The 240082-nt window shown below is 46.5% G+C and overlaps 7 protein-coding genes and 4 long non-coding RNA genes across 17 annotated transcripts; 8 read left to right on the top strand and 3 right to left on the bottom strand.

Moving 5' to 3' along the window:
• Nucleotides 1–3670: 3670 nt before the first annotated feature.
• Nucleotides 3671–38602, top strand: ELF2 (E74 like ETS transcription factor 2). Of its 5 annotated transcripts, none has more exons than XM_071452478.1 (9): nt 3671–3816; nt 9398–9593; nt 10545–10710; nt 31048–31161; nt 32132–32305; nt 33259–33345; nt 35744–35936; nt 36301–36654; nt 36886–38602. In XM_071452478.1, the coding sequence occupies exons 2-9, from the start codon at nt 9522–9524 to the stop codon at nt 37511–37513; spliced, it is 1788 nt and encodes a 595-aa protein (XP_071308579.1). In that variant the 5' UTR covers nt 3671–3816; nt 9398–9521; the 3' UTR covers nt 37514–38602. The 5 variants fall into 5 exon arrangements, with proteins under 5 accessions (XP_071308579.1, XP_071308584.1, XP_071308580.1 ...); XM_071452479.1 differs by lacking the exon at nt 3671–3816 and adding an exon at nt 4212–4392; XM_071452482.1 differs by lacking the exons at nt 3671–3816; nt 10545–10710 and adding an exon at nt 4220–4392.
• Nucleotides 38603–38653: 51 nt separating this feature from the next.
• Nucleotides 38654–52045, top strand: LOC139602482 (uncharacterized). Of its 2 annotated transcripts, none has more exons than XR_011683249.1 (3): nt 38654–38805; nt 40839–41001; nt 50418–52045. It is a non-coding gene; the product is annotated as an uncharacterized lncRNA (long non-coding RNA). The 2 variants fall into 2 exon arrangements; XR_011683248.1 differs by lacking the exon at nt 50418–52045 and adding an exon at nt 42441–43891.
• Nucleotides 43494–52360, bottom strand: NOCT (nocturnin). Its single transcript, XM_071452368.1, has 3 exons — nt 52052–52360; nt 46421–46690; nt 43494–45603 (listed from the first exon to the last, which is right to left on the bottom strand). The coding sequence occupies exons 1-3, from the start codon at nt 52230–52232 to the stop codon at nt 44768–44770; spliced, it is 1287 nt and encodes a 428-aa protein (XP_071308469.1). The 5' UTR covers nt 52233–52360; the 3' UTR covers nt 43494–44767.
• A 19416-nt stretch (nt 52361–71776) lies between these two features.
• LOC139602555 (uncharacterized) lies at nt 71777–197245 on the top strand. Of its 2 annotated transcripts, XM_071452484.1 has the most exons (29): nt 71777–71909; nt 186222–186511; nt 186738–187556; nt 187631–187667; nt 187762–187929; nt 188008–188093; nt 188169–189269; nt 189348–189375; nt 189463–189476; nt 189590–189630; nt 189714–189794; nt 189872–189922; nt 190900–190940; nt 191041–191082; nt 191163–191276; nt 191360–191440; nt 191518–191621; nt 192541–192601; nt 192680–192707; nt 192795–192962; nt 193046–193126; nt 193204–193342; nt 194237–194299; nt 194466–194525; nt 194610–194653; nt 194735–194775; nt 194857–195057; nt 196150–196242; nt 196818–197245. In XM_071452484.1, the coding sequence occupies exons 7-20, from the start codon at nt 189122–189124 to the stop codon at nt 192903–192905; spliced, it is 945 nt and encodes a 314-aa protein (XP_071308585.1). In that variant the 5' UTR covers nt 71777–71909; nt 186222–186511; nt 186738–187556; nt 187631–187667; nt 187762–187929; nt 188008–188093; nt 188169–189121; the 3' UTR covers nt 192906–192962; nt 193046–193126; nt 193204–193342; nt 194237–194299; nt 194466–194525; nt 194610–194653; nt 194735–194775; nt 194857–195057; nt 196150–196242; nt 196818–197245. The 2 variants fall into 2 exon arrangements, with proteins under 2 accessions (XP_071308585.1, XP_071308586.1); XM_071452485.1 differs by lacking the exons at nt 192795–192962; nt 193046–193126; nt 193204–193342; ... (5 more) ...; nt 196150–196242; nt 196818–197245 and having other exon boundaries at nt 188169–189375; nt 191041–191077; nt 192680–192701.
• LOC139602586 (uncharacterized) lies at nt 90991–94068 on the top strand. The gene is made up of 2 exons (XR_011683325.1): nt 90991–91906; nt 92154–94068. It is a non-coding gene; the product is annotated as an uncharacterized lncRNA (long non-coding RNA).
• On the bottom strand, nt 101742–112419 carry LOC139602493 (SWI/SNF-related matrix-associated actin-dependent regulator of chromatin subfamily A member 5-like). The gene is made up of 13 exons (XM_071452381.1): nt 112354–112419; nt 111870–111979; nt 110822–111048; nt 109256–109377; nt 109015–109167; nt 107640–107776; nt 107037–107181; nt 106532–106651; nt 106188–106298; nt 105536–105649; nt 104795–104917; nt 103423–103555; nt 101742–102463 (listed from the first exon to the last, which is right to left on the bottom strand). The coding sequence occupies exons 1-13, from the start codon at nt 112354–112356 to the stop codon at nt 102288–102290; spliced, it is 1674 nt and encodes a 557-aa protein (XP_071308482.1). The 5' UTR covers nt 112357–112419; the 3' UTR covers nt 101742–102287.
• Nucleotides 154229–180673, top strand: LOC139602524 (polypeptide N-acetylgalactosaminyltransferase 18-like). The gene is made up of 4 exons (XM_071452436.1): nt 154229–154442; nt 157178–157292; nt 169065–169229; nt 180197–180673. The coding sequence occupies exons 2-4, from the start codon at nt 157251–157253 to the stop codon at nt 180341–180343; spliced, it is 354 nt and encodes a 117-aa protein (XP_071308537.1). The 5' UTR covers nt 154229–154442; nt 157178–157250; the 3' UTR covers nt 180344–180673.
• A 3368-nt stretch (nt 197246–200613) lies between the features above and the next one.
• On the top strand, nt 200614–206875 carry LOC139602460 (serine/arginine repetitive matrix protein 3-like). The gene is made up of 5 exons (XM_071452329.1): nt 200614–200748; nt 202628–203270; nt 203776–203840; nt 204461–204524; nt 205167–206875. The coding sequence occupies exons 1-3, from the start codon at nt 200614–200616 to the stop codon at nt 203811–203813; spliced, it is 816 nt and encodes a 271-aa protein (XP_071308430.1). The 3' UTR covers nt 203814–203840; nt 204461–204524; nt 205167–206875.
• A 2394-nt stretch (nt 206876–209269) lies between these two features.
• LOC139602452 (uncharacterized) lies at nt 209270–209709 on the top strand. The gene is made up of 2 exons (XR_011683225.1): nt 209270–209328; nt 209461–209709. It is a non-coding gene; the product is annotated as an uncharacterized lncRNA (long non-coding RNA).
• A 10444-nt stretch (nt 209710–220153) lies between these two features.
• On the top strand, nt 220154–221097 carry LOC139602559 (uncharacterized). The gene is made up of 2 exons (XR_011683298.1): nt 220154–220242; nt 220813–221097. It is a non-coding gene; the product is annotated as an uncharacterized lncRNA (long non-coding RNA).
• Nucleotides 221098–228933: 7836 nt separating this feature from the next.
• Nucleotides 228934–239350, bottom strand: LOC139602490 (SWI/SNF-related matrix-associated actin-dependent regulator of chromatin subfamily A member 5-like). The gene is made up of 13 exons (XM_071452379.1): nt 239282–239350; nt 238798–238907; nt 237750–237976; nt 236184–236305; nt 235943–236095; nt 234561–234697; nt 233958–234102; nt 233453–233572; nt 233109–233219; nt 232457–232570; nt 231716–231838; nt 230346–230478; nt 228934–229386 (listed from the first exon to the last, which is right to left on the bottom strand). Exons 1-13 carry the CDS (start codon nt 239282–239284, stop codon nt 229211–229213), a joined length of 1674 nt encoding a protein of 557 aa, XP_071308480.1. The 5' UTR covers nt 239285–239350; the 3' UTR covers nt 228934–229210.
• Nucleotides 239351–240082: the final 732 nt, after the last annotated feature.

Below are 240082 nucleotides of genomic sequence, written 5' to 3'. Positions count from 1 at the left end.
GGGAAATCAGTAGCTAAAGCAAGTTACTTGTAGTGTTTGGCAGCATGTAAGGAATGATGATGCAGCTCTGTGGCACTTCTGTGGCTGCAGTCACCTACTGCAGGCGCTGTTTTCTCCCTATGGGTGGTTTGGAAAGAGTGGAGAGGAGAGCTGAGAGGACAGAGGCACACAGAGGGTGAGGGGACAAACAGGGGCAGAAGGAATTTCGTGTTAAAGGACATTGGAGCTCACTTTGTGCATTGCCCATGGGTTGGCACATTTCCCCCGAGTGCCATCCCTGCTGTGACACGGATAATTCTGTTCTTCAGAAGGGCATTACTTGGTTGTGTGCTTTTCTTGCTCTGCTCACCTGCTGCAGGAGATGGAGGCTGTGCAGGATGATGGAAGTTCCTTCCATTCCCAAGCAACAGGCATCAAGCATCACCGTGGGCCATTGGATTCTCCTTTATGGAGATTTTGCCTCCTCCAGCTTTACTGGAGGGGGAAAAGGGCTAAAACTAGGTTTCTGTGCTGGAGTTATTCCTGCTTGTTGCTTGAACTACAGGTAATTAAACAGTGTGTTGAAACAGCATGGTTTGCCTGTGGTTTACTGAGACAAACCAATTTATTTCTTATTTATGCCTCAACATACGTTATAAATCCATTTTATGACATGGGGTTGATGCCTCAGGTTTTAGGTTTTATATTTTTCAGATTCTGTGCTGCTTTAGTGCAGGGTTCTGGGCTTCATACAAGGGGATGGTGAGGTCTGTGCACAGAGCAGGGAGACAAAACAGCTCCTTCTTTAGTTGGGGACCAAGGACAAATGATCCAAATCTCAGCCCAGGAGCACAAACACCGTGGGCTGGAGAGAGAAAAACAAGGATGGGACTCCATGGGCTGGAGCTGTAACTGGACAATTAACTCCAATATGCAAATGGACCATATAAAACTTATAAAAGTGACAGACCCCGTGACTGGTTGTCCATTTTTGTGACCATTTTGGGTTCACCTGGGGTACAGCCCTGGCTGGGCTCTTGTGCTGCCCAAGGTGGATCCACTGAGGCCTCCTAATAAATGCCTGCTTTATTCTTCAGCTCTGCCCAGTCTCTGTTCTAGAGCAGCCTTCACAAGGCATCAGGGTGTAAAATACCAAAGGGGCTGTGCCCATGTGTGGAGCCTTAACACCTGCCACATGCAAAGGGCAGCAGGGACATGTGAGGGGGAAGGGGACCGCCGACATTGCAGCCCCTAAATGGACAACCCCCTTTGGAAAATGGTGGGAAGCCCTGTCTCTGAGGGAATTCTGCCTGACAGCCAGTCAGAGCAGAGAAAGCTCCCATGAACGGGCTGCAAGCCAGTTACTGACCGACCGACACCCTCCTGGTGGTGGGACACACCTCCAGATACCCTGAAAAATGCCTGGGAAATCGGGCTGTGGGAGCAGTCTAGCCCATAGAAGCATTTAAGTGCAACATAATTTGCCCTGCCTTTTTGTTCTGGTTTCTTGGAGGGAGTGGGGTCTCTCCCAGAGGCTGAACTTGTTCGGCTCCCCTCTCTGGCACACGTGCTCCATCTGCTGAGCATCCAGAGTGTGATTGATGAATAATGCAATGGTTGACTCTCACAATTAAAAGGCAAACATTATGTGTATGTTAAGAGTAGTTTTATAGATTTATAGTTATGTTTTACCCCCCTGTCCTAGGTTACAATATTAAGATAGATTCTCTTCCCATCCTCAAGAGCTGCTGAAAACCAGGAGGGGCATTGTTTCTTCCTTATTCCTGTTAGTGGGCCCATCCATGCCTTTCCATATGACTCAGAGATGACTCCCTCCAGGAGCCCTTTCTGTTTCATGGACCCACCACAAGGCTCACAGAATGGTAACAGCCCACTGTGAGATGCTCTGCCCAGGGGGAGGAGCTGAGCATCCCCACCTGGATATAATCTGCAGTTTGGGGCAGAACAGTCTGTCCTTCCACTGGATTCCCAGAGGAATGGTCTTCTTTTCCACTGGATCTTCAGAGGACGACTGCACCCTTTCTACAGGATCACTGCTGCAACAGAGCCACATCTGCCATTGCAGGAGGGCTGCAGCCACCATTCCAACTGGGCTGCCACCAACACCCTGACCCACGGGGTCTCAGGTGGTACTCTGACTTTTTCAGTGGTTTTTCTTTTGTATTATTGCCATGCATTTTGGTTTTCTTTTACCTTTTCCTAGTAAATTGTATTTCCGACTTGGAGTCTCTCACTGGTTTTGCTTTCAAACCAGAACAACCCCCCTTTGATTGTTATCACAGGATGGCCAGCTCGTTACTACGGCAACACCTGACCTCCAATCAAGGTGTGAAACACTGATCTCCACCAGTGGACAGCGAAGGAGTCGATTGACAGGACTTTGGGAGGGGCTAAAGACCCCTGAAAGATTTCATTTCCTCAGGAAAGGAAGCTGATGCCCTAAAAATGCAGAGGGAAGAAATATTCAGTTCAAATGTGTAAGGAAGAGGAGCCAGAGCAGTGAGCAGAGTCTGACAGCGTGTGAAAAATGCATGTATTTTATGATTGGCTTTTGGCAAATATTAAAATGAATATGGTATGTGTTGTGTTAGAAAGCAATGCTGTATTAATTCTCTTAAGTAGCGTGGTAAATATAGTTTTAGGTTATAAAAAATGTTACAATAGAAACTATGCTATGTTGGAGACTTTTTTTAAAGAAAGGATTTGCAGCAAGATAGCAGCCACAGGACACCTGAATCTTTCAGAGAAAAAGAATTTATTGCTCTCTTATTAGAAGAAATGAACTTCTTCCTGCCTCGAAGGCGCTGTTAGGATTCAGAGGAAGAAGTTGACCATGACCAGACAGAATCCTGTGTTTGAATGGAATTTATGCATCAGGTATGAGGTGTATGAATATGCAACAGGCTGTTGTTTTTACGGGTTAATCCCCTGTTAACGGGGGTCCTTTTTCAGGCTTATTCTGCCCAGAATAGGTACCCGGACGTCCTTAACTCTTTGTATTTATTGTCTCATATTGTCCTAATTCAAATTGTCCAAATTATTATTACTCTAATTATATTACTATTTTTAAAATACCGATTTTATTACTATTCAACTTTTAGAATGTTAAAAATAAGTGATTGGCGTTTTCCACACAGCGCATCTCATAGTGCCAGGGAACAAAGAGAACTGGATTAGGAATTTGCCCGGTTTCAAACCCAGCGCTCTGGGAGCCGGCGGGGTACAGCTGCGGGCCGGCATTTCAGCACTGCGCGGACAGGACACTGCCTGGATGGGCTCTGCACGCCCGAGGCTCCGCAGCCGGCCCGGCACGGGCGCACGGCGGCAGAGCCGCTGCGGGACAGCCCCGCTCCCACGGACCGGAGCGCGGTGCGGGCGCAGGCACCTGTTCGACACAGCGGCGGGGCAGCGACACCCTGGGGCGTTCCTCGCCGCAGCGTCCCCGCGTCCAGAGCAGGGGCTGCTCTCGGCTCGGGGCACGGCGGCGGGAGCAGGGGACGCTGAGGAGACGCTGAGGGGCCGCTGAGGGGCCGCCGCTCCGCGGGGTCGCCCCGCGATCGCTCCGGGGCGCGGGCGAGCCCCGCGCAGGCGCGGAGCGGCCGCGCATGCCCGCAGCGCCCCCGCGCGCCCGGCGGCGGCGGCGGGGCGGGGGGGGCCGGGCCGGGCCGGGCAGGTCGCGCGCTGCGCCCCCGCCCCTCCCGCGCGGGGCGGCCCCGGCCCGGCCCGGCCCTGGCCCGGCTCTGCCCGGGCGGCGCCGCCGCTTCCTGCTCCCGGCCCGGGCGGGCCACGGACGCGGCCTCCCGGCGCACGGCCACGGTAAGGGCGCGGTGTGGGCTCCTGCCGCCGCCGCCGCGGCGGGCGGGCGCTGACAGGCGGCAGCTGCCCTGCCAAGGGGCCGCGGGGCCGTGGCGGCTCGGGGGAGGCCGTCGCGCTGTGTGGGATGGCCTCGAGGTGGCGGGGCCGGGGGCCGCTCCGGCGGCACCTCCCACCCGCCGCAGCCGCACTTTCGCTTTCGCGCGGGGCGCGGCGGAGGAGCCGGGGCCGTCCCGCTGCCCGCGGGGTCCGCGGCCGCCGGAGGGGGCGGCGGGCGGTGCCTGGAGCTGTCAGCGTCAACAGCCCGGGCAGCGCGGCCCCCGGGCCGGGCCGGGGCGGGAGCGGGGCGGCGGCGGAGCGGGAGGCGGCTGGGGCAGCGCCAAGGGGCAGCGCCTTGTTTACACAGGGCGTCGGGAGAACATGGCAGCCCGGGCGTGCTGGACACTCGCTGTCATGCGTGATCGCCCCTGCCGCGCTCGTCCCCGCCGCCGCCGTGCGCCCTGCGCCGCCCGCACCCTGATAAACAGCACGAGTCTGGCGGAGTTCTCAGTATAGCGCGACCGTAAAACGTCGCACTGGGTGAGCCCAGTTCGTGTTTATCTGTTACCTTCTTGGATGCCTTCCCTCTTGTCTCTCCCCGCTTGAATAATTCAGTTTTTCATTCTGACTGCTTCCCCCCCCTCATGGCTGGTCGCTGTTACCTCTCTTGTGACTTTTCTTTTGTCATTTAACTTCTTTAGCAAAGACAGCACAACCTTACTGCAAGTTTAAAAACAGGTTCTGGGTCTAGTCCTTATTGCTCTTCCTTCTCCGCTCATTCCATTTCATGTGGTGGACAGGATTAGTTGCTTTCAGAAAGGTGCTGGGACAAGGATGGTTCTTTTGTGTGCTGCCATCAGAGACACACTCTTCATCTCTCAGGTTTCAGTAGTATCTGCTTCAGAAGGTGCCTGAGTTTGGGACTGTTACACACATCTTTATATATTCAATAGTCTCATCAGCTACTCAGGAGCTTTACCATCATAAAGCTATCTAACTTAAACCTTACAAGTTTTTGACCTCTAGAATATACTGCCAGAGCTAAGTATGGAATTTCTGCACACTGCTTCTTTTTAGAGTGTGTGTTGGGGTTTGTTTTTTAAACCTACATCCTCACCATTTAATTTAATCGTCTCTGCTGCTTTATTATGTAAAGTGATGAATAATTCCTCCCTACTCTGGCTTGTGGGGGAGTGGAAATGCCTGTTAAGGACCAACAATCAGCTCTCTGGAAAGAGAGGTACGAGTCGAGGGGAAGCATGCGAGCCTTGTGTCCGAGGGAGGAGAAGGTTACAGGGACTCTTTAAATAGAGAGCAGCGGGAAGGGAGCCTGCTGATGGGATACTGAGATGCACCAAGGTCCAGGAGCAGCCTGCTGAAGCCACAAAGCTTTTTGCAGAACGTTCATAGTTTCTAAGTGATCATAAGCTTACATGTAGTTCTGGGGCTCATCAGCTTTAGCTTTTGAGGTTTCAGAGCAAACTTTGGATGTTCAAATTATTTATGTATGGAAGGAGATCTTGTGTTTTACTGGATTTGATGCATCATTAATTTGATCCAGCATAGTAGTTTCTGTGCCTTCAGGAATGAATTTACTGCTTTTTTTTGTATGAAAACTTACAAAGTGTGGTATGGCTGGGACTACTTTGCACATCCCTTATTTTGATTTGTATTTTATGAATGTTAGTGCTTGGTCTAAATTGTGAGGTACTGTAGACTGTGTGGTTTGCATGCTCCCCTGACCTCGTGGGTGCAAAGATTTACTCTGTATCCGAATTTCGATATAACCTGTGCAACAAACTTGAGCAAGAAGCTTAGCATTTTTGTTCTGCTCGGACAGCTTTTTCAGTAACTTCATTTTTTCAGTTCTTAGACTCGTTGAGTTTCAGAAAAAGAAAGCCAATTTGCTATTTCTTCTGCATGTGTCAGTCTGAATCAGATAGCCAGAGCTGTAAATATGATCTGGGAAAACATCTTTAAAAGGACTTTTCAGTCAGCATGGAATGTTTTGTGGAGTGTGCTGTGGTTTGTATGTGTCAGAGTGATAGTGGCATTTACTGCTGCATTTGAGGTTCTGCCTATGGAAGAACTCCTCAGCGCCCTTAGGAAGCCTTGTTCCTCTTAATGGGATGTGATCTTGGCAGGTGTACTTCTGCTCGTAGAATAGAACTAACCTCAGTTTCAAGCCAACTTTCTTAACTTTTCTTGGTTTTGATTAAACCAAAAGAAGGCTGTTTTGGGAAAAAAAAAAAAAAAAAAAGCTGTGTGTGATGCTACTGCTAGCTGGAGTCCTGCAGTTGCCCCTGTGGAGGTACCTGCACAAATCTCTCCTCAGGATTTAGGATGTGACCTGAATAAAAGGGAGATGTTGTTCCAAGTGCTTTCGTGGTGGTTCTGAGTGCCTGTGGGCCCTGCTGCTCAGACCTCTGTGTGTTTGTCTTGTTTTTGTGTAGGGGCATCTTTCTGCAAGCATTGTGTTTTGAGGGGGTTTTGCTAGTTTCTTTTATAATTAAAATGAAAGTGTGCTAAAGCTATTTGCAGACTTATATTTAGAGTTTTGTTTTGAAATCAGTCCTAAATAACTTCACTTGAAGTGTGGCCTAGAAGAGATGACTTTCTCTACCGTCCTTTCTACAACTGTTTTTCAGTTGTTATCTTTTATTATGTTGAGCTGCATGTTTATGCATGTCCCTGTTAATCTGATAGGTAGTTATGCACAAGGGGAATCACCTTCAGATACTGTTCTTACTGGGATTTACAGTTGTGATTTGCAGGTTTTAAACTTTCTGCCAGAAACATGGGAGAGCAGTTTAGATTTCTTGTAGGCACACGCTTGGACACATAATGTGGGTCAGATAAATGGACTCTTCAATATGTGAATGAAGTGGTGCTTTGCAGCCTTTATTGCAGTGCCCTGGAGCCTCTGAAGACTTGCCATAATTGGTTCTCTTGACCAGTGAAAGTTATCAAAAATTTGAGTCTTTGTTGTGTGTTTTGTAGTGTGAATAGTTAGAAACTTCTTGCTGTTGGGGCAAAGTATTCAAGATTCAGAGTTTTTGATTTGATTGGGGTTTTGGTTTTTATTATTTGGTGATGGGAGCGTGTAGATTTATTTTTGTTTTCCCATGAGATATGTATAAAAATAACAGCAAGGATGTTTTTGTGGTCATAAGGGTTTTTCCAAATGTTTCAGAACTAGTTTTTCTCTGAATTTTCCATTACCAGAAAGAACAGGAGTCGATGTCAGAACTGTAATAACATGATTTAGGAATTTTTTTGGAAATGTTAAATTTATTTTTTCTCCTCTGATGTTATTCTGTATTTTGCTTTATTGTGAGCATCTATCCAGAGAGGAATTAAATTTGTAGTGTGCGGTTTTTTGTTTTTATTTTTAATCTTTCTGCAGGTTGTTCTGTAATTCAAAACTAGTTGTACTTTGAACCAGCTTCTGTGCTTGCTAATTGTGTCACTGGGGACAGCCTAGTCCCTTACAAACCTGATCATCTCTTGCTTTTTGAGTCTGATTGTCTTTTGGCCTTTTGGGCTGGCTTAGTTTTGGGAAATGTGAATTTCTGAGCTGATTGCTGGAAGTGACCAGACAGCATTTTCCTTTTACGGAATCGAATGAGTTGGGACCTGGTAGAGAGAGGATGGGGAGTGGATTCAGCGTCCTGCTGCCATGTGAGGGAGAGGCAGAGAGTGTCCATGGAGAGGTACTCCCTTGGGAGAGGGAGGAAGGGAGATGCCGGTTCACGGGGCAGGGGCTGTGTCTGTGGGAGTCTCACCTGTGTGTGCAGGCGTGGGCGTGTGTTTGAGTGTCTGCTGTCACCAGGCTGAACTGAAACCCTTCCCCTTGCCCACTTGCTGAGGAGCGGGCTTGCTGTTTGCTCTGCCTGGCAGAGTCTGGCAAACATTGCTGGCTGAACGTCAGCATCAAGTTCAAATCCTGTCGTATAAAGACTTGGAGCACCTTGATGGGCTGTTCTGCATATTCAGTCTGAAGACACACTTTTGTTAATGAGTGCTGAGATTTAGCACCTCACGCATTCTTCTGTGTGCTCTCTTTCCCCTTACTGTGATCTCTGCCCCAGCTGGAAAATGAGGATTGTCATTGACGTTTCTGCACCGCCTTTACTTCATTTCTACAGGAAATCAGTGATTCCTGTGGAGGTAGATCAGCATAAAAGTAATTGACACCTTTTGTAACCTAGGAGACAGAGTTTTAGAGAGAACCTGATCTTGTAAACAGTACTGGGCCTTTTCAATGGATGCAATTGGGCAGTTACTTGGCCACCTGTGTGGGATTGCAGTACCTAAAATATAAATATACAGTAGGTGTGGTCTAGTGTTTTATTTATTTGCATTGATATTTATTGTTATTGATTGATTGTTTGTTTGCATTAATATTCTGCATGAGAATTAGCTCTGTGATGTGCTTAAGCAGAGGTACCACATGAAGCACTCTGTGTTCACTTAGCTGTGAGTCTGTGTTGCAGGAATAGTGCTGATGTTTGAAACAGGTTAGAAGGTTTGTGCTTCTAAATTAATATGCAATTTAATTCCTTTGGCCTTCTGTTTTGGGTTATGGTTCATTGGCAATATTTCTATTCTGTATATAAATGGAAAACCGTAGAAGAAGAAAAGATTTTGCAATAAAATGGATTTTTTTTCTTCTGATTGATTATTTTACTGTATTCATAAGCCATTGTTTTTCTACTTAAGGTATTTTTTTTAATTTAAGGACTTTTGGATAGGTAAGGAGTAGGGTTTTTGCTCTGAAAGGTCTGCAGGGTGACAGGTGTCTATGGCTCCAGGGGATGCCTGTCCAAGGCTTTTCAGCCCAAATCCTGTGTGGGGAACAGAGGAACTCCTAGGTTTCCTCTTCATCAAAAAGTGCTGCTAGCTTTACAAGGGAAACAATAGAAAATAAAGTAGTTCCTTTATTTAGGGGGGATTTGTGCTGTTACAAATTAAATATAGTTAGATATGAGTTGTGCTTTGCCATGTAGAGTGGGCTGCCTAAGTGAGCAAAAAAAGGCTTTTTTTTTTCTAAATTGTGTATATTTTTTCTTTCTTTTCAAATGTATCTCGTGCTTATTCCTGGCTTAGTTTGTATCAGGCCGGGGAGATGATCAGCATTTGTCATTTTTGTTAGTGTAACCTTGCCTGTAGGAAGCCCAGTTACCGTGCATGAGTCCCAACAAGTGTTTCCCTGAATGTGCAGGATCAGTTCAGCTTAAACCAGGTTCCTGCTAAAACAGACTCACTGGGCTTGCCCATTGCAGTGCTGATGATCATTTCTTTCTTCAGTGCTTATCAGATGGCCCTGTGTTCTTGCAGACCTCAGTGATTGTTGTAGCCTTCTAATGGATAGATTTTATTAAAATGTTGGGCCAAATTCTGTCTTTTGTTAGAAAGCACTGATCTCACTGTTTGCTGATGCCCTATTTTGATGTAGAGATGCAGCATGTAAGAGGTTTCGTAGACATTGGAAGACTTTTGAGTATAAATTATGCAAATAACTTAAAATTATTTTGTGTTTCAGCAACCTCTGCCTAGCTGTTTAAGAGCAGTGGACTGTGAATCCAAGCCTTTGATATCCTGAGCTTATCAGCATTAGTATCTTCAAGAGAGATAAGAGTTGTCAAAGAATCTTCGGGGGATGCACCATGACATCAGTAGTGATTGACAATGGAGGCCCTGCCCTGGAGTTTGACAGCAAGGAAATAAAAAATCAAGAGGTTAGAAAATAAATAGCACTTACTTACTATCAAACTTTGAGACCTTTTATAATCTGAAAGAAAATGTTGCTATGAACTTGCTGTGAAAACAGATGGGATGGATCTGAGATTGTTGTGTAAGGAGGAAGAGTGGGGCCATTTTTCAAATACCTTTTAGTAGAAGAATTTGTTGTGACAGCAGTGGAAGCAGGAAGCCTTGAAGTCTGTAGTACAGCTGTAGACTGGGTTTACAAACTTACATTCTATACCGAGCTTTCTTTAAACATCTCAGATGTGAGGTACAGAACAAGTTGAGCAGAACAATTCACAGGCCTCTTTTAAAGTTAGCCAGTACAGCATATTTTATTGTGTTTTGCATTCTTATCAACCAATAATAAATATTCTACTCTTCTGTAGCTTTTAATAAAGATGATCTGGCACAGTTCTGCTTCTGCAGCACTAACTGATTGTATTTGCTTTTACAGACATTTTGATCCCTAAATAGGCAGAGATGGCATGTAGGCTTTGAAGTAGTCAGTTCTTGTGTAATAACTTAGGCACTTAACCCAAAACGTGTGTTTGGAAGGCACAGGTCAGATGTAGGTACCTTGCAGAGTGCATAGTCAAAACCTTTGTCACCTTTCATCAAGTAGAGAGAGGAGAAACACTTCCCACAGCTCAGTGTCCTCATTGGAAAGTGTGCTCTTTTCTAATATCTTAAGCTGTCTGCTGCTTTAGATTCTCCTTAAACTAAGGAAAGCTTTGAGATTTAGAAAGTTCCCTCTAATGGCTGATAACCATCTGTTATTCTTTTAATCTCTTGCTTTGGAAGAAAATTTCCTTTAAAAATATTTGGTATCATTATTTTGTGAAGAATTTTAGAACATAAGAGGAAAACATTGACATAGAGTTCAATAGTCAGTATTTAGAGCATTTTTTTTCTTTTCTTTCCTTTTTTTTTCCTTTCCATAGGAAAATGAGCCTGTCTCTGAATTCCCAGCAGTGGTTGTGGAGCCAGTTCCTAGTGCCAGACTAGAACAGGGTTACGCTGCTCAGGTCCTGGTTTATGATGATGACACTTACCTGATGCAAGATGTAGCAGAGGAACAAGAAATTGAGACTGAAACTGTGGAAACAGGTAGACTTACTTAATTCTTTTCTTCCATGAGGCTTTTGTACTTCTAGAAATCCCCAAGGAATGTGTCTGTCCACAGGATGGAGGTCTTGACATGGGCTCACATCTCTTTGCTCTAAGCTTAGTTTTGCTTAGGCTTCACTGGTGACAGGATTACCTGGGCAGGTGAGAATGTCACGTTGCATTCAGAATGCTGCATTGGAGCACTGTGTCTCCTTCCTCATGAGCAGGCAGGCCTTCAGTTCTGTCTTTGCTATGTCCTTATGCAGAGAGTTCACCAGACAACTCAACTCGGAGTTTTTCAAAACCAGCTGAGCCATGGAGTTGGCTGGAATTCAGCTTCACACTGTGTGTGAGCCACACAAGTGCAGGGCAGCTGGAAGTAGGTCCTGTGTGGCTCTATTTACCCCATCTTCCAGCTCTGGTTCCTTCCTGTCTGTCCCTTCCTGTCCTGCCTTTTTGTGCCAGAGTTTGCTACTGCTGGTTTGGTTGCAGGAGTGGCTGGCTAGGGGGACTGGAGTTGGGCTGTCCCTTTATGGGTGAAAAGCCTGACACATTGAAATTAACACCTCTATCTTTAAAATAACAAGTTAGGAATGAAGGAGGGAGTGGGGCTTTGCTGTGAAAGATTATCTGTTCAGATGAACTGCCTCTTTCTGTACACCATCTCTCCAAAGAGCATGATCAGGAGTTTGCTTTTTCTGAGGGGTACCAAAGTGTCTGCAGAAACAAGAGCTGTGCTCCCTAATAACCTCTGACTGTGGAGCTGTGATTCCTGCTCTCCTTCCCTCTTGCTCCCTTGTGTTGTTTCTCAGACTTCTCTGTGCTCATCTTGCCAGGAGACCCTCAGCTGTTTTGTATTTCTGTTGGGTTAAATTTCTGCTGGATTAGCAGAGTGTTGGAGTAGGGAGCACATGGGACTGCAGCCAATGGACAAGTGCTCTTGGGCACTCCATGTGCAACTGGTGAGACCCACTTGACATGGGTAGCATCTGCTCCTATCCTGCAGCTGCCTTATTTACAGCTGGAGTTTAAATTCATGATGCCAGGAAAGCAAAGTAAAGGTGAGAGACCGTCCCAGCTGCTCAGCTTGGCATCTCATTAGGGCTTTATGCATGCCCATCAGATTAGGGGAGTTTCAGTGCAGATTTCCCAGCAAACAGTGCACGCAATTGCTCATATATCCTTCTCAAGTTGGATGTTACCCTGTAGCACTGCAGCAGAAATCACAGGCATCAACTTGACAAGGTGAGCGTGAGCTAGTGATGCAGCTTTTGGGACAATACTTACAATTCCAGTATACTGAAACGTGTTTTGAAAGAAATATGCTAATTAGGAGTTCAACAAATAAATGTAAAGAGAAGTTATGAAATAATGTATTTCTTAAATTTAATTTCTGACTATGGTAATAAAACTTTTGAGGATAAGTTAAGTGAGAAGTGAGAGTATTCTTCCCAAACAGAGTTTTACAACTTAAGTTTATATTGGAAAACCTTAAAGAGCTTATACTTCAAACATTTTTGTATTCAGGAGTTGTTTTTTAAACATTAAATATGCTGTTTCTAGTAAGATTTTTGCAGAAAAGTGGCTAAATTAATGGCTAACAGAACAGCTCTTTTAGGATAAAGAGCTGCGGCAAATGAGCTCTTTATGTTTTTAAGCATAATTTTATGGCCATAATAAACGGAGGGAAATTACAGTTCAAAACTTGTAGCTCTTCTCTAGGAATAGTTTTATGTGAGCTGCTGTTCAAAGACAGGGATGTGGGTGCTTTCAAGCCTTGCTATTTGCAAGTATAGCCTTACAATTTATAGGGCAGTTGATCTGATAATTTGGTGTCTGTGGCCGGAGATGGCCAGAGATGTGTCTTGGCTGCATGTAGTTTGTTGGTGTTTTCTGTGTTGCTTTTGTTTTCACAGTTTGACATTAATGTGTTCTTAAAAATTCAGTCTGATAAGATCATGTTATATTTAAATCAGTTCAAATATTTATTTGTTTTAATAGTTTTGATCTAAGAATTAAGGCAGTGAAATAGGCAGTGAAAAGCCAGTAAGCAGTGGAGGAGAAATTAAAGCTAATGAAGATTTTAGAAACTAAGAATGCACACCCATTCCTAGAGTCCATCTGTTAAGTATTATTTGTGTAGTGTATACACTCATTAGTCCAGTGTGGTTTTCACGGTGTGATTACACATGACAGTGAGTAGTGCTCCTTCCACAGAACTGATGCCCAGGTTGGTGAAAGGAGTGCTTGGTTTAGGCTGTTCTGAGGGAGGCATTCCTGTGGGGCATGTGTTGACACAGCCAGGAGTCTTTCTGAATCATTTCTCATACAGAGAGGTGAGAGGGGCAGAGAGAAAGTCTGAAAGCCCTGAGAAACATTCCTTTGGGTGATGCACCATTATTAGCAGTGAATTGCAGGACAGTGCATCTGAGTGTGCTGGTTTTAAATTTTCATTTTGTAGTAGAGATACTGGGCTGTGGGTAGGTAGCAATTTACTGTAGGGGAGAGGTGGGAACCAGTGCCATGGTAATTGTTCATGAGAAAGCAAGCTAAGGCAATAAACCAGGTACAATGTTTAAAGAGCATTTGAAGGTGCTAATTTTTTGAAGTACGTGCCTTTATTATGCTAATGGTCCCAATTTAGAGAGCTGCAGCAGTTTGATTTCTGTACATCTTAGAAGAAAAATATATTATTGCTAAAGTAGTCTCAATACATTCTACTTCATAAATGACAGAATTAATTGCTGCAAAATTTTTCATGTTATTTGATAAATGTGGTGTTGTTGCACCAAGAATGAGTATACTTAATACCTTGTGTGGTTCTAGATTGTACAGACAGCACTGTAAATACTAATACCCATCTTAAAGAATGCTTGGCATTACTTGAAAAGGATCCCTTTTCACATAGTACATCCCCCTTTGTCAGTATCTTCCCTGTTGGCCACGGACCTGATGTTTTTCTGTTTCTTGTGACAGTTCATTGGCAATTGCAATGGCTGCTGATTTACGAGGTTTAGAGCATTCCAACACACGTTCAAATAGCCTCGGGCTGCTTTGCAGTTAATCTGAAGCTTCATCACTGATTAAAATATAGCATTATTCTGGCCTCCAGAGATAGGGATTAGCACCCTGTGTGAAAAGTGTTGTAGGGAAGCTGCTGGGGGAAAATGTACCTAGGACACTAAAGAGATGATCTGTGCTGTGCACTGAATGGTTCCACTCGTGGTTTGCTGTTCTGTGAGTGGATTTGGGACTGTGTGGGCTGTAAGGACAGTCATGCTGAGCCAAGGGCAGAATCAGGGTCTGCAATGGGTTTTTAATTTAAAAACTTCCCACATTTATGAAACCACAGTTCAAATAAAATGCACTACGTGATCATTATAAGTACTCATGAATTTTTAGTTAATTCTAGTGGAGTATGGGAGTTTTTGCCCTCCATCAGACTCCTTCCCACTAATCTGATTTGTGAATCAAGGATCGTTATTTATAATTAATCCTTTAACTGTAAAATGAATCCATAAACTACTGAAGTAAAACCCAAGTGTCTTTCAGCAAACAAGAAAAACTTAGTGGTTCATTGTTTTTATTCTAGAAAAATATGCCTATTTGCTTGGAATAGAAAGAGGAGTTTTCTAGAAAAAACAAAAGATAGAAATCTGGGTCATTTCATGTGACCTTATGACATTCTTTGTGCAAGTAGTGAGTGCCTTTTGTAATGATTGGAAGAGGAAATAAAATCGTTAGTTTGACAGAATATTTAAATTTCTTTCTTTTTTTGTATGATATTCTTGGGAGTGGTACCTTTAAATCATTGAGAACTGAGTTACAGCCTTAAAATTTTGTTTACTGCAACAGTGAACATGTTTATGTAATAAAAGACACGTCCTTCTTAACAAGTTTTTAATAATACTCAAATTCTGTTGGCTTTCATTTCCTGCAGTTTTTTTCCTCTAAAAGTAATTAGCCCTTCAGTTTTAGGATTTGTTCAACAAAACATTTGTAGTTTGCATAATACCAGAAGCTGCTTTCTTTAAAGAAGCAGTGTATATGAAGTTAAAAATCGCTACAGTTCTGTTTATTTTGTCACCACACAGAACCTGTAACATGGATATAAGGGAGTAATCTAATTTTGGAATTTACCATAGGAGCAGTGTATGGAAGGTAACAGAGTCAAGGACTGCAGATTTTGGACATGGAGGATGCCTACTCTTTCAGTTAACTAAGATATGTATTTAAGTATTGCCAGTGTAGACCCTGATTTAATTGTTTTAGTGACTCTAACATCTTGTATGAATAGTATTTTCCCCCTTATTTTTTTATTAATCATCCAAGCACCAAGTACAAGTTTGGGATTTATTTTTTCATCACAGCTTTAAGATTAAAGAAGAAACAAAACTAGTATTTTCAAGAAGCTGAAGTATCATTCAATTTGTGAACTGTCACCAGATTTTTAAATTTTATGGCCTGTCAGAAATCCTCCCTGTGGTAAAAGCTGAAAGTCTGTTTGGATTCTAAAACTCCTATTGCCACAGGGAGTGGAGGATCTGCATCAAAAAAAAGTGGATGTGAAAATGACCCTTTCCAGGATGGAAGAATACTGGGCTACAAAGAGCAGGAAGTTGAGATGAAACTATCATGTGAATTGATAATCACTTTTAAGGAGGAGGGAAGATGTTGAATCAACAGGAAGTTGATGCTTAACTCTCCCCCAGTTAAAGCAATGGATAAATAAAATACTTAGTTTAGGGAAATCATCTTCCTCAGAGGAAATTTCAGATTTCTGGTTACACAGTTATCCCCATGGGAATCAGCTTTGCATCTCTATGTCCAGTCTCTAGTTACTGCCTGTCCTTCTTTCTGTCTTCATATGTCTTCCCTTATTATGATTGAAACTGCTTCCTTCTGATGTCTCTTACAGAAATTGGAGCCTGTGAACTCTATGGTTTTTCAGATAAATTTCCACAGTTAAATACAATCTACTAAGAACTTGGTATTAGATCTGGTTAGAATCTGACCTTTGTGATTATGGTGTGTGTGAGGGACAGATAAAACGGTGTGAGAATTCATTCTGGCCAGACATTATTTGATTAAATGCTTGGTAGAGAAAATGAGTTAACACAAGCATCTGATGTACTCCTTGTTAGTGCTGGCATACCCTATTGACTGAATCTCGTTTCCTTACACTGACAGCTCAGTGAGAGCTTCACACGTGCAGAAAGGGCATTTGCTTTAGAGGACAGTGCTGACAACAAAAAGCAGAGTATGGACATGGTAACAACTTGATTAAACTCTCATTGTGAGTTGGCACTGTCTTCCTCTGTTCCCTTGGGTTGCAGTTTGGAGACAGGAGACGACTGAACGCACCAAGCTCGTGCCACAGCAGCTCCTGTTTATCCATGGATGCCCCTTTATAGGGGGCTCAGAATTGCTGTGCTTGCACAACCAAGCAGTCAGGGTCTCAGCACTACCCAGCTCAGTGGCCAGTGATGTGTCTGCAGTCAGGGCTGAATGGCATTGGCTGGGGTTCCTTGTCTGAGGTCAAATCCAACCTATCCTTGCCTCACCTGGGGACTGCTTTGCTTTTATTCTAGAGGAAACTAGACTAGCCACATTATAGCAGAGGTGGCCTTGGAGTCCTAGCAAAATAAGAAATATTGTATTTGAATATCTGTGTAGAGGCTTTGTCCCAGAGGTCCCAGTTGCCCTTGATGGGCCGCAGCTGTGACCATTGAAGAGAACTGGGATAAAAGGGGGCGGGTTGGCCATTCAGGGAGAGCCTTGAAGGTGCCCTGAGCTAGGAAAGAACAGCATGCAGAAGAAAGAGTCTGTGCTGTGAGGATCTGCAGCCATGTGAACACACCGAGGAGGTATGGACTTTAGAAATCTGATAACAACGGCAGTATGGGACTCTAGAAATAGAACACCACCACCACCACATTGGGTTCAGTTATGGCCACGTTTATCTGGGCAGCTTCAGAGCAGCTGCAACATTCCCCCAAGAGCTAAGATGAAGCCTATTTGCTAGATAAACAAGATGGAACTTTGCTTGCTCTACTGCAAGAATTAGATGCCTCCTACACATTAATGGGGTAAGAGTTTGTCCCTTGGATGTCAACTAATTTTATTGTACACACCATGTTGCTACTGCTATTGCATCCATGTGAATCCTTATTTTGCCAAGAAATCCATTGCACTTTTTGTAGTCAAATGTTGATGACAGTGAGGCAAAATCATTCCCCTCCTATTGCATGTGCTATTGTGTAGTGCTTGGAGCACTTGTGCCAAGGGTATATACATCTTTGTTTTCAGTAACATTCTTAAGTCAGAAACAAAGTGCAACTGCAACTTAGGTTTTAGGGCATCTTTGTTGGTGTTCTCTTTTTGGAGAAATTAAGGAGAAGAGCTCTACAACTGCTCCATGGACAATAGTATTTTAACATCATGGTAACAGCTGGGTTGTGGTGTCCTGTTTTTTCTAGATTTCAGGTTTCTGCCTTGTAGCATTCAGTGCTCCATTCTTACTGAAAGCATGCTGCAAGACCAACTATTTTGTAATGAAGTCTAATTTGATTACGGATTTCAGGCATAATTTGTATTTTTCTGAGGCTGATGTGAGGCTAATTCAATGATTTGCTGGTGTGGGGCATTCTGGGTTGGAATTCAGATGCACAGATGGATTCTCCTCCAAACTCCCTACTCCACTTGCAGCTGGGAGTGTGAATTTGTAAGCCGTTACTTTGAAGACCCGGCCACAGCATTTTACTAATGTAAGCTGAAAAACTGGGGGGTTTTTACCTTGAAATTAGAATGCAATGGGGCATCCAAACCCATTATGGTATGAGTGCACAAGAGTGTGTTTATTGATCAAAAAGATAGTGAACAGCTATTGACGGTGATAATTTTTAAAGGTGATCTGTATATTAAAAAGGAGATTGTAGTTGACAGCAAGCTGTAGGATGAGAATAAAGTAGTGTTTGGTAAGGACATTTAGTCCTTAAAAACATTCAGTGGACTTACAGAATAGATGTTTGTTGTTACCAGAAATGCCTTAAGGACTTCAAAATGATGCATCTGGGACAGAGAAATTGCTCAAGTGTGGCATAGTTTATATGCCAGTCTATTGCCAGTCTCCAATAGTGTTAATTTTGTGAAATAATATAGACTGCTATGCAAATACCTGACCTGTTGTTGTCTAATAGACTCCCCAGGAAAGAATTTCCTTATAAGGCAGGGAAGTGTAAATATTGATTGTTTGTGGGTTGGTAGTTTGGTGTTTTATTTTTTTCAAGACAGCTGATTTTTCTCACTCTGCATGCACAAGTAATAATGCTGAAATGTAGACACTGGCTGTTTTGATTAAGTGCTTTTCAGTTTGTCAGAAGTAGTGCCAAATCCTGAGGATACATTTGTTTTTTCTGTTTGGAGTCATTAATTGCTGTATGAATAGTGACATCAGGACCCTGAGTTCACTCCAAGGCACAGATTGTGACAGACTTTGGTATTGTTAGACTTCAGATGGTGTACTCAAGAAAATGAGTTTGTCATGGTCATGGACCACTTTGCTCAATATTTCCCTCTATCTTCCAGGGACACTTTGTGGTTATTTTGCTATTTGGACATTTTCTACTGGTGGATGGTAATGATTATGTCGATGTGCTGATAAAACAGATGGCTGCATCATCTTGTATGTTTTCAGGCATTTAACTGTGAAAATGCTTCTTTCTGTTGTTACCTTTGCAATGCAGTAATAGCTATGAACAGTGATGGCCTGCTGTTGAAGACAGCAGCTATTTCTGTAATTATTAGATCAGAATTTCTCTAGGATCCTGGGCAAAACTGACCTTTCTGTAACTTTAACATTAGTAGATGATTTGGGCACTTGGGATAGGGCGTGCCTGGACTTCTGAAATTACTTGCAGCTTTTTGAAGTGGTTGGTATTTCAGGATTATCTCCGTTATCATTTGCAATATCTTGTGCAGACTGCCAATACTGCCCTCAGACTGTGATAGGTTGATGCTGGCCAAATGCCAGCCCACCCACAAAAATAATTTATTCATTTTCCTCCTTAAGTAGAGGAGAGGGAAAGAGAAGTCATGGGGTTAGATGAGGATTAGAACAAAAACAGTTCAAGGGCAAAACAGCCTTAAAATTTTGAAAGGTATGAAGAAAAAATTATTAATAGAATTCAAAGAGGATAATGAGAACTGAAAAGAAATGGTTAAAACACCTTCACCCTCTCCCACCCCCCTCCCCCCCATTCTTTCCTTCCCACCAATAACACAGGGAGACAAAACGTAGCATTTTTAGTCAGTCTAAAAGTCTTTCTTCATTTCACTTAAGGAGAGGAGTTTCTGGCTGTGCTGTGGGGTCTTTGCTACAGGAAACAGTTCTCTGTGAACTTTTCCAACGTGGCTTTGATTTTCACAGCAAACAGTCCGCCAGGAACCTGCTTGCAACATGAAGTCCCTTGCTACAAGTGCTTTCCGTGGGCCATGTAGCTTATGGGGTGCAGTTTTTAAGGATAAGTTGTTCTAGTGTAAAAGCAAGGGTCCTTTTCCTCTGTTTCTGAAAGCAAGGGTTTTCTTTCTCTCTGTGGAAGCCTCTCAGCTGATCACAGCTTGTCAGCATCCACACGCTCCTACAGGAGTGCCTTTTTCTCACGGGCTGTGGGTGAATGCTGCATCCCTGCATGCACTCCGTGAATTACAGGGAAACAATTTGTTCTGTTGTAGTCCTCACCACAGCTTGCAGAAGAATCTCAGCTCCGACGTCTGGGCACCTCCTCCTGCCCATCCCTCCTTTGCACCGACCGTGTCAGCAGGTTGTTCTCACCACCTGTCATTACCTTTTCCTTTTCTCTGACTCGGGAGACAATTGCTGTTGGTAGGCTCGTTTGTTCTCAAGTCCTATCGGCTGAAATGGTTTTTACAGAGCTCGGCAGCGCTGAAAGGTGCATCTTGTCCAGGCCCGCCTCTGGGGAATCGCTCGCCTTGCTTCTTTCTCTCGGTGTTGGTCAGGTGGGCTCGGCCGGCCCTGCACAGGCTGCGGGCTCCGCTCCGTGCCTGTTCCTCATGCGGGACGCTCAAAAAGGAAAAACCGCTGCTGCTTTTGTCTTTGTGTCCGCAGCATGGCTGGTTGAAAGCGGTTGAGTAAATCAAGTCCATTGCGAGCCATGCCGAGAGAGCTGCAGCCGTGCGGTTGTGCAGCTGCTCACGGTGTCAGGCCTGGCGGCCGCACGGCCACAGGCACCGGCGGCCCCTCCAGGACGGGCCCCGGCTGGCTCCCCCAGCCCTTCGGAGAGCCGGGACCAGGACAGCTTCCCGCGGTTTTTCCTTCTTAAATATCTTATCACAGAGGCGTTACCAGCTTTTTGCTAACTGGCTTAGCAGTGCGCTAACTCTCAGAGCCAGGCAGCGATTGGTTTTGCCCGACACGGAGGGAGCTGCTAGCAGCTCCCCACAGAGAACCACCTGCGTGGCTGACTTTTACCCTCTCCACCACAAATCAATTAATGCCAAACCAGCATACAAACATGTCACAGACATCCTTTATGAGAAATCCTTTCCTTAGGATTTTGCCTCCTGAGAAGCTGAGAGGCCTCAGGAACAGAATGTAAACATTGATTATCTGCTGCTGTGGAATGCAACAGGTGGATCTGGGATTGGTGTCATATGGTGTTTCTAATTCATGGCCAATCACAGTCTGCTGGCTCAGACTCTCTGTCCGAGACACAAGCCTTTGTTATTCATTCCTTCTTTTTCTATTCTTAGCCAGTCTTCTGATGAAATCCTGTCTTCTATTCTTTTAGTATAGTTTTAATATAATATATATCATGAAATAATAAATCAAGCCTTATGAAACATGGAGTCAGATCCTCATCTCTTCCCTCATCATCAAACCCCTGTGCCATCTACCCTCCACTTACTTAAGCTACCTCAAACAACTTACCTCTGTAAGAATAAGCAAGTGCTTTATGATAATTGCCATTTCCCAAGGTAGCTTTGTCTTACGGGAATCCTCTGGGGCTAAGAGTAATTAAATGCACGCAGTTTTTTCTTTCTGGTTAATTATTGGCTGTCAGTGGAAGGAGAAGGTGCAGTTGGAAGGTTGTACTTTTAGCGTTTCAAGCCACAATGCTTGTGGAGTAGTTTTCCAAGAGAAACTAGTCGGATATCAGAGACTCTTTTCATCATATTGGTGGGAATTGTAGGAAACGCAACTTTGTGGAGGAGACTGTGGGAGTGGAGAGTGACAATTCCCCTATAAGCCCTGAATGCTCTGTTAGTTTTGGGAACTGTTCAAGGAGATGCTTAAGATAATTGATGATTCTATTCCAATCCAAGTCTGCAAATCTGATGAAACGCCCGAGTTTTTCATATTTTGAATTTACATGTGCTGTTTTGGATGCAATTAGTCACATCCAGCTGCTTTTTTTTAACTTGTCTCTTGGTTTTTCAAAAGAATCTGAATGAGGTTTTAACTAGTGTATATTGCAGAGAAGAAGTGATACATTTCCTTTATTGTGAACAAACTTGTCCATATCCTTAACCAGGGGATAAGTTGTCCATACCCCTATGAGCTGATAGATATTTTACTCCTGTCTTTATACAAGAATGGAAATACAATTCACTTGTTTTGCAGTTACTTAAAGCTTATGACAAACAGAGATGTAGTAACTAGAAGCATAATTTTCAATGGTAACTTTGCAGCTTATTAAACATTTTGACTGGGTTTTTTTCCTGGCAGTTAGTAAATGTAGCATGAAGGTCTACCTGGCTATCCTAACAGCTGAACTTGGATGTTAAAAAATTACAATTAAGCTTAGTCTGTGTATAGTAACAGTAAAACCAAACTAAAACCAGTCAACAATAAACTAGGGTAAATAAACATGTTTCTGTCTGACAAAGAGTGATGCTGGTCCAGAATCTGTTCCTCTACTTTTTTTTTTTTTAAATTTTTTCATGCCAGAGAAATAAAATTTTGGCAATTTCCTGTGGCCCTGTTCCATTACAGTATTTCTTGCTTCAGTGGGCCACCCACTGAGTAGATTGTGTAGCCCTCTTTTTTAGCCTAGAAAGGAGTTTTTAAAGAGATTAAAAAGTTAAATGCACATTTACTTTTTTCCTGTTGACTTTTTTTCCCTGAAATAATAAGATTTTATTAGCATGACAAATCAATCAGCATTCATAAAATACTAGAAATAATATAATTTAAAAAGATGAAACTGCAGGACTTTTGGAGAAAGTTGCATTCCTCCTTAAAGACAGTGTTAGGCTTTAATACTAATATAGATAAGGTATGCACAGGTCACTTCATAATTTGTTGTGGCTTTTTGCATATTAATCTTGAAAGTGCACAGGCTCAGGTTCTTTTCATTTCCAAGTGATGGGAATCCCTTGGGCACAGAATGATATTCTCTTGTGTATGATCAGAGAGAGGGAAGAACCAGAGCGCTTGTGTGCAGCTGCTCAGGTCCATTTCATGTGCACTGGCCAACATTGTGCCAACTCTGTGCTTGCAGTAGTAAATAAATGCTGCTTAAGAAACTGATGTTAAATCAAGAACTTCATGTTCAGTACTTTTTGGGGTTTTTTTTTTTCATTTTGGACCTGTGAGGTTTGTCAGACGTTACGCAGTGCCCATTACTTGCATGCACTTATTCAAGGAGTCCAAACATCTCAGGCAAAACTTTAATGGGTCAAACACTTGACTGAAAGCTGCCATCAGTAAACAATCCTCCCTGAATTACACAGCGATCAAAAAAGGAAAAATTATGAGTGCACCTTTTCTGAAGTATGGTAGTGTGAATTCCTGTTGACATGGGTGTGGATCTTCAAAGGCATTTATATCTCAGTAGAGCTTTTGATCTGGATCTAAACAGACAAACTTGTAAACTGTATTTTATTGCTTGGAGTGTGGGTAAGTTGTAGTTTTTATCAACAGGAGGTACACACGAGTGTGCACAGTGACAGGACTACAGGGTTATTCCAGCACTCTGTACATAAGCTGAAGCTATGGTGTTGCTAAACTGCACCACGTAAAGCTTCCACTTCCACCTCAGGATGTTCTAATGAGCTACTATTCAATTTGATTGCACATAGAGCTGTGTGCCTGCCGAAAATGCCTTTTCTTGTCCTTGGGCTTGTCTCCACTAGGAAGATTTCTGCTGGAGAATACAGCAGAGTCCCCTAGTGGAAATATGCTGATGGGAGGAATTCTTGTTAGCGCTGCCTTTCCACCTCTCTGAATAACAAAAGCTGACAGGAGCACTCTGCTGTTGGCAAAGCTGGATCTGCGTGAGAGCTTTTTGCCCTCACAGCTGGCGAGGTGCCTTCTTTGTCCGTGCTTCTGGCCGTGCAACAATCTTGACGGGCAAAATTTTAGCACAGACCTGTCCTTAGGTATCATGGCCTCTCATGAGTGTGAGAGTGAATGATGTTGCTTGCAGGTCTTGCTCTTTATCTGATGAGGCACTGAACAAATTTAATTCCTTACACCCAGGAGTAGATGAGTGCTGTCTACAAAATGCCTGATTTTTTAATTGCATATTATAAACATTATCTATAAGTACAGTCATGAAAATGTATTCCTATAATGTCTTGAGAGTTGTAGTGGAGGAATGCTATTTGTCAAGAGTTACAAGCACTGAATTTACCAGCTGGAGTTGATTTTTGCTGGATACTATTTTGTGATTTCGGTGCTGGGGAAAATTGTTTCCAAATTGTTCCTTCTGCTCCAGGTCTTAGGACTACTGAAACTTGAGAAGGGAAGAGATTGTGTACTCAGATTGCAGCTGGATCCCTTCACCTTGTTTAACGGAGCTGTGAAGATGATGTGTTCAAGGAAGGCTCTGTAGGCAGCGGGTGTGAGATCCTTGACTTAACATGGTAGGCCTGCTCAGGTGTGTGGTTTAGTGAAGGAATCCCTGTGTGTAATTTCCGTCCGTAGCTCTGTGTGAGACATACTGGGCTTTTCTTGGCCCAGCTGCTCTTTGTTCGCAGCTCTGAAGTTTTTCCCTGGGAGTCATTGGTGCATGGACTGGGTAGGCAGTGTGGAGAGCGTCTTCTCCTGACTGGTGCCTCTGGCCAGGGCTGTGGCCTTACTGATTGACACAGGTGTTCTTCAGGGGAGAGAGGATGCAACCCTAAAAAGTGGGGGTAGTGCTTTGGGTTTGGGGTTTTTTTAATTAAGAGAGCAATGAAACTTTGTTTTCACCCCACAAATCTTTTCAGAGATGAAGGATGGATGGGACCTCTGGCTAACGGGAATAAGCCCTGTTCCTCTAACGGAGATAGGGTGGATTGCAGGCGCGGAGCTTTTCCCGCAAGTTGTTACTGACAGAGGTGCCCCGGGGACGTGTCAAGGAGAAATCTTGTTCATGCGTCAGCGGTCACCTCGGTGAGGACTGTCCGGGTTACACCGGTAGGCGGTTTAACCCCGGGCACCAAGCGCCACCGGGGCACGGCGGTGCGGATGGCCGGGGGCTGCGGAGAGATGGAGCGGAAGGCGTTGGTGGCGTGCGGGGCCGGCCGGGCCCTCGGGCGGCTCCGGAGCGGCGCTGCCCGTGCGGCGGGGCCCGGCGGTTCCCCCGGCCGCGGTTGGCCGCGCGCTGCGGCGGCGGGAGCCGGCACGGCACTTCCTGTGTGGGGCGGGCAGCGGAAGGACCGCGCGCGCCGCCCCGCAGGAAGCGCTCCCGCCGCCGCGCGCCGTGGCGGTGAGCGCTCCGCCCGCCCGCCCGCCCGCGGGAGCGCGCCTCGCCGCCGGCCGCTGCGCGCGCCCGCCCGTCAATGTGAAGCCGCTCCGGCAGCGTAAACATGGCGGCGTCCGTGCATGAGGGGCCCACGAACCAGCTCGACCTCCTCATTCGGGCCGGTGAGCTGCGCCGCGCCGGGCCGACGCGGGGCGGGAGCGGGGACGGGCCGGGGCGGGGTGGGGGGGGGAGGACGCGGCGCACGTCGCGCTCCGGCGGCGAGCGGGAGGCAATGGAGGGCAATCAGGAAGTGATCACCTTGGTAGCGGCCGGCCCGCGGCACTTGCCTCCCGGCGCTGGCGGCGCCGCCGGGAGTTGCGGCGGGGCGCGCGGAGGAGTTTAGCGGGGCTGGGGCGAGAACCAGGAAGTGCGCGGGGCTGTTGTCCTCCCGCCTTTCCCGGCCCTCTCCTCGCCCCGAGCGCTGCCGCCACGCTGTCTGAGCGGGCAGGCCGAGTGCCGCCGCGCACCGCACGCAGGGCCGCGGCCCGGTCTCCCCGGGCACCGCACCCCCGCGCGCGTCCCCCGCTGTTGCGGCGCCTGCCCCCCCCCGCCCCCGTGCCCTTTTAAACTCCGCTCCGGCGGCGGGGCGGGAGGAGGCGCCGCCGGCAGGGCCGCGGCCCCACGTGCGCGACGCGGGGGGGCGGCGGCGCCCCCTCCCCCACGCGCGCCGCGTAGCGGAAGCGGCGCGTTCCCCCGGGGCCCCGCGCGGGGGAGGCGGGGGGCGCCCGCCGCCAATGGGCGCGCGGCGGCCGCGGGAGTGGCGGCGCTGCGGGCGGGCGGGCGCGCGCGGCACCGGGGCGAAGCCGACTGTAAACACGGAAGTGGCCGCGCCGCCGCCGCACGTGGCCGCACCTGCCTGCGGGCGCCCCCGGCGGGCGGGGCACGGGCGGGCAGCAGCGCCGTCCCGGGCAGCCCCGCAGCCGCGGCGCGGTCAGGAGGAGCCGGGCGGCGGGAGTGCCGTGCAGGTGTCGCGCTCTCTCTGGCCGCTCCTCCGCACCGCCGGACCTTGCAGCCGCCGGGCGCAGCCGCTGCTGGGGCGTGGGCCGTCTACCCGAGCTGTAGCGCTTTTTCGGGTGGTGTTTTGAATCCTGCATGGGTCGGCCTCTTTCCGTTCTGTCTGACAACAGGATACTCTGGTGATCGCAGGACTTGTCTTAAAGTGTGTGGTAAAGCCCTGGAGAACGAGCAAGGTTACAGCTGACCCAAACCTCAAATGCAGTGTCAAGCATTCAGTTCTCCACCGAGGTTGTACTAGATCTGATTTTATTTTTGCCTTTACGTCATGAATCTGAACTTCTAAAAGTAGTCCTTGGAGCCATAAACAGTACAGTGTATGGCATTATAGGTAATGAAAATTGTGCAGTAGCTGCACGTGAATTTTCAGGGATGGTCAAGCTTAGTACTGGCTTTGCATTGACATGGCAGTGGGTTTTTAGAGGCAAATGCTCTGTCATTTATCAGTGTATTAAGATATGTTTTCAGAAAGGGCCAAGTCACCTAATCATCATCATTTATTTTACTTAATGTGGAAAAATACCCAGGGTTTTTTGGAGGAGGATGACCTACCCCCCAGACATGGAAAAATACGCCACAAAGCAGTGAAAAACTGTGCTGCTGCATAACAGAGTAGGTCCTGAGCATTCTGACACCTGGGTCTAGGATGGAGCAGTAGCCTGACTTTGCCAGCAGAACAGCTTTGATTGCTGCAGGTCTCACCGCTGCAGGTCTCAGTGAGTTGTTTTTGACTTTTGATTGTCCGTGAATAGAGAACGTTTAAGGAGTTGGTCATTGTGTCAACACCTTCTTAAGTCACTGTACCTAGATTACTTGAGAGCCAGCCCTTAGATAAATAATGAATGACCTTTGCATTGCTCTTTTTGATGTCCTTTGTCATGCTCACCTCATTAGCCCAACCAATTAATTCCTTTTTTTCCATATTTGCATTGCAGTGAGCGATACCTATGCATATCTAGTATTCCCACCATCATACTATCAAGATACCATATCTGTTTACTTAGTTTTGTATGTAGATAGCACGTGGATTTAAGTGAGGAAATCTTTATCCTAAGGAATTATAATAATTACAGTAATTACATGTTGCTTTTTCCCATGGCTGCTGGTTTCAGTGTTGACAAAATTCAGTGTTTAATAACTGTGGGAAATAAGATGGGCCAAAATTATTACTGCTTAGAGTTCTCTTAGTTGCCAGTTGTAGGAGCAGCTCCTGAATGACTTTACACAGCTCTGTTTTGGCTTTGCAGTTGATATTTCTGTCAGTATTGGGCTGCTAACATATGGCTCACAGTGAAACAAGTGTTTTGAGATGGTTGCTCTCATCTTTGTTATTGATCTGCCTTTATGCAGTGGGTTAGGCATCATCCTTAATTTGGGTGCAGCTGAGAGTCTTGGACAGAGGCAGGCTCAGGGAAATACTGAAAAACCCCAGATACTGGTTTTTGGTTTCTGAATAAATGTCTGCCATGAAACAAGCAGTAAACTGAAGAATGCTTTCCTTTCCAAGTCAAGTTTTGCATACAGAAAGATTTCTGGGTATTACCTATAGAGGCAATTCAACTGCTTTTAATTAACATGTTGTTTAAGCCCTCTCACTAACTTCCACTGCTGCTTTTAAATGCTGGAACAAAACAAGCCCATGAACACCAGTAAACTTTAATGAGGTCTGTTAGTGTATAGGTAGTGACTCTACTGAGTGCCATGCTTGGAATTGTGAATTCTTCAGTGGAATGTTGCTGCGATTGCCTGATAGCATTGAAGGGGAAGCTATTGCAGGTGCCACTGCAGTGCAGTGCAAAAGAATAAATACCATTTTGAGAATTTCAGTAGATCTTTTCAGTCTCATTAATTGCTTTCAATGATTTTGTTAGCCTTATGGTAAAAGGGGGGGGACATTGTTCCCAAATGAATACGTTGCCACTATTTTTTTCTGTAAATCCAAAGTACAGCCCTTTCAGGCTTAATTACCAAGGTTAGTATTTTGTAACAGCTGTTGAGAACCTTGAATAATCTACTATACACACTATTTGGGTAGAAAGTGGAGTTAGCAAACATTAGGCCAACAGTGAAGATAGAGATCAACTAGCCTACTTACCTGTTTACACTTTATATCTGAATTTGTTTTTTGAGGTTTTTTTTCTAGAAATAGATGAAAATTTTTAAATTTCTAAAATCATGTGCCAAGGACTCAGATTCTTTAATAAAAGCAGTAAGATGAGATTTGATTTTAAAGAACGGAAGATACATGGTGGTCTTAGCTCTCGTGTGTTCTAGATCAGTAAATGGCAGTTCTCTTGTTACTCAGTTAAAACAGTGTGGAAAATTTGCTTCCATCCACATAAACAACTTTGCTTCATTTGGGCAAGTTACAGTTCTTTCTGAAATGATTGTATAATACAACAGACCTACACCTTGAATTGTTTACTGGAACAATACAGTCTATTTTAGCTTTGGGGTCTTAAATATAGTTGATAGCATAAATATAATAAAAATAGAATTGGGCATTTTCAGAGAAATGGGTGACACACTTCAGTTTTTGATTAGAACTGTGACACTTGTATATCAAAGGCTTGGCAAGTTGTCTTTTTTAATTGTGGAATCCTACTTGTTTTGTTTTCCTTTTCTCCCCATCTTTTTTTTGTGAGAACTGTTGTGCTACAGGTATAATTTAGTTGATGGCACTTGGTCTGGTCATTTGCAACAAGAGCTGCCTGTTATTTTCTTGCCCCTTCTCTGAGAGAGCCTGTTCCCTCACTTCATCTTTTAAGATGGGTTTCTTAGCTGGTTTTGGGTACCGTGGCTTCTCTCTGAGCACTCTGACATGCTGTCTTCTGTTGGACATTTTCTAGCATGTCAGAAAGATATTTTACATAAATTTGTGCTAGGGTACAAATTTCTCTTTTTTTCCTTCCCACTGTGCTGGTGCAGTAAGCATTCCCTGTGAGGAAATGCAAACTCCTGATGTTCACTGGGTAGACAAATGCCTCTAAGGCTAAAGCCATGCACTGGCTAAAGGAGAATCAGTTAGCTGGGAAGACTTGGGACTTGGTAATAGAACTGAGTTTAGTAGGTGTTTTAATAGCTGTCCTTTTGGCAATGTTAGATTACTTTGTTAGCTGCCTTGATAGACAGACAGCATGTGTTGTTCAGCCAAAGCCAGAAGTGTTACTATTTTTTGCTTGATATTTTTTAGGTGACAGTCTTAGTGGAGTCCCAAGTAGCTGCCATGGGAAAAGCATTTGTGAAGTGTGTGTTTTCAAGTGTCAGAGGCTGTTGTGGAGTAGACAGTGCTGTTTTTATTGGGAGCTGAAGGGTTGCTTAGGGCAGAGGTTGAGTGGCTCCTTTGCTTTCCTGTTACAGTTCTGCAGTCCCAGTCCCTGATGCTGGCTGTGTTCCCTTTTCCTCCACTCCGGTCCTTCAGCAGAATATCCTAGTGCTGGAGAAGTGCATAGATGGCTTTCTGCTGTGTGTCTGCTAAGTACCTCCTAGTTGTGCTGCAGTATCTAAACTGTTCTCTGTAGCAAAGTTTTGTATGCTTTTAAGCATTTAGGAGGTAGTAAATTCAATATCCTCTTAAAATTGAAATTTGTCACCTGAGTTTGAATTTCTTTACACAAGTCCTTTATATACTGAACCTAATGGCACAGAAGCAGCTACCTGGTTGGAGAAGCTTTACTGACAGGCTTTGAATCTTATTGCATGCATTAGAATAATAACATATATAAATACTGATTTGGACTTTGTAATTTCAGTAGTGTTGCAGAATTTACACCTTTTTTATCAACTATCTGAATATTGTTCCTGTATTCTGGTAATCAGTGAAAATTTTTATCAGGTAGATGAGGGAAACTTAGTTATGAAATTGTGTGCAACTGAAACTTCTGTTTAGCAAGAGAAATGTGTAGTCAGAGGGTTTGCTGCTACAGGAGGGCTGCTCTGTTACAGTGCAGGTGGTCAGGGCTTGGGGTATAACCAAACAGCTGCTTGGCAAGGAAACACTTGGCCAAGCACGGGGAGCATCCTGGGTCTGCAGCTGGGGAAAGGGGCTCATGGTTGCCACTGGTTATCCAGGGACAGAGTGCCAAATAAAGACCCTTCTCTGGTTTTCCTGTGCTCTTAGGTAAGGTTTTACTGTTCACAGCCTGGGGTGAGGCAGTGTTGGCATGTCAGCCTTAACAGGCATCTCGTGTTCCAGAAGATAAAGCCCTCTAAATAGCATCCCAGTGGGCAGCAGGCTGCTTCAGCAGGAGCTTTGTCACCTGTAGGTTTGCATTTCTGCATCTTCCACATTTCATCCACTTGCAGCTCCTGGTTGATCTGTTCCATCTGCTGGCTAGTAGATTGTTCAAGTTTTTAATCCCTGCATTTGTACAAACTGCAGTATCCTGGAAAGCTTCCCCATGTGAGCCTGCAGGGAATCTCTGTGGATCTGGCCTTTCCTTCAGTCAGAACTAACTCTTGGCTTTATGTTCCCTGCTTTTCACTAAACAAACCTCGAGGTATTTGTTAGACTTGTTCAGTAACAACATAGGTGCCTTGCAGTTTTTGTGGAGAGTTATTCCCAAATGCTCTTTCGTTCAGTGATACTAGAGCTAGGTGGCTCTGCTTAGGCTAAAGATAGATCTCCTGGTTGCTGGCTGCCTGGCTGGAGTGGTTCAGCCTAGAGCAGATGGCCATAAATGGAAAGAGCAAGTGGAGAGAGACAGCCCTACCTTGGCCAGAGTGTGGGTAATGGGCAACAGGTGTTCCTGCAGTCACCACTGTTCCAGACCTTTACAAGGCTGAGCAATGTGCAGTTAGCTTTGCACAGAACTGGAGTTTTGCATGGTACATTGGGGTTTTTGTGTTGGTGCTGTGATCTGCACTGTGTCAAACCTAACTGTGCTCTCTTGAAGTTACATTATTTTTGATTAATTACTTTTCCTAAATTTTCAGAACTTGAAAATAGAACTTTTTTTTACCTTCTTCCCTTAGTTTTTGCATAATGCGCACTCTTTATACTGTTTGTTCTGCTTTGTGGTTTTTTTAACAACCAACCTGCTAAAATGAACTCAAAATTATTTTCAGTGTCAGAAATCAAAACAGGATGTATGTTTTGGAAACTAGTCTTGTATTTACATACATGTATATACATAGACATGTATATGTACATATTTATGCAAAAGACTGAAAATTTGAAGAGGTGACCTTTAGATTTTAATGGGATAATAGTTGGAGATGGTACTACTTCTCTGTTCTGCTGCATTAATTTGTCATCATCCTCATCTGGTTTTTTCTGGTTAATGGGAAGGCAGAAGACAAATCTCAGTCTCTTTCTGTAAGCTCTTGAACTCCTCATGGAAATGAGCAGCTTGCTTGTGAACTAGGAATCTAATCTAGGAAGTGACAGTGTCAGTTCTGCTTGTCTTATGTCTTCCCTAAATATTTTTGTTGGCAGGAAGGTATAAAAGGTATGAAGACATCTGATAACCTTGTGGTTTTCATGTTAAAGGTTGAGAAGTGTAGTTGTACAGGGATACATGTGGACTCCTGTAAGTAACCTGTTCTCATAATTTTTTGTGTCCTTCTGCAGTAGAAGCATCAGTTCATGGCAGCAATGTGCACTGCACAGATAAGACAATTGAAGCTGCAGAGGCCTTGCTTCATATGGAGTCTCCTACCTGCCTGAGAGATGCCAGGAGTCCTGGTAGGTCAGCCACAGTCTCTGCTCTCTCTGGGAGCCATTTCTCCTTCTACTCATCACTAAGACAAGCCAAGTGGGAAACCTGGTTCTCTGAAGAGCTGTGTGCTGTCTAAAACATTTGCCTGCATATTTAAAAGCTACTGATTTGTTGGAGTTTGACATGATTTCTCCACCCTGCAACACGTGTACTTACAGGTTAAATCACTTATCTGAGAGGGTTTGTTTGGAAGAGATAGTAACAACATATTTGAAATTAACTTTTCCCCCCTAAACATCATGGAATACTTGTTCACTGTGCAGGTGCCAGAGCTCTGGCACAGGCTGGCCAGAGAAGCCATGGGGACTCCATCCTTGGGATACTAACAAGTACAAGATCCTGGGCAACCAGCTCTAGGTGGCACAGATGGAGCCTGGAGTTGGACCAGGTCCCCTTCCAACCCCAGCCCTTCTGGGTTCTGTGAATCTGAATTTTTAAATTGCTGAAATAAAGAGTTGTTTTAAGGGAAAAGTATTTCTATTCATCTTTCCATTTTATAAAGAATACCCAAAACCCATGTGCTGCACAGTGTTACCAGTCTGAAAAACCAAACCTTAATGTTGATGGTTACTTTAACTGATGTCCCTTCTGAAGTTATTTAATATATGTTGGATGAAATAGTGATCAAACTGAAATGCAAAAGCTACAACATAGGAAGTGGAGATCAGAGTAATGATAAAAGATGAAGCTCTAATTTGTTTCAAACAAATTGAGTTTGGTTCTGAAGAATATTGGTGTGGTACTTGTTTTTGCCTAAAACTACTGACAAGTGTGCATGTTTTGGGGAGTTGGATTGATTTTCAAGGTGACAGGATTTTGGAGCAGAAGCTTTATACAGTGTTGCATATGCTTTGTTTAAAATAATTTTATGTAAGCTACATTAAAATAAAATCAGGTAGAAACTTCATCAGATATTCTTTTTTTCTTCTCTTGTAGTGGAAGTTTTTGTCCCTCCTTGTGTGTCCACCCCAGAGTTTATCCATGCAGCCATGAGACCTGATGTGATCACAGAAACCGTGGTGGAAGTGTCAACAGAGGAGTCTGAGCAAATGGATGTGTCTCCTGTTCCAGCTTCCCCTGATATCCACGAACCCATGAAGAAGAAAAAGGGTACATATGGCTCTTCATAGGAGCAGTCTCACAGTTTGACTTGTGTTGTCCACTGCCATGGATGGTGCAGTTGGTACAGGGGAGCATGGATTGGATGGTCTGAGCTCTGTGCTCAGACAGACAGATAGATGGGAGTCTGAAATGTGAGTCCTTAGAGAAATGGGTCTGCATCAGGAAAAAAGAAGGAGCAAGAGAATGGGCTTGGACAAGCCATGAAGGAAGATGGTTTCTGTGTTGTGTATTGTAACACCAAGTGGAGGAAGGGCAGAGTATTCAAAGAGGACTTTGGTGGTGGGTAGCCACTTTGTGGGAAAGGTGGGAATATTTGGTGAGATGGTAGACTTGCGCTTCATGCAATCAAGCAACAGGGTAAATACTAACTTAAACATAAATCAGTTTACACAGTCATTATCAGATCTTATTTGTGACATTTTTGTCTTTCCTGTCTAATTGGCATGTCTTGGAGGAGAAACAATTCAGAAGAGTGTTTGGTTTCTAAGCATTTTGCTGTCCCATGAGAGGGTGGCACCTCTAAGGTTGCTCTCTCTGGTCCAGCAGTTTTGTTAGAGGCATCAACACAGTTCACATAGCTTTCGGAACATTGGTTTAATAGTTTCCAGACATGCTGAGATGGAATATTTACTTGTAATTTAGAGGGAAACAAAGGCATTGTAGTGATAAAATGACACAAATCCAAGATCTTTGAGTCTTAGAATTAATAAAAATGCACTTTAACTTGTCTGCAATTGAGTAAAATCTGCCTGTGAAGTAAGCAACTGAATGGTAATTACACTGGATGTGCAGTAGTGATCTAAGAATCAAAGTTTATCCGTATCTGTGGCAAGGAAACAGCAGGGGGGGAATACACAAACTGCTTTTTTCAGCCAAGGCAAACTATAAAATTTTACTCTGCATAAGATTAATACTTCTTTTTCCCCATGTGTTACGTGCAGCTGGCCGTAAACCCAAGAGCCAGCAGTCAGCTTTACCTGATGGGTCTCCAGATCTAGGTATAAAGAAGAAACCTAGAGAAGGCAAAGGTACATTTTTCCATTCATTGAGTCTTTTAAAATAAGCACTGTATCTGCATGGTGTTTATCACAGGAAATGTGCATATCTTTTAAAATGTGATGGATGAGATTGTATTGATTTTATTTGGGTTTTATTCCATGTCTTTAAATGTGTTTGTACAAGATCTAGCACAGGGATGTATCTAGGATGTGCTCTAGGAGTTTCCTCTAGTACCCTCCACAGTTAATAGGTTTTCTCATTTTTTATTTGCTTTATTTGTGGTTATTGACTTGTGATGTCTTATGTGTTATGTTTCAACTTAGTGCTACACACGTCATTTATTAAGCTACTGCTGTAAGACTTGTTTTCAAGTAGAGACAGCATGTGAGCATTTAGTAAGGTCATGGTTGGAAGTAAAGGTAATAGGGTTGGATATAGGATTCCTGAGTTAATTGACAAACTTCAGTGGGAATTTATTTTTTGACTAATAGGTTCAGTTTAGTTTAAGGAGAAAAACAAATGATGATGTGTTTCTGTATTGGTTGAGTGGAGAATTATGTGCAGAAGAGTTGTAATGTTAGTCCTGATAAATAGAGGCTCCCTTCTTGGGCTGCAAGCCCCTGCTGCTCATTCGGCAGAAGAGAGAGTGGGACATGAGCTCACCTTTGGTTTCCTTTGGGGTGGTGTGCTGTGTATCAGCTCTTCCCTGAGTGCAGTGACACATCTGGATCCTGCCTCCCCCTGGTGCCCTGAAGTTGTTGTGAGGTGTTGCTGTAGCTGGGAGTGGCAGTTTAGTGACCAGGAGCAGCAGCATGCTGGCTGGAACAGTGTGCAGTGCTCAGCTCCACTGTTACTTGGACATTTGTTTAAAAGCAAGGTCTCTGCTGTTTACTTAATTCCTTATCTGGCTACAGCTCCTGAGTCATCAGGTTTGTCAGGAGGGCAAGGAAGAATGGGACTGACTTCATGGAGATGTTTGCTCATGGAAACCAGTGCAAACACTAATTCAATTTCCCTACAGTGCCCAGAGTTGCTTTAGGTTTGGTGTAGCAGTGGACTTCAGTGGAGATGACACATTTTGTATCTGCTATATTTAAAAATACATCTTGTTTAATTATTTCCTTTTTCTGTAGTCTTCTTGAGTCCTTGTCTTTATTTCTATTTCAGGTTTTAGTATTACAGCTTTCTGTTACCTGAACAGTACTTTCCAGTTGTCCCAGGTCCTAGTTTCCTGGACAAATAATTTGAAAAAGGAGGCCTGTATTTCTCTCTGTTCTCCTTTTTGTGCTGGTGAATTCAGCTCTACAGCTTCTTGTTTTATCAAGTGGGAGATGGTACTGCTCTCTGGTTTTCAGGAGATTTTTTAGCTTTCTTTTATGTTTATTTCCTTTCTATGGCACTTCCTAATGACCTACATATATCTCTTGTTCTCATGAAGTATCTCATTCCATATTTTGTATGGAAGTACAAAACTTTATTTTGTATTTCCATCCATGTTTTTGTATGGAAGTACAAAGCACTTTATTCCAGTTGAAGTACAACTTATTCCATAAGTTGTACTTCAACTGGAATAAAGTGCTTTGTTTTCTTGATGTCCTGCAAAACATTTTGTTAACTGGATTTAATTTTTGTTACTTATTTTAGAAAGCACTTGCAAAGGTAGCCTATTTCATATGCAGCATGGGTTTGGAAAAGCAGGAATTATTCTACAGTTTAGTACTATCAGAGTTAAGTCATGGAGAAGGAGAGATGATTGTGCACATTTGGGAAGGGGATCCCTTGCTGGCATTCCTTCCTCTGTGTATTCTGGATGCTTTCTGGTGCAAAGTGAGGCAGCTGTAAATCTGATTTAATTGTGCCCTACAGCTTATTTATTCTCTTGTAGTTCCTGTTTGCTTTCTGATCCTGATGCCCACTTATGTTTTTGCAACAGCTCTCGGGAAGGGTTAGAGCATGGGGTGCCAGCAGTTAGTGTGAGGTCCCTGGCAAACTTAACCACAGTTGAGATGGTTTGTTGCTGCAGGCTGTATGCCTTTTAAAAATAACTTATTTATATCCTCCTGTTTTGCAGTGTCATAAAATGTACTGGCATTTCATGTGCTGTTTAATCAAATAGAAGAAGAAAATTCTAGCACTCGTCCCGCTGCATAGATAGGTGCAGACTTGGAACACCTCCCATGCTTCTTTTCAAGAACTGAACATGGGTATTGGATGGAACAGGCAGGCTCCTGTGCTGTGTAGCTGATCACTTGGAGTAGCTTTTTCAGAATGTAAATATTCATGGAAACTTCACTAATGTTAACAGAGTGAATGATTATGTGCAGGTTACATTCTCTGTGTAACATGGCTTATAACGCAGGTGATGTGGAGAACTTTCTATTGTCTTTAAAAGTGGTTTTCTAACACAAAAATGCTTTCTGATTGTAGGAAATACAACATACTTATGGGAGTTCCTGTTGGACCTTCTTCAGGACAAAAATACATGTCCTCGATATATTAAATGGACTCAGAGAGAGAAAGGAATCTTTAAACTTGTGGATTCAAAAGCTGTCTCCAAACTCTGGGGAAAACACAAGAACAAGCCTGACATGAACTATGAGACTATGGGAAGAGCTCTGAGGTAAAAATTCTTAGATCCTTAGGTTATCTATTCCAATTTAAAATCTTATTTTTGCCCATAGAAATAGAAAGGTTCTGAAATTTTAAAAACTTTGCCCTTTTGCAGATTTAGCCTTCCGTCTTGCAGTCCCTGTAACTTTTTATATTACCAGTAAATTTGCAATTTTAATTGCTGAAGTGCGTATTTGAAAGATAAGATTTTTACAGGTAGATCCTTCAGATCATTTGCCAGTGTGTTCTAACAGCTTCTTTCCATACCTCCTTACACTGTAGATTTTACTGTGATTACTTCACGTTTTCTTGTTAGCACAGAGTGACATTTTCTTTAAAATGTTGCTTAATACTTAATTGTACTTTATTTGCAGATACTACTATCAAAGAGGAATCCTGGCTAAAGTTGAGGGACAGAGGCTTGTGTATCAGTTTAAGGAGATGCCAAAAAATATAGTTGTCATAGATGATGACAAAAGTGAGTCCTGCAATGAAGATTTGGCAATGCCTACAGATGAAAAGTCCCTGGAAAGAGTGTCTTTATCTGCAGAAAACCTTTTAAAAGCAGCAACCTCTGCACGTGGAGGAAAAAATTCCTCTCAGCTAAGCTGTACCAGAACAGAAAAAGCAGTCACCAGAGTTGTGAATATTGCCTCACCAGCTCATGACACATCCTCATCTCATCCTTCTACTACCACTGCTACTGTCCCAGCAACATCAGCTCCCAGGTTTGTGTTAATGAGGCTGTTGAATTTACAAAGTCCTGTTGCTAGATGTGCAAAAGGTTTGGGGTTGGGCTCTTTGTTTGCTGGTTTGGCTCTTTCATTTTTTTGTTACGGTTAGGTTTGGGTTTTTTTAAGAACCAGTTAAAAACCTGTCTCTCTGAGAACTGCCTTTCCTTGTTGTCCTCTGTGATGGTGCCCTGTGTTTTGGCCTAAACACACACGTTTATCTTGTAGGACTGTTCGAGTGGCAATGCAAGTGCCCGTTGTCATGACCTCCCTGGGACAGAAAATCTCAACTGTGGCAGTGCAGTCAGTAAACGCCGGGTCACCCTTAATAACCAACACGAGTCCAACCACAGCAACAACTCCAAAGGTAGTAATCCAGACAATCCCGACTGTGATGCCAGCCTCTGCTGAGAACGGAGACAAAATCACAATGCAGCCCACCAAAATCATCACCATCCCTGCCACGCAGCTCACGCAGTGTCAGCTGCAAACGAAAACGAGCCTGTCTGGGTCGGGAAGCATCAACATCGTGGGAGCCCCGCTGGCGGTGCGAGCGCTGACGCCGGTGTCCATAGCTCACGGCACGCCGGTGGTGAGACTGTCGGTCCCTGCTCAGCAGCCCTCTGGGCAGACTCCTCCCAGGGTCATCAGCGCCCTTCTCAAAGGCCCCGAAGGCCCCTCAGACACAGCTGCTTTGAAACAGGAGTGCGAAGTGAAAACGCTGCAGCTGGTCAAAGAGGAGAAGCCAGCGGATGGAAGCAAGACTGTAACGCACGTGGTAGTGGTTAGTACACCCTCAGCTATTGCCCTTCCTGTGACAATGAAAACAGAAGGAATCATCACGTGTGAAAAATGAAGAATGGGTTTCTTCCAGCATGGACTCCTGACTGTTACGGTTTTGAATATACTGACGTGACTGGGGGAGGGATGTGGATGCCACCACCAAGTCAGAAAGGAGAGTTGTGGAATGTTAATAAACATGCATATGTTCAAGACTTAGTGGAAAAAAAAATTATTTCCCCGTGTTTCAGTGGGACTCAAACCACGCTGATCCGCTGATTAAAAACTGCCTCTTCCAGTTGGGGAACAGCTGAACCTATGGAGAATGAAAGAGAGAGGGACTGACAAGGGACCAAACAATTTCACTACGCTACCGGTTACCAAGCTACACTAAGACCTGAAACACTAAGAGGGAGCTGTGTGAGAGGTTTGCCTTGGTTTTTCGTTTTCAGGGGGAGAGGAAAGTCTCATTGTTACACAAATGGCAAATTTGATGCATTTTATGTGCATACCAGCGATTACTACTGTGTGCCCACAGTACTCAACTGGTGCTATGTGAAAAACTATGCTACTAGGTGTTGTAGGAAGTGAAATAAAGGAGATTAAAGAGCTTCTAAAAGAAGACAGAGGCCTGGAGGGATTTTTGTATCATACAGCTTAAGCAGATTCAAATTGAAAGCCTTAGACTGATTTTCAGTTATCTTTCTTGAAATAAGCTAATGGCTTGTTTGTGTAAAGCTTTTTTATTAAAAAAAAATTTTTTAAAAACCTTATACCTAGCACAGTATTGTTATAGAATAACATGTAACATATTTTGTATGGTAGTTAAAAGTCTGTCTAAATTTCTTAATCGTGGACAAAGTAGCAGCAGGTTTTCTGCCTTCTGCTGTACCATGCCTGTTTCTCTCACTTAGCCTTGACATCTGTGCATACATTTCAGTTTCAGCTCTACTCTCACTTCAGAGGTCACGCCCAGCATGAGCTTTTGTCAGGTAGTTCTAAACCTGTAAATTTTTTTTAGTTGAAGTTAAGAGGGAAGTACCAGTGTTCAGAACGAACTATAATAGTTTGTATATTCAACATTTGAAGTATATTCTATTTTGTTGTACTCTTGTTTCAAAGTGTATTCAAGTAGGTTTTAATGAAATACAGAAAGAAAATTTAATGGTGTTTGGTGTGCTGTTTATTTTTTCCTTCTTCCTTTCTGCTAACCTGTTAACCTTCTTTTCTTACTTGAAATTTTTCAGGCATTCATCCTAATATAGATGATACAGTGTGCAATTTTGTGCCTCCTCCCTGCTTCAAAGGGCTGACCAGCTCTCTCACTCATTTGTGTAAATACCTGTGGAGCTTGCTGTAGCTGGTGAGGTAACTGCTGGCAGGGGTCTAGTTCCTAGGTGTTCTTAGTGTGGTGATCACAGACATGAGCTCTGTGAGCTGCCCAGCTGCTCCTCCAGCTGCACCTGGTAGTGGCTCTGTGTTTCCAGTGCAGCTCCATGGCTGCAAGTGTAGCTTAGCCTGATTCCAGGGGCACCACAGTGGCACATCTGGCTGTGGGTGCTCATAGCAGTCACAGCACATGAGTACCTGAGTAGTCAGGTGCCCAATGGACCCCCAGTTCCTAGTGATATGCCCTGAAAAGTCCTCAGGGCAGGAACTTGGGTAATCTTGAGATTTAATTGAAGCCTGAATCATCATCTAAGTACTTGATGCCTGGAGGAGCAGTTTTAACAGCTGTCTGCAGCTGAGGTCCTGTGTAATGCTGAGAGACACCAGAATCCTATACTTCACATGCTGAGAAGCAGGTTACTTGCAGAGTCCCAGCAGCAAGGCCCATTCTTCCCTTCAGCTGGAAAGAAAAGTGGAAATAAAACTCCACACAGCCAGGCCAGCACTGGGGGGCTATGAAAGGCTTCTGAAAAAACTGTTCTTGTTCATCCACTTGAGCAGGGAAGTGGAGTTTAAGAACAAAAGGAAGCTGAAGGCGATAAAAAAGTGTGTGTAAGGCAGCAGTCCAAAGAATCAAAAGTTCTTAGACGTGAACTGTGTTTCTGGCATGGGGTAGAGGACCAAGACCCCTTCACACAAGGACATGGAGAGAGAAGATGCCTTTTTTTCCAAGAAAGGTAGGAAAGGGAAGCAGGGGAATCTGGGCAATCACTGGATTAATCTGACAGTCTGAGAGGCACTCATGTTCTGAGTAAAGGGAGATGGAGCCGTGGAAAGAGAGGCAGGTGGTACAAATCTGAGCTAAAAGGTGAGAGAAACCAGTGTTTTTAAAGCTGCTGGTCTAAGTCCAGTCTGTAAGAAACCCTGTTCTAGATGGCTGTTACTTGATTGTATCTCAGAGCATGAGGTATCGATGTCGAGCGTTTGTAATTAAGACCAACACCTAATTTAGATCCAGTGGAAGTCAAACGGGGACAAACTGTCTTCCTGGAATTAGATAAGGATCTCCAGCTGATGACCTCCTTGTAATGCCAGGACTTCCTTATGTAATGGCAAAAAGGAGAGGCCTGAAGGCCGCAGCTGCCCTGCTGGTGGGGTGGTCGGCTCTGAGGCGCTGCCCTGACGGCGCTTGGGCTCTCTCCCCTGGCCAGCAGCGAGTGGCACATGGCCCTGGCTGCCAGGGCATTCCCGCCTGGAGGTCCTGCAGGGCTGTGAGAGCCTCACTCTCTGTGAGGATGGGCTCCAGCTGACATGGGAAGGGCACCTACCCTCATGCTGTAAATATGAATGTTTTCACTGGAGGTGTTGGAGGACGTGACCTCGGGATGAGGGAGCTTTGGTTGGGTTTGTGACATCTGAAACGGATGAAAGGAACACCAGAATATTGAAATGGTTAGTTGAGTATCTAGCTATACTCCCAGGCTTTTGAAATCCCATTGAAGAACCTGATGTTTTTGTACATGGGTGAAAGCAGGATTCCCTTTTACATCTGAATCTGGTGGTTCATGTAGGGGCCAGGCTTAACTCATCCTTGGCAAGCAGCAACTCGTGGATGTGTGGGTAGAATGAAACTTGTGTGAAGTGAGTATGCTTTATACAGAAGGCATGGAGACATACACAGACTTGGTACCACTGATCTTGCAGATAAGAACTATTTTTATTTTTCAAACCCACTATTTTAACTTATAGAATGACAAGAGTGATGTTGTGTAATCCAGAGGGGGAAAAACACCTCAGCTGTAAGTTGCAACTCAGAATAAATGTCTGAGTATCAAAAATGAGCGAAGTTGAAAGGGGAATCCCATTGTAGAGACAACTGGCTTTGTTAGCTCTCTCTCTTGCTTATCTTTCCCAGGGCAGGGGCCTGGGCCTTGGCACATCTCTGGGTAGAGAGTGCTGAAAGGAAGGCTGGGCTCTTGGGATCCTCTGCTAATTGGTTTCATCAACTTTAGGGCTTTGGAGAGCTACATCTGAGGAGATCAGGCATGAGTGAGCCAGGGGCAGTCGGAAGTTGAGGAGAAAATGGAGAGTGCTTGAAGCCTCAAGCTTGTTCTCAGCACGGCACGTGCAGCAGGGATCTCAGCTCCGTGTGAGGATTGCTACTGCCAGAACAAGGTGAGTGCAATTCTGCCTTGCAGAGACTGTTCAAATAGCAGGTGTTAAGCTCATTAGGAAGATCCAAATGACACTATGTATTTGGGATCTAATTGTTCTCCAGGAAAGATAGTGTTTTAATAAGCTTCAAACAGCTCCTGCCTCTCAGCAAATTAAACAAGTGGGTCATTTCTTCCTGCAGCTTGCTTGAGAGTGAGGGAGAAGTGTCACTGCTAAAGCACAGGCAGCCTTTATTCAAGATGAAAGCAAGGGATCTGTGGAGCGTTTTTTTAGCCTTGGTGTGTTTATAAGGCATACATTCACAAGGAGAGCTTGGAAGACGTTTTTTATTGTTAGGAGTCATACTGCTACACAGGAAAAAAAAATCCCTTCTGCTGCCTCTGAAAAATATTTAGTGTACTGATATTTATAGCTGGCAGAAGTATTTCAGTGCTGCAGGCTTGTCTCTCGCTGCATAAAACAAAGCAAAAGCAATAATCCATTTAAGTTTTCCAAAAGAGTGCCAAATAGATTATGGCATGTACTGGAATAAAAGGGTGAAACTGCCTGGGAACTTAGCAGTTCATTTCTGCAGCCTATCCACCTTTTTATTAAAATCCAGCAGAAAGGGTTCAACATTGCGCTGTGGCAGGGGTTTTCTGAGAGGACAGTATTGCCTTGAGATGGGAAAAGTCTCCAGCCTTTTCAGTTATTCCACCCCCCCTTGCCTTCAAAATTACCCTTTAAGGAGTTGAAGCAGTGAACACGTACTGTAACATGTCCAGGATGGAAGAAGAATCCCAGCCCTTTCCACTTGAGAAGAGGTTCTGCAGTGATGGCACTATCACACAAATCATGCTCTTTCTCAACAGCCCGTTTCTTGTTTAGGAGAATTAAGCAAGGGATGCAAGCAAGGGTACAAATCAACATGTCTTAAGAATCCTAGGTACCATGTACTCCACTGTGAGAGTGGCAGTGGGAGTTGTGCAGCTGAGAGCAGCTCCTGCTGCTCAAAAGCCTCCCACCGTGGGGTCTGTGGCTCTACGCCCTGGCCGTGGGGAAGGTGCCACACTGAGGGACACCTTGGCTGGCCTGAGGAAAATGAAGCTGCTTGTGCAGAAGGGAAGTGAAATCATGGAGTGATTTCAGTTTTGGTGGCAGTGGTGGGGTTTTTTGATTATGGTTTAGTTTGTTTTTAAATACAGACCTGATCTTTGCTCTCAAGTCAGGGCTTTCTACCACAAGTACAGTTTCTTCCAGAGCAATGAAACTGCCAAAAGGAGCCTGGATGGAAGCTCCAGCTTCTGGTGTGAGTTCTTTGTGGTAGATGAGTAAGGATTAGACCTACTAAAGATACCATCTTACAGTGCTTATTGTGATGTTGATTTTGGAAGTGTTTAGCTGCAGATGACTACAGATGTTAACTAACAAGCAGTTGTATAATTTCTCCTCCCTGCAAGACCATTTGAGGTCCTAAGAGAAAATAATTGTCAAGGAGAAGCTGTGCATGTCACCCCCTCTGCACAACTGAGGGCAGCCAGCACCATGAAGAGGAAGCTGTCAGTGTCCAGTTGGTATGAAACACAGCAGCAAGGCTCAAAGATCTCTCGTCTTGTGGGGCATGGGCAGTGTTGCAGGTCTTGCCCAAAACCTCCCCCAAAAGTGCCACCCTTCTGATTTCCTGGGACACAATTTGCTCTTGCTGAAATTCTAGCCCAAGGAGGTGCTGGCACATTGCATGTGCCTGGTAACAGTATTCACCAAGCCATTGTCTCCTGGGTTGTAAAATCCTTTCTTTTGGGGAAAGTCAAATCCACATGGATCCCAGGCTGGCCAAAGCAGCCTCTGCTGGGAAGCAGACCATTGCACTCATCCTGCAAGGGTCAGGAACACGTGCAGAGTGTGTTACAGCTGCACAGCAGCACTTCATTTGTTTGTCTGATGAGGAGTGTGTTTGTGTGGGAGTTGGGGACTGGCAGTGACCAGGCTCTGTATTTCCCTTCTCAGCAATGCAAGTATGGTAATTTATGGGCTGTGCAAAGCTCACACCTGTGGTGCTTCTTCTCTTCACATGAGCTTTTGGGAGAAAGTGGCAGATGGAGCTGCATCTTGTGAGGGGCCAGCCTTCCCAGGCAGATTGAGCAGCCTTCAGGGAGGCATTCTTGCACCTCGCTTTGCAGGTTGGTAGCTCCACACAGCTGCTGGAGAGGGGGATATTTACAGTAATGCAGTGTAGGTTTCCTCTCTAACTAGAGGAGTGAGCAGCTTAACAGCTAAGCACAAGTCCCTTCCTTTCAGACTTGTGGAATCTGGACATCCCAAGCTGGAGAAAGAGTGTGTGCTGTGAAGGCCAAGCAGCCATGCCACTCTGAGACTGGGGTTAGGGGTGGGAGAAAGGAGGTTTGGAAGAGGAAGCACCAGCGCCAAGCTGAAGCTCAGACTAGCAGAGACAGCTCACCTCCTTGGCAGCAGGAACTCGGGACAGCCAAGTGACAAAGACAGCAGCCAAGACATAACTTTTTTCCAAAGGGTTTTATTAATAAAGACCTGGAACATTTAAGAGTTACTATGCACCCTACCTCACATGGAAATACTGCTTTATTTGCCCTGCCAGATCTTCCTCAACTATCTATATGTCAGCACAACTCCAACTGTTGTCCCTCTTCCCCCCTCTCTTCCTATGCTATTTTCTGGCATAATGGCATGTCTACAACAACCCAGATATGCGATTCCTGTGTCACCAGTGAGCAATCACAGGAGTTACTGGACTAACACACCTCTGCTGTAGCCCAGATGCTCTGCCAGAGTTTCTCTGGGTCACAGCAAGAGGCTCCTGAACACTGTCACTCCACACTTTCCAATCAGATGCAGGATCACCAACTCGTCTCAATAAATAAATTTTATCTTTTAACAGGTTCCAGTGTAGCTTTAGATTCTGAAGATAAATAAAAGAAAATATTTCAATATTAAGACTGGCCTTTTACCAAAACAGCAAGATTGACAAGACTACAAATTTAAACCATTTAGAAAAGTAATGCTCAGAGGAAGAGAGTCCCTGGTTAGCTGTGTCCTCGAGAGGGAAGCACAGAAGAGATGCAGGTACAGTCACTGTCCAGCCTGCAGGCTGTATGTGTGTGACAGATACATGCACGTTGTTCTGGAGAAGTGAAGGTATTACTCTAGGTCATGGTCAGCCTCTCTTTCCTCACCTGCTCTTACTGGAGGGGTCCTTCCTCACACTTCTAATGAATTTGTCATCTCAGGTCATGGAAAAGGGACAAGACCACACTATGATGAGCTTAGCTTTTTGTCTAAACTGCATTAAACAGAACAAGATTTAAGGTAATCTCACTGGGTAGTTGAACCTCACTCCCTTTGGTACTTGCAGAAGCTTAACATGAAATAAATAAAATCAGCCAGCATGCTGTCAGGGCAACATGTTTTACAAACACAAGTGTTTTGATTTAAATACTAAGGCCTCCACATTCATTAGAGGATTAAATCCTTAAAACAGGGGGCTTAGTGAAAGAATAGAGCCATTTGCCTTCTAGTTTTCAAACCCTGAAGCAGCAAGAAGAGCATGATGAGAACACTGGCTTCCTTCTTCCTCCTTGGAAGGCTGCACATTAATGAGGGCTGAACAAGTGTAACTCCAAACAAGTGCCTGAAATAATGGTTAGTCAACAACATTTCCTCATCTTTCAACAGCATCCAGCTTCAAAGGTTTTCTCTACAATACAAGGCTGGAGAGTTCGGACACCGCAGTGCCGGGTGGCGTTCCAGGACATTACAGCAGCCTGTCAGGGTCCTGATTAAAACTGAAGTCACACACAAGGGACAGGTGATCGGAAGGGTAGTTGAAGGAGGGCAGCCTGTTGGGCCCGATTTGCTCCTCAGTCAGCAAGCCCAGGGCTGAGTTCACGTTCAAGGCATGCTGGGAATACCAGATGTAATCCAGCGTGTGCCGGCACTCTCCGGAGGGCCGGATCTTCCAGGTGGTGTAGGGGGGCTCCGTCTGTCCGTCGGGGCTCAGCAGCTTGTAGGCGCTGTTTAAATTGAGGCTGGAGTTGGAGAACTCCCTGTACACCTCCTCGGTCGGCTCCGCGTTGAAGTCTCCGCAGACAATCAGGGGGATCTTGGCTCCCTGGGTGATGTTCTTCAGGTTCTGGAGGAGGTCGCAGCCCTGAGCAGAGCGGAACCTCTCCCAGCCCGTGCGGGCCTTCAGGTGGGTGACGGCGATGCAGAAGAGCCTGCCGGTCTCGCGGCACTTGAGCGTCTGGGCGATGGCCACCTGGTTGGTCTTGAGCTTCATGGCGGTCAGGCGGATGTTGGCGCTGCTGACGAGCTGGAAGCGCTCCTTGAGGAAGAAGATGGCGCAGCCGTCGGGCCCGTTGTTGTGCTCCACGTCCAGGCACGGCGACCACGGCTTGGGGAAGAAGGTGCACTGGTAGCCCAGGCGGCTGAGGAGCGGCTCGAAGGTGTCGAAGTAGTGGTCGACCTCCTGAAGGCACAAGATGTCGGGCTTGTACGCAAGGATTTCCTCCAGGATGAGGCACTTCCTCTCCTCCCATTTCAGAGCTTCCATGGGGCACTGGACAAAGTTGTCCTTGCCTTCCCCGAGAGCTGGAATTAGCAGGGAGGGTAAACAAAAAACCCAAAAGTTACTGACAGCTGAAACAGCCTGCCATCCTCCAGGTTTTATCAGTTTACATGCTGGTGGCTTTAAGGGTACCAGATTTGCCAGCAGGTGTGAGAACCCCAGCTCAAGTCACTGGAGTCACTCCAAAAAAATTAACTTCCTTTTCCAGATAAAAGATATATTAAGACTTTCTCCCCCTCTGCCCACTACGCAAGGGCAACTACATGTGGCTGCTGCAGCATAAGCCAAAATAAAATGAAGTGGCTTAAAAGAGACTGCAGAAGGTTAAGGCAGTCCCCATGAGGGAAATTTCCCACACCAAAAGATTTTAAGGTGAGGCTGCTGCAGTCGTCAACCCACAGCCTTGATTCAAAACTGGCAGTTAAAATTCTTTTTAAGCATTAAGACTATCCGCAGCAGATCTGAATTCATGGATAGCTCACCAATAAGGTAATCAGAAACTGAAGAGAAACGTCACAAATAAAACTTAGGAAAAACATGAGTTTTCTCTGGGGTTAACAACCATCTAAAACTGATGGGTCACAGCTTTTAGAATACACTATGTTCAGGTAAGACAGGAATTTGGGGCTCCCTTGGGCATCAGAGTTGCAAGGAGAGACCTTTTTTTTCATTTCCTGTGGGACAGAAGGAAAGCCACTATTCCAAGTGCTCAAAGTACTACCCCCTGGCTCTCAGTCAGTTGTGTCTCATGTGGTTCACTGCTCTCCCTTTGCTCTGCCAGGGTTTTCATCGCTGCATTTGATCTCAAGCTCGTACCTTGAGCTCACAAGCATCTCCTACCTTGGGCGAGGATGTTCCACTGCATGACCCGGATGGGGCGGTGGTTACTGCCGGCATTTTTCTTCAGGTTCACAAAGTTCCTCTGGAACCGGGGTGGCCTCTTCTGCAGAACAATCTGACATTCCTCCAGCAAATCCTTGGGGTCTATAGGATCCAGCTGTGCTGAGTCCAGCTGCTCCAGGCACTCCTGGTGCTGGGACACGGCACCACTGCTCAGTGTCTTGGCAAGCACGCTGTAGAGCCGGCTGGTGCTGTTTCCCATGGAACACACTGCAAGGGAAAAACTGCTGTTAGAGATGGCCCAGCACAGCTCTCCTCATCACCTGGCTACCTTGCTGCAGTGCCAGCCATGGTGGTTTGTGCAGCAGCCTGTTCCTGAGTCTGAGACAAAGTAAGGAGAGGGTCAGTCCTGTGCGGTCTCATGTTCTGCCTGTCATCGGGGGCTGCAGCCTGCAAACAGCCTGGTCTAAGGCATCATGCTGCTGTCTTCTAAGGCAACAAAGAAGCCTTTCAACCAGAATAGCAGGGCTAAGATTAACTCTGCATATATTGTAGGAAACACAGTAGAGCACACTTTTCCCCTGTTCACAGAGGAGAGAGCCCAGCAGGTGCACAAATGCTGCCTGCTCCTTATTTCATGCGCAGCATTTGCTTCTGAAGGAGAGGGCACCCTGTGTCCATATGGGATGCCTCCAGGCTGCAGGCTCCAGTTAACCTGCCCAACCCTCAGGTTAGTATTTAACAGGAATCTCTGATCAGTGTCATTTATCCCCAAAGCAGTAATGTTGTCATGGCCATGAAGCAGCCAGATGCTCCTGCTGGCTTAGACCTCCTCAGGATGTGGAGTGGAGAAGGTGGTGCCTCCCAGCTCCATATCCCTGCGCTCACTCCCCCCACTCTCCTTTCTCCCTTTATCTCCTCACTCTTATGTGCTGTGCCCCAGCTCAGCAGAGGTTTTCAGACCTCCCTGTTGCTCTGGCCACCTCACCCACAGGAGCTGCACACAGGCTGCTGTCTGCAGCTCTCCCTGCTCATGCAGCTGGCCCTCACCCAGCCCATGTCTCCTACAGGGAGGCCTCCCCATCCCACACGGGCTGACAGCTGCCACAGGATGGGGATGCACACGTGTCCCTGCTCTGTTTTGGCCCATGCACGTTTTGTGGTATTGCTACACGGTGTGTGCCAGAGCTCTCCAGCCCTGTCTCAGGGAGGGAGGGCTTTGCTCCTTCCAACACAAGCAGGAAGGGCAGTGCTTGCACCACAGCCACTTGCATAAGAGGCACTGCTGACTGAGCTTTGTTGTTGTCTCAACTTATTTACTCTGAATGCCTTTTGCAAAGGGAATCTTAAGCAAAAGAACTTCAGTGTTGCACTGCTGTTGGCCCACAGTGGTTTTCATGTAGGTTTATTTGTACATTTGAGTTACTTAAAAAAGGAAGAGGATGAAATTGTCATCTTGTGATCACATCTTGCAGGAGATTTGGCACGCTACCCAACACACACTCAGACTGAACTACAGCACTACCAATTTTAAGATCTCGTGACAGACACACAGTAATGACAGGCTAGAGGGGCAGGCAGTAAGATGGACACCCTTACAGTTCAATAAACACATTCAGGAGGAAAAGAAAGACTCTCCAGTATAAATCCCACATCCTTCTATTTAGGAAAATGGATACTTTTAAAAGATACTAAAAACTACTTGCTTTAATGTGTGTTTTGTATGTGTAAGCCCATGGAACAGTTCCAAGAAAGTTGTGAAATGGGAATTTAGATTAGATATAGGATTTTTCTCCTCATCTCTGTCCTTTTAGTTAAAGTAATAGGAGTTCCTCAAACTGAGATGTGATTTTGAGCTCACACACACATCTTTCCACAGAAGCTATGTGTAGTGTTTCTGTTTCTGCAGCCTTTCTCAGTTTACAGAGAAATTTACTTCTTCTCAAGAAGCCAAGTACTGCTGAAGTAGTAGAAGTGCCCTTTAATAGTGAGGGGAAACACAAAATCCCCAAGCAGGATCCTGACACAGCTGTGAGGGGAGTGGGAGCAGGGATAAAGCACGCTCTGTGCTGGATACAGAAGGGTGCAGTTTACACACAAGCAGGGCTGCCAGGCAGCCATGCAGAAACCCAAAGAAGTCAGCAGAGCTTTTAACAGCTGCTCCACAGGGAGCACTCACCTGTTCTTAGGAGAGGTGCAGCAAGTGGAGATAAGCACAGTGCTCTCTGCTGCATCAGGGCTGCGGTAGCAGCTGAGGGCAGTCCCTGCATGCCATGGGTGAGGAGCACGACTCATGTGGGGCTCTCCAAAGGTATAATAATAATAATAATAACAACCCAATAAAGAAGCCTTTAGCCAGCTCTCAGGCTGCCTGTGGCTTGACCTGAGTCAGAGGGATGATGCTTAAAGGCACAAGGTAGGTGCAACACAGCTGGAGTCAAAGGCAAAAGCCCTGAGCAGCTTACAGCTGTTACAGCAGGATCAAGGCTAAGCTCAGCCTCCACCTGCCAAGCTGCAAACAAAGCCAACAGAGTATTGTTTTAATCCCATCAGCCCTGGGATTGTGGTGTATCCAGCTCTTTATGGGGTGTAAGGCATAGCCCAGCCTGTACTATGGCCCAGAACTGATCTGACAGCTCTTAAAGTCAGCCATGACTCAGGAGGGAAAAAGAGCTTCAGTCTTCTTTTGAGGGCCCAGAGGTGACTGTGTGAAAGAGGGTCCAGACTGTAAATTAAGCACTTTCTATAGCAAAGGTGGCCTTTGAGTCATGGAAAAATGCATGTATTGTACTTGAATATCTGTGTATAGGCTTTGCCCCGGGAGGTCCCTGTTGTCCTTGATGGGCTGCAGCTGCCATGTCCTTAACTGGGCTGCAGCTGTGAGCATTGAAGATGACTGGGATAAAAGGGGGCGGGTTGGCTAGTCAGGGAGAGCTTTGGAGGAGCCCTGACCTGAGAGACAGCAACATGCAGAGGAAGGAGTCTGTGCTGTGAAGATCTGCAGCCATGAGAACACACCAAGGAGGTATGGGACTTTAGAGATCTGATAACAGCAGTATGGGACTCTAGAAATAGAACAACAACAACTTTCAGTCCTGGCTTGAAAGTTCTTGGCTGAAGCAGGGGGCTCCTTGGGAAGATGCCAGCTTAAGATGACTGCTTATCTACACAAGCTCTTTGTACCCAAAGTGCTGGAATCATGACAACACAGACTGAGGTGTTCTGCAGATCAGGGGCCAGACCAACAACCCCAACCTGAAAACACCAAACACAGAAACCAGTTCTTGTTATTTCTGCAATACTGAACCACGTCCACAGCAATCCACCTACAATACAAGGTCACCACTCTGAAATCTGCAAGTGAAGTGACCTGCAACTTGCTGGGACAACGTGTGCTGCCAGTGCTGTGGCACCGTGGTGCTGGTGGGGGCAGAGGCAGACCTGTGCAGATAAGCAGTCATCTTAGGCTGGCATCTTCCCAAGGAGCCCCCTGCTTCAGCCACAAACTTTCAAGCCACCTATACGAGGACTGAGAGTGCTTCATTTACAGTCTGGACCCTCTTTCACACAATTATCTCTGGGCCCTCAAAAGAAGACTGAAACTCTTTTTCCTTCCTGAGAAGGAAGCAGACTTCTGAGTGTGCACTGTAGCGGTGGATAGCAAACATGAAAGTGATTCTCTGGGTGTTCTGTAACAGGGAACACCAACTCAGCCATTACTATGCAAGGTGCTTAAATCAAAAAGTTCCTTCTCCTCAGCAAGGGTGGTACCTCAGCACAGTAAGGGTGAGGGAAGAATGCAAACTGAGAGTTAAATGTAAGAACAGGGTGTAAGGTTGGCAGGCTTCTTGCTCCATCCAGCACAGAAGAGAGGAGCTACCAGGATCTCGGGCAATGAGCCATCGGATACTTTATTTCAGAGATGAGGGCTGCAGAAGGGTATTGGCCCTGACCTTTTGGCTAAGGCGAACAACATTCCCGTTTCCCTTCCTTTCAGGTCATACCTCCCAGCACGGCTTTGAGGCACAAGCCCTACCCTGTCCACCACAAGGCTTTCCCTGCCAGGTGACTGACTCCACACCCCTGCAGTCTGGGGTTACATCAGCCTCCACGGCCCTAGAGCTGGCAGCAGCTACAAATGCCCTCCTTGGAACCCCAGTTCCAGGAACAACTTGACAGGCGCCATCCCCGTGTGACAGAATCTACGCTACCAAGGTATCATACTACACATACAGCCTTGTCTGGGACAGCAGTGAGAGCTCACCAGAGGAAGGCAGAAGCTGCCTGTTCTCAACAGGCAACATCAGAAAGAAGAGTGAACCTCAAATCCTGCCTCCAGTAATATAGGGAATCAGTACTTGGCACAAGCTCTGGAAACCTTTATCTTTGTGAATGCTTTATTAACCATGAACTCGATTCTGCCTGCTCTCAGATGCATATGCTCCTCTTCCCTGTACTGCCATGAAGCTTCGATCCTGCCAGATGGCATCCTGGCCTAGCATCAGCAGGACAAACAGAAGCGCCCTGCCCCAGACTGGCTTCTACGCTCCTCCTGCAACAGGGAATGAACTCTCTTCACCCCAGCCCCAGCTGCAGGCAGTAGGGCAAAGTGGATCTCCTGCATGCCAGATGTGTAATACAGCCTCAGACATATTGTCCAGAGAAACTGTGGCTCTGCTGGCACTGGAAGTGTCCAGCCCAGCCTGGATAGAGCTTTAAGCAACCCGGTCTAGTGAGAGGTGTCCCTGCGCATTGAGCGAGGGCTGGAACCAGGTGACCTTTAAGCTCTCTTCCAACCCAAGCCATTCAATGATAAGGAGTCGGGCTTATCGCCCTGCCCACGGCAACAGTGGAGAAGCTGTCAGCAGGAATGGCTCCGGACGGGCATTCTGAGCCACGGCCAGAGCCAACAGAGGCGCCTTAGGGCTGGATCCGAGCTCAGGGGGGCGGTGGGTGCACACACCGAGGTGGGGTCCGCACAGGCCCCCGAGGGCATCGGGGCACTTTCCAGGTCTTGTGTAGGGAATGAAGAACGGGCTGTAATTATTTAACAGTACAGACAAATAGGGACGCGATGGCTGCTGCTGCCTGCCAGAGGGTAACCGGGGCTGCTCCCATACGCTACCTTGAGTGAAAAGCGAGCCTTGAGTGAGTCAAGCTCATCCTACACCGAGTGCAGCTCAAGAGGGCAGCTCAGCGAGCCGAGAGCCGGCTCCTGACGGCGGCACACGGACACTGACCCTCTGGCTCACAGACAGGCCAGCGCAGCGATACCGGGCTGCCTCCCGCACCCAGCCCAGGTGCGGGCACAGGGTGCTCCATCCCGCACATGGAGGGCACCGAGCCAGAAACGCCCGAAGCTCCGGCGGGCTCTCCGGCGGGCTCTCCGGCAGTGCCCGCTGCGATGCCGCGGGATGCTGCCCGCTCTCACCGGCTGGGCGAGCGCCACGGCCGCTGCCTTAGAAGCCAAGGGCCGGTCCAGTCCCCGAGAGGTGGCGGGCGAGGGGACAAGGGACGCGCGGGCAGCGCAGCCCAGATGACGCTCCGACAGCACCGGCCCGGCACCAGCCTCCGGCTGTGACCCCGCGCGGTTCCCGGGGCGGCGGCGCCCCCTCCTCGGCCCATACCCACCTGTGCGGGGCGGCGTCCCCGGGGCGGGCGGGCCGCCCGCTGCTGCCCGCGGGGCGGCGGGGCCGGGGGGCGGCGGCTGGCAGCGGGGCCGCGGCAGGCGGGAGGCCGAGGCGGCGGCGGCGGGAGCGCAGCAGAGGGCGGGCAGGGCCGAGCAGAGGCAGCGCGCGGAGCTCTGGTACATGCTCCCGGCAGGACGGAGCGGCACCGGCAGGGATCGGGCGGGACCAGGAGCGCAGCAGCTCCCGTGTCCGCCCCGCGGCCGCGCTTATACAGGCGGCGGCGCCTCGCGCGGCGCGTACCTCGGGCACTACCACCCTCACCCGCGGGGGGGAGTGACAAGGTACGAACAAACCCTCCCGGCACCGCCGCCCGCACACCGAGCCCTCCCGCAAAGACCGGCGAGCCCGCTTCCCGCAAAGACCGTCCCGCGGTCCCGCTGCCGCGGGCGAGGACGCTGCGGTAGGAAGGACGCGCTCCCTGGCCGCTCCCGCCTCCCCTACCCCGCCGTGGAGTGGTCTGGCCCGGGGGAGGTTTCCCGACGCTGATGTCAGCAAGGGGCGCTCTTTGCTCCCGCAGACGTCACTGCTCAGGGGCCGCCCGGCCCCGCCCGGCCCGGCACTGAGGGAGCAGCGGGGCTCGGCAGCCGCGGGGCTCCCAGCACAGCCGGGCGGGTCCTGCAGCGCTGGGGGTGTAATGTCCTCTACTGGGATGGCTCGATCAGACACGAGCATCCCCCTCCCCAGGCCCGCGTGGAGAGCGGGACACTCCCTCAGCACGGCACCCCACCCTGTGGGAGCCCGTGAGGCGCTGGCCTGGGGGAATATCGGGGAATCGCCCCCGGTAAAGGGGGGTCTGGGCCCCAAAGCTGGGAGCTGGGGGTGGGTGCTCTTGTTTGTTGTTTGCCCCGCTTCCCGTGGCCTCTTTGCTCCAGCGCCCTGTGTCAGGCCGGAGGGGCCAAGGGCAGCCCCGAATTCCTGTGCTGGAATTAGGGCAGTGCCCGCAGCTAGTCTGAACGGGCTTCCTGCTGAAAATGGGACTTTTTTTTTTTTTTTTTCCCTAGAAATACTTGGTTCTTTATGTGTTCGATAAACTACCGAGGGGGCCAGGGGGAGGCAGATGCTTTCTGTGAGGGATGCTGCTGCTGCTGCAGGAACCAGGACAAACTGGCAGCATGGTATTACACCTGGGGCTGCCTGAGCGCCCCTGGCTCATCTCTCTTTTTCTCAGGCTTTCTCTTGACAGAAAGATGGCATCAGGGCACAGCAGCTGATCCCTGTGTTCCCTGTGTTTTGGTGTTCCAGTGCCTGCTGTCAAGGGTTTTTTCTCTAGTTTGCTGCCTACTGGGCTTAGGGTGGTTATAGCCATCCTCTGGAGACAAGAGAGAACAGTAGAATCATTTAGGTGGGAAAAAACCTCCAGGGTCGTCGGGGTGGAAGGTTTTGTTTGGGTGCTGGGGGTGCTCTTTTGGTGGGCTCTCAAGCCCCAGCAGCCCCTGCACCAATGTTCAACAGGGTGGGGGACACCAGAAAAAGGGGCCCTGGAGAGGCTAAGGATGCTTCTACTGTCACAGTAACCAGAGAGAGCCAACAACCCCCTCTGCAAGTGCCAGACAGTTCAGGAACTGAGTGAATGGAAAAGGGCGGTGAAAGCAGTGAGCAAGACCATTCCAGAGCAATCTCACAAGAGCTGCCTCTGTTCAGCAGCATGGCAGGCTGGGCTCCACTGCTGAGCACAAGTCAGGTTTTGGAGAGGATCTTACCTCTGTTCTTGATGCTTTCAGGATGCATTACCTGCAGGCTGCCTGTGTGAGTGACATGTGACCTCGTTCTAAGCTGCAAGTGAAGGGGATTTCACAATCTTCCTGAGCTTCCAGAAAACTCTTGTCTGCTTTGGTGTTGGGCACATACGTAGGCACACCTCTGGGGACAGGGGAAAGGCAGGTCTCACCTTTCCAGGGACTAAATTGGCCTCCAGGGCTGGAAGCAAATGCAAGATGCCATCAGAAATATGGGACTTTTCTTTTCCCCTGCCATGTCATAAGGTCTCTGACTTTCTAGGTGCTTATCTTTCCTAAGCATAGAGCTGATCCTGCTTTCCCCAGTGCAGGAAGTGCCTCTTGGCCTGGGCAACACTAGTTGATCCCTGTCATTGTTCTAGCAATCTTTTCATCTTGCAGACTGTTTTTCATGGGCCTGGTCTTTGTTTTCCCCTATAAAAAATAAACGTTATTCTTTCACATCGTGTCTTCTAAATCTTTTCTTATTGCTGTCTCCTCAAGCCTCTCCTTGCCCCAGCTCTTCCCCACTGTCTCCTGCATACAGCCCACCACAAATTTGCTTGTCTTTCTTTGTGTTACTCTCCATTCCAGCCACATTTGTCACTGTCAGGTTGTTCTTCGTGACAATTTGCAATGAAATTTCCTTCCCCTTTGAAGGCAGGTGCATTGTTTGTCTTTTAACACCTGGTACCACAGTTCTTGCCTAGATTTTGGAAGGGCTTGTTAGGGGTTCAGCGACAACTTGGGAGAACATCCAGAGTCTTCTGGGATGGTAGGGTTAGCTTTTCTTTCTGACCATCCTCTACCTGGTTTGCTTCCTTGTTCAGACTTTTCTGTCTCACTTCTAGAGCTGGATTTGATCCCTTGTACCATTTTGATGGTTTGAACCCTCTTGGCTCTGACTGATGGCATCCCAGTTTCATCCCTGGAGGCTTGTGCTAGTTCTGTTATTCTCATCTGTAGTTTTAGCTGTTTGTTACTCATTTCCTTTTTGGTTATCGAAGGAAAGATTGTGGTATCATGGATTGTGATAGTCTCACAAGTTCTCTGCTGCTGATGTTTTTGTCTCAATGCTGCTTTTCTCTTCAAAAACATCTGTAGAGCAGCTGCAGTTTCAAAGGTGGGTCCTGGATCTTGGTGCTTAAACTTACACCTGGCTGTATGTAGGCTCATGTAGCCCTCCCTAAGCAAAATGCTCTAATGTAAATGCTTTCAAACAAACTAAAAATCCCAAGAAAGATAATTAAACAACAGGTAGGTAATTAGTAACTAACTTGTCCAGTTTTGTTTTCTGCAAAGTCAAGTAGCGTGGTGTCGGCAGACAATGCTGGGAGCATGGGGGAAAAGCAGCTGGAGAACCTGGGAAGGGAAAGGCTGGAGCCTGGATTTCTCTGCTGTCAAGCATGTGGAACATTCCTTGTAGATCTCTCAGCTCTGATTCATATCCTTTCCACTTCATTAAATAAGTAAAGGAGAGACAGAGGCTTGCCTGCTGTGCAGGACTGGGAGCCCTGGTTCCTTGCAGGGCTCTGCACCTGACTGGGCTTGTCTGCTCTCAAGTCTGGGCACTCTTAAAAGGGTTATCTCTATGCTTGTTGTGCATGAACCTCTGTAACCAGCTTGTCTTCCCCTGTTCAGATGAGCAGATAGTTCTGGAAGGAAAGAGTGGTTGGTGATCCAAGGAATCCATGAGCTGTCCCAATGGCCCTGCCATTTCTGGCAGGATTGGGCAAAGAGAATCCCTGACAATGGTGGCCAAGGGGATAGGGAGCCTGGGTTTTGCTGCTGACAGACTGGAGACTTGGTGACAGGGAAGCTGCTGGCTTTGTGTCCTGTTCAGGGGATGAGGCAGCTGGGCCCATCTCTGAGCTCCAAATCCTCAGCTTCGTTCTGCTCTCCTGCACCATGGAAAAAACCTTGGGTTTTCCACAGAGATGGCTGCTCATCCTCCTCATCTCCTGTTCCAGCTGATTTCTTGGAGCTGCTCACCACCTAGCAAGCTTAGTCCTCAAGTAACTAATGAATGGCAGTGCAGTTTGTTTGTTATTAATTTGATTTTTCTAGTTGGGTTTTGGCCAAACCACCTCTTCGTGTGATCTCCAAGGAGGAAGGACAGAAGGTTTTCTGCTTCCTGCTGTACTGCATGTGTTTTTCTCTGCTCTCTTGAGTATTGGCTTTCCTTAGGCAATTAGTGTGCCCATGCTTGCATGACAATGAAAAAGGCATTTGTAAAAGAAAAAGAAGTCCCTGATGAAGCTGCTTTCAACACACACCGGCTCTGTTCCCAAGACTGGGAACAGTGGTGATTCACCTCCAAAGTGTGACTCAGTGATGGCTTGGCATTCCTTGGGGGTGATTCAAAAGCCCTACTAGCCTTCTATGGAAAACAGAATCCTTCTGGAAATACACAGAAGATATGATTAATTTTAGGTGCACGCAACTCAGTGAAAAGAGAGAAGTTCCTTGAGGAACTGATCTCAGCTGTCCCATGTGCATCTGCCTGATGTTGGCACAAGCTGAGATCAGTGAGCAAATGGAGAGGAAGAGTCCCGGTGAAAGGATGCATAGACTGTGAGAAATGCTTTTTTCTTAGTTTTTTTGACCTGATCTTACCCTGGAGATGCTGACGTTTCAAACATCCTGCCCAGGCTGTTAATCCTTTTCCAATGCTGTGATAATCTCACGACCATCAGGCTGTTGTTACTTACTAAAAATACGCCTTTGACTGAAGTTTTTCCGGCACCTAATAAAAGCAATGATTTCCTCCAACTCCCCTTCCCTGGGATTAGTAATGACCTGAGGATAATGATCCTTCCGCCTCCTCAGTCACTTCATCCCAGGTGCTCATCCCTGTGTCAGGAAGGCATTTGTGCTGTGTTTGGGACTGCTGCTCTAACGGCCGACGTTTCCAGCTTGGAAAAGCATGCTCTGAAGCTGCCATCCCTGGGGAGATGGACAGCAATCCCTGCAGTGTCACAGGGGAGTGACAGGAGAAAGCCTGTGGCAGCGAGATTCTGCTCAGCACAGGTGCCTGTGAGCACAGTGTGTTTGAACCTCCTGGTGCACACACATCCCAACACCTCATTTCTCCTGTGAGCAGTGCCATCCCCTGGAGTGCTGGATGCTGTCCCCTGGGATGCCCTGTGCAGTGCCATCACCTGGAGTGCTGGATGCTCTCCTCTGGGATGCCCTGTGCAGTGCCATCCCCTGGAGTGCTGGATGCTGTCCCCTGGGATGCCCTGTGCAGTGCCATCCCCTGGAGTGCTGGATGCTGTCCCCTGGGATGCCCTGTGCAGTGCCATCCCCTGGAGTGCTGGATGCTGTCCCCTGGGATGCCCTGTGCAGTGCCATCACCTGCAGTGCTGGATGCTGTCCCCTGGGATGCCCTGTGCAGTGCCATCCCCTGGAGTGCTGGATGCTGTCCTGTGGGATGCCCTGTGCAGTGCCATCACCTGCAGTGCTGGATGCTGTCCCCTGGGATGCCCTGTGCAGTGCCATCACCTGCAGTGCTGGATGCTGTCCTGGGGGATACCCTGTGTGCAATGCCATCCCCTGGAGTGCTGGATGCTGTCCTGTGGGATGCCCTGTGAGCAATGCCATCCCCTGGAGTGCTGGATGCTGTCCTGTGGGATGCCCTGTGCAGTGCCATGCCCTGCAGTGCTGGATGCTGTCCTGCGGGATGCCCTGTGCAGTGCCATCCCCTGGAGTGCTGGATGCTGTCCTGTGGGATGCCCTGTGCAGTGCCATCACCTGGAGTGCTGGATGCTCTCCTCTGGGATGCCCTGTGCCCCCCAGGATGCCCTTTTCCCCTGTCACCTCACCAGGAGCCCTCACCTCCCCACCATCAATCTGCTGTGGGGTTTCCTCCCTTTCTTCCTGCTCTCCTCTCCGTGCCTCACCTTGCTCTGGGCCCCTGGGAGAAGCGGTGAGCCGGCACTCGTGGCACACATAGGGATCATGGCAGGTGTGAGGAGGGAGGCTGCCCTGACACAAGTTCGCCTGAGGTGAAGTAGGGCAGAGATTTAGGTGTTTAGAACAGGTGGCATTGCCCTAGATGGCCAGGAGAGCTTTCCAAAGCCCTCAGCTCTCGTTCAGTCACCAAAGCATTTCACAACATGGAGCTCTGCTGCTTGAACCCTGGTATCCATACCCAGCAGCAGGCCTGGGCAGCAGATGGTGCAGTGTTCCAGGCAGTTGAGGAAGAGGGAATGACAGTGACACTTCTGACATCTTGTTAAAGAAACATGCATGTCACTTCACCTCAGGTAGGAATACACCCTACAGTGGGGATGATTAAACAGAGTACTTTGGGTTTAGACACAGGTGTCTTTCTAAGAGGGGTCTGCCTGTGGAATCAAAACTTCTAAGATTTCGACATGAGGCAGCCAGATTTTTGTCTTGACTTTCTCAGTACCTCTCTGAATCTACTTTCTGACACTTTGTAGTTTTTTGGATACTTATTTATGCTCCAAGGACCTGCTATATGTCTTTTTTGGGCCAAGCCATTTTATTTTCCTTCTATGTGTGTTAGTGACTTTGAAGGGAACCAGTGAATAGCTCTCCTTGGAGCCAGTGCACCCACTTGGCTGCAATGCTCACCTGTATCTAACTGAACAAGGGGAGGACCATTCATTGCTATTTAGTATACTTAGCAAACGTTTCCATTCAGCCATTAGTCTGCCTTTTGGGAGACAGGAATGGACACATTTTCCATTTAGGATGGTGTGGAGTGGCTGTAGCTTCTGAGCAGCTCTCAGATGGTGACGTGATTTCCAGGGGTCCTTAGAAAGGTCAGGCCTAGCAGGGCTATCATTTCCTGAGCTGCTGCAAACACCTGGAACACTTGGTGATGCATGAGAGGTTCACCTGCCTCTGCTCAGAGCCCTAAGGCAAGCAGGAGGCCAGTGGAGTGAGCACCATTGAAAAGCCTGGGGTTTGCAGTGCCTGACTCTTGTATTTGAGAAGAAGTGAGTTTTTTAAGCTGCTGGCACAATCTTGGTGTTTTTATGAAAAAAAAATTTTTTTTTTTGGTGTTTATTGTGAGATGTGATTAGGAATAGAGTAAAGCAGGCTCTAGCTTAGGAATAGAGGGAAAAAGAAAGACTATTAACTTATAATATATAAAAGAAACACAGAACTTAGGATGAAAACTTTTTAAATATTCTTTTTCTTTCTAATGAAGTTCTTAATACATTACAGTAAAACAAAACTTGGGACTTTTAATTTAATTGTTATCTCTTAGATTACTAACTTTCAGTCTGTCACTACTTTTTAGATAAGTAATTTTTAGTTTAAGAGGAGAGGAGGTTTTTTTGTGTTATGGAAAAACACAAAAAAACCTTTTTTTGGGAACACAGTTGAAATTTCCTGTGTTTCTATGTTACACATGGCCCTGTTTGGAGAATATTTGTTGTCACGACATATCGTGACACATTTTCATAAAAGCACTAACGCTGTGCCAGCATCAAACCGTAACACTTTGCAGAGCCCATGTCAGTGGAGGTGCTGGCTCTGTGGAGCTCCTGGCAGTGATGCAGGATGCCAAGGACCCTTGGCCGGGCACTGCAGTTATCATGTAAAATGATGCCAGTTTTCATCTTTGCAAGTAAATGCAACTTGTGTTTTTCACACTCTGTTAGCCTGGTTTCACGGTACCTTGGTGCCTCGGTCAAGAAACCTGCCAGTCATCAGTTTCCAGAGGATAAATTTGCAGTTGAGGAGGGGCTGTCAGGGCAGAGCTGGCAGCCAGGCCCAGGGCTGCACTTTCTGCTGGGGGTGTGCTCAGCGGAGGCGCCCTGGTTGGGCAGCTGCAGGCAGCTCCCAGCTCCTGGTGCCCACCCAGCGTGGCCAGGAGCCAGCGGTGCCTGCGTCACTGGCCCTGCCGGTTGTGTAAGTGCCCCTGTCGCCCGAGTGACCCGCAGTGCCTTGCGTAACCCCGCTGGCAGCGCTCTGCGGGGCCCTGCCCTCTGCCCAGCCTGCACCCTGGCCGTCCCCAGCGCCTCTGCTCAGCTCTCACCAGCCTCAGCTCGAGCTGGGAAGCCTGAAATCCAGGCTGGGAAGCTCTCGGTGCTGCTGCAAACACAAAATTGGGAGCTCCCTTTCGGGCATCCGGTGGAATTTTGGGCTTCTCGCGCTGTCTGCAGCCACCCTGCCCTCATGCACCAGGCTGCAAGAGGCTGGGCAGCCCCTGAGCCCTCTGCCCTGGTCCAGCCTGAGGTTTTGCCAGCTCTGAGCCATGAAAACAAGGGTTGGGAAGTGGCCACTTGCCAGGTGGCTGGCTGGGCTATGCCCTCTCCCCAGCTGGGTGCCCGAGGGCTGCTTTGCTGAGGCAATGAAAACAAGTCATGGCAAAGGCCACCTGGGCCATGCCTGGGTTTATCACCCTGCAAAAATGAACTGCTTATTCAATAGCAAAGTCCTCTGTGAATTCCCTACTTGAGTTGCGTCAAACATGGATTTAATTATTAAGAGATTTTTGTCCTTCCAGGGCAGCTTCAGAAGACATGGAAAGGTTCTCTTTTCTCCATGGGTACACCCTGGAGTTGGGGTGCATCTGCTGTTTTTCTCACAAAACAGCTGTACTTTCTGCCTTTACTGTGTTCTAGTTTCTTTTTACGAAAGAGCTTCTATCTTCACCCCTATCCCAGGGATATCAGGGGACTGGTTGGGGCTCCCCCTAACAGGCTTTCTGAGGCTCCAAGGCCAGAGACAGCTTGCAGAGAGAGTCCAGTCGGGAGCTGATCTCTGCAGGGTGGAAACATCTCTCTGCTTGGCAAGGCATGCTTCCTGTCTTCTGAATCCCTTCACTGCCGTGTGTCAGTCTCCCCCAGCTTCTCTTCAGCCTCTTCTGGTGCTTGACCTCCCTGGGGTTCACTGTGTCGCCACAGCTCAGAGCTGGCTCGTGGAGCATGTGCCACCTCCACCTCCTCCTGCTCCTGGGTGTGTGGCATGGAGCAGGCAGCCTGTGACTGGCTCTGACTGATGCCACAGAAGTGCTCCAAGGCAGCAATGGGCTGAAGAAATACTGGGTTTATTATCTCTTGGCTGTTTGGTGTGTTGCCCAGGAGCCTTCTGGGATCCTGCTGAAATTGTTTAAATGACATTTCATCCTTGGCCTCACGACATAAAGTAGGGATGCACTCTGTGATGAACGAGGTGAGGACAGCAAAAGAGTCATGCAATAGGTGATCCACAAATGTGATATTAAAAAAGCCCCAAAGATACTTCTGGGGTCATTTCAGGACTTCTGGCTGTTGGATGGACAAGGGGCAGTTTTGAACAACTTGTCCTTTGCAAGGGAGCAGAGACTGCCCTATGCAAGACCCTTCACCTCAGGAGATTAGGACTTTGTTCAACATTAAATCCATTTCCCCTCCAGTGAGCTGAGTCAAGGTCAGCAGAAAATTCTTCCTGAGATGGACAACAAGCCCTGGGCACTAAAATTCACAGTGGGAGGACTGTCCAGGCAACTCAGAGGTAGCCCAGTAACCTAGTCCAGCAGCAAGGCAGCACAGAGCAAACCTGTCAAACAAAAACCACGCTTGCAAATGCAGTGAAGCCGGGGTGGTTGATCATTAGCAATTCCAGTGAGGCTTGGATGTGTGTCCTGGAGGGGAAAGGCTGTTTGGCCATCCGTGACCTAACTGAGCATCCCTCCTGTCGTGCCATTCAAGATCCAAAGTCTAGCAAGGCAAAGGTCTGATTTTCACTCCAACTTGGGCTTTTAGGGCATTGTCAATGGGCAGCATCCTGGACTGGTGTCAGGATATAGCAATTCTGGAAGCATTCATTCTTTGTACAGTGCAGGGCAGACATATGCAGGAAGAAAAATGCACTCTCCACAACTGACTGAAAGCTTGTCTGGCTGCTGGTGGTAGCCAAGTTCACGGTATCACCAAACCTTCTGTAATTGCTACACCGACTGTTCTTGTCAATGTAGGAAATGAGCATTTGATTGTCGTCATGAAACAGCATGCTTGCACCCCTCTCAGTTGTTATGGCCTCTTGCAGAAACTGTACAGAAACTGTACCTCCTGTGCCACAGGAGTCATCATGAAGAGTCATCCTGAGAGTCATCATGAAGACCAACTCCATTTCCAGGTGCTGAGACACGGTTTAGAATGGTGTTCCCCAATTGAATGTTCCCACTGACGCACCCCAGACCACGTGCTGCTTGCTCACTTTCTCTCTGCTGCTCCTGCCATGAAATGGAGAGAATTGAAGGCACAAAAAGCTAAAGATCACAGGTTGAAATAAGAGCAATTTCCTAGAAATAGCAATGGAAGAAAAAAATTAAGAGCAGCAACAAGACACTAATAAGAGAGTTATAAGATAGGCAAACTATTTCCATGTGATTGCTCACCACACAATTTGGTGTTCCTGCTGTAGCACCCCAGACCACAAACTGCTCACTTCCTTCCCCTTCCCTATGCAGCAGGATAGAGAGGAGAACGGGAGGCACAAAAATGTGAGATAAGAACAATTTACTAGAAAAGGCAAAGAAATAGGAAAAACTGTAAGAACAATGCTAATAGCAGAGTGTGCAGAGTGGTGCACAGTTAACATGTGACTGCTCACCTCGCAGAATCCAGCGTGATGTGACCATGCACCACCAAAGAAACACCCCCACCACCCTATGTCCATGGCACGAGGTGGCATCAAATAATTGCAGGGCTATGCCCTTCCTGGCTGCTGCCAAAATTAACCCTGAGACAAGCAAGATAAATGAAATGCCACTGCATCTCCAGGTGAGGTGTCAAGCAAAGGGCAGAGCTGGAATTGCTTACAAATACTCTGTATGTATTTATTCCCTGTATGTATCTATTCCCTAGAAACAGTGGAATTTGACAGAAAAATAAACACAGCCCTGGACTTTTTGTGTCACCCAGTTTTTCTAAGTTCTTCTAAGCCTTCTGATGTTTACATTTTTGTAATGGAGTTTCTCACACACTTTTCATGTAAATAATGATCGTTTTGCATTCCTTTACGGAGGAGGAGAAATTTGATGGACTGTTGGTTTGACCAGTGTGGCTGGAGAGGTGTGAATTTCATCCTCCAATCCATGGGTGCTTTTGAAAGTCTATAAATATTGGAGTTTGGATATAAACTTCCTTCTTTTTATCTTGGACGTTTCAGCTTGTGCATGTCATTCATTTTGTGTCCTATTGTGACATTCTTGAATGGGAAAAAACCTCACAAACTCATATGCCTGATGTGTTCAGGTGATGGATGGGTTTTGTATATGGTTTTGTAGCTTTCAGCACGAACCCTGCATTACTTTAACTGAATGGTGTCTGGTCTGAGCTGGCTCAGTCAGCAAGCACAGCTGGGCTGACTCCACAGCTGCACGTGTAGTTGTATGGCAAAGCAGGGCCTTTCCAAAACACATGGATTAGTGAGCATGCTGTCTTTGCCTGCACATCATCTCCAAATCCTTTAGTGAATTCCATTGAGAGAGATGGTGAACTCTGCAGCAGCTTATTTTTGATTAAGGAGAAAAAGAGTTACATATTTATACCAACCAAATGTGAAATGATGGTTATCAGTGCTGGCACATTTTATTTGCAATGTCACTGCAGCATCAGTGCTGTGTGCTGCACATCTTCAGTCTGAGGGTGCGGCAATGCCCTGCTGAAGCCCCTTGCAGGGAGAGGTGCCAATTCCCTGGCTGTGGGTGATGGGTGGTGCGGGGGCTTTGGGGACTCTGGGTGATGGGGTGGGGGGTGCTGGGACATCACGGCTGTTTATTTTTTCAGATGACATTTGCTGCAGTTTCTATTATGTGTGTTTTCCAGTTACTGTCCAGCTGCCAGGTATCTCTGAGACAAAGCTGGAGGCTGCCTTCATTGAGTGCAGAGCGTCGCAGACATCTTTTATGAAAAATCCTTTCGTTAGGATTTTTCCTCCTGAGAAGCTGAGAGGCCTCAGGAACAGAATGTAAACACTGATTATCTGCTGCTATGGAATGCAGCAGGTGGATCTGTGATTGGTCCATGTTGGTTGTTTCTATGTTAATGGCGGCGGGTCTAGTCTACTTCGGGCGGGACGCGGCAGCGGGAGAGCCCCGAGCCGGGCGAGCTGAACGGGAGGCGGCGGCGCTTGCCCGCCCTCAGGGAGCCGAGGCGAGGCGAGCGGAGCCGAGGCGCGCCGAAGGCACAGAGCGGCTGGGAGTTGGGCCGAAGCGAGGCGAGCTCGGCCGAAGAGGCGAATGCAGGCGACAAGAGCCGAATTGAGGCGACAGTAGCCGAGTTTAGCCGACAAGAGCCGACTCGAGCCGAGCGTCTCCGGAGCGAGCCGAGCTCCGCCGAGCGCCGCAGCATCCCGGGCAGGGCGAGGCGCCGGGCCGGGCTCGGGGTGCAGCCGGGGCTCTGGGAGGCTTCCCCGCCTGTCCCTCTCTCTAGCCCTCCTTCCTTCTCCCCGTATTCGCCTTCTCTCGCTCCCTTTCCCCCATTCCCTCTCCTCCCACAAAGCCGGCTCCTTCCTGTCCTGTCCCTACCCGCTACTCCCTTCTGTTCCCCCTCTCTCCTTCCTCTGCCCAACCTCCCTGTACCCTCGTCCCGGGCTTTCCCTTCCCGTGCCGCTTTCCTGCACAGCCCGAGCTCCCTCGCCGCCCTTTGTCGTGCCCTGCTCTCGCTCCTCTCTTCCCGTGCCCCCTTTCCTTCTTTGCCCCGCAGCCGCGGGGCTCGGGCTGCCGGAGAATAAAGCCCCGAGGGCCGGAGCCCGGCGCCCCTGGGCCCTTGCGGGAGTCCCCGCGCGGGGCCGGAGGCTCTCGGCGGATCCCCCCGTGCCGCTCAAGCTGCGCGGCCGACAGCGCCGGAGCTGCGGCTTTGCCGGCATCGCGCTGAGAGCGGCCCCCGCTCCGTGCCGGGCCGTCCCCGCCGTCTGTGCCGCTCCCTCTCTCGCTGCCCCTGGCCCGGGACAGCGAGGCTGGGCAGGAACCTCAAGCCTTCTGGGGGCTGCCCCCCCTTTCTTGTTGCAGCAGAATCCCTTGCTGGGGCCATGCACGTGTGGGAAGGGCTTGGGGGAAGCGCTGCGCTGCTGTCCAGGGCAGTCGGACTCGTTCGGAGCCTTCTTTGGGGGTCAGGGAAAGGCGGGGTGAAGGCTCGGGGCTCTGATGCCGTTGGGGGCACCCCAAGGTGCCCAGGAGAGGGAGCCCCACGGCGGTGCAGGAGCCGGTGGGGGGCGGGCGAGGGGCGGGGGTCACGCTGGGTGCCGTCCCCCAGAGGGACCCAAAGCTGCCACCAAATGCACAGGGAGGGGTGAGTGGGTGTAGGATGCTAAAACCTGGCAAGGCATTCGGTTTTCTAGGTATTGCTAAAGAATAGGAATTGGTCTCTAACCTCAGCTGGGGAGAAACCCTCTCTCTGCACTCATTTGTTTACAGGAATGTAGGAAGCTCCGACTGGAGATGGGTTGTAGTTCTGAAGATATTGCCGTGAGGTTTTGATCTAGGAACGGACCGAGCTGTGCCCTGGAACCCTCAGAACAGCTGCAGGGGCTGAAGGCCATAGAAAGGGCTCTCTGGCACCTTTTGCCTCCGTTCTCTGCCAGCGCCCAAATCGTGTCGCAGTCCCGAAAGAGGCGCTTGTCATCCCGAGAGCCAAAAGGAAGACGTGTGAAATCCCAGCTCTGCCTTGTGTTTCGTGTGGGTTTTTTACTTCGTATTGATGTCATTTCAGAGAGCAAGGAAAGAAGAAACGTGACCGGTTCCCACTATTGCTGTGTGAAGGCTTTTTTGAACAGCTGCTGTATTTCTATTGTCTTTTCCCACTCCAAGCTTGACTTTGGCCCTCGTTTTTCGAGCTCTGCTGCATTGGGTGTCCCAAGGAGGGCGGGGTTCCTCAGCAGGGCTCTTAGGAGGTGACGCTGATTCTGCTTTTTCTGAAGGCGTCTCAAAGCGTGCTACCAGAATGACAGTTTTGTGCACTGGAAAGCTTTCCCTCAGTGCCATCAGCGCACGTCCGTGTCTGAATTGTGGAAGCAGACGGACTAAGAACAGCCAGCACCCGGAGCAGATTTCTGTTGGCTCTGTGTCTGTGAGAAGCGGGCTGTGTGCTGGACGGGGAGAGGCGCTGTTGGGGAGTGGCATCAGTGCCAGGTGTGAGCTGTGAGGATGATGGGGGGCTCGGAGCAGCCCCAGGTGTGAGCTGTGAGGATGATGAGGGGCCGGCTCCTGCCGGGGGTGGGGGGCGAGGCTGTTTTAGGGGGAGGCTTCGCCTCAGCTGCCTTTTGCATGGAGCTGCTGAGTAGAGGGGTTCATGGGGGGCTCCCGGGGCTGTCTCATGGAAGGACTGCGAGAGCTGCTGGCAGCGTCTGGGCGAACACCTGGATACGCGCTTGGATCCGCGGAGCATCGCTTGAAGAAGTTGCCGAGGGACGAATCTTTGTGCCGGGAAGCAGCAGCCGAACGGGTGAGCGCGTGTGGATTTGGAGCGGGGACTTTGGTCCTTTCCCTTTTCAATTGGATCTTGGCAGCCCCCCCTCCCCGGTTCCCCAGGAACAAAAAGGGAGCTTGTGAAGACAAAAGAAATGAAGGAGAGGCAAGCAGCTACTCTCCTAATATTGTCTGTGTTTGAACTGAGAGGGATCCGCCTTCACCTGCGGTTCGAAGGGTGTTGATTGAAGGAAAAGCTGCCTTTTCCCGGCTGTTAGGGGTATCCCAGGGGTGACAGGGAATCCCTGCGTTCCATTTGAACTGGAATGGGCAAAGTATTGTTGTCATCGGATGGCTTTGATTTGAAGGCAGCCAGCCCATTTTCATCATCCTAAGGTTTAAATGGAGGGGACAGCGCTGGTGTCCCTCCTTTGCAAGGGTTTGAATGGAGGTCAAAATCCCCCTTTGCACATGGCTTGAAGGATTTCATTGGAGGAAAGCCCCTTCTTTTCTGCTCTCCTAGGGGGTGAACTTGAAGGGGAGAAGCCATTTCTTTGCCCTTGTTGAAGCGAGGTGAGCGCCGCCCGCGGCGTCAGTTTCGGGGTTGAGTTGCGGGAAGCCGCAGCTCTGGCGGCGTTTGCAGGGCTGCAGTCGGGCTGTGCCGCTGCATTTGCGGGCGCTTCTTGTGGCCGCGGCCCGGCCCGGAGCGTTGCCGCTCGGGAGCGCTGCCGGCCCGGGCCGGGCGGGTGCCGAGGCGCACGGGGAATTTGGCGCGGCAGCGGCGGAGCCGCTTTGCCGGTGCGAGCCGCCGTGCGGAGCCGAGGGCAGCTGGCGCCGGGCCGGCCAAGGGCGGCAGAGGCGGCGCGGGCGCTGCTGCGCCGGCCCGGCCGGTGCCGGCCGCTCTGTCCGCTCCGGGCGCGGGGCTCGGGCGCCGCCGGGGCCCCCCGGGCAGGGGGAGCGGGCGGGGGCGGGGGGGTCTCCGGGGCGGCGCCGCCCCTGCGCGCCGGAGCAGCCGCCGGAGGAGCCGCTTTGCCGCCGGGAGCCGCGCTCCGTCCGGGGCCGGCAGCGCGGGGTTGGGCTGCCGCAAGTTCTTGGGTGTCGTGGCTCGGAGGTGGCTTTGTAGGGATCGATCGCACGGGTTTGTTCTGGTCGCAGTGGGTGTGCGCTAAGGGCTATGGCGTTCTTCCTGACCGGTACGGTTCTCGGTTCGGGTGGTGACGATAAAGGTTTGGTTTGAATCGAGTTCTGTAGTCGGATATTTTTTTTGCCGGGCTATTCTGCTTTTAAAGGCGTGCAATGGTTTCTACGGGTCGTTGCGTGAAGCAGCGGCTCGGATTTTAATTCTGTCGCCGTGGCTTTTATTAGCGTGGGCGTGTAGCGTTTGTTTCGGTGGGTTCGAGGTGGCGTCGTGTCGTTAATAGCAGCGGGGTTTTTAAAATCTCTCTAATTGCGTTTGTGTTTCTCGTCTTCCAGGGCTTTTATTTGTTTGGTTTGTTTGATTGTAGTGTACGTTTTATTGTTACGGATCATTTGGGAGATCTTGTGAATGGTTACGTTTCTCTTTCGGCTTTGTGTTTATTTCTGGGTGGTATTTTTATTTTGATCGAATGAGGTTCTATGCGTTTATTCTTCAGTTGGGAATAATTTTTTTGACGTAAATTGAAGTTGCTTTGGTTTGGGGGACTTTTGTTTTACAAATGTATTTTCTTTTTTTTTTTTCTTTTTTCTTTTTTTTTCGTTTCTTGTTGTCCTTTGACGTATTTGGTGGTTATTGATCAGTTTTATTTTTGGGAACGTGGGTATTTATATGGTGGGTCTTTTTAAGTAGGGTTTTTTTTTTTTTTTTTGGGTAGTTATTTTCTTATTTTTTAGTGGTTGAGATTTTTTGGTTTTTTTCTATTTCGTTCATTAGTTCGCTTTCTAAAGTTCTTTTGACAGAGTATTGCTTATTCTTTGAGTTAGTGTAGATGTAGAATTTTGGTTAGTTTTTAAAATAACGTTCAGGGTCAGTGGCACTGATTGGAGTTGAGCGAGTTGGTTTGGGTTTTTTTAGAGGTTTTTGTGATTTGCTGCGTGTGTTTCTCCAGGGTTTTCTTTTCGTTTGGTTCCATTTTTCTGATGTGATGAGAACTGTTAGTGAAAAGAGTGTTGTGTGTTTTTTTCGCTGGCAGTTGTTTGGCTGGTGGAGGTATCTTGATGGTTTTGGAAGACATTGGTGGGAATTCGATACTGTTTGTTTTGTCATTGCATTTAGGAATTGGATTTTAAATGTAAAATTCTAAGGATAGCTATCTTTAAACAAAACGAGTAGATGTGTAGAAATGGGAATAAACTTTTATTTTGATCTAAAATTTAACAGGTAACTTAAGTCATGATATATTCCAATAAGATATTGTATTTTTCAAAGAGCATTGTGTATGTTGATAGATATATCAATAGAGAGGCTAAATATAAACACAGCTCAAAGGAAATTTTAAATCTAGAAATGTGTTGCGAATCTATGCAGATATATAGATCAAATTATTAAAGGATTGTAAATGTAAAGTGACATAAATCCATACAACACGTAATACAAGTGATACCGTATACATCTTATGATGGTATATTATAGGAAACAGCTATAAATCTAGTACGTCGCTATGATATAATATCTAAAACATTATAGATATGGTAACTGTAAATACAACAACATTATTAAAAGTAGTTTAAAAGAAAGGATGGTTTTGTTTTTTACTTGGCAAAAGCAGGGGTTTTATTATAAAAACTACAAATACAAATGATAGAAAGGTAGAAATCTACTTGTAAAAAGATCTTATGAATACATCAAGATGGATATAAAAATTGAAACTATTAGAAAAAAGAAGTTGTAGCAGTAGATTTGGTACATGATAAAAATAATGATTTATCTCTATGATGTGAATAATAGATATGTGATATGTAATGATGAATGGAATGCATCAGTATAAACGGTGACTATAAAAGTGAATATAATTATGCAAGCTCTAAATATAAAACTATTTCAATAGAGTTGAAAAGAAGGGTTTTTTGGTATTTGTTTGGTTAGAGATGGGATTTTTTTTGGAAGAATAAAAGTATGATAGAAATCTAAATGGAAGTCGAGAAATATACAATCAATAGATAATGATATTGCTAAAACCACAAAGTATGAATAAATACAGATAATAGGAATAGGCATAATAGATGGTATAAACGACGTAACACATCACTGTCCGGTATAAATATGGGTGTGAATAGAACTAGGAAAACTAGAACTATCAAATTTATTTCAAGAAGGCATGAAAGAAAGGGGGCTTATTTGGTTCTTGTTTGGTAAGAGGCAGGTTTTTGGCATTTATTTTTAGAGGAGTTTTTGGGGGGGATGGCCCCTGTTCTTTTTTGCCGCCTTGGCCGCCCGCAGGCCCAAGGCGCGCGGCGCCCCCGGCTGGGGTGGGCGGCAGTGGTGCCGCCTTGTGGGCAGAGCGCGGTACTGCAGCCCGCCGCCGCCAGGCAGCCCTCTTGGGCGTGGCGCGTGGCGGAGTTTGGTTGACCTTCTGAAAATGGCGGCGAAAAGGGCGGGAAAGCGGAGGGCCCCCGGCGGTGTGTCTATGCGGACTGCCTGCACGGAACACCGACGCCAGCGCGGCCCCGGCGGGATTTTTGTGGCGTTTTAGGTGTACCCGACACGGGCTGTGGGGTCAGCGGCGCCGCGGGCGGGCGTACTTTTGCGGGTTTCGGACCGGCATGTGAGTAACCGCCTCTCTCGGCCGAGGTGGGAGGGGGGGGGGGGGGGGGGCCTCTCTCGGCCGCCATGTTGGGAGTGGCGCGTCACCACTGTCGCGGGAGTTTGTTTGACCTTCTGAAAATGGCGGCCAAAAGGGCGGGAAAGCGTAGGACCCCGGTGTGTCTATGCGGACTGCCTGCACAGGACACCGACGCCGGCGCGGCCCCGGCGGGATTTTCTCTTGTGTTTCAGGTGTGCCCGACACGGGCTGTGGGGTCAGCGGCGCCGCGGGTGGGTGTATTTTGGCGTGTTTCTGACTGGCATGTGAGTAACCGCCTCTCTCGGCCGAGGAGGTCCTCTCTCGGCCGCCATGTTGGGAGTGGCGCGTCGCCAATGTCGCGGGTTTTTTTTTTTTTGACCTTCTCAAAATGGCGGCCAAAAGGGCGGGGATATCGCGGACCCGGGAGTCTGCCGCCCTTTGGCCAGAGCGCGGTACTGCAGCCCCCCGAGCCAGCGCCCTGCCCCTCGCCGCTGGCTGCCGGGGGCGGGGCAAGGACGCGGCTGCCGAGCGAGGCGAGGGCGAGGGGCGGGAGCGAGCGGCGGGCGGGGCGGGCTCGGTAAATGGCCGGGAGGGGTGAAAGACGTTCAGGAGTGCAAAAGGGACACGATGGCTGAGAAGAATGGCCGGGGGGGGGGGGGGGGCGGCCCGGCGGGGCGGCTTTCGGCGGGCGGCGGAGGTGCGGTCGCAGCGCTCCGCGGGCCGGGGGCAGCGAGCGGGGGCGGGCGAACGCCGTCGGAACGGGAACGGGGCTGCACCCCCCCGAGCCCGCGCACGCGCCTCTCCAGGCGGCGGAAGCGACGGCGGGCCGGAAAATCCCGGCGGGGCGGCGGCGCTGCCCGCCCTTTCTGCCGCCAGCTTTGCAAGGTAAGACCGCCCGCCCCGTCCCGCCCTTTCCCGCCGCCCTCCGGTGTCTGTAAACAGACGGACTCCCTCTGGCTTCCCACTTCTCCGTGCTGGAGAGTGGGAGAAAGGTCCGTGCTGCTTGCCGTGTCCTCGGTGGGCAGAGAGCTCTGACCTTGCCTTGCATGGGCTGCTGAGGATTGGATCCTTGGGGATGTGCTTGGATGCATTTAGTGACCTTTACAGATTTCTTTCCCCGCTTTTTTCAGTTCACAGAATCATGGAAGAATTCAGGTTGCAAGGGGCTCTAAAGATCACCTCATTCCAAGGCTGCTGCCGCCGTGGGCAGGGACGTGCTTCCATCGAGCAGCTTGCTCAGAGCCTCATCGCAGAGCACCGACGGGCCTTGAGCACTTGCAGCGATGGGGCAGCCCCAGGACCTCTGAGCAACCTGTGCCAGCCAGGTGCCAGAGGAGGAAGGAAGCCCTTCCCACCTGGAGCAGAGGCTGCGTAGCCTTGTGTCACCGAGTGTGTGAGACAGAAAGGCCCTTCCTTTCTGGAGGGGTAACAACACTCAAAGCTCTTTCTCGGGACAAGCCGAGCAATGGAAGGCCAAAGGAGCCTTCAGTTCTTCCAGCAGCTTTGGGAACAACTTGAAGGAGGAGCAGAGCTGGCCTGGTGCCTGCCATGGCTGTCTGTCTTCTTGGCTGAGGCTTTATAAATGAGGCGCTTTTCTGTAGTTCCTTTTCAGGCATGACGTGCAAGTTGCCCCTAGAAGTCCAAAGGCAGCTGTTTTCTTAGCAGAAGGAAGTCAGGAGGAGGCAAAGCCAGCAGCTAAGTCTGGATAAAAAACTTGGCTAACCTCTTTTCCCCCCCTCCTCCAAACAGGCAAGTGTGAAGCACTCAGCAGAGATCTGCCCGGGAGGAAAAGCAGAGCCAATCTCTGAGAAGAAGGGACGTGCGAGCTCTGGCGAGGACGGCTGCTCCCCCTGGCCTTGGTGTGGGACCTCCTGAGCTGCCATTCCTGTGGTGGGAGTGTTTCTCCTCTCCTCCGGCCAAGCCAGAGACCGCCTAGGGAAGGAGCAGGTAAGGTTGAAGTACCGAGGTCTCCCAGGTAAGAAGTGACACGGCAAAAGGAAATGGCCTCAACTTGCAGCAGGGAAGGCTTAGATTGGATTGGAGGGAAAATTTCTTCACTGCAAGGGTGCTGAGGCGTAGGAGCAGGCTGCCCAGGGAAGTCCCCATGCCTGGAGACATGTCAAGGATGTCAAGATGTGGTGTTTAGGGACCTGATTTGGGGGGGCGGCAGCTGGGCTCGATGTCCTTAGAAGGCTTTTGCAACCGCAAGGATCCTACGGTTCTGGAAAGCCTTGACCCCTCTGGCTCTAGCACAGCACCTGGATGCTGACAAAATGAGGCTGGTCCTAGAGCCTGGAGGTCCCTGTGCCACAGGGAGAGGACAAGCCGGTGTCACCTGCAGGGAGGGTCTCGTCCCCAGAGAGCCGTCAGTGACTCCGTCCCTGCCCGGGGCTCTGGGTGCGCCCTCGGGGGGCGGGGGACGACACCTGCCCTCGGGTGTCCCTCTGGGCACCTGGGAAGGGAACCAGGTCCATCCGTGCGGCAGCTCCAGGGCTTGCAGGCTTTGGGGCTTTGCAGCTGTGTGCCTTGTCACGAGGTGGCAGGGACGTGACACTGCCTGGCAACGCTGCTGGCCTCGGATCCTTGCTGCTCTCATCCTTATCCCATATGGATTTAGCAGCAATCTTCTGTCTTTGCTTTCAAACTGTCCTTGGGAGAGTTCCAAGAGAGGGTCATTAGTTATTTCAAAGCCTACATCTTTTACCTATTGGCACTGAAGAGAAAAGACACAAACCTGCTTTGCATCCTTCTGCCTGGAAGTCATTGTGACACACAGGGAAGGGAGGAAGGGGCTGGCCGGGGTCAGCCTCTGCTGAGCCTCAGCTCTTGCTGCTCCTGCTCACAGGGTAAAGCCAAAAGCTGTCGTGATCAAAAACGCAGGCCGCCCTTCTGACCTGAGTCACAGGGGCCGTTTCTTCTGAATGAATCAAGGTGGGAAATCATTCTTGGAGCTTCAGAAGAAAAAAAACCCCAAAACCCTAGGTATGTTTGTAAGAGTGTGTATGTACGGACATTTCCTTTGATGAAGAAGAAAATCTTAGAAATATCATGTCACGTCTGGCTTCCTAGAGAAGATCCTGAACTCTGGGCTTCTGAAAGCAAATGGCTGTGCATTTATAGGAGCGTTTCCCTTCTTTTTATGTGCCTCCCCCAGTCATCTTCTACCCTTGCCCACGGCAAGGAGAGCGCGGTGATTTGGCTGCTCCGCTCTGCCGAGGTTGTTGCAGGCTGTGTAGCAGGGAGCGAGGCCTTTTGTGGCTGCTCATCAGACGTTTTCCTACAGCCTTCTCCCTGCAATGGTAAAATGAGACTTGTGTTAGCGAGCAGTCAAGTAGAGCAGGTAACATTAGAAAAGAATTGTTTCTGAGCTGCTGTTCACTAGCACGTGTTTCCCCTTTCCGGCAGAGCGCGCATCATTGCGGGCTTGGGATCGATTGAAATGCGCTAAGGAAACCAGCTCTGGGGAGGGAGGGAGGGAGGCAGGGAGGGAAATGCTCTCTTAACATGTGCCAATGCTTCTGTCAAACTCATCAGGGCAGGACAGCGTTCAGACTGAAAGTGTAAGAAGATGTGGAGTGAGACAGAGAATCTGACAGGAGCACCGGACTCACAAGTGCACGAATTTTGCTTTTGGCTTGGATTCAAACGCAGAAGTTGTAAGGAGTTTGGGAAGGAGAAGGGACATTTCAGAAGGAGAAGAAGAAAAAGAAGTTGTTGGTTTTTTTTACAGCCCTGGCAAAATCTTTGGTTCTAGCTAATAAAGGAAGCTAGTTGAAATAAAAAAAAAGAAAAAAACGTGGGTTTTTTTTTTCCTTCGCTGTTGTATTCGTTGGTGGTTCGTTATATGGTGTGTTGTTTTATTTCTTGGTCTTATTACCTCTGTGTAAATAGTTTTTTTGAGTGAAGCTAACTTTCTGGACGGGTTGGTTTGTATTTGAGGTAGGATAAATTTCAAGAGGTTTCTTTCCTAGACTTCTGATAGGTATTCCTGGGATTTTGGTTTTGTTTACTGTGTGTATCAACAGAGATTTGGTAGGGCCAGCTGGGCTGGCGTGGCCGGGGCGGGGCGCCGTGTCGACGAGTTGACGTCATTCGGCGGCACTCTGCCTGCAGTTCGCCCATGCAGACGGCAGGGGGCGCTGTGCCTGCAGTTCGCCCATGCAGACGGCAGGGCGCGCTGTGCCCGCAGTGCGCCCATGAAGACGGCAGGGGGCGCTGTATAAATAGAGTATTAAGTATAAACTATCTAAAAGAAGAAATAAAAGCTCTATGTCACCTGCAGCTGTAGAAAATTTCAGGCTCCCATGGAGGAAATAGTTTTCCTAAAATCATTACCGTTTTGGGGTTTTTTGCACTCCCCGGTAGCCTGAACGTTTCGACTGCTGCTTTTTTATCCTAAAGCCAGAATGGAAATCCCAGAGTAGAAATACAGGGAAAGAAAGAGAGAAAGAAAGAAAGAAAGAAAGAAAGAGAGACAGAGAGAGAGACAGAAAGAGAGACAGAGAGAAAGAAAGAAAGAGAGAGAGAGAAAGAAAGGGAGACAGAGAGAGAGACAGAGAGAAAGAAAGAAAGAGAGAGAGAAAGAAAGGGAGACAGAGAGAGAGACAGAAAGAGAGACAGAGAGAAAGAAAGAAAGAGAGAGAGAGAAAGAAAGGGAGACAGAGAGAGAGACAGAAAGAGAGACAGAGAGAAAGAAAGAGAGAGAGAGAAAGAAAGGGAGACAGAGAGAGAGACAGAAAGAGAGACAGAGAGAAAGAAAGGAAGAGAGAGAGAGAAAGAAAGAAAGAAAGGGAGACAGAGAGAAAGAAAGGAAGAGAGAAAGAAAGAGAGACAGAGACAGAAAGAGAGACAGAGACAGAGAGAAAGAAAGAGAGACAGAGAGAGAGAGACAGAGAGAAAGAAAGAGAGAAAGAAAGAGAGACAGAGAGAAAGAAAGAAAGAGAGACAGAAAGAAAGAGAGTGAAAGAAAGAGAGACAGACGGAAAGAGAGACAGAGAGAGAGACAGAGAGAGAGACAGAGAGAGAGACAGAGAGAGAGACAGAGAGAGATAGAGAGAAAGAAAGAGAGACAGAGAGAAAGAAAGAAAGAGAGAGAAAGAAATAGAGAAAGACAGACAGAAAGAAAGAAAGAGAGAGACAGGAAGAGAGCGAGAGAAAGAAAGAAATAGAGAAAGACAGAAAGAAAGAGCGAAAGAAAGAAAAGGAAACAGGAAAGGAAGAAAAAAAAAAGGAGGAAGAGAAAGGAAGAAAAAAATGAAAAAGGAAAAGGGTGAGAGTGAAAAAGAAAGAGGGAAAGTGGAAAAGGGGGTGAAAAACAGAGTGAAAAAAAGAAAAAAGAGTTGGAGTGGAAAAGAAAGGACATTCGGGAGGGGCGGTGCTGCCTAAGGTGCTTCCGCGCCCAGGAGCGAAGGAGCCGTTTGATCCCCTGGCGGGAGCGCAGCTCCCGGTGGCGGAGAACGGAGCGGTGGCTGTCAGTCCGAGACTCCAACTCCCGGCAGGCCCTGCGGCCGTAAAGCGCGGCGTCTGACGCAACGGCCGACGCGCCGTAGGAGTGGCTGGCGGCCCGAGGCGGCCGCGCGCCGGGGGAGCGGGCTGGGCGCGGGGAGCTCCCGGCGCCTGTCCCGCGCGGGACGGAGCCGCGGCAGCGACGCTGGAGGGGCGAAGCCTCCGTCCGGCCGCCCGCACGGAGCCGAGCGGCGCGGAAGGGGCGTCCGCCCGGTGCCTCGGCCTCGCTCAGCGGTCCCGGTGGCGGGGGCTCAGCTCGGGCGGGGCGCGCTGCCGCCCGCCGATGGCGGAGCGCCGGGCGGTGCTTTGCTGCCGCGGGCCGGGAGCTGCAGGAGCCGCCCCGAGCGAGCGGCGCCGGGCGCTGCCGCGGTCACTGTGCGGCGGCTGCCCTCGGGCTGGCGGAGGCGCGGGAGCCGCCGAGCTGCAGCCGTCTCCCTCGGGCCGCTGCCGCTGCTGCGGGCGGGGGCGGACGAGCGGCTGCGGAGGCGGCTCCGCGGCGGGCTCAGCCTTGCGAGCAGAGAGCGCTCGACATCGCTGGCATGACACGGCTGCTGAGTGCCTCAGTGCTCGTGGCTCTTCCTTCCATGCAAACGGATGGAGCGGCATCGCTGAGCAGTAAAACACAGCGATGGCCCGGAGAATGGCGAGCGCAAGGAGCGCCGGGCAGGATCCTTCTGATGGCACAGGTGCGATCGGCAAACTCAGCCCCTTGTGCCCCTGCCCTCCCGACCCCAGGGGAAATGCTCTCCAGCCTCGAGCTGCTGAGAGACAAAACGTGTGATTTGACACTAGGGTCCGGAAAAGGTTTCCGTTTAGATTAGCAAATGCCTCAATTGTTCTCGGTTACATCCTAGGATCGGTTTTAGGCAGTGACTTTCTACCGCTTGTCGGATTTTCTTGTGCAATGGTAAGAAAATAGGCAGGTCTGATACTGGTTTCGCTTTTTTTCTACTTCATGTTCCATGAGCTGCTTTTATCCAAGCAATTGGTTTAAAGTTCTACTGTAGGCGTTTCTGGTTCACTTTTTTTTTTTTTTTTTTTTTTCCCTCTAAATCGGCAGTAAATATAGCTGAGTAAAATTACCTTGGTTTTCTTCCTTCTTAAATGTTTTTATTGATAATCCTATTTGAATATGCAGAACACGTGGGTATGTCCTGTAATATATCCTAGCTTTTCTTGTTTACAGGGTACTCAGAAAATATTTTTCCCTTCGAGTCCCACTGAAACATTCTCCGTGCAATCTCCGTTAAGGTCTGTGTTTAGAAATAAGCCACCATCAGCTGAGATATTTGCCTGTGTACCTTTTCCTGTAATTCAGAGCTTGCGTTCTGTGGTTTTTATGATAAACCTATCACACATGTAAAAATGATTTTGCAAGTCTTAACCGTTGAAGGCAGCAAGAAGTGGTTTTAAAGCCTGTTCTTGAGCAGACAAAGGGAAAAAGTGTGAATTTGCTGCTGAACTTGTCCTTTTTCATTTGACTTGCCTTGAATTATTTAGGAAGAGAGAGAACTAGAAAAAGAGAGAAATAGAATTGGTTCTTGAGCCCTCCTAAAATGCTCCCCGTGATTCCGTGTGGAGCCAAAGTGAAGGGTGATGGAACAGAGCCCTGTGCTTTAGAAGGAAATCAATTTCAACCTGATCTCCACCCTGAGTCTCCCTAATTTCTGTTTTTAAAATGCAAACTCAGTTTAGGAAGTGTTGGGAGTTAGTATTTTGGGGAAGAAATGGCAGTTGCACAAACCGTTCCATTTCCCAGAGGCTCTGGGAAGGATTCATTTTGTAAGCGCTGTAACTGCCATCGGTTGGTGCTTCGGGGTTGGAATGTGCACTTGCCCTCCTATAAAGCACTCGTTCATTTGCATTTCAGTGCCAGGAGTCTGGAGAAACTGGAGAAGAGCCCAAGAGACATTTTTCATCCTGAGATACAAAAGGTAGGAAGTGACTTTTTTTGGTTTGGTTCTTTTTCTTTATGATTTCCTGGAAATAGAAGTAATTAAGTATAGATCCTACTGGTTTGTTTCTTCCAGTAGCTAATAAGAATAAGAATAAGAATCTAATACTACTTAAACTGTCTCTTTATCCATTGATCTTGCCATTTCAAATCCAAACTTCTAAACACCGATAAAACCATCATCCTTGTAGAATCTTTAATAGGAGGGGGCTAAAGATGCTGTTTTTGTTGACAGGATTTATTGGTTCTTGAAGGGCAAGAGGTGAGTACAAGCCTGACTACTTCTTGCTCACAGACCCGTCCGGTGAATACGGCTTTGTATTTTGATGGGCTTTTGATGACTTCTAAATCAATTGCTCGTTACAGTAAAAAGAAGTCATGTTTTTTTGAACCTGACAGCAAAAATAAATGAAGCACCAACTTAATAATAATTGATCACCCATCTAAGTTAATGATTTTATGCTATACTATCAAAGTTTAAAGGTAAATTATTGTGTAGTAGGAGATGGTATAAAATGTATGTTCTAATGTGTAGGATGTAGGCAAAGATTAGAGGAAACAAATTTTTATGTCTTCTGTTTGACTGTTCACCAAATAACATTTGGTTTTATTTTCCAGGGATCGGTGAATTTTAAATTTGGATTCCTCTATGTTAAGGATGGTCAGCTTACAGGTGATGAAATGTTCAGTCATGGTGAGGTTTTCACCTTCTCCTTAATTGTTTTGCTCATCTGAAAAAAAAAAAAAAAGGCAAGTTAAAAAAAAAAAAGGTATGTTTATTATTTGTTACCCTGTTCTGATCGTTTCCTCAGTATTTGCTGGAGCTCTGCTTACCCAAGCTTTGGGTAAAACAAGCTTTGGGTTCCTTCTGTCCCACTGGGTGTTGCCCAGTTTGGTTGCATCTGGTGAAATTCACCCTGAGCCCTTACAGAACCAGCTCAAACCACGTGAGAGCCATTCGCAGCTCTCTCAGGACACCCGGAGGAGGATGGGTGACGTTTCTGAGCATCTGGCAAGTGCACTTCTATCAAAACTCGGCCTGTGCAATTTCTGGGGAAAACCCTTCTGTATCCTGAAGGGTTCCTCAAAGTCTGTTGAGGATCCGGTTAGCAGTTGCTCACCTGGATGGTTCCAGCTCCTCAAGCTAACACTTGTACTCTTGCCATGTAGTTTAGATCTATTGTAGTTTTGTTATTTTGCAAGATTTTACGTCTTTGGACAATAACGTGCATTTCACTCTTTGGAACCTCTGGGATCATTCCTTGGTGCAGCACCACCTAATGGGACACTTGGCTGCTGTGCTGAAGGGCTTGGTTACTGGAATTGTAAATCCCGGAGAGTTTGTCAGTCTTCTGTCCCCAGGGAGGTGTCACGCTTTGTTCACCGTTGCTCTGTTTGTCGGGTGCTGCTTCTCGTCGGAAGTATTAACTTCAAACTGCCCTGTTCTTTTTTTAACTTTTTTTCCTGGTTCTCTCCGTAGGGCAGGGAAGGACTCTCGTATCCCGGTCGTCAGACTCAGCGCTGCCCGAGAAGATACAGAGACTGTAAAAATCATAAGGAGCAACTAGGACTGCAGAGGAAACAAACTGGAGAGAACAAAAGGTGATATTGTTCTCCTTAGCCTGGATTAGAAACATCCACTGCGCTTTGATGCCGGTGGCTGCCAGGGGCTCGTTAGGTCTCTTGAGGCAGGTGTAGGTGTTCACTTGTAGGTTCTATTTTTTGGCAAAGGACCACGAGAGAAGTTTATTTATAGATCCAAATAAACATTCATCTTATCTGAACATAACCTGTCATCCCCTTTCTGACATTAAGGACTCCTGTATAAATACTTGGGGGGGTTTTCTTTGTCATTTCTGAATGGTTCCATTTTGCCGGCTACTTGAACAAATCTGAGGGGGTTTAATTGCATACTGCTTCCTTGAAATTCTGTTGGTCTCTGCTTGGAACCCTTCTTGTACTGCTTAATGAAAGACTTCTGATGGTGTTTTCTTGCCTGTTTGTGTTTAAGGTCGTGCTCTGATGCATTTACAGAAGCCATGGCAGGAGAGAGTCAGCTGCTGGAGAAGAGGAGACAGTATTATCCCTGTGCAGCACAGAACTGTGCTACTGCTGTGTCATCAGCTGTGTCTGCACTGAAAGTAGCCACCTTCACTTGTAGGTAGCTCCTTGGTGCTTTAGGACACGCTGAGGGATTTATTCCTTTTGGGATCCACGATGAGAATTCCCAAGAGAGGTAGTAGTAATAAGGTCTGAGATTGGAAAAAAGCCTGTGTCCTTGGAATGTTCTTGTTGTCGTCAAAAGTTAATTTTTCCTTCTTTCTTAGCCAGTAGTCAGCTTTTTGCTTTATTTTTTGTGGTATCAGTATTTGATTGTTTAAAAAATTGCTTCAAAAGAACTGCAGTGGCTGGCCACCAGGACCTTGTTCCGATTTGCCTATTTGCTTGTAGCTAAAACGTTTCCATATTGTTTATCATTCTATTGAAGAAACTGCTGCCCAGTCAACTAAGAACTGAACATCTATCCGTCTAGGACATGGGGAGAGGATTTAGGTCATGTCTGTGTTTCCAGAAAAAAGTTCCAGTGTAGTTTCTAACTAGAGGAAAAGGGGGGGGTGAAGACTCGGGGCTCTGATGCCACTGGGGGCACCCCGAGGTGCCCAGGAGAGGGAGCCCCACTGCGGTGCAGGAGCAGGTATGTTATCACGTACTAGAGAGCAAATTATAAATAGAAATATGAAAATTATAAATATAAAAATATTTTTTAGATCGTTAAAGAAAGCGGTTTTTTTAACTTGTCAATAGGCAGGGTTTTGATGATAAAAATGATAAATACAAAGAATATGAAGGTAGAAATCTAAGTCTAGAAAGATATCATAAGTACATACAGATAAAGTTTAAAACTAGAAGAAAAAATCAGTTGCAGCAGTAGATACGATACATAATATAGATAATACTTTAAATACATGTCTAGAATTTTATAGATATTATAGATAATTATTAATAGATTGCATCAAAAGAAACGATAAATATAAATGTGAGTATAACTATACAAAGTATAAAAATATTTCAATACCGTTTAAAAGAAGGTGTTTTCTTGTATTTATTTGGTTAGAGATGGGGTTTTTCTTTGGATTAATAGAAGTATTCTAGAAATATAAATCTAACTGTAGAGAGATCCAATCGATAGAGGAGGATATTTCTAAAACCACAACCGAACGCCGCCGCCTTCGGGGGAATCGCACGAGCTCGGCCGAAGCAAGGCGAGAGCGGCCGACCCTGACGGCCTCGAGCGAACCGAGGCGAGGCTTCCGAGGCTGCCTGAAGCGAAGCGAGCCGAGCTCAGGCGAAGCGAGCCTGCTGCTCTCGTGCGCGCTGCTTAGCGCCAGTGCGCTCCCAGCCTAATGAGCTCCTGCCCGAGCCCGCGCTCCCGGTCGTGTCCGCGCCGTGGCCGGGCCGCCCGCGGGACGCGGCAGCGGGAGAGCCCCGAGCCGGGCGAGCTGAACGGGAGGCGGCGGCGCTTGCCCGCCCGCCGTCGGGGAGCCGAGGCGAGGCGAGCGGAGCCGAGGCGCGCCGAAGGCGCAGAGCGGCTGGGAGTTGGGCCGAAGCGAGGCGAGCTCGGCCGAAGAGGCGAATGCAGGCGCCAAGAGCCGAGTTGAGGCGCCAAGAGCCGACTGGAGCCGAGCGTCTCCGGAGCGAGCCGAGCTCCGCCGAGCGCCGCAGCATCCCGGGCAGGGCGAGGCGCCGGGCCGGGCTCGGGGTGCAGCCGGGGCTCTGGGAGGCTTCCCCGCCTGTCCCTCTCTCTAGCCCTCCTTCCTTCTCCCCGTATTCGCCTTCTCTCGCTCCCTTTCCCCTATTCCCTCTCCCCCCGCAAAGCCGGCTCCTTCCTGTCCTGTCCCTAGCCCGCTACTCCCTTCTGTTCCCCCTGTCTCCTTCCTCTGCCCAGCCTCCGTGTACCCTCGTCCCGGGCTTTCCCTTCCCGTGCCGCTTTCCTGCACAGCCCGAGCTCCCTCGCCGCCCTTTGTCGTGCCCTGCTCTCGCTCCTCTCTTCCCGTGCCCCCTTTCCTTCTTTGCCCCGCAGCCGCGGGGCTCGGGCTGCCGGAGAATAAAGCCCCGAGGGCCGGAGCCCGGCGCCCCTGGGCCCTTGCGGGAGTCCCCGCGCGGGGCCGGAGGCTCTCGGCGGATCCCCCCGTGCCGCTCAAGCAGCGCGGCCGACAGCGCCGGAGCTGCGGCTTTGCCGGCATCGCGCTGAGAGCGGCCCCCGCTCCGTGCCGGGCCGTCCCCGCCGTCTGTGTCGCTCCCTCTCTCGCTGCCCCTGGCCCGTGACAGCGAGGCTGGGCAGGAACCTCAAGCCTTCTGGGGGCTGCCCCCCCTTTCTTGTTGCAGCAGAATCCCTTGCTGGGGCCATGCACGTGTGGGAAGGGCTTGGGGGAAGCGCTGCGCTGCTGTCCGGGGCAGTCGGATTCGTTCGGAGCCTTCTTTGGGGGTCAGGGAAAGGCGGGGTGAAGACTCGGGGCTCTGATGCCGTTGGGGGCACCCCAAGGTGCCCAGGAGAGGGAGCCCCACGGCGGTGCAGGAGCAGGTGGGGGGCGGGCGAGGGGCGGGGGTCACGCTGGGTGCCGTCCCCCAGAGGGACCCAAAGCTGCCACCAAATGCACAGGGAAATTGCATTCCAATGTCTTGGAACAGAGGCTCATCGGAAGTTTTCTCTCAGCTATCCAAGGCACGGAGCCCTGGAGCCAAGGCAGCCTGAGCTGCTGCGTGCTTGCTGTGAGCCTTGAGGTGAGCGCGCATCATTCCGGCCTGGGATCGATTGAAATGCGCTAAGGAAACCAGCTCTGGGGAGGGAGGGAGGGAGGCAGGGAGGGAAATGCTCTCTTAACATGTGCCAATGCTTCTGTCAAACTCATCAGGGCAGGACAGCGTTCAGACTGAAAGTGTAAGAAGATGTGGAGTGAGACAGAGAATCTGACAGGAGCATCGGACTCACAAGTGCACGAATTTTGCAGAGCGCCGCTTGGATTGAAACTCAGAAGTTGTAAGGAATTTGGGAGGGAGAAGGGACATTTCAGAAGGAGAAGAAGGAGAAGATGTTACAGTCCTGGCAAAACCTTTTGTTCTGGCTAATAAAAGAAGTTAGTTTAAAAAATAAAAAATAAAATTTAAAAAGTGGTTTTTTTTCCTTCACTGTTGTATTCGTTGGTGGTTCGTTATATGGTGTGTTGTTTTATTTCTTGGTCTTATTAACTCTGTGTAAATAGTTTTTTGAGTGAAGCTAACTTTCTGGACGGGTTGGTTTGTATTTGAGGTAGGATTAATTTCAAGAGGTTTCTTTCCTAGACTTCTGATAGGTATTCCTGGGATTTTGGTTTTGTTGTTTACTGCATGTATCAACAGAGAGATTTGGTAGGGCCAGCTGGGCTGCTGGAGTTTTGGGTGTTAATTTATTAGATGGCTTTTGTTCAATGCAGTTTTGAATTGTTGAATTGTTGAAAGGGTTTTTAATGTAGTGGTTTTAAGGCAGTTTTTAAGAATTGTTTGTATCGTTTCACGTTGTTTGTAGTTGGTGTATGATCAGGGATATGGTGGAACTTCTTGAACGTTCTGGTATTAGTGTTCCTAAGTTCCGATTTCTTTCTGGTTTGATTTTTTTTTTTTTAGTTTTATTTTTTGAGACAGGGGCATTTATATGGTGGGGTTTTATAGGCAATATGTTTTTAAATTTGGGTAGTGATATTTTTTAGTATTTTAATAGTATAGATTTTTTATTTTCATGCTTTTTTTAAATTTTAAAATAATTTTTAAAGATTATTGGTTATTATTTGTGGGTTAGCATAAATGTAGAGCTTTGGGGGCTTTTTTTAGTAATGTTTAGGGTCAGTGGTAGGGTTTTGAGTTTAGTGAGTTGGTTTGATTTTTTTAATTGGTGTTTGTTTTTACTAGCAGTTCTGTCATTTTCCATGTGTATCTGAGTCTTTTGGGGTTTTGAGCCATTGGTGTAGGAGGAAGTTTATGATGAGAATGTACGGAGCTTTTGGGCTAGTTATAGTGGGATTTAAAGTTTCTTTACAGTTCGGTTGGTTTGAGTTTTCCTTAGGGTTAAATGTTGTGGGGTCTTTGTTCTGTTAGTCCTAGAAATAGGTTTGGTTTGGATATGCTGCGATGGGATGAGCGTGGGCTGCGTACCGGTGCTGACGAAGGTGCGGTATTTTTGTGGTTCTGATGTGTTGGGTTAATGAATTGATATGGTCTAATATATAGATTAACGTAGAAATAAATACAAATATAAAAATAAATATAAAATGATAGTGGTAAACATAAATATAGAAAACAGATAAATATAAAAAACTATAATATATAGTATATTATTGTAACACACCATAATATATATAAATGATGGTCTATTTTATATATATATATATCTAAAGATATATAAATATAGATTGTAAATATAAAAATATTTAAATACAGTTAAAATAAATTGGGGTTTTTTTGATTTGATTTGGTTATAGGCTGGGGTTTTTTATAAATAATATAAATAACATAAAAATAGAAATACAAATATACAAATATATATTATATATACTGATATCTATAAATATTTATTATAAATAAATATAAGAAATATACAATATAAAAATGATATATCTATTTTCATATTATTGATATTATTTATAGAAAACCCCCTCCTCTGTGCAGTCTGTCACAGTTGCCCACAGTCTGTCGTGCTGCTTACAGAAGTGCCAAAAGCCAAAACCTTGAGGAACAGACCTTAATGTGACTCTATAAATGGCTTTAATAATCCCCTCCTTTCTTGTTTTCTTTTTGAGGCAATCCTGATTGCCTTTGGTTTTCTCCAGCCAGAGTTAATCCAAAATCTGTCTCTTTGGGCCCCTTTCTGGCCTTGCCTAGAGCACAGCACACTTTGTTCCCCCTTGAATGTTTCTCCTGGCTGGTGAGGCCATGAAAGGAGTGGGAGATGATGTGAGAGGAGGTCAGTGCGGGGCAATTGCAGAGTTCCTCGCTCTCCCCTGTGCAATAAGGAGGGGAGCAGTGCCCAGCAGGCAGACGATGGAACGAGTGGAGATGCCTTGTGAGGAAGGCAGAAGGAATTAATGTCTGCAGGAGCCCAGGGAGCGCTGGGGCTGTAACTGGGAGATGCACAGCAGACATTCTCCCCACACAGGGCAGGGCCGGTTTCTCCTGTTTCTGGGCAATGCCGGGGTGGCTGTCACTGCTGCTGCCACTGGAACTCTCAGCCCAGGGCTCAGGCCATCAGCGCCAGCAATCATCTCTGCCAGCTCATGGGCATTGCTGAATGTCTCCTGTGCTGCTCAGTGACGCTCAGCAGCCTCAGTTCTGCTCAAAATCATTTCAGTGGGAGCTATGAGGCACAAAAATGCTGAGACCGATTTCACAGAGCCACCTGTCCCTCGTGAGTGCAGGGTGCAATCCCAGCAGAGCAGGGGCAGCTCTCCCTGGCTGTGCTTTCTCTCAGCACCTGAATGACCCTCAGTGGTTGGCAGGAAAGGGGCTCCAGTAAAGTGCCTCCTTTCTCCTCTTCCTGGAGTCCCAGCTGCAGAAAGAACTGAGCAGTGGGGTGCAATCCTTGTTTGAAATGGCTGAGAATGAACCTCGATCCCAGCCTCAGAACTGAGCCCCGATCGTTGCGTTTGCCTTCTCCTGGGTGCGCTGCAGTCGCTGCCGTGCCCCAGGGCAGGGATTTGTGTGCCAGCCTTAGCAGGCTGAAGTGTTGGAGATCTCTGGGTGGGCAGGAAATGGAATGGGCTGCCTTGGCCGCACCTGCTCCTGCCAGCTGGATCCAATATCCATGGGGGACTTTGCAGGCACCGCGTGCGTCAGTCCCGCTCCTCAGGACAGGCTCCCAGCTCTGCCCTGGCACTGATCCGGGAGCTCTGGGACACCAAGGGTTTGGAGCGGCCCCTGAGCCTCGGCAATGCCTGCAGGGCTGGAGGCTTCCCTGGGCCAGGGCAGGGAATCCCTGCTCGTTCCCAGGCGGGAATGCCCGGGCTGGAGCAGCTGGGAGGCGTGGCCCATGGAAAGGGACGCGAGCTAAAGGCCGAGAGCTCCGGGGAAAGCAGCGGCTGCCGAGGGAGCTGAGCCAGAGGCAGCCCGGGCAGGGCAGAGGATGGGAATCCTGAAAGGTGAACGCGCCCAGACCGGCAGAGGGCAGAAAGCAAAAGTCCAAGCCAGCAAAAGACAACGTAAACCGTGGAGATAAAAAGACTCTTGAATTTGCCTTTTCATAATAAAATAAATCCAGCTGGAACAACATCAATAAAAGCAGTGGGAAGGATCATAGCAACAGGTGGGGTTTTGCTCAGCTCTGCTTTGCTTTGATTCCACTACAAAAGATCAAGGCTTCTCAGGAAGATGGAAATGAACACATAGGTTGATCCAAGAGCAGTGAAAAGTGGGAATGAGGCACTTTTAGCCCCAGGAATGGCTCTGCCCTTGTGTGCTAAGAGAGCTTCAGCAGCAATTCCCGCTTTGGTGACATTTTCCAACAACGTGGATTTTCTACAGGGGCAGACTTGGAAAAGAGCAGCTCCACGTTGAGATCATGTTGAGAGCTGCTCCTGAGTGTCACAGCTGCAGCTCCCCAGAAGCTGAACTGTTCACTGCAGAAAGAAGGAGAGGCAATTTGTTTTGCCATTAGCAGTGTGCTAACAATGTGTGCCATGCAAAGGTCACGAGCAGAGATGGCAGCAGGCTTTGCTCTGAGAAGCAGAACAGGTTGGATTTAGGGCATCCTAAGGAGATTGGAGTGAGACAAAAGCTCAGCTGCTAGGAGCAGAGGAGCACGTGGATCCATCCAGGGATTTCTGTCATGGAAAGCTAAATAGGCAAAGATCTGGCATCAGCTTTAATTGATGGCTGTCATCTTTCCGCTTTTGAGACCTAGTCAGTGGCACGGTATTGGCCAGAGTTTTAAACAGAAAATGGCATCAGGTGTTATGAATCTTAGCTAGGTGTGATTGCGTAAAGAAGGAAAGGAGAACAGCGCTGTTTCTCTTTGTTTTGGAGCCTGCAGCCATGGTGGCTGCTTTGCACAGTGCACGTTGGTAGCGGTCGGTGTGCGAGAGTCTGTCAAATGAATATGAAAGCTTCTGGCCATGCCTTGATCCCGCGCAAGGAGCACAGAGCGAGTTCTCCCCTCAGGAGCAGCCCTGTCGGCCGGCAGTGCCGGCTCCTCCCGGGCACTGCCATGCGCCTCCTCCTCCTGGCGGAGCCCGAGCAGAGAGCCCGCGTCCCCGAGTCCCCGGGCGGGATGCGAGTCCCGGGCTCGGGCCCGTCCCTCTGCTCCCGCTCAGTGCAAGGGGCTCGGTGCCGGCTGCTGCCGAGCCCCGGCCGCTGGGGCTCCGCTTCCTCTGCCAAAGCTGCCGCTGTCCCTGAGCGAGGCGGGGCAGCTGCCATGGCCCGGGAGCGCGGCCATCCTTGGCGAGCTGCTCCTTCCCGGCGGCGGCAGCTGGGAGCTGCCTCAGCCTGAGCTCAGGAGCCGGGCAGGAGCGCCCGGATCGTCACCCGCTGCTGCCCGCTCCGGCCCGGGCACCGGGCACCCCTTCGCTTCCCCCGGGCCGAGCGGATCCGGGGCTGTTCCCCGCGCCGCGGCAGCGCCTGGGGAGCCACGAGCGGCATCGCTCCGTGAGCCGGAGGCGGCGCAACAAACCCGGCTGGGGATAATGGGATATCGCAGTGCTGGGATAACGCGGTATTGCAGACAGGCTGCATTTGATGGCATCCTTTCAGGGCAGGCTTCCTACCTTCTAATGCCACGGGTGGGTTTTTTGCTAGCCTGCAGCAGTTCTCCCAGGAGAATCAAATGTGTGAGAGGTCCATTCCCTGTGACCATCTGTGGGGATGGCCGCAGTCAATTCCACGACCCTGTGAACTGAGACTAATAAATTGGGCATTTTTCTGGTCTCAGAATCGGGAGTCCTGTGGGTTGTTTGCTTGTTTTTTTTTTTTTTGGTTGTTTTTGGTTTTTTTTTTTGTTTTGTTTTTTTTTTTTTTTTTGTTTTTGGTTTTGTTTTTTTTTGTTGTTTTTTTTTTTTTGTGGTGGTGAAGGTGAGGAGGGCTCAGGGACAAAGTCCTCCGCTGCTGGCACTTGGACCCAGTCGCAGCTGGGCAGGCCGAGGGCTGTGAAGCCGGGACTTGAGCCCTGTGTTTCGGGGGTGCAGAACGAGGCTCGCCCAGGCCTGGAGCACAGAGGCCGAGTCCTGCATTTTGGGGCCCGGGGCCAGAGCCCAAATGCTGCGTGCGAGTGCTCGGAAGGCGGAGCCCCGGCCCGGCGCTGTCCGGGCCCGGCCCCGGCCTGACGGGGGCGGCTTCGGGGCTGAGAGAAGCGCTCAGGCGCTCCCTCGTGGCGCTCGGCAGCGGAGGCCGAGCTCCGGCCGAGGCTCTTCCCGGAGCCGGGACACTCGTGGGGCCTCTCCCCGGTGCCGATGGGCGGGGGGTGAGGAGCCGGGAGCGCGGCGTTGCGGAGCCCGTGGGGCCGGCGTTCGGGGGCTCGGGCCCAGCCCCCGCCGCGGTCTCGGGTGCCGGAGGCGCCGGGGCCGTTGCCGGGCGGGCGGGGAGGTGCCGGGGGCAGGAGGCGGGGCGGGAGCCGCGGTGTCCCCGGGCCTGGGCGGGTCCCGGCCGGGGCTCGGCGAGCCCGGGCCCGACGGAGCGGGACGGGAAGGCGCGGCCGACGGTTGCCGCTCCCTGCCCGCCACTCCCGCCCGCGGCGCCGGGACACGGAAGGTGACACCGGGACGGGGCTCTGCGGGCTCAGGAGAGCCAGGCCCCTCCCGCCCCATAGCGATGCCAGTCCCGATGGCGACGGGGGAGAGGCGGCACCGCCGGGGGCCCCCCGGCAGAGCCAGGCAGCGCTCGGCCCCCGCAGCCCGGGCCGCGGTCACGGCCCCGCCGCAGCGGCCCGGGCTCCGAGCGGTCCCCGGCGGGAGCAGCCGTCGGGCGGGGCTCGCACAGCGCCGAGCGAGGCTCCCGAGCGATAGCCCCGGGACCGGGGGGGACAGGGGGGCGGGGCCGGCACAGGTGCGAGGGGCGGGGCCACGGAGCGCGGGCACGGGGCGATGCGACGGTGCCACCGCCACCGAGGCCGGGGGTGGCGGGCAGAGCGCCGCTGGGGTGTGCCGGGCGGTGCCGCCTCTCCCCCGTCGGGCGGATGGAAGCGGCAGCGGGCCCGGGACCGGTTTGGGGCCCGGGATGGCCGCGGGCACGGGGCGCTGCCGGGTGCGGGATCGCGGCCGTTCCCCGGTGCGGAGCCGCCGTGTGGGGCCGGCACCACGCAGGGCGCCCTCTGGCGGACACGGAGCGCGGTGCGAGCGCGGCGCCCCCGCCTGGCGGGGGAACGCGGTGCGGGGGGCGGAGCCTGAAAACAGGGGGCGGGGACAGGGGCGGAACCGGGCGGCACAAGGGACGGGGCCTGAGAGAACGGGGGCGGGGCCAGGCGGCAGAAAGGGCGGGACCAGGGGCGGGGCCGGCTCAGGTGTGCACGGCGGGCGCGGCTCAGGTGTGCGGGGCCCCAGAGCGGCTGCGCGGGGCGGGGCCGAGGTGTTTTAGACCCCGGAAATCGCCTCGGCCGCCATTTGCTCACTCAGAGCACGGTGCGGACGGGAGCTCCGTGTGCGGGCTCCGCAGGTAAGGCGCGGAGGCTTCGGCCTCCCTTTCTGTCCCTCTCTCTAGCCCTCCTTCCTTCCCCGCGTATTCCCTTTCTTTCTCCCCCTTCCCTCTCGCCCTAAAACGCTCCTTTCCTCTCCTCCCAAACCCGACTCCCCCCACTCGTTCCTGTCGTGTCCCTTCCCCACTACTCCCTTCTATTCCTCCTCTTTCCACCGTCCCTCTTGTCCCCCCTCGGCCTTTCCCTTCCTGTCCCGCTTCCGTCGTCACTCCGACCCCTCTCCCTCCCCGTCCTCACCACCCCCATCTCTCCTGTCTCCCCGTCCTCCCGTTTCCTCCTTTTCTCGCAGCCGCGGGGCTCGGGGTGCCGGGCAAGAATAAAGCCCTGAGGGCCGGAGCCCGGCGCCCCCGGCCTCGCTGGGGTCCCCACACGGGGCCGGAGCCGCTCTGCGGGTCCCCCCATTGCAGTCCAACACACCGCCCGACACCGCCGGGGCTCCGGCTTTCCCAACATCACACTGGGGGGGTCCTGGGGTGGGGGGCCCGAGTTACAGGGGCCCCCTCATTAGGAGGGGGTCCCAGGGGGGAGGGGGGTTTAGGAGGGGCCCCCTCGTTAGGAGGGGGTCCCAGGGGGGAGGGGGGGGGTCAGGAGGGGCCCCCTCATTAGGAGGGGGGTCCCAGGGGGGAGGGGGGTTAGGAGGGGCCCCCTCCGGAGGAGGGGGTCCCTGGGGGGGGTGGGGGAGGGCCCCCTCCGGAGGAGGGGGTCCAGGGGAGGGGGCGGGGCCTGGGGCCGTAATCCCCCTCCAGGCCCCGCCCCCTCCCTTGGACGCCCTCCTCCGGACGGGGTCCCACCCCGGCCCCCTCCAGGGACCCCCTCCTCCGGACCGGGGCCCGGGAGGGGGGGAGGGCGGGTGGGGTGGGGGGGACGTAGAGGGGGGCACGTCACTCTGCAGCGTCAACACACGTAAAAAAAAAAAAATTGCCAGACACACGACCGTCCCCTGCCGTGCTGTCCCCGCCCGCCCCACCCTCCCCCCGGGCCGGAGGAGGGGGTCCCTGGAGGGGGCCGGGGCGGGACCCCGTCCGGAGGAGGGCGTCCAGGGGAGGGGGCGGGGCCTGGCGGGTATTACCCCCAGGCCCCGCCCCCTCCCCTGGACCCCCTCCTCCGGAGGGGGCCCTCCCCGACCCCCCCCCAGGGACCCCCTCCTCCGGAGGGGGCCCTCCCCCACCCCCCCCCAGGGACCCCCTCCTCCGGAGGGGGCCCCTCCTAACCCCCCCTCCCCCCTGGGACCCCCTCCTAACGAGAGGGCCCCTCCTATCCCCCCCCTCCCCCCCGGGACCCCCTCCTAATGAGGGGGCCCCTGTAACTCGGGCCCCCCACCCCAGGACCCCCCCAGTGTGATGTTGGGAAAGCCGGAGCCCCGGCGGTGTCGGGCGGTGTGTTCGACTGCAATGGGGGGACCCGCAGAGCGGCTCCGGCCCCGTGTGGGGACCCCAGCGAGGCCGAGGGCGCCGGGCTCCGGCCCTCAGGGCTTTATTCTTGCCCGGCACCCCGAGCCCCGCGGCTGCGAGAAAAGGAGGACAGTGGGGAATGGAAAACAAGAACAGGGGAACGGAGAAGAAGGTGGGGAGAGATCGGGGTGTGCAGGACAGCAGAGGACGGGGCTGGGGGGAAGGCAGGCTGGAGGAAGGAGCGGGATTGAGGGCGGGTGGGGAGCGACTGGTGGGGGGGAAGGGGGAGCTGGGAGCGGGGTCAGGGGGGAGTCCGGCTGGGGAGGGAAGGCAGAGGATGGGAAAGTAGGGTAGGGTAGGTGGGGTAGAGAACGAGAGAGGGGCGGCCGTAGGGGGGGAGGGAGGGGAGGGCTAGGGGGGAGAGGGAGGGGGGGGGGTTTGGGGGGGGGGAGGGTGTAGGGGGTGGGGGAGGGGTGGAAGGGAGGGTAGAGAGGAGAAATACACAGAAATACAACACAACAGAAACGCAGGAGAAAAGAAACGCAGAGAAAAAGAAATATAGGGCCCCGGCCGGCAGCAACCTCCCTCACCCAACGCCGAGGAGCAAATGGCTCCGCCAGGGCCTCCCCGCGCCTTAAATCCCCCAAGGCCCCGCCCCGCGCAGCCGCACTGGGCTCCCTCACACCTGTGCAGGCCCCGCCCCTCGCACCTGTGCCGGCCCCGCCCCCAGGGCCCCGCCTCCCCCCCGCCCCCCGCCCGCCCATAAATCCCGGCGGATCGGCGCCTGTCCCATTTTCTGCGCGGGATGCTCATTCCGGGAGGCGGCGGGAGCGTCGGTCGGAGCGCTATGCGGAGATCCGGATCGGGGGCTGCTGCTGGTGCTGCGCGGGGTCCACGGCGCTCGGCTGGGACCGGGACGGGGATGGGGATTTAGGCCTGGGAATTCGTATCCTGGTCCTGCCGGTATTTCTTGTCGAAGCTGGGCCGAGCTGCTTCTTTCTCGGCGGGCAGGGTATGGGTGCCAAGGCCAGAGAATCGAGGTAGGATTGGGGCTGGGATCGGGACCACTATCGCTGCGGTCGGGAAAAGCCGCTCCGGGACAGGCGCTGCCGCTCCGGTTGCGGCCAGCGCGGGGCTGGGTCTCGCCGGGGCTCCAGGCACGCTCCGGCTGCGGCGGCAGGGAGCCGGTGCCGTGCCGCTGCCATGGCCGCCAGGAGGACGACGCTTCCCCGGAGCAGCCTCTGGATCGCGGCTGGCAGCGGGAAGGACACCGAGACCGCCCGTACCGGCCCCGGGACCCCATGGGCATCGCCGCTCGCTCAGCGCCGCCGCCCGCCCCGCGGGGCGCCCCCTGGCGGACACGGCGCCGCCCCGCAGTCCCCCCGGCCCGGTAACGCCACGAGCGCCGCGCTCCCCTACGAGCCCCAGCGCCCGCAGCCCCTGCTCCGTGCCCGCAGCCCCTGCTGGGGGCTGCAGCTTCCCAGCCACGAGCAGCCGCTCTGGGACGGCCGCTGGGGCCGAGGCGTTGCTGCTCCCGCTGCCATTGTGCCTGGGGTGGGACTGGAGCCCCAGGGAAACGCTAGGAAAAACCCCATGGGTTAAAAAACCAGTGCAAACGATTTGTTCTTTATTTCCAGAGCCGTGAGAATCATCAAGTCAAATGCTGAGAAGTGACTGGCCCAGCTGTGTATCAAACCCAGAATTTTGGCCTTCTCAGCACCCTGCTCCAAACACCTGGGCCAATCCCAGGGCTGTTCCAAAGGCCCTGTGTGGGATGGCAATGAGTGCTGCCACTAAGAGAACTCCTCTGCAAATGCAGCTCCTTCCCTTCTGCTACTGCTGCTTTGCACAGCAGCCCCTGCAATGGCTGTGGGGCAGAACTGGCTGGCACTCAACATGGCAGCACCAAACTCTTCCCCATAGCCCTGATTGTTCTGCCCTTGCCAGGATTTCCCCAGCAGCTGTAAATGTGCTCCCACAATGTCCCTTTGTTTCCCCAGGAAGAAGCCAACAAGACAAGCCCTGAGGGTTACCTTGCTCCGTGGCCAAAGCTCTTCTGGAGAGTGCCGGGGGGCGTTGCCTGCAGGTGAGTGTTGCCAGCTCCAAACCATGCTGGCTGCTGAGGCCAGGGCTGTTTTTCTGGCCCAGGGGCCTCGGTGTCTCCTGCTGGCTGCCAGCCATGCTCCTTGGTGTTCCCTGGCTGTGTCCCAGCTGGCTGGGAGCGCAGGGCAGGAGGAGGCCAGGAGCTCCTGAAAGGCAGCAGCACCTCGTGTCTTTGGCATCTGCAGGGGAGGAGCTGTGCCTGCACCGTGGCTCCTGGGCCAGGGGCTGCTCTGAGCAGGCCCCTGGAAATGCTTCAGCCCGGACAGAGACCACCAGCAGCCCAGCAGGACCCCAAGGAGCAGCTGGCATTGCTGGGAATGGAGGCACGGGCCCTTTGCAGAGGGGCTCAGCAGCAACTCCTGGCTCAGAGCTCCCACACAGCTGCCAGCTGTGGCCCAGCCACCCCAAATCCCTTCCCTCCTCCCCAGCCTGAGGCCATCGGCCATCAGCAGCATCAAAGCCAAGGCCATCTTCCCCCACAGATGTTCAATCCCAGGCAGCAGCCCTCAGAAGTACCTGAAAATCAGTGGGATGGAGTTCAGAGTTTTCCAGGGATCCAGCTGGAAGTGCAGAAGTGATGGAAAGCTTTCCCAGGTAGGTGCCACAGGAGGTGTGCTGAAGACAAAGCTGTGCATCCCTTTCCTGAGAGAAAAGAATTTGTAGAGGCCCCTGCTGAGGCTCTGAAAGGAGCTGAGCTTCTGCAGGGAGAGATGTCCCCCCCTGGGCACAGGGGCTGCCTCAGCTCAGGCTGGGAGCACATCTGGCCACTGCCTTCTCCTGCTCTAAACCATCCACTGGATCTTCTCCATCCTGGAGCTCAGGGGGGTGAAATGGGCTCCATTCCAGGCAGCTCTGGCCAGTGAGCCCAGGGACACCATTGGGCTGAGGGTTCTCAACAGCCACTTCTATGGAATAGAACCCTGGCCTTGTCCCTGTGCTGCTGAGCTTCCTTGGAAGCTCTGCTGGCTCCTGACACAGCTGCTGTCCAAGGCAGCAGCTCTGCCTGGGAATGCCCACACTCCATGGGGCACTGGGAGGTTACTGCAGCGGGAATGGAGCAGGGAATTTGGGGCTATGGGTAGAATTCATCAGAACTGGCACAGCTGACAGGGAACCCCAAATCTGGGCACCACACAGAGAACAATCTTTGTCCTGCCCTGTCAGCTCCAACCCCTGGGCTGAGAAGTTTTGGGAATTAAATGGATGGAATGATACAAACCACAGCAAGTGGCATCACCCAGAGGGACAATCCGGGTCCCAGACAATTGCTCCACAATCCACTATGGGGGAAAACACCCTGTGCCTGCCAGGAGCTCTGACTCTGCTTCTCTACCAGCTCCTGAGCAGTGTCAGGGCCACCATGAGGGCCTTAAAATCCAAACAAACCCCCTATCCCACACAGTGAATAATCCAAATAAAGAAATGCATTCTTGTCATCAAAGCTCCAAACTGTGTCAAGAGCTCTGCCAACAAGTTAATGGGATTCCCAAGAATCTCATTAATGCTCTTGGTTTCAGTTTTATGTATTTTTAATCCCTCAGTGGGCAGCCTGTACATCTTATCCTGGGATTTAGAGGCTGAGCAGGGCTGGCTTTGGGTTGACCCCCACCTCTGGCCCCAGCCTGTGCAAACACACCTTGTGCCAGGCTGGGTGAACTCCTCACCTCAGCGTTTCCCTCCTAAATATCCCCTCCTTATCTCTCTGGAGATTCACTGACATTTTGCCCAAACCATGCACTCCTCACCTCCATGTGGCCTCCAAGTGTCCATTCTGTTCCTCACAGGTGCCCTGGTGCCACCGTGTTGGTCCCTTGGCCTTTCTCCAGCCCGAGGCTGCTCCTCTGCTCGCTCTCTGCAGTCTCATCCCACAGGGATCCTCTTCTCCCTTCCCTGCTGGCTGCTGCCAAGGAAGGAGGCCACAGGGAGTCTCCAGTGCTGCCCCCTCAGCCCTGGAGAGTCCTGGCTGTGGGCCCGAGGGGCCTGGGATTTCCCAGGGAAATTGTCTGCTCGTCTCCCTTCAATGACCTCAGCAATTCCCTCCAAAATGCCACCTCACTGCCCCTGACATCCCCTCACATTCCACTGCCCTACACAAACAGTTCTTGGATCCCCTCTAGATCACACCAGGTTTTCAGCCACATGAATGGCATCACCTGTGCCCACTGCTCGTTATTCACCCAACCAAAAGCAAGAGCAAATGTTGGTTGGGCTTTAATAACAACTTGAAAGAACTTTACAGCACAATAAATCACCTTTTTCTTCTGTGGGTTTTTTTTCCCTTCAGCTGCTGGGCTTCCCTGTGAGGATGTGTGCTGAGCTCTGGGTGGAGGGGACTGTCAGGCTGAAGGGCTGTGGGTTTGTGTTCTTCTCCCTGGGCATCAGCCACTGCCCCAATCCCTTTGCCCAGGCTGTTCCCTGTGCCTGTGCTCAGGCTGGGGCAGCACAGGCAGACGCAGCTCTCAGCACTCCCTGCTCCAAACACAGCTCTGGCCTCCACTGCAATCTGGCTCTGCTGGGAGGTTTGCTCCTAGAGAAATCCAAGAATTGCTCATGGCAATGTGGAGAATCAATCTCCACAAAGGGAGGTAAGGAATAAAATCCTGCTCTGGGAGCCCTTGGGATCTGCAGGGCTGCTGAGGGAAGGGGACATTCCCTGCCTGCAGTGCACACAGCCCCACCTGCAGCAGCCAGCCCAGCCTGCCAGCTGGGCTCTGCCAGCCCCTCTCTGAGCACCCTCCCTGTGCTGCTCCCTCTCGGTGCCTTTGGCAATCCCAGCCTGAGCCTGAGCAGCCCAAAGCTCTGGCTGGCAGCCCAGGGACAAAGGGACGCTCCCAGGGATGGGGCACATTCCCAGCAAACGCTCCCAGCAGGGCCCAGAGGCACCCCTGGAGCTCCTGGCTGGGGCTGGCAGGAGGGCACAGCCCCCAGCTGGGCTGGCAGTGACAGCAGTGACAGCAGCCAAGTGCCACGCTCTGGTGGCACAGCACAGACACCCAGGCCAGCACTGCCCGTGGGAGGGGCACAATGAATGCTGCTCCCTGTGCTGCCCCATGCCAGCAGGAAAGCTCCAGGGGCATGGAAACTCCTGCCCCTTCCCCCCAGCCCAGATGAGCACTCCTCAGCTCCCAACACCCAGTTCTCACCTCCAGCCTGCTCCCGGGGCTGCTGCCACCTTCCTGACAAGGTGCCAAAGGCCCCTGGGCACAGGGCTCCCTCTGTGTCTCAGGGCTTGGGCACGGCAGGGACCAGGCTGCTCCAGCAAGGACAGCCTGGAAGCAGAGCAGATGTCCCAGGGCTGGCAACGGGCTGGGGACAGCAGTTCTGAAACCCAGAGTGCTGAAAACAGCCCCCAAAGTGTTCTATGGTCACACCTTGAACATGGCTCCAAAGGGCAGCAGCTCTGGTGCCAGAGCAGCACCTGCACCATTCCCTGTGCCAGCCCTGGCTCACTGAAAAACAAAACAAATCAACCACACCCAGGCCTTGTTTGCACAATTCCTGATCCAAACCCTCACCTTTCCTGCCCAGCACTGAGGCAAATCTGACACAGCATTGAGAAGTGGCCTTTGCTGAGAGCAGCCATCATCCCAGTCCTCCAGCCTTGGCAAGATTGTGCAGTGAATGGACCTCAGCTCTACTCCTAAACCTCCATTTCTGTCAGTTTTTGTTAGAAAGATACTGGACAGGAAATCATGCAGCAGAATTTGCAAATTGCACAAGGAATAACAAGGCCCAGAGCAAAGCCAACCACCCCCATCACTGCTGCACCCCAGTTCTGGGAGAAATGCTGATCTCATTTCTAAATACTGCCCTTCCCTCCCACTCAGTCCTTCCCTGCACATCCCTGCAGAGCATGGACTCCATCTTTTGCTGCCAACAGCTCCTCTCCAGCCCAGAGCCCACTGCTCACAGACACAAACTGAGCAAGCCTAAGGCAATGTTCCCAGCAGCAGATGCAATTCCTGAACTCCCTTTTCCCTGGATTCTGAGCCCTTGCAGGAAACTCAGCTCAGCCCAGAGTCTGTTCTGCTTTCCCAGAGGGAAATACAGCCTGATGGGCCCCAGCTCTGGCACCACATTGCCCTTGTTCCTGCTGCCCTGGAAAGGCACAGGCAAAGCCAGTCCCTCAGAGCCCATCCCTGGGCCCCAGGAGAGCTGGAGCTGCTCCCAGATGCCAGGGCCCTGCAGGGCTGTGCTGACACGAGCACAGGCTGACCCCTGTGCCCAGCACCACCCCTCACTCTGCTCCCACGGCTCCCAAATGCTGCCAGCCCTGCCCCTGCCCCTGTGCCAGGGCCGTGCCTGCCCCCAGCCCCAGCAGAGGCTGTCACCCAGCCCTGCAGCGGCTGCCAGCCCTGGCAGAGCTGGGCATGCACTGAGAGCTCCCCAAGGAAGGCCCAGAGCAGCCCTGGGCTGCACAGACAATGCCCAAGCTGCCCTCAGGGCACAGCCAGCACCACAGCTCCAGCATGCCCAGGGAACTCTGGCACTGCCTCTGCACCTCTGCCCTTCTCCAGCAGGCACAGCTGAGGCTGGGCTGGCAGCAATGGCATTGCCATGGCAGCTCATGCCAGCAGAGAGGAAAAGGGGAGCCCTGTGTCCCTCTGACTCACCCCACAGCGTGGGCAGGACCAGAGCCCTCCAGCGCAGAGCCCTGCTGCTGAAGCCTCTTGCCTTTGGCTGCTCCAACACCAAAGCTTCGGGCAAACGTGGCAGGAGTTGGATGATTTTTCCTGCCCTGAAAGAGAGGAGAAAAGAAAATTAAGTCCACTGTGCAAGTCCAAGGATCCCAGCTCTCCTAGCTCTGCTCTGCTGGCTCACTATGGGGTTTTACCCAGGAGAGGTGACACCAATTCAAACACAAACGTGTCCTTTGCCAGCACTTTTATTCCTGACTATTTCAGACAATGAAAGGATGCTCATTTTTCATCTTGCATTCTCTGCCTCATTTGAACAGAACCATTTTTATCCCAGAGCCCACGTGGCAGCCATTCCATCCTTTCCCATTGGACTTGGCACAAAGGAAGGGACACCCGGGATGCTGCACCACAAGAAATCCCAAAGAGAATCCCCTCCAAAACCTCCCAGGGAAAGGGTTTTTGCTTTTGGGACACAAGAAAGGCCTTGGGCCATTTGCACCCACATGGAAAGCCCACACTGAGCACTTGCTTTTAAAGATGTTGCACTTGAAGTTACAGACATGGAATTGCTTTGGCATTTGGCATTTCCTGCACCCACACAAACACATTCAAGGAATTAAGTGCAGAGTCCTGAAGTTTGGTTATTCCAGTGCTGTTTTGGTAGTGCCACTTGACACACCAAAATCCACAGCAACACTTCAAAAAATGCAAAGCAACTTTCACCCCCACAGCCCCCTTCCTTTCCATTTTGCAGTTTTGGGCTCCTCTTAAGAACAGCTTAAAGAAAAGAAGAGAAAAGGCAAGGACCTGCTCCCAGCCAGTGCCCCAGCCACCTGTTTGCCAGAGATTCTCCTTACAGCTGATGGCTTTTCTAAGAAAGCTCCAGCTCAGCCTTATCACAATCCCCTGGCAGCCCTCACCACGAGCCCCAAAGGCCAGGGCACATCTGTGTGCTGCCTCAGGAAGCTCAGGGGCTCTCTGGGGGACAAAACCTGGTTTGGGCCCAGAGCTGACTCTGCTCCCTGCTGGCTGAACTGTGCAGCTGTGGGATGCAGCTGGGTGCTGCAGGGCAGAGTGTGTCACCCTCTGTGCCAGCCAGGCTCCAAAGGCAGCCCTTGGTGCCCCAGCAGCGCTGCTGGAAGCGCTGGCAGCGCTTGGCACAGATGGGATGGAGCCTTCCCACAGCTCTGTGCCCTGGCACCGAGGCTGGCACAGCAGAGAGGCCGATGGCAGCAGAACAAACCCAGCTGGCTTTCCATGGGCACTGATGGGACTGAGAGCCCCAGGCCAGAGCTGCTCCCTGCCCAGCCCAGGAGCTCCCAGTGCTGCTGCAGGGCACGGGCTCTGAGGGAACCCTGCAGCTGGGACAGGAACGCAGCAGCGACAATTCCCAGGCACAAAGAGATCCCCACCTGCTCCAGCAACTGAACCTCTGGGGCTCAGCCCCACGGGCTGTCCCTGCTCCAGGCAGGAGGAGCCACACAGCCCCCGAGGCTGGGCTCACCCCCTGCCCTGCCAGCAGGAAACAAGGGCTTCATGAAGCTCTGGGGACACCTTCTGTCCCCAGAGGGCTCTGACACAACATCCAGCAGTGTGGATCTTTAATAAAGACAGCCCGGACCTATCCTTGCCACAGACTCGCCTTTGTTATTGCCTCACAGTCTCTGCTTTAAAATGTTTTGCTATTACAAGTGTTTAAACAAGACTGACCGTGAGCCCTGCACCCTTGCCGTGCTCCAAGCCCGAAGGCAGAGCTGGATATCCTCACACTCATCCAGCCTGAGGGAGCTGCTGCAGCATTTAAAACATTTACAAACCACCCCTGCCCTGAGGCTGTGCAGCCCTGGGAGGTGCCTGGGTGCCAGCCCAGCATTAGAGATGGGACATCAGGAGAGCGAGCAGACAACGCCCACTGCAGCCTCTGCACTCTCGGCGCTGCAGCTGCACGATCCTCACTGCTCAGCGACTCTCAGCTCTGATTCCAGGACTCCCGCCAGGAAACTGAGGGCCCTTTCCAGATGCAAATCCCCACAGAGCCACTGCTCTCCTCTCCACCCACCCTCCTGCTCCACCTTTTACCCCTTTGGTAGCCACCACCCCACCCAGGACACAGAGGAGGCTCTCGGGTGCCAACTGAGACCCAAATCGATCCAGGTGCCTCAGGAAATAAATACAAACCAACTCGTCCCTTCTAGGCTAACAAAATGTCCTGGTGCCCAGTTCCTGTTTCCTAAGGCAAAACCCACGGATCAGGGGAAAATGGCAAGTCCCAAACCCAACCAAACCCGGTTTGGCATCGGTTTCCATCAGGACCGTTCAGGTTTCCCAGTGCCCCTCAGCTGCAGCCACAGGAGCAGCTTCTCTCTGGGACCCAGGGGGGTGGGCACAGGGACACCCATCCCGCTGCTTCCCGGCAAACAGAGCTCAGCCCAGCCCAGAATGGAACAGAACAAATGCAGTTCTTGCCCTTGCCATTTATGTCTGAGCTCTGGCACGGTGTTATTGAGCACAAAACTCCCGAGAGGGGACAGTCTGTAACTACTGCTCTGGATCAAGGATCATCTGTCAGTTCGTGTATGCACTGCACAGCTTTCATAAACAGCACTGTAACAGACACTAGTTTAGACTATAATACTATAATAGACTATAATAGAGACTGTGAAATGTTCAAATGCTTTTACACGTAAGGAACTCAGAAAATGGTGTCAGATAATGAGGTGATTTCCCACAGCTGGGGACAATCTTATCTGAAACACAAGATAACAGAAACAGAAACCAGAGCACTGAAAAAAAAAAGGAAAAATTTACTGACCCTCGTTATCAAATAGCGAGGGACTGAAAATAAGACAGGATGGCACCACAGGAAGAAATAAAGTATATTGGTTTAATCCACAAGATGGCGCGAAGGTTCCAACCAAGCAAAAGAACATCTAAACTGAAAAGGACTCTTGGAATATGTATAAACTCTAATGAATATGCACACCCCACTGCAATGGAACAGAATCTAGAGAACACGGTTTAAGGGAACCGGGTGCTCCTGGCAAACAGCCAAGCACCCCAGCGCTGCCTTTTATCCCTTAACAAACGTGTAAAAATTCTAGAGAGTGAACTCTGTTTCTCACCCAATAAAACGCTGTTCCCGCAGCTGGGACGAGCCCCAGCTTTATTCCACGGCACACGATCCCAGAGAGCCGCAAGGCCCGGGACAGAGCCGTGCCACCCGCAGCGGGTCCCACGCAGCAGCGCCCAAAGCAGCCCCGGCCCCCTGTGGGTGCCCCCGGCCCCGGTGCCCCCGGCCCAGCTCCCTCCCCTCCGGCCGCTCACCTGAGGGCACCGCCCGCTGCCTCCCGGCGCTGCTGCCGAGCCGAGGGCATTGTCCCCGCTCCTGGCCCAAAGGCCGCGTTCTGCGCTGCAGGGCGCGCTCCGGGGGACGCGGGGCCGGGCAGGGACAGGGTGAGCCGGGCTGAGGCGGCTGTCCCAGCGCTCTGTCCCCTCCCGGGGCTCAGGCCGGGGAGCGGGGCCCTGCCAGCGGCCGCCATTGCAGCGCGGAGCAGAGTCAGGTAGGGCTGAAGAGCCGAGTGTGGCCGAGTGGAGCCGACAACAGCCGAGTGTGGCCAAGTGGAGCCGACAACAGCCGAGTGTGGCCGAGTGGAGCCGACAACAGCCGAGTGTGGCCGAGTGGAGCCGACAACAGCCGAGTGTGGCCGAGTGGAGCCGACAACAGCCGAGTCTGGCCGAGTGTGGCCGACGACAGCCGAGTCTGGCCGACAGCAGCCGACAACAGCCGAGCCTACCCGAACGGCCGACTCTGGCCGCGATTTGCCGAATCCATCCGAGCTTAGCTGAGGTGAACTGAACAGAACGCGACGGAACCGCGTTCAGCCCAACCGAACTAGATAAGCCCGACCGAACTAGATAAGCCCGACCGAACTAGATAAGCCGAACCCACCTGAACATTACGGCGTCGCTCACTCACCCATCTCTCAGTGTGGGCAGGCACCCTCAGCTCCAAGGAGCCGTGCAGAACGAGCGCTCTGTCCCTTGGGAAGCACGGAGTGATCAGCCCCAGGGACAGGAAAGTACAGACAAATGCCATGGTTAGCCCTGAGGATTCAGGAGGATTCCAAGCCAGTGGCCCAGAACCTGCCACAATTCTATCTACAATTGCAATGTAATTACGGTGGGACAGTGCAAGGCTGGAGTTCAGAGAGCTCGGCCGTTCCACCGGGACTGGGGACATGACTGAGGGGGTTTTGTGTCAGTCTGATGGCCCTGAGCAGCATCAAGAACCAAAAGGAAATTTTACAGAAATGTTTTGAGATGGATTGCCCCAAAAACTTGGGCTGCTTCTAGGGGGACAAAAGATTGAAAAAGCTTTCTGTTGAATTCCTGTCAGAAAGTCCAGACCCACTGGTTCAGCTATGGAAGGGATGGATATGATGCACCACAGAAAGAGACAAAAGCGGAAATGTTAAAAGGTCTATCTCCCATCCTTCCCCAAGACTGTTGGATCAGTCTTTTTTAAGTGCTCTCTAATCTGATGTTTCTAACTCCCTCTGTCTTCTGCCATCTCTACCTGTTTCTACTTTACTCCAATTCTCTCCACCTGTTTTCCTATGTTTCTCTCTCCCCTATTGCTCTACCCACCTACCTCTCTCCCTTCTCTTCCTCCATTTCTCTCTCTCCCTCTCTCTATCCCTCTCCATCCCTTTATCTCCCCCATTTCTCCCTCTCTCCATCCCCCTCTCTCCATTTCTCTCTCTCTCTCTTAATTTCAGTTCCACGTGTCCAGAAGGAACTGTGCTCCTCCCCAAGGCCTGTACTATGTGGAGTTACACAGCGCTCTGAACTGTGTGCTGTAATACAGAAGACTGTTACAAACACCAGGGTAGACCATAGCTAAGGGTGTCATCACAGCACTTCCATGGGATGGAAAAGCCATAGGAAGAAATTGCTGAGTGTTATGCAAAGAGACCAATGTCATGCCCAAGATGTCTTCATACATCAGCAGCACTGGTCAGACAGGGGTCATGCATCTCCCCTCACTGGCACCAGGAAAAAAAAAAAGAAACTGAGCAAACCCACCTTTGTATCGAGAGCCTTTTTTATGCTGATTCGTCTCTGGATTCTAGCTTCTCCTCTTTCAATCTGAGCCATGATCTTCTCTATGTCTTGGAGTTCATTGCATCTTTCCCAGAACACAGCTAAGAAAAGAACAACTTCTTAGTATCTTATCATGCATTGTAAAAGTCAGGGGTTTAACCTTAAAAAAAGGATGTTAGCTGTTCCTTCCTTTTACCAGAGCTTACTGCTGTGTAACAACAGACATGCCTTGAGCTGGTAAGAAACCTTCCCTTCCAGCTACCATGTGCTGCAGTAGTACAAATGCTGTTTTGAAGAGGGTAGATATAGGAATCTTCAGTTTAAGTGAGGTACAATACAGGCCAGTAAGACTTTTGTGTGTCAGTCTCCTCAAAGGAAACAAAGCTTCTTCAAATGAAAACGGATGTAACAGAATACAGTTTTATCAATAGAAGCAAGAGGGCAACTGAGTGCCCGAAGACAAGCAAGTGCCTGAAAGACCATTAGGTGTTTAAATAAGGGGTTTTTGTACAAGATTTTTGCACATTTTCAACTTGCTCTGTACCTTTAGAAATGTAGTGCCAGGACTTTGCAGCTACACTACGGTGGAAAAAAATCTCTTCTAATGCGAGGTTAAGACTCAGGTTACCAGTGGTGGCTGTAGGTTCAATCGTGATGTATTTACTGAGTTCTGCTCTCGAGGAGGAGGTAAAGGTTAACTTCTCATTAATGAATACAAGGAAAAGGGAAATCTCTTCAGCTAAGCAGTGTTTCTCAGCACTTCCCTTTGCAAAATTTAACAAGAACTGAAGACAGTGCTACCCAGTTAGATTCAGGATACAGTGAAGTGGCTCAGCAGGAGTTTAGGTGTGCATTTTAGTACAGCCTTAGTTGTGCAGGCGGTAATGATGGTAAAAGACAGAGCAGCAGATCCAAAATACATCAATATAATTCTACCCCAAAAATCTTAGAACAGCAGTGTAAGAAATTCTCAGCAGTAGGATGTTACCATGTTCTCAGGCAGTTCAAATGAGCCAAGCAGAGTTAGATACTCTCAGAGCTGAGTACAGAATTAAGTTACCTGAATACTCAATGACTTCCTCTGGGGTTTTTCCTTCGACTTCTCGTGCTATATTTTCAATGTCATCACGGCCCCACTTCTCATTGGCTTTGAGGAACTGGTTGAAATCTCTCTTATTCCAGTTAGTGAAGCCCTATACAGCCCTATACAGAGGAAACATTGCACAGAGGTTCAGGATTTGTCCATCTCCAAATTTGATTCAACTGGTTTCTTGAAATTGCCTGTAACACTTCCATCATTCCACAGTGTTAAACCTTTTCTTTCTCTGCAGTTTAATTTAGTAGAACTCTTTTTATACTGCAGTCACTGTAGTCTCTCTATTTAAATACTGCAAAATGACTAGCACTAGTTCTTTATTTACCTAGTAATTTCTGGTAAGTTTTCAGCTGAAAAATTAATCCCTCCTCCTAAGAGTCTCTCTGTGGGATTACTTTCTAAGAAAAAAAAATTGCTCAAGTGAAAGTAGTGTAATGGCTTTTGTTTTGTCAAAAAGGCCCCCCAAGTGCCTCACAGACACCCTCAGCCATTGCATCATTGCAGTGACCGCTGCATGGTCACTCTCCCTCAGAAGGACTAAAGCCACCTTGTGATGGTGATTTTCAGCAGAGACACAAGTAGCACTGCTGAAGTCATGAGCTAAAGTAGGTTCATTTCATATTACCAGTAGCTTTTACAAGTAGTGGGAAGTAGCAAGTTCTGCCAGCCATGTTGTGATTTAGCCACAGCTTACTGGACTGTACTGATTCCTGACCTCTGTGATTCTGGTGTCTCCACAGTGAGCAGTTCCAGCTCATTACTACGCAAGCAAGAAATCCTGTCCTGTAATTCCGATCCCCTGCCAAAATACAACGTGTAAATAAAATATCCAAATAAGGCATATCAAGCATTCACCTGGTTTTAAATTATTTAAATATACAGGCTTCCTAATTATATACTTATTCAGCTCACACCCTCTTTTAGTGAGGGGAACTATCCACTACCAGATGTGGTTTAGGAAAACTGACTGTTCAGACCCCAGGATTCACTTCCATAAGGGTGTGAAACTGAGGCAGAATATGTGCATTAAATCATGTGGAATGCAGCACACCCAGCTCTGCAGCCATTCTGCAAGGTTTCATGGAAAGACATCACAGTCTATAGTGAATGCCAGACTAGGATTCAGGAGAATCCTTGGTGCACATTCCTCAAAGATATCCTATGACATAGGCCTATGACAAACCTAATGCTGGAAACTCTTTTCAGTCTGAACCAAACTGTGCAGATGTGTTAACTACGGCACATGCCGATCAGTGACCAAGAAATGTTCCCATAATGCTGTGAAACACAAAACAAGCTTTGGCTGATTTCAGTCTCACTGAAGAACCGACAATACCCGGGTTAGAAGTTTCTCTTTTTCTTCCAGTTCTTCATCATTAAGAGGTTCAGCCTCATCAATCTTAAGCTGCTCTTCCTTTTGTGCTTGGGCTGCATTTGGGAGATCAGGATTACGAGGTACCTGAAAGGTTTTGCACTTTATAAAACTGAATTAATTTTTCACAGATAATTACTAATTGTCACCTTTTTGTTAATATAACCTAATAGCTTCGACAGCTGAACATGATTTTATTTCATTTAAATTACTGTGAAAGGCTGGAAAAGTACTTATTCTCCTACTGTTGCATTAAACTGTTCCATTGCAAGAATTTAGAGAATAACACAGAAGGGACTGGACCTTAAAGATCACCTCTTTTCCAAGCCCCTGCTATGGGCAGGGCCACCTTCTGCTTAGACAAGGATGCTCAAAGGCTCGTCCAACGTGGCCTTGAACACTTCCAAGCAAGTGGGATGTGGGTCATCCACAGCTTCTCTGGGCAAATTGTGCCAGTGCCTCACCACACTCACAGTGAAGAATTTCCTTCCAATATCCAACCCAAACCTGCCCTCTGTCAGTTTAAAGCTGCTCCCTTGTAAAAAGTCCCTTTTCAGCTTTCCTGCAAGCCCCCTCTAGGTACTGAAAGGCTGCAATTTGGTTGCTCCAGAGCCTTTGCTTCTCCAGACTGAACAATCCCAACTCTCAGCCTTTCCTCCTAAGAGAGGTGCTCCAGCCCTCTGGTCAAGGAAATTCTTCAGTTACCTTGTAACCAATTGTTTTCCTGTCGTAGAGAATCTCTTTTTCCAACAGTTCAAACAGGCGAGGAGGAAAGAACTGGAAGTCCTGTACATTTGGCTGTTTTGGAGGCCGTGGAGCCTGAAACACAAAGCTTGCATTTGCTCCCTTTCACATCCAGAATCTGCTTGCTTGTAAGAAGTAATTTAAGTTTATGAGCAAACAAAAAGCATTATTGTTACAAAAATGCACTGTCTTAACTTGGGGGGAAAAAAGTCACACCATGCAAGACACACCAACCACCACAAAGAATTCTAAAAGTAAAAGAGCAGTGAGAGAAGGGGAAGAGAGGTCTTTTGGGAGGAGGTGGCTGGTGAAAAAGTCACACGTGTTTAAAGCATTAATCTTCCACAGGAAAATTTACAGCTGCTTAAATAAGAACTAGAAAAAACTTGATCTTAGCCTCCCTAACGTCTTACAAGTTTCATACTGTTCTTATTTTTTCTCACAGAAGTTTGTCTCAAGTCTTTTGGAAATTTTTTCTAAATTTAGATAGTCCCTCCACTTTATAAAAGTGAACAGAGCAGTTTTTATGACTCAAGACCTATTTGTTGCTTAGAGCTTCAGCCATTTACCATACATATTGAAAAAATTTATTTCTTTTGATTAGTCAACTCACCTTGGGTGCTTTTGGTTCACTGACTCGAAGAGCCTCTCTGAAGTAAGCATCCACAGCATAATTGGCTTTTCTTTCTCTTTTAGGTGGTTCAATCCACTCTGTAAATGCCAACTATAAAAACAAAACCCATCACCCCCAAAACCAAAAATTAAGTCTTGCAAGATCATGAGACCAGCTACAAGTTTTATGTAAAATTAGATCTACATCTACTTCATTATAAGTGTTATAAGTGTTATTTAAACTATTTTCATAGATGACACTGTATTTTACCCAATACCTCTTAAATAAGTATGACTAAAACATGCAATTCAGTGCATTCCTCCAAAAGAAACTTAAAACATTACCTTCTGTTTTTCTCTGTAGTCTTCCCCTTCAAAATTATACACGCTAGATTCAGTATCCATAGTAAAATTCCTAAGGGAGCTTTCACCCATCTTTGAAAGTTTTTCGTTCATTTCCGCAGTCTTGGACAGGGGATACAGAAAAGAATAGTAGCCATTTGGATGGTACTTCATTATTTAACATCTCATTCCCAGATAGAACGGGAGCCATTTTGGAAGGCACGTCATTATTAAACACCTCATTCCAGAAAGGAGCCACTCTGAAAGGTACTTCATTTTAAAACATCCCATTGCCAGAAAGAAGAGGAGCCATTCTAGAAGGTACTTGACTATAAAACATCTTATTGACAACATCAGAAAAAACAGACACGATTGAGTAACACAAAAACCCTCTACAGCAAAAACCCCTTTTCTCTCCAGCTTGGAACCAAGTTATCATCCAGAGACTCACTATCTTGCCATCACATTCAAATCTACAGGTGAGCTTCCCCTTTTCAAACCTTCTCACCTTCTTTGCCCCTCTTTCCAAAATGTGATCAATATCTTCATCTGTAATCTCACTATCCTTTGAAGCAAACACGTGTGTTGCTCCATGTCTGATTATTTGCAGCATTTCATCCTTTCCAAGTCTATTCAGGTTTTGATCCACCAATCTTCCTAAAGATAAAAATGCTTGAGGATAGCAACTCACTGAAGAGTTTATGTTATGGAAGGAGCAATACAGGATTTTCTCCCCCTTATATTTCCACATACAAACTACATATTACTGATTCCAAGCAAGTCAACTAAGGTTACCTTACTTTTCTCTGTCTATTAGAAAAAGGAAAGGCATTCATTTAAATTTAAAGTGAAAGAAGAAACTGAGTGCTTTAAAAAGTCAAATCTGACTATATCCCACCAGGCAGGTAAGCAAAAAGTTAGTGAGGAAATGCCTACTCCTACAGTAAAACAAATTTCCAAGTGGATGAGGCCTTTGCACATGAACTCCCTTCAGAGTTCAGATGAGGCAAAAGCAACACTCCCACTGGTTCTTACTGGCTGATTGCACCATGATTTACAATGGGAGAAGAAGGGAATTTCATCCTAGATCCGAAGTGCCTTCATATAATACTTGCCTTGCTGGATGACTATGGAATCCAGGCGCAGTTTCATTTCTGCACGCTCCACTATCCTTTCCTCCACGGTATTGTCTGTAATAAACCTGAACACACGGACAGTCTTGGTCTGCCCAATTCTGTGCGCTCGATCCTGCCCAAAACAGTAACAAAAAAGTCAGCACTTGCCTTCCAGCATGACTACATAATGAGGTTTAAGATCTTCATTATTTACAGCACACAAATTTACAAAACAGAACAGCACAGGTTACTAAAATGTTTACAGCTATCCATGGCTACCCAAGATATTACATTTTTATCTACATTGCAGGTTTGGGGTTTTTTTTTTCAATAACACTGACAGTGAGTGTGTCTCTATGTGTCATAGCTAAAAAACAGCAGGATTTGGGGTTTTTCATTAAATCACAAAGAGGAGATTTGGATGCTTCTGACCTTAAGCAACCTTCTGTAGAATCAAAGCATGAAGAAATCATCTCTCTGCTGACCAAAAGCTGCCTTTCTCAAAATCCTTCAGTAGTGCCATGAATAGTTCAAGAAAAATACAATAACCCTGCCTCTCCTGACTAGTGAAACACGAACCACTGTGAGAATCAGTATTCTCAACACACACCTGTAGTGGTAGCTGGTACTGCCTCATTTGAGCTATTAGACACCAGTTCCATCATTCTTTTGAAGTAATTTTTGCTAGAGTACTTGAGACCCACAGGTTAACTGAAATAATTTAAGACATTTCCAAGACTTGTCTCTGAAAGGCCTCATTTGTCAAAAAAAAAAACCAAAAAAAACCCAACCAAAAATCCAAAAATCCACTGGCAGTTTTTAGATAGCTTTGCTTTCTTAGGTGGTCACTAATGTCCTTGACATGTATCCAGGATAGAGATGCATCCACATCTACTTAAAAAAACCCCTAAGGATAGTCGCTAAAATGAGATCCTTTCATTACCATCACCATAAAAGCAGTTTTTGAAAACTTTAATTCAACTTTTCTTTATCTCATTTTCAAGATCGCAGGAAAAACAGTGAAAACACATTCACCTCCACTCCCCACAACAGCTTTATAGTTTTGGGATTAACAACCTAGATTTAATTCATTTTTACTTACTCAAGTAGGCTATTTGCATTAAACAATACTATGAGGTGTAGCACACACGCAGCATTTCCCACTACATAAAACACTGTATAACCCAAATGTGACTGAGGACTAATGGTTCCACACAGTGGAAGCTGCACTTGAACTGAAAATTAGTCTTACAAATCCTGCTCCTGTGCTAAAATGGGAAAATACCAATTTATTTTGGAAGTACACATTTCTAGCAAAGTACTGTGAGAAAAAGAAAAACAAAACCCCATAATTTCCATCTGGAATCTTACCATAGCCTGGAGATCTACTTGTGGATTCCAGTCTGAATCATAGAGAATTACAACATCAGCAGTAGCCAGATCGATTCCAAGACCTCCTGCTCGTGTACTCAACATGAACACAAATTTTGAGCTGTCAGGATCATTGAATGCATTAATGGAAGCCTAAATCAATGAAAAGAATGTATCAGTTAAACAAAATGTTTTACAAGTAGTATTTTTACATAAATACAATCCCTGAAGTTGTAAATACCTGTCGCTCATTGTGAGGAGTTTGTCCATCCAGTCTGCAATATTCGTAATTTCTCCACATACAGTAATCTTCCAAAATATCTAGAACTCTTGTCATCTGCCTGAAGATTAGAACCCTTGAGCCTGTTTGGGTAAAAAGGTTTCTTATGCTTTCACCAAAATGTAAGATTAAACAAACTCTCCAAGTCTGCACTACCAGAAAAGGAAGGAGGGCAATTCCATGTACTAAGAAGAAAAGTCGTTTGAATTTCAGACCCAAACTACAATGCAGGGCTGCAGCTGCTGCTGCCACAGCACATCCATGCCATAGGACACGTTTGTCTTACCCTGATAGGTCACTGTCTAATTAATGGCTGGCTTCTCCTTTTCATTTTGTGTTGTACTCCTCAAGAAAAAGTTCCCAGACATGGCAGAGTAAGATGGTAACACAAATATAAAAACATTATCAAGTATAAATAATAAAATTTTGAAGTATTTGATTGTTTTGGATTTAAGATCTCTAGAAATAAAGTGAATTCTTCTTAAGTACTTGTCAGTTTACTGCCAAGAACAACTTAAATAAAAAAAAAAAAAAGAAAAGGTTCAGTACTTTATGCATATACACTCAACCATTTCCAGTCTACTGGAGAAATTTAAGTAAAACACAGGATATAACAAAGTTTCTACTTCCTTTTGTCCTTTGGACTCAAGGGTTAATACTGAACTCTCTTGTTTAAGATGCTAATTTGATTTGAGACCAGTCCAGTATTAATTACAACACCTCATCAATAAACCTGATATCAGGAAGAAACCAAGATCAAAAAAGCACAGTAACCACTGAATTGCTTGGTTTTCAGTCTTGAGTTATACAGTCACAGCTGCTTGGATGATACCTAGATACAAAGTACAGTTTACTTCTATACTACAGAAGGTTGAGGTTTGGACGTGGTTTTGTTTTCCTGCAAAGTGTCCCCACTCACAAACCTACATCCAACTTCTTTAGCAAAGTTACTACTGTAAGCATACTCAAAAAATAGTGAGCTAAAAATTTATTCCAGTGTCAAAAACTCTGTTGCAAGTGACTTTTACAGTAACCCATTTCAAAGCTCAAATAACTTTAAAACAACTCAAGAGTTCCCCCATGTCTGAGTGTTTATAGAATACACAGAAAAACCTCAGGTACTGTTCAAAATCACATCCACCAAGAAAGACCAACATTTCACACAGGATTTGACTTGAGCTATGTATGAGGACTCTGAATCTGAAATGGTCCTTCATGGCAAATCAAAGGTGTGGCTAAAATACTACATAATTATATTTCAGATAGCTAAGAAAACTATGAAAGAAAATCTAAAGCCCCAATCAAATGATGTTTTTATGGTGTGAACTTAGCTGCGATGAAAAAGTGGGAAAAAAAAAGAAATCAAAACACTTCAACACAAAAAGCCATAATGGACTATTGATCCAAGCTGGTATCATACTAGAAACCAACAGTAATCCTGGCTAAAGTCCGCTGGGTTTTGCTCAGAATACACAAAAACATTACTGAACCAAAAAACTCTCAAAACCCCAGAAAGGAGATGCATACCTTGTTCTTTCAACTTAGGCAGCAATTTGTCTAGAAGTACCATTTTGCCACTGTTAGTGACCAAATGCATGTCTGTTGTGTAAGGTGGGCCAGGCTCTGCTCCATCAAAGAGGTACGGGTGATTGCAGCATTTCCGCAGCTGCATCAGGATGTTCAGCAGTCTCATCTTGTCCAGCTTCCCAGCTGAGTTCAGGATATCTATATCCTTCATCAGGATTCGGGTATACCTACAGCACGGAAAGAAAAAAACCCTTCTGTTCACTCTAAAATGAAGCTGGGGGATGATTTACAAGCTGCATCTTTTGCTGGTGCAGGGGGAGGAGGAGGAAAGGTTTGAATACATGTAAGCCAGGAAAAGCCTGTGGGAGACAGAACCTGCCCTCACCATCATGGCAGCCATGGGACATGGTTTGGGTGTCATTCTTTTGCCTCTGGGCAAGTCAGAAATGTAGCACAGACTCACAGAATCGATTGGGTTGCAAGAGAACTCTGAGATCATCAGTTCCAACCTTAGGCTAAACACCACCATCCACTGGGTGCCACATCCAGCTGTTTCCTCAATACCTCCAGAGATGGTGAATCCACCACCTGTCTGAGCAGTCTATTCCAATGCTTGACAACCCTTTCCATTAAGAGATTCCTCCTGATGTTTGACCTGAACCTCCCTTGGTGTAGTTTGAGGCCATTTCTTCTTGTTCTGTTGCCTGGGAGAAGAGGCTGATGACCCCCTCGGCTGCACCCTCCCGTCCAGGAGTCGTGCAGAGCAAAAAGGTTCCTCCTGAACCTCCTCTCCTTTAAGCAAGAAGTTAAGCAAGTTTTCATAAGTCTTTAGGCTACAAATACTGTCTAAAGCTCACCCTTCTCTTCATTTAATCAGGTAAATCTCCCTGACATGCATGGTTCTGTCATAGCAGTGTCAGAAAGAAACAGGAATAAACTGGGAGTATACCAGAGAGAATAAATTGAGTTCTACACAACCTCCAAGTCACAGACAGCACATTCCTTCTGAGCCTGAACCACAGCCCAGTCAAGCACATGCATTAATTACCATTCTCGCTGCATTTTGCTGAGGCCCACATAAATTTTAACTTCCTTCTTTGGAGGCAAGCTTTTCTCCACATCAGCCTTGATGCGACGGAGAAGGAATGGTCGTAGCACCTGAAAGAGGTTCACCATTAAATGCATTTTGGAAACTGAAACACTGATCAGGTCAATGGATGAATCAAAGAGCAGATATTCTCTATCACAGATACATGATCTAGTGTTAGACAATCTGAAAAAAAAAAAGCAACCTATATGGAGAAATTATTTGCTATACATAGGATATACATGTGCTTTATTTGAAAGACTCAAAGATTAGGTCAAAATGATCTTTGACATGGTTCTGTGTCCTTGGACTTAATTTTGCTTGACTGAAAAGTTGTGGAATAATCTCTCTCATCCTAATAGTCTATCATAAGAAGTATTAGAAGAACTGTTTGGGATTTAACTTAGGTAAATGTAACCCTTGTATAAAAGGCAAAAGGACTCACCATAGGAAGGCGCTCCACCAGTTTTTGATCCCCTAGACAGTTGTTGGTATCAAATCATGAATCAAAATCCTGTATCAACAAAATCATTGGTTTATAAGAGGCTTCCTTTCAAGGTACAATAGCATCACAATGGTGAACAAATACAACTCTCATATGGCCAGGAAGTAAAAGAACAAATTACCTTATTTGGCCTATTTTATGAAAAGCTTTATAACAAACATTTCCAACTCAATCTATCACTTATCAGTAACTGACACCACTAACTATACATATCCAGGTCTACTTTCAAATTGGGAAAACCAGCAAAATTAATTTGATTCAGAAACAAAAGACTTACTTCAGCTGAGTTAAAGACATCTGGCAAAAGGAAGTTGAGAAGTGCCCAGAGTTCATGTAAATTGTTCTGAAGTGGAGTTCCAGTTAATAGCAGTCGGTTGGTAGTCTTGAATTCCCTTACAATTTCTGATAACTGAAGGACAGTGAGACATGTCCAAATATCAAACATATATATTTAAACATTACTAGTCCCTACACCATCAACTAAATAACCCACACAGATCTCTTGCTTAGTGTAAAATAAATTACCTTTGATTTTTCATTTTTAATCCTGTGGGCCTCATCTATAACAAGGTATCTCCAGTTGAACTTTTTGAATACTGACTTCTCTTTGATAAGCATTTCATATGATGTTACACAGACATCCCATTCTCCAGGCAGCAACACCTCTCTCACAAAGGCAGCCTAGGTAACAAGGTGACAGCTGGTAACTGAGGCTTGGTCAAATTTAAAGGGAGTTAAGTTCCACTTTTTCCACAGGGAAAAGTCTAAGTACATGATATGATGTCCTCTGCCCTATGCAGGTCCATGATGCTCAATAAATAAGGGGAATTTCCTCAGTCAGAGACATAAAATCAGAGTGTTGCACCTATGCAAGGAGCAAATGATGTTTTGAAAAATGGGGCTCTTACACTGTATTATGTATAACACTTCTCCCCATCGCCGTTCATCCATCCAGATAAAATGGAACCTCTTTCCTCTTCAAATGTCAAATATGTAATAGATATTTGGAAATGGAAAGGATACCTTAGGGTACATGCTAATGTACTTCCTTCAATTAGGTTTTATGATTATGACCTTTATTCCAACAATAATTTAATGTTTTAATTAAATTTGCAACCATTTTCATTGCTGCAAGATGTCCTTCATCTCCCTCTACTGTAATTGAATGGAGTGGTTTTCAATCACAATCAGCAATATCTAACAAGAAATTTTAATACCTCTTTTCAGGAATCTAAAATGGATCTTTCATGTTTTAAAACAAACTTCATACCAGTGCTATGGCAAGGAATAATTCCCACCTCTACTGTAAGCAAATAATACACATTTTCCATTTTGGCAACCAGATGTGGAATATTGAATGTTAGTTACAAAAAGAAAATGAAAAGACTTAAACTCCTTTAAGTAAGAATGAGCAAAGTTGAAAAAATTAAAAATTAAACTAATAATCGCACCTTGGTAAAGAATATCCATTGGTAATTACAATGTCTCTTGACTTATGACATGTTTCTGACTAAACATCAAAATCTGGATGCAGGTTACTGGGTTCAGTCTTCATATATCTTTAACATCTCTGATTTTCAAGAATTCATTTGCTCAGAAAATATCCATTACATTTGAAATAATAATCATATTTGAACACCTTTTGACAATATTGTGATCTGCCCAGCCACAGACATTCAAAGGAGTGACTTACACAATGCAAAAGATTTCTGGAAATAGGTTACAGCAGAATATTACTTGTGCACTTACCAAAAATGCCAAAAATGTTGAAAATAGCATTTATTCTTTTGAAAACATCAGTCTAGCATTTATTCTTTGCAGCAATTTCTTCCCAAATCCAGTCTTCTTGTTTCTGTACAGATGATTTCTTTTCAACCAGGGTTATGTTGCCTACAATAACAGCAACAAGGATGTTCAGGAAAGGGGAAAAAAACACCAGAAAAAAAATGTACAGAATATTTAATTTGCAAGAAGAAAATAAACTACTGCTTTGCATTCTTTATGTAACAGCAGCAACTCTGCACACATTTGCACAGAAGGGGGAAGCACAGCAGCAGAAACAGGAAAATAGTTAATATTAACTCATCACCTTAGAAAAATAAAAAAATAGACAGTATTTTCCTCTTTCTTGCACATAGATTTAAAATTTCCTGGAAGGACATCCTAGACTTGCACCTCTTCTTTGGGTATTTTAACACAAATCAGGGAAATCTGAACTAGTTTCTAACTAGAAAAATGTATCACCTTGGAAATAAAAGGTAGCTGAAAGGGGAAAGCAGAACACCTAGATCTGAGGAAATTTTGACAGTGTCTGCTAACATGGATTACATGGATTTTAAATTCCAGTCACAATGCCAGACCTGAAGCCAAACCTGACAGCAGCTGCTTTCAGTTCATGTCTCTATATCGGGCACAAGAAGAGATCTATCTAGTCTGGGGCTGTAGATGTGCGGAGGCTTGATGCTGGTCAAAACCACCTGGAAGTAGCTAAAGTAAAGAACTGTAGCAGTTTGCAGAAGTAGGATGAAAGATGAAGGTTTTCTGAAGCAGGGCAGGGAACAGAAATGCCAAATGGAAATGAGAAGTTTCAAGGGAAGATGTAAAGCAGGAAAGCAATGGTACATGTGGTGACAGGAGAAAATCTGGGCTGCAGTGAAAATGAACTGAACAGAGTCAGAATCTCTGTTCTGAAAAAGTCTGAGGAGATGCCAAGAAATATAACCTGGATTTTGAGAAAGCAGAATGAGCCCTGTAACGCTGTGAGCCCTATATAATGTCAGGTAATTTTTTCCCCTGCATTCTTCTAAACCTTCGTAGAATGAAGGAACCTTCTACCATGGATCTCTCATGTCTTTCTTTCTTGGAAGGTGGTGAGTAAATTTTATCAGTTGCATCAATACAGCCTGAGTTTGCACAACAGTGATGTGGGATGTGAACCTCTGGTGGGATTTGATAAAAGTTGCCCTGGCTGGGTAATGAGAAAGAGGGCTGGAAATGACTGAGTTTAGTTTTATCCTGACCAAAAGCACTCAGGAATTTACTGAAGCAGTCATTACTTGTGGAACATTCTCTATTCACTGTGTGGTCACTGCTTTCAGTGCAATTATTATTTCCAGCCATTACCTGGTAATGAATGAAGAGGATTAATTGCTGTTGTCCTTTAAAAGTTTCAACTGTGCTCAAAATTCTTTCGTGACTCTTGGCAGACAGGGAATGTTTGGCTTTTCAATGGGTTTGAGATGCATCCATATCTGTTAGCAAATGATCATCACCCCTACTGCTTCTTGATTTTAAAATGCATACAGCTCTCAGCCTGAGACTCCTTTGGTTAAGAACAGGAGTGATTTACCAAGTGTCTACGGCTTGGACTGCTCATCTTGCCCAATGACATGAGATACATGTGCTGCTTTTGACAGAACAGCGGGACATTTTTCTGAACAAACTCAACCACTGCTCCACTGCTTTGCCTGGCCATGTGCATATTTGGATTATTTTTGTGCCAACAATGCAAAATATTTTTTCCTTAATGACAGGTTTTATTTTTTATTTCTGCTGCCTCTAGTTATGAAATTCTCCAGAGAACCATTTACATGAGACAAAACTGATTCTCAGAAAATATATCAGAAATACCAAAGTAAGGAGAATGCATAATCTAGTGGATGAAAAAGATAAAATACCTTATCTACTTTGTGTCATATTCTGGCAATCAAATTATTGCACTTGCAGTATCCATCTCTGTCAATAGGATGGGTCACTGGCTTCTGCATTAAAAGCTCAGTTTAGCAAAATCATCACTATTTCTCAAAAAAAAAAGTTATGATCTCATTGAAGTCATGTAGGACAAATGAAATCACTGTTTTTTCAGGGAATTATTTGTCTCTCCCTCTTGGTGTGGTGTTGCCCCTTTTGAAGAAATGTATCTTAAATACAGTTTATTTTCTTTCTCTTTAAACTTGCTGTTAAGGCATATGCTTGCATCCCAGACACTCTTCATTAAACATTCCTGTGCTGATGCACAAGCATCATTACTCCCAGAAGAGTGGAGAAGTTTGAACTACCTCAAACATCACAGCAATTAAGGAGATCCACAGCTAGAGGAGATCCAGAAAAGCTTTTCATTTTGAACATCAAGTCTCATTATTCATATGCAACCAGCAAACCAGGTCATTGTTGCATTTATCCAACCAAGTTCTTGTCAAAGGGTGGGAAGGAAACTTGGAAAGGCTGAACTTGGGGCTCAGGAATCTGCTCCCAGCCTGCCTTCTGCTCCAAGTCAAGCTTGAACACCAGACAGCCACCGGTTACCCTTCAAAAGGAAGGTCAAGCTAATTAGTTGAGAGGATCTATAGAAGCATTTTATAACAACCAAATTAATACTAAATGAGTTCACAATGATTCATATTATTCCTGAACAATTAAAAATGACAGGGCCATTATTTTAAGTCTTGGTCCAGTTTACAGCTACCTATCCCACACCAGGAGATGTGCTGCTGAGCTAAAAATACATTTCATCATTGGGAGCAATGAATCTTGGGAGGAGTGGTATTTAAACCATCAGATATTTATGTGCAGCAAAAAGTGAAGCTCAATAAGTTTTCTGCCCTTTGTAGTTTTCTGCCCTTTCTAACAGATAAACTTGAAAATCCTAATCCCAGTCTTTTCTGTATAAGTCTCTTACAACTGAAATTTATTTATTGATTTTTGTTGTTTCTCACCAAACTGGGAATTGTAAAAATTTCATGGTTTGCATTTAAAGTCTGAATACATTGGACTTCATCTCCTAGCCACTGAATCTGGTTTGATAACCAGAGATAATTAGTAGCTTACATATTTAAAACAGAATTAGTGAAATCAGCAATGTAAAAAACATTCACTAGAAATTTATCTATTTTTCAGACAATTTCTTTGTTTTATTTTGGGTCTGCTTGTTCATTTGTTTGTTTGTTCCATAAGGGATAATAGATTTTGTAAGAAATTGAGACCCATATCATATATTTCTCTTCAATGCAACATAACTCAGTAATTCTAAGTTATATTCTATCCATTGCTGGTTCAGACTTTGACAATTTTTTGCAGCTCTGAATAATAATTTTAAATACAATTCTGGTGTCTCTTTCTAAAGAACACCTTTATTCTTTCAGGCAGGTGGAAGGTTAGTGCAGCCTGCCTGAACAGCAGATGGCCAGCAGCAAAGCTTTTCCCTGCTGACATGATTATAAAGGGAGCACACTGCTTTGAAACTGAGTTTGCTACTGCTCATAATCATAATCTACTGATTGATTTATAAAGCTCCACCTGAACATTTGCAGAATTTTACATCAAAGACATTTTTTCTTTCATGTAAAAATACAGGAATTATTCTGAAAAAAGCATGATCCTGCAACATAGACCTTCCAAAGCATCCAAAGTCAAATCTCAAATGTTCCTGGTTTCCATCAGTAAAAATTTTTATTTTTCAGTAATATCTATCATGAAGCTGCCATTAGTTTTACCAGTCCTGATACTGATTTTCATGGCATTTTAAATAAAACTGAAACATTGTTCTCTAATTTTGCTTCTCTCAAGTAGTAGGATTAAAAACCATATGATTGTACATGTGAAAAAATTATGTTCAACTCTCAGTCACCCATTGTCCTTTCTCAGGTTGCTGTTATGTGACGTGGTATTTTGCTACCATGGAATATCTCAAACTGGAAGGGACACAGAAGGATCAAGTCCAGTTCTGTGCTCCTCACAGGACCACCTAAAGTTAAGCAGCATGACTGGAGCATTGTCTGGATGCCCCTTGAATTCTGACAGGCTTGATGCCTATTATATTATAGAATATATATTTTAATGTAATTTGCATCAATGTATACTACAGGCCGATCTCTAAGTCTGACCTAATTGTCAAATATGGTATTAAGAATCTTCTGACTTATTATAAGAAACATTTTGCAGATGTTTCCCACAAAAATTTAAAGGCAATGTTAGAGATTCCAATAAAGCTTATTCATAGCAGCTATGTCTCATATTTAATTTCATATTCTTCTAAAGCACCAAGTGCCCTGGCCTATTCTGTTTTCTTAGGAATCTGTGGAACACTATATTATTTATAAAATGTAATTAATTTTCATTCAATCTATCCATTCATGGTGGCTTAAAAGAAAAAGCTATAATCCACCTTACTGCTTTTGTTGCATGCTCACTATTTACATTTTTGTGTAAAATCTCATTATTCAGACTGCTGATTGAATAACTTTGAAGTGCTTTGTGTCTCATTAGCAATGCTGCTCATTATGCAGAGTATGATGACTAATGGAAAGCCTTTGCCTCACAGCTCCAGGTGATGGAGATTTTTTTTATCATAAGCTACTGTTCAGACATGAAATGATTATAGAAGTAATAATAAATAATTAAAAACTTAATTACAATTTCCTTTCAAGGATTGTCACCACTTTGCTGGTGTTTAGGTTTTGTTGTGATGCTGAATGCGGGTGTTCCCTTCTAAATGCACATAGTCTGGTATGACAAATATCAACTCCAAAAATGATACATTTCTATCAGTGACACAAAGTAAACAAGGGGGAGAAACCTCTGACAAAGGTTTTGAAAATGCTACAGTCCCTAATCCTTTAGATCAACACAGGCCAATTGTCTCAAAGTGGGAATCCTAACCCTAATAATGCTTCCTTTAAACCAAATAATGCTCCAGATAGCCTCAAGATATGGAAAACTTGCATTCCTTACACTAAAAAACATAATATTATATTTTTTTCTTTTTCTGCATGGAAAAATACATCCCAACAAGGTGATCTATGCAATAGTACCAATAAAGGGAAAACCTCAGCCCAAGCAGAAATAGATACAGTTACACACGGTCTTCATCAGAAGTCATGTGTATGATTTCTTCACACCAGATAAATAAGGAATCCAGTAGGGACATAATAAATGCTCTGGAAAAAACCATCTGATTTGCTTTCCCCGAAAGGTCAACCATGACTTTGTTATCCATCAAGTTTGTAATAGATTATGAAAACAAGAATTTCCAGTTGGGTTTCATGGCATTTGGTGCATTTTCCAGGGTTTCAGCTCTGTGATAGAGAGCATTCAATTTTGCTGAAGTATCTCTAATTTCCATCATTAGGAACAGCTCCTTTTTAAGAAAAGAGGTGAATTCAATTTTGTTTTGCTTGTTTGTTACATATTGTAGTTTTTGATTAATAGCTACTTTACACACAAAACATTCAGTGCCGTCCCTCTACAAAAATTGCATCATTAAATGTTTTTAAAAATCATGGTCCCTGGAAGAATCTGTCTACTTGTATTTTATGAACTATTTCCTGAGTTAAAATGAAAACCAGAGTTAAGCTGTCAAAGAAAAATGAAAGACATCCTGAAAAGACACAGAACTAAAAGGAGCCTATTTTTAGTTTAAAGGAAGTACAAATGTACCACACTTGAATCATTATCCTCATCAGGATGACAGGTGATGCCAGGGTAATAAATAAAGTCTCTAATTAGAAATGAAATTGCTATGACAGAATCCAACGGCCACAAAGCCTTCAGATTCCCCTCTCTGTCGTCTGCATACATTCTTCCTCTTCCTCCACAATAAACTGTCTATTGATTCTAATTCAAGGATACACTGCAGGGAAGAATCAGCAAAGATCAACATGAGAAAACAAAGCAAACAAAAATAAGACATACAGCTGTCAGTATAAAATTTTCTAGCCACAAAGCGAGCCTAAGGAGGAGACACCAACTGTACCAGTGAGAACACAGGAAAGCCTTTTGGCAACAGTTAGTTCTGGTTTACCAAAACACCAAAGTGAGAAGATTGCCACTCTGTGCTACAGATCTCCACTCTAAATCAGGAAATGCAATAATAACTTCAAACACACACTGCAGATTCCCTTCTCAGTAAAGGAGAGCAGCCCTGCTGCTATGCTGGTACTACAGCCACAAAAGGACCTACCCACGTAGGTCCCATTTTCAGGAAGCAAAATGTAATTGCAGGGATATTCCAATAGCAGCAAGCCCAAGCAAATGTGTCTCAAATTATTCTTCCTTGGCTGTGTTGTTTATGACTAAACTGCATCACAAGTAGCAGTAAGTGCACTTTGAACAATCATGTGACATTTAATTAATTAACCATAGCCATTGTTTACATGTAAATCAGGTACTCATTAGAGAATTAGAAAATCATTTCTTTTGAAGTGGGATTATTTTTATCCATTTGACTGATAAACTTAACTCTTCATTATATTACTCTTTGCCATCGAAATTAGTATCAGTAGGATTTGATATGACCACATACACAGATGGCTGCAGAAGCTGAGAACAGAGACCACCTTCTTATTTAAACTGAAGTAAGTGAAAATACTTCTTCCGTTTCTCAGATTTTGCCTTCAGGAAACACAAATCTGCAAGTTCCAATGGGTTAGATGAGATTGAAAGTATATTGAGCATCTTTGACCTAAGGTGTGGGCTTTTCCACCTATACTGCAGGGTGGCTTTTCTTATTAATTGCATTTACAGCCCTTTGTAAATGTGTTTGAGGATTGCTCATTTCCACAGTCTAGGGCTGGAGAAATGAAATCACAATAAACTGATCTTTTGTGCCCCACCAATCAATAATGACAAACCACAGAAGTCCTTGTACTACTGGAATGCACCAAGGACAGTCCTGAGCACTCAGCCAGGCTGCAGCATGGTTTAAATGGCTGCCCTGGTAAGATCTTTGTGCATTCCTTTATTTTCCTAATAGAGACTCCTATAATATCTGAAGCTAATTTGTCATAAAATACTTGTCTTCTGTCTCAGTGTGTCTTACAGTACCCTCTTCTCTCCTAAGTATTTACACAAGTAATGACTTGAGGGGCAGAAGGAGGCAGAGATTTTCCAATGCCTTTCTTCTTCTCCGCCTGGGTTACAGTTTCAGCCAGCAAAGCAAGGCTTGTAACAAAGAAAATTCATATGAATTCAGTTCCATTGTACTCCACGTATCAAAGCTCAGGTCCCAAAAAAATTCAACCTAATTTTTAAATATTCTCTTCAAAGCTCACAAAGCTCAGGGTGCAACTTTCTTCATTCCTCAGTTCTCAGAGTAATAAAATTCAGTGGTATTTATTGGCTTGCCTGGAGCCGCTCAACTTTTTCTGCTTTGGTTGCTGTGGGACTTGATATTTAAAAAGTTTTCATTGACTTGAGTGCAGAGTTGTTACCTTTACTGGCAATAGCAATCTACAGCCAAATTTATATAGCTATGATGGTAATTTCAATAGCTAGCCTGTTTTCTCAGTTTCATAATATTACTCTGTTATTAAACTTTTATAGCAGAAACTCTTAAATAAGTATCTCCAGCATTTCTACACACCTTAGAAAAATGGCTCTCATAACTGGATACTCAATACTGTCACCTATCAGAATGTGGTCTTATTATTTCTGTTTGGTTCTGTTCTATTTTGCTCTTTCTTTGTACATTTACGTATTCTACAGCTACACAAAATATTATTATTACCACCCCTCCCAATGTTGTGAATCTAGGCATTCAGTCCAATACCACATCAGGTTGCTCCTTTCATGACCTGCCCATTAGAATGGAATTTGCTGTGCAATGCTGGTAAGAACGTTAAGAGTTAATAATTTGTCCAGCCCTCTTTAACAGCCTAGAAATATGGACGGTACAGATATGACTTATATGTGTGACTTATATGTATGGTCACAAGGGTTTTCAGGATGAAGAAGAGATGAGAACGTTGACTCCATGATCAGAAGGCTTGATTTATTATTTTATGATATACGTTACATTAAGGCTATACTAAAAAGAAATAGAAAGGAAAAGGTTTCTTCAGAAGCTAGCTAAGCTAAGAATAGAAAAGAAGGACTAACAAAGATCTGTGTCTCAGACAGAGAGCAAGAGCCAGCTCTGCCATGAGTGGTCAGTAAATCCAAACATCCACAGGAGACCAATCATGGGTCTACCTGTTGCATTGCACAGCAGCAGATAACCATTGGTTACTTTTGGTTGCTGAAACTGCAGCTTCTCACAAGGAAAAATCCTAAGAAAGGATTTTTCATGAAAGATGTCTGCGACATATACGCACTTGCTGACTGCTGAAAAAAAATGAATTATTGTCCTTAATACAATTATTAAGGACAATACAATTGGAATTAAGGGAGGAATCTGACTTGGACCTGAGGCCACTGCCCTCTGTGTTCAATGATTTGGTTTGATTTTACACTGGATGTCTAAGAGTCAGGAGCCCAATGGTGGCAGCTGAGCCAATGGCTTTTTTTTCAGCTGAGTGGGGTAACAGCATGTGTATTTTTTTTTTTATTTCAAAAAACGAGGCTAAAGCATTTCTATTTTGTAGCCAACCTGCAGAAGAAGACCTTGTCTAAGAGCAGCAGAGATTCCCAGGCAGCAAACTGAGAGCCAGTGCCTTGCCACAAAGGTGTACTTGGCACAGATGTGTCATTCTGTGCACTGCTGGCTGCGTTAATTTGCTGTGACTTTGCAGCCCCGTATTACAAAGACATTTTACTTTTCACACAGCATCCACTTTAAATTAGTGGAGAGCAGGTCTCTGAAACTTGGAACATTTCCCAGACAAAACACAATGCACAAAGCTGTAACTTGTTCAAGAAATGATAGCAGAAGTTAGAATATGTTCCTGATGAAGCTGTAAACTTCAGCTGGTAGACTTCTCAAAATAAGGCTCAATGCTCCTGCTTAGTGATGAGTAGGGTGAAAAGCACTTCCATCTGTTGTATTGTGCAGAAATAACATCACCTTCAGAGAGAAAGCTCTTAACCTGTTTGCTTTTGCTGGAATGAAAAAACCAATTCAGCAATTGATATTTTGGAAACAAGTCCCCAGTAATCATAATATTTTTTTGGATGCCAGATGGCCTGGCCTGCTCTCCTAGTCTGTGCATCAGAATAACTAAATGCTTGTATTTCTTGATGTGTCCTTTTAGGGGTGAAAATGAATATATAAACTCATGAAAATTAGAAGCTCTGAGATGAAACCTCCGTCCTGCTGAACTCATGGACAATTCTGCCATTGACTCAGCACTGTTACATTTTCATCACTGCTACATCCCAGAGTTGAAAATATGTCTGGTTTATTTTGACAATGGCATTTCCAGACAGATAGATTGTTTCCTCATATTATTGCTTCAACAGACAATCCTTAGGAACTGAGAGTGCTCTAAAAATCATTTTATGACAGTTGGCAAAGGCATGTCCAAAGTGGCAAAATCAATCTTTTTTGGACTATTATTTTGAGTGACATATTTTATAATGCTTTCTTTGTTAAACTGTAAACATACAAACTGCATTGCTCATATTTACAGGCCAGTACCTATGCAATATACAATTGATAACCTGTAAAAAAACAGGTGCTTTAAAAGCTTCCTGAAACAAAAGTTTGATTTCAAATGTTTCTCTTCACAATTTCTTGCAAATGAGCATCATAATCCACTCATCTGAAAAAAATGTAGTGTTTTGGAGGTGTTTACAAATGTACCCAGATTTCACCTAAATTTTAAGTTCCCTAAAGACTGGGGCAATGAAAATAAATTTGAGAGTTTCATAGGCACTCAGCAGAGTCAGATAGAAATGTCTTTGAAAACTCCTTGCTGTCTGTTCACTGTAGAGTACTCTGGAAATTCCTGGACTTGAAGAAAGTTAGCTACTACAATAGTTAAAAAGGTTCTTTCTTCAGTACCTTGAGTAAACCAGTACATCTTTCCTCTTCTTTGAATTCATGTAGCGACAGTAACCGCTAAATGGCTACCAATTTCTAGTGGTAAATTGCTGTTGGGTTTAATTTCAGCCAAGCCCACCTTTCCTCAGTGTAATTTCATTGGCCTGAATGGACGCACCTTTCCCTCACCTTGTATATGACACAAAGACTGTGTGGAAGTATTTCTAGATCAGAATGGTCTTACCCATGGTTCCTGCCTGACAGGACATGTTTGGACTCACAGCGTGTGACGCGTGCCAAAACACAAAGACCTCCACCAGACCAGTGCTCCCAGTACAGCGCTAACCATTATCCAGGGTGTGCCTGTGAAAAGCAAATGCTCTTTCCAAACAACAAGCATTTTAATGCTGATTCCAAAGGGACTGGAAACTGGACTAAGGAATTATACAATGAACTGCTGTCATTTTTGCCTATTCTTTCAGCTAATAAGACAGTGCTAGAGAAGGATTGTGCACATTTTCTTGTCGTGCTGCACTGTTACCATCTGGGTTGTGGTGCTGATGTAGCATTGAAGATGAGCTGAAGAGTGACTGTTGGATATTTATAAAGAATTCTGTGGCTAACTTTGCTCTAAATTGGGCATGTAATGAATGCATTACTGCAAAGCAGGGAAATAACACCTATTAGCGGCTAGACATGAATCATCACAATGGAAAATCATTTTTTAAGCTGCAGTATTTTCTCTGTTATTGCTTTGCTTTAAACTTTAGTGAAAAGCAATTACTTTATTCTTTCTCTTTACTTTTATTGCTGGTGATTCTTATGCTAATTTTTCTTCTATGTTTGATTTGATTTTGAACAGGCTTTTAGAATTCAAGATTAAATTGAATTGGTGATACTGCCCTACCATCTTCACCTCCTACCTTTCTTATCCTCGACCCTCACTCTGGGTTATCAAGAATTCTTAAGAAATCAGACTGAGCAAACCAAAGCTATAACATTTTTAAATGTTTCTTGTTCTAAATAAATTAGACAAATCAGCACCCTCTAGTCATGAAAATAATAAAAGTTTGGGGGGGTTATATTTAGCTTATTAATTATTTAATAGTTAAAAGAAGCAAAAGTTCCCTGCATTTGAAGTGTTAGCTATTTGAATTTTTCCCCTCAAAGAATCACATATCTCCTGCAATTAAGTGAAATATATATTCACTTGTGGTACCTTGTTTGTTCTATGCCAGTGACTTAGGTCTGTATAAAACACGTAAAGTTTTCCCTTCCAGTGAATTTAGTCAACAGAATGTGCTGGTTTTCAGAGGCGTCAATAATTGCTTCAAGTAAACAAAAGAACCTGAAAATTAACAACTTACCTTTGTATCCACAAACCTAGAGGTAATTTTTGATCATCCTTTTTTTCTTAGGCTACAGTATTTTAGAAAAAAAAGAATGTTTATTTATTATCAAAAGTCACTATCAAGACACAGAACTAGTGAAGATTCACTTTGTTGAACACTTAGAGCAGAAATTAAGGAAGGAGCTGTCCAAGGTCCCCTGTGATCAAAAGAGAGAAACTCTAAGTGCAAATCTAGAAAATCATCTGTATTTGTGATCTTTGTATTAGTTATAGTTAGGTGAGATTAAACTTCAGCTTCTTTTTAACCAAATGAATTCATCAGTAGCATTCCTGGAAGAAACCTGCGTAGTGTGCCTACAATGACTGCAAGAGTGCTTTCAATTTCCTTACCTCAGGAAGATCAAATGATGCAGAACCAGAAATGGAAATTATTCTTTCCCTAATGCTGGATCAAACATCAAGGCAATAGTTTTTAGAAACCATAAAATGTTACAAGCAAGTAATGAAATTCCTTCCTGCAGGCTTGGGGGCAATCTTTGATGTAAGCAAACCTGAAAATGTATGAAAAAAAAAACTTTGAAAAAGGCTCCCTGTTTTTCTCCCCTTTCCTGAACTCTGCCCTAAGACACCATGTTCTATTTACAGCTGTAATGTCAGCAAACACTGGGCTTCCATTCAATTTATTTTGGAAAATTTAGAACAAAAGACATATTCAGACTCCTTGCATAGGCCTCAGGCAATCGTGTCTATTTCATTATTTCAGAGCAGACATTGCAGGTTAGCTGGAAAATTGCAGTAAAAATGATTGTCCCAGTCACAAAGGTGGCAGTACCATATCTTTTCTTTCTTTCCAAACAAACCCAGGTGATTTAAAAACATAAAAAAATCCTTTAAAATTATTTATCTAACAAAGTCCAGGGACATAGGTAAGGCTTTCATTTTTTATGCCTTTGAAAGCTCAGAAAACACAGCAATACCCACATAACAGCCGTGGTGAAAAAGAGAAATATGCACTTAACATTTCAAGAACTTCTGTCGAGTAAAAATCAGACAGTATTTTTTCATTTCTATTAACAGAAATTTCTTTAAATCCTCACTGCTAGTTTTAAGATCAAAGAAAAGACATTCTGACTGCTGATGAGCCAGGAGATGAATGATTTAAAATAACTTGCTATTCTTACTGCTAATTCAATGAATTTGAGCATGGTACATGGAATAACTAATTCCCAGCTTGTCTGGCCTAACAAATGAGTCACAGTTTTAGAAAACAGCAGAGTCATTTAAAGCTGTGATTCTGACTTAATGTTTCTTAAACTGATTAAACCCTGAGCATTGAGCAGTGGTGCTCAATGCATTGTCACATGTATTGATTCCACACAGACCTACTGAAATCCTATGTTTAAAGTTACACTAAAGCAGGCATTGCAGCAGGTAAGGAGTTCATGTGCAAAACATTAAGAGCCCTAAAATTCCTTTCTGTCAACAACATATAGGCTGTCCTTTTGAAACCTTCCAGTTGTAAATAGCAGGTCTGACAGGAAGGGGAATGCAGCCCAGGCATCTCGCACTGTCTCTTCTGTGGGCTTGAAGTCTTTGAAGGCTGGAGGCTGTACAGGGAACTGGCAGAGATTACAGGACAATTTTTCAAAGGCATGAAGAGTTCTCAGGGACCCAGCTCCTCTTCCAAATCCATGAGTGCTGGACACCTAATTAGCAAGGGGACTTTGAAAATCTCCCCCTCCTTCTCTTTTATGCGAGTTCTTTGCTATAGAAACTGTACTGAAATAGAAATCTAATTGGGAAACACTGTGACCAGGAAAGAGAGGTGAGGACGTGGATTAACTGCACATATCAGTACAAAAACTTTTTCCTCAGGGATGTTTATTGCACTTTCTGGTTGAAATCACAATCAACATCTTGACCAGTGTGCAAATCCTTTTATTTTTCTCCTTCAATTTCAACATTTGGTGTGTTATTTTTCAGCAATATTACTTTGCTTTCTGTTATGTTGATATTAGTGTTGTTTCCACTAATAATAATAATTTGAAATAATACAAAGGCCCAGATCTGTGATTAGAGGGCAGGACACGTTCAGCTTGTCTGTGCTAGGCCTGATGAAATCCTTCTTGGATGGGCACAAGTCCTGCCTGATTTGACATTACAAGGTAGCAGCTACAAGCAGGTGGATGATCACTGCATTCCCACCACCCTCCCTTCTCTCCCAGGTTTGTACCAAGGTCAAGGAATGATTGGCCAACCACAAAATTGCATCTCCATTACCTTTCAAAATGTAAACTCAAGTGCCAGCTAAAAGCAGTGTGAACTGGGAGCTGGAAGCTGGCAATAGGAGAATGGAGAACCCCAAGATGGTTTGGCAAGACCTGGTGTGTGTGTGTCTGCATTATTGTATTACCTGCAGTCATAAACCAATCCTCTGCAGAGTTTTACATACTGCTGGCCTTGGAACAGTCATTTTTTCATTTCCATTATTATTTTCCTAACCCTTCTCCTGTGCTACTTCCTACATGACATTGCAGGTGATTACTCCAAAGCAATGCATGTGGTGTGCCACCTAAGTCAGCTTGGACCACTACAATAAATCATTTGAGCCTAACTTCTCCAAGTTTTGCTCATTTTCAGGTCAGGTACTCCCTTACTGAGGCTCTGATTTCTGAAGTGACCTACATCCTTGGTGACAGTACGTCTTTGTATAACCACTTACAATTGCTGAAAATATTTTATTTCTATTATTTCGTGCTCTCCTGATAAATGAGGATCAGCAGGTCACCTGACAGTAATGAGGCTTGCCAAAATATTACATCCTTTTATTGTCATATGCTTTGAGAAAGGACTCAATTTTCTCCCTTGGGGAGTGGAAATTGAATAGAAGTGAAAACAGATCAGGCACATGGACTACAGAATGGTTATTAAGAGTTTAGAAATGTTTATGCACAAATAGAATATTTCAGAAAAGAACCAGGAATGGTCATTCTCATGGAAATGATTAGAGAACTAAGGCTGTTTTGATGAGAAGGACAGAGGCCACAGCGGCACGTATGACTCCACAGCAGAAGAAGCTGTTACAGCCGCACCAGACGTGCTGGTAGCTGAGAGCAGAGATGGGCCTTCACATCTCCTTGGCAATAGCTATTTCTCTTGCCAGAAATCATTTTGATCCTTCATCCAAGAGAAACTTTACTTCTTTCCCTTCAACGTAATTCTGCTTTTTGTCATTCTGCCAGCTGATTCAAAGTCTCTGGCTTAGTGCCTCAATATGACACATTTTCAACTTGCCAAAAAGAAAACTCCTCTATAGATCCATTTTGGCAAATAGTTAGCGTCGTGAAGCAGGAAAACCAAGGTTTCACTTGACATATGTAACTGATTTTAATCAATGTATTAGACTCTAATATTGATAAATTGGCCAGGAATGGCTCCAACAGTGACTACTGCCACACTGCCTGGGTAACAATTAGCTTAATGACACAAATTACTGTGATTCAGCATGCCAATTTCCCCTTTGTCTTTGCAAAAAGAAAAAGTAGGCAATATCTAAACCTTTGTTAAATAACTTTAAAACTTCTGAAATGCTTTAAAACACTTTTTGTTTACATTCCATACAATTCTTCCTCTCATCACTTAAATATTGTACAACAATTAATTAGGACATCTTTCATAAGGGGAGTCATCCTGAAATTATTCCTTTCATTCAGCTAAGTTTTCCTTGTTTTACATCATTGTTTTCTCACAGAAACATTTGAAGATAGAGAAATGTCAGTAGCATAATCCAGCATGGATTTATTAATTTCTTTCACTTGGAATCTATTTTCACACCATGAGTTATGGTTCTGATGGCAATCTTGCATCTTTCAATGCATGCAACTAATTGTACCCTATGAAACAGGTAAGTATGTCAAAGTCATCTGACCGTTTAGATTATTTTTTAAAAGAATAATGGAAATTAAAAGGGTACTGGCTTGCCAAAAAAGCTTTTATCTTTAACAGAAGGATTGAATATGTGAAATTTGGAGGGAAATGCTTGCAGATCCCAGCGTTCCCAACACAAGCATAATTCTGATATGTGTAACTCTAACACTTAGGAAGGTCCCTACTACTGAGTGTGATTATCTCACCTATGCATTATCAGCACAAAGCCTTCAGGGCAGGCTTCAACCGCTCCTTTGCCTTAGACAGGCCAGCAGAATTTTGATCAGTGAAAACAAATTAGGAATTACTTGTCATGGTGATATGCAGCTAGATTTCATTTACCATCCTTTTATTACAGCCTCCTGCAGCTCAGTTCCTTTTGTTATAGTTCTGTATGCTGCTACATTTTGCCTTGTAAGCTGGTGGGTAGCCGAGTGTACTCCCCACAATCCATTAATGTAGTCAAACTTCTGTTTCTCCCACTCCACATTAGTGAGGGAAAAAATGTCTGGCACGTGCGCTCTCCGCAATACAATAGATGTTAATGGCTCTAATTTAAGAATACTTCTTGCCAGGAGGAAGAAAAAGGAAAAAAATTGAACTGCTTTGTATAAGTTCGGTTTCTTACAAAAATTCTGTTCAAGAACTGAACCATTAAAACAGCAGACACATGGAAAGTAGATCCAAAGGAACAGGGGGTCAGATCTGAATCCATTTTTACTTACACCAAGTGTTTATGCAGCCAAGGCACTTAAGCAGCTGCTGTTAGAGACTAACACAGGCCAAGTTCTCTGTTTCTCACATAAGATGTTTAGCTTTAGACAGAGGGAAGAGGTGGTGTCTGTCACTTCTTTATGCTGAGAAGGTTTGAGGATCTGCACTATGCTGCTATACAGGCCAATTTTTCAGAACATGTCAGATGGCAGAACTCCATCTCCTAATATTAGTGACCAATTCTGAACTGTAAAAATGCTCAGACCATCAAGAACTAAGACCTTTCAGTTGAGGCAAGCAAAAAGAATTCAAATACTTTCCTTTTCTACACTTGCAATTGGATTTTGGTGTTCCAACTACAAGAAAACGCTGTTCTCTGATGTGCTGCGCACAGAGACTACAATGTATAACTTCAATGCCTATAAATAGTTTGTCTTGTCATCCTTCCAGTTTCCCCTCTCCCTCCACTCTCATTGAAAACGGTACTTACAGGAGCTAAGCCAGGAGTCCTTCCAGGAGCCTTTTCAATCCATTAATTTACCTTTCTGATGTGAGGCTGTGGTCTAGGTCCAACATGGCAGGTCAGGGTGGTACTTGAGGAAATAGAAGAGAAATACACTGAAAAGAATGATTCTCTGCAAATGGCAATCCTCAGAGGGAAGACAGTGTTTCATCTGTGAAATAATAAGCCCATTAACACATGTAGAACACGTGGAAATGTGTAGGAGTAATTTAAACAAACAAGGGAATGGTAGAGCAAACACACAGCCCCCTAAGGTGAAGGCTTTAGCTGAGATAAACCACTTAGAGTGTACTCTGCACTCCTTGCAACGAAACAAAGATAAACTCAGGCACCCTGCACTTTCCAGATCTTAATACTAAACTCAAAAACACTGAAATTCATCAGTCACTCACTTGAACCAGTTTGGAATGAGTCCCTTAAGGAGAAAAAGTGTATCCATGAGGATATTCCCCACCTTCAAGCAGTTTGAACATTTGCCTTGACAGAGAGCGTAACCCATCCAATCACCCACGCAACGCTGTACATGAATAATTATCAGTTTATGCTGATAATTAGAGTCCCAGAGAGTCCCTGCTCTGGCCTCTGGTAATGACACTGTCAGCAAGCAGAGCTCATCTGTCACTCCCCAGCCCTGTCTGCAGGTTGGGGAATAAGAGTTTTGCTTACCTCTCCTGGAGTTACTGGACAAGTACAGAGCACATCTGCAGCATTCTTTAAAACTGTTGGCTCCCAAACTCCACTTCTTAGGTAGTGAGAAAAGTTGAAGAGTTGAACAGGATGTATCTTTGGCACCCTGAATATTTCTCCTTCAAGTGTTTCTGTCATTCTCAATCATTAACACAGACCTACTTGAATACAGAGCTCTTTAAATACTTTTAAATGTTAGTTGCTGTCGTTTCTCTGTTAGCTTTTGGCAATGTAGGAAAGAACAAGAGAACAAAGGTCTGGAGAACTTTGATCCCCTCAAATACTACAGGCTTGAAACACCGCATGAACCTCCTGATACACTCACTTCAGCTAAGATTGTCTCCTCTGTTTACTTGCCAGAATATTGTGTTCAGCTTTACATTTTATATTTCACACTGTCATAACAGAGAGTGATATTTTTATTTGTGCTTGGCCTGTAAAAGCATATAGAGATCATACTGTTTGATATTATTTTCTCCTCATATTTCACTGAAATCTCAGCTGGCAGCTTCCTGGCACTGAGTACATTACCTATGAAGCTCAGTGTACCTTCTAACAATCTCTTATTCCAAAGCTTACACTTCCAGTCCTAACTCAAACTTGCTTTTTTCCCTGCGGTGCTCTCCCTCAGCAGATTATGGAAGTTGAGTTCTATTAGAGGATTAAAGCATTGATAATATTTATTTACATCTGCATTGATATAATTTCTGGGCAGCTTTACTGAGAATACAGAAAAGTACCTTTGGATTGAAAGGAACACTCAGGAATTGAACTTTGAAGGGCTGTGGAGTTATTTGGTGCCGTTATCCCTAATCTGATGTGTGATGCAGGAAGGTTTCTACTTTCATATTTCTACAAGTAAAATCACTTAAAAGTACTAGCATTTTTGGGTTTTTAGGACCTAAGTTCATCCTGATCAGCATTTGCCAGTAACAAGAACCCATCTGAGAAAATATCAAGGTCAATCACAACACACAAAGGAGGGACTTCCCACAGACAAGAATTTAAAAATCACACTTCTCCTGAGAATCCCAGAAATTGTGGGTCTCCTAGAAAATATTACTTACTACTTTCCCTTGATTTTACTTTTGCTTACCACACATTCCCTGGTAAATCACTCACTGACATGTCAGATTTGATACATCAAGTCTGTCAGCACTGTTCACATGACACAGAAATCTGTAACAAGTATTCACTTGGTAACCTCAGGAATAAAGGGAAAACTTGCAGTTTAACCATCTCAGCAATACCCCATGAGCTTTTTCTGTCTTTGGTGTACTCAGTGAGCCTCAGACCACCATTGAAACAACACTGGGTATTTCTGGGAGGCCATAGCACCTTCTTATTTCTGCTAAGGATCTAATCATGTGTATAGAAAAGGTTATTAAAAATCCCTACTGTGGTAAATGAGAATCACTTTATTAGTTTGGTAAGGCTCCATAGCCTCAATTTGGTTTTCTTAACATTCAATACTACAACACTGAATTTTATTTTTTTCCCCTAGTTCGTTTCCAACTTAGGCTATTTAAAAACTGGCATTAAAAAAATTAATAAATTTCCAGAAATTGCTCTCAGGGCTCAAAAAAGAAGCACAGACAGCATTTTCTCCCCATCACAAGCCATATTTGTCTTCCTGTCCAGGATGCTATCCAGAATAAAGGAGGGTGGTCAGAAGGGGAAGAAGGACAGCAACTCCATACTAAAGGAAAATTACAATGCAAAATGAGGGAAAGGCAACAGATGGAGACAACTGCTGTTATAGATCTACACTGCTTCCTCTACTCTAAAAGAATATTTATTGACCATCTGCTGGCTAAAAAGGTGAGCATTTCCTTCAGAACCTAAAATGAAGAGGAAAAAAAATTAAATGGGTTTTTCCCAGTGCTCCAAAACCAACATGAAGCACACATTGAAGTTTATTTCTTTTGTTCCTTCCTTTTTTTCCTACTCTTTCAGTGAGGAGCAAAAATGGACCTACCTGGCTTTGCCCATTAGAGTTATCACACACCCATCATTTTAGGGCAAATAATGCATTTCAGCCAGTATAGGAGCAAAGGAATAAATGAAAGAATCAATCTTTCTCAAAGCAACACCAACCAAGATAGTGTTGACTTAACCCTTGTTTTCAGTATGAAATTCAGCCTGAAGAAACTCGGTTTATAAAGACAAACTACTAACGAAACACAAACCCATTATTTGAATCTTGACTCCAGGAGGATGAAGCCCGGCTGAATTTGTTCCTCCTTGGATACCAGCCCAGCCTCCGGTTTTGTACTTCCAGAGCTGGGGAGGAGAAGCAAAGGTATGGAAGAAAATTGCTACCCAGTTTAATTGGATTTCATCAACTACAACTGCTTACCACCTATGCACGTTACCATTCTCCAATGTCTCACTGGCTGCTCTGGGGAGGATAAAGTATCACAGGCAGTGGGAAAATGGTTTCCCTGCTCAAAACCTGGAAACATCCAAGAAAAGGCATCATTCAAGTTCTCGGAATACTTTTGCCCGCCTAAGTAACTTATGATCTGGAGGGAGTTCTACTCAGACTGAGCTACTGATACTCTGATACTGAGCTACAGAATATCAGAACTGCTCAATGGAACTGGAAGGAAGATCAAGAGCTTCAGAGACCTGAATCCTTGAAAGTCCTTTTTCTACTGAGAATACCATCTCAAGACTGAAAAACTGTCCAGAAGGAAATGAAGACCTAAAACCATCTGCCAATAATATTCTGATTTTTCAAGCCTCTGTGACATTTCTGCATGACTACATTTGAGGAATCTTTCTTCAAAGTCACTTTTTGGCTACAACATCTTGTAGTGGCCTCAGTCTCACACAATATTAATTATTTAAATAGAATCTCAACAAAGTGATTTACCTGCCATTAAAAGTCAAGTCCATGCAAAATGAGTTTCTCAACTGCTCGTCCTGGCCTTCCAGGCGTAAAACACAAGACAAATAGAGAATATAGAACCAATTCCAGCATAACAGGAAAAAACAGATTTCTTAAAACATTTTTGTATGTATAAAATGCATGCACTTCTGTAAAGTGACACAATAACATCTACAGAAAAAAAATAGACACCTGCTTATGTTAATTAGATGAGAGTGACATAAAACCCAACAGGTTTGGGTTTTTCCTTTCAAATTCACCCATAGGTCTTCCACAGCTTGTAAGAAATGATTCGGGGAAATAGCAGATGTTTCAAATGGTTAGTCTGTTATTACAGTTCAAAGAGCAATAATCTTTATTAGATGATTTTCAAGACACCAGTAGAGCTGCATTAGGAATATTTCAAAATGCAATATTGGTATACTGTCAGTGATTTTAATTTTATAGAGACCATTTTCTGTATTTGCATCATCTGCATCATTTGCAATGCTAACACTGCTTGTTCACAAATTAATACAAAATTGCCTATTTGCTTCCAGCTAACTACCCAGGTAACGCAATGAACGTGGACCATCACTGGATGTGAAAGATATTTAAAAATATTTTGATAATTTCTACTCACCCACAAAAACAGATTAACAACTCTAGAATTTAATTCATTCTATCAACTTCAGAAATAATGGAAATATGTATAGCCTTACAAAATCATTCTCTGTAAATGGAATTAAAAGAATTTAATGGAATTAAAAGGATTGGAAAATTTCTCCAAACCTTTAGTAGCTTCTTCTGCAATTTTGAGAATACCTTAATACACAAGTGAGTTTTGATTTTTGGAATTATATCAGAATAAGCAAGATAAAATTAAAACAGAATAAGCAAGATGAGATTAGAAAGATTTTTAGACTGACTATTACTTAGACTTTTTTCTATTATTGCAAAATAATGAAAAGAATAATGCACGTGCTTAGATTGATGACACAACACATTCTCTGGACAATAAACCTCAGTAAGGAATCAAAGAAAAGTTATCAAGATGAAAATTCAGATCTAAAACCTTAACACACTGGAAAGCAGAAACAGATTCCATTAAGTGGCAAATACTGTTTTGCAACTCCCTGATTTCATATTCTGATTTCAAGAAATGAAATGATCCCATTCCAAACCCAGACACTTGTGCTGGAATAAGTACTGATTCCTCAGAAAACCATAACTGTTCATGAGCACTGAACACTGGCAAGAGATTTTTTTTTAATGAGTAACATTGAAAATAAACTCAGGTGAGTGTGTGCATACTTAGATAAGGAAATATTTAAATGTTCTTTTCTTAAAGCCAAGTGGTTGCAATATATCAGCATTGTGAATTAATTTATTGATTCCTATCTCAGATGTGACATCTTGAGAAAGATTTAAGAGATAAATAAATTTTGATATCAAACTTAGTTTTCCATGACCTTAATTAAGGTGAGGGTTAACTTCAATAATTCACTAAAGAATTGATTCAGGGATCATTATAACATAGCTTGAGAATATCTGTCTACCTGAAAGTTACCATGTTAGTACACTATCTAACTTTTTAAACACTACTCTATGCCTTATTGTCTTTTGAGTTTTAGAAGAAAAGGTGAATTCATTAATGTGTGACAGACAGCTGAACCTTCTCACAACTGATGGTCCTCTTGGCAAGGGCTAATATCAGGGGAAGAGAACTGGAACATGCAGACCATGACACACAGCAGGAAACAGCACAAAGCAAGGCTCAATCACTCCAGCAATAGTTCCAGCACACTTTTTATAGTTTAGGTACCACAGAGGACAATTTCTTGTCTGTCAAGTCCTTATTGGAGAGAACAGAAAGGAAGAACAGGCTGCTCACTTATCCAAGTGATGGATCATCCAGTGCTGTCTACAATAACTGCTACACCTTCCCTTCTATCTATCTTGCGGTGCTGTAAATGGCCCTGCTAAATCCTGTGATCCACGGTTAGGGCCTACATAGGGCAAAAAGGAAGAAGGATGATGGTTTCCCTGATGGAAGCTCATCATCTACCTCCAAGCAAACTGTGATGGGAGTAGTGAAGAAATTTCCTCCCATGCCTTTCATAAGCAAGTAGCTTTTACTCTTGAAAATGAGAGCATGCTCCTTATTTCAGTTTACATAACCTCAAGTGTTGATTATCAGTTATAAAATTGCCCTTTTTAAATATTACACATAACTATTTCATACTATAAACTTCTGCAACTCTGATTTCAACAGACAGATGTTGAGTTACGCAGCATCCTATTTATTTTTAGATGTTGTAGCTTTATTTTTGAAAATTTCAGTCTTGCATTTAAGGATCAAATACGTCTATCTGTGTCTATGTCAGTATTAGTGGCATAAGAACAGCAGGTCAGCTCTTAGCTAACACAGGGATAATTTCTATAGTCCTGCCACTGCAGAAGTCTGGAAAACACCAGTGTACTGCTGCTCTGAATTGTCTCTGATTGTGTTCCCAAATCACAGAACCTTACCTGAGCACCATCAGACTGCTCTACAGCTCCTTTAAGCCCTGTCTGTATACAAATATTTTCAACTGGCTGCTACCATACAGGGCAGAGCACTGGGTTCCACCGTGTGAGCTAAGTTGATAGGGCTGTTTGCACGCCAACGTGCATGGGCAGGGATGGCAGGAGCCTCCTCTCTCAAAGTCAGCAAATCCAGACTAATTTACAGCAGACAGGAGCTGCTTCTTAACATACTTAGCTGCTTATTTACCTAATTTATTTGTCAAAGACTCAATAACTCTATCTGCTGAAAATCAAAGTGCACATCTAAGCATAACAGAACAACTCATTGTTTTTACAGTTGAGATGCCAGATTCAGCAAGATCCAGAATAGGATGCTTATTAATTAAATACCTGGGCATATGGCTAATTTATGCCTCTCAAGCAACTCCTGTAGCCCAGCTACTGTGACTGTCATGAAATATATAATTGTGCAATTCATCTGGCTAGATTAAAATCATGAGGTCATAGCACATCAAAGACAGCTTTATACTTACACTGTGGGTCTGCACAGCAGAGACAGACAATAGAATTTCACTAACTCTTATTCAATTAAATAAAGGAGAAAGAAAAACAAGTGGAGCTGCTGTAAGGCTATCAATCCCACTTGACTTAGAGAACTGTCAAGTTGAGTCAGATTCAGTGCTAAGCACATCAGAACTTGCTGAGAATCAATTTGGCTCACTGGCATCCCAACGGGCAGAACAATCTGTGTGAACTCTCCTGTTGAGGAGACACTGCCCAACCCCCTGTAAAATACTATTTTTCATAGTCTAAGACACCTAAGCAATTTCTATAATTAGAAGTATTTTAATAATCTGTTCCTCAGCTAGAAGGACCTACAGTCAAAATGTCAACTTCAATCTTATTCCAGTAGCAGGCATCTTCTTAAAAAAGATTCTACCTACACTTCTACAGCAATCAATTTGTTTCTGAAGGGAAAGAAAGAAGTAGGGAGATTATTTTAATCACAAAAAGACTAAATGAGATTTTGTTACAGGTCTTGAGCTTACCTCTGAAATCTAATTCAGCAGACAGATACATGCCCGTAATGACCATGAGCAATCACAACCTAGAGAGGACGAACATTTACAGTGAATGAAGAAAGCCAAGTAAACCTTAGCTCAGCCTCACAGGGTCACTGGTGAAATGGGACTGTCTCACCCCAGTAACTTTCAGAATATTTACTCTGGGTGTTCCCCCAGTGCAGCTGTGTTTGTGCCATTATTGCTATCCCCGCATCCCCTTGCAAAGGCTCCTTTCAGCTGCTCTCCACAGTTTATCAGAGTTACTAAGGAGTGTCCATGATCTGTCCTACAGGGAATGGCTCATCAGGCACAGGCAGCCCAGGAGAAAAACACAGCCAGGTGAGGTGTCCTCTGTAGGCTCAGGCAGAGCTGGAGCACGGCTAAGAGCAAATGACAGCAACAGGCTGCTGGCTATTTGCAGGTGCCACTCTGTAACACCTTTGCCCTTTCTCTCGCTGGAGACAAAGGGTTCACTGCAGAGGGTGAAAATAAATGAAAATTTGCATGTTCTGATACAAAAATCTCCAGATTCTCTCAGCAGTGCTTGTATATTTTACATTATGATGACAGAAAATTTCTATCTCAGAGTTCAGAGGCCATGGCAGCCCTAGGCAGAGGCAATTCATTCCATCAGTGACACTAATAACATCTGCCCATGTCAGGAAGAGCTGTAAAAGACCTTGCTGAAACTCTGAGGGGCATTAACACTTGGTAATGGCAGAAATTTGAGCTCTGTGACAAGGGGACAGTATAATATATTCTATCCAGCCATACAATATATTCTATCCAGCCAATCCATCTGAATGCTGGTGTTTCTCAAAGCACAGTTCCCTTCCTCCAAAAAGGAAGTGAAAAGTTCATAGACCTTCGAGATGGTGGCTTCAAATAAAAGAGTGTGGATTAGACTGCGGTCATTTTGGGATAAACTGCCCAGAATTATACATTCTGGGGACAACCCACCTGCTCAGTGGCACTGGTGCTCTTGTCAGCTTCTCTGCTAATAGCAGCGGTAGCTCTGACAAGAATGGCAACGAAACAGCAGGGGCTGCTTCATTAGGTGTTTTTGTGTTTTGGTGGTTTGGAAACAGAACTCTACCTGCTCTCAGTCAATAGGGAAAATTGAAATGGCAACTTTGAGCAGATCTAGACCAAAATTGAAAGGAGTAGAAATCTAAGTTTGCTGTGAAACAGTAATCCTGTTCCTTCCATTGCCTTTATTTTTCAGATCAATAAGATCGGTGGAAACAGCAAGAAAAAATTTCCATATCATCCTGTCATAGGGCTGGGTAGAGTTGCAAGTTGCCATGTCATGTTCTTGTCCCCATGCTGAACAGAACAGAGTTTACCAGTGTCAACAGGAAATCACATTGAAAAGCAAAAGCAAAGAACACACTAAGCTATACCTACTCCTGAAATTTGAGGTCTTGGCATAAATGTTTCTGTAATATGTCATATTTACAGGGCAAACAAATTGTTTGCTTGTTTTGAATCATATTATGCTTAGCTTTTGCTATTAATTAGTACAAGTAGTTGATAAATATAAAGATAACATTCACAAAGCCTCTAAGGGAAAGATTGCAGGAGAGACTCCTGCAATTATTACACACTGCTATTACAGATTACATCCCACACACGCCTGTACAGTAGATTGGGAAACTTAATTTGCCATTCCTCTGGATCAATGGAACCCTGCTCTCTGAATGAGTATTGGCATAAGGAGAATATTACCAGTAAGTGCTACCATGCAGACCACTATTTCGCCTGAGAGCCTTTGCAACTTACCCAACGTACACAGATTTTCCACCAGATCACCACAAGGTGTATGGCTTACTTCAGAAATGTCTCCTCAAAGAGACATTTCAAATTCTGCTCCCAGAATGCTGAAATGCTGATTAGCTTCAATTTAAATAATATTACCATAGCATTCTCATCCTGTATTTCCAGGTGATGGAATGGTTGAAAATTCCTAGAGCACTGACACTTCTCCCAGGCTGGGGAGACAAGGCTTTGCCACTGGGGCAGCACAAAACCTGCACTAACACCTGGAGCAGCGGGGAAAAGCTCCTCAGTCAGAGCCCATCTAATCCCGCATGGACATGTAGCCTCACTTCCAGCCAGGGCTTCAGCACAGCAAAGCACTCGAGGAAACATTAAAAAAAAACTGCTTTGAAAACCATCATGTCAAAGGTTAAAAGAGTCTAAAATGTAGGATTTATAAACAAGTTAATTTTGTTGGTGTTCTTTTACTTATTGGAGAATAATATTGCTCCCAGAGACAGATGGGAGCATCCCAAAGGCAGATGAATGCCTTTCAAAGGAATTCTCATGTCCTATTTGTAGCAGGTAGATTTTAATCATAAAAATAGCAATTTTTTCATGTTGCCTCAAGCCTAAATAGCCAATACCATCTCAAGGAGGTATTTAGAGATGGATAAACTATAGAACCACTGGCATTTGTAAGCTGCACAAATCTCAATCTCTAGAAATTTGTTAAGAGGCCGGTAGTGATGCAAGCACTTCAGATTGGTGTGATCAAGAAAAAAACTTAAAATCATGGTTTAGCATTACGTGCAGGTTTGGATTTTTTAAAAATATATTATTATTTTGTTAACTTGGTTCTTTTATGGAATTATCATGCCACATAAGAAAAAACATTTATGTGGCTGTCCTTAGCTAGGAGTTACTCTCCTACTGAATTACTCAAAAGCCACCTAGATGTGGCACTTGGGGACATGGTTTAGTGGTGGGCTTGGCAGTGCAGGGTCAGCACACTTGATAACTTTAAACTGATAATCTTAAAGCTCTTTTCAAAAGTAAATGCTTCCATGGGCTGGAACGTGGCTGAAATATTAACTTACTCAGCACTGGAAATGCCCCCCTAAAGATTGCGTTCATTGTGCTCCTGTACCACAGTAATGTCACTGTGAATATATAACCTACATACAATGTATGTTTGCACAACATATTTCAGAGATCAGCAGGGGATTCGACATGAAATAGAAATACATAAGCCCTAAAATTTCAAAAAGAAAAGTTATTCATTAGCTACTTGAAGGAAAAAAAAGAAAATACATTGCTGGAGCAAATTTATCATATGTGCATTTTAGGTAGGTCTTAGATCTTTTTTTAGGTCCTTTGTCTTTATTCCAGGGAAAAGAAATCCAATATACAACTTCAGTTTTATTACCTTTGTACTATTCCCATCAAATAAATCTAGCTGTGTGAAGGTCTTGCTCTGTTTTTTAGAAGATGGTTCTTGAAATGAAACTTCCTTTTCATTTCAGTGTAACATATCCTGTTTTAATAAAGAGTTTTGCTTCCTATTGAGAGCATTTTGACAAAATAATAAGGTTGCTTTTGTTTACCATTTAATTTACCAGTGGATTGATAGAGTTAGACATAACTACTTCTGGTATTAAAACTCACAAATTTCAGGGGAGCTGGAGGCTAAATTGTAAACAAAATATTTCATTGGCATTGATCTGAAAAGCAGACTGACAGCATTGCTAAAATTCATCAGCTTACAATTATAAATCTCCCCAAACTGACAAGAGATGGATTTCATTATTTTGCTTTGAAAGGGTCATTCCTTTAAAGCTGCAAGAGTTTATCAATTTATGAAAGATTCAATGAACCGCATTTTCCTTTAGTTCCTGTCACAACTCTTCCTTGTGATTACCCAGGCTAGGTCAGCTCATGAGAATGACTGATCATTTTGCTCTCTATTTTAGGCAACCTCAAATTTACAGGATTTATGACCCATACTAGATCATTTGTGATATAAAGATTACAGGTAACCTGAACTTACTTCATGTACTGTGATACCCTGCCAGAAGTACAGCCACTCATTATGCCACAAGTGTATGAAAAAGTGCCTGAATCTCATCCTCCTTTTGGGCCCCATCCACCAAAGTTACAGTGACAGCTTATTTCTTTAAATAAGCAAGAGTTTTCATGTAGGCTGTAGGTGACAGAAGTACTGCCTTCTTTAGCTAATTCCCCTCCCACACCTCTTTTCTCTCCAAGAAAAATCTGAGTAGGCCAGGTCTTTACACAACCTTAATTGTTCTACTTCCATCACTGACTGTGCACATTTTAATTGCCAGAGAAAATCGAAGATTAGCAAATTCCAAAACAAGCACCAGGCCTTATAAACCTCTGAATGAAAACTTTGGTAAAAGAGAATCCTTCTCTGAAAAGCACCTTTCAGATGTTCATTGCTGGGATTCCCACATTACCAAACAACACATCTGGGATTCTATTTTGACTGCTGGTATCCCTGTCCCTGGATCACGCTGACCCCAGCCCCAGGAGATCAGTCCCTCTGCTCTGCTGATGGCCAAGCTCCCAGCAATGACAGAATTCTCTGCCTGGTGCAAAGAACCCAGGAAGCACAAACTTCCCTCTGGAACCAACGTTCCTCCTGCAGCTCTGACAGCCAGAACAAAGGCAAGGATCTGTGCCAAGCAGGAGACAGTAAGCATGGTGGGATAAGAGCTAAACCCCAGTTCCCTGTGCAGGTGTGGGCAGCCTTCAGACAGCTGTTCATTCCATTGATGAATTCCTGCAGCGCTTTCCTGGGAGCTCACAGGGCTAGGGAATGTGTGGGGGATTTTTTGGTGGTGGTGTGCAGGTAAGCATGAGTAGGAACCAAGTCTGAATACCAGTAAGTAAGAGAAAGCTAATGAAGTAAAACACAAATATTGCTTTTAAAATCATTTTCACCTGTTCCTGCACAAGACAAGTTGGCATGCCTCCAACTCCTGTAGTCTCACTACATCTTAAAAAACCAAGCAGAAAAAAATTTTTTAAGTGCTAACACTTTCACAAAAATTGTAAGGTTGTAAAGGTAACCTGTTTCTTAACCTTGTACCAATCTGCATTACCTACCAAAACGAGAGCTGTGCTCTCTTCACTCAGACTGTATGCACAGTGTGAATTAATTTCTTTTTTTGGCCAGGTTACTATATCATTTAGAATAAGGTACTGCACAATTTTCCCGGGTGTTTGTTACAGCAATAAATAAAGAAGCATAGCTATGGTGCCATATATACAGCAATAAACAGGAATATGGAAAAGAAATTATTATTATTGAAGGTATTATTATTATTGCAAAAAGGAACAAGAGCAATGGTAGGTTGAAAGTGAATACCTCTAAACTTGGTTTAAAGTACTAATGGTCTTTTAAACATATTTTTGTGAATTGAGATTGTTAGTGACTCTTTTTCCTGATCTGGACAAGGTCTGTCAAAGAAATATTTTTTAGAAAGATCAGGACAACTTATAGCCATTTCTACCATGAACATCATCTTGCAAATGAAAATTTCAAATTATTTCTCTCACCCACTTCCTAAAAGGAAAGCACTTTTGCTACGCAGACAGTTACCAACATGTGCAGTTCATAACTTGCTAGAGCACTTCAAAGGAACCTTAGTGACTGATTCTGGTTATTTTCTTCTTTACAAGGAGGAACAAAAAATCCTGATAGCTTCAAATCAAAGATGTTCGCTTTTCTCAAACTGTTCACCACTGACATTCTAGTCTCCAAACTTGCATTAAAGCAAAACCCTTCCTCTAAAAACTCCACTTCTACTGTTCAAACTGTCCTTTACTTATACTGAAATAAAAGATGTTGTGCTACAAAATATAGTTTCAGTTACCATTTTGCTTTATTTTTATGCACTAGATGGTTTACAGGAATTCAGTCTACTAAAAGTCAGCTCAGTTAAAATGATAACTTTACCAGCACTTGAATCTGCCTCTTATTTTAAGCTTTATAGCTCCCCTTTTTTCAATCAAATGCCTTCCAGCCATTCTAAACCTTTTTGGGTCAAAGTTTCCTGTACTCTAAAAAGCTACAGATGAAGCTGGTGCTTTATAGCATTATGTTATCAACTCATCAATTTTTTATAATTACTTCCAGTAGTCTGTTCCCATCACTCCACGTGGAACTATTTGCCTGAGGCCACCACTCAGAACACTGTTATTTTAAAGCATATGTGGGCAAGACTTTGCTCTTTCTTAGCCAAATTTTTTTTCACTTGCATTTCAATTTTTTTGCTTAGTCATCCATAAACAGGACACTATTAATACTACTTTTGAATAACAAGTAAAAATGTACAATATTGCTAAGGTTTCAGCTTCACATTTACAAACATGGCTCAGTGCAATAGGTGCAAGTCAGAAACAAGTAGATTCCCAAAAACAATCCATACTTTTTTACTGCAAATTACCCCATACAGGTCTTGTTAAAAGGATCAAGCTTCAGTGGGAAGGCAGAAATCATGAAAAACAGAGCAGTGAAGGCATACGTACTTCAAGCAGTGAAAGTGAAGGAGACTCATGCTTAGCATCAGGAAATAGCAAATAAAAATCAGCATTGATCCAGATGTCATTACTCACCAGCTCAGCCCTTGCTCACAGAGAAACAGGACAGCAGTTGTTCTTTGTTGACTCCTAAACAGCTAAGTGGTAATTTTTATTCCTAATGCACAGGTTACTAGAGACCTGAACAAAAATATTGCTACTCTGCACAGCCCATTACAGAAGCAAACTTTGACTTCTGCTCTCCAGCCTGACAGTTAGTCATCCCTGCTTTTGAAAATGTGTGTGAACTGGCATCCACCTTCCTACACACACTGTACTGGGATGTATAACGCCATACGCTAAAATCCAAGCGTTTTTGCACTTCTACACCCGATTCCTGGCACAGGAATTGCAGATATCACCTACATTTTATTCAACAGTTAAACTAGCCAATATAAACCATATTTGATAACCTACGGCTCCTGAACTTCCTAAAAGAGACTGTTGCTCTTGCTCATGTCAACGCATCCCCAGCCACAGCAATCAGTGAGCCAGCACAAAGGACACACGGCTGTGCAGCCACCCCTCGTGGTGCCAGCAGCACTAAGGGAATGCTGCCACCATCTCATGGCCCTGTGCCACTGGGAGATTTCCCAATATCACTGAAGTTGTGATGGCCCCAAGAACTGAAATTATTTGCTTTCATTCATTAATTCTGATGCTGGCTGAGAATACCTTGGTGCATTTTTGTGCAAAATTACAGTAATCCCATGCTTGAGTTCCATCAATCCGGAAACCATATACATCTTCATTTACGTAAAATCACACTTTAATAACAACTATTAAAGGCACAAATGTGAGATTGGTTAAGGATGGCATTTTGCAGAGTCACCTTCCTTAAGATGCTTTGTTGTCATTATATTACAAAAGTTCCGTATTGCTAAAGTTTTGTACCTCCTTGATGTTTCTCGTAGGCAGCTCCTCTAAGCACTGACTCTTCCTTCTTCTCACAGCAGCCAACTGACTACAGTTGCCCTCAACCAACCAATCCACTCTTTTATAACACTCTTCTTATTATTGGCTACAGCTGTGGCCTGGTAAAGTCAGGCCTGTTGCCAATCTCTAATAATTGGCTCAGCTGCAACTCCTTAAGGGCTAAGATTACTTTCTATACTACCTTTATTTTCTTATATTCTATCTCCCTACAATGTATTTTCTGGTTAAATTATTTCATTTATATCAAGCCTTCCGAGCTTACTGTGACCCCACTTCCAGCCAGTCAGCAAAAGCAATAAACAAAGAAGTTTTGCACAGCACATCTCCCTTTTCACTTAACTGCTAACAGAGCCCTCATCCATAGATTGTTAGCCCTTACCTGGGTTACTTCGCCCATGAAAGTTAATGAAAACCTTGAGAGGTGTGAACTGCAGTTGCTAAGGCACCATGCCTGTCTGGACATCCTGGAGTCACTCCTGCACTGGGACTGAGGCCCCTTCTCACCTGTGCCCTCCACACTCACAGCCAGACCAGGTCTCTTCACCGGCTCCATCCCGGGATCCCCACAGGAGAGCCTCAGACATCACGACCCTTAAAATACTTTATTCATGGTGCAATAAGAAAAAGAGCAGCTCCAGTCTGGTGCCTGCAATGAGGAGCCCCAAACAAAGGAACCCCTGGGTTTTTATACCCCCACAGTGCGAGTGCTTGACAGTCTGGAGTCCTCATCTCCTGCTGTGTCTGCGCTGGTCACCTGCATTACCTGACACAAGGACGTCACCACTGCGTGTCACATTCTCCAAGCAGCTCTAAAAAAGTAGTTTGCTAAACAGATCTGGGATTTCTGTGCCTGTGTCTCATTTTCCCTTGTGGTGAGTTGTTTCTTACACACATTGCTAGTGACTCTCATAATGCTGCTGCTTAGGCCCCAGACCAGCTATGGAGGATGAGCACTGTCCGCCTCCACTGGGGTTTTTATTGTGTAGAGAAGGCTCCAAAAAAAGAAAAAATGGGCCCCATTATACTTACCAAGGAAGAAAGGAAAATATATCTTTTCCAAAAGATATGGTTCAATAAAAATCAAATAAAGAACTTCTGTGCAAAAAGGAAACAGCAAAGACAACACCACCATGACACGTGGACTGTGTGTCAGAGCACACATTCAAGAATGTGTTCACCTACCTTATGCTGTGTCTCCACTAATAACCACGTGCATGAATAAGACACATACAAAATGTGCCAAAACAGTGGCAAAAGAGGCAGCACCTCAAATTAATCTTCTAAAATTTTACCCTCTGAAATGCAGTCATTTGGTGAAATTCACTTATTAATTCTAATGTTTAAATATGGAGTTAGAGTAAGGATGCTCTTGTGTAATACTGTAAATTAGGAACCTTTATAAATAGCTTCTCTTTCATTACTCTGTGGCTTCCAGTGAGGTGCCAAGGATCAGCAAATAAGTAAATTAGCTGCAGATCATAAAAAAAGAAATAATTAGCTAATAATTAGCTTTGTAATAGAAAAAAATGTCTGTAGTTAGTGTAGGATGCTAAAGCCAATTTTAGCTTCATTAATCGAAGTAGTTATTCAGCACCCATTAATTCAGTACCCAGAATTTACAAGTGCCAACTAATCAATAAAAACAAATGAATATTGATACGGCAGGACTTGTGCAATGTTGTATTCGTAGTGCCCCTGAGGCAAGCTAGATCCTACATGGACAGATCCATACACTGGTGCAAAGGCTAAGGCCCTGCATGCAGAAAGCCTCGGTGGTGGGGGATCAGGGAAGGAAGGTGAACATTGATCCCCGTGCTCCTGATGGGGTTGCACAGCTCTGCTGGGACTGAGCCCAGACGTGGATTACCTTTCCAGCAGAGCCCGGGGCTGTGCCACAGCGCTCGGCCAACGTCCGTGTGTCAGGGAAGGGCTTCCTCCTGCCAAGGGTTCCAGCACTCCCCTCTCGTGCACTGAAAGAGAAAGAGAAAACCTCCCCTTGTTATCACCAACAACACAGCTCTGTAAGCTTGGAGTACTGCCCGACTCACTGCTCTGCTCTCAAAATGATAGGAGAATTAGAATAAAAGCATATTTTTTTTACTAAATTTAAAAAACAAAAGGAACCCCCAAAATCTAATCAAAACTAATCAATGAAAACCCCAGGCCAAATAATGTCATACAGAAATTTTATGACAGCTATCAAATGAAAAAATCACAGTCAGCACCTTGATCAAATGTTAGATTTCCTCTGATACATATAAAACAATGTAAGGACATAATCAGATATTCCAAAAAACCTGTATTACTGCAAAACTGCATGAAACACTCAGGGTCTCAGAATTTAAAGCAGGAGTGTTTGTACTGAGAGACTTGGGCTGGTTTTATTTAAGGATATATGAGAAATAATTAATGGTTTTTGTCCCAAAACACGTGACCAGATAATGGAATGTCAAAATAAGCATTATTTGATGAAAACCACATAATTTTAAAAACCTGCTTCACTTTGTTATTACTTTTTTCCCCACATATTTAGTTGGATTAAATTTGGCTTGAAACGGCCAAATCTGATCATTTACATGTAATACATGTATTTTACTGTTGTTCATGAAAAGAGAAGGAAAACAATACAGAAAAAAAAAAATCTGTTTTCTATAAGATGGATACCCTTCATGACTTGTTTTTCAAAATGTTTGTTTCAATGAATTTACCCTCAAGAAAACATTCTCTCTAGAGTTTAAATCAGATTATTTAAACAAAATTATTTTCAAGATTGCCTAGTAAAAAACTTTTCAGCCCTGCCTACTCTACTGTTTGTCTTCACCTGGGCTTTTATTTTCTGTTCTCCTTGTTTTGGCTCAGAACCTGGATTTCCAGGCTGATTTGTCAGCAGTGAGGGTGACTCAGTGAGGTGACATTGTTCAGGTTCCTGGGCTGCCTTCCAGTCCAGACTATGAAGAGATTTTAAACTGTCTCACTCCCCTTAATTGCTGATTTAAAGGGATACACAAAGTGGAACTTCTGATAAAAAATACATTCCTGCAAAGTCTTTTATTTCTCAGATTTTATAGTACCTAAAACAGAACTACCTAAGCACAGTCATTTGGCCTTGGTCAAAATGATTGAGCTTATACAAAAGCATTGATATCAGTGAAACAAACAGAAATAAGCAAATAAAAGATTTCCTGATGCTTCAAGCTATTTTTCCTTGGGATCCTATACCCTCTCTCTCTTGCTGTTAAAATTGGCCCTTCCCTCAAATCACAATTTTTTTTCATTTTCAAAGCAATTGACCTGCCTGAAGATTTCACTGCACACCCAATGTACACACCCAACAGCTTTGATTTTCTGCACCACTGTGCTGGTTTTTAACTGGGATACAGTTTGCATGACCTCTTGTTCATTCAGGATTTTACAGTCTAAGTTAGTTTTGGCACAAACTATTCTTCAATGGCTATTGTCAGGTCATTAACTGTGATAAGGATAAAGATATTTATGTACATATGAACTTCTCAGGCAGCCTGGTCAGCAAATCTTACTTATTAGTACTAGCTATGTATGGATTTGCCAGCACCACAGAGTTTAATCAGGATTTTTAGGTACCTGTGATTGGAGACCAGTTCCCATGACTGGGTTCATTGGGGTTTTTTAAACAACAAGAATTGACACCTCTGACCTCAACCTCCTTAATTTGATGAGCATTGTAATCTGTCTTTAAAAAGACCACTTTTGTTTAAATAAAGACTTTCAATTTGTGCCTGGAAATAATGCAATCAAAGGAAAAAGAACACAATCTTTACTTGAAATTCCAATGTTTCGAGATGATATAAGAGCTGATTCTGTTGCTAAACGCTGGTATTGAAATTAAGACTGATGAATAAGTATTAGAAGAAAATAACTTTGAGTTACATGCAATAGCATTTAATTGCATCATTTAAATTCTTCAGCATTTCAATTTTATATTCATTCAGGGTTTTCCGTAATTAATTTGCAGATTTCCAGAATGCATTAGGATGAAACTTTTAAATGGCTGGATGGTTATTAATGGATGACAAATATATTATTCATTGTTTTTGGTTGTCATGGTAAATGGCACCGAGTACTTCTGACTGAATATTAAATTAAACATCATCCCGTGAATTCAAAAGCAAAATGCATCCCAAGTAATAATTGGTTGAAATACAGAATACTCAAGGTGTCATCTTTTATGCAAAGCCCTTTCTTTAGGATTTTTCCTCCTGAGAAGCTGAGAGGCCTCAGGAACAAAATGTAAACAATGATTCTCTGCTGCTGTGGAATGCAACAGGTAAATCTGTGGGTGGTCTCATGTGGTTGTTTCTAATTAATGGCCAATCACAGTCAGCTGGCTCAGACTCTCTGTCCAAGACAGAAGCCTTTGTTATCATTCCTTTCTATTCTTAGCCAGCCTTCTGATGAAACCTTGTCTTCTATTCTTTAAGTACAGTTTTAATGTAATATGTATCATAAAACAATAAATCAAGCCTTCTGAAACATGGAGTCAGATCCTCGTCTCTTCCCTCATCCAAGAACCCCTGTGAACACGGTCACAATTTCATAATAAATACTCTGTAACAAAATGTTAAAAATGGCTAATATCACACTTTCCTTTTCTCTAGAAAATGGCAGGATCACCCAGGCAAAACTGAATTTCAAGCAGCCAACCTTTTCAAAGATGTCAACGCCAGCAGATCTACTCCAGTCCAGAAATACATTCTCAAAGCTCTGATTACCTAAGCAATACTAAAACCTGCAGCCCAACTGAATGCTGCATTGGAGAATAATGGCATTTATACCAAAAAGCACCAGAGAACATGTGTGAGAAGATTGCCTCAGAGAAGCTCCACTGACTCAGGAACAAGCCATTTTTAAACCTCTTACATCACACAGTCTCTAATGAACAGACAATCACCCTCTCACCGCCAGTTTTATGCCCTCACTTTTCTCCTTTAGAGGATGGCCAAATATTTCCCCAAGCTGCCACTTCTGGCCCATCAATCGATCCAGCAGTTTGGCATTGACACAACCAAGTTCAGCAGTGCTTCCAAGTTTCCTGTGTGATGATGGCCTGGGTGCTGTGGCTGCAGGGAAAGCCTTTCCCTCACGTGTGGCTGCACTGCTCGAGCAGCCTTCAGGGACACCCACAGCTAAAGCCAGAGAGCTGTTCCTTACATTCCTCATTTCTCTTCTTCTCCTCCTTTTGGCACCACCCCCTGCACTTCCCATGTCCACACTCCTGACCTACTCCACCCACAAGTGACTGCTGTGGTTTCTGTGCACAGGAAATGGATTCAGCAGACCTAGAGTGCAATGCCACTGCCGATCTGCACAGGTAACACTGGAGGGATGAAATGGTTACACGTTAAGCTTTCACACAAAATTGTCTCACCAAGACTCTCCAAAAAGGCTTTCCTGAACTAGGGGATTCCAACATGGAATTCATGGACAGGGTTTCAAAAGGACATTACATATCTGTTAGTACATAATAAGGTTTTTGACAGAACCAATAAACCGAGGTAGACCTACTTTGCAACACGTTAATTTTAACCCAAGTTTTTGTTTTTGTGAATGAAAAGCAGAGTATTAAACCCAGTTATCAGTATAAAATTGATCTAAAGGTTTTTCAGAACCTGAGAGAGTATTACAAATCTCATAAGATCTTTCCTCTACAGTTAGATGAAACTCATACTCTAGACCAGACAATTTCTTCTCTGGAAACTTTTCAAATCTAGCAAGAACTTTTGAAAACACACTGGAATTATGTAGAATGTTAGGTCAGCAACATGCAAGCAAAGAAAAACAAACAAACAAACAACCAACCCAAACCTTTTTTCCACACACACTCATAGACCACAGTAAACTTCTTTAAGAGTGAGGAATTACCACAGACTTTTAAAAATAAGCTTTTTGCTTTAAACTAGCAGCCTTCCCCTCTGTTCTGTGCTCATTAGGAATGCAAAGAAAACACATCTCACAGTTCCATCAGCACAGAGCTAAACTGAACTGGTTAAACGGCTGGGCAGAAGCTTCCCATGTTCCTACACTGGTATTTCCAGCTGTGTTTCCCATGTTTGGGACACATACAAGGAAAACGATGCCTTGAACGACAGGGAAGCTTTAGAGTTACTAAAAGCTTCCTTGTATCTGCTGTTAGACACAACCATCTATCAGTGTAGCACTGCAGCTCATTCTCCTGAACCTGGACCAGGAGCTCAGGGCAAAAGTGAAGAGACAGCACAAAAAAGAAAAGCACACATTTATTTGGAATTAGAGCAACGCCTTGGGGTAAAACAACCTACTCCATCTATCATTAATACCTCAGCTGCTAGAAACAAGTGCCAGTTTTATATACCAAGATAGTACTTTCATTAATATCTGGGAAATCTAAGAGGTGCTGGGGAATGCTTAGGTCAGGAAATGACATCTGGCTGGGAATCATCAGGAATAAAACTACCCCTTTAAAAAGTAAAGTTAGCTGGGTCTGAATGGAGAAAAATCACAAATGCAGAATATAATGGGTAAAACACTAACAGAGATGTTTGAGAAGCAATCAAAAGCAAGAGCACATTTTTAAATATGTGAAAAGCAGCCAGACTGAAGTAAAAAGGATTTGCTTGCAACACTATCAGAGAAAAATGGGACATGCAAACCAATTCCTTGTCTTTTACTAAAGATGAGAGCCTGTGAGACTGCAACAAAGCAACTCTGCCATGAAACTGCCACAGACTGCTGCAGGTTCAGACTGAAAATGGGGACAATTGGGGTTTAAGTAAGATGATTCGTAAACCACGTAGAAGAAATTTCCTAGAATCCTCCAGACTTCTAACTATATAGCAGTCATTAAACGTGCAGGAGATGGATAATAGACAGCACGTGTCAAAATGTATTGGTTAAATTACTTAGGAAAGCAAACATTGCATAAGATAGCATTTGGTGTTGGAGATGCTACGTTAGATTTAAAGCGGATTGTCAGTTTCTGCTTTTCCCCATTTCTTCAAGCTTTTAAAATAAAATTCATGCTTTATAAATATAACTTGCTTTACGAAACACCCCACAGAATAAACACCTGCACACATTCTATAAATCAACCCATTTCTTTCCTAAGTTCCACACCAATGCTGCCATGGTATTTCTCTGTTCCATTTCAACAGTTTTCTACAACAAAGAAACCCATTCACACTTGTTCTAGCAGACTTTGCACAAGCAATGCAAATCATTGTTATCGCTCTCTTTATATTTTCTCAGAGCTTACTTAGACTGAGAATCTAGTGATGCCAACTTGGTTTTAAACCACTTTTTTGTGCTGATTGGCCTTCTACCATTTGAGGAACAGTTCTTATATTTGAGAAATATTGGAAAAGATTCTCCTGAAATATTCTAAGAACACCTAAAAGACCGTTCTGTTTGTTGTGTTTAACAAGGCTTTCTGAGAGTGTTTTATTTTGGTTTGGGGTCTGAGGGAGGCACCCCACGGAAGGGTTGGTTCACCCTCACCTCCATCAGGACGGACCCGGCTCCCCCCGCAGGGCTCTGAGGAGGCTTTGGGGGCCAAACTCAAAAACAAACCAAAACAAAAATCCAAACACACAGAAAAAACCGCACAAAAAGATAGCAAAAAAAATTAACTTGCCAAGCGCAGACACCCGGAAGGCTCCGCCGGTCCGTGTCCATCTGCTCGCCGACCCGGAGGCGAGGCTGAGGGCGGAAACGCCGCCCCCTCACGGCTTCCCGCCCGTTTTCAGGCCTCTGAGGGCGGGAAGAGCCCTCCCCTCACGGGTGCCCGCCCTCAGAAATCCTCAGCAGGGTGGGGAGCTGTGGGGCGCAGCTGTTCCTCGTTCTTTTGAGGACTTCTGCGGGGGTGGGCGGCAGCTGTGAGCGGGCGGCGTTCCGTCCCTTTTAGAGGCTTTTTAGCTCCTTTGCTCAGTGCTGCTCGACTGTGAGGGTGTGGCCGGGGCCCCGTTCCTCACGCCTGCCGGAAGGTGCTGGCGGGCTCCGGCAGCTTGGTGGGTCTTTGTTGTCTGGGAACGCGTGCGGCTGGCAAGTGCTTCTTCCGTCCTGTTTCTCAGGAAAGTTATGTTTCGTGTTTTAAGAGGAGAACGTCTCTGAGGGGTTGTTTACGGCCCGCCCGTGCTGCTTCCCCTTGCGGCTCCTTTGCTTTTGGCTGTGGCGCGGGGTGAGGTGTGAGGTAATACTTTCCTTTCTGCTTGTGGTTTTATATATATGCATATTATTTTTCAAGTACTTGTATATATATCTGTATATGCTGTACATGTGTACATACATTTATGCTTGTCAGTCTCCGAGGCTGGCAAAAATACTCTGCTGAGCACTTTCAGGGAGGTGAGGGTTAACCCTGCTTGTGAACCTGATGTGTGAGGGATAATTGTTTCACTTATCTCATATACTTAATAACAAGCAGGAAAAATGTGTTTGTGCTGTGTAAGATGATCTAGATACATTTTTATGGTTTGAGTAATCTGCTGATCTAATTACAAGGTAGTTAAATCATATTAGAGAGCTGCACATTAAAAATCTCCTCCAGTAATGTAGCCCTTTGCCCATGAGGGTGAATGTATCTTCATTAAAAAATATTATGTTTCTTTTACATTCTACAGTGTAAACCAAGAAGCGTTATTTTGGTTATTTTGGCCACTCTGCAAAAGTAAACATAACTAAAATAATGTGTTTTACCGTGTTCAGTCTGGATTTAATATCTCCCTTGCTCCTTAAGTAAAAGTGAGGTAAAATGGCAAGAGCTTCTGTCTCTAGGATAGATCTATTATTAACTCTGCTCCTGATGTCCTTGATAGTGTTGCGAGCCTGAAGTTGTCATTACTGGGTAGCAAGGGTATAAATGCTCTATGATATGCAGATACTCATTTCTTCCATCCACCAGCTCAAATCAAGGTTAACAACAGAGCCTCTTAGAGAATATGTTGCAGTGTATTATTTTGGGGCAGAAAGGGCTCTGAATGGGTAACAGCTTTAGACTTTGCTCCTTCTGAAAAATACAGCATTAGCTGCTGTATTGTTTATTTGGTGGTGGACTAAATACTCTTTAAGGGCTCCTTCCAAACCAAACTACTCCATGATTTCCATCAGTGCTATGCTTGCATTGGTGTAATCTTAACAGTGTATTTCTGTTTTTTTAGGGCTGAACCAGTGCTCACCAGGATAAAAGAAAACAGGAAAAGAGTAATTTCTCCATCATTCGATAACATTAAGTATGATAATTTTGAAATAGAGGAGTATCCCCTCTCAGCACAAGGCTTTGACTGGGAGCTGTGGTGCAGGTATCTGAACCCTCCTAAGTCCTGGTGGAAACTGGAGAACACAACTGCTCCAATAAGGTAATAAATAACTAAATTACAGTGTCTAAAAGCTCTCCTGGGTGTGACAGGGGGCAAGTGGGCTCAGCTGTGTGATAGGTTTTACTGACTGTAAACTTCAAATACTTAAATGTCCTTGATGCCTACACAGTCATCAAGAAAACTCCTGTTTTCAGTAGATGTTTTTAAAGGAAACTTTTGTTTTCAGTAGATCTTTTTAAACAGGTTTCCTGCCCAAGTGGAATGGTAGGCAGGGCTGCTCTGCAGCACTCCGTTCTCCAAATGTCTTGCCTGCTAATTTAGTGCTTACGGGCCAGAAATGGAATTTTCTTTGCAGTTACATTGCATAAGCAGAGCTGACCTGACAGCTGTGTTCTTTATAGTGTTGTCACATAGGTGCACAGCTGTGCTGTGTCCCAGGAGTTAATGTCTGGTCAGTGACACTGTGAGCAAAGGCTGCATTGGGTCCTTGCTTTGGGACAGTCTGGGTCTGCACTTTGTTCCCATGTCCAGAGTGTTGTCAGACTGGTACAGAACAATCCCTTTGTCTCAGGGAGGGGAGTAGTACCCTCTGAACCCACTGAGCAGCTCTGCTGAGAGTACAGGCCTTGCTTGTAGACACACATTCATTCCAAGGAGGGCACTGGTACCTGTGCTCCAGCTCCCTGCAGAAAGGAAGTGTGAATGCTGTTCTTACCTCCTGAAAGCAGAACCTCAAACAGCACTGGCAGCTGTTTTTCATCCAGCAGCTATCTTGGCAGGCAGGCACTTCTCTCAGGTTCTGTCAGTTTAACACCCTCTGAACTGCACTGACCTATGAACAGAACCTAGAATTGGAAAGCAGGAGATAAAAATTAACAGGTTTGCCAAAGACAAACGTGAAAAGGGGTTAATTTCCACAGCATTAGAAATAGTTATTGCTGTTAATGAACTCTGTTGACACTATAAAAATGTTCCTGTGAAGACAGGTTGAGAGAGTTTGGGTTGTCCAGCCTGGAGAAGAAAAGGCTCCAGGGAGGTTTACAGCACCTTCCAGTACCTAAATGGTGATTCCAAGAAAACTGGTAAGGGACAAAAGTAGGTAGTGATAGGGCAAGAGGGAACAGCTCTAAACTGACAGAAGGCAGGGTTATGTTAGATATTGAGATGAAATTCTCTCTGTGAGTGTGGTGAGGCACTGGAACAGGTTGCCAGGGAGGTTATGGATGTCCATTCATGGAGGTGTTCAAAGCCAGGCTGAATGGGGGGCTCTGAGCAACCTCATCTGTTTGAAGATGTACCTGCTCATGGCTGGGGCTTGGAATGAGATGATCTTTCAAGTCCTTTCCAGCCCAAGCCATTCTATGATCCTGTGATTAATTATACAGAGTAACCATTATGATTTTTAAAATTAAGAGTAGTGAAACACAAAGTAATGACTTTTCCATCTTACCCCTAAACTCTGTTCCACATGAGGACTGGGCAGTGCATGTACTTTATGAATTTCAGGTTTGTCCCCTAGCTCTTTCCCTGGCACATTTTTTAATTCAGTGCAATATGCTGCATGTGTGTGTTGGATAATTAAAACAAGCACACCAACAAACAAAGCCATGTGTCTTGATGGATGGTTTCTATCTGCCTCCATTATTCTTTTAGAATTATAGCAAAGGGAAGCAGGTGCACTGAGAAACACTTAAAAACAACAACAAAGGCAAAAGGACCTATCATAAATGAAGCATAAGTTTTGTATTGATGTTAACTGCTATTTTCTTCATTAATAAATACATCAAAGATGGTCTTTCATTGTTATAAAACGGGTACTATAGCACTTGGAGGCATTAATATATAGATTTCTGTAGAACTGTAGAATTTGTGATTAAGACAGCCTATGATCTGTTTGAAAGCAGATGTGTCCACTAGCTGTAGCTTGAGTGTTCTCCATAAAAGCTGGGTGATTTCTTCTGTACTGCTAATTAATATCTTGTCATTACCAGAGTGCCAGCATAATAATCTGAAAAGACATATTTATTTCTTGCAATTGTGGATTATAAGGTAGGAGAAAAATGAAAAGGCTAAATGACTCTGTATCCTTCTCTACTCATAAGGTGAAATTGTACCCTCTGTGGCTGAACTCTTACCTGACTAAAATTTGCTCTGTGTAGCAAAAATTGGTTGGTTCCCACCATGACATAAGTAGAGTTTACTGATCCAGTAAAGCTATGTGATTTGTTTAGGTTTGGCTCAGGGTAATGGACTAATGTTATGCTGGTAAAGGCAGGCTTTGCTTGATTCTGTATTAAAAAAATGTATCTGGATGGTCCTATTCAAGAAATAATCTCTTTCTTTAGGTAAGCTTACAGACACAAGTTTTTAGCTCTAGCTGAACCTGGCTAAACACACAGAACTGCACATCATTTGCAATTGTCACAGGCAAGAGCCTTGAGGACTTAGCAAGGACAGAGGCTACACTGGCTGGTGCCCCAGAAACAAAACTGGGGCACCTGGATCTCACACTACTAGCACTGAAATCCTTACTGCTCTGGTGAATATTTATGTTCAATAATTTGACTCTAATTTCCTTCAATGGTGCTCATTTCACTTTAGAATTAGGAATGTCAGAAGGCAAGGCTCAATAAAGCTCTTTGAGAAATACTTTCTTAAGAATCTGTTTTGCTGCATCATTTTACCTAGCAATGATAAATACAGTCTGTGCCTGAAAAATAAAATTCTTCATAATTTATCTGCTAATTTTGGTTGCTGATGATTTATTCTTCCAGAAGTCCTGCACTGCTTGGATGCTTCATAGTGGACAGAGAATACTTCCAAGAGATTGGATTGCTGGATGAAGGCATGGAAGTATATGGAGGAGAGAATGTGGAGCTTGGAATCAGGGTAAGGAAGGAAAACAATTAGCCCATACTGGTGGCTTACATTTAAAATATAGCTTACTTCTTATTGCAGAGGGGGAAAGCAGTCCAAACCATGGATGATGGCATGGAAAGGAGATCCACAGCTCTGCAGACATGTACATTTATTTGAGGAGAGAGGAGGGAAAAAAGAGCAATAGCTCTCTTTACAGAACTTAATCTGGGACAAGGGTAGATGTGTAGAATTTGGGATTGTTCTTTCAACAGAGTTTTGCAGAGTTGATAGCTAAATTTCCCTGCTTACCTGTGGTCCCAGACTCAGTAAGAACAGTTTATCACAGGTGTGATGAGAAAAACCTTTCTAGATTACTTGGTTTATTTAAATTAGCAAAATCACTGTGGAGCAAAGTAGAATATAGGGGCATTTATGCTGCCTTCCAGACAGAAGGGAATTAAGGTATTCATAATGTGAATATATTGTGAGTGCATATATTTTCTTTTTCCATTGTACACTCTTCACCTGTTTACTATAATGCAGTATTGTGTGTGATTTGAGTACTTCTTTCTGTATCTCTTCACAGTTTAACACCTTTCTGTTCTCTTTGAGAATCTCTCAGGTTTTTGATAAGGGTTGAATTCCTAGGTAGATAATGGTAGTGAAAAATGGGGTGGTGTGTTATAAAAATCAATTCTGAGCCCTGCTAGGAAAGGTAAGGGAGAGGTAACATTGTGTTTTGAGCCTTTTAGCTGCCAGGATATAAGCATACCATTGTACAATAGCAAAAAAAAGGGTACTTACTGTAAGAATAGATAATTATCTCCTGAGACAGCAAGATAGAACACAAAATACTCATTTTTATTTCTGGCTTCTTGAAATTCTTTTTGTTCCGCCTGTTAGAGATAAAGAGGTTTTTCAGCCAGAGTGAAGCACAGACCCTCTTTCAGCTTTCTCTCTCCCTCTTTCACTTTTTCAAGGAAAGGGAGAGAGAAATGCAAGACTGCTTCTTTTAATAACGTTGTTCTTCTCACTGTAAGGGCCAGAGAGCTGCCTTCTGCTCCCAAAAACTTATTTTGCAGCTCAGTGTTGCAATGAGTTGAAAATTACCATCACTTTGGTTTTTCTGTTCTTTTTCCAACTGACAAAACATTATTGTTTCCTCATGAGTGCAAGGAGTTGTCTCTGGGTTTGCATCATGAGATGTCTCCTGTCTGGGCTGCAGCACTTAGCCTTGGAGGAGTTGATGTTGGTATGTTGGTAGACAAGGCCAGAGAGACACAATCTCTGCATAATTGAAATTTTGGAGTATGCTGGATCACTGAAATAAGGCCTGACACTGCTCTGATTTCCTTATGGCTTTTTCTCTGGCTCCAGGGAAGCAGTGCCTGACCTACATAAAATACTCTCATCTGTAACAGAGTGTAGTGTGCAAGGTAACATAATACGTGCTTCCTTATCTGAATTTATGCTGGCTTGGATCTGCCTGTATGAAAACAAATTCCAGAGCTGTAATAAATTACAGATTGTTTAACAGTTTATTAATGCTCTTCTGACAATCCTCAGTGTGTCTGAGATCATCCAAGGGTGAGACTCAGTGAGGGGAGACCTCAGTGTGGTCTTCAATATCCTCACCAGGGGAGGTGGAGGTGCAGGCACTGATCTCTTCACTCGCGTGGCCAGGGGCAGGACCCAAGGGAATGGCCTCCAGCTGTGTCACAGAAGGTTTAGGTTGGATATCAGGAAAAGGTTTTTCACTCACAGGGGTGGTTGGGCACTGGAACATCTCTACATTACTTGTGGTGCTTTCAGCTGTGGGGCTGCTGATGAGTGCCTTAATCAAAATAGTCATTGTTCTACAAAAACGACATTGTAATTACAGTATTAGTGCAATAAATAATGTTTCCCTTTTAAAATGCTGCTCTCCAATCTGTGACTATGTAGGCTCACTGCACCTCCTCTTTCATTGTCGTTTTCCTTTTTTTAAAGAAGTGTCTAGATTTTTTTAGTATTCTGCTGTGTGAAAAGCATTCTCATTCAGGATAATGGACAAGCAGACACTGTCTGTCCAAAATGGCCTGCTAGGGAAATTTTATGCAAATGCTTGTAAGAGCAAACATCTAGAGGAAGAACTGGAGAGTTTATTTTTGACTGCAGAAATAGCACATGTTAGAATCATTTGAGCTACCTGTTTATCTTAAACACAGTGGGTAGAACATGGTCCCATGTCCATATATCACTGATTTTGTTCCAGAGGATGTAAAACTTCTGTGAGGAATTGGACCCTGACAAATGGAGACTTTTCCCACTATCCTCACCCAGGAGTTATGTTTGTCACCTCATCATCTGCACAAATATCTAGTTATTTATGTTATAGGAGTGCAAGAAAATCACCAACTATTGGAAACTGTATTTGAAGGATCCATTGCTGGCAAACCATTACAAGCCACAGAGAGCAGGACTTTGGAGGATTGTTCTCTTGATTCTGGATTTGCTTCAGAGCTGCTACTCAGCTCTTTTGGTCTCTGATTTGGAATACTGTTTTAACGACTAAGATTTTTACCCTTGTCTATGGATTTGCAACAGCATTTGTAAAATACTAAACATATATTATTAAATAAATATTAATAGAAATCTTTTGCCTTGAGCTAGAAGCTGGCAGATGAGTTCAAAACATGAATGGATTTGATTCTTAGAAGAAACTATTTACTTTTCAACCAAATGTTTTCTTGTAAATCTGTTTATTTGCCTCATAAGACAAAAAAGGCAGGCTGGTTGATGCAAGACAATAGAATCCTCTTTGAGCAGTTCAATCATTTTAACTGGGGTTTAGAAAGATTCATTTACAGTGAAGAAGCATCATATTTATAAAATCAAGTTAGAATGAGTGGTGCTTCTTTTTTGTTCAATCATTCCCAATTGAATGGACTTAAGTGTGCTTTTAAATTACCAGGTTGCATTTGGAGGGCAGATTGGAATCACATTTTCATCCATGTGCCCAAGCAGGAACTGTGTTGGTAACTGCCTTAAAAGAATGTGAGTGTAAGGCTGGTGTTTCTCAGTGTCATTTGGGCTCAGCTTCTGGCTTGGGCCTGCACAAGCAGTTCTTGTGGCCGTGGAAGACCCTACAAATCCTCTGCCATCAGTTGCATTCATTCAGCCAGATTCTGCTTTGCATGGTTCATGTCTGGTTTGCAGTAGGCTTCTTAAAGGCCTCTTCCAATTCCTACTGAAGTCAGAAGAAGATTTTCTATCAAAAGCAACCCTGTAGCAATTCTTTTGTCTTTTAAAGCAGCCTACATGCTTGATCAAGCTCTGGAATATCTGTTACAAGAAGTTATTTGTGCCACTTTTAGGGATGCCCTAACAAATACTCCGTGATTTACCTCAGGTCCCAGACTAAGTCATCATCAGAGTCATGGGAATGCAAGCCCAGGCTTTGACTTAGAGTAATTCTGTGTGTCACAAAGACTTTGTGCTTGCAGATGAATTTGTGTTCACTAGGATATAATGGCCCTCTTAAGTGGGTAAGAGGAAAATTTATTAGAAGGTAAAAGCTCTTTAAGGGATTGGGTCTTGTTCCAACTAAATGCTATATCAGGACTTTACATCGGCTGACCCAGGAGGAAAATTGCATTTATAGTTAGACTGAGTGTGGCACACTACTTTTGTGTAGTATATTTCTGTAGTGAAATTAATTGCTTCATTTCTTGCTAGTCGGGTGGTTTGTCTGCAGACCTTTTGTGAATCTCGTGCTGTTTCTGATGGTGGAGAACTGGAGGAATGCAGTTAATGAATAGAGATGGAGAAATTAGTTACTTGAGCAAAAAATAGTCCCAGGGTTCTTTGGGGTATTTTCCATACATGAGGGTCCCTCTGTGGCAAAGCAAGCAGATGTGAAGTCTGTCATGGCTCTCTCTGATCTATTGTTTTTGAATTCCAGAAGTTAATATTTGTTTGTTAGTTTTGGGCTGGGTCTTTGGGTCTTACCTATCTTGTCTTTTCTTTAACCCCCTCCCCACAACATGCTTCTGGGATCGTGATTTTTCATTGCTTTTTTCATTGCTTCTTAGTTAAGTGAGTCTCTCCCATTTGGTGCCTAGAAACTGATGGCTGCTTACATGTTCCAGCCATTTCCAGTCCACAGTGTGTGTGTATCCTGATTGTTTCTCACCTGAGATCTTTCTTACAATATTGCCCTTGGGATAGTGTTCTTTTTGTTAATCACAGGCAAGTGAAGGTACTTACACTTGGCCCCAAATCTCCATATTTATGGGGAAACATTTCACCCTTTTTCCTCTTTACCTGGAAGTTTCCAGCAATTTTACCTGTCGGTGTTCCTAACACAGGCCATAAATGACACGAAACTGTGACTATATTGCATGTAAATAGATGTCTGACTTTATTAAGGAAAGCCTTTGCACAGCTGTCCTGGCCATGGCTGGGGTGGAGATAATTTTGTTCCTAGAAGCTGGTACAGTGCTGTGTTTTGGGTTTAGGATGAGGATAATGTTAAACTGCACCAACAGTGTTCAAGCTCAAGTGAAGTTTCACAGCACATAGGCTACACTGGGTTACATTTTCTCCTTCTCCTTGCCATGCTCTTGTTCTAGTTCCTGCAGCAGCTCACCAGTGCTTTGGGCCTGCCAGCACAGTGGTCTGCCCCACACTGCTGCCTCTGAACACCTCTGCTTCAGTAAACTTTTATTTTCTTTCAGATACAGGGTTAATGTTAATGCTAATCAGTTCGTGATTTGCCCTGCTGCCTCACAAACTGTTTTGTTAGGCAGATTGATGGGCTGGCGTGCCAGTGTGATAAATATGGCCAGGAGACTCCTTTAAAAAGGCCTTTATTACCCGAGGGGTCGCACACAGCTCCACTGCTGCTGCCACAGCACGGTGCTGAGGAGGAGGAGGAGGAGGAGTGCAGCAGGAGGGTGCGTGCAGCTTTGTCTCTCGGCAGAGCTGGGGCTTCCACCCTCAAGAGAATCCTTCGGAAGATGATGTTGGCTTGTAGTCCAGGGGTATCACCCAAGCTGAGCACTATTAAAGTTATGGTGGCAGGATGAAATCCGGCTCTGGTCAAGGGTGGGTGATTTAGTGTGGTTCTGGGGGGTTAAAGTCAGAGTTCATGTGCTGGTTTGTTGTTTTGAGAGGGTTCATATAGTTCCCACAGCCTCTCATTTGAATTCAGTCTGGGTGCAAGGCCTGGGAGCAGGGGAGCAGGGGAAGTGGTTCCTGACAGGAATGGATACAAATCTAAGGTGAGATGGAAAGGGGCACAAATGCAGAGTATGACAGAGAGAGATACAAATACAGGGTAAAATGGTAACATAGAACAACAGCAACTCAAGGCAAGTCCTAGAACTCTGACATTCGATGTTTAACAACAGGCCAACACTTCAAATTAAGACCCTATCCACTTCATTAACATCAACTAGCAATTACTTCTCTGAAAAAGAGCTCTCATCTCCAGGGTTTCATTTCTCACACCAAGAGGTAGAAATGTCAGGAAAGGAACCAAGAAGATTGAAGGGATTTTTCACCAAACTGCTGTGTTGTGGGACTGTTTGCATGGAGAGGGAGTAGTGGGCTGTGCCATGTGTGCCTGGTGTCCCTTTCTGTCCTTGCTGCTGGGCCTACCTCCATTGCACTCCACTGAGCAATGGAGATCTTCCCCAAATATGCCTCAGGAAAATGAATCAAGATGTTCCCCATTTTTGCACTTGCAGCTATCATCACTTCTTGTAGTCTTAAAGCCATGTTTTTAGCTTGTTTTCAGTAAGAAGGCCAATATCCTTTGCCACTAGGGAATGATTTGCTCTACAGAAAACATCCTCAGTACGTGATCACAAGTGCTGCTCAACAGTACAAGGTTGGTGATGTGTAAAGGCAAAGGGCTGAGAAGTCCAAAAATAGAAATATCCTTAGTTGTTACTCTGAGATAACTTTTAAATACTGCTTTTTCATATAATGATTCTCTTTAAATTTTCGTTAAAGCTTTAAATAGAGAGAAGTTTATTTTGCTTTTATCCATTTTGTGAATTAAGAGGAGACTATTTCTAGATTGAAGCCTGAAAGAAAAAGATGGTAAAGATTGACCAAATGTTGCTTCTTACAAGATGTAGCCAATGCTTTTCATAGCTCACACTTTCACCAAGACAAAAAGAATTCCTTAGCAGTGCAAGTGTGGCATAAGCACTTGCCTAGCACCCTGTGTAACCAGCAGTGGCTTATCTGTGTGCACAGGATTATTCCTGAGGTTAATTTTGTTTTGCAAAGTACCTCACTGTGTCAACAATTTGAATCCCAAGATGACACAGACTAAAATTCTCTCTTTACAGGATTGTAATTCCAACAGGTTAAAAAAAGAAAGGCTCTATTGAGAACAAAACAAGTAATTGCCATGCCTCCAAATTCTGCCAGTCATGACACTACTGAGCTTTTTGGCTTGCTCTGGTTTCAGTCACTCCTACATTGGAATAATTGTTTTTCCCTCTGTTCTTATGAATGCCTCAGCAGGTAATCTGCAGCTACAGCATGTGTAATTATACATTACCAGTGAATCAGTTTTGTGGTTTTGCTGTTTCTGGGGAGAGAACATGTTATTAGCTGCTCCCACAGGAAAGAAAAGTATTACAGCAGCAGCTAACATGGGACATCACTATACCCTACAAGGAAGGATGAGGAGGCACTTGGAGATTTCTCACAAGTGTTTTTTCACCAACTGTGCATGTGTAGTTGCACATTACCAACTGGGAAGTAATACAGATATATTTATGTTTTATGAGAGGAAAGTGTTATTTATAGCGGTATGGGAAATAGTAAAACAGTTTAACTCAATATACACTTACACATCAATGGACTCAGGTGAGATGCAAGTTAATTAGTGCATTATTAGCCTCATGTTTAATGCTCTCCTGCACTTTCAAGTCATAGTGTAATTGCCATTGTACCTTCTTATATTCCAAGTCTTCACAGCCTAAGCTGGGAAGATTCCATATTTGTGGCTTTCCTCTAGAATTTAATTTCCTTGAGATATTTTAATATTGCAAGACTGATTTAGTAATCTAACAAAGATTAGAGGAAGACCAGTGAGGGAGAGCAAGGGGTTGTTGTGGTAGTACAGAAGTGAGTAGATGACTGAGATGGGTTCACCAGGATGGATGCAGCATGTTCAGGTCACAGGTGTGAAGGCCAGACACCTTTATGTGTGTGACAGCACCTTATGTTGTAAGGCAAGGCAGTGAGGCAAAAGACCAGCCTGGCTGAACAGGGAATTCTTCAGGAGCTCTTGCCTCAGTCTTTAATAGTACTGATAGAATTTGGGCTACTGTGCTGTGGAAAGGGACCTGGGGCTCCTGCCAATGGCAAACTGAATGTGGGTCAGCAGTGCCCTGCAGCCAGGAGGGCCAGGCCTGTCCTGAGGCACAGCCAGGAGGGCCAGGCCTGTCCTGAGGCACAGCCAGGAGGGCCAGGCCTGTCCTGAGGCACAGCCAGGAGAGCCAGGCCTGTCCTGAGGCACAGCCAGGAGGGCCAGGCCTGTCCTGAGGCACAGCCAGGAGGGCCTGCCCTGTCTGGGGACATCAGGTGTGAGGGTTTCCAGGATGAGGTGAGACATTCATCTGACTCTATATATTTTAGAAGGTTGATTTATTATATTATGATGTTATGTTATATGATATGAAAATGATATATTAAAACTATACTAAAGAAAGAGAAAGACATTAGAAGGCTAGCAAAGAATGAATAATAAAAACCCATGACTGACTAGAGTCTTGACATAGCTGGCTGTGATTGGTCATTAATTAAAAACAATTCACATGGCAGCAATCAAAGATGCACTTGTTGGTAAGCAACCTCCAGACCCCATTCCAAGCAATCAGATAATTATTGTTTGCATTTCTTTTCTGAGGCTTCTCAGCTTCTCAGGAGAAAATCCTGGTGAAGGGATTTTTCATAAAATATAACCGTGACAACAGAGGTGGCTGGGCACTGGAACAGGCTCCCCAGGGAAGTGGCCACCACAGCGAGTCTGACAGAGTTGAGGAAGTGTTTGGGCCATGCTCTCAGACACGTGGTGTGACTCTTGTGGTGTCCTGTGCAGGGCCAGTGATTGAACTTTGATGATCCTTGTGGGTCCCTCCCACCCCAGCATGTTGTATTCGATGATCAGGCTTTAGGCACAGGGCAAGATGAACAAGACTGATCAGGCTAAGTGTAGCTGTGGTAAGGAGAGAAAGGTAAAGCCATAAAAGATGGCCAGCACAGTACATTGCTCCATGAATACTAAACCAGTGGCAATCCTGTTTTTCAGTCTCCTTTTGTGCTTTTTAAGACAAAAAGTGATTTCTTTTACTTCCTGTTGCTAACATCAACTTGGCAACGCAGTGATTGATGTGTGGGTTCTTGACTGTGCCTGGCAATGAGATGGACACACTTGGCAGAGAACTGGATGGGGCCCTAAGTGACCCTTGCCATGTGTTACCTCCAAGTAACACAGGTGGAGAGTGGTTCCTGCAGTTCCAAGCAGCAGCACACCATGCATAGTTTAACAGTACACTCTAACAGTTTCGCAGCTCATGAAGATACATGCAAAATTAATCCCTGCAGAACAAAACAATTGAAAAAGTACATAATGAAGCAATTAGCTAAAAGAGGAAGACAAGTAATGACCATTTAATTTGTGAAGAATCCTTACATGTATTAGGTTTTCAATAAGAGTGTTCTATGAAGGCACAATTAATGTAAAATGAGGCCTGTGAGGCAATTAATGATGACTTCAAAAGTTAGATTTAAGGGATAATTTACATATTAAAACTGAAGAGCAGCTCTAGTTATGTTAAAGTCTTTTATTTTTCTTTTAAAAAGCCTTTTAGATTGTGAGGGGGTGTTTTTGTCGGTTACTTAGAGTTTCACATTAATCTGTCAGCTTGGTTATGAAAAAAGGCTGTTCTTCCATACAAATAAATAAGTTTACCTGAAAGTAAGTATGACAGGATTGTGTGATGATCAGACATTATTAATAAAGGTTAACTGAATTCAGCGGAGATATTACCTAAATAAATATTAACATATTCCATCCAGTGGGTATAGTTTCTAGCTCTGCAGAGGCAGATACCCAGTAACAAATGTGCACGACAATCCAGAAACTTCCAGGGTGTGATGGAAAAGCCACTGATAGCAACTAGAAATATGAACCTTGATTTCAGTGATCTTTGTGTCTGACACTCTCTCTGTCCTTTCTGCAGTCACCTGTCCAGATACCAAAATAAAAATGCAGATTCAAAATGATTATGGTATGAAATGCAAATAGTTTATTCCTGCTTGTCTGTAGAACATCAGGCTCGTTACTTTTATCAGTAAACAATTAATGGTAATGACAAAGGATGACAAGATTTTACAATAAATTGTTCCCAAAAATATATTTCAAAGATACTGGTAACTAATTAGTTTGTATCCACAGTAGTAATTAATTTACACTGACTGTTTTTTTAACTCTGGGGCATCTTTAATGAGTACTTCTAATTTTGTAATCTGATAAAAGCAGCTCAGCCACGAGGGTTTGCAGGCACGCTGCCTTCTCTGTGCAGACCTCAGGCCACAGAATGCACTTCTCAGAGTTACAGCCAAGCCTGCTCATCTGTTTCCAGCAACTGATATGTGTAATTAAGAAAACAATGCAACCCCCCTTTATGTTCTTACATCATGTTTTCTGTAGTGACAACATGCTGAAATGGAATATCCCTTCCTGTTAGTTAAAAATTTAAATAACCAACAATTTCCCTTTATGTTTTCTAGTCGTAATTTCAGGTAAGAGGTAAACGAGCTGCAAGAAAAGGTTCATCTGTAGGGTGTCCTAACAATCCCTTTGTAAGATCATCTTGACCTTTTAGCCTTGCTCGGTCACTACCTCAGTTTCTCAAAAAAAAAAAAAAGTCTAAATAGATCATATACATGTCTAAAATAGTTGCTCTGGGCCTGTCTAGAAAGTGCATTCTTCATGTTTAACAGTTTTCTAAGGCATCAGTTTTGTTTGCAGGAATGTTAATAACCTGAGTTGTGGATGCAGAGTGATCTTGTTATAGTTCTTAGAGTTTACTTCAGTCATAACCATCCATTCTGGAAATGTGCTCTGCCAGTTCCTTTATTACCCTGCTCTCCTCCTGTAGGGCATAACTAAACTATTGAGCTTTTCTCTGTTCAACCTCTTAAAACTTCCACTCACCTCACTTCAGCCAGCTCAAGCTTGTTACTGTTTCTGTGGGGTGAGAACAATGAAACTTCACTAAGGGGGCAAAACCTGGGCTTAGTCTAAACCATTAATGGTAACGTAATTAACTTGAGTGCAGCTCTGGCAGGTTACATCTGCCCTGGCAGTGCTACAGGAGGGTAAACTGGGCACACAGTCTTGCCCAGAACACCACCATTTGTTGTGGTTGTATTCAATCCCTGAATTGACTACTTACAGCATTCCATTTTTTTTAAATTTTATTTTATTTATTACATGAAGCTCCGAAATCTTTCATCAGACCTGGCTTGTTCTGCTTTTCTGCTTTCTCTCTTATTTTACCAGAGTGTTCACAAAGGAGAACACTCACACATAAAACAGTTCACAACACCAACAATGAACAAATACCAGGAAAATCTGGGCACCAAAACGATTCCCAAATACACCCAGCAGAATTTCCAGTTTCCCTTTTGTTACAGACAAATAGAATAGTTACAGTAAATGGCAGGGGCATTAATTTGGTGCTTCTGTCCACTCTTGTCTGTTGTGACTCTGCCACCACTGAGTTACCACAGACTTAAAACCTGGAGCACGATGTTTCCCTTTAATCTTTCTCATGGTCCTTCCAAGAAAAAGGTCTGATTGTAGCAAAATAAATTCTATTTGTGATTAGCAATCAGGCAGTCCTGGTATAATCCTGTGTTACCTTCTTGGGCTTACATGTAACCTGCCAATCTGAAAGGGGACATATCCCCTCCATCCTTCCCCTTCTTTCCTTTCTTCCAGAGAAACCTTCCACATATCTTTGTAGTCAAACAGAGTAGAAAGAATTTGTATAACATAATGAACTCATGTCTTTGGTCCCAGGTGTAATCCCTGAGGCCTTTGAGGGCCCTTCTTTGCTAGAAATACAGAGCAGCCAGTGTCTGTCCCTTGTCCTTGTCTCTTGTATCTGTGTGTATTGACTTAGAAAATGTAAAATGAGAACAAATGCCTTGAAATGTGGCCATTCTGTTCTCTCTCATGCCTGTATCTGTCACCAGTTGCTAACAACTTTTTCTTTCTATATAGTATCTGCTTCAAGTGTGGATTTTAGCATTTGTTTGCAGAAAACCTTAATGTATCTTTGTATCTGTCCTATAAAAGACGGAGATGCTCTGAACTCCTGTGCTGCTGTTCTCTTTTATTCCCTCTCCAGTGAGGTGTTATCCTCAGATGAAACAGTCTAATCAGAGCTGATGGCCATATTCAAGCCAGTCCCAGGGGTTCTATCTTCCTCTTTGAAGACCCTCAGAAACAGAAGGAAAAACAGAAGGAAAAAGTCACATGATGAGACAATAATCAGTTGTATTTGCATGTTTCCTCTTAAATACTTAATCAATATTTAAGCAGTTAATTGTTAATTTAGACCAACTTTTAAAATGTTGTGTTGCTTCCTGCATGAAAGGAGATCCTTTCAAAGCCACCATGGGGTCAGCCTATTCAGCATATTTATCTTTGCCATTAGCTTTTGGGTGAAAGTGCTGCTTCTGTGTAGAGGCCACAAATGCTGTTTGTGCTTCCTGTTGCAGAATGTTCATTACACGAGCAGTCAGCAGCTCCACGTGGGTGTTCTGAGCCCCACCATCGACGACGATGACAACAGATGCCTGGTGGATGTCAGCAGCAGGCCCAGGCTCATGGAATGCAATTATGCCAAAGCCAAGAGAATGAAGCTTTACTGGCAATTTACTCAGGTAATTTTTGCCCAGCAGCCATTTCAGAAAGTTTTAAAGCTCTGTTTCTGTGTTGAAGTGTGAGTAATCTGTTTATTAGCAGAACAGAACCAGATTTATCCTCGCTTGCTTTGCACAGAGCCAGGAAGCTCTGTGCAGGTTTAGTTTTGATCCCAATGTCAGCTACCTCAGTAGGGTACAAAACTTGTATTATATTTTCTGAGTTCACCATTAATAACTCCTAAGGCACAGCACTGTTATGGGGAGTGGAAAAAAAGGTTATTTCAGTGGAGTCAAATGCAAAGTAACCTATTTAGGAAAGAGGAACAGAAATCTGTTTGGTTTTCTTTTAGAAGTAGCTGTCACAAATGGTGGTAGTGGCTCATTGGTGCTAACAGCCTCATAATGAGCTAGTTCTGCAGTTTCTTTTGTAAAAAGGCTCAGGCTTTTACACATGAGTGTGAGAGAGGCAGAAAGAGGCTCGAGGAAAGGCTGGGAGGTGCTTTCACAGGGATGAGAATGCTGATAGGACACTAAGGCCAGGCCTGGTGTCTGCATTCCTAACTGATTTAGAAACATGAGGGAGAGCAAAGAATCCACACAAGTTCTGGGGCTGGAAAAGGTGCTCCAACACTTAGGGAGATCACTCTGGTTTAGCTAAGAGGAAACAGCAGGGTGACTCAAGGCATCTCAGTGCTTCCACAGTGGAACACTTCCAACCACTGGAACCTGTTTTGGCTTCAGGCTAACCTATACCCTGAGGACAAAACAGGTTCCAATGGTTGGAAGCCAAAGACAGTCAAATTCTGTTTTTCAAAGAAAGATGAGTTTTTCCTAAGGTAAGTTTAACACAGTGGAACTTTGCCATGTCAGGTGCTGGCATGCAGATTTGTGGTGGTTAGTGGCGAAAAAGCCATTTTCAATAACTAGACACTATGATCAGAGTCCCAGGGAGCTCAGCCTAAATTCCATGTTAGAATATGCAGATCAATTGAAATACTGGTGCAAATTCATTTCCTAATTTTCTTCACTTTGCACTCAATTTATTTCTTAGGCCCTAGAGACTGGTTTAATCATAAGCATATAATGATAATGCAAGTAGTTCAGTTTCTGGGTTAAAATGCATGAAGCCTCCTTCTTATGAAGCATTCAGATTAGAGAACTTAGATTAATTAAATACAACACCCACACAAACGAAATAAAATCATCATTCAGTATTTTTTTTTCCAAGGGAGTTATTTCTCACAAATAATCTCATCTAAACCCCATAAACCTTTGGAAGTCTGTTAACATGTCTGGGAAAGAGATAAAAATCTTGGGTTTCCTAGTTGTGCTGAAAGGAGTTTCTCATTTATCTGGCTGAAGAAGAGTACCTAGGTATAACCTATGCTAAGGCTGGTAAATAGCAATGTGAAGTTGTGTTCCTCACATCACTTGTGCTATATTAGGACAATATTTTCATCCTTGGAGAGAAAAAGAGAAAGAGCAAGGCAGTGAGGTGCTCCTAGGCATGAGCTGCAGCTGCAGGATGTGAATGTGTAAAGGTTTGGACCCCTCACTGTCAGCAGGACATGGAGATGCTGGGAGGTGCCCAGAGCAGGGCAGCAGAGCTGGTGACAGGTCTGGAGCACGAGGCTGAGGGAGATGGGGATGTGGTGTTTGTGAGGGTCCCCAGGACGAGGTGAGAGATGAAAATCTGACTCCATGTTCCCAGAGGGCTGATTTATTATGATAGGCTATGCTGTTATTCTATTCTATTCTATTCTAGAATGCTATACTAAAACTATACTAAAGAAAGAGAAAGGATACATCAGAAGGCTTAACAAGAATGAATAATAATAAAAACTTGAGACTCCTCAGAGCCTCAACACAGCTGGACCATGATTGGCCATTAAATTAAAACAATTCACGTGGAACCAAACATTCACCTGTTGGTAAACAATGCCCAAGCCACATTCCAAATCAGCAAACACAGGAGCAGCCATCAGATAATTATTGTTTTCCTTCCTCCCTGAGGCTTCTCAGCTTCCCAGGAGAAAATCCTGGGCAAAGAGGATTTTTCAGAAAATGCCATGGTGGCATGGGGGTGTATAGTCAGAAGAAAAGGAGGCTCCTGGGGCCCTCATTGCTCTTTGTGAGGGGAGGCTGTAGCCAGGTGGGTGTTGGTATCTTTTCTCAGAGCTAGGAGGAGAGGAAATGGCCTCGAGCTGTGCCAGAGGAGGTTTAGATTGGATATCAGGGAAGGGTTGTCAGGCAGGGGAATAGGCTGCCCAGGGAAGTGGTGCAGTCCCCATTCCTGGATATTGAAAAGACACCTAAAAGTGGCACTTAGGGACATGGTTTGGTTTGGTTATGAAATTGATAGTGTTGAATTAATAGTTGAACTCAATGATCTGAAAGGACACTTCTGTAATTCTATGTACAACAGGGATATTACTTTTATTAAAACCAAATAGGAAGGCAAAACCTAGGAATATACAACTTGCTGCATCACAGATCACAAAATTAATGAAGTGGATTATTTACCTAATCCAGAAGACTGTCCCAGGCAATGGGCAGTGCTTGCAGTTTCACAGAAATGAGCTGTTGTGAGCCAGCAATTCACTGTAAGTCCAAGAGGAGGATTTCCTTCTTGACCCCTGATTTGCTCTCTTGGAGAAGATTGAGGCTTGATTTGTCTGAATGATCATCTCAGCGTGCCTAAAAAGAGTTATCAGCACTCTTAAAATTAACTCAGCCATCAGAAACATCTAGTCAGTCACTGAACACTGATGTCTGAGACAGGGAATTCAACAGGTTTCCTGTACTCTGATAAATCACCAATAGCTGTAGCAAATTTTTAACCTAACACTTATTTTTTCCTTAGAAGCTTTGTTCACCAGTTCCTCACTGCTATTCACAGGTATGCATCCTTTGGAATGCTAAAGGCAGGTCCCACTGATGTCCATTCCCCTACTAAGCAAAGTCCTGGTTTTATTTCATGTTACTGTGTTTTGTAATTCCCCACCATCTGAACAGTCCATCACACTTCAAAACAGCTTTGTTGCCTTCCTCTGTCTTACACTTTGAACATCTTGAAGCAGGCCTAGATCACAGCAGATAAATCAAGCCTGAGTTGTTTGCAGAAATAATTTATGTAATCTCAGAATGAAAAAGGTAACTTTTCTGAGAGTTTCACAAAATGCAGTACTAAAACAAATAAAGCAAATGTCTCCAGCACTCCTGTTTTTTTCTTGGTTGTATCAAGGTATTGTTTCACTACATAAGCAGCTGTTGCATGGCACAATAAATGAAAAGATAGGAAAGAATTCTGGATTTAGTTAGAGAAGAATTACCCTGCAGAAAACATTGGGCAAAGCATTAACTTGGGATATTTTCCATAGGTTAAGTCTCACATATGACTCCAGAAGTGTTTAAAATGCGGGATTTGCCTATATCCAACTCTTCTACTAGAGGGAGTATAAAATGTAGCAGTTGTTGCTGTGAACTGACATAGTTTAGAAACACATCTTAAGTTCTAATTTAGTGCTTGAGTATCAGAGTTGGAGCACAGAGTAGCCAGTGAGCACTGAATGTGGTGGGTTCTGCATATGGAGGTTTCTGAGTGCTGCCCAGTAGCATAAGCAGGCAGATTAGGGCAAGGGAGGACACAAAAGACAAGTGTGAACATCATCCCCTTTAGTGATGAGGAAAATAAAATCAGAAATACCCATCTGTGAATCATCCCCCATCAGCATGCATCTCTGCAGCTTACTCCTTCAAGTTCCCAACCAGGCAGTTCTTGCTGAGTGCTGGTAGGGGTTGCTCAGGACAGCTGTGGTCAGAAAAGCCCAGCACAGCATCCTCAGCTGCAGGGCATGGAGCCAGTCCTTCCTTTTCACAAACGGCTTGCTAGGCAACCCTGGCTCTCAGAGCATCAACACAACCCAGCATCATCTGGGTTTGCTGCCACATAAAAACCAACAATGCATGCAGCTCTAAGTTCTGCATTTCCCATCATTATCAGGGCCATGTAGGGATAAAGGATTCCCTTTTTAATCTGCTTTCCACTCTGCCACAGCCACCCCCCAGCCCTGAGACAGTGTTCAGTAATTAATTACAAAAATCTCATCATACACCTAGAATAGCTGTTTCTGCGTGTTTTTCTAGCATGTCAGGAAGATTTCCTGGCCACTGCTGATTGAGTAATAATTCATGTTTACTTTCTGTAAAATATCTTAGTCTGGCTCATGTATTCTTCTCCAAAACTTCTGGTTTTGTAGTCTTATCCCAATTTTCTGTAGTGAAACACATTTCCAGCTGTGATATCCTGAAGAGCTTCTTGGTATTTCAGTAAAGGCTTGAATTTAATTATTTTCAAGTTATTATTTTCTTAATCTTGCTATTACCAGGACTGCAACCTGTTAGAAATCTGTGATAATTTTTTTTTATATGTGGAGAAATGTTAGTGATAGGTATAGATCCATGTGTTCCATTTCTGATTTTTATGCTGCATCTCTCTAATTTCTTTTCTATTCCAATTACATTCTCTGAATGAAGCTGCATTTCCTTGTACCAGGTTTAATTGCTTTTATTTTAAAACCTTAATTAACAGTATAGTGTATTTCTACATCCTGGAGAGAGTAAGCAAATCAGACCATCCAGTCTAGAGTAAAGAAAACAGAAAATGATTGCACAGATGTCTAGTTATTAAATCCTGCTCTGGACATGCAGATGAGGCTGCTTCATTTGATTTGTCACAGCTGCAGTATTAAAAATTTAGTGCAGCATTAGGAAAATGTAGCATTTATGATCATGTAAAACCTGAACACTCAGATGTCTTGGGAAAGGAATGAGACAAAATTGTGATGCAGACATTGAAGCTGTGTAACTGTTGAATGGTGTGCCTGATCCCTCTGTCAGAGGATGTTTCACAGTGTTTACACACTGAGTACCAGCAAGGGGATGTCAGTGCTTGGGTGGCTACCTGACAACAGAACTGGAGTGCAGGAGGAGGGAAAGAGTTTACATTTCCCTTAAGAAATGGTTTGGCTGATCCCTACTATAGCACTACTTAAGTTTACATTGTACATCATAATTAGTTTTGTTTAGTACTGGAAAAATGAATTCAGATTTTAAGTGAGTCTTGTAAAAATTCTCATGTGCTTAGCTACCCTTTAAACAAAGATCCAAATAGCTGAACAGATAACAATATATTTTTAATATATAAACCTGCTGTATATGATACTTCATATACATAAAAGCAGTTAAATGCACCTCATTTTCACAGTACTCATCTAAAATATATTAGGAAGCATGTGTTTGAGTAAGGGCAGCTGTCAATATACTTCAGTGAGAAATATTTGAATTAAAATAGTTCAAGTTAATTGATGAAACATTTGAACAGGAAAGGATATGTTAAAGAGCCTGCTTTACTTCCAGCACACCTGTTAGACAAAGAGTTGGAAAATTTGTCATACTTCTTTGCATTCAAGAAGAGGTTAATTCATTTCCTCTATGTTATATATATCTGTGTCCTTTATACAGCTAAAAAGCAGAAAATTTAAACTGAATACCATCATCCAATATTTCTAAGAAATGGGCAATACTGAAAATGCATAAATTACTGGATGGGATAAATTATTCCCTTCTTCCTGTGAACATTTTTTTATTGCTTCCACATCCATACAGAGGTGAATCACACGGAGGAAAAAAATAGATATATTTTTTGTATAATTTGAGTAATTTTCTTTAGGTTTAAATTTGGTGTACTAAGAGTCACTGAAAATGTAGCCCAGTATTCCTGGGAAATGCACAAGGAGATCAAGTGTTCTGTTTGAAGTGGAGATTGTCTCATACACCTCACCATAATTCTTTGATTCAAATGTATCAAAGCAACAGCAAAGATTAGAGTTTCTGCCTCAAAGGCAGAGTGAACATGTAAATATTTGAGGTCACTGGTTGAGGTCCACATAGAAAATTAATAGACTGGAGAATGCAGTGATCTATACAGTGTATGTGATAGGAGGCTGGATATACTTATTAACCTTTAAGGACCTTTTTCTGAAAAATCCAGGTTTAGGCGAGCATGTTTTTTCTCTTTCAGGCAGAATAACAGGAGCTTTAATATGATGAGCAAAAAGCAGGTGTAAACTCTGAAAGGAAAAGTGTTCCCTTTAGAGTAAGTCCTTAAAAACAGCCATCAGTCTGATTTGCAGTAATGCTGACAACCTCCAGCCCTCATCCTTCTTCTCTGCAAGTGACCGGGCCTTACAGAGTGATCAGGTTTGGTACCTGTGCATCTGCCACCCCCAGTAAACCAAAACAGATCCCATAGAACAGTTCAGCAAAAACTAGCCTGTCTAAACTGTCTGATTGCTTTGCACAACTTTGTACTGCAAGGGGTTGCAGGCACAGCAGATGGTGTCCTTAAATGCCATGGCACTGGATAAATTCTGCTTTAGTGAAGGACTGGGAAGGAACCCCCTTCCATCCAGTAGAAATGCAGAAAGTGCAGTAACTCTGAAGGAAGTCAGAAGCGTTGCTTTCCACTCTGTGTGCCAGGATGTTGACTTGGGACAGTGTTAGCATTAACAGTACACTTACAAATCACCCAGTCAGCCTTCTGTGTGTCTGGGTACCAGCAGGAGCTGAGAACATTTGTGTTTCTCACAGGAATTGCTTCAATTTGCTTTGCAAAAACCATGCAGTTCCCAGTCAAACCTGTTAGTGCTGACACGTTCAGTCCATTTTTTACAGAAGAGTTGACCTGGATGCTTATTTATCCTCTTGAGACTCCTTCTGCCATTGAGCTGTCTCTCATCATCAGTGCTCTTAATCCTAATTCTGTTCAATTGCCCACAATGCCTCTTGAAACTTCTTTCAGTCTACAGAATTATGTTTAATGTTTCATGCTTAAAGACATTACTCTAGGCTATCAAGTTTTGCCTTTAAATTGGAAAGTAGAGATCTTGCCTAGAATGGGGGAAGGAACCCAGATGGGCATCTCTCCTTTCAGTGAGCATGAAGTGTAGTAACACAATAAAGCCTTTTGCCAAGCATGCAGTAAATCCAATTATGAGAGTTTTATACAAGTCTGGATAACTGCTTACTATAAAAAAAGGCAAAAAATAATTCACTTAAAGGGCACCTTTGCCTGCATTTGGCTTTAGGGTTCCAAATGCTGATGACAACAGACTGCAGAAACCATTCAGGAATGCTGGAATTTGGAGGCCAGGCCAGTTAGAGGAGCACAAGACAGTGTTAGCTTTTGATGCCTCAGTCCTGCCTGCTCATTTTTTTCCTGGAGTTACTCAGTTTGTGTGCTTTAATCCTTACACAGCTCACTAGTTCAGGCTTTGCAACCTGTATTAGGTGCACTGTCAGCAGTCCAGAGCTGACAGGACAGTACCACTGTCCCAGGCTTGGATTGGGCATATGAAGGGGTGAAAACAGACACAGTAAGTAGAAAAATAACAGGAAATTTTAAGTAATGTGTGTGAATTGAGTATAGAAACCTTCCTCCCTGTACTTCAGAGCAGTTCTAAAGCCAAAGCAGAGGCAGAGCTGAACCAGGCACTGCTCTTGTTCCTCCCTGTCTGTGTGGATCTGAGAGCCAGCCGTGCTCATCCTGCCTTTCTTCCTTGCTGCACCCCAGGCCATTGCTGTAGGACACATTCAAGGCCCTGTGCAGAGGAGAACAAGTGGCTCTGTGGGGGTTTAAATGATCTGCCCAGTGCCCTGAAGAGCTGCTGTGCAGGTGAGCTGGGAGTGCTCATCCAGCTGTGCTGCAGCCCCGTCCTCACACGTTCACCACAGCTGGATTTCACCAGAGCCCCCGGGGCAGAGTGCAGCCACTGGCTTTCAAAACACTTGCAGAATGTTTGGGCCTAACTCTTTGGGGAGGATTTAATTTTCTTAATGACTCTGAGTAAAGTGTGCACTGCACCCACTCTGAAGGCTGAAGCAGTGGCTCTGCACAGGCCTCTCATCTCTTGGAAACAGAGCAGCTTAGCTCCTCACAGGGCTTGAGCCTTCACATTTCCCTTTTGTGGTTAAAAAAAGCACATCTTGCTAGAAGCATCTGTGCTCCCTGCAATACTCAATTCACACACATGAACCACTACTTAATTTTGGTGTCTCTTTGTATTCCATACAGCAGCTCCAATGTACTCAGCTGGCTGGTTTTCAGTAGCCAATGCAGAGCACTTTCCCCACATCAAAAAGAGCTTCCTTGGCTTTTTATCTCCCAACTCCCTTGTTTCTGTTAAATAAAAGCCAGATTTTACATGAGGGCACTTCAGAGAGAGTGAAGGAGTGTGAGGGGGCTTTTAATATGGTTTTTTGGTTGCTTGTTTGTTTTGTTTTTCCTTAGGAATGGTTTACACTTAGTTTGTGTAGCTGCCTGTATTAGTGTTTCTCATGAACACATTTACTATAACACCTAGGTCTGCTCTACAAAATTTAGAAAAAAGGAAAAAACGTTGTCTCCACAGTGAACATCCTCCTTCCTCCGCCCCCAAATCCACATGGCATTTCAGCCCATTCAAGTGAAAGAAACCCTTAACCACTGACACAAATGGGAATTAAGCAGAAAGATTCCAACTCCTCATGGCAGTCTTTAAGTTTTAACCCTGTGCCTTCCTCTACCTAACAGAGCTCCAAGTGCTGTACTTCACAAAAACATGGAGAGAGGGAATTCTGTTCCTGTTCTTATGCCAGTAAATTAGAAATGACAGGAGAAGCCTAAGAGTGCCATGCACAGAGTCATATCCCAAGTCCAGAAATCAGGCAAATAATGGACCCCAACTAAGGCAGTTTTCTAACAAGACAAAGTGGGACAACTTTCCTCAGCTTCAGTGCAGGTTCCGAGCTGAGAATGTCTCAAGCACCAGAAGTCGGATGAGAGACAACCAATAAATGGAAGATGCAAAACTGCTTTACATAGCTAACAGCGACACAAGCACCTCCAGCATCAGCTGAGAACACAGGGAAGTTCATCTTGATTTTGGCTTTAGGCAGAAACACTTGTAAGGTGTAATTCCCAATTGCCAGTTTAAGCCAAGAGAGCTGAGCCTGGGTGCCATGCAACCCTGAGTCTCCCCAGTGGAAAACCACACTCTACAGCTTTCATCAAGGATAGAAATGTTATTCTGGAAGAAAACAGGATAACTGTTCCTTTCACAATGAGAAAATATCCATTACCTCAGAGTTTCACATGTGAATAATCTGGTTCAGAGCTCATTAAATTAACTTGGAGAAAAAAAAATCAACCTCGCTGCAGTGATCTCCAGAAGGCCAAAGTAACAAAGGGAATGGGGGAATGAGATTGGTGGAGGGGCAGGGATAAAGTGTGAGTGTCTAGGATAAGACAAGAAATGGCATATAATACAGAACTGAAAAAATTTTCATCTTCGTTTCTTCAAATTTCTTGTATGTCATGCAGTGTTATTACTTTTGGATAGTTTGGAGTTTATTTTCCCACCAGGCAGCCAAATTTAACTACTGTTATTAATACAAATGTCAATAACAGTTACACAGCAGTGGGAAAATACAGTTCATTCAGCATTTCATTATGGAGGCGTATTAAATGCCTCTGCAAGCCTGTCTGTCTGGCAAAGTAATCAGTGGGAGTTTTATCAAGGCTGCACATAGGCCTACCAGGAGGATTTATGGGAGCCACAGGTTTCAAATTTTTGTGGATTATTCTAGAAATGTCCCTCTTGTCCAAAGCTATATTTAAAATGTGGAGCTTTCAAACCTAATTCTGTATTTCATTAACCAGGTCCAAAATGGTATTTTAGAAGTCCCATCTCAGAGAAAGTTCTCGCTAAGCATTACTGGTGGGATAGGAGGGGACCCTGAGCCACCTGTGTGCATGAAGCAGAACCTGCCCTGAGTGGCACAAGCTGCCCCTGGCTGGGGAACAGCACACAGCCTTTCTGTGGGGTTTGTGCCAATGTCCTTCCACTTTGTAATGACTTTATAATACAAGGGACAACACAGACTTGAACAGAGCTATGAGGTGGTGGGCTTTTGCATGGAATTGGGTATTCAGTTTGGGTTTTTTACAGAAACTCTTTTTTCCCATCGTACCTATAAGCGATTTGAATGCTTCTGCTCCTTCCATACTTCAGGTGTACCAATCTGCACCAAATCCTTTCTTTGATTTACAGATTCAGCCAGTGATTCTCTACACAAGCCCAAGGTCCTTTTTAGAGAAAGCCACTTTCAGACCTGTGTGCAATTTACTCTATCTCCATGTATCTTGGGAGAAACCTCCCAGACCCTGATGTGTACACGTTATCTGTTGCCTTCCTTAGACAGGAGAGAGGAGGAGAGAACCAACTGAAAATAGATTTCAAGAGGGGGAAATGTAATTTATGTCACCTGCATGACAATTTAATTGTAATTGAGGTCTATAGGTTTTTGTGCGATAGCAGAGATTTAAAGCTTGATGCAACTCAACAATGAAGGCAAGGCTTTAATAAGGCAGCATTAAGCTGGGAATTGAACAGAATCAATACTGAGAATTAGCAAGAAAAGATTATAAAAGACATTTCAGTATTCAAGGAAAAAACAGTTTTTGCATTTGATCATTTATGCAGCATACCATGGCTGTGTTTTGCCTTATTTTGGTGTTCAGAAGTGCAGCAGAACCACAAAATCAGGGAACTCAAGCAAACAGGAAAGCTTTTGGCTTTTTTATGGTTAAAATGCATGGGTAGAAACACAGCTCCATTCCAGAAATCCCATTTGCTGAAATGGAAACCAGGCAATTGAGACTATTGCAAACTGCATCAGAGATTAAACCAGCCTGCAACAAAGGAACCTTCATTCCAAATCCAGCAAATCCTCACCTTGTCTCTAACTGTAAAGGTTTTCACAGTAGATGGACACTGGAATGTTCTATAACTTCTGTTACCCCGCAGGAGCAATGCAACAAGGTCAGTGTTTAACACAAACCCCTCTTTTTCTTTTTCTTCTTCTTTTTGCCCCAATCTCTACAGGGAGGTCCTATCCAGAACCGAAAATCCAAGCGCTGCCTGGAATTGCAGGAGAACAATGAAAATGAATTTGGATTTCAAGTGGTCCTTCAGAAGTGCACTGGACAACGCTGGTCCATAACAAATGTCCTGAGAAGCTTGTCATTATAGCAGACTAAATTTTGTACCCATTTCTTTTGCTACTGTGTAGCAAGTACTGCATTGTCGCCTGCTGTACTGTATCCCTCCCGCTCCCCGTCCCCCCAGCTCCTTCTCTCCCCTTTTTGTCTCTGATTTGATTTTGTGAGTGTGTGGAAATAGGGTTTGTGGGCTGGAAATAAGAAGTTTTTATTTCACCATGATGTTTTCACGACATTTATAGAGATGCTGAATGACAGGTGACGGGTAGGCTATCCTAAAATATTTTACAACTGTAACTATTAAGCAAATGGAGAATATTTATATCTCAAACTTTTATTGAATAAAAAAGCCCAAACACTATTACTGGGTAGGTGTCTCCATGGAAATCAATTTGGAAGCTAAGTGCTGGTTTCATTGCTTCATTAACCCAAGCCTGATCCTGGCATGTTGCTGCAGAGCATCAGAATTCTGCAGACTTTGGATAAAGAGTTCTACCTGCACACCAGCAGCTACAGCAAGGGAGGATTTTCTCCAGTCTCCCTCCAGAGCTCTGTCTAGGCCACGGTAGGTACCGGTGTGCAAATACAGGGGAAAGGTCTGGGGTGTGGAGGTGTTATGTCCCCAAGTATTTTTCCTCTCCAGTACCACTTAATAAAACCCCAGAGAAAGCTCCAGGGCTCAAGTGAGGCAGGGAAGAGAATTTATTAAAAAGAAGGGAAAAAATATCCCAAGAGAAAAGCAGCAGCTACTGGAAGAAAAGTAAAATATAAACCCTGACATTTCACAGTGGGCTGGCCTCCATTTCAGTGGCTGAACCTTCTTTCCAATTCTTCATTGTTCTTACAAGTCTTTTTTTTTTAATGCAGTTGTTCCCTGGGTGCTGCAGACTTGGGTAAAAGTGGCTCCATCCAAGAGAAAAAGGGATGAATTCACTCTGCTTTTCTTCCTGCCTTGAAGGAGGTGTGAATGCAATTCCATATCACTTCATCTCTGCTCAGACTGGCGAGGAGAGGAAATTTGATGAGGTAAACCAGAGCACTGGGATTACTAGAGTTCATTTCCAGCAGCTTTTATTTGTATGTAAATTCCCCCGTATTTTGATCAGTTTTTCTTGACAATAACAGTACACCTACCACATCTACCAGCTGATAAGGAGATACTGACAATTAAAGGAAATAGAACATTGCAAGAAACCCCAAGCCGCCTTCCTACAGTACTTGCTTAAATATTTATGGACAGCAAATATCTTGTCAGGTATCATCCCTCGTGCCAGGATATCACCTAGGGTGCTTTCCCAAGGTCTCCCACTGTGTGTTCTCTCACCACATTTGCACCTGGGGCAAGCCACCAGCACCAAGGAGGAAAAAGTTGTGCTGGTGATGTGAGGAGAGCCTGCAGAGCATCTCCACATCCTCAGGGAAAAGCTGTTAGGGCTTGGTTGCTATCAGAGACCCTGGGTAATACTTTTGAAGATGGGCTGTTCAGAAGGGATCCAGGTTCCGGGAAGTTATTCATTGATATGTTTATATACTTATTTTTACAAAGCTACCGGTTTCAGGAGCACAGATGACTGACACCATACCCAGTCATTCCCAGCTGGAACTCTGACAGGAGAATTCCTGATTATCCTTGCCTGCCTGATCTTTCCAGGCTGGCCAACATCTGCTGGGAGTGACTGTGCAGGGCATGGTTTAGGATTGTCCTCTTTTGCTGGGGAAGGTTCTTTGGCTTCCTCTTTCTGAAGGACCAGAATTTCATCCTCCAACACCATGTGTCTTTTTCTGTGTCTTTTATAAACAGAAGTTAATCAGTCAAAACTAATCACTGAGCCTTTTTGTGTATGGTAATCAAGAGGTAGTTGCAAAAATTATAATTAAGCAAGTAGCTGTCATATGTCATTTTATACTGGGTAGCACTGAATACTTATTTAGCTGGAGATATAAAGGGAAACAGATTTTAGAAGGTCACACATTTTACAATCAATGTAAAAATGTGTCTGTAAGCATCATTTTGTTTGCAGACCTAAATTATGTGTATTTGTGTGTGTGTATCTCTACATCATCAAATACATGTAAATTTATATTTAAAACATCAGCATGCATGTACACAGACAGCTCACTGGCCAACCACAACAGAAGCAAAATTACATTAAAGTGCACTTTCTCCAACTAGAGCCTTTTGAGACGTGCAGATAAGACACCAAAATGTCAGCTTTGGTTCACAATTACATCACTGCTACACAGATCACCTTCAGCACTGCAGCTATTTTTAATGCTGACAAAAAACACAGAACACATGATCCTTTTTCAACATTTTTTCAAGTGCATGTTGGAAGTTTTCCACAATAACTTCTCCAACCAGAATACAAAATAGCTGTGTTCACGCAGAGGCTCTGGAGGCAATTAGCAAGGCTTTTATCTAACAGTGCATTTTCTACTGATTTTCTAAACTTTCCCCCTGCTGCACACCTTGCTTTAAAAATACTTAAAAGTGCAAAAGTTGAGTCTCAGGTCTGTCCTTCATGGCTACATTTTGACAGCAAAGCAATGTATTGTTGTTTACTGGCTAAGATGAGCTTTGCATTGTCACATGAAATGAGAGTTTTACCTGAATTCAGTCTTGTTCTGAACAGTCTGAGGGGATTTTTGTGATAAACCAGCTGAAAACTGTTTAGCACTACAAAAGCATACTTTTCATGATAATATATTGTTTCCAGTGAAGTCGTCTCATTTGAGGTGCATATATGATAGGATAGTTTTTCAGTTGAAGAATATAATCTTAGGATATGAAAACAACAAATATATATTAGTTCAAAAGGCCAAAGGTGCATGAAATTTTAATTCCAATTTTAAAAGGAAAGAAACTGAGTAGTCTAAATAAACTAGACCACAGTTTAGAAGGTGGTGACTGCTCAGGCCTAAAAGTATGAAGAGTTCAGCCTTTAAACTCTGCTGACATTCTTGATCAGAAGTCTGTGTGGGTGGCAGTTTTGGGGTTTCTTTAATCAACAATAGCAGGCAAACATTTTAACATAGAGACTCTTTCTTACTCCTAGAGAACCAAAGCTCCTGTAAGCACACACAAAGAATGGTGTGAGCCCCAGCTTGTCATTTGGACTGATAGTCCCTTAGCTTCTCTCATTGCTAAAATCACTTGATTTCAGTGTTTTATTTCCCCATCTGCTCTAGAAGTGGCATACCAACAGCTAACCTCAGGAAGATCTGCCCATTTTCTGCAAACACAGATAGTAAAGAACCATATTTAAGTGCCCATAAATGCCAGTTATTCTCATAGCAGTTAGGAATATTTTGCTGCAGATGACAAGAGCACTCATTCAAATTCAAAACAAGCCACCAAAGGTTACATTCTTATTTTCAGCATCTGTTAATAAGGGTTTTCTGTGCATCGTATTTTTGTGATTTACCATTATTTTATAGTTTTCTGTATTCTCCTAGACATTGTTCAGCTGTTAACACAAGAAGTATCACTTGAGTTAAATGCTCTGGAAATGCTCACAATTAAAGAGGAGATTCTAAAAATATGTCCCAAACTTGTGGACAGATCACCTTGAATAAGCACTGACAACCACAAAAAGCATCCTGTTGCACAAAAAGGACCTTGCCACCAATATTGGATGCCGAGACCTTTCTAAACAGTAGAAAAAGTACAACACAAGCAGTGCAAAGACAAGAATCAAAAGCTGTGCATGGGCAGCACTTTCCAGAACAGGTCTCGTGCTTTAGGCATTTTTGCTGACCATATCTCATCAGATCTGGCAGCCATTCAGAGAGAGCTTCTTTTATTAAGAGATGAAGAAAGATCATCACACTAAAGAAGTGAATTGCCTTGACTTTTAGTGTGCCTAACGTGCTTTGCTATTGAACACCTTTTACCTGGGCATGCATTGCAGGAGGGAAAAAAATACCACAAAACCACCAAACCTGTATCAAAGCTAGCTTTACATTTCTGGCAGGCATCACTTTCCTAATCTGCCTCACTTTCCTGTTCTTAGAAATCAGAGTCCAAAGTTCAATTGAATATCTTGGAAGGCACATTGGGTATGTGTGAGGTAGCTAATCCTTCTGCCTGCAGCTGAATGCAATGTGTACCACCGCCATTTTTCTAACCTGTGTGTATTGTGCCTAGGCACTTCAATGTTAGATTTCTGTGTATTTAGCAATGAACAAAGTTAAACCCCTCTCTTACACCCAATTTTTTTAGCAGAGAGACAGGAACATTCAAAGTGTCAGTTCAGGCTTGAACCAGTTCATATTTAAATCATTTTATTGTTCCGCAGCATGACTTCCTCTACTTGGTCTCACAATCACAACTCCTGTCAAGGATGGCAAATTTAAATGATTCTTCTTGAGAGTAAAGCTTTCAGATATTAAACCCTTGACTGAATTTTCCTAGGAGAGATTGAATCACATGGAGATTTCATCATCTGGGGAAGGGCTTGGGGGAAGCGCTGCGCTGCTGTCCAGGGCAGGCGGACTCGTTCTGAGCCTTCTTTGGGGGTCAGGGAAAGGCGGGGTGCAGACTCGGGGCTCTGATGCCGTTGGGGGCAGCCCAAGGTGCCCGGGAGAGGGAGCCCCACGGCGGTGCAGGAGCAGGTGGGGGGCGGGCGAGGGGCGGGGGTCACGCTGGGTGCCGTCCCCCAGAGGGACCCAAAGCTGCCACCAAATGCACAGGGAAATTGCATTCCAATGTCTTGGAACAGAGGCTCATCGGGAGTTTTCTCAGCTATCCAAGCACAGAGCCCTGGAGCCAAGGCAGCCTGAGCTGCTGCGTGCTTGCTGTGAGCCTTGAGGTGAGCGCGCATCATTGCGGGCTCGGGATCGATTGAAATGCGCTAAGGAAACCAGCTCTGGGGAGGGAGGGAGGGAGGCAGGGAAATGCTCTCTTAACATGTGCCAATGCTTCTGTCAAACTCATCAGGGCAGGACAGCGTTCAGACTGAAAGTGTAAGAAGATGTGGAGTGAGACAGAGAACCTGACAGGAGCACCGGACTCACAAGCGCACGAATTTTGCTTTTGGCTTGGATTGAAACTCAGAAGTTGTAAGGAATTTGGAAAGGAGAAGGGACGTTTCAGAAGGAGAAGAAGAAAAAGAAGTTGTTGGGTTTTTTTACAGCCCTGGCAAAATCTTTGGTTCTAGCTAATAAAGGAAGTTAGTTGAAATAAAAAAAAGAAAAAAACATGGGTTTTTCTCCTTCACTGTTGTATTCGTTGGTGGTAGATGGTGTGTTGTTTTATTTCTTGGTCTTATTAACTCTGTGTAAATAGTTTTTTGAGTGAAGCTAACTTTCTGGACAGGTTGGTTTGTATTTGAGGTAGGATTAATTTCAAGAGGTTTCTTTCCTAGACTTCTGATAGGTATTCCTGGGATTTTGGTTTTGTTTACTGCATGTATCAACAGAGAGATTTGGTAGGGCCAGCTGGGCTGCTGAAGTTCTGGGTGTTAATTTATTAGATGGCTTTTGTTAAACACAGATTAATTAAGTAAGTTAACAGCAAATTACCCAATTTATCTAGGTATGCTACCTAAACACAATGCTTTATGTCTTACCATTTTTCTGTTGTTCTGCTCCAAGTAGTTGTGTCAAAAAAGAAAGCGCTGTTATTTTTCTGAAGAGCTTTCTTCTATAACAAGGCCTTTACTCCCTTTGGATTTGAGTCAGAGGAGCCAAACAGCTGCAGCTGCTCTGAGGGCTTTTCTATTCAGTGGGATTAGCCCCCTCCCTTTTCTCAGGCATCATGGGAATGGGAGGCGGGCACCATCAGGGGTATATTAACCCCAGCCTTTGCTGAGGGGCTTCATTCCCTCTCTGGGATGTGCTGGGGTGAGGGCTCTCCTGTCATTTCAGTGACGAGGCTCTTTCAGCTTATCTCAGCTTGCTTTCAGCAGGTGTTTCTGGGCATCTAAAGCAATAGAGGCTTGGAAGATCCTGTGAAGAAAATGGCATGGAATACAGGGAGTATTTAAGGTGACAATGTCAGATTTTGTGTTTAGGGGTGATAAAGTGCATTTGCAATTTCTGGTTTTGTTCTTGTTTTGTGTTTTTATTGTTTTTAGGAGGTGCACAGCTTCCAGAGATCCCAGGTTGTGTCCAGCACAGCACTTCTTTCAGCAGATTGATCATGTCACAGGAGGCATCTGCCCAGTGTCAAAAATGATGTTTGAGATGGAGGCTTCAGGTGAGTTGAGGGTTGTGACTGGGAGAGGGAGGGTGAGCAGGTGTCCAGTTAGGAGTTATTGGGGGGCAGGGGGGTTTGCAGGCAGCAGGGTGAGAAAGGGTGTTTATTTGAGGGCCCCCCACACAGGGCTTTTCAGAAGCACAGCAGAGGCATTCCCATGTCTTCCTCACACAAGGTCCACTGCACTCACAGGAATGCCATTGAACTTTGCTTTTCTCTAACCCAGGTGTCACTCATAATAATGCCCACAGCCTTGGAATCAGGATGAAGGTGGAGCCTGAAGGAGCCAGGCACACTCAGGAGAGGGCAAGTAGCTGACTTGCTGGGATTTGGCCCACATAACTCTGAACTCATACTTTGGTTTTGGTTTTCTTTATTGTAGCTGACCGAGAGGCTAACAGGTGATCGCAGGGCCCTCCGAGGCAGACTCATTTCAGGTGCAACGTGGATTCACATCACTGATCATCCAAAAGATAAGTCTGGGTCACGGCCTGGAGAAGGGAGAGCAGCGGGTTGGGAGTTCCTGGGACAGATTGAAAAATTAGCAGAGGGAAAAGCAATCTTCTCCAAGGGGCCTCTTAGGACAGCTAAGGGGAGAGACTCCACATTTGATGGCAGCGTGCAGGCGGGCAGGGCAGAGCAGTTCCGGTCCACGTCGTGTTGTCGGGTGTACCGTGTTACCTACTGTGTCTTTGGGGTCCCTTTTGCCTTTTCCCCTCGAGGCCCTCACCACAAGCATAATGTGTCGTGTTTAACGTCCCCCCGTTTGTCACGTTCTGTGTCACGGGTGTCTGCACATGTTTGTGCCGGAGCTGCTCTGCCCTGCCGCAGAGGCTGCTGCAACAGGACAAGGCTCAGGGACACGCAGTTTGTGGGGTGTGGCCGGACTCTAGATGATATTCCTAGATAGACAGAAGATGTTTGGAGCTGTGAAGATATCTTGCAGCCCTTTGACGTTTGTCCTCGCTTTCTTTCAGATGCAGAAGGATAAAATCCAGGGCAAAATCCATCCGCCCATCCCGAGTGAGGAGGTTCCCCTGAGCAGGTCAGTCACCGTTTGTCTCTGCAGGGGGAGTGTCAAGTGTGACTCTGTTACAGCTCTGTTCTTTTTCTTTTTAGGAAGCTGGACATCAGCAGGCAAGGTGAGATGGGCAAGGTGAGCATTGAGTAGCGTACAGAAGCAGTTGTTATTGCTCCAGTCTCACTTTGTGGTGCAGCTCTAAGCATCCGTTCCTGTTTCTGCACTTTAGGCAATCCACTCGGAGTAGGCCAAGCCCCAGTCACCAACCGGCCGACACGCCGGGTTTGCCGCTCTCCCGAGCCCTGGGGAAGAATCCCGGGACTCGGCGATGAAGCCTCTGCCTTTTCTGTTTAAAGGTGTCACCAGGGTAGCCTTCAGCAATGGCCGAGGAGTTGCGGTGAGTCAGGGAAGTAGCGAGGAGGAGCGAGGCTCCGCTCAGGTTTCAGCAGCGCCACATCACCTCGTCTCCTCTTAGCCCAGGCATGCCCCACGACGATGGCGTCAGCCTCCGAGTGCGGCTGAAGCGTGCGGCCCCAGGAGCCGGGCATTCTTGGGAAAAGAGTGAGTGGCAGAATTGTTGGGTTTTGGCCAATGTGCTGCTGAGGTTATGCCTTGATATTTTGTTTATTGGAGCAGACGAAGAAACAACAGGAAGTTGTTTAACAAGAGTGCCAGCAGGACCTTCCCAGCTGTCGAGGCAGCCTTCCCTTGCACCTGACACAGACCGGCATCCCCAGATGTCTGAGAGATAAGTAGAGGGCCACGACCCACAGAGGGGATGAAACCAGGGCGCAGGGCAGGGACCCACCGGGAGGGGTTTTTGAGTCCACTTTGGAGACGGGGGTGTGCACGAAGCGGCCCCTTAGGCCTGGGGGGGAAATAAAAGCAAAGTCTCACTTTTGATCACAGTGCTGAGGTGCGCAGGGCAGAGCAGTGCCGGTGTGTACTGTGTCATTTGTCTATTGTGTGTTCTGTGTGGTTGGATGTGTCATGTCCTTTACCTTAGGCCTTTGAGGAGCCTAGCAGAAACCCTGGCATCATTGTTAGCATCTGTAATCTCTGCATTCCTTGGCCTGGTACCCAGGCCATTGACCTTTTGACTCGGGAGCTCAGACAGGCATCAGAATTGCATCTCTCTTTGGAAGCATCCAGTCAGGTGGCTTGTCAGGTCTTGTTCTGAGCTGCACAGACAGCCATGCTCCTCAGTGCTCCGTTATGACGGATTAGGCATTTGTAACAATGCGAGGTTAGGGAGAGGATTCTGACCGTAGGATTCCTGGGTGTCCATCTTTGCAGTTCTTGGAATAAATCATTCAGCCAGCATCTTCCTCCAGGGTTCTCTGAGCCTCATCAGTTTGCCATCAGTCTCACCTCGGTCATCTCCTTTTGCATTCTCTGAGTCCTTGCAGCCACTTTCCTTGCCAGGAGATTTCTGTTCCTGTTGTGTCCCCCCTGTCTGTCACGTCCTGTCCCGTGTCACGGGTGTCAGCACACACATTTGTGCCGGAGCTGCTCTGCCCTGCCGCATAGCCTGGTGCAGTAGGAGAAGTCCCTGGGAGTTTGTAATGTGGGGTGTACTGGGACTCTAGATGGGATTTGTAGATGGACACAAGACGTCTGGAGCTCTTAAATTATCCTGCAACAGTTTGAGTTTTGTCCTAACTTTTTTTTCAGATTCAGATGGATTAAATGTGTGCCAGAGGGCCCCATCCCGAGTGAGGGGTTTCCCCCGTGCAGGTGAGGCACCGTTTGTCTCTGCAGCAGAAGTGTATATGGTGACTCTGTTACAGCACTGTTCTTTGTCTTTCTTTTTAGGAAGTAAATGTGGATACCAGCAGTCAAGGTGAGCAGTGGAGAGCAGTAGTTGTTATTGCTCAGGTCTCAATTTCTGGTGCAGCTCTAAGCTTCCGTTCTCGTTTGTGCACTTTAGGCAATCCACTCGGAGTATGCCAAGCCCCTGTCACCAGCCGGCCGATGCACCGGGTTTCCTGCAAATATGAGCCCTGTGGATGCATTACAGGACTTGGTGATGAAGCCCTAAACTTTTCTATTTAAAGGTGCCATCCGGGTGGCCTTCGGCAGCTGCCCAGGAGTTGTGGTGAGTCAGGGATGTAGGGGGGAGGAGCGAGGGTCCACTCAGGTTTCAGCCGTGCCAAATCACCTCATCTCCTCTTAACCCAGGTGTCCCCTGTGGCAACGGCCTCGGTCTCTGAGTGTGCCCGAAGCGTGCGGCCCAAGCAGCTGAGCGTTCTTAAGAGAAGGGTGAGGAGCAGACTTGTGGGGTTTTGGCCAATGTGGTGCCACGATCAGGCATTGATGTTTGGTTTTCTTTAATACAGCTGTCTAAGAGACACCAGCCCGGTGCCAGCAGGACCTTCCCGGCTGACGAGGTGGCCTTTCTTTGCACCTGAGACCGGCATCCCCAGATGTCTGAGAGAGAAGTAGAGGGCTATGTCCCACAGGGGGGATGAAAGCAGGGTGCTGGTTTGGGAAATACTGCGACGGGTTTTTGAGTCCCCTTTGAGGTGGGGGGGTGTCCATGAAGTGGCCCCTTAGGCCCCATAAAAGCAAAATCTCACTTTTGATCACAGTGCTGAGGTGCGCTGGGCAGAGCGGTCCCGGTGTGTATGATGTCCCTTGTCTATTGTGCATTATGTGTTGTTTGGGTATCTCATGTCTCTTACCTTAGCCTTTTCAGGGTCCTGTCAGAAACCTTGGCATTGTTCTTATCGTCTGTGATCTCTGCATTTCTTGGCCTGGCACCCATGCCTTACAACCTTTGCCTGGGGAGCTCAGACATGTATCAGAATTGCATCTCTCTTTGGAAGCATCCAGTCAGATGTCTTTTCAGGTCTTGTTCTGAGCTGTATGGCCAGCTATGCCCTGCCAGGATCCATTATGGCAGATTAGGACTTGAAAGAATGTGAGGACCGGTAGAGGCTTCTGACCGGTCTGATTCTCGGGCATCCATCTTTGCAGTTCTTGGAATAAATCATTCAGTTAGCATCTTCTTCCATCAGTGTTTTCTGAGCCACATCAGCTTGCCATCAGTCTCACCTCAGTCATCTCATTTGGCATGCTCTCGTTGTTCGCAGTAATCCTTTTTGCCAAGAGATTTCTGTCTGTGTTGTGTGCCCATTGTTTGTTGTGTCCTGTCTGTCCTGTGTCACAGGTGTCTGCACATATTTGTGCCGGAGCTGCTCTGCCCTGCTGCATAGCCTTTTGTAATAGGACAAGCCCTGGGGAGTTGAAATTTTTCATGTGGGGTGTACTTGGACTCTAGATGCTGTTCCTAGATTGATATAAGGTGTTTGCAGCTTTTGAGTCATCCTGCAGGTGTTTGACATATGTTCTAACTCTCTTGCAGGTGCAGATGCATTGCATCCATGGCAGAGCACCCCATCCCGGGTGAGGGGGTTCCCCATAGCGGGTCAGTCACCATTTGTCTGTGCAGGGGATGTGTCAAGTGTGACCCTGTTACAGCGCTGTTCTTTGTCTTTATTTTTAGCAAGTATAGCAGGATCTCAGCAGTCAAGTTCAAGAGGGTAAGGTGAGCAGTAGCCTTTCTTGTTGCTGAGGTCTCAATTCCTGGGGCAAGTCTAAGTCTCCATTCTCATTTTTGTGCCTTAGGCCATCTGCTCGGAGCATGCCAAGCTCCCATCCCCAACGGGCCGCCAGACCGGGTTTGCCGCTCTCGCGAGCCCTGCGTTCCGGGCAGCCGTCAGGAACCGCCGAGGAGTTGCGGTGAGTCAGGGAAGTAGGGAGGAGGAGCGAGTGTCCACTCAGGTTTCAGCAATGCCACGTCACCTCCTGTCCACTTAACCCAGGCGCACCCCACGACGATGGCATCGGCCTCCGAGCGCGGCCGGAGCGTGCGACCCGAAGAGCCGGGCCTTCTTAGGAGCAGGGTGAGTAGCAGACTTGTGGGGTTTTGGCCAATGTGGTGCCACGATCAGGCATTGATGTTTGGTTTCCTTTGATATAGCTGTCTAAGAGACAACGGCCCGGTGCCAGCAGGACCTTCCCAGCTGACAAGGCGGCCTTCCTTCGCACCTGACATGGACTGGGATTTCCATATGTCCAAGAGATAAGTCAAGGGCTACGACCCACAGAGGGGATGAAAGCAGGGTGCTGGGTTGGGGCTCCTGGGGGGGAGGGGGTTGAGTTGTCTCTGGAGATGAGGGTAGCCAAGATGTGGCCCCTTAGGCCACGTAAAAGGAAAGTCTCACTTTTGATCACAGTGCTGAGGTGCGCAGGGCAGAGCAGTCCCAGTGTGTATCGTGTCCCTTGTCTTTTGTGTATTATGTGATGTTTGGGTATCTCATGTCTCTTATCTTAGCCCTGTGAAGGGCCTGTCAGAAACCTTGGTGCCATTCTTAGAATCTGTGATCTCAGTGTTCCTCAGCCTGGTGCCCAGGCCATGGAACCTTTGACTCAGGAGCTCCGACAGGCATCAGAATTGCATCTCTCTTTGGAAGCATCCAGTCAGGTGGCTTTTCAGGTCTTGTTCTGAGCTGCACGGACAGCCGTGCTCCGCAATGCTCCATTTCAACGGATTAGGCTTTGTAAGAATGCGAGGTTAGGGTGAGGATTCTGACCGTAGGATTCCTGGGTGTCCATCTTTGCAGTTCTTGGAATAAATCATTCAGCCAGCATCTTCCTCCAGGGTTCTCTGAGCCTCATCAGTTTGCCATCAGTCTCACCTCGGTCATCTCCTTTTGCATTCTCTGAGTCCTTGCAGCCACTTTCCTTGCCAGGAGATTTCTGTTCCTGTTGTGTCCCCCCTGTCTGTCACGTCCTGTCCCGTGTCACGGGTGTCAGCACACACATTTGTGCCGGAGCTGCTCTGCCCTGCCGCATAGCCTGGTGCAGTAGGAGAAGTCCCTGGGAGTTTGTAATGTGGGGTGTAGTGGGACTCTAGATGGGATTTGTAGATGGGCACCAGACGTCTGGAGCTCCTAAGTTATCCTGCAACAGTTTGACTCTTGTCCTAACTTTTTTTTCAGATTCAGATGGATTAAATGTGTGCCAGAGGGCCCCATCCCGAGTGAGGGGTTTCCCCCGTGCAGGTGAGGCACCGTTTGTCTCTGCAGCAGAAGTGTATATGGTGACTCTGTTACAGCACTGTTCTTTGTCTTTCTTTTTAGGAAGCAGATGTGGATACCAGCTGTCAAGGTGAGCAGTGGAGAGCAGTAGTTGTTATTGCTCAGGTCTCAATTTCTGGTGCAGCTCTAAGCTTCCGTTCTCGTTTGTGCACTTTAGGCAATCCACTCGGAGTATGCCAAGCCCCTGTCACCAGCCGGCCGATGTACCGGGTTTCCTGCAAATATGAGCCCTGTGGATGCATTACAGGACTTGGTGATGAAGCCCTAAACTTTTCTATTTAAAGGTGCCATCCAGGTGGCCTTCGGCAGCTGCCCAGGAGTTGTGGTGAGTCAGGGATGTAGGGGGGAGGAGCGAGGGTCCACTCAGGTTTCAGCCGTGCCAAATCACCTCATCTCCTCTTAACCCAGGCGTCCCCTGTGGCAACGGCCTTGGTCTCTGAGTGTGCCCGAAGCGTGCGGTCCAAGCAGCTGAGCGTTCTTAGGAGAAGGGTGAGGAGCAGACTTGTGGGGTTTTGGCCAATGTGGTGCCACGATCAGGCATTGATGTTTGGTTTTCTTTAATACAGCTGTCTAAGAGACACCAGCCCGGTGCCAGCAGGACCTTCCCAGCTGACGAGGTGGCCTTTCTTTGCACCTGAGACCGGCATCCCCAGATGTCTGAGAGAGAAGTAGAGGGCCACGACCCCCAGGGGGGATGAAAGCAGGGTGCTGGTTTGGGAATTACTGGGAGGGGGGAATTTGAGTCCGCTTTGGAGGTGAGTAGCTTTGGAGGTGGGGGGGTGTCCATGAAGTGGCCCCTTAGGCCCCATAAAAGCAAAATCTCACTTTTGATCCCAGTGCTGAGGTGAGCGGGGCAGAGCAGTCCCAGTGTGTATTGTGTCCCTTGTCTTTTGTGTATTATGTGTTGTTGGATATCTCATGTCTTTTATCATAGCCCTTTGAGGGGCCTGTCAGAAACCTTGGCACCAGTCTTAGTATCTGTACTCTCAGCGTTCCTTGCCCTGGCACCGATGCCATGGAACTTTTAACTCGGCAGCTCAGACAGGTATCAGAATGGCAACTCTTTTTCGAAGCATCCGGTCAGATGTCTTTTCAGGTCTTGTTCTGAGCTGTATGGACAGCTGCACCCTGCAAGGTTCTGTTATGATGGATTAGGACTTGTAAGAATGTGGGGACAGGTAGAGGCTTCTGACCGGTCTGATTCTCGGGCATCCATCTTTGCAGTTCTTGGAATAAATCATTCAGTTAGCATCTTGTTCCTCCAGGGTTCTCTGAACTTCATCAGCCTGCCATCAGTTTCACCTCGGTCCTCTAATTTTGCATCCTCTTGGTGCTCGCTGTCATTTTCCTTACCCAGAGATTTCTGTTCCTGTTGTGTCCCCGTTGTTTGTCCTGTCCTGTGTCACGGGTGTCTGCACACATTTGTGCTGGAGCTGCTCTGCCTTGCTGCATAGCCTGGTGCAATAGGAGAAGTCCCGGGGACTTGATGTTTGTAATGTGGGGTGTCGTTGGACTCTAGGTGGGATTTGCAGATGGGCACAAGATGTCTGGAGCTCTTAAGTTATCCTGCAGCTCTTTGATTTTTGTCCTTTCTTTCAGGTGCAGAAGGATGAAATCCAGGGCAGAGCCCCCCATCCCGGGTGAGGGGATTCCCCCGAGCAGGTCAGTCACTGTTTGTCTCTGTAGAGAGAGCATAAATGATGGCTCTCTTTTTAGGAAGTCAAGGCCGAGTGGGCGAGGTGAGCATTGAGTAGTGTACAGAAGCAGTTGTTTTTGCTGATGTCTCAGTTTCTGGTGCAGCTCTTAGCATCTCCACTTTTTATTTTAGGTGGTCCACTTGCCGTCTATCCTGGCCGGGCATGCCCATTCCAGCTGTGTGCAGCTTAAGGTATCAGTGTGGCATCCTTGTCAGATTTGGGAGGTTGTGTTTTCACAGTGTCTCAGCATGCTTTTCTGCTTTGTTTCTTTGCAGGTGCTGTCGCTGCCCTAGGCATGCCAAGGAACAGAGGAGGGCAGGTGAGTCGGTGTTTAGGCAGGCTGACTCACAGGTGAGTGTTACACAGCAGCATGCTAAGTGTGTACCTATTCTTTTTGCAGGTATCTTCTGGGCACCCTCTGGAGTCAAATCAAGATTTGAGGTGGGCCGGGGCAGGGGTGCGGAGGAGCCCCAGGGATTACTGTTTTTGACGGCAATAGTCACCTTTTCTGTTTTGTCTTAGGTACCCTGAGGAGCCTCGTAGCCAAAGGTTGGAAACGACAGCACCGAGGCACACACGGAGCACATTTCACCATCCACGTCCGACCGAGGATGGATTTTGTCTGCTCCTTTTCCAAAAGCTAAGTGTCGGGGCCAGCAGTTGGGAGAAGGGGAAAAACCTTTACTATCACAGAGGGCAATTTGATGTCAGCTTAGCGGAGAGGTCTGTAGTGGGACCAGCTCTCTGGAAGAAAAGGGAGAGGGTTTCTCCTCAGCCTGACCAGAGCCTTTGCTGGGCAGGGCAGTTCCGACCCATCTCAGCATTCTCGTGAACTTTGCGTCGTCCGCCTTCCTCGGCCCGACGTCGTCACGGATCATTCCCCCGAGGAGCTCGCCTTCACGTCCGGAGCTACAGCCACGGTCACCCGGCCGTCGGCTTCCTTCTCTAGGCTCGCTGAGCCTCTCGAGCATCCTCTTAACTGCTTTGGCACTAACTTCTTTTAACGAGTTACATTTCATCATCACATGCTATCGTCATAGGGCTTCCTCTCCTTTGGCATCATCAGCCTCTGGCACATCTTGCGCTAGGCATCTCGGGTGCCTAAGGGGACAGTGCCAGGCAGTTGCCACTTGTCTCTGTGTCTATGTTGTCCGTGTCTGTGTTGTCCGTGTCTGTGTCCGTTGTCTTCCACGTCATAGGCCTTTATTACGTCTCAATGCTTTATCGGCACTATTCTGTGCCATATAGGCTGTATTCTACTCACATTCCTTTCTGGATATCCCTTATTCTGGCATCTTTACATTTTTACTCTTTGAGACAGGAATGTCTCAAACGGACAAGATGTTCTCATCCATCTTCCTTCTCACTACCAGCTTTGGTAGTGCCTTTTTTTCCATGCCATTTTCTTGGACTGCTAGAGGGAGTGTCTTGCACCCTCCTCATGTGACTGCAGTACTTCTATAGGTTCCATCTTCTCAAGGGTATAGGACTCAAGAATTCATCTTCCAGCGAGTTATCTCAAGTCCTGGCTTATATTGTGTGTACCTGTGCTGGCTTATACTGTATGTACCTACCCTCTATGTACACTTGCACTGTATGCATCGACTTAGATTGTTGTGTGTACTTATATTGTACCACTTATGGTTGGAGCTGCCCTGCCCGGGCACGTAGTCACAGTCAGGTAGAAGAGTTATAAAAACTTTACTGTTCATCTGTCTTTTATGGGATTTTGGGTAGAAAACTTATTGGTCCAGAGTGGAGACAAGTCCTAGCTGTCAGATAGGCACTCGTTGACCGCTTCCTGTCGTCTCACAGGTCCCCGAGGCTACCGATTTCCCCAGAACCTACCAACTGACGTCAAGGAGCGCAGCCAGAAGATGTGTGGCAGCACGTTCTTCAGCGTCTCGAGTAAGGGCCGCAGCGAGTGTGTAAGTGGGAAGAGCGTGTGAGCATGTGTGAGAGCACGTGTCTGTGTCTGTCTGCGTCTGCTCATCTCTGCGTGTGTCAGCGCATGCCGACTGGATTACTGGATTTAACCTTGTGTGTGTGACTTTTGCTTTTCAAGTTTTTCAACTCATTTTCAAATTTAGAATAAAAAATCCCCAGCTGGGTTTCCCCCCCCCCCGTCTGTTTTTTTTTTCTCGGTCCCGGTCGGTCTGTGAGGTGACGTTCATCACCAGAGTTTGGGCGCGGACTGTCCAGGGACCGGGGTTTTTGTCAGGCAGGAAGATTTTTTTGAGGCTCCCGGGAACCATGTTCCCGAGAACCAATGATTGCTGGGGTGTAATTTAGCAGTTGTGATGAGAGGGATGGTGACTTCGTGTGTCATCTAAAGGGGGTGTTAATTGTAGATGAGTGTTGTTTTTTGCGTGCTTTTGTTGTTTTGGGTTTCGTGTAACAATAAATCCACATGTAAAGAAAATAGAAAAAGGTTATCATCTTGTGTTAATATGTGTGTTGTGTTGTATTGCTCTGTATTGCAGGGTGAGCACAGGGTGAACTCTCTCCTCCTTGCTGTGACACCTGGGCTGGCAGGGATGACACAGTGACCTCGGCCGGCCGATGCTGCCTGTGCCATCACCTGGCACTGACGTGTTTGATGAAAATCCTTTTGCTGGGATTTTTCTCCTGAGAAGCCTCAGAACAGAAATGGAACCAATAACGATCTGCTGGCTGTGGAGTGTGGGCTGGAGATGGTTTAGCAACAGGGGCATCTTGGATTGGTCTCCTGTGCAGTGTCTACTTGATGACCAATCATGGTCCAGCTGCGTCGGGGCTGTGAGCAGTCCCAGGTTTTTATTATTCATTCTTTTCCAGCTTTCTGATGTCTCCTTGCTCTTTTAGTATAGTTCTACTATCTCATTTTCTTTTAATATAATAGAGATCATAAAATAATATTTCAGCCTTCTGAGAGGTGGAGTCAAGATTCTCGTCTCTTCCCTCGTCCTGGGGACCCTCAAACACCGCCACAATCAGCGGCCGACCGGGTTTGTGTGAGCCTCCCAGTAACCCTCGGCCGGTCCCGAGTCGTCAGACACCGGGGGGCAGCCCTGACACGGCCGAGAGCGGGGAGACACTGTCTGTGCCCTGAGGGTGCTGAGGGCACCTGGGCTGGGGGGAGACACTGTCTGTGCCCTGAGGGTGCTGAGGGCACCTGGGCTGGGGGGAGACACTGTCTGTGCCCCGAGGGTACTGAGGGCACCTGGGCTGGGGGGAGACACTGTCTGTGCCCCGAGGGTACTGAGGGCACCTGGGCTGGGGGGAGACACTGTCTGTGCCCCGAGGGTACTGAGGGCACCTGGGCTGGGGGGAGACACTGTCTGTGCTCCGAGGGTACTGAGGGCACCTGGGCTGGGGCGAGACAGTCTCTGTGTGTGCCCCGAGGGAACTGAGGGCACCTGGGCTGGGGGGAGACACTCTCTGTGTGTGCCCCGAGGGAACTGAGGGCACCTGGGCTGGGGGGAGACACTCTCTGTGCCCCGAGGGTGCTGAGGGCACCTGGGCTGGGCCCCTGTGCAGCACAAGAGACACCAGAGACAGCGGTAGATGATAAAGGGCCGACTCTTAGCAGGGGTTAATCCAAGGTTTTATTAGGAGTCCCAAAGGAGCTCCTGCACCTCAGGGGCCTCCTGCCAAGCCCCAGGGAGATGTGCCAAGGTTACATTTAAAGGGAGGTGGAAACCCAAAGTAGATAACATTTTACCAACCAGTAAGTGACCCTAAGGGATGGATGCTGGGGCATAGACATACAGGACAGCGTATGGGGCAAGGCTCGGGGGGCTGACCCCTGGCCTCTGGCTGATCACTGGACGACTTAGACCGAAACTTCTGCATGGAGGGGATGGGAGGCTGAGTGATTGACAGAGAGCCAGGGTCGGGGTTTGGGGATGATCTCATCCCGGGAGAGGGATAACACAGGGAGAAGGAGGGGGGTACAGTTTGGGATAAACCATTTGGGAAAAATATGGGGATACAAAACAAAATGACTTCAAAGTATTATAAAGTATAAAAATGCACTACAGCAGGTTTGGGCAGCACCAAATGAAATGTAATAAAATGCTTTAAAAATAGAAAAATTAAAAATAAAAATTAAATAAAAGTAAAAAAACAAAATTAATTTAAAATAAATGAAAAACAAAACAAAAACTGTAAAGTGCTGTAAAGTGCTGTAAGAGTTCCATAAAAGGTAGTGCCGTAATGCAAGACCCTCAAACACCACCACAATCTCCAGCTTGAGTTGGTCTGGGCAGCACTGAATTAAAAAAAAATAAAAACCTTTAAAAATAGAAAAATTAAAAATAAAAAATAAATAAAAAATAAAATTAGAAAAATAAAATAAAAGCTTTAAAAATAGAAAAATAAAAAATAAAATTAAAAAATAAAATTAAAGCTCTAAAAATAAAAAAACTAAAAATAAAAATTAAATAAAAAATAAAAAAATAAATGCTTTAAAAATAAAAAAGTTTAAACTTAAAAAAATAAAAAATAAAAATCTTTAGAAATAGAAAAATTAAAAATAGTAAGTAAATTTAAAAAATAAAAAATAAAAACGTTAAATATAGAAAAATTAAAAATAATAAGTAAATAAAAAATAAAATTAAAAACTAAAATATAAATGCTTTAAAAATAGAAAAATTAAAAATAAAAATTAAATAAAAGTAAAAAAACAAAATTAATTTAAAATAAATGGAAAACAAAATAAAAACTGTGAAGTGCTGTAAGAGTTCCATAAAAGGTAGTGCCGTAATGCAAGACCCTCAAACATCACCACAATCACCAGCTTGAGTTGGTCTGGGCAGCACTACATAAAAAAAAAAATAAAAACTTTAAAAATAGAAAAAAATATAAATTTAATCAAAAATAAAATAAAAAAATAAAATAAATTCCTTATAAATATAAAAATTAAAAATAAAAATTAAATAAAAAATATAACTAGAAAAATAAAATAAGTGTTTTAAAAATTGAAAAATAAAATTAAAAAATAAAATTAAAGCCCTAAAAATGGAAAAACTTTTAAAGAATTAAATTAAAAAAAAAAGCTTTAGAAATAGAAAAAATAAAAATTAAATAAAAAATAAAATTAAAAAAAAAAAAGCTTTAGAAATAGAAAAATGAAAAATAATAAGTAAATAAAAAATAGAATTAGAAAAATAAAAGCTTGAAAAATTAAAAATAAACATTAAGTAAAAAAAAAAAATTTAAAAAAAATAAAAATAGATTAAAAACAAAATAAAAACCGTAAAGTGCTGTAAAGTACCATAAAAGTTCCATAAAGGGTAATGCCATAAAGCACGACTGTCGCAAAAGGTGCCGTAAAGCGCGGCTGTCGCAAAAGGTGCCGTAAAGCGCGACTGTCGTAAAACTGCCGCAAAGCGCGGCTGTCGCAAAAGGTGCCGTAAAGCGCGACTGTCGCAAAAGGTGCCGTAAAGCGCGACTGTCGCAAAAGCTGCCGTAAAGCGCGACTGTCGCAAAAGGTGCCGCAAAGCGCGACTGTCGTAAACTGCCGCAAAGCGCGACTGTCGCAAAAGGTGCCGCAAAGCGCGACTGTCGCAAAAGGTGCCGTAAAGCGCGACTGTCGTAAAACAGCCGTAAAGCGCGATTGTCGCAAAAGCTTCCGTAAAGCGCGACTGTCGCAAAAGGTGCCGCAAAGCGCGACTGTCGTAAAACTGCCGCAAAGCGCGACTGTCGCAAAAGGTGCCGTAAAGCGCGACTGTCGTAAAGCTGCCGCAAAGCGCGACTGTCGCAAAAGGTGCCGCAAAGCGCGACTGTCGCAAAAGGTGCCGTAAATCGCGACTGTCGTAAAACTGCCGCAAAGCGCGACTGTCGCAAAAGGTGCCGTAAAGCGCGACTGTCGTAAAACAGCCGTAAAGCGCGACTGTCGCAAAAGGTGTCGTAAAGCGCGACTGTCGTAAAACAGCCGTAAAGCGCGGCTGTCGCAAAAGGTGCCGTAAAGCGCGACTGTCGTAAAGCTGCCGCAAAGCGCGGCTGTCGCAAAAGGTGCCGTAAAGCGCGGCTGTCGCAAAAGGTGCCGTAAAGCGCGACTGTCGCAAAAGGTGCCGTAAAGCGCGACTGTCGCAAAAGGTGCCGTAAAGCGCAACTGTCGCAAAAGGTGCCGTAAAGCGCGACTGCCGTAAAATTGTGCCGTACAGGCTGGCGGCGCCCTGGCCGACACGGGGTGCCGTACAAGATGGCAACGGCCGCCCGAGTGGGCGTGTCCTGGGCGGGGCGCCGTGTCGACGGGCTGACGTCATTAGGCGGCACTCTGCCTGCAGTGCGCCCATGCAGACGGCAGGGGGCGCTGTGCCTGTAGTGCGCCAAAGCAAACGGCAGGGGGCGCTCTGCCTGCAGTGCGACAAAGCAGACGGCAGGGGGCGCTGTGCCTGCAGTGTGCCAAAGCAGACGGCAGGGGGCGATGTATAAATAGAGTATAAAGTATAATCTATATAGAAGAAGAAATAAAAGCTCTATGTTACCTGCAGCTGTAGAAAATTTCAGGCTCCCATGGAGGAAATAGTTTTCCTAAAATCATTGCCGTTTTGGGGTTTTTTGCACTCCCCAGTCGCCTGAACGTTTCTACTGCTGCTTTTTTTTATTCTAAAGCTAGAATGGAAAGCCAAGATTAGAAATACAGCGAAAGAAAGAGAGAAAGAATTAAAGAAAGAGAGAGAGACAGAGAGAAAGAGACAGAAAGAGAGAGACAGAAAGAGAGCGAAAGAAAGAGAGAGAGAGAGAGAGAAAGAAAGAGAGAAATAGAGACAGAAAGAAAGAAAGAAAGAGAGACAGAAAGAAAAGGAAAAAGGAAAGGAAGAAAGAAAGAAAGAGAGAGAGAAAGAAATAAAGAGAGACAGAAAGAGAGCAAGAGAAAGAAATAGAGAAAGAAATAGAGAAAGAAATAGAGAGAGAAAGAAAGAAAGAGAGAGAGAGACAGGAAGAGAAAGAGAGAGAGAAAGAAATAGAGAAAGAAATAGAGAAAGAAAGAAAGAAAGAGAGAGACAGGAAGAGAAAGAGAGAGAGAAAGAAATAGAGAAAGAAATAGAGAAAGAAAGAAAGAAAGAAAGAAAGAAAGAAAGAAAGAAAGAAAGAAAGAAAGCGAGAGAAAGAAAGAAAGAAAGAAAGAAAGAAAGAAAGAAAGAAAGAAAGAGAGAGAGAAAGAAATAGAGAAAGACAGAAAGAAAGAAAGAGAGAGACAGGAAGAGAGCGAGAGAAAGAAAGAAAGAGACAGAGAGAGAGACAGAAAGAGAGACAGAGAGAAAGAAAGAGAGAGAGAGAGAGACAGAGAGAGAGACAGACAGAGACAGAAAGAGAGACAGAGAGAAAGAAAGAAAGAGAGAGAGAAAGAGAGAAAGAAAGAAAGAAAGAAAGAAAGAAAGAAAGAAAGAAAGAGTGAAAGAGAGACAGAAAGAGAGACAGAGAGAAAGAAAGAAAGAGAGACAGAGAGAGAGAGACAGAGAGAAAGAAAGAAAGAGAGAAAGAAAGAAAGAGAGACAGAGAGAGAGAGACAGAAAGAGAGACAGAGAGAAAGAAAGAAAGAGAGAAAGAAAGAAAGAGAGACAGAGAGAGAGAGACAGAAAGAGAGACAGAGAGAAAGAAAGAAAGAGAGAGAGAAAGAAAGAAAGAGAGACAGAGAGAGACAGAAAGAAAGAGAGACAGACGGAAAGAGAGACAGAAAGAGAGACAGAGAGACAAAGAGAGACAGAAAGAGAGACAGAGAGAAAGAAAGAGAGAGAGAAAGAAAGAGAGACAAAGAGAGAGACAGAGACAGAGAGAGAGACAGAGAGAGATAGAGAGAAAGAAAGAGAGACAGAGAGAAAGAGAGACAGAGAGAAAGAAAGAAAGAGAGAGAGAAAGAAATAGAGAAAGACAGACAGAAAGAAAGAAAGAGAGAGACAAGAAGAGAGCGAGAGAAAGAAAGAAATAGAGAAAGACAGAAAGAAAGAGCGAAAGAAAGAAAAGGAAACAGGAAAGGAAGAAAAAAAAAAGGAGGAAGAGAAAGGAAGAAAAAAAATGAAAAAGGAAAAGGGTGAGAGTGAAAAAGAAAGAGCGAAAGTGGAAAAGGGGGTGAAAAACAGAGTGAAAAAAAGAGTTGGAGTGGAAAAGAAAGGACATTCGGGAGGGGCGGTGCTGCCTAAGGTGCTTCCGCGCCCAGGAGCGAAGGAGCCGTTTGATCCCCTGGCGGGAGCGCAGCTCCCGGTGGCGGAGAACGGAGCGGTGGCTGTCAGTCCGAGACTCCAACTCCCGGCAGGCCCTGCGGCCGTAAAGCGCGGCGTCTGACGCAACGGCCGACGCGCCGTAGGAGTGCCTGGCGGCCCGAGGCGGCCGCGTGCCGGGGGAGCGGGCTGGGCGCGGGGAGCTCCCGGCGCCTGTGCCACGCGGGACGGAGCCGCGGCAGCGACGCTGGAGGGGCGAAGCCTCCGTCCGGCCGCCCGCACGGAGCCGAGCGGCGCGGAAGGGGCGTCCGCCCGGTGCCTCGGCCTCGCTCAGCGGTCCCGGTGGCGGGGGCTCAGCTCGGGCGGGGCGCGCTGCCGCCCGCCGATGGCGGAGCGCCAGGCGGTGCTTTGCTGCCGCGGGCCGGGAGCTGCAGGAGCCGCCCCGGGCGAGCGGCGCCGGGCGCTGCCGCGGTCACTGTGCGGCGGCTGCCCTCGGGCTGGCGGAGGCGCGGGAGCCGCCGAGCTGCAGCCGTCTCCCTCGGGCCGCTGCCGCTGCTGCGGGCGGGGGCGGACGAGCGGCTGCGGAGGCGGCTCCGCGGCGGGCTCAGCCTTGCGAGCAGAGAGCGCTCGACATCGCTGGCATGACACGGCTGCTGAGTGCCTCAGTGCTCGTGGCTCTTCCTTCCACGCAAACGGATGGAGCGGCATCGCTGAGCAGTAAAACAGCAGCGATGGCCCGGAGAATGGCGAGCGCAAGGAGCGCCGGGCAGGATCCTTCTGATGGCACAGGTGCGATCGGCAAACTCAGCCCCTTGTGCCCCTACCCTCCCGACCCCCAGGGGAAATGCTCTCCAGCCTCGAGCTGCTGAGAGACAAAACGTGTGATTTGACACTAGGGTCCGGAAAAGGTTTCCGTTTAGATTAGCAAATGCCTCCATTGTTCTCGGTTACATCCTAGGATCGGTTTTAGGCAGTGACTTTCTACCGCTTGTCGGATGTCGGATTTTCTTGTGCAATGGTAAGAAAATAGGCAGGTCTGATACTGGTTTCGCTTTTTTTCTACTTCATGTTCCATGAGCTGCTTTTATCCAAGCAATTGGTTTAAAGTTCTACTGTAGGCGTTTCTGGTTCACTTTTTTTTTTTTTTTTTTCCCCTCTAAATCGGCAGTAAATATAGCTGAGTAAAATTACCTTGGTTTTCTTCCTTCTTAAATGTTTTTATTGATAATCCTATTTGAATATGCAGAACACGTGGGTATGTCCTGTAATATATCCTAGCTTTTCTTGTTTACAGGGTACTCAGAAAATATTTTTCCCTTCGAGTCCCACTGAAACATTCTCCGTGCAATCTCCGTTAAGGTCTGTGTTTGCAAATAAGCCACCATCAGCTGAGATATTTGCCTGTGTACCTTTTCCTGTCATTCAGAGCTTGCGTTCTGTGGTTTTTATGATAAACCTATCAAACTTGCGAAACTGTTTTGCAAGTCTTAACCGTTGAAGGCAGCAAGAAGTGGTTTTAAAGCCTGTTCTTGAGCAGACAAAGGGAAAAAGTGTGAATTTGATGCTGAACTTGTCCTTTTTCATTTGACATGCCTTGAATTATTTAGGAAGAGAGAGAACTAGAAAAAAGAGAGAAATAGAATTGGTTCTTGAGCCCTCCTAAAATGCTCCCCGTGATTCCGTGTGGAGCCAAAGTGAAGGGTGATGGAACAGAGCCCCTGTGCTTTAGAAGGAAATCAATTTCAACCTGATCTCCACCCTGTGTCTCCCTAATTTCTGTTTTTAAAATGCAAACTCAGTTTAGGAAGTGTTGGGAGTCAGTATTTTGGGGAAGAAATGGCAGTTGCACAAACCGTTCCATTTCCCAGAGGCTCTGGGAAGGATTCATTTTGTAAGCGCTGTAACTGCCATCGGTTGGTGGTTCGGGGTTGGAATGTGCACTTGCCCTCCTATAAAGCACTCGTTCATTTGCATTTCAGTGCCAGGAGTCTGGAGAAACTGGAGAAGAGCCCGAGAGACATTTTTCATCCTGAGATACAAAAGGTAGGAAGTGACTTTTTTTGGTTTGGTTCTTTTTCTTTATGATTTCCTGGAAATAGAAGTAATTAAGTATAGATACCAATGGTTTGTTTCTTCCAGTAGCTAATAAGAATAATAATAATAAGAATCTAATACTACTTAAACTGTCTCTTTATCCATTGATCTTGCCATTTTAAATCCAAACTTCTAAACACCGATAAAACCATCATCCTTGTAGAATCTTTAATAGGAGGGGGCTAAAGATGCTGTTTTTGTTGACAGGATTTATTGGTTCTTGAAGGGCAAGAGGTGAGTACAAGCCTGACTACTTCTTGCTCACAGACCCATCCGGTGAATACGGCTTTGTATTTTGATGGGCTTTTGATGACTTCTAAATCAATTGCTCGTTACAGTAAAAAGAAGTCATGTTTTTTTGAACCTGACAGCAAAAATAACTTGAAGCACCAACTAAATAATAATTGATCACCCATCTAAGTTAATGATTTTATGCTATACTATCAAAGTTTAAAGGTAAATTATTGTGTAGTAGGAGATGGTATAAAATGTATGTTCTAACGTGTAGGATGTAGGCAAAGATTAGAGGAAACAAATTTTTATGTCTTCTGTTTGACTGTTCACCAAATAATATTTGGTTTTATTTTCCAGGGATCGGTGAATTTTAAATTTGGAGTCCTCTATGCTAAGGATGGTCAGCTTACAGGTGATGAAATGTTCAGTCATGGTGAGTTTTCCACCTTCTCCTTAATTGTTTTGCTCATCTGAAAAAAAAAAAAAAAAGGCAAGTTAAAAAAAAAAAAGGTATGTTTATTATTTGTTACCCCGTTCTGTCCGTTTCCTCAGTATTTGCTGGAGCTCTGCTTACCCAAGCTTTGGGTAAAACAAGCTTTGGGTTCCTTCTGTCCCACTGGGTGTTGCCCAGTTTGGTTGCATCTGGTGAAATTCAGCCTGAGCCCTTACAGAACCAGCTCAAACCAGGTGAGAGCCATTCGCAGCTCTCTCAGGACACCCGGAGGAGGATGGGTGACGTTTCTGAGCATCTGGCAAGTGCACTTCTATCAAAACTCGGCCTGTGCAATTTCTGGGGAAAACCCTTCTGTATCCTGAAGGGTTCCTCAAAGTCTGTTGAGGATCCAGTTAGCAGTTGCTCACCTGGATGGTTCCAGCTCCTCAAGTTAACACTTGTACTCTTGCCATGTAGTTTAGATCTATTGTAGTTTTGGTATTTTGCAAGATTTTACGTCTTTGGACAATAACGTGCATTTCACTCTTTGGAACCTCTGGGATCATTCCTTGGTGCAGCACCACCTAATGGGACACTTGGCTGCTGTGCTGAAGGGCTTGGTTACTGGAATTGTAAATCCCGGAGAGTTTGTCAGTCTTCTGTCCCCAGGGAGGTGTCACGCTTTGTTCACCGTTGCTCTGTTTGTCGGGTGCTGCTTCTCGTCGGAGGTATTAACTTCAAACTGCCCTGTTCTTTTTTGAACTTTTTTTCCTGGTTCTCTCCGTAGGGCAGGGAAGGACTCTCGTATCCCGGTTGTCAGACTCAGCGCTGCCCGAGAAGATACAGAGACTGTAAAAATCATAAGGAGCAACTAGGACTGCAGAGGAAACAAACTGGAGAGAACAAAAGGTGATATTGTTCTCCTTCCCCTGGATTAGAAACATCCACTGCGCTTTGATGCCGGTGGCTGCCAGGGGCTCGTTAGGTCTCTTTAGGCAGGTGTAGGTGTTCACTTGTAGGTTCTATTTTTTGGCAAAGGACCACGAGAGAAGTTTATTTATAGATCCAAATAAACATTCATCTTATCTGAACATAACCTGTCATCCCCTTTCTGACATTAAGGACTCCTGTATAAATACTTGGGGGGGTTTTCTTTGTCATTTCTGAATGGTTCCATTTTGCCGGCTACTTGAACAAATCTGAGGGGGTTTAATTGCATACTGCTTCCTTGAAATTCTGTTGGTCTCTGCTTGGAACCCTTCTTGTACTGCTTAATGAAAGACTTCGGATGGTGTTTTCTTGCCTGTTTGTGTTTAAGGTTGTGCTCTGATGCATTTACAGAAGCCATGGCAGGAGAGAGTCAGCTGCTGGAGAAGAGGAGACAGTACTATCCCTGTGCAGCACAGAACTGTGCTGCTGCTGTGTCATCAGCTGTGTCTGCACTGAAAGTAGCCACCTTCACTTGTAGGTAGCTCCTTGGTGCTTTAGGACACGCTGAGGGATTTATTCCTTTTGGGATCCACGATGAGAATTCCCAAGAGAGGTAGTAGTAATAAGGTCTGAGATTGGAAAAAAGCCTGTGTCCTTGGAATGTTGTTGTTGTCGTCAAAAGTTAATTTTTCCTTCTTTCTTAGCCAGTAGTCAGCTTTTTGCTTTATTTTTTGTGGTATCAGTATTTGATTGTTTAAAAAATTGCTTCAGAAGAACTGCAGTGGCTGGCCACCAGGACCTTGTTCCGATTTGCCTATTTGCTTGTAGCTAAAACGTTTCCATATTGTTTATCATTCTATTGAAGAAACTGCTGCCCAGTCAACTAAGAACTGAACATCTATCTGTCTAGGACATGGGGAGAGGATTTAGGTCATGTCTTTGTTTCCAGAAAAAAGTTCCAGTGTAGTTTCTAACTAGAGGAAAAGGGGGGGGGTGAAGACTCGGGGCTCTGATGCCGTTGGGGGCACCCCGAGGTGCCCAGGAGAGGGAGCCCCACTGCGGTGCAGGAGCAGGTATGTTATCACGTACTAGAGAGCAAATTATAAATAGAAATATGAAAATTATAAATATAAAAATATTTTTTAGATCGTTAAAGAAAGCGGTTTTTTTAACTTGTCAATAGGCAGGGTTTTGATGATAAAAATGATAAATACAAAGAATATGAAGGTAGAAATCTAAGTCTAGAAAGATATCATAAGTACATACAGATAAAGTTTAAAACTAGAAGAAAAAATCAGTTGCAGCAGTAGATACGATACATAATATAGATAATACTTTAAATACATGTCTAGAATTTTATAGATATTATAGATAATTATTAATAGATTGCATCAAAAGAAACGATAAATATAAATGTGAGTATAACTATACAAAGTATAAAAATATTTCGATATCGTTTAAAAGAAGGTGTTTTCTTGTATTTATTTGGTTAGAGATGGGGTTTTTCTTTGGATTAATAGAAGTATTCTAGAAATATAAATCTAACTGTAGAGAGATCCAATCGATAGAGGAGGATATTTCTAAAACCACAACCGAACGCCGCCGCCTTCGGGGGAATCGCACGAGCTCGGCCGAAGCAAGGCGAGAGCGGCCGACCCTGACGGCCTCGAGCGAACCGAGGCGAGGCTTCCGAGGCTGCCTGAAGCGAAGCGAGCCGAGCTCAGGCGAAGCGAGCCTGCTGCTCTCGTGCGCGCTGCTTAGCGCCAGTGCGCTCCCAGCCTAATGAGCTCCTGCCCGAGCCCGCGCTCCCGGTCGTGTCCGCGCCGTGGCCGGGCCGCCCGCGGGACGCGGCAGCGGGAGAGCCCCGAGCCGGGCGAGCTGAACGGGAGGCGGCGGCGCTTGCCCGCCCGCCGTCGGGGAGCCGAGGCGAGGCGAGCGGAGCCGAGGCGCGCCGAAGGCACAGAGCGGCTGGGAGTTGGGCCGAAGCGAGGCGAGCTCGGCCGAAGAGGCGAATGCAGGCGCCAAGAGCCGAGTTGAGGCGCCAAGAGCCGACTGGAGCCGAGCGTCTCCGGAGCGAGCCGAGCTCCGCCGAGCGCCGCAGCATCCCGGGCAGGGCGAGGCGCCGGGCCGGGCTCGGGGTGCAGCCGGGGCTCTGGGAGGCTTCCCCGCCTGTCCCTCTCTCTAGCCCTCCTTCCTTCTCCCCGTCTTCGCCTTCTCTCGCTCCCTTTCCCCCATTCCCTCTCCCCCCGCAAAGCCGGCTCCTTCCTGTCCTGTCCCTAGCCCGCTACTCCCTTCTGTTCCCCCTCTCTCCTTCCTCTGCCCAGCCTCCGTGTACCCTCGTCCCGGGCTTTCCCTTCCCGTGCCGCTTTCCTGCACAGCCCGAGCTCCCTCGCCGCCCTTTGTCGTGCCCTGCTCTCGCTCCTCTCTTCCCGTGCCCCCTTTCCTTCTTTGCCCCGCAGCCGCGGGGCTCGGGCTGCCGGAGAATAAAGCCCCGAGGGCCGGAGCCCGGCGCCCCTGGGCCCTTGCGGGAGTCCCCGCGCGGGGCCGGAGGCTCTCGGCGGATCCCCCCGTGCCGCTCAAGCAGCGCGGCCGACAGCGCCGGAGCTGCGGCTTTGCCGGCATCGCGCTGAGAGCGGCCCCCGCTCCGTGCCGGGCCGTCCCCGCCGTCTGTGCCGCTCCCTCTCTCGCTGCCCCTGGCCCGTGACAGCGAGGCTGGGCAGGAACCTCAAGCCTTCTGGGGGCTCCCCCCCTTTCTTGTTGCAGCAGAATCCCTTGCTGGGGCCATGCACGTGTGGGAAGGGCTTGGGGGAAGCGCTGCGCTGCTGTCCAGGGCAGTCGGACTCGTTCGGAGCCTTCTTTGGGGGTCAGGGAAAGGCGGGGTGAAGACTCGGGGCTCTGATGCCGTTGGGGGCAGCCCAAGGTGCCCAGGAGAGGGAGCCCCACGGCGGTGCAGGAGCAGGTGGGGGGCGGGCGAGGGGCGGGGGTCACGCTGGGTGCCGTCCCCCAGAGGGACCCAAAGCTGCCCCCAAATGCACAGGGAAATTGCATTCCAATGTCTTGGAACAGAGGCTCATCGGGAGTTTTCTCAGCTATCCAAGCACAGAGCCCTGGAGCCAAGGCAGCCTGAGCTGCTGCGTGCTTGCTGTGAGCCTTGAGGTGAGCGCGCATCATTGCGGGCTTGGGATCGATTGAAATGCGCTAAGGAAACCAGCTCTGGGGAGGGAGGGAGGGAGGGAGGGAGGGAAATGCTCTCTTAACAGGTGCCAATGCTTCTGTCAAACTCATCAGGGCAGGACAGCGTTCAGACTGAAAGTGTAAGAAGATGTGGAGGGAGACAGAGAATCTGACAGGAGCACCGGACTCACAAGTGCACGAATTTTGCAGAGCGCCGCTTGGATTTAAACTCAGAAGTTGTAAGGAAATTTGGGAGGGAGAAGGGACATTTCAGAAGGAGAAGAAGGAGAAGATGTTACAGTCCTGGCAAAACCTTTTGTTCTGGCTAATAAAAGAAGTTAGTTTAAAAAATAAAAAATAAAATTTAAGAAGTGGTTTTTTTCCTTCACTGTTGTATTCGTTGGTGGTTCGTTATATGGTGTGTTGTTTTATTTCTTGGTCTTATTAACTCTGTGTAAATAGTTTTTTTGAGTGAAGCTCACTTTCTGGATGGGTTGGTTTGTATTTGAGGTAGGATTAATTTCAAGAGGTTTCTTTCCTAGACTTCTGATAGGCATTCCTGGGATTTTGGTTTTGTTTACTGTGTGTATCAACAGAGAGATTTGGTAGGGCCAGCTGGGCTGCTGGAGTTTTGGGTGTTAATTTATTAGATGGCTTTTGTTCAATGCAGTTTTGAATTGTTGAATTGTTGAAAGGGTTTTTAATGTAGTGGTTTTAAGGCAGTTTTTAAGAATTGTTTGTATCGTTTCACGTTGTTTGTAGTTGGTGTATGATCAGGGATATGGTGGAACTTCTTGAACGTTCTGGTATTAGTGTTCCTAAGTTCCAATTTCTTTCTGGTTTGATTTTTTTTTTTTTAGTTTTATTTTTTGAGACAGGGGCATTTATATGGTGGGGTTTTATAGGCAATATGTTTTTAAATTTGGGTAGTGATATTTTTTAGTATTTTAATAGTATAGATTTTTTATTTTCATGCTTTTTTTAAATTTTAAAATAATTTTTAAAGATTATTGGTTATTATTTGTGGGTTAGCATAAATGTAGAGCTTTGGGGGCTTTTTTTAGTAATGTTTAGGGTCAGTTGTAGGGTTTTGAGTTTAGTGAGTTGGTTGGATTTTTTTAATTGGTGTTTGTTTTTACTAGCAGTTCTGTCATTTTCCATGTGTATCTGAGTTTTTTGGGGTTTTGAGCCATTGGTTTAGGAGGAAGTTTATGATGAGAATGTACAGAGCTTTTGGGCTAGTTATAGTGGGATTTAAAGTTTCTTTACAGTTCGGTTGGTTTGAGTTTTTCTTAGGGTTAAATGTCGTGGGGTCTTTGTTCTGTTAGTCCTAGAAATAGGTTTGGTTTGGATACGCTGCGATGGGATGAGCGTGGGCTGCGTACCGGTGCTGACGAAGGTGCGGTATTTGTGTGGTTCTGATGTGTTGGGTTAATGAATTGATATGGTCTAATATATAGATTAAAGTAGAAATAAATACAAATATAAAAATAAATATAAAATGATAGTGGTAAACATAAATATAGAAAACAGATAAATATAAAAAACTATAATATATAGTATATTATTGTAACACACCATAATATATATAAATGATGGTCTATTTTATATATATATATCTAAAGATATATAAATATAGATTATAAATATAAAAATATTTAAATATAGTTAAAATAAATTGGGTTTTTTGGATTTGATTTGGTTATAGGCTGGGTTTTTTTATAAATAATATAAATAACATAAAAATAGAAATACAAATATACAAATATATATTATATATACTGATATCTATAAATATTTATTATAAATAAATATAAGAAATATACAATATAAAAATGATATATCTATTTTCATATTATTGATATTATTTATAAAACACCCCCCTTCTCTGTGCAGTCTGTCACAGTTGCCCACAGTCTGTCGTGCTGCTTACAGAAGTGCCAAAAGCCAAAACCTTGAGGAACAGACCTTAATGTGACTCTATAAATGGCTTTAATAATCCCCTCCTTTCTTGTTTTCTTTTGGAGGCAATCCTGATTGCCTTTGGTTTTCTCCAGCCAGAGTTAATCCAAAATCTGTCTCTTTGGGCCCCTTTCTGGCCTTGCCTAGAGCACAGCACACTTTGTTCCCCCTTGAATGTTTCTCCTGGCTGGTGAGGCCATGAAAGGAGTGGGAGATGATGTGAGAGGAGCTCAGTGCGGGGCAATTGCAGAGTTCCTCGCTCTCCCCTGTGCAATAAGGAGGGGAGCAGTGCCCAGCAGGCAGACGATGGAACGAGTGGAGATGCCTTGTGAGGAAGGCAGAAGGAATTAATGTCTGCAGGAGCCCAGGGAGCGCTGGGGCTGTAACTGGGAGATGCACAGCAGACATTCTCCCCACACAGGGCAGGGCCGGTTTCTCCTGTTTCTGGGCAATGCCGGGGTGGCTGTCACTGCTGCTGCCACTGGAACTCTCAGCCCAGGGCTCAGGCCATCAGCGCCAGCAATCATCTCTGCCAGCTCATGGGCATTGCTGAATGTCTCCTGTGCTGCTCAGTGACGCTCAGCAGCCTCAGTTCTGCTCAAAATCATTTCAGTGGGAGCTATGAGGCACAAAAATGCTGAGACCGATTTCACAGAGCCACCTGTCCCTCGTGAGTGCAGGGTGCAATCCCAGCAGAGCAGGGGCAGCTCTCCCTGGCTGTGCTTTCTCTCAGCACCTGAATGACCCTCAGTGGTTGGCAGGAAAGGGGCTCCAGTAAAGTGCCTCCTTTCTCCTCTTCCTGGAGTCCCAGCTGCAGAAAGAACTGAGCAGTGGGGTGCAATCCTTGTTTGAAATGGCTGAGAATGAACCTCGATCCCAGCCTCAGAACTGAGCCCCGATCGTTGCGTTTGCCTTCTCCTGGGTGCGCTGCAGTCGCTGCCGTGCCCCAGGGCAGGGATTTGTGTGCCAGCCTTAGCAGGCTGAAGTGTTGGAGATCTCTGGGTGGGCAGGAAATGGAATGGGCTGCCTTGGCCGCACCTGCTCCTGCCAGCTGGATCCAATATCCATGGGGGACTTTGCAGGCACCGCGTGCCTCAGTCCCGCTCCTTAGGACAGGCTCCCAGCTCTGCCCTGGCACTGATCCGGGAGCTCTGGGACACCAAGGGTTTGGAGCGGCCCCTGAGCCTCGGCAATGCCTGCAGGGCTGGAGGCTTCCCTGGGCCAGGGCAGGGAATCCCTGCTCGTTCCCAGGCGGGAATGCCCGGGCTGGAGCAGCTGGGAGGCGTGGCCCATGGAAAGGGACGCGAGCTAAAGGCCGAGAGCTCCGGGGAAAGCAGCGGCTGCCGAGGGAGCTGAGCCAGAGGCAGCCCGGGCAGGGCAGAGGATGGGAATCCTGAAAGGTGAACGCGCCCAGACCGGCAGAGGGCAGAAAGCAAAAGTCCAAGCCAGCAAAAGACAACGTAAACCGTGGAGATAAAAAGACTCTTGAATTTGCCTTTTCATAATGAAATAAATCCAGCTGGAACAACAGAAATAAAAGCAGTGGGAAGGATCATAGCAACAGGTGGGGTTTTGCTCAGCTCTGCTTTGCTTTGATTCCACTACAAAAGATCAAGGCTTCTCAGGAAGATGGAAATGAACACATAGGTTGATCCAAGAGCAGTGAAAAGTGGGAATGAGGCACTTTTAGCCCCAGGAATGGCTCTGCCCTTGTGCGCTAAGAGAGCTTCAGCAGCAATTCCCGCTTTGGTGACATTTTCCAACAACGTGGATTTTCTACAGGGGCAGACTTGGAAAAGAGCAGCTCCACGTTGAGATCATGTTGAGAGCTGCTCCTGAGTGTCACAGCTGCAGCTCCCCAGAAGCTGAACTGTTCACTGCAGAAAGAAGGAGAGGCAATTTGTTTTGCCATTAGCAGTGTGCTAACAATGTGTGCCATGCAAAGGTCACGAGCAGAGATGGCAGCAGGCTTTGCTCTGAGAAGCAGAACAGGTTGGATTTAGGGCATCCTAATGAGATTAGAGTGAGACAAAAGCTCAGCTGCTAGGAGCAGAGGAGCACGTGGATCCATCCAGGGATTTCTCTCATGGAAAGCTAAATAGGCAAAGATCTGGCATCAGCTTTAATTGATGGCTGTCATCTTTCCGCTTTTGAGACCTAGTCAGTGGCACGGTATTGGCCAGAGTTTTAAACAGAAAATGGCATCAGGTGTTATGAATCTTAGCTAGGTGTGATTGCGTAAAGAAGGAAAGGAGAACAGCGCTGTTTCTCTTTGTTTTGGAGCCTGCAGCCATGGTGGCTGCTTTGCACAGTGCACGTTGGTAGCGGTCGGTGTGCGAGAGTCTGTCAAATGAATATGAAAGCTTCTGGCCATGCCTTGATCCCGCGCAAGGAGCACAGAGCGAGTTCTCCCCTCAGGAGCAGCCCTGTCGGCCGGCAGTGCCGGCTCCTCCCGGGCACTGCCATGCGCCTCCTCCTCCTGGCGGAGCCCGAGCAGAGAGCCCGCGTCCCCGAGTGCCCGGGCGGGATGCGAGTCCCGGGCTCGGGCCCGTCCCTCTGCTCCCGCTCAGTGCAAGGGGCTCGGTGCCGGCTGCTGCCGAGCCCCGGCCGCTGGGGCTCCGCTTCCTCTGCCCAAGCTGCCGCTGTCCCTGAGCGAGGCGGGGCAGCTGCCATGGCCCGGGAGCGCGGCCATCCTTGGCGAGCTGCTCCTTCCCGGCGGCGGCAGCTGGGAGCTGCCTCAGCCTGAGCTCAGGAGCCGGGCAGGAGCGCCCGGATCGTCACCCGCTGCTGCCCGCTCCGGCCCGGCCACCGGGCACCCCTTCGGTTCCCCCGGGCCGAGCGGATCCGGGGCTGTTCCCCGCGCCGCGGCAGCGCCCGGAGCCACGAGCGGCATCGCTCCGTGAGCCGGAGGCGGCGCAACAAACCCGGCTGGGGATAATGGGATATCGCAGTGCTGGGATAACGCGGCATTGCAGACAGGCTGCATTTGATGGCATCCTTTCAGGGCAGGCTTCCTACCTTCTAATGCCACGGGTGGGTTTTTTGCTAGCCTGCAGCAGTTCTCACTAGAGAATCAAATGTGTGAGAGGTCCATTCCCTGTGACCATCTGTGGGGATGTCCGCAGTCAATTCCACCACCCTGTGAACTGAGACTAATAAATTGGGCATTTTTCTGGTCTCAGAACCGGGAGTCCTGTGGGTTGTTTGCTTGTTTTTTTTTTTTTTTTTGGTTGTTTTTGGTTTTTTTTTTTTTTTTTTTTTTTTTTTTTTTTTGGTTTTGTTTTTTTTGTTGTTTTTTTTTTTTTTTTTGTGGTGGTGAAGGTGAGGAGGGCTCAGGGACAAAGTCCTCCGCTGCTGGCACTTGGACCCAGTCGCAGCTGGCCAGGCCGAGGGCTGTGAAGCCGGGACTTGAGCCCTGTGTTTCGGGGGTGCAGAACGAGGCTCGCCCAGGCCTGGAGCACAGAGGCCGAGTCCTGCATTTTGGGGCCCGGGGCCAGAGCCCAAATGCTGCGTGCGAGTGCTCGGAAGGCGGAGCCCCGGCCCGGCGCTGTCCGGGCCCGGCCCCGGCCTGACGGGGGCGGCTTCGGGGCTGAGAGAAGCGCTCAGGCGCTCCCTCGTGGCGCTCGGCAGCGGAGGCCGAGCTCCGGCCGAGGCTCTTCCCGGAGCCGGGACACTCGTGGGGCCTCTCCCCGGTGCCGATGGGCGGGGGGTGAGGAGCCGGGAGCGCGGCGTTGCGGGGCCGTGGGGCCGGCGTTCGGGGGCTCGGGCCCAGCCCCCGCCGCGGTCTCGGGTGCCGGAGGCCCCGGGGCCGTTGCCGGGCGGGCGGGGAGGTGCCGGGGGCAGGAGGCGGGGCGGGAGCCGCGGTGTCCCCGGGCCTGGGCGGGTCCCGGCCCGGGGCTCGGCGAGCCCGGGCCCGACGGAGCGGGACGGGAAGGCGGGGCCGGCGGTTGCCGCTCCCTGCCCGCCACTCCCGCCCGCGGCGCCGGGACACGGAAGGTGACACCGGGACGGGGCTCTGCGGGCTCAGGAGAGCCAGGCCCCTCCCGCCCCATAGCGATGCCAGTCCCGATGGCGACGGGGGAGAGGCGGCACCGCCCGGGGCCCCCCGGCAGAGCCAGGCAGCGCTCGGCCCCCGCAGCCCGGGCCGCGGTCACGGCCCCGCCGCAGCGGCCCGGGCTCCGAGCGGTCCCCGGCGGGAGCAGCCGTCGGGCGGGGCTCGCACAGCGCCGAGCGAGGCTCCCGAGCGATAGCCCCGGGACCGGGGGGGACAGGGGGGCGGGGCCGGCACAGGTGCGAGGGGCGGGGCCACGGAGCGCGGGCACGGGGCGATGCGACGGTGCCACCGCCATCGAGGCCGGGGGTGGCGGGCAGAGCGCCGCTGGGGTGTGCCGGGCGGTGCCGCCTCTCCCCCGTCGGGCGGATGGAAGCGGCAGCGGGCCCGGGACCGGTTTGGGGCCCGGGATGGCCGCGGGCACGGGGCGCTGCCGGGTGCGGGATCGCGGCCGTTCCCCGGTGCGGAGCCGCCGTGTGGGGCCGGCACCACGCAGGGCGCCCTCTGGCGGACACGGAGCGCGGTGCGAGCGCGGCGCCCCCGCCTGGCGGGGGAACGCGGTGCGGGGGGCGGAGCCTGAAAACAGGGGGCGGGGACAGGGGCGGAACCGGGCGGCACAAGGGACGGGGCCTGAGAGAACGGGGGCGGGGCCAGGCGGCAGAAAGGGCGGGACCAGGGGCGGGGCCGGCTCAGGTGTGCACGGCGGGCGCGGCTCAGGTGTGCGGGGCCCCAGAGCGGCTGCGCGGGGCGGGGCCGAGGTGTTTTAGACCCCGGAAATCGCCTCGGCCGCCATTTGCTCACTCAGAGCACGGTGCGGACGGGAGCTCCGTGTGCGGGCTCCGCAGGTAAGGCGCGGAGGCTTCGGCCTCCCTTTCTGTCCCTCTCTCTAGCCCTCCTTCCTTCCCCGCGTATTCCCTTTCTTTCTCCCACTTCCCTCTCGCCCTAAAACGCTCCTTTCCTCTCCTCCCAAACCCGACTCCCCCCACTCGTTCCTGTCGTGTCCCTTCCCCACTACTCCCTTCTATTCCTCCTCTTTCCACCGTCCCTCTTGTCCCCCCTCGGCCTTTCCCTTCCTGTCCCGCTTCCCTCGTCACTCCGACCCCTCTCCCTCCCGTCCTCACCACCCCCATCTCTCCTGTCTCCCCGTCCTCCCGTTTCCTTCTTTTCTCGCAGCCGCGGGGCTCGGGGTGCCGGGCAAGAATAAAGCCCTGAGGGCCGGAGCCCGGCGCCCCCGGCCTCGCTGGGGTCCCCACACGGGGCCGGAGCCGCTCTGCGGGTCCCCCCATTGCAGTCCAACACACCGCCCGACACCGCCGGGGCTCCGGCTTTCCCAACATCACACTGGGGGGGTCCTGGGGTGGGGGGCCCGAGTTACAGGGGCCCCCTCATTAGGAGGGGGTCCCAGGGGGGAGGGGGGTTAGGAGGGGCCCCCTCCGGAGGAGGGGGTCCCTGGGGGGGGGTGGGGGAGGGCCCCCTCCGGAGGAGGGGGTCCAGGGGAGGGGGCGGGGCCTGGGGGGCGTAATCCCCCTCCAGGTTCCGCCCCCTTCCCCGGACCCCCTCCTCCGGACGGGGTCCCGCCCCGGCCCCCTCCAGGGACCCCCTCCTCCGGACCGGGACCCGGGAGGGGGGGGAGGGCGGGTGGGGTGGGGGGGACGTAGAGGGGGGCACGTCACTCTGCAGCGTCAACACACGTAAAAAAAAAAAAATTGGCAGACACACGACCGTCCCCTGCCGTGCTGTCCCCGCCCGCCCCACCCTCCCCCCGGGCCCCGGTCCGGAGGAGGGGGTCCCTGGAGGGGGCCGGGGTGGGACCCCGTCCGGAGGAGGGGGTCCGGGGAAGGGGGCGGAGCCTGGAGGGGGATTACGCCCCCCAGACCCCGCCCCCTCCCCTGGACCCCCTCCTCCGGAGGGGGCCCTCCCCCACCCCCCTCCAGGGACCCCCTCCTCCGGAGGGGGCCCCTCCTAACCCCCCTCCCCCCTGGGACCCCCTCCTAATGAGGGGGCCCCTCCTGACCCCCCCCTCCCCCCTGGGACCCCCTCCTAACGAGGGGGCCCCTCCTAAACCCCCCTCCCCCCTGGGACCCCCTCCTAATGAGGGGGCCCCTGTAACTCGGGCCCCCCACCCCAGGACCCCCCCAGTGTGATGTTGGGAAAGCCGGAGCCCCGGCGGTGTCGGGCGGTGTGTTGGACTGCAATGGGGGGACCCGCAGAGCGGCTCCGGCCCCGTGTGGGGACCCCGGCGAGGCCGGGGGAGCCGGGCTCCGGCCCTCAGGGCTTTATTCTTGCCCGGCACCCCGAGCCCCGCGGCTGCGAGAAAAGGAGGAGAGTGGGGAATGGAAAACAAGAACAGGGGAACGGAGAAGAAGGTGGGGAGAGATCGGGGTGTGCAGGACAGCAGAGGACGGGGCTGGGGGGAAGGCAGGCTGGAGGAAGGAGCGGGATTGAGGGCGGGTGGGGAGCGACTGGTGGGGGGGAAGGGGGAGCTGGGAGCGGGCTCAGGGGGGAGTCCGGCTGGGGAGGGAAGGCAGAGGATGGGAAAGTAGGGTAGGGTAGGTGGGGTAGAGAACGAGAGAGGGGCGGCCGTAGGGGGGGAGGGAGGGGAGGGCTAGGGGGGAGAGGGAGGGGGGGGGTTTGGGGGGGGGGAGGGTGTAGGGGGTGGGGGAGGGGTGGAAGGGAGGGTAGAGAGGAGAAATACACAGAAATACAACACAACAGAAACGCAGGAGAAAAGAAACGCAGAGAAAAAGAAATATAGGGCCCCGGCCGGCAGCAACCTCCCTCACCCAACGCCGAGGAGCAAATGGCTCCGCTGTGACCTCCCCGCGCCTTAAATCCCCCAAGGCCCCGCCCCACGCAGCCGCACTGGGCTCCCTCACACCTGTGCCGGCCCCGCCCCTCGCACCTGTGCCGGCCCCGCCCCCAGGGCCCCGCCTCCCCCCCGCCCCCCGCCCGCCCATAAATCCCGGCGGATCGGCGCCTGTCCCATTTTCTGCGCGGGATGCTCATTCCGGGAGGCGGCGGGAGCGTCGGTCGGAGCGCTGTGCGGAGATCCGGATCGGGGGCTGCTGCTGGTGCTGCGCGGGGTCCACGGTGCTCGGCTGGGAGCGGGACGGGGATGGGGATTTAGGCCTGGGAATTCGTATCCTGGTCCTGCCGCTATTTCTTGTGGAAGCTGGGCCGAGCTGCTTCTTTCTCGGCGGGCAGGGTATGGGTGCCAAGGCCAGAGAATCGAGGTAGGATTGGGGCTGGGATCGGGACCACTATCGCTGCGGTCGGGAAAAGCCGCTCCGGGACAGGCGCTGCCGCTCCGGTTGCGGCCAGTGCGGGGCTGGGTCTCGCCGGGGCTCCAGGCACGCTCCGGCTGCGGCGGCAGGGAGCCGGTGCCGTGCCGCTGCCATGGCCGCCAGGAGGACGACGCTTCCCCGGAGCAGCCTCTGGATCGCGGCTGGCAGCGGGAAGGACACCGAGACCGCCCGTACCGGCCCCGGGACCCCATGGGCATCGCCGCTCGCTCAGCGCCGCCGCCCGCCCCGCGGGGCGCCCCCTGGCGGACACGGCGCCGCCCCCCCCGGCCCGGTAACGCCACGAGCGCCGCGCTCCCCTACGAGCCCCAGCGCCCGCAGCCCCTGCTCCGTGCCCGCAGCCCCTGCTGGGGGCTGCAGCTTCCCAGCCACGAGCAGCCGCTCTGGGACGGCCGCTGGGGCCGAGGCGTTGCTGCTCCCGCTGCCATTGTGCCTGGGGTGGGACTGGAGCCCCAGGGAAACGCTAGGAAAAACCCCATGGGTTAAAAAACCAGTGCAAACGATTTGTTCTTTATTTCCAGAGCCGTGAGAATCATCAAGTCAAATGCTGAGAAGTGACTGGCCCAGCTGTGCATCAAACCCAGAATTTTGGCCTTCTCAGCACCCTGCTCCAAACACCTGGGCCAATCCCAGGGCTGTTCCAAAGGCCCTGTGTGGGATGGCAATGAGTGCTGCCACTAAGAGAACTCCTCTGCAAATGCAGCTCCTTCCCTTCTGCTACTGCTGCTTTGCACAGCAGCTCCTGCAATGGCTGTGGGGCAGAACTGGCTGGCACTCAACATGGCAGCACCAAACTCTTCCCCATAGCCCTGATTGTTCTGCCCTTGCCAGGATTTCCCCAGCAGCTGTAAATGTGCTCCCACAATGTCCCTTTGTTTCCCCAGGAAGAAGCCAACAAGACAAGCCCTGAGGGTTACCTTGCTCCGTGGCCAAAGCTCTTCTGGAGAGTGCCGGGGGGCGTTGCCTGCAGGTGAGTGTTGCCAGCTCCAAACCATGCTGGCTGCTGAGGCCAGGGCTGTTTTTCTGGCCCAGGGGCCTCGGTGTCTCCTGCTGGCTGCCAGCCATGCTCCTTGGTGTTCCCTGGCTGTGTCCCAGCTGGCTGGGAGCGCAGGGCAGGAGGAGGCCAGGAGCTCCTGAAAGGCAGCAGCACCTCGTGTCTTTGGCATCTGCAGGGGAGGAGCTGTGCCTGCACCGTGGCTCCTGGGCCAGGGGCTGCTCTGAGCAGGCCCCTGGAAATGCTTCAGCCCGGACAGAGACCACCAGCAGCCCAGCAGGACCCCAAGGAGCAGCTGGCATTGCTGGGAATGGAGGCACGGGCCCTTTGCAGAGGGGCTCAGCAGCAACTCCCGGCTCAGAGCTCCCACACAGCTGCCAGCTGTGGCCCAGCCACCCCAAATCCCTTCCCTCCTCCCCAGCCTGAGGCCATCGGCCATCAGCAGCATCAAAGCCAAGGCCATCTTCCCCCACAGATGTTCAATCCCAGGCAACAGCCCTCAGAGGTACCTGAAAATCAGTGGGATGGAGTTCGGAGTTTTTCAGGGATCCAGCTGGAAGTGCAGAAGTGATGGAAAGCTTTCCCAGGTAGGTGCCACTGGAGGTGTGCTGAAGACAAAGCTGTGCATCCCTTTCCTGAGAGAAAAGAATTTGTAGAGGCCCCTGCTGAGGCTCTGAAAGGAGCTGAGCTTCTGCAGGGAGAAATGTCCCCCCCTGGGCACAGGGGCTGCCTCAGCTCAGGCTGGGAGCATATCTGGCCACTGCCTTCTCCTGCTCTAAACCATCCACTGGATCTTCTCCATCCTGGAGCTCAGGGGGGTGAAATGGGCTCCATTCCAGGCAGCTCTGGCCAGTGAGCCCAGGGACACCATTGGGCTGAGGGTTCTCAACAGCCACTTCTATGGAATAGAACCCTGGCCTTGGCCCTGTGCTGCTGAGCTTCCTTGGAAGCTCTGCTGGCTCCTGACACAGCTGCTGTCCAAGGCAGCAGCTCTGCATGGGAATGCCCACACTCCATGGGGCACTGGGAGGTTACTGCAGCGGGAATGGAGCAGGGAATTTGGGGCTATGGGTAGAATTCATCAGAACTGGCACAGCTGACAGGGAACCCCAAATCTGGGCACCACACAGAGAACAATCTTTGTCCTGCCCTGTCAGCTCCAACCCCTGGGCTGAGAAGTTTTGGGAATTAAATGGATGGAATGATACAAACCACAGCAAGTGGCATCACCCAGAGGGACAATCCGGGTCCCAGACAATTGCTCCACAATCCACTATGGGGGAAAACACCCTGTGCCTGCCAGGAGCTCTGACTCTGCTTCTCTACCAGCTCCTGAGCAGTGTCAGGGCCACCATGAGGGCCTTAAAATCCAAACAAACCCCCTATCCCACACAGTGAATAATCCAAATAAAGAAATGCATTCTTGTCATCAAAGCTCCAAACTGTGTCAAGAGCTCTGCCAACAAGTTAATGGGATTCCCAAGAATCTCATGAATGCTCTTGGTTTCAGTTTTATGTATTTTTAATCCCTCAGTGGGCAGCCTGTACATCTTATCCTGGGATTTAGAGGCTGAGCAGGGCTGGCTTTGGGTTGACCCCCACCTCTGGCCCCAGCCTGTGCAAACACACCTTGTGCCAGGCTGGGTGAACTCCTCACCTCAGCGTTTCCCTCCTAAATATCCCCTCCTTATCTCTCTGGAGATTCACTGACATTTTGCCCAAACCATGCACTCCTCACCTCCATGTGGCCTCCAAGTGTCCATTCTGTTCCTCACAGGTGCCCTGGTGCCACCGTGTTGGTCCCTTGGCCTTTCTCCAGCCCGAGGCTGCTCCTCTGCTCGCTCTCTGCAGTCTCATCCCACAGGGATCCTCTTCTCCCTTCCCTGCTGGCTGCTGCCAAGGAAGGAGGCCACAGGGAGTCTCCAGTGCTGCCCCCTCAGCCCTGGAGAGTCCTGGCTGTGGGCCCGAGGGGCCTGGGATTTCCCAGGGAAATTGTCTGCTGGTCTCCCTTCAATGACCTCAGCAATTCCCTCCAAAATGCCACCTCACTGCCCCTGACATCCCCTCACACTCCATTGCCCTACACAAACAGTTCTTGGATCCCCTCTAGATCACACCAGGTTTTCAGCCACATGAATGGCATCACCTGTGCCCACTGCTCGTTATTCACCCAACCAAAAGCAAGAGCAAATGTTGGTTGGGCTTTAATAACAACTTGAAAGAACTTTACAGCACAATAAATCACCTTTTTCTTCTGTGGGTTTTTTTTCCCTTCAGCTGCTGGGCTTCCCTGTGAGGATGTGTGCTGAGCTCTGGGTGGAGGGGACTGTCAGGCTGAAGGGCTGTGGGTTTGTGTTCTTCTCCCTGGGCATCAGCCACTGCCCCAATCCCTTTGCCCAGGCTGTTCCCTGTGCCTGTGCTCAGGCTGGGGCAGCACAGGCAGACGCAGCTCTCAGCACTCCCTGCTCCAAACACAGCTCTGGCCTCCGCTGCAATCTGGCTCTGCTGGGAGGTTTGCTCCTAGAGAAATCCAAGAATTGCTCATGGCAATGTGGAGAATCAATCTCCACAAAGGGAGGTAAGGAATAAAATCCTGCTCTGGGAGCCCTTGGGATCTGCAGGGCTGCTGAGGGAAGGGGACATTCCCTGCCTGCAGTGCACACAGCCCCACCTGCAGCAGCCAGCCCAGCCTGCCAGCTGGGCTCTGCCAGCCCCTCTCTGAGCACCCTCCCTGTGCTGCTCCCTCTCGGTGCCTTTGGCAATCCCAGCCTGAGCCTGAGCAGCCCAAAGCTCTGGCTGGCAGCCCAGGGACAAAGGGACGCTCCCAGGGATGGGGCACATTCCCAGCAAACGCTCCCAGCAGGGCCCAGAGGCACCCCTGGAGCTCCTGGCTGGGGCTGGCAGGAGGGCACAGCCCCCAGCTGGGCTGGCAGTGACAGCAGTGACAGCAGCCAAGTGCCACGCTCTGGTGGCACAGCACAGACACCCAGGCCAGCACTGCCCGTGGGAGGGGCACAATGAATGCTGCTCCCTGTGCTGCCCCATGCCAGCAGGAAAGCTCCAGGGGCATGGAAACTCCTGCCCCTTCCCCCCAGCCCAGATGAGCACTCCTCAGCTCCCAACACCCAGTTCTCACCTCCAGCCTGCTCCCGGGGCTGCTGCCACCTTCCTGACAAGGTGCCAAAGGCCCCTGGGCACAGGGCTCCCTCAGTGTCTCAGGGCTTGGGCACGGCAGGGACCAGGCTGCTCCAGCAAGGACAGCCTGGAAGCAGAGCAGATGTCCCAGGGCTGGCAACAGGCTGGGGACAGCAGTTCTGAAACCCAGAGTGCTGAAAACAGCCCCCAAAGTGTTCTATGGTCACACCTTGAACATGGCTCCAAAGGGCAGCAGCTCTGGTGCCAGAGCAGCACCTGCACCATTCCCTGTGCCAGCCCTGGCTCACTGAAAAACAAAACAAATCAACCACACCCAGGCCTTGTTTGCACAATTCCTGATCCAAACCCTCACCTTTCCTGCCCAGCACTGAGGCAAATCTGACACAGCATTGAGAAGTGGCCTTTGCTGAGAGCAGCCATCATCCCAGTCCTCCAGCCTTGGCAAGATTGTGCAGTGAATGGGCCTCAGCTCTACTCCTAAACCTCAATTTCTGTCAGTTTTTGTTAGAGAGATACTGGACAGGAAATCATGCAGCAGAATTTGCAAATTGCACAAGGAATAACAAGGCCCAGAGCAAAGCCAACCACCCCCATCACTGCTGCAGCCCAGTTCTGGGAGAAATGCTGATCTCATTTCTAAATACTGCCCTTCCCTCCCACTCAGTCCTTCCCTGCACATCCCTGCAGAGCATGGACTCCATCTTTTGCTGCCAACAGCTCCTCTCCAGCCCAGAGCCCACTGCTCACAGACACAAACTGAGCAAGCCTAAGGCAATGTTCCCAGCAGCAGATGCAATTCCTGAACTCCCTTTTCCCTGGATTCTGAGCCCTTGCAGGAAACTCAGCTCAGCCCAGAGTCTGTTCTGCTTTCCCAGAGGGAAATACAGCCTGATGGGCCCCAGCTCTGGCACCACATTGCCCTTGTTCCTGCTGCCCTGGAAAGGCACAGGCAAAGCCAGTCCCTCAGAGCCCATCCCTGGGCCCCAGGAGAGCTGGAGCTGCTCCCAGATGCCAGGGCCCTGCAGGGCTGTGCTGACACGAGCACAGGCTGACCCCTGTGCCCAGCACCACCCCTCACTCTGCTCCCACGGCTCCCAAATGCTGCCAGCCCTGCCCCTGCCCCTGTGCCAGGGCCGTGCCTGCCCCCAGCCCCAGCAGAGGCTGTCACCCAGCCCTGCAGCGGCTGCCAGCCCTGGCAGAGCTGGGCATGCACTGAGAGCTCCCCAAGGAAGGCCCAGAGCAGCCGGGCTGCACAGACAATGCCCAAGCTGCCCTCAGGGCACAGCCAGCACCACAGCTCCAGCAGCCCCAGGGAACTCTGGCACTGCCTCTGCACCTCTGCCCTTCTCCAGCAGGCACAGCTGGGGCTGGGCTGGCAGCAATGGCATTGCCATGGCAGCTCATGCCAGCAGAGAGGAAAAGGGGAGCCCTGTGTCCCTCTGACTCACCCCACAGCGTGGGCAGGACCAGAGCCCTCCAGCGCAGAGCCCTGCTGCTGAAGCCTCTTGCCTTTGGCTGCTCCAACACCAAAGCTTCGGGCAAACGTGGCAGGAGTTGGATGATTTTTCCTGCCCTGAAAGAGAGGAGAAAAGAAAATTAAGTCCACTGTGGAAGTCCAAGGATCCCAGCTCTCCTAGCTCTGCTCTGCTGGCTCACTATGGGGTTTTACCCAGGAGAGGTGACACCAATTCAAACACAAACGTGTCCTTTGCCAGCACTTTTATTCCTGACTATTTCAGACAATGAAAGGATGCTCATTTTTCATCTTGCATTCTCTGCCTCATTTGAACAGAACCATTTTTATCCCAGAGCCCACGTGGCAGCCATTCCATCCTTTGCCATTGGACTTGGCACAAAGGAAGGGACACCCGGGATGCTGCACCACAAGAAATCCCAAAGAGAATCCCCTCCAAAACCTCCCAGGGAAAGGGTTTTTGCTTTTGGGACACAAGAAAGGCCTTGGGCCATTTGCACCCACATGGAAAGCCCACACTGAGCACTTGCTTTTAAAGATGTTGCACTTGAAGTTACAGACATGGAATTGCTTTGGCATTTGGCATTTCCTGCACCCACACAAACACATTCAAGGAATTAAGCGCAGAGTCCTGAAGTTTGGTTATTCCAATGCTGTTTTGGTAGTGCCACTTGACACACCAAAATCCACAGCAACACTTCAAAAAATGCAAAGCAACTTTCACCCCCACAGCCCCCTTCCTTTCCATTTTGCAGTTTTGGGCTCCTCTTAAGAACAGCTTAAAGAAAAGAAGAGAAAAGGCCAGGACCTGCTCCCAGCCAGTGCCCAGCCACCTGTTTGCCAGAGATTCTCCTTACAGCTGATGGCTTTTCTAAGAAAGCTCCAGCTCAGCCTTATCACAATGCCCTGGCAGCCCTCACCATGAGCCCCAAAGGCCAGGGCACATCTGTGTGCTGCCTCAGGAAGCTCAGGGGCTCTCTGGGGGACAAAACCTGGTTTGGGCCCAGAGCTGACTCTGCTCCCTGCTGGCTGAACTGTGCAGCTGTGGGATGCAGCTGGGTGCTGCAGGGCAGAGTGTGTCACCCTCTGTGCCAGCCAGGCTCCAAAGGCAGCCCTTGGTGCCCCAGCAGCGCTGCTGGAAGCGCTGGCAGCGCTTGGCACAGATGGGATGGAGCCTTCCCACAGCTCTGTGCCCTGGCACCGAGGCTGGCACAGCAGAGAGGCCGATGGCAGCAGAACAAACCCAGCTGGCTTTCCATGGGCACTGATGGCACTGAGAGCCCCAGGCCAGAGCTGCTCCCTGCCCAGCCCAGGAGCTCCCAGTGCTGCTGCAGGGCACGGGCTCTGAGGGAACCCTGCAGCTGGGACAGGAACGCAGCAGCGACAATTCCCAGGCACAAAGAGATCCCCACCTGCTCCAGCAACTGAACCTCTGGGGCTCAGCCCCACGGGCTGTCCCTGCTCCAGGCAGGAGGAGCCACACAGCCCCCGAGGCTGGGCTCACCCCCTGCCCTGCCAGCAGGAAACAAGGGCTTCATGAAGCTCTGGGGACACCTTCTGTCCCCAGAGGGCTCTGACACAACATCCAGCAGTGTGGATCTTTAATAAAGACACCTCGGACCTATCCTTGCCACACACTCGCCTTTGTTATTGCCTCACAGTCTCTGCTTTAAAATGTTTTGCTATTACAAGTGTTTAAACAAGACTGACCGTGAGCCCTGCACCCTTGCCGTGCTCCAAGCCCGAAGGCAGAGCTGGATATCCTCACACTCATCCAGCCTGAGGGAGCTGCTGCAGCATTTAAAACATTTACAAACCACCCCTGCCCTGAGGCTGTGCAGCCCTGGGAGGTGCCTGGGTGCCAGCCCAGCATTAGAGATGGGACATCAGGAGAGCGAGCAGACAACGCCCACTGCAGCCTCTGCACTCTCGGCGCTGCAGCTGCACGATCCTCACTGCTCAGCCACTCTCAGCTCTGATTCCAGGACTCCCGCCAGGAAACTGAGGGCCCTTTCCAGATGCAAATCCCCACAGAGCCACTGCTCTCCTCTCCACCCACCCTCCTGCTCCACCTTTTACCCCTTTGGTAGCCACCACCCCACCCAGGACACAGAGGAGGCTCTCGGGTGCCAACTGAGACCCAAATCGATCCAGGTGCCTCAGGAAATAAATACAAACCAACTCCTCCCTTCTAGGCTAACAAAATGTCCTGGTGCCCAGTTCCTGTTTCCTAAGGCAAAACCCACGGATCAGGGGAAAATGGCAAGTCCCAAACCCAACCAAACCCGGTTTGGCATCGGTTTCCATCAGGACCGTTCAGGTTTCCCAGTGCCCCTCAGCTGCAGCCACAGGAGCAGCTTCTCTCTGGGACCCAGGGGGGTGGGCACAGGGACACCCATCCCGCTGCTTCCCGGCAAACAGAGCTCAGCCCAGCCCAGAATGGAACAGAACAAATGCAGTTCTTGCCCTTGCCATTTATGTCTGAGCTCTGGCACGGTGTTATTGAGCACAAAACTCCCGAGAGGGGACAGTCTGTAACTACTGCTCTGGATCAAGGATCATCTGTCAGTTCGTGTATGCACTGCACAGCTTTCATAAACAGCACTGTAACAGATACTATTTTAGACTGTAATACTATAATAGACTATAATAGAGACTGTGAAATGTTCAAATGCTTTTACACGTAAGGAACTCAGAAAATGGTGTCAGATAATGAGGTGATTTCCCACAGCTGGGGACAATCTTATCTGAAACACAAGATAACAGAAACAGAAACCAGAGCACTGAAAAAAAAAAGGAAAAATTTACTGACCCTCGTTATCAAATAACGAGGGAGTGAAAATAAAACAGGATGGCACCACAGGAAGAAATAAAGTATATTGGTTTAATCCACAAGATGGCACGAAGGTTCCAACCAAGCAAAAGAACATCTAAACTGAAAAGGACTCTTGGAATATGTATAAACTCTAATGAATATGCACACCCCACTGCAATGGAACAGAATCTAGAGAACACGGTTTAAGGGAACCGGGTGCTCCTGGCAAACAGCCAAGCACCCCAGCGCTGCCTTTTATCCCTTAACAAACGTGTAAAAATTCTAGAGAGTGAACTCTGTTTCTCACCCAATAAAACGCTGTTCCCGCAGCTGGGACGAGCCCCACCTTCATTCCACGGCACACGATCCCAGAGAGCCGCAAGGCCCGGGACAGAGCCGTGCCACCCGCAGCGGGTCCCACGCAGCAGCGCCCAAAGCAGCCCCGGCCCCCTGTGGGTGCCCCCGGCCCCGGTGCCCCCGGCCCAGCTCCCTCCCCTCCGGCCGCTCACCTGAGGGCACCGCCCGCTGCCTCCCGGCGCTGCTGCCGAGCCGAGGGCATTGTCCCCGCTCCTGGCCCAAAGGCCGCGTTCTGCGCTGCAGGGCGCGCTCCGGGGGACGCGGGGGCGGGCAGGGACAGGGTGAGCCGGGCTGAGGCGGCTGTCCCAGCGCTCTGTCCCCTCCCGGGGCTCAGGCTGGGGAGGGGGGCCCTGCCAGCGGCCGCCATTGCAGCGCGGAGCAGAGTCAGGTAGGGCCGGGGACAGCCGAGTGTGGCCGAGTGGAGCCGACGACAGCCGAGTGTGGCCGAGTGGAGCCGACAACAGCCGAGTGTGGCCGACGACAGCCGAGTGTGGTCGACAACAGCCGAGTGCGGCCGACAACTGCCGAGCCTACCCGAACGGCCGACTCTGGCCGCGATTTGCCGAATCCATCCGAGCTTAGCTGAGGTGAACTGAACGGAACGCGACGGAACCGCGTTCAGCCCAACCAAACTAGATAAGCCCGACCGAACTAGATAAGCCGAACCCACCTGAACATTACGGCGTCGCTCACTCACCCATCTCTCAGTGTGGGCAGGCACCCTCAGCTCCAAGGAGCCGTGCAGAGCGAGCGCTCCGTCCCTTGGGAAGCACGGAGTGATCAGCCCCAGGGACAGGAAAGTACAGACAAATGCCGTGGTCAGCCCTGAGGATTCAGGAGGATTCCGAGCCAGTGGCCCAGAACCTGCCACAATTCTATCTACAATTGCAATGTAATTACGGTGGGACAGTGCAAGGCTGGAGTTCAGAGAGCTCGGCCGTTCCACCGGGGCTGGGGACATGACTGAGGGGGTTTTGTGTCAGTCTGATGGGCCTGAGCAGCATCGAGAACTAAAAGGAAATTTGACAGAATTGTTTTGAGACAGATTGCCCCAAAAACTTGGGCTGCTTCTAGGGGGACAAAAGATTGAAAAAGCTTTCTGTTGAATTCCTGTCAGAAAGTCCAGACCCACTGGTTCAGCTATGGAAGGGATGGATATGATGCACCACAGAAAGAGACAAAAGCAGAAATGTTAAAAGGTCTATCTCCCATCCTTCCCCAAGACTGTTGGATCAGTCTTTTTTAAGTGCTCTCTAATCTGATGTTTCTAACTCCCTCTGTCTTCTGCCATCTCTACCTGTTTCTACTTTACTCCAATTCTCTCCACCTGTTTTCCTATGTTTCTCTCCCCCCTATTGCTCTACCCACCTACCTCTCTCCCTTCTCTTCCTCCATTTCTCTCTCTCCCTCTCTCTATCCCTCTCCATCCCTTTATCTCCCCCATTTCTCCCTCTCTCCATCCCCCTCTCTCCATTTCTCTCTCTCTCTCTCTCTTAATTTCAGTTCCACGTGTCCAGAAGGAACTGTGCTCCTCCCCAAGGCCTGTACTATGTGGAGTTACACAGCGCTCTGAACTGTGTGCTGTAATACAGAAGACTTTTACAAACACCAGGGTAGACCATAGCTAAGGGTGTCATCACAGCACTTCCATGGGATGGAAAAGCCATAGGAAGAAATTGCTGAGTGTTATGCAAAGAGACCAATGTCATGCCCAAGATGTCTTCATACATCAGCAGCACTGGTCAGACAGGGGTCATGCATCTCCCCTCACTGGCACCAGGAAAAAAAAAAAGAAACTGAGCAAACCCACCTTTGTATCGAGAGCCTTTTTTATGCTGAGTCGTCTCTGAATTCTAGCTTCTCCTCTTTCAATCTGAGCCATGATCTTCTCTATGTCTTGGAGTTCATTGCATCTTTCCCAGAACACAGCTAAGAAAAGAACAACTTCTTAGTATCTTATCATGCATTGTAAAAGTCAGGGGTTTAACCTTAAAAAAAGGATGTTAGCTGTTCCTTCCTTTTACCAGAGCTTACTGCTGTGTAACAACAGACATGCCTTGAGCTGGTAAGAAACCTTCCCTTCCAGCTACCATGTGCTGCAGTAGTACAAATGCTGTTTTGAAGAGGGTAGATATAGGAATCTTCAGTTTAAGTGAGGTACAATACAGGCCAGTAAGACTTTTGTGTGTCAGTCTCCTCAAAGGAAACAAAGCTTCTTCAAATGAAAACAGATGTAACAGAATACAGTTTTATCAATAGAAGCAAGAGGGCAACTGAGTGCCCAAAGACAAGCAAGTGCCTGAAAGACCATTAGGTGTTTAAATAAGGGGTTTTTGTACAAGATTTTTGCACATTTTCAACTTGCTCTGTACCTTTAGAAATGTAATGCCAGGACTTTGCAGCTACACTACAGTGGAAAAAAATCTCTTCTAATGCGAGGTTAAGACTCGGGTTACCAGTGGTGGCTGTAGGTTCAATCGTGATGTATTTACTGAGTTCTGCTCTCGAGGAGGAGGTAAAGGTTAACTTCTCATTAATGAATACAAGGAAAAGGGAAATCTCTTCAGCTAAGCAGTGTTTCTCAGCATTTCCCTTTGCAAAAATTAACAAGAACTGAAGACAGTGCTACCCAGTTAGATTCAGGATACAGTGAAGTGGCTCAGCAGGAGTTTAGGTGTGCATTTTAGTACAGCCTTAGTTGTGCAGGCGGTAATGATGGTAAAAGACAGAGCAGCAGATCCAAAATACATCAATATAATTCTACCCCAAAAATCTTAGAACAGCAGTGTAAGAAATTCTCAGCAGTAGGATGTTACCATGTTCTCAGGCAGTTCAAATGAGCCAAGCAGAGTTAGATACTCTCAGAGCTGAGTACAGAATTAAGTTACCTGAATACTCAATGACTTCCTCTGGGGTTTTTCTTTCGACTTCTCGTGCTATATTTTCAATGTCATCACGGCCCCACTTCTCATTGGCTTTGAGGAACTGGTTGAAATCTCTCTTATTCCAGTTAGTGAAGCCCTATACAGCAATCAAGAGGAAACATTGCACAGAGGTTCAGGATTTGTCCATCTCCAAATTTGATTCAACTGGTTTCTTGAAATTGCCTGTAACACTTCCATCATTCCACAGTGTTAAACCTTTTCTTTCTCTGCAGTTTAATTTAGTAGAACTCTTTTTATACTGCAGTCACTGTAGTCTCTCTATTTAAATACTGCAAAATGACTAGCACTAGTTCTTTATTTACCTAGTAATTTCTGGTAAGTTTTCAGCTGAAAAATTAATCCCTCCTCCTAATAGTCTCTCTGTGGGATTACTTTCTAAGAAAAAAAAATTGCTCAAGTGAAAGTAGTGTAATGGCTTTTGTTTTGTCAAAAAGGCCCCCCAAGTGCCTCACAGACACCCTCAGCCATTGCATCATTGCAGTGACCGCTGCATGGTCACTCTCCCTCAGAAGGACTAAAGCCACCTTGTGATGGTGATTTTCAGCAGAGACACAAGTAGCACTGCTGAAGTCATGAGCTAAAGTAGGTTCATTTCATATTACCAGTAGCTTTTACAAGTAGTGGGAAGTAGCAAGTTCTGCCAGCCATGTTGTGATTTAGCCACAGCTGACTGGACTGTACTGATTCCTGACCTCTGTGATTCTGGTGTCTCCACAGTGAGCAGTTCCAGCTCATTACTACGCAAGCAAGAAATCCTGTCCTGTAATTCCGATCCCCTGCCAAAATACAACGTGTAAATAAAATATCCAAATAAGGCATATCAAGCATTCACCTGGTTTTAAATTATTTAAATATACAGGCTTCCTAATTATATACTTATTCAGCTCACACCCTCTTTTAGTGAGGGGAACTATCCACTACCAGATGTGGTTTAGGAAAACTGACTGTTCAGACCCCAGGATTCACTTCCATAAGGGTGTGAAACTGAGGCAGAATATGTGCATTAAATCATGTGGAATGCAGCACACCCAGCTCTGCAGCCATTCTGCAAGGTTTCATGGAAAGACATCACAGTCTATAGTGAATGCCAGACTAGGATTCAGGAGAATCCTTGGTGCACATTCCTCAAAGATATCCTATGACATAGGCCTATGACAAACCTAATGCTGGAAACTCTTTTCAGTCTGAACCAAACTGTGCAGATGTGTTAACTACGGCACATGCCGATCAGTGACCAAGAAATGCTCCCATAATGCTGTGAAACACAAAACAAGCTTTGGCTGATTTCAGTCTCACTGAAGAACCGACAATACCCGGGTTAGAAGTTTCTCTTTTTCTTCTAGTTCTTCATCATTAAGAGGTTCAGCCTCATCAATCTTAAGCTGCTCTTCCTTTTGTGCTTGGGCTGCATTTGGGAGATCAGGATTACGAGGTACCTGAAAGGTTTTGCACTTTGTAAAACTGAATTAATTTTTCACAGATAATTACTAATTGTCACCTTTTTGTTAATATAACCTAATAGCTTCGACAGCTGAACATGATTTTATTTCATTTAAATTACTGTGAAAGGCTGGAAAAGTACTTATTCTCCTACTGTTGCATTAAACTGTTCCATTGCAAGAATTTAGAGAATAACACAGAAGGGACTGGACCTTAAAGATCACCTCTTTTCCAAGCCCCTGCTATGGGCAGGGCCACCTTCTGCTTAGACAAGGATGCTCAAAGGCTCGTCCAACGTGGCCTTGAACACTTCCAAGCAAGTGGAATGTGGGTCATCCACAGCTTCTCTGGGCAAATTGTGCCAGTGCCTCACCACACTCACAGTGAAGAATTTCCTTCCAATATCCAACCCAAACCTGCCCTCTGTCAGTTTAAAGCTGCTCCCTTGTAAAAAGTCCCTTTTCAGCTTTCCCGCAAGCCCCCTCTAGGTACTGAAAGGCTGCAATTTGGTTGCTCCAGAGCCTTTGCTTCTCCAGACTGAACAATCCCAACTCTCAGCCTTTCCTCCTAAGAGAGGTGCTCCAGCCCTCTGGTCAAGGAAATTCTTCAGTTACCTTGTAACCAATTGTTTTCCTGTCGTAGAGAATCTCTTTTTCCAACAGTTCAAACAGGCGAGGAGGAAAGAACTGGAAGTCCTGTACATTTGGCTGTTTTGGAGGCCGTGGAGCCTGAAACACAAAGCTTGCATTTGCTCCCTTTCACATCCAGAATCTGCTTGCTTGTAAGAAGTAATTTAAGTTTATGAGCAAACAAAAAGCATTATTGTTACAAAAATGCACTGTCTTAACTTGGGGGGAAAAAAGTCACACCATGCAAGACACACCAACCACCACAAAGAATTCTAAAAGTAAAAGAGCAGTGAGAGAAGGGGAAGAGAGGTCTTTTGGGAGGAGGTGGCTGGTGAAAAAGTCACACGTGTTTAAAGCATTAATCTTCCACAGGAAAATTTACAGCTGCTTAAATAAGAACTAGAAAAAACTTGATCTTAGCCTCCCTAACGTCTTACAAGTTTCATACTGTTCTTATTTTTTCTCACAGAAGTTTGTCTCAAGTCTTTTGGAAATTTTTTCTAAATTTAGATAGTCCCTCCACTTTATAAAAGTGAACAGAGCAGTTTTTATGACTCAAGACCTATTTGTTGCTTAGAGCTTCAGCCATTTACCATACATATTGAAAAAATTTATTTCTTTTGATTAGTCAACTCACCTTGGGTGCTTTTGGTTCACTGACTCGAAGAGCCTCTCTGAAGTAAGCATCCACAGCATAATTGGCTTTTCTTTCTCTTTTAGGTGGTTCAATCCACTCTGTAAATGCCAACTATAAAAACAAAACCCATCACCCCCAAAACCAAAAATTAAGTCTTGCAAGATCATGAGACCAGCTACAAGTTTTATGTAAAATTAGATCTACATCTACTTCATTATAAGTGTTATAAGTGTTATTTAAACTATTTTCATAGATTTCACTGTATTTTACCCAATACCTCTTAAATAAGTATGACTAAAACATGCAATTCAGTGCATTCCTCCAAAAGAAACTTAAAACATTACCTTCTGTTTTTCTCTGTAGTCTTCCCCTTCAAAATTATACACGCTAGATTCAGTATCCATAGTAAAATTCCTAAGGGAGCTTTCACCCATCTTTGAAAGTTTTTCGTTCATTTCCGCAGTCTTGGACAGGGGATACAGAAAAGAATAGTAGCCATTTGGATGGTACTTCATTATTTAACATCTCATTCCCAGATAGAACGGGAGCCATTTTGGAAGGCACGTCATTATTAAACACCTCATTCCAGAAAGGAGCCACTCTGAAAGGTACTTCATTTTAAAACATCCCATTGCCAGAAAGAAGAGGAGCCATTCTAGAAGGTACTTGACTATAAAACATCTTATTGACAACATCAGAAAAAACAGACACGATTGAGTAACACAAAAACCCTCTACAGCAAAAACCCCTTTTCTCTCCAGCTTGGAACCAAGTTATCATCCAGAGACTCACTATCTTGCCATCACATTCAAATCTACAGGTGAGCTTCCCCTTTACAAACCTTCTCACCTTCTTTGCCCCTCTTTCCAAAATGTGATCAATATCTTCATCTGTAATCTCACTATCCTTTGAAGCAAACACGTGTGTTGCTCCATGTCTGATCATTTGCAGCATTTCATCCTTTCCAAGTTTATTCAGGTTTTGATCCACCAATCTTCCTAAAGATAAAAATGCTTGAGGATAGCAACTCACTAAAGAGTTTATGTTATGGAAGGAGCAATACAGGATTTTCTCCCCCTTATATTTCCACATACAAACTACATATTACTGATTCCAAGCAAGTCAACTAAGGTTACCTTACTTTTCTCTGTCTATTAGAAAAAGGAAAGGCATTCATTTAAATTTAAAGTGAAAGAAGAAACTGAGTGCTTTAAAAAGTCAAATCTGACTATATCCCACCAGGCAGGTAAGCAAAAAGTTAGTGAGGAAATGCCTACTCCTACAGTAAAACAAATTTCCAAGTGGATGAGGCCTTTGCACATGAACTCCCTTCAGAGTTCAGATGAGGCAAAAGCAACACTCCCACTGGTTCTTACTGGCTGATTGCACCATGATTTACAATGGGAGAAGAAGGGAATTTCATCCTAGATCCGAAGTGCCTTCATATAATACTTGCCTTGCTGGATGACTATGGAATCCAGGCGCAGTTTCATTTCTGCACGCTCCACTATCCTTTCCTCCACGGTATTGTCTGTAATAAACCTGAACACACGGACAGTCTTGGTCTGCCCAATTCTGTGCGCTCGATCCTGCCCAAAACAGTAACAAAAAAGTCAGCACTTGCCTTCCAGCATGACTACATAATGAGGTTTAAGATCTTCATTATTTACAGCACACAAATCTACAAAACAGAACAGCACAGGTTACTAAAATGTTTACAGCTATCCATGGCTACCCAAGATACTACATTTTTATCTACATTGCAGGTTTGGGGTTTTTTTTTCAATAACACTGACAGTGAGTGTGTCTCTATGTGTCATAGCTAAAAAACAGCAGGATTTGGGGTTTTTCATTAAATCACACAGAGGAGAAGATTTGGATGCTTCTGACCTTAAGCAACCTTCTGTAGAATCAAAGCATGAAGAAATCATCTCTCTGCTGACCAAAAGCTGCCTTTCTCAAAATCCTTCAGTAGTGCCATGAATAGTTCAAGAAAAATACAATAACCCTGCCTCTCCTGACTAGTGAAACACGAACCACTGTGAGAATCAGTATTCTCAACACACACCTGTAGTGGTAGCTGGTACTGCCTCATTTGAGCTATTAGACACCAGTTCCATCATTCTTTTGAAGTAATTTTTGCTAGAGTACTTGAGACCCACAGGTTAACTGAAATAATTTAAGACATTTCCAAGACTTGTCTCTGAAAGGCCTCATTTGTCAAAAAAAAAAAAACAACCAAAAAAAAACCAACCAAAAATCCAAAAATCCACTGGCAGTTTTTAGATAGCTTTGCTTTCTTAGGTGGTCACTAATGTCCTTGACATGTATCCAGGATGGAGATGCATCCACATCTACTTAAAAAAACCCCTAAGGATAGTTACTAAAATGAGATCCTTTCATTACCATCACCATAAAAGCAGTTTTTGAAAACTTTAATTCAACTCTTCTTTATCTCATTTTCAAGATCGCAGGAAAAACAGTGAAAACACATTCACCTCCACTCCCCACAACAGCTTTATAGTTTTGGGATTAACAACCTAGATTTAATTCATTTTTACTTACTCAAGTAGGCTATTTGCATTAAACAATACTATGAGGTGTAGCACACACCCAGCATTTCCCACTACATAAAACACTGTATAACCCAAATGTGACTGAGGACTAATGGTTCCACACAGTGGAAGCTGCACTTGAACTGAAAATTAGTCTTACAAATCCTGCTCCTGTGCTAAAATGGGAAAATACCAATTTATTTTGGAAGTACACATTTCTAGCAAAGTACTGTGAGAAAAAGAAAAACAAAACCCCATAATTTCCATCTGGAATCTTACCATAGCCTGGAGATCTACTTGTGGATTCCAGTCTGAATCATAGAGAATTACAACATCAGCAGTAGCCAGATCGATTCCAAGACCTCCTGCTCGTGTACTCAACATGAACACAAATTTTGAGCTGTCAGGATCATTGAATGCATTAATGGAAGCCTAAATCAATGAAAAGAATGTATCAGTTAAACAAAATGTTTTACAAGTAGTATTTTTACATAAATACAATCCCTGAAGTTGTAAATACCTGTCGCTCATTGTGAGGAGTTTGTCCATCCAGTCTGCAATATTCGTAATTTCTCCACATACAGTAATCTTCCAAAATATCTAGAACTCTTGTCATCTGCCTGAAGATTAGAACCCTTGAGCCTGTTTGGGTAAAAAGGTTTCTTATGCTTTCACCAAAATGTAAGATTAAACAAACTCTCCAAGTCTGCACTACCAGAAAAGGAAGGAGGGCAATTCCATGTACTAAGAAGAAAAGTCGTTTGAATTTCAGACCCAAACTACAATGCAGGGCTGCAGCTGCTGCTGCCACAGCACATCCATGCCATAGGACACGTTTGTCTTACCCTGATATGTCACTGTCTAATTAATGGCTGGCTTCTCCTTTTCATTTTGTGTTGTACTCCCCAAGGAAAAGTTCCCAGACATGGCAGAGTAAGATGGTAACACAAATATAAAAACATTATCAAGTATAAATAATAAAATTTTGAAGTATTTGATTGTTTTGGATTTAAGATCTCTAGAAATAAAGTGAATTCTTCTTAAGTACTTGTCAGTTTACTGCCAAGAACAACTTAAATAAAAAAAAAAAAAAGAAAAGGTTCAGTACTTTATGCATATACACTCAGCCATTTCCAGTCTACTGGAGAAATTTAAGTAAAACACAGGATATAACAAAGTTTCTACTTCCTTTTGTCCTTTGGACTCAAGGGTTAATACTGAACTCTCTTGTTTAAGATGCTAATTTGATTGGAGACCAGTCCAGTATTAATTACAACACCTCATCAATAAACCTGATATCAGGAAGAAACCAAGATCAAAAAAGCACAGTAACCACTGAATTGCTTGGTTTTCAGTCTTGAGTTATACAGTCACAGCTGCTTGGATGATACCTAGATACAAAGTACAGTTTACTTCTATACTACAGAAGGTTGAGGTTTGGACGTGGTTTTGTTTTCCTGCAAAGTGTCCCCACTCACAAACCTACATCCAACTTCTTTAGCAAAGTTACTACTGTAAGCATACTCAAAAAATAGTGAGCTAAAAATTTATTCCAGTGTCAAAAACTCTGTTGCAAGTGACTTTTACAGTAATCCATTTCAAAGCTCAAATAACTTTAAAACAACTCAAGAGTTCCCCCATGTCTGAGTGTTTATAGAATACACAGAAAAACCTCAGGTACTGTTCAAAATCACATCCAGCAAGAAAGACCAACATTTCACACAGGATTTGACTTGAGCTATGTATGAGGACTCTGAATCTGAAATGGTCCTTCATGGCAAATCAAAGGCGTGGCTAAAATACTACATAATTATATTTCAGATAGCTAAGAAAACTATGAAAGAAAATCTAAAGCCCCAATCAAATGATGTTTTTATGGTGTGAACTTAGCTGCGATGAAAAAGTGGGAAAAAAAAAGAAATCAAAACACTTCAACACAAAAAGCCATAATGGACTATTGATCCAAGCTGGTATCATACTAGAAACCAACAGTAATCCTGGCTAAAGTCCACTGGGTTTTGCTCAGAATACACAAAAATATTACTGAACCAAAAAACTCTCAAAACCCCAGAAAGGAGATGCATACCTTGTTCTTTCAACTTAGGCAGCAATTTGTCTAGAAGTACCATTTTGCCACTGTTAGTGACCAAATGCATGTCTGTTGTGTAAGGTGGGCCAGGCTCTGCTCCATCAAAGAGGTACGGGTGATTGCAGCATTTCCGCAGCTGCATCAGGATGTTCAGCAGTCTCATCTTGTCCAGCTTCCCAGCTGAGTTCAGGATATCTATATCCTTCATCAGGATTCGGGTATACCTACAGCACGGAAAGAAAAAAACCCTTCTGTTCACTCTAAAATGAAGCTGGGGGATGACTTACAAGCTGCATCTTTTACTGGTGCAGAGGGAGGAGGAGGAAAGGTTTGAATACATGTAAGCCAGGAAAAGCCTGTGGGAGACAGAACCTGCCCTCAGCATCATGGCAGCCATGGGACATGGTTTGGGTGTCATTCTTTTGCCTCTGGGCAAGTCAGAAATGTAGCACAGACTCACAGAATCGATTGGGTTGCAAGAGAACTCTGAGATCATCAGTTCCAACCTTAGGCTAAACACCACCATCCACTGGGTGCCACATCCAGCTGTTTCCTCAATACCTCCAGAGATGGTGAATCCACCACCTGTCTGAGCAGTCTATTCCAATGCTTGACAACCCTTTCCATTAAGAGATTCCTCCTGATGCTTGACCTGAACCTCCCTTGGTGTAGTTTGAGGCCATTTCTTCTTGTTCTGTTGCCTGGGAGAAGAGGCTGATGACCCCCTCGGCTGCACCCTCCCATCCAGGAGTCGTGCAGAGCAAAAAGGTTCCTCCTGAACCTCCTCTCCTTTAAGCAAGAAGTTAAGCAAGTTTTCATAAGTCTTTAGGCTACAAATACTGTCTAAAGCTCACCCTTCTCTTCATTTAATCAGGTAAATCTCCCTGACATGCATGGTTCTGTCATAGCAGTGTCAGAAAGAAACAGGAATAAACTGGGAGTATACCAGAGAGAATAAATTGAGTTCTACACAACCTCCAAGTCACAGACAGCACATTCCTTCTGAGCCTGAACCACAGCCCAGTCAAGCACATGCATTAATTACCATTCTCGCTGCATTTTGCTGAGGCCCACATAAATTTTAACTTCCTTCTTTGGAGGCAAGCTTTTCTCCACATCAGCCTTGATGCGACGGAGAAGGAATGGTCGTAGCACCTGAAAGAGGTTCACCATTAAATGCATTTTGGAAACTGAAACACTGATCAGGTCAATGGATGAATCAAAGAGCAGATATTCTCTATCACAGATACATGATCTAGTGTTAGACAATCTGAAAAAAAAAAAGCAACCTATATGGAGAAATTATTTGCTATACATAGGATATACATGTGCTTTATTTGAAAGACTCAAAGATTAGGTCAAAATGATCTTTGACATGGTTCTGTGTCCTTGGACTTAATTTTGCTTGACTGAAAAGTTGTGGAATAATCTCTCTCATCCTAATAGTCTATCATAAGAAGTATTAGAAGAACTGTTTGGGATTTAACTTAGGTAAATGTAACCCTTGTATAAAAGGCAAAAGGACTCACCATAGGAAGGCGCTCCACCAGTTTTTGATCCCCTAGACAGTTGTTGGTATCAAATCACGAATCAAAATCCTGTATCAACAAAATCATTGGTTTATAAGAGGCTTCCTTTCAAGGTACAATAGCATCACAATGGTGAACAAATACAACTCTCATATGGCCAGGAAGTAAAAGAACAAATGACCTTATTTGGCCTATTTTATGAAAAGCTTTATAACAAACATTTCCAACTCAATCTATCACTTATCAGTAACTGACACCACTAACTATACATATCCAGGTCTACTTTCAAATTGGGAAAACCAGCAAAATTAATTTGATTCAGAAACAAAAGACTTACTTCAGCTGAGTTAAAGACATCTGGCAAAAGGAAGTTGAGAAGTGCCCAGAGTTCATGTAATTTTGTATGTAAAATGTTGTATGTAAAATCATGTAAATAAAATTGTTCTGAAGTGGAGTTCCAGTTAATAGCAGTCGGTTGGTAGTCTTGAATTCCCTTACAATTTCTGATAACTGAAGGACAGTGAGACATGTCCAAATATCAAACATATATATTTAAACATTACTAGTCCCTACACCATCAACTAAATAACCCACACAGATCTCTTGCTTAGTGTAAAATAAATTACCTTTGATTTTTCATTTTTAATCCTGTGGGCCTCATCTATAACAAGGTATCTCCAGTTGAACTTTTTGAATACTGACTTCTCTTTGATAAGCATTTCATATGATGTTACACAGACATCCCATTCTCCAGGCAGCAACACCTCTCTCACAAAGGCAGCCTAGGTAACAAGGTGACAG

The sequence above is a fragment of the Agelaius tricolor genome, unplaced genomic scaffold, assembly GCF_023055355.1.
Source record: "Agelaius tricolor isolate 1412-34295 unplaced genomic scaffold, bAgeTri1.0.p SCAF_34, whole genome shotgun sequence".
Lineage (NCBI taxonomy): Eukaryota > Metazoa > Chordata > Aves > Passeriformes > Icteridae > Agelaius > Agelaius tricolor.
This window is presented reverse-complemented; position numbering and strand designations above follow the sequence as displayed.

What these genes read in the sequence shown, in the direction of transcription:
- LOC139602555 (XM_071452484.1), top strand. Translation starts at nt 189,122, where the DNA reads ATGGGATTTGTAGATGGACACAAGACGTCTGGAGCTCTTAAATTATCC. An exon ending in GCAGCTGCCCAGGAGTTGTG is followed by an intron (nt 189,631 to 189,713) that starts GTGAGTCAGGGA and finishes CTCTTAACCCAG; the next exon opens with GTGTCCCCTGTGGCAACGGC. An exon ending in TTTCCATATGTCCAAGAGAT is followed by an intron (nt 191,622 to 192,540) that starts AAGTCAAGGGCT and finishes TTTTTTTCAGAT; the next exon opens with TCAGATGGATTAAATGTGTG.
- NOCT (XM_071452368.1), bottom strand. Translation starts at nt 52,232, where the DNA reads ATGTACCAGAGCTCCGCGCGCTGCCTCTGCTCGGCCCTGCCCGCCCTC. An exon ending in GGGGACGCCGCCCCGCACAG is followed by an intron (nt 46,691 to 52,051) that starts GTGGGTATGGGC and finishes TTTCCCTTGCAG; the next exon opens with TGTGTTCCATGGGAAACAGC. An exon ending in GTGGAACATCCTCGCCCAAG is followed by an intron (nt 45,604 to 46,420) that starts GTAGGAGATGCT and finishes TGCTAATTCCAG; the next exon opens with CTCTCGGGGAAGGCAAGGAC.
- LOC139602460 (XM_071452329.1), top strand. Translation starts at nt 200,614, where the DNA reads ATGCAGACGGCAGGGGGCGCTGTGCCTGTAGTGCGCCAAAGCAAACGG. An exon ending in AGCAGACGGCAGGGGGCGAT is followed by an intron (nt 200,749 to 202,627) that starts GTATAAATAGAG and finishes GACGCGCCGTAG; the next exon opens with GAGTGCCTGGCGGCCCGAGG. An exon ending in GGATCCTTCTGATGGCACAG is followed by an intron (nt 203,271 to 203,775) that starts GTGCGATCGGCA and finishes TCTTGTTTACAG; the next exon opens with GGTACTCAGAAAATATTTTT.
- LOC139602524 (XM_071452436.1), top strand. Translation starts at nt 157,251, where the DNA reads ATGGAAGTATATGGAGGAGAGAATGTGGAGCTTGGAATCAGG. An exon ending in ATGTGGAGCTTGGAATCAGG is followed by an intron (nt 157,293 to 169,064) that starts GTAAGGAAGGAA and finishes TTCCTGTTGCAG; the next exon opens with AATGTTCATTACACGAGCAG. An exon ending in TTTACTGGCAATTTACTCAG is followed by an intron (nt 169,230 to 180,196) that starts GTAATTTTTGCC and finishes CAATCTCTACAG; the next exon opens with GGAGGTCCTATCCAGAACCG.
- LOC139602493 (XM_071452381.1), bottom strand. An exon ending in ATAGTCATCCAGCAAGGCAA is followed by an intron (nt 107,182 to 107,639) that starts GTATTATATGAA and finishes ATCTTTAGGAAG; the next exon opens with ATTGGTGGATCAAAACCTGA. An exon ending in GGAAAACAATTGGTTACAAG is followed by an intron (nt 104,918 to 105,535) that starts GTAACTGAAGAA and finishes AAAACCTTTCAG; the next exon opens with GTACCTCGTAATCCTGATCT.
- ELF2 (XM_071452478.1), top strand. Translation starts at nt 9,522, where the DNA reads ATGACATCAGTAGTGATTGACAATGGAGGCCCTGCCCTGGAGTTTGAC. An exon ending in AGGAAATAAAAAATCAAGAG is followed by an intron (nt 9,594 to 10,544) that starts GTTAGAAAATAA and finishes TCCTTTCCATAG; the next exon opens with GAAAATGAGCCTGTCTCTGA. An exon ending in GACTGAAACTGTGGAAACAG is followed by an intron (nt 10,711 to 31,047) that starts GTAGACTTACTT and finishes GTCCTTCTGCAG; the next exon opens with TAGAAGCATCAGTTCATGGC.
- LOC139602490 (XM_071452379.1), bottom strand. An exon ending in GCCTAAGTTGAAAGAACAAG is followed by an intron (nt 236,306 to 237,749) that starts GTATGCATCTCC and finishes TTACCCAAACAG; the next exon opens with GCTCAAGGGTTCTAATCTTC. An exon ending in AAGAGAAACTTCTAACCCGG is followed by an intron (nt 230,479 to 231,715) that starts GTATTGTCGGTT and finishes ATTGCTGTATAG; the next exon opens with GGCTTCACTAACTGGAATAA.